Here is a 288358-nt window from a genome sequence, read left to right as displayed (position 1 = left end):
TTATATTAATAGGTATTTTGGTCTGAGTACATACAGAAAAGAGTGTGGGAGTGAAAGTGTGAAGCAGATGGAGATCATGTGGGGGTTTTGAAATGTTTATGTGTTGTATAATGAGTGTATATAATGACTATACACTTTATTCTAAATGCATTAGACCATGGGAGAGAAGTTTGGAGATTTTCTGAAAGCTGAAACTGAAAATTAAGAGAAATATTGTATGCTGCCATCAACTCAACCACTTGAAATGGAAGAAACAAAAAAAAAAAAGTAAAAAAAAAAAAAAAAAAAAAAAAAAAAGAGATGGTGATAAATCACAGTAGCAAAAAGGCTGCAGTCCAAACCTTTCTTGAGTGTGTTGCAGGCATCAACATGTACATTTTTCACCAAATTCAGTCAGTCAAAACATTACATAATATTTTCTTTGTGTATTTGTCAGTTAACCCTTAAAGGCCTCAAACTATTTTTGAGGCCGCTTTGAAGTGAACTTTTGAAATGAACTTTAAATTGAACCTTTCCTAAGTAATCTATTTATTATAAGATTATCTTCTGCATTCTGCATTTTTCTGTGAAAATCAGGTGTTTTCCTATATCTAATTTACTGATAATGTTGATGTTCATAAAAGCTCAGAGTAAATTCAAAGATTATTCTATCAAAACAGAGAGAACTGAATAAAAACATACTTTTTTTAAAGCAAAATATATCGTTAACTGAACATAAAAAGAAACGTTTAAAATCACTGCCATTTGTCAAACTTCATGGGTTTTACTGGTGAATCAGTGTTGATGCTGACAGTGTTTCTATGTTTACTATGGAGCTTCTGAACGTCCAAATGGATTATATCTGATGATTATAAAAATCTTAGAAACTGCATTTTACCTTAATTATTTACATGTATGGATAGGATTAGTGGTTCAACAATATAGAAACATTTTTTGATTAGTAAATGCTTTTGGTTGCCAGTGGCCGTTTAGGTCTTTTAGGGTTAAATATAGTTTCAAACCACTTGACAAATCATAGATTTTCATGTCAGGAAATGTTTTAACTTAAATGGAAATGGGGGATCCTACGAAAATAGATTTATTTTGCAATTATTTCCTGATTTTGAACCGTATAGTACATATAGTGCCCATTTCATTCTGGCAACGTCAGTCAGTTTTATCCCCAACAAGCACAAGTTTCCTGAGAATTCTAACTAACTTCAAAAATAACACTGCTGACAAGTTATTACGAGAAAAGATGGTGTGACGGACTAAACCAGCTACTTGGAAACACGGAAACCTAGTCACTGAGTAAGAAATGTTTCTGACGTGACATGACACAAAGTCAAGGCAGATGGTAGCTGTTAAAACAGAACATTACATAATGCCATCATTCACTGCCCCTATTTACTGTTTGCGCGTCAGTTTTTCCTCATCCTCTGAGGTTGACTGGGATCCGCCTGTTTTCTTCATCAAAATCAATTCCACAGGGAAAGAAATTATCTGAACTGAAAGAAGCCAGAATCAACACACAAGATCACAAAATAACACTATAAGCTCAGAAGTACATTTATTATAAATATATGTGCGACAGTCATGAAAACTAATAACTGCCCTAGCAATGCTGCATATGCATTTATAACACTCATTCCAACTTTCTGTAATGAATTACTTGAATAACTCATTTAAGAAATATTCAAATAACTCTAGGGAAATAACAATTAAATCACTAAAACCCACAAACTAGAAATATTTTTTGCAGTAGAATGCTTTCATGATCTGCCAACATTAGCCCACAAACTCAGTGGATATTAACTAACAGGCAAAACACTCCCCCATAAAACTGGAACTAACTGGCAAGATGTTTTTCTTTTCTGTATTGTTGCTTGAAAATCATCCTCCATTTGGGTTAGAATTGATACACTGCAACAATTATTCTTCCATAACAGTGCAATGTTTTATTTGGTAGACAGTGGGTTATGTGAGGGAGAAGATTAATGTAAACTCATTACATGACCTAAGTAAATTGTACTGATAAAGAAGCCTACAGTGCCTCCTACAGTTTATAAATTATAAGAAGCACTATGGACGCCTTTAACTCTGCACTCCTCTGAAGAAGAAAAAACAGTCTGTCATGGTCTGTGGCTTTTCAGTTATGTAACAGGGTGTTGCTGAAATTAATTAGTTTTCAGGATGGATGTCACTTTGACAGCATGAGGCTCATCTGTAAAGCATCAGACACCACAGATCAGGAAACCAAGTGTAACCAGATTCTGAATGAAAATAATCAGGTCACAGCATCCTCATTTAAGTGACAGAGCTGCAGCTTATCAATGTGGGAGACTTATTTTTTTTTGCAGAGCACCAGTTTTGGAGGTTATATAACCAACTTAGGGGTCAACGACATGTGGGTATGGCAGATTCTGAACCCTGGATGTATAATTTTAGTTTGAAACTTTAAGGCTTTATCTCAAATGGCTGCTGCACAGATTTGACTTGAGGGTAATGTTTCACCCTGCACACTGACTTACAGGCGGATTTAAAGGGGCATGTTACTCCACTGAAATCTTACCTAATTTTTTATATATTTGCCAAGCATTTCTCAAAAAGTCAATATATGTATACTAATTGTCATATTCATTATCTAACTATTATGTGAAATGATGTGGTCATTTCATCTTCCACAATGCTGAATTTCTACAACCACACAACCACAGCAAAATTACGCACGATGCAGCCCTTTTTTCCTTCCATTGCATGTTATTGTATTTTATTACTTTATTTTAGCACCCTAGTGTCAACTTAAATTCACCCTACAAGGCACTGAAAGTAAATGTTATTGCAGATTTCCTCTCTCTATATTTTACTAGTACATGTCAATAACACATGTCCTCAAAGTTTGTACTCTTTCACTGTTCCTCTCTGCAGGTTTCTCTGCAACCATGTTTCCTGAGGTATGATTACTGGGCCTCCGTTCTACACAGTGATGTTGACTCCTTTCCTTTCCTACATGGTCCATTCACTTTAAATGGTCGAGGCAGATGGCCGACCACTCTGAGCCTGGTTCTGGTGGAGTTTTTCCCCTTTACACTGATTTATTGGGGTTCTTGTTTGTATAATATATCAGTAAGGTCTTGACTGTAATATGCGATGAATTTGTGCTGTGATTTCAAGTTATATACATGAGATTGAAATTAATGTATTTGACATGAAAGAAGAACATGTAGGCTATGCTGTAAAATCAGGCTTTAATGAGAGATATACTAATAAAATACATTAGAGCAGGGGTGTCAAACATGCGGCCCGGGGGCCAAATGCGGCCCATCAAAGGGTCCAGTTGGGCCCCTGGGATGAATTTGCCAAGTGCAAAAATTCCACAGTCTTGAATTGAATTAAGCAAAAAAAAAATAGCTTGAATTAAGGAAAAAATCTTGAATTAAGCCAAAAAAAAAAAAAAAAATCTTCAACTGAGTAAAAAAAATCTTCAATTAAGCAAAAAAAATCTCAAATTTTGCAAAAAAATCTTGAATTAAGGCAAAAAAAAAAAAACAACTTCAATTAAGTTAAAAAAATAAATAAATAAAAAATCTTGAATTAAGCAAAAAAAAAAAAAAAAAAAAAAAATCTTCAGTTGAGTAAAAAAAAATCTTGAATTAAGCCAAAAAAATAAAATAAAATAAAATAAAAATAATAAAAATCTTCAATTAAGTGAAAAAAAAAATCTTGAATTAAGCCAAAAAAAATCTAGAATTAACAGCTTAAATTTTTTTCTTTGTTTTAGTGCAAAAAATAACATTACATTATGAAAATATTTACATTACAAACTGTAACAATAAAATGTGAATAACCTGAACAAATATGAACAACCTGAAATGTCTAAAGAAAATTAAGCACAATTTCAACAATTTGTCTGCCTGTTCCTCAGTGTTTAGTGTCTTTGTAGATCTGATTCATAATTCACATGTAGAAATGAGAAGTTGAGGAATAATATTGTTAAAATTGCACTAAATTTTCTTATGTTTTTTAATTTAAATTTCAGGTTTTTTTTTTTTTTTTTTGATAGTTTATCAAAGTAAGTATTTTCATAATTTAATGTTTTGTTTTGTTTTTACACTAAAACAAAGACAAAAATTTGAAGTCGTCATTATTTATAGGTTATTATGTTATTATTGTTCTGGTCTGGCCCACTTCAGAACAAATTTAGCTGAATATGGCCCCTGAACTAAAATGAGTTTGACACCCTTGCATAAGAGGGTAATAGTAGGCAACATAAGAATTATAGGCTCAAGTGCTTAGACTAAAATATGGGCTTCATCAACAGAAAAATCTCAGTGAAGAATATAGATGCATAGAGGTTGTTTATGTTCTTATGAAAATAGTAAACTCTGTTGTGGTATCAGTATACTTTAAGTCCTCTCTGCAGCACTTTCTATGGAGTTAGGTATGTTAACAGTTAGTTTAACTTGTTTAGGTTATCACAATAAGATAAGATAAGATAAGATAAGATAAGATAAGATAAGATAAGATAAGATAAGACTTTATTGAATTGAATTGAATTGAATTGAATTGAATTAAATTAATTACTAAAAATTAAGGTAATTTACAGTGGAATTCATGGCTTGGTAAGTAAAGTACATAATTACAGAAAAGAAGGCAATTTAGGACAGAAAACACGAACAGAAGAAGAACAATTTAGGACAAACATCCCTTTTAGTCAAAATCCAGGGCAAAACTTGTCCGTATAAAAAAAGAAGCATTTGTTGACGTCATTTCTGTGCGACAGGCCTTCGTTTACATTACAGTGCCGTTAGGTGGACAGAAGGTGGAGATGGGTGAGTCGCTGCAGAAGGCCATTGTTTTAACATCTCTGAACAATAATTTACGGAGTGGACCAGTCTAACCAAAGAACACCAGTGTATTATTTCTGCAGAGTGACTTCGGCTAAATCAATAAGTCTTTTACCGAGCTTAAGATTCAGAGCTAACGGGCTAATGTTAGCAGAGGGATCAGGGCCCAGCGGAGAGTCGCGTCTCAGAGTTGCTTACATTGTTTTTGTCTGTAGTAAAACAACAAAGAGGCCGATCTAATAGATGACGCTTCACCCTGTGCTCTGACAAATCCAAGGCACAAATTCTATTTAATCACCTTAGTGCGTTTGAACTTTGGACATCTCTGGTTAACAGCGCCCACAGTACACGTTAGCATCGTCTTCAAACAGCATTAGCAAAGATAAGTGAAGCTAACGGCTCTGAAAACATGACTGCCAGGAGGACAGGTTATGCTGCCAGCATGGATTCTTCTCCATCAAACAGCGGCAGCAGTTCAGTCCACAGTGGAAACCGTAAACAGAGTATAATCAACATTTCTGACAGGACCGGGGTTGACTCCTGCTATGATCCTAAACAGGAGAAGGTTGAATACGGAGTCTCTCAGGGCGGCATGACAGTAACATCGCTTAAATCACGCTTGGCACCGACCATTCAGACTGCAATGTCCGCTGCTGTGGACACTCTGCTGGGCGAAGTGGTCCTTGTGCTCAATGAGACTCAGCAAGAGCTCCTGCACAAAGAACAAGAGAATGAAAGACTTAAAGTGCGCCTTGAGGTGTCAGAGAGGGAGCTGAAGACTTTACAGGAGTGTTTGTGTAGTGCACAGAAGCTCATAGACCAGCTCCAGATCTCATATACAGGACCACAGACAGTCAACCAGTCAGTGTTTGCACCTTCACTGTCTTCCATGGCCTCACTGACTTCAGGCATGGACCGGGACCACCAGAACCCCCGAAATGTGAATGGAGCTGGTGTGGATTTGGGTCTCGGGGGCTCTGTAGATGAGTCCCTTCACGGATTTGAGCCAAGAGACGACTACAAAATGTGCCAGCTTTCAATCCAGCCTGATGGCTCTGTGACGAATCATTCTCTGGACTCATTTGCATCTGGCACATCTCATATGTGCTCTGATTCCAGCAGACCAGGTAACTAGAAGCATAACAAAATAGCTCTCTCACTGCACTGCAACTTGCCAGTATGTTTTGTAATACTGTATCAATTCTCAAAAAGTGTTGATTCCTAGTTGATAATTAACATGCAAAGATTTAACACTAGACTGTACAAACTACAAAGTAGTTATCCACTTTAGTCCTTTCTTTAGGTTACAAACTGATTAGCTAGATGATATTTGCTCTTACTATATTTTAACTTAAATCTTGAAACAGAAAACCCTGGACACTGACCTTGCCAAGCATCACAATATATTGATGATACCTGTAACTAGAGGTTTGTTAAGAGTATAGTCTGGCACGACAGGAAGATCTAGAGTGGGAGAAAAGTTTGTATGATCAATTAATTGTGATGCTTAGCAAGAACAGTCCGTCCAGGTTTGTTTTCTTTAAGATTTAAGTGAATCTTCAAACACATCTGCATTGGAGAGAGTTGGGTGTTCGAACATCTTACTTTAAAATGACTCTATATTAGCTTTAAAGACCAGTCTACATGTTTAACATATGCACAAATGAGGTGAGGCAACCTTTTTTTTTTTTTTGCAGTAATTGTGTAACAGGTCTAGTGTTAGGTAGATAGACACATCCTTTTGTATTTAATCACTGAATAATAAACATTTTAATCTTTCTTAAGCCAGTTGACTCTTTCCGTTCTAAACTTTTTTTTTTTTTGTTAACCGTCTCTTCATGGGTTTATTTGTTCTCAGATGACAGACAGTCTCAGGGACCAGGGGGATCATCCAGGTTTGAGATCAAGGAGGAACAAGGACCAGCTGCAGGATCAGGTCAGCCCGCTAGGAAGGAGGCTGGCCTGCGCAGTGACAGTACAGTTGGCGATGATGAACGACCGTCCCACAGTGTGGCCGACCTCGGCTATGTTCAAGTGGGAGGGGAGGGAGGAAACCAGCGCTCCTTCACTCAGCCCCTGCGTCACCAAAGACTTGTGCGAGATTGCACTGGTGCCTTGCAGCAGAGTGGACTTGAGGGACAGAAAGTAGTTACTCGGAGTTCTGTGGGTGGAAGAGGGGACGGTGTTTCACCAGGACGGGCAGATGACTCCGCAGGGCCCTCTACTGCTGACACAGCAGTCGAGCCCTCTGGAGATCGGCCTCATCACTGCTTGGAGTGTGGAAAGACTTTCCGTTTGATCTCCAGCTTGAAGAAGCACATTCGCATCCACACTGGAGAGAAGCCCTACCCGTGTGCTGTCTGCGGCCGCCGCTTCCGTGAGTCCGGTGCACTTAAAACCCACCTGCGCATACACACGGGTGAAAAGCCGTACTCTTGTTCTGAATGCGGCAACTGCTTCCGTCATTTAGATGGTTTACGCAAACACAGGCGCACACACACTGGAGAGAAACCGTATGTGTGTGCCATCTGCGGGAAACGGTTGAGCCGCCTGCAGCATCTCAAACACCACCAGCTCATCCACACCGGTGAGAGACCGTGCTGCTGCCCCTTCTGTAGCCGAAGTTTCAAGGAGCCGGCAGCGCTAAGGAAACACATCCGCACACATCGGGAGGAAGGGGGTCACATGGGCATCGGTGCCAGTGACGACACAGACCCAGATGCCATAGATGATTTAAACAACCTTCACCCTGCCGCTCCGTCACCTCAGATGAGGTTTGGGGAGTGGGGAGCAGAGGAGGAGGATAGCTCTGTGGTAGACTGTGTGTAGGGTCTGTTGTAAACATACTCCAGTCAAACATGGAATAGGATGTGTGTGCAAAATGATGGATGATGAAAGTCATCATCCTCCCATTTTATCAGAATGAAATATTAAGCTACACATAACCCTAGCCTTGGAGTACTGTTCAGTTCAGACATTTTCATGGTTTAGATGTAAAAATAGTTTTTAAAATATCCATGGTACTTCTTCCAAAGCTATTTTGTCCTGACATTGATCAAGCAGCAGCTGCTGCTGCTCTGTTGAGGCTGTACTTGCCTCATGGAGCTAGTTTGCCAAAAACCTTGGGAAACTGCTGGTGAGAAAGAGCAGGTTTTGTCATTAAAAAACATACATGCACCTTTGAGTCACTCAGCTACAACTTGACTCACTGCTGCTGTTGGATTTTTTTTTTTATACTTAAAACTTTTAGCAAGTTGGTGATGGTTTTCTGAAATTTAATCTCATTAGTTTTCACTTACTTATCAGGCTTTTCCATAAGCACAAACCTGTTCTTACAGAGGCATGGAGTCACTGAAATAGTTCATGCTTTATGTGTAGGCAGACATCTATTGTTACTAAACCAAAAAGCATAGATGTTTCCATACTATATTTTTAATTTAGATAGATGGTAACAAGGTCATGCACAAAACATTAGATATGAGCTATTTTGTGGATAAAACATTGAATAAAACATTGCTAACTTTAAGGATAAACAGTCAAGGGGGAAAGTATGATGTAAATACTGTATGTACATAAATTCAGGACAATAATGTGCCTGCACAAAAGAGTTTGACAGTTGTCCCATTTTTGACCGGTCAGTCCTGTGTAGATACTTTGAGATTGATAAGGATATGGGTCTGGCCTATCTCACTTTTTCACTATTTTCCTCATCAGCTTCAGGAAAAAAAACAAACAACTTTTTTCACCATTAGTCCTAACAGCCAAAGGAGTTTTCATTAGGTTTAGGCAGTTTGATTAGCCAGATTTTGTATTTTACTTTCCCTGGACAATCTTTATTACAGAGTCCTGACACTCTATTAATGAATCCTGAGTCTGCAAAGTATTTCTATGAATGAAGTGCCTAGCAAAGACAGTTTTCATGTTTATTTTAAGCTTACCTACATCATAGTAATGTCTGACTGAAAAAGCACAAAGAATCTGAAGTTTTAGTAGCAGGTATAGATAATGTTGGGGTCGGTAAACCTTTAAGTGAACACGAGGTGACTGTAGGGGCCCTTTTGTGACTAAAATGGCTGTATGTGCTTAGTTGTACATTTTGCACATGGAGCATGAACTATTTTTACCATGACTTTCATTCTGGGCATTCACCTCTGTTAAATAGTGAGTTCTTTTAACATGAAGTTTTTTTATGGATCAAAATGTAAGTGGTTGTATGGTAAATGAAGGGAACAACTAGTTGCATCCAGATAAACTGTTAAACCACATTTTACCTTTTCTCATGTCTGATTAGCATTTGGTTTTTTAAGGACCACATCTTAGCATTCCATTTTTTTTACGGTGACGCTGCTACCTGGGAGAGCGAGTCTTTCTTTTCTGAACGTACATTATTACTACCAGCCAGTTACTAGTTAACACTAGCGGACAGACTTTGGTGCTTGCATGTGCATATCTGCTCCTCCACTGGCAACAAAGCCTGTTTCTGTAAATAAGAATGTAGTTTTAGCCACTTTATCCGGTTTAATAAGGGTTAACGTTTGTGGAAAAGTTAATGTGCATCAATGACTTTTTTTAAGTAATGTGCTTTAAGAACATGAGTATGCTAACATACCATGTAAATATATATATAAATATATACATATATACATATAATCTTATTAAACTGCTTCACAATATTGCAAGTTTACCAAGAAGAGCTCAGATGCAACTCATGCATCTGGGTTATCAGTAGAGAATTAATCTTGTCAGCCTTTTGAGCTATGCTGTAGGTCTCTGGTGTCTTTTACCATGTATACTACTGTAATGATCTTTATGTAACTACTCTGTGTACATTTACAAGTGTAAGTCATTTTAAAAGGCATTTTAAAATGATGAATATCTGTCACTGTATACCCAGGATCCATTTTACCAAGGTAATCTTTACCCCGAGGATCATATTTATTGTTTTGGTTTTTTTTTTTCTTTTTGTATTTACATACAGGGGGCCTTTGCATGTTGGTTTAAAATGACATTCTTCCTTCGAGCTAACAAGTTGGTGTTAAATGTGAAAGAAATCACTTTTTTTATGCTTCTGTGTTCGAAATATTCTCCCATGTTGGATTCATCCTGTTACCTAAATGTTACTATATTAAAGGGCCTTATTTATAGTCTCTTTGTGGTCATTTTTTCAGTATATTAAATAGGATTATTATGTACTTTGAACAAATTGTGAAGAAATGATATGAAATGTCTTTTAACCCATATTCTACTGAATTACCAGTTTAATGCTAAAGCCTTGATAATAATAAACATTTTGACTGTACAAACACAAGCAAGAACAAAATAATTAAGGCAAATGAAATGAAAAGAAAAAAAACCCACTGATTTCAACAGAACACTTCAGAATACAGAAAGTAACAAGCCCAGACCAAACACTAAAGATACCAGACATGTATATTTATTTCAACTTAGCACATTGTGTCTGAAATGGAGTGGGGAAAAAGCTGAGCTTATCTTGTCCCACATCAATTTTACTTGACTAATCCATTTTTGAATAAATTACATAGGGTTATATCAGTTCTTAGTTCCCTAAAGAAAGAAAACAAAGTAAACCAGACCTTTAAGACCTTAACCATCAGCAACTGTTACTATTACTCTTTTTCCTCACTACTATACATCTGAAAAATACAACTTTTATACATCATCTTAAACTGAATATTTTTACTCTACTTTTTTCCATACAAAACCACTCCTCAATGTGAACTGAGTATGTTCTTAGTTTATACAACTATTGTTACCTTATGTTAATATATTCATTGTAAAAGGAGAAAAGTTTCCACACTGAAACTGCCAAAACAAATTGTGTAGATGCTGTGAACACGCCCAGAGAGAGAGACCGGTCCAAAATAACACCTTACTACTCTGTCAATGCTGACTAATGACAGCTGTATTTGTACACACAAACTACTATTTGAGGTGTGATTATAGAAGTTTAGCAGGTTAGATGTGACTGAAAAACACTTGGACACTCAGTACAGTACTGAATGTTTCCATTCAGTCAGTGTAACTTCTGATTTTGTTTGTCATTCAACAGTGAAACTGACTTCATCAAAGTCCTGGTGAATCAGTGATGAATGTTTTAAATTAGTACCTGGATGTACATCTGAGGCAGAGATACAGTGCAGACACACTAGGTATTTACTTCACCAACATTCATGTAGAATATAAACAAAAACGCAGTTCCAGGTCTTCTGGACATTTAATAGCAGCACATCTCCTATAGCTGGTACAACATACAATAATAAATATACTTCTTAATATTCTTATGCTGCTTTCATACATATTTTGCAATGATCAAATTATTATTATTTTCACTGTTAAATTGATTGTTTTCTTTGTTGATTTTTTGTTTGTCTATAAAATGTCTGAAATAGTGAAAAGTGTCAGTGTTTCACAAAACCTAAGATAATGTCCTTGAATGTCCAAAGATAAAGATATTTACTTTTATCTAGGGGGAAAGAGAAGATATTTCCTATTACAGAAGGTGAAAGAAACCAGAAAATATACACATTAATATAAAATATTCACATGTCATATAAAATAACTCAAATATCATAATAGTTAATATTAATTTTATTATGAGTGCAGTTCTAGATCAAATTATCTTCTGTGTGTTTGTTCATTTCTGTCGCTGAAACTTTCTTCCTTAAACAGTTTTCTGAAACACTTTAAATTCTGTGTAATTGGAATAAAATGCTTTGCTCTGTTCAGTTTTAATTGACTATAATGCTCAAGTGCAGCTGTTTCTAACATCATAACTGTATTTTTACATTTTAAAATTTGAGCTGTACTGTAGACAGTTATATGGTTCCTCATGGTTGTTTGGTGAGGTTATTCTAACTTAGTATACACTATCAATCTTAAAAGTACTGAGTTGACAGATTTTAGGTGCCTTGTCATAGAGGACCTCTCAGACATGATCATAATTAACCCTTAAAGACCTACAACTATTTTTATGGCAACTTCCATAAGAGTCTCTCTATATGTAACCTTTCCAAAGTGATTTATCACCATTTATTATATTATTATCCTCAACATTTTGTATTTCCAAAGAAAATTTGATATTTTCCACATTTAATTCACTGTCCTTGTGAATGTTAAAAAAAGCTCAGGGTAAATATAAAGGTTCTTATATCAAAACTTGACTTTTTTCAAAAATTGTATCAGTAAGTGAACAGAAATATGAGCTTCTACATTCATTTACATTAAATTAAACTATATGGGTTTTACAAGGGAATCAGTATTGGCGATGACAGTTCTTCTACATTCACTATGAATCCTCTGAGTGTCCAAATAAGACACATCTGATGCAGATGAAAAGCTGAGAAAGTGCATTTTACCAGAGTTATTTACATGTATTGATAGGATTAGTGGTTTAAAGGCTATTAAAAACATTTTAAGTCAGTCGATGCTTTCTGTCGCCTGCGGCTGTTTAGGATTAAACACAATGCAATGTGTTGAATTTTTCAGATATGAAAAGTACTGTTTTTCTGTCAGGAAACATAATAAGTGTCTCAAATTTACAAACTTATAAACTGTCTCATTTGTGTGAACAGGAAACAGTTTATCCTTATACTGACTGGACTTTGTTTAGATTTTCATTGTGTTTTGTCTGTGTAAACTTGTTTGTAGATGTGTCCATGGCTTATATCTGACAGTTTGACAATATCTCTACATTTAGCACAAATATACTCATGTGCAAAAGGACAAAGTGGAGAAATATTGATAGATGTTCACTTACATTTTAACAAGTCTGCTACTACCATAATGTCTATATAATAGCCTGTATCATGGTGTTTAACTTTACATTGTTTCACATCTTAAGAGTTTTCTGTGAATATGGTGATTGAAATAGAATATTCTACAACTATACCTAACATGTTACAACCACATTCCTGTGTTGTTTCAATAATTAAAAAAAAAACCTGCTTCTGTATCTTAATCTTTGCAATAAAACTGAATTAAATTAAAATTAATAATACTTGGAAGGATACAGACTTGTTCCAACAAAACAAACCACAAAATAAGAGTTTTCAAGTCGAAGCAAGTGCTGTGGAAAGCGCTTCAACATGACTTTTTTTTCTAAAAGCATCAATGAAAGTCAACTCCTGCTCATGATTCATGAGATACAACAAGGTTAAGAGAAATATGCATCTAAACAAGTCCCAACAGCTACTTTAATGCCACCAGATTGGAAGACCGAATACAGTTGAGTATTTTAACTGAAGGCCACCTGCACTCGGATAGTAACATTCAGTTATGCAGTGACAAATTATAATAAATATACTCCTCATGCCTTTTGTAAAACAGAATTTAGTCTCAAGTAAAGAACAAACTTAAAGACATTAGAGAATTTTAGCATTTTAATTGTGTGTCATATTACTCGTCTGCACTGCTCGATATCTGATAAATTCAGTGTAAAATTGGCTGCTTAGTTTAGCATAGAAACAAAAAAATTACCCTATTGTTAAAAGGCAAATTACAGTGTTAATTATTATCAGTGTTTTGATGCTTTAACTCCTAAAAAACTAAAACAAGGTCTTTCTATGCATTTAAGCATTTCTAAGTGATTTATCACCAATCATCACAGTTTTTTCCTCTGCATGTTGCATTTTTTGGTGAAAATCAGGTAATTTCCTATATTTAACCCATAAATACCCAAACCTCCACCAGTGACCAAAAGCATCTATTGATCTAAAATGTTAAATAGCTGCTAAAGCACTAATCCTATCAATCCATGTAAATAATTGGTGTAAAATTCAGTTTGTCGTCTTTCCATGGTCATCAGATATGACCCATTTGGACGTTCAGAGGCTCCGTAGTGAACGTAGAAACACTGTCATCTTCTACAACATTAATTCACCAGTAAAACCCATGCAGTTGGATCAATGACAGTGGATGGACACACTTGTTTTATGTTCAGTTATGACATATTTTACTGAAAAGTAATTTTTTCTGCAGTTTTCTGTTTTTGATATAATAACCCTCAACTTTAATCTGAGCTTTTATGAACACCTACATGATCAGTGAATTATATATTGGAAAATACCTGATTTATACTGATAAAATGCAAAATACAGAAGATAGTGTTATAAATAAATGACGATAAATCGCTTAGGAAAGGTTAGATATAGAGAAAATCTTTTTTTTCTTCATTTTTTTCTGTTTTTATATAATAACCTTTGAATTAACTTGGAGTTTTCATGAATATCCAAATCAAATATAGGAAATTAAATGTAGGATAATACCTGATTTACAGTGAAAATGCAAAATGTAGAGGATAATATTAAAATAACAGGTGATAAATCACTTAAGAAAGGTTAAATATAGAGGAAAATTCATCTGGCAACTGCCAGAAAAGTAGTACTGGGTCTTTATGGGATAATTCAGTGATCGTGTGGATGTTTATTAAAGCTCAGTGTAAATTAAAAGGTTATTAAATCTGAATAAACCACAAAAAAAAAAAGTTTTGTTTTTTTTTCAGCAAAGGTCATTAACTGAACATAAAAACAAACATCTACAGCTACTGTCAACTGTCAAACTCCATGGGTTTTATTGGTGAATCAATATCTGATTTTGCTGCAAAACTGAGAAAATGCAATTTATCTAAGCCATTTCAATATATTGATCGGATTAGTGGTGTTGAAGTTATTAAACATTTTAGGTCAGTATATGCTTTTAATGCTATTTAGGTCTTTCAGGGTTAAATAAATGTGGCTTTAAGTAAAACTTTACAGTAATCATATGATCATATACAAAATATATATTTTTATATTACTGTCTATATACACCATTATTTAGGCAAATGATAAATATGTTTCATCGCTACAAAGAGAAAAAAAATTGTCTTTAAGTTGATGTTAATAGGAAGATTTACAAATCAGATCTTCAGTGATTCCATATATCTTCCTTTTTTTATCCGTTTTTATCTTCAGTGTGTGAAATAATCTTGCTTGTTTCTCCTTTTTCTCGGTTTGTATTCTCCTCTTCAGCAGGCAAAGCTATAAAGTAAACACACAGAAAATAATGATGTCACACCTAATAACAGTAAATTGTGCTATAGGCAGGGGGATGTTTTTTATGTGTGACCTGTAGGTATTTGCATTATGTGTACAGTATATGAGTGTGTGTCTTGGCAGTGGATGATGCTGTGATGGTGGTAGCAGCGGCACAGAGAAATGTGAGAGCAGCCTGTGAACTCTCTGAGGGCCCATGCAGTCATTTCCTCAGCGACTGAAAGTAAACACTCTCACTTTTGGAAAAGGAAGTGACTCAGCCTTCGCTCTCTCACCCTCTCTTTGTCTCTTTCTCACTTTTTACCACTTGACCCCAAACATTTGCTGGCTCTGTGATCCTCACAGTGGCACATATACACATTTTTAAATGGAAGTTATGGTACATCATTACTGACTTTTACGCAGCCATAAGAGAATCACAGTCTACTCAAAATATGACTGGAATGACCTGGTGTTTTGCTGGTGAGGCCCCACTTCTTTAGACTGAGCAGTGCCATATTCATTAGAGAGCTGCAATAACAGAGCAAGGAAGTCATTAAATCCTCTGACACATTGATGTTATAGTTATTTTGACTTCTAAAAAAGGAAATCTTTTTTTTAGTTTCTCTTTTTTTTTTTTAACCCATTGTAGTTGCACTCTTTGACAATGACTAAAGCAGGGGTCTCAAACGCATTTACTTTCAGGGGTCACATTCAACCCAATTTGATCTCCAGTGGGCCGGACCAGTAAAATAATAACACAATAACCTATAAATAATGAAACTCCAAATTGTTGTCTTTGTTTTAGTGGAAAAAAACCCCATTAAATTATGAAAATACTTACTTTTATAAACTATCCAAACAAAAAAGATGTGGAAAAACCTGAAAAGACTAAAATTTCTTAAACAAAATACGTGCAAATTTAACCATATTATGCCTCAAGTTATCATTTATTCATGTACAATATGGATCGGATCTACAAAGACACTAAACACTTATTAACAGGCAGAAAATTGTTAAAAATTGTGCTTAATTTTCGTGTGCTTACGTTTTGGGATAAGTAGATCAAAGTTAAAATGTTTTATCATTTTTTAAAATATTTTTTCTTCTCCCTTTATTTATAATGGGTGTAATTTCAAATATCTATAAAAACATCAATTTTGTTTCAATTTACTTCAAACTTGGCACATATATAGAGACAATTGATATGCTGACATCACCACACACATAGACGTGATGACATCAGCTGGATTCATGCTAAAATTGTGCCTGACACCACTTGTTTAAATTGTAAAGAGACTTTGTGGACACCCTGTGTATTAAAGCTAACATTGGCTAATACAGCTAAGTTACACTGGTTACAGAATCATCTGACGGCCTAGTTGGTGTAACTTAAATTAAACACAACTATATCAGGATCTGCCTGGCTCTGAACAGTCGAGTCATCAGCTGAGGTATCACCAGCTGTCAGTCAAAGCCCACACAGTTCAACAGACACAGACAGACTCACCTGTGAATCACAGTGGCCACTCCTTCCATTACACACAACACTGAGGCTTTTGAAGATCTAAATAATGGTAACACACTGGTGCAGTGGTTCACACTATTGCCTCACAGCAAGAAAATCCTGCGTTTAATTCCAGCACGGGCCTTTCTGCACATGGAATAATAGGCTTATTGGTTAAATTACACGTAAGCGTGAATGTGAGAGTGAATAGTTGTTTGTCTGTACATGTCAGCCCTGCGATGGAAGTGGTGATAAATCCAGTATGAACCCCCATGCCCCTCATGAGGAATAAGCAAGTCAGAAAATGGATTGCTGGATAATCTAAATGGATAGTTATACACCATAAAAATTCACCTCTTGTTCTGTTGTCACTAAAAATAAAAACAGACACAAAGGTTTATTTCAGCTGTAAAGTGTGACATTTATTATTAACACTATCTCACTGCCTTCACTTTTTAGTGTTGAAGGTTTCTCCTTAGGACAGTATCAGTGCCATTTATTATTATAATGCATCAGTGTTTGGCAGTAGATGGGATCAGCAGGAGCTATGCTTTACTCTGCTGTGTTCTTTCATTCCACTGCTGTACTCTGTACATTAGCTACTAGCACAGTGAAGTATGCACCAATACTGTAAACAGGCCAATACACTGAGCACTATTAGCATCTCACTTTAACACTCTACAGCTTCATGAAGTGGCGCCATAATGCAGAGAGCCTCAGGAGAAGAAGACTTTAATACCCTGTCAGAAAATTCTATCATATATAGTGAAGCATACAGTAAATATCAACCAGTTTGACAATGGACACTAACACTGCAACTTGATGATAAAATGCTGCCCCCCTACTGTTGATGGCAGAATGTAAAAATATAACCTTTAAGGCCAAAAGGGGATTGTAGGATACAGGTCCAATCCGTTAGGTTTACTTGTGTATGTTTGGGCAAATTCTTCACTTCCTGGGGCAGAAGTTTGAAGATACACTCATCCACTCATACCAGTATTTTCCTTATCACTTGTGAATGATACGATGATGATGATGATGATGATGATGACGATGGTGAGGATGAGGATGATGATGGTGAATCCTAGTCCTGTCCTGGTGAGAGAAGATTTACAGCACTGCTCTGATTTAGAGTTAGTATCAAAATGGGATTAGTGTCCGTTTTAGGGACAACCTGAAGATCACATTTGGAACATCTATGTTTTGTCTCTGAATCAACTGTATTTTTATGTGTGTATGTATGTATGTATGATGTGTGTATGTATGTATGTATGTATGTATGTATGTATGTATGTATGTATGCATGTATGTATGTATGTATGTATGTATGTATTTATTTATTTATAAAATCAATTTCGTATGGCCTTAACCCATAAAGACCCAGTCCTACTTTTGTGGCAGTTTCCAGTTGAATTTTTCTCTTTATTTAACCTTTCTTCAGTGGTTTATCATCATTTATTATAAAATTATCCTCTGTATTTTGTGATTTTTCTGTAATAATCATGTATTTTTCTGTATTTTATTCAATGGTCATGTAGATGTTCATAAAAGTTCAAATTAAAGTTGAGGGTTATTTTATTAAAAACACTGAAAACTGCAGAAAAAGTGAGTTTTTCAACAAAATCTACCATTAACTGAACATAAATCCAGTGCCTCCATCTACTGTCATTGATCCAACTCCATGGGTTTTACTGATGAATCGATGCTCTAGAAGATGACAGTGTTTCCATGGTAATTATGGAGCCACTGAATGTCCAAATGGGTCATATCTGATGACCATGAAAAGATGACAAACTGCATTTTACACCATTTATTTAAAATGTATTGATAGGATTAGTGGATCAACAGGTATTAAACAGTTTAGATCAGTGGATGGTTTGTGTCACTGGTGACTGTTTGGGTCTTTATGAGTTAAGCTCCAGGGATATCGATACATTTCAGTTTTCATATATTTTGTTGGTGACACTGACTTCAAATCTTAATCCAGTGCAACCAATAACTTGATTCATTTATAATGTGGCATTTTTGGAGAAGCCATGGCTGTCTACAGGAGACATCAGCCATAATTTCTAGGATAAAATGTGAAAACCTAAACCACAAAGGGTTAATGTGTAACAGCACAGTCTAAAAGAAATTCTGTATTTGAGGATTATTATGGATATCTGATTATTGTATTTATACTGCACAGTCTTTTTTTTCTTTTTACTTTTATAAACTGAAACATCACGCAGCCTTTTCAAATTGTGTTTTAAGCTTGTAGTAAGACTTTGTTGAAATGTATACATACATTATCAGAAGTATTGCATCTCCTTATCCCCGGTCAAGCTGTGGCTGCTTATCTAGACTTTTATTTGAACACAAACATTTCCTGGCCTCATATTCATATTATCACAATCACTTTTACAACCGTCTGATTACTGAGTCGTATTGAGAGGAGCAAGTAAATAATGTGATCTGCCATAAAACACTGTGATCTGGACATTCTGTGGTAAGAATTGGGTAAAACTTGAGCTAATTGTACTGTATATTGTATTGACTGTATGTATTTTATTTCTTTATCGTTATTTCATAGTTCTTTATCTCTATTATATACAGCCTGAAATAGGCTGACAGAAAATAACACTGATTCCACATTTTTGTGCAGATTTTGGCTTTTACAGGCTGTGGTCTTAAACTTTTGATCAGCTGATGAACAGCCTACTTCAGTTTAATTGTTGTTTTCAATAAATTGCTTACTCAAATTTTCTTTGTCTCACTCCCATTTCTTCTTTTTGTATTTTGAAACTCTACTTCTTAAGATCCAACGGTGCAAAATGTAAATTCATGCAATTTTTCAACTGGTTTTAAGATTTTGATCAGGAGTGTATCTAAAACACAGGATCAAAAGAAACAGGCTAACAGCATCTGGGCCACGGGATGAATTTGCAAACTGCAAAAATTACGCTGAAGACATTAACAGTCCAGGGTGTCAAATCAGTTTAGTTCCAAACTCCAATCTCCAAAATGTTAACATTATTATGCCTGTTACTAAATGTTTTGTGCATTTGTAGATCCACTGTTATCTGTAATGCACATAAATGATGAGGTCAGACATAGTATTGTACTTTTCTGGTTCATGTTTTTTTTTTTTTTTAGGTTATTCACTTTTTATGTGAAAAGATAGTTTGTAAATGTACTTTTTACCACTAAAACACAGGTGTCAAACATGTGGCCCGGGGGCCAAATCTGGCCCGCCAAAGGGTTCAATCTGGCCCTTGGGATGAATTTGTGAAATGCAAAAATTACACTAAGAAATTAACAATCCTTTTAGTTCAGGTTCCACACTCAGACCAATTCAATCTCAAGTGGGCAGGACCAGTAAAATACAATCATAATAACATATAAATAATGACAACTCAAAATTTTTCTCTTTGTAAATGTAAATATTTTCATGTATTTACACTAAAACAAAGTATAATTTCACAAAAAATGTGAATAACCTGAAATGTCTTACGAGAAGTAAGTACAATTTTAATAACAAGATTCTGCCTGTTATTAAATGTTTTGTGTGTTTGTAGATCCACTGTGATCTGTAAGTTCTAATGTTGTACATGTGTAAATGACAAACTGAGGCATAATATTGTTAAAATTACACTTATTTTTTCAGTTTGTTCATGTTTCTCACATCTTTTGAAAATGATAGTTTGTAGATGTAAACCTTTTCATAATGTAAATTTACTTTTTTCGCTCTTAAACATAGAGAAAAGTTTTGAGTTTACATTATTATTATTATTATTATTATTATTATTATTATTATTATTATTATTATGTTTTTTTACTGGTTCGTCCCACTTCAGATCAAATTTAGCTGAATGTGGCCCCTGAATTAAAATGAGTTTGACACCCCTGCACTAAAACAAAGTCAAAAAATGTGAGTTTTGATAAGTTTTTGGGGTGTTATTTTACTGACCCAGCTGCCCCTGAACTAAAATGAATGTGACGCCCCTGCTTTAAAGCTTAACATTTTCATGAATATCTATGAAGGATAAACACTGTCATCAAATCAGACTAGTATGAACATGTTAGTAACTAGTCTGAAACTAAAAAAAAAAACACTTCTGAGCAGCAGCAGACTGCAGATCTGATGACATTCCTGTATATTTTCTGGTGAGCAGTAAAGTTCCACTGCCGATAGAAGTCATCTGTTTCTGATCAAACACAAAGGTGTGCGCATCAGCATCAGTAAATGACGCGCCAGTGTTTTCATTTCCAGAGTGACACGCACAGCTGTGGGCTGTGGACTGGGGCTCTGCAGAGTGGGCTCTATGCAGGGGCGGGCAGAGGAGAGGAGGGGGTGTCAGGAGAAAGAACCAACAAGGAAACCACTTTCAGCTTTGCTCCTGCACCGCCTGGCTGGCCCTCAGCCAGGTTCCTCCAGAGGGTTGGCTCACCCCTTCTCCTCTCCTCTCTCCTCCCTTCTTTCGCTCCCAAACCCACATACGCACTCCGTCCAACTCTCCAAAGCAACAGGCGAGAAGAAGGAAGAGCCACAAAGGCGAGGACAACTTCACAAACTTCAGCAACGAGTGCAACGCGGACCTTCCAAAGATGCCAAAGGTTTTGTTTTTGCAGGCGGATCAGTCTGAGACGCGGGGGAAGTGAGTTTTCTTTCCTTAAGGAGAAAATCCGAGGAGGACGCGCTTTTTTTTTCTCCGCCGTATGAGACGTCAAAAATCCGCCTGGGTTAACAAAGCAGGCTTGAGCTGGAGTGGACCCTGTCAGCTGTAGGTTTAATGTCCAGGGGTGTTGGTGGAGGGCAGTGAAGGATGCCAGGATGCCCTCTCTGATCCCCCATCTGCTGGTCATCTGGCTGAGCGTCCACAGGCTGGTGTGGTGCACGGAGCGCTCCTCCACACGGGAGCGCTTCAAGGTGGTCATCGCTCCTCTCATCTGCAAGAGGATCTGTCTGAAGGGACAGTGTCAGGATACCTGCGAACAGGGCAACAACACCACTCTGATAGCAGAGAACGGACAGGCGGCCGACACGCTCATAGGACAGGGCTTCAGGGTCGGTGAGTGCTCAACAATGCTGTTTATTTCTGAGGTGGATATAATTAGGCCTAATAGCCCTGCCCTGACCTCTGGGTTTATGGATTTTCCTCTGATGGGCTGGAGGCCTCTGAGGCTGTTCTGTTTGAAGACCTTAAGGATGAAAAAAGTTCAACTAAATATCAAGATGATTGCAAATTGTAATAGTGGAGTCCCTTTAAGTGCAACAAATATTGATCTATTTTCACTGTTTTATTGCAAGTAAATAACATAAAAGCTACAATGAATCCTTAAATATACTGAAGGAAGACCATACATACACATATAAGTGCAGATTATAATCAGAAAAGTAGCCCTCTGTAAGTGCTAAAACTAAAATAGCTTATTTCATGGTCTTTTCAGAGTGCACAGTAAATAAAGTATGACAAAAAGTACTTACATACACTTTTATGAAGTAAGCCAGACCTCCTTTAGGTGATTATTAGAGGAAAAACAACCACTTTTATGCCCAAAATTGACTTTTATCTGGTTTATATGTGCTATATTTCCCTTAAAAGTTGCTTTAAAATATCAGATAAATAAAGTACATTCTATTATCGGACCTACAATGAAGTGAGGTCAAAGGGAGGCCAGGCACTGACATAAATTAAGTACGGATTATAATCAGGAAAGTAGCCCTCCATAAGTACTAAATGTAAAGTAACTTATTTATTGGTCTGTCAGAGTGCAGAGTAAGAATATTTAAGTACAATATTAACAAACAATGACAAAAAGTACTTGCCTACATCTCTGTTATCAAGTGAATACACAATAAAGTGTACCAGATGTCCTTTAGGTGATCATTATAAGACAATCAACCACATTTATGCACAAAAAGTATCTTTTATCTTTTTTATCTTATCTTTTCAAAATATCAGATAAATAAAGTGCATTCTATTATTGGACCTGTAATTAAGTAGGGCTGTGTATTGGCAATAATCTGGCGATACGATACAAATCACAATACTAGGATCACGATACGATATGTCATGATATATCATGATACTGTTAAAAAGGCAATTTTTTTGTTTGTTTCTTTTTTTTAAATGATTATTTCCTTGAAGAATTGAATTACAGCAGAAATCTGCACAAATACTAAACACATTTTTATTTGATCCCAACAGGATCTAATGCTATATCACAAAATGTTCCTGTGTTCAAACTGAAATTCTGTTTTACAGACATTACAGTTTAAGATCCTGTTCAAATGTTCATATTCTATTAGTTCAGAACTAACATCAGAAGAGTATTTTAGTTCACTCCCAACAAAGGAACTACCATCTGCCTCTCAGACAGTAAAAAGTGCTTTTAGGATGCTTCAAATAATCATTATTTAATAAAATAGTATTTAAAAAATAATCAGATATAAACAAAAAAGAGAAACAAAAAACAAAAATGAACCTCCACAATATCTACATTTGAATAAATACCTAAAAATATCGATACAGTACTTTTTAATATCGATACAGTATTGTGAAATGAAATATGGCAATATATTGCAGAATCGATATTTTCTTACACCCCTATAATTAAGTGAGGTGAAAGGGAGGCCAGGCTTTGATGTAATTTAAGTATGAATTATAATCAGAGGAGTAGCCCTCCATCAGTACTAAAAGTAAAATAGCTTATTTCACTGTCTTTCAGAGTGCACAGTAAATAAAATATGACAAAAAGTACTTGCATACACTTCTGTGAAGTAAGCCAGACCTCCTTCAGGTGATTATTACAAGATAAACAACCACAAAAGCTGCTTTAAAAGAAAGTAGTCATGTAAATTAAGTAGATTGTGCTCAGAAAAGTAACTCTATACAGTACAATGCCTTATTTCATGGTCTTTCAGAGTGCAGAGTAAGAATATTTGTGTACAACATAAACAAAGTATGACAAAAAGTACTTGCATACACCTCAATGAAGTCAGCCAGACCTCCTTTAGGTGATTATTACAAGAAAAACAACCATTTTTATGCACAAAAATAACTTTTATCTGGTTTATTCACACTACATTTCCCTTAAAAGTTGCTTTAAAATATCAGATAAATAAAGTACATTCTATTATTGGACCTACAGTGAAGTGAGGTCAAAGGGAGTCCAGGCATTGATGTAAATTAAGTACGGATCATAATCAGGAAAGTAGCCCTCCATAAGTACTAAACATAAAGTAACTTATTTAATGGTTTGTCAGAGTGCAGAGTAAGAATATTTAGGTACAATATTAACAAAGTATGACAAAAAGTACTTGCCTACATCTCTGTTATCAAGTGAATACACAATAAAGTGTACCAGATGTCCTTTAGGTGATCATTATAAGACAAGCAACCACATTTATGCACGAAAAGTATCTTTTATAGGGTTTATTCATAACATATTTCCCCTAAAAGCTGCTTTAAAATGAGCAAAAAATGAAAAAAAAAAAGTAGATTCTATTGTTAGACCTATAATGAAGTAGAGTGAAACACATGTCAGGTATTCATATAAATTAAGTACAGATTACAATCAGAAAATGTTTTCCAGAGTTTTCCTATGACTTTATGTGCGGTTGAATAAAGTGAACACTAACAAATGGAAAGTCTCCTGTACCACAGTGCATAAAATGTATGAGTACGACCTCTGTTATTTTAGTGAAATTAGGAAAAGGTGAGCCATACCTACTTAAAGTGATCATTACAAACCAAGCAGCCACCATTATGCACAAAAAGTCACTTTAATCTCATTCCTTCACACCCTTTTTCCACTTTCTATACTTTACATCTTCTGGTGCTAATTGATATACCAAGAATTAACATCATTAAGGTTTATGTCAAGTGGGTAAACTCTGCTTCTCAATTAAAAAAAAGGCGGGTTTACCCTCCACACCATCGCTGGAAAATGTTACCGTATTACACTTTAATTACCGAGGCATGGCTCATTACATAGCGTATAAATGTACTCTTAGATCTATACTTTCCCCTGACTCCAGTGTCTGGTTGGCATGAGCGGAGCCTTTTCCGCTGCTGTATCAGATCAGCTGTGGTGAGACATGGAGCCTCATAGTCTACGTCAGTCTGCAGCCCAGAAGTGGGTTCGACTTGTCCTCTTTTTCTCATCTGTGAAAGGGTCAGGATACTGAAAAAACACAGAATACAGTTTGTTGAAGACGTAGGAGGAAAGTGTGATGTTGATTAATCGTCCGAGATGTTCAGCTGTTTCAACCTCTCACTGTTGTGCCAAGGCATTTCTATCTTTATATCAGCAGAAGCTAATTATCACCCACCCAAAACAGATATAAACAGTATTTTCCTGTCAAATAATACAGATAGCAACAGTTTAACATATAAATAAAAGATGATAACAGCTGTTTTGCAGTGTGGTACATTACATTTGCAGATTATCCTCCGCTATTCAACTGGAACTGTGCTCAAAAATATCATTCCTTACTGTAAAAAGCTCTTTTTGTATTCCCTGAAGTCGTAATGAGGATTTTGGGGCATGTTTACCAGCTGCTTTAGATGCGTATACACATGTTTTCAGATTGTGGTATCAAAGAAGAAGCTCAGATGCAGCTCTACTGAATGAAAAGCGACACATAAGCAAGGCCTGATATTAATTTGTGCGGCTGTATGAAGCCAAAAAGGAAGCCAGCGCGCATAAATCACAGGAAAGTTGTTGACTCAAAGTTGCAGCTTGACATTTATGGTGTTTTTTTCGGTCGTTACACAGTTTTGAGCCGCAGATACAGGAGTAGCCACCCCAGCTGCTTTTTTTTTTTTTTCCTTGGTATGTACATGTGGAAGTAAGCGGGCTGGATTTATTCGAGGTCAAGTGAGTCGTGCTTGTTCCTCTGTGACACTGCGTGGAGTCAGAGCGTTGGCCGGCCACCAGTCCATCCTCCTCCTTTGCTCTGATTTCATTGTGGTGCGTCACGTTTTGGAGCTTCTGTGTCAAATCATTCAAGAGAGACATTTCAAATTCCTTGAATACCTCATGCTGCTTTCCATTTTGTCTGCACTGTGAAACTGCTTTACAGTCACCTGTCTCTAAGGTTTTACGGTGGAGGTATCTGAAAAAGATCCCGTGCTGCGTGAGTTGTTGCGGAGCTGGATAGAGGGTCTAACTTCAGCAGAGGAGGAGAAGACGTGTGTTGTTCTCTGTGAGGGCTGGAATGTAGTGCGGACAAGTGGAAATTTCTCTCTCCCGTGTTAAAACGGCCATGGCTATAGCAGCAACAATATGAAGACTTTTCCATATTTGTGTGGTTGTGACATCAGTAAGGCCCAAAGTGAACAAACCTCACCAAAAGTTTCCTCAAAAGAAATGAACTCTCATTTCAGAAAGTGGATATCCAGAAATACTCTTCAGTACATGTTGCAATCGCTCCAGGATTTTTACAGGCAGTAAATTACAGTCAAGTTTTAGTTTTTCATCTGGAGCTGAGGTTTTTGCCAGTAGATAGATATAATTTTATAGCCTTTGTTTCTAAAAGACAGTCTTTATGCCCTCATTGGACTCTTGTATAAAGTGATAGGAAACATGGGGATGACAAAGACGGGCAATTACTGGGAAATACCAGGGAATGTACCCAAGTAAAAAAATATAAATTTAGCTTAGGTGACTCATGTCCCTGGTTAAAATCTTAAAGAACACATCAGGGCTGGAAGAGGTTTGTACTTTCACAAAGACGTGTTGAAATTGCTTACTTTTTCTGACCAGCTGTCCAAAAACCCAAACCGTTCCATTTATAATGTTATGAAACAGATAAAAGCAGTGACAGATGGAATGTAACCAAATACTTTTATTCAAGTATCATACAGATTTGACTTCCATTTTACGCAGCTTTTTACTATATTCTCATCTTATTGTACTTTTTACTCCATTACATATGCCTCGCTACCTAGTGAAATCCACGTATCTATATAAATATGTTGATCTTAAAATGATATTTAGCTTTTTTTTTCAATGGATTTATGCATTTAAAACATTTTCCTGTAGTCTTCATAAACTGTAAATGCTATGCTTGGGTCTGAATTCTTCATTAATTCAACTCCACAGGCCCATTTTCAATCCTATTTCTGAGTAACGAGAAAGGTTGTTTTGAGTGCTGGCCCTTTAAATGCAAATGCCCCACCCCCTCTAGGTTGTTGGCTGTGCTGCTCTGTCCCATTCAACCACTTGTGTTCGTTAATACAACCAACAACTGAACATTTTAGGTCATCGGCTTGAAGTTTGGGCATATTTTCAGTGTGGACTACAACCGCTGCTGCTGACAAACAATAATGAGGAGAAGTGTTCATCCGAAGTCTTGACCTTATATATGCAAATGTCATGATGTAACGAGTTATAGACATAACAAATTAAGATAGAATTTAAACGTATTGTAGAAATCCACTCGATTTTTGCCAAAATAAATATAAAGATAGCTTTGCAGCACCAGGAGGGTTCAAATTCAAACTTTTGGAACTATTAGGGTCCAAATACCCAAATAAATGTACCAAAGACTAATAAAAGTCAGTTTAGCAAAATATGACTGCTTTAAATGCTTAACTGGAGGATTAAATGTTCCCTCATAGCCTAAGCTTAAAATTCCCCTGCTTTTTTTAGCCAAATAAACCCTGAAAGCTGAAAACTAGGCTGTTTTTCTGAGCTCATGAAAAGTTGACTCTTGAGATGCTCGGTTAGTTCTTACATAACAGCGACACAACAAACATATGATGATCTGATTGAATATGATGCATGGCTTTAGATTAAACTACAGTATCTAAAGTAGTTCAGCTGAGGTCAACCTCAAACATCTATCGCAGTGAAGTAAATCCAAAAAGATCATATATAATAGTGACGCTGAAAACACTGATCGAGACCATTTCACTTTATGATCAAGTATATATATATATATATATATATATTTTTTTTTTTTTTAACACCCTTTTGGAGGACAACTTTATTTTTAATTACAGGCTTGTGTTTAAGTAACAATCTCAAACGTTACATTCACATGTTCATCCATTCCTTGCTTGTATACATATGGGTCAAAACACGGTATTCAAAATCTCTCTGACAGGACATTTTTAGAGACAGTTTGACAGATTAGTGTTGCTAAATGAGCCACATTTTTACTTTTAAATTCATTTTGCTTTAGTTAGACCATAAGGGATTATCCAAAACAAGGAGCTACTTTATGTTGAAATAAATGTTGGAATGGCTAGTTTACTCTCTGACAGGACATTACTGCGTTTTGACCCATATACATAGAGCAGGGGTGTCAAACTCATTTTCTTTCAGGGGCCACACTCAGCCCAATTTGACCTCCAGTCAAATAATAGCATAATAACCTATCAATAATGACAACTCCAAATTTTTTATATGCAAAAAATGAGATTAAATTATGAAATCATTTACATTTTACAAACTATCCAAACAAAAAAGATGTGAATAACCTAAAAAAACTGAAATTTCTGAAGAAATATAAGAAGAAATAATAAGAAAAATCTAATCAATATTCTGGCTCAACTAATGATTTCTACATGTGCATTATAGATCAGATCTACCAAGACACAAAACAGGCAGAATATTGTTAAAATTACACGTATTTTTCTTTAGACATTTCAGGTTGTTCATATTTGTTCAGGTTATTGACGTTTAATTATTGAAGGATATCAGAGTTTAATGTTCGTTGCAATAAATCAAAGAGAAGAAATTTGAGTTGCCTTCATAACGTCATATTATTTTTTTCACATTAAACCAAGAAGAACATTTGGAGTCATTATTTCTAGGTTATTATGCTATTATTTTCGAGTTCAATGCCCTTGACTGTTAATATCTTCTGCACTTTGCAAAGTCATCCCGCGGGCCGGATTGGAACTTTTGGTGGGCCAGTTTTGGCCCCCGGGCCGCATGTTTGACACCTGTGACATAGAGGGAGGGCTCATATAGACGAAAGTGCACAGGGACAGGACGAGACAAGACAGTGGGACAAACCAGCTAAGTGGTTGCTGTTGAAAACATAACAAAATATGTGAAAGACATGACAACAAGTAAGACAAGACAAAAACAGATACTAATTACATATTCATCATTATACATTGGTGTGTGTGTGTGTGTGTGTGTGAGAGTGTGTGTGTGTATGACAGAGAGAGAGAGAAACGAAGAAAAGACAATGGAGTTGGTAACAGCAATAAATGATAAGAAAAACAGAAGGAAAAAAAAACTATGGTCATTATCATTATATTTTCTTGATATTTCTTTCATTTTTTTCATAAATAACACTGGGTGACAAAAAAATGTTTTTTGCAAGTTGTCTAGGTTTTTTCAACTGAATTAGGACCATTTTGCACCGCTAAATCCAAAAATGACATCTGTTTTTCTCAATCAGGACAGGTTTTTTTGCTAATTTGATTTTGAAAAATTTGATCTTCTCACAAAATTGATTACATTTTTGTGACTTTATCAGTTGATTTTTTATATAGTTCTCACCCAAAATAGGTTTTAAGAGAAAAAAAATCATTTTCTAACAGGATGTATTTATTATTTATTATGTATTCACCGCAGATGTAGCAGAATACGTCAAGCTTATTTTTGCAAAATCTTCTAGTCGAAACCATTTCCATTCACCTGTAATATTAAAAAAAAAACATTAATCATAAATTGGCAAAAGTGAAATCTTCAGAACTCGTTTATTGCAAGAAATATTAAAGAATTTTGTATCATATGATGTGAAAATGCCCATAAATGTAAGCAAAAATGTTTAAAAGCCAATATGTAGCATAGTTCAGAAAGTTGACCTGATTGAGCAAAATTAATGTGATTTTTGGATTCAGCACACCAAAATTATTCTAAATCAGCTCAAAAGACTTAAACAAAAAATTTGTTGTTGACCATTGTAATGCAATATTCTCTAAATTTCCTCCACTACTCAAAGCAACAAATACTGCATTAGATAATTTGACTAAACCTCTCAGTGTCAGTTTGCGTCTTGTGCGCATACATGTCTGTCGTTAAATTTCAGTGAACTTTTAATAACAGCGTGGAAGAAACAGACAATAGCGTCGATGCCTCAGACGGCGCAGATCTTCGCCGTCTGGCTCACCTACGCGGGGATAAATCACCTGAATGACAAGCTGCTCTTTTGTACTTAATGTCCTGTGTACGTGAGCCTCAGTTGAGCTGTAATACTGAGCTCATTGTCAAACACAGACAGTCAGAGATTATAGAATATCTGTTATGGTTATGTAAGTAGCAGTTAGAAACACTGCAGGTCTTTTTATTATACAGGGTTCTACCAGTGTAATCGTTATATTACACATCTTCTCTGAGCTTGAACATACTCTGGAATAGATATTTATCAGATTAAGATACTTCATTATTGACAGGTGAAGCGTACTTGACACGTTTCTGCTCCATTGCAAATATTCATTCTCCACATGTTTCCAGAGAATCCATGTGTCGATAACAGATCTATATATTCGCTATACACTTCCTAAAGCTTATAAAAGCATGGAAAGTTGAAAGCCTCCCAGGTACATTGGCAGGCAGAGAAAGCAGCCTGATCTGCCCTTTTCGTGGTTTTCTATCAGAGCTGGATGAGGAAACTTTGTCTCTGTGTGAGAAAGGAAAGAAATCAGGGCTTCTTGTTCTTGATCATGAGCGTTGCGGTGTTACAGAAGTGCGATATATAAAAGAGGAACAGGAGATGGCGTGTGAGAATGGCTGGAAATTGGATTTGTAAATTGCAAACTTGTAAAAACCTGGACTTTACACGCTGATCCTGTTGCAAACTAGCTTCCTTTTTTAAACCTGAGCATTTGTATCGGCTGAGAAGCAGAGGAGCAGTGTTTTTTTTAGATGAAAGCTGTCTTAGTAATTATCTCCATGTGTTTGGCTGACAAAGTATCCTACAGCCAACTTATTTTTTTATCCTCAGCACTTGAAAGCTGTAAATTGCGGGATAGGAAGAGGCGACAAGGTGTTTTTTTTTGTTTTTTTTGTTTTGCTCCATGGAGACTTTTTTGTGATTGGGTGCAGCAGTTTCCAACTTTTTCTACTTGTAAAATGGTGAGTTTTGTCTTCAATTTAACCCTTAAAGACCCAGAGATGCTTTTGTGACAGTCCCCAAATGCTTTTTTTCCTCTATATTTAACCTTTCTGAGGTGATTTAGCACCATTAATTGTAATATTACCTTCTGTATTTTGCTTTTTTTTGTGTGTGTGTGTGTGTGTGTGAAAAACCAGTATTTTCCTGTATTTAATTCACTGATCACGTAGATGTCCATAAAAGTTCCGATTAAAATTGGGGGTTCTTAAATCAAAAACAGAGGAAACAAGAAAAGCAGTCAGAGAGCGCAGACCTCTGCCAAGACAGATCTGCCCCCCTTCCCCCAACCCTCGATCACCACCAAAATGTAATCATTTCTTCCTTGTGCCAGTATCAACATTTCCTGAAAATTTCATGAAAATCCGTCCATAACTTTTTCAGTTATTTTGCTAACAAACAAACAAAAAAACAAACACGCACACGCACGCAAACACACAAAGCAAAGTGATCACAATACCTCCTGGCAGAAGTAATCAAAGAAAAAGTTACTTTTAAAGCAAAATCTCTCATTAACTGAACATAAACCCTGTGTCTCCATCCACTGCCATTGATCCAACTCCATGGGTTCTACAACCTTATTTTGTTCATTTTTATTAATTTTACTTGGTATTTCATTAATTTTTGCTTGTTTTGTTTGTTTGTTTTTCTACTTTCTCCTTCTTTTGTTGCCCACTTTGTAAATTTTCTCCAATTTTGGTCAGTTTGTGGCTTATTTAGTTCATGCTACTTATTATTTTGTTGATTTATTATAAATTTCTGTTCATTTTATTCATTATTTTTGCTGTTTTTGTTCATTTTGTTGCTTATCTTATTCTTTTATATTTCGTTTTAGTTAATTTTTGGCTTATTTTTTCCACATTATTATTTTGTGGGTTTTTTAAAAATAATTTTTGTTCATTTTATTCATTATTTATTGTATATAATCCAGGTGTGTCCATCCACTGTCACTGATTCAACTCCATGGGTTTTACTGGTGAATCACTGTTGTAGAAGATGACGGTGTTTCCACGGTAACTACGAAGACTCTGAACGTCCAAATGGGTCATATCTGATGACCATGAAAAGATGAAAAATTGTATTTTACACCAATCATTTACATGGATTGATAGGATTAGTGGGTCAGCAAGTGTTAAACAGTTTAGATCAGTAGATGTTTGTGTCACCGGTGGCTGTTGATTCGAGAAGATTTTCTTTTCAAATGAAGTTGCAATCTGAATCAGAAATTGTCACCTCATATAAAATGTAACTAAAAATATATGTTTTCCTCTAGTTTTTCTGTTTTTTTGAGATGTAGTCTGTGTGTGATGGGTGTAATGGGTGCATCCTTAGTGTCTCCCACAGCCCTCTGAGTTTGTTCTGCATCTCAGCAGCATCTTCTCCAGATCAGAGCTCCACACATTCAAGCTGTTCCACAGTCAAGTCTTTTTGTGAAATTACTAACAACACAAGTGCCTCACATTGCTCAGGAAGTGGTCTCATCATGGCCCGGTCTGGGCATGTCATCCCTAAAATAGGCATCATGAGAAATGGATCTGGCTATTTCAGGATTTCCCATGTGGTTCTGCATTTAGACTAAAGTGACAGTAGTAAGTCGGAGGTTTGTTTTGGTTTTCCCCTGGCAGGGGTCAGAGGTCTATGGGAGCCCGAAAATTAAGATAAGTCAGTTAACACAGAGCTTTTCTTGCTTTCTCTGCTTTCAGGAGGTGAGTTTACTTTACCTTTTAAAGCCCTCTGCTCTTCCCCTCACACTCCTTTTTCTCTCAAGCCAAACCTCGGAAAAGGCGGTCTGACGTGGGCAGCCCCAAACCTTTAGCACTCCGGATTTTGCCACAGGTTGGACGGAGCTCAGAGGTGAAGCCTGGCATGACTCCCAAGCTCACACCATCTGAAACACAAGTGCAAACAAATGCTGCAGGCATTCATTTACAGATTTTTACAGCTTTGCATTTGGTAAAAAGCTGATTTATTAGGTGTACTTGGAGTCGTATCGCCAACTTCCTGTTAAGGCTGACTCATAATATTTAAAGATGCACATTCTGACGCCTCTCCCTGTCTATTTCTGCACATTGAGTAAATAATACATGTGGTTATTCAGGGCTTGCCATTCTTATTAACCTTTTCTCCTTGACTTTTGATCTTTAATGGTCATATGAAGACTGCATGGACTTCTATTGAATGTGTATATTAACTACGATGAAAAACAATGGTTTTTTTTTGTATTTCTGCTTCCTAAAAGAAAACATTGCGGTAAAAGTAAATACAATAAGCTATAACTGAAACTTTAACAATGTTTTTTATTTCTCTTATGGGTACCTAAATGGCATCAAACTGTCCAACATTGTCAGAAAATCTCTTTAAAAGCTTAACAAGGCTGTAGGAAGAGCTGCAACTAAGTACTTTTACGAAATTTTACTCAGTTCTTTGGAACAAATTTGAGGTACCTGTGCGGTTTATAAAAAAACTCCAAGCGCAGAATTGCTTTATAGAGTAAGGAGTATAAACCAAAGATGTCTAAATGTGTTGAACTTTTGTGACAAACTGAAGGATCAAGTGTTATGTTATGTCCTAAGAAAAGTCTTCCTTTTAAGCTTAATAAAGTCCTTAAAAACATCTCTAGATTCAGTGGAAATGCATTTGAAACAGGCCATGTAAAGTTGACCTTTAGAGATACGTGATGTTCATATTGGATACAATACAGCTGATTAACCCATAAAGACCCAAACATCCACCAGGGACCAGAAGTATCTACTGATCTAAACTGTTTAATACCTGTTGATCCACTGATCCTGTCAATACTGTCAATAATTGGTGTAAAATACAGTTATTCATCTTTTCATGGTCATCTGATATGACCCATTTGGATGTTCAGAGGCTCTGTAGTTACTGTGGAAACACTGTCATCTTCTACAACATTGATTCACCAGTAAGACCCATGGAGTTGGATCAATGACAGTGGATGGACACACTGGGTTTATGTTCAGTTAATGAGAGATTTGGTTGAAAAAGTCCATCTTTTCTTCAGTTTCCTTTGTTTTTGAGATAATAACCTACAACTCTAATCTGAGTTTCTATGAACATCTACGTGATCGATGAGTTAAATATAGGAAAAGACAAGATTTTTACTGAAACAATGCAAAACACAGAGGATAATATTATAATAAATGGAGATAAATCACTTCACAAAGGTTAAATTTAGAGGGAAAAATCATGCGGAAACTTCCACAAAAGTAGCACTGGGTCTTTATGGGTGAAATCTGACAGTACATGAGGTGGTTAAAATGAAGTCAAACCGAAACATCTACAGCAGCAAAATGCATCTGATCCATTAATAAAGAATGGAATATGAATCCAAAAAACATAATTTACTATAGATAAACTAACAGGAGACATTTTACTTCATAATTATATACTTTTCATACTTGATGTATGCTGATAATACTCAAGTATTAACTTTTACCTGTAGTAGAGTATGTTCAGTGTGCTATCAGTGTGTTTACTCAAGTACAGGATCTGAATTCTTCTCCAACACTGTGTAGCAACCAAATAACACTCATAAACGTCCTTGCTGCAGCTTAAATCCATCATAAGTTGAACCATCAGTACTACACAACAGCAGTAATCCTCCTCATCTCTTTCCTTTCTTAGCAATGCTTTCCTATAAAACCGCCTTCTATGAATGCTCCTGCCAGAAAAGCCAGTTCAGCTGTGCAGGTTCAGAAAAATGTCACAGTGAAAGAAGTTTGGAAAACAAAGCAGCAATTAGAGGTGTTTTCTGGAACGTCACAAGGGAGCAGTGTGTATATTTGCATGTGTGTGTGCCTAGGAGTGTTTGGTGTTCAGGAGCAGTGTACTGAACCCAGCTCAAACAAACAACCTTCTTTGCCATCTTTAACACTCTCCTCCCATTTGCTTAGTGAGGGGGAGAAACGGAGCAGTTATTTAAAGCTGTGCAGAGGAATGCGAGCGCTTGGGACTTCACCCACACTGTGCAGGACCCTGTAGCTGCAGCGATTAGCCAGGGTAAACAGAATAACACGGCCTCTGCCAGAGCCGCTGCCACGGCCTGAGACTGTGCAGCCTGCAGACATTACCTGCCACGCTCTCCAGTGCTGAGTGCTGAGGATCCCGCAGGGCAGGTATCTGACATAATCTCAGTGGAGCACTGTCAGCACTCCTCTACCTGCCTGCCTCCCAGTCCCTATAGCCCAGGCTCTTAGACCGTCATTATATGACATCATACGGAGTGGAGCCAAGATCCTGTCTGACTCTCTGGCTCTCTTTCCACAAACATCTCTGCCAGAGGGGAGTGACAGGGTAACGCTGGATCCATGCCCACCCAAGAGCTATGGAAACCACACCACATATTTCCATGACATGTGAAAATCACATTGTGCAAGGCAGAATTTGATTTAGTTCTGGGTAATTGCAAACGTTCTTGCCATAAATTGGAAGTAAGGAAGTAGAAATACTACTGAAGTTGAGGTTCCAAGTATCTGTGCTTCAGTTCAGAATTCATTATTAATATCTGAGTATTAACATGGACTTTTACCCCCTCGTCATTTTAAAACAAATATCTCTCCACTCCTTACATATTTATAGTGTTTTTACTTTAGCTTTAAAATATTTGAGCAGATTTATTTTGCATCATTTCGCATCTTCACAACCTCAAGATGGATTTCAACTTAATTGCTTGGACCAATAACTCATAAATAAGAAGATCCCTTGTGTATTGTATCGTATTATATTGTATTGTATTGTATTGGTGCATATCACAGAACTAGGTCTGGGTATCATTAAAAAAAATCACACTTTGACTTTAACTTTTAGGCAGGTTCCTGAATGATCTCTTTACTTATGATAAAAACTGTCCATTTTAAGACAAAACAACTAATCTTTGCATTTATTTACAAACTTGCTAATTTTATACACTCCAAATGCACTTAAATATATAAAACTATTTACGACAGTGTAGTTAATCTTTGTTTCAACTCTTTGGTTTTGTGATTTACCACCCTCATATTTTCCATTCAAAGCAGTTTTACAATGTAAAAAATAAATGACATCAACTTGAGGATGTCTGTTAACATCATATCACAAATGAAAATCACAAAAGGGATGCATTTATTTTTAGTGTTTGTTTGTATTGAAGTTTAAAAATATTGTTTTACAGCGATATACACTTGAAATGTAAAAGGATGACAGAAAAGGAGACTAGACTGCAAAGAGAAGTCTATGAAGAGATATTAATGTTCAGTATTTTCTGCATATTGTTGTTTTTTAGCTCACCGGCCGATAGATTGTAAGCTATTGTCATCATGCGGCGTCCGGCATCGTTGTCTGTTGTCCGTTACAAAACTTCCAATCATCTTCTTCTCCGAAACTATAATTCCGATTGACTTCAAACTTGATATACAGCTTCTTTATGATGATGTCAACAAAGATTACTGAAATTATTTGGATCCGAATCTGATTCTGGATTTGGTGCGATTTTGAAAAATTTCCCCATTACAAGAGATAGGAAGTGGATCGATGCAGTAACTTATTAAAAATATAAATGATATCAAGTTGAAATTTCTACAGTCCAGCCCTGATGGGGAGATGACAAAAACATAATGGCCACATGCTGATCAGGATCTTCTTCTGGATCTGGGAACTTACGGAAAATTTAACATAGGCTCTTATGGGGAAAAAATTTCAATCATCTTCTCCGAAACTACGGTTCTGATTGACTTCAAACTTGGTATACAGCTTCTTTATGACAATGTCAACACAAGGTAGGGCTGCTCGATTACAGGAAAAAAAAATAATCACGATTATTTTAGCAATAATTGAAATCACGATTATTAAAAACGATTATTTGTTAACCTTAAAGTTGTTTATTTTTTTCTTGCAAAACAATGTAAAATATACTCTTTAAACATAAATAAAGCTTTTAACCACTAAAACAAAGTATGTTCACTTTTGTACGAAACAAAAAAATCTTTGAATGCAATAAGTGTACTGTAAATTCAAGTATGTTTCCTTTTGTAAATAAATAGTGCACTGTAATTAAACTGCTATAGACCTGCCATAGAACTGGAGCAATAAAAAAAAAAAAAAAAAAAAAAAACTCACGTAAAGTGCAAATTATAAATTTCAGTATGTTCAATGTAGTATGAAACAGTAAATTTAGTGGCGTGCCGTGAGGTTTCAGTTCAGGCCTTCTGTATACATCAGCCATCTCGAATACGCACGCTAGGGTTATATGGGTTAGGGTTAGGTTAATACGGGAGTTGCAGCGTAAAGAGATTCGGAGACTGAAGATTGCATTGCGGGCGAAGTTGTAAACGGAGTTGTTTTTATGTGTTTTAGTTTTTCATAAGATTATGATAAAGGTGGCGGTGGTTCAACTTCAGATGGTTACAAAGGTTTGTTGTGTTAGCGGTCGGTGCGGACACAACTACCAAACACTTTGTGCACGTGCTGTGTTTTTGCTCTTCGTCTTCTTCATCAAACCCAAAGTGATTCCATACAATTGAATTGGACTTGCCTTTTTTGTTTACCAAGCACTTCTGCTGTGATTCTCTTGCCGTTTTTCCAGGTCGCTGGTACAACTGTCCTCTTGGGGTGGACCTGCCGGCTAGCAGGCAGCAGTAGCTTAGAGGGGGGTGGGGCAGAGCAGCTAATGGGAGCTTGTGTGCGCGTGAATTAAAACAACTCAAAATTAATAATCGTTTTTTCTCGATTACATAATTTTTGTAATCGTTGCGTGTAATAATCGAAATCGTAATCGAATTTCGATTAATTGCACAGCCCTAACACAAGGTATTGAAATTATTTGGATCCGGATCTGATTCTGGATTCGGTGCGACTTTGAAACATTTTCCCATCGTAAGAGATAGGAAGTAGATTGATCCAATAAATCAGTATCAATGATATCAAATTGGAATTTGAATTTTTTACAGATCTGATTGGAATATGACCAAAACATGGGCTATTTCTGTAATATGATAAATACTCATAGCTGGGTGATAATAAATGGCATCTGGATACATTTCCCAAAGCTTTTAATTTGGCCGGTAAACTACAGGGCCATTAGTCCTATTTTTAAATTATTATTAAGTTAGGATGGTTTAATAGTCATTACATACTTCCAGTACAGATGTCACTCAAAGGGTTTCTTTTACTTCAGTAAAAAGTAACTTGCTCAATCATCAGACTCACAAGTGTTTGTACTTTTACACATGTATCTGTGCTTCTGCTGGAGTACAGAATGCGTGGACTTGAACCACCTTTAGTTCTGACTCTGATCCAACCTGACCTTCCTTATGGCAGCTGCCTGGGTTACTGGGGCTCTGCTCTTCGTCATCGTCTGGTGTCTTTAAGGTTAACTAACTGTTGTCTTAGTCTGGCTGCGATAGGTAATGAATACCTTCGGTGACAGTGGTCGACTCTGGCAAAGGGCAGTCCTGCTGTTTGGATAGCTGAGGCCGACCCAGCTCAGAGTTTCTGGGGCTTGACGGAGCACTGAGAGGTCTGCGAGGGGAGCAGGAGTTTGTACGCAGGTTTATGTTTGCAAAAGGCAGTGATTATGTCATTTACTCCCAACGTCTGGCTCAGCTGCTGCAGTCTGACCCACTTCATACGTCGTTCTTTCTCACTCCGTGTGGTATGTGGTCTCACAATGCCAGTCGATGGCATATTTGGAGATGTGGTTTCCTGTTTTGGAGTTGATGGTAAAGGGAAACACGTCATACTATGATATTCATTTCACTATTCTCTTTTAAACAGGAGCCTTTGTGGCAAATGTGTTTATGAGACAGACTTGTTTATTTACTGCACTTTAAGGTCATATATGATGGAGCGTTATAGGAAAGGAACATTTGTAATATTTGGTACGTAGATGTGCTATTAATACATTTTAGATTTCATTATAGTATTTTACTTTTGGACTTTAAAAATTGTTATTGTATAGTGTGTTGTGTAATTCATTTTGTCTTTAATAAAACCCTGTAACACTTCACATTTTTAAGCTGATTTTAGCTCATTTGTTTTGCTTTCCATTGATCATACAATGGACGTCAATGACATAAGAAAAAAACTGAAAAGTTAAGTTTGTTATTTAGCCAGTGAAACCAAATTAAGAAGTTTGAGTAAGTATTTGTCTTATATTGAACATTTAATATATACATTTGTGATTTTTTTTTTTTTTTGGTGAAATGTTGGCACAGGAACAAAAAAACAAAACTGAAAATGTAAATGGGCAGTCGACGGTCTGATAATGTCAACTAATTAGCCACTAATAAAGTCAATATTAGATAGGTCTGACTCAGACCTATCTAATATTGACTTCATTAGTAGTTATGCTCAATGTTTGATGTTGAACCTTGTCATTTTTCATCATATAGAGGTCTCCTTTGTATTAAAAAATCTCCTCAGCATCAGTAGTATATGACAGTATATTCACTATAGAATATTATTGCAGATTGTGTATAAATAAATGCAGATGTTAGCATTATTTAGACATAATCCGCAGCAATATCCTCCTGTGAATGTGTAATAAAGTGCAATGCAGTGTAATGTAAAGTTAATATGTACTAGAGCATTGTATTTGGCATAAGAAATACTGTATCTCAACGGGATCTTTGTGGCTAAACAAGGGAGGAAATTGTATTTTAGATGTTTACACCATTCATCCCACTCAGACACCTGTACTTTAGTGAAAGTACCTACAGAAACCCTAAAGCGGTCATGCACATCCTATTATCCAATAGTGGTATTGTGAGTTTAATTTCCCATAAGGTATGAATTTTTCATATGCCGCTATAGTAGAGCTGAAATAACAGCTGTAACGCTTCAGGCAATAAATTATATACTGTTGTTCACCACTTTAAAGCCCTACAGAGTTCTGCAGAGTGCATTGAGAGGGGGCACTGTTAACTGTGTGGACCCTTCTTACAAACACTTATAACTACATGACATAACAATTAACATCATTTATGTTTTAAGGAGGTAATGCTTAAGTTGTTTCCATGTATATTTAATTTTAAGTTCTAGATTTTTTTGTACTTGCACTTGCAGTTTGCACAATACAAATTCTAAACTATTGTTTCATTTTGTCAGGTCAAGCAAGTTTATATTAATCAGAGCTTTTATTATTATATATGATGGAACTAAATCATTTTTGTAACCCTCACTCTTAGGGTTTTACTGTCAGGTCTGTCTTTATGGATTGATGTATGTAAAATAATATACATACCAGGAATATCAATCACATATGGCAGCTTTAGTGGTCTCAGTTCTCCATCAAAAGGAAATTAATCATGTTGTGTCATTTTTAATAAGTACTCAAATCTGTGTATGGATCTCAATCTGGTGCGTTTCTATGTAGGATTGAGATACGGCATTAAATCCACAAAATTTGATGGTTATTTCGTTGTATAGTGGTAAAATCAGATGTATTATTATTTACAGTCATTGTTCATTCATTTTTCAGACATGTTCACACTCTTCATTCACTTCATCACTAGTATGTTTGAAACTACTCATAGAAACATTAATCCAAAACTGGGAGCTTAATTTCAGTGGTCAATGAGCTGATTATTATTATTATTATTATTATTATTATTATTATTATTATTATTATTATTATTATTATTATTATTATAGGTTTCTTTTCTTTTTAGTATTTTCACAGCAAAGTGGATTTATTCAGTTTGGTGGATGTGATTAAGGGGAGAGGGTCTTGTTCATATGTACAGTGTTATTATTAGAAAGAATGAAAAGAAGATGTTGTTGACCTGTGGAGGGGTGGTTGTTTTTTTTTTGTTTTTCTTCCCCCTCTGTTTTCTTTTCCCTGCACGTGTGTGTATGACTAGGAAATAATATGTATTAGACAAGAATTGTACAGTATGTATGAGACTGAACCATATGTCAAGGAATGTGCTCTAATAAATGTTAAAAAGGAAGAAAGAAAGATATATACAGCTGAAAACGACACAAACTCATAAAAGCCCAGACATAAAACCTATATATAGTGATATACTGTGGAGTCTTTAAAATGTCATCTCATCCAGTGCTACATTAGATAATTTATGAGCTGTGTAATCTAAGGTTCTTCTGCAGATTTCTAGGTAATTCTTCGTAGTGAAAGTACAACTCACTGATGTGTCTGTACTTTTTTCTATAGGCAAATATGATCACAGAAGTGATCCCATGTCGGCCACAAAAAAAGTACGACAGTGTGTATTTTTAAATCTCCGAGTGGGCTGATTCAGACCGCGATGTGAGTTCAGACTGAATCACTGTGACTCAACGAACTTCATCTCTGATTTTTGGCGTATGATTCCTGCAGACTGGGTGAAATTGGTATTTGTGATTATGATGAAATAACCTTCGTGTTCAGAGAAAGGGACAGATCCCACAGTTGTAACATCAGTATGGTTAGAGATGATGTCTGCAGTAGCTTTCAGTTTAGGGGAATCTTTTGAACTGTGGTTTGTAGGGCTGTAATTTGTTGTTTTTGTGCCGGGAGGGTGCGGCTGTGGCTGAAAGGGACGCTGCTTCGGAGGGAGGGGGCTGGCGATGCGTCATCTCCAGACAGACGGGAATGAGTGGGTGGGTGGTCACAGGCTACTCAAAGGGCAATCGCCCCCTTTCTTTCTTTCTTTCTTTCTTTCTTTCTTCTTTCTTTCTTTCTTTCTTTCTTTCTTTCTTTCTTTCTTTCTTTCTTTCTTTCTTTCTTTCTTTCTGTCAGCTTTAATTCAACAGATTTAACTAAAATACTTAGAAATTACAACCATACAAAGATTCTTTCTTTCTGCCGTTCTTTCTCTTTGTTTCTTTGTTTCTTTCTTTGTTTTTTGTTTGTTTGTTTGCTTGTTTGTTTGTTTGTTTCTTCCTTTCTTTCTTTCTTTCTTTCTTTCTGGACTTTCTGCTTTAATTCAGCAGGTTTAACTAAAATGCTTAGAAATTACAACCATACGAAGATTCTTTCTTTCTTTCTTTCTTTCTTTCTTTCTTTCTTTCTTTCTTTCTTTCTTTCTTTCTGGACTTTCTGCTTTAATTCAACAGGTTTAATTAAAATACTTTGAAATTACAACCATACGAAGATTCTTTCTTTCTTTCTTTCTTTCTTTCTTTCTTTCTTTCTTTCTTTCTTTCTGGACTTTCTGCTTTAATTCAACAGGTTTAATTAAAATACTTAGAAATTACAACCATACAAAGATTCTTTCTTTCTTTCTTTCTGGACTTTCTGCTTTAATTCAACAGGTTTAACTAAAATACTTAGAAATTACAAGCATATGAAGATTCTTTCTTTCTTTCTTTCTTTCTTTCTTTCTTTCTTTCTTTCTTTCTTTCTTTCTTTCTTTCTGATACCGTACATACCCATAGAAACACATTTTGTCTGTTCACCTTGCTGAAAACTACAGGCAATTAGAGTTTCCACTGTCATCCATTACCTGTAATTAGGTAAAAATAAGCACAAATGCATGTGTGAGTCCTTGTTTGTGTGTTCATATGAACTGTACAGGGTTTCTTTTTTAAGTAGTCTATGTTCTGTCACTGTAGTTAAACTCAGCATGCTGACTTTGCTGTTTAGGAATGTACAGTATGTTGGTTTGTCTTAAAAAAGCTTCTGGGAATCACAGAAAAATCACATTACTTTTATTCTTTAACTTCCTTGCTTCCTTTTTGCTTGATTTGCCAAAACGTCCAGATGTGCTATATTAAAACAGTATATTTGTAGGAGTTGAAATAGTATATTTCCAGTGATGTTTTAACTCTTAACAGCTCAGACATTTCATGCTGTGGCAAGATCATATTTTTTCAGTATATGGATTGAATGCTTGACATATGAGAAAGACGTTCTCACTTGTATATCACTTGAAACACACTGAAGAGAAGAGCTGAGAGACAAAAGACTCCCTCTTTTGTCTTTTTAGTCTGTTCAGCTCTTATGGTAGCAGGCACTGCTGCATGGGAAAATTATACGCTTCCTGCCTGTGGAATGTACATGCGAGCTGACTTTCAATTTCAATTGAGGCTTTAAAATCATGACAGTGCAGGATAAAGTGAATGTTACCGTGCAACCATAGGGGGTATTTGTCTGGTTACTGTACCCACATTCACATTACACTGAATATGTTTTTCTGTAATAAGAAAACTGCTTCATACTTTCTGTCAGCCCTGTTCATACCTCACATTCATTTAAAACACTAAATACCTCTTAGGTGCATTTGATTTTTAATAACACCCCACCTCTAGTCTGAGGAATGTGTTAGATCCATAAAGACAAAGGCGTGGTACAAACAGAGGGCGGCTGCCTACGAGACGTGAGGCAAAGGAGGCTCATTGAGTGATCGCAGATCATAAATTTAGCTAATGAACTCTGAGGTGATGATTTAAAGGGAAAGTCCACTGGAGAGTAAAGCCCTTGTTCTGATCTCAACTTTAAAGCTTTTGGGTCTTTTCTCAGTATGTAATGTGGTGCAGTCACCTAACCACAGAGCGAGCCAGACTGCACTTAATAACACTCGCACACCCATTCACATAAGATCTGCAGAAAACATTAGCACATGCATCGCAGTGTGATTTAATGGCAGAGCAGATGTAAAGAACAGGGGTTATGTTATGTTATATACATGTTGTTTAGACCTCCTGATGCTCTGGTGACACTATACACTTAATTACTAATAGTCATATAATATAGCAATGAAATACACCTCTTAGCCTATGTCATGTTGAGTTTGGTTTTATGTGCGGCTGTAATGAACCTGGAAACCTTCATCTGTTTGTCTTTAGTTTGGTTACACATGACAGTTTTAATATTATTTGGACATAACCAACATTTTTTACTACAATGACTCAGTGAAAGTGGATTTAGGCAGAAATGGTCCAGTTTAAAGTGACCTTACTTTGTTTTTAAGGTGCTATATGTAGTATTTCTCCTTCCCAATATAAAAAAGACATACAATTATCATTAAACTGTTGAGACTAGAGAGCTCTGAAGTTCTGCCAAAGAAGCCAGTGTATTAGATTGTAGAGATGTGAACTGAATTCATTCATATTGATGGTCTGGGGGATTTCTGTGACCACTAGAGGGAGTAATGAATCACTCTGCTGGTCTGCCTTGGTGATGAAAACTAATGCCACAGGGACATCAGAAAGTGATGAGATGGGATTAAAAGCACAAAGAAACAACTTTCAGAGTCAAAGAAAGAGACAAAAGCTAGAGGCACTGTTGTTGTTTTCACCACTGGACACAGCTCTAAATGAAAAGACTAGAGTTTGATGCTAACAGCACAGTGTTTCCTCTGATTATAAGGTTTATGATATCTAATCTCTGCTAATTTGGCTAATGTGTTTGTTGATCTATGGTTCAAACTAAACTGTGACAGTTCTGACCTTGTTTGGATGATTTCAAAGAGATATTTCGTGCATCTACTGAAAACACAAACCATACAGAAATCAGATGATTTGTGGTTTTATGTGGCTCTTTTCTGTCTAAAAACAGAGCTAAGCTAACCGAGCTAGAATGTAAACTATCAGCTGATGCAGCGCATGAAGATTATAAAACACAGTATCAAATGTTAAAATAACCAGCTGTGAGATTTTACTTCCAATCCAACTTTATTTATAAAGCAATTTCAAACAACTGCAGTGGACCAAAGTGCTGTACAGAAGAATAATTAAAACCAAAATAGAATAAAATACAGAATAGATTTAAAGACATAGAAACTGTACAAAAAGGAAAAAGTGCTATACAGAAGAATAAATAAAACCCAAATAAAAGAATAAAATACAAGATAGATTAAAAAGCCATACAAGTAAAAACAACAAAATAAATAAATAAATAAAGTAGATAAATAAGAACAATAAACCACTACCAAATAAAAACACAAGAATAAAGATAGTACCTTCAAACATCTCACATGGTTTCAGAAGCCAAGGAGAAAAGATGGGTTTTAACAACTCTGTTGGGTTTCTGTAAATTGGCTTAGAGTCTGGGTTTGGCCAACTCTATATATAGTGTAATGAGATAACTTTTGTTGTGATCTGGCGCTATATAAATAAAATTTGATTGATTGATTGATTGATTGATTTGATTGATTTTCCCCTGTAAGTCGCTTTGGAAAAAAGCATCTGCCAAATGCATAAATGTAAATGTAAATGTAACAAGGGATTTGAAAACAGACAGAGAGGAGGCCTGGCTGATATGGAGAGGCAGATGGTTCCATAGTTTAGGAGCTTGAAGAAGAAAACTTGATGATACTGTAACACACAGTTCTATGGAGCTTGCGGTTGAGCTGCCGTAAAGTGTGTTGGTTATTGTGCTGTAAAGTGAGTAAGAAAAACAAATCAGTCAAACAGGACTCACCTTGAAGTTATAGGCCTACCCGGTGTCGATTGTGTTTTATTTATCTCAACCATCTATATCCAGTGGACCTTCAGCACTCGGTTGCAATACTATATACTAGAGCTGCGCAATATATCATTTGAGCATCGTCATCGCAATGTACTTGTGCGTAATAGTCATATCGCAGGTCCTGCAATGTAGGAGGCAAATGAACTCAACATGTTCTCATCTAATTTCAACCTGGGTACCTGACACACACTGTGCGCTGCAATCCACCAATCACAGTCGTTCTTAATCAGTTTGCTGAAGCAGGCCACGCCCCCTGAGTGAGTCACTGGCAACAATATTGAAAATTGAGTAACGAACAAGAGAAAATCACCGAAAACTAAGACTTGGTGCCAAAAGGAAAGGCAACGTCAGTATCTGGAATTATTTCAGCTACAAGAAGGATGACACTGAAATGTGTTGTGTGTCGATAGTGTCTTGCACCTGTTGCCACAACGAGAAGTAACACAACTAATTTGTTTGACCATTTACATCAGCACCACACAGCTATTATATCCTCATGAGTATTTTTTAATATCACAATATATATCGCAGGGTAAAAAAAAAATCACAATGTCAGTTTTTTCCAATATCATGCAGCCCTACTATATACAGATGTGTGTAAAACAATGACCTGTATGCTTTATTCAGTTGATTCGTCAGTGGTGTTGGAGTCCTAAGTGTGTTCTAGTATGTGACTGTTAAGAATTTGGGGTATAAATACTACATATAACCCCTTTAATAGATAAACAAGCTAACGTTTTCATCGCTGTATGTGCAGTTTGAGAGTCTACTGACATTTGCCTGGATCACTGAATCAACGTGTAGCAGTTTTCTTGAGAAAGAGGGAAAGTATTACAGCATTTTCAGTATCCATCCAGTTTATGTCTTTAACAGATGTTTTTAAAACCGGTGATTTTCCCAGTATTGCTTTTTGTGGACTTACCCTGAAATTTGACTCGTCTTCATCTGATTTTGTCTTTATAATGAAATTGGAAACTCAAATAACATTACATGAACTCTCCAAAGTGTATTCTCCTTTCTGTACTAAACCATAAAACATTCAGTGAGTTACTCTTAAGAAAACAATTCAAACGTGCACAAAAAGACACAAACTAAGCATTGTTGCAACATATCATTTGCCAAAATGAACTACTGATATGACATGTACTGAAGTAAACATCAGTTATATAATAAATTGCATAAACTTGTCTTTTCTTTAGACTTCCTGTTTAGGTAAGAACAGGAAATGAGTGATTGTGAAATGAACCACTCACAGAAATAGCAGCATGTGCCACAACATGAGCATAATTAAATGTCACACTTCAACGCAAGCTGTAGATAGACATGAAAGATAGAAATGATGCTTTTATTGGTTTACTTTGAAGAATTCAGCAAACAAATAAACACAATTTTAGTCTAGACATGCAGCACCTTGCAACCTTCATTCCACAACTTGAAAAAAAGAGAGCTTTGTAATGATTTTAAGGTTGTGTTGTGGTGGTGGTTTCAGATGTTGATTGTTCTCTGACTGGGTTTATTTCACAACACTGACATGTGTCCCCACCCAAGAAATACTATCCAAAAGCTGGAAAGTGATTCCTCCCATTGCGTTGTGTTTATAGGCTTCATTAGTGTGTCATTGAACCCTGACAACCCTGTCTCATTCACACACCTTCCTTCCCAGCCAGACTTTCCCTACACTGTCTCTCTAGTCTCTGTGGGTTTAGATTGTGTAATCACCCCTGGAAAGCTGCTCTTTTCCTTTCTTTCCCCATCTGCAGTTCTAATTTTCAGACCATCTTTCATCATTCCCAGTTTCCTCCCATTCTAAATCCAGTATGGAGACAACATCTGATCTGTGGAAACCGGAGCTGATGTGTCAGAGGAAGTCTGACAGAGTTAGTAGTCTGTCCCGGGTTTGTACTTCTCACCTACTATTTTCTGCCGTGCATGAGTCTTCCAGTTCCATTGTGCATGTTGCTGCCTGTACCCCGTCCTGGTGGTTTCAGACCACCGTCACATGGTGTCAGGCGCTGAAAGGCTTACTCGAGCATCCACCTTGCTCTTGATTAGAGAAATATTACTCCGCTAGTTAGCAGGTTGGGTGTGTTTTTCTCGCTAATTTTTCTGTCTGACTTTCACTGTGTGAGGATGTCCCTGCTGTGTTTAAAGTGATCTAGTCCCCTAATTACGCCGTGGCCCAGACTCACTGGCAGTCCACGCTTAATCACTTCCATGTGTGCACACTTGGCAGAGCTACAGTGGAAGCCTCCTCTCCTCTCCTCTCCTCTCCTCTCCTCTCCTCTCCTCTCCTCTCCTCTCCTCTCCTCTCCTCTCCTCTCCTCTCCTCTCCTCTCCTCTCCTCTCCTCTCCTCTCCTCTCCTCTCCTCTCCTCTCCTCTCCTCTCATCCTTGCTTCCTCTCCTCCTCTTCTTGATTTCCCTCTCTTCTCCTCCCTTATCTCCTTGCTTTTCATCTTCTTGTTTCCTCACCTTGATTGTCTTCTTGTCTCCTCTCTCCCCTTTGCTTTTTCTTACGTCCTATCTCTTTGAGTTTCCTTTCTCCTCTCTCCTCCTGACTTTTTCTTGCCTCTTATCTCTTCTTCATTCATCTCTCCTCCTGATCTCTTTTCTCCTAACCTTGTTTTTCCTTTCCCCATTTCTTTTCATTTCAGCTCTCTGTGTTTTTCTTTGTTTCTCCTCAATTTACTGTCCTCTCTTTTTTCTCCTCTCGTGTCATTTTTTATTGCTCTCCTCTGCTCTCCTCTTTTCTTGGCATTTCTTGTCATTCTCCTCCTTTTTTCTATTCTCTTCCCATAGTAACTGGTTGTATGGAAAATGAAGGTAAACTTTATTAATCAAACATCATTGGAGTGAAATTTGTAGAGATGCCATAGAAAATATTGGAGATCTAAACTTTCCCCTAAAATTATAGCTTTGATGCATTATTACTGTTTTAAATATGATAATAATAATAAATCAATGGTTTGAGCAGTTGCAATCTTATAAAATAATATATGCATATTGTTCTGCTACTTTCTGGTTGTCTATAAACAGGGTTCCTGCGGGGTCTTAAAAAGTCTTTTATAGTCTTGAATTTACAAATCTGCATTTAACACCTTTAAAAAGTCTTTAATGGTATTAAATTTAATATGGTAGGTGTTGAATTATGTTGCCATAAACTTGTTCACTGTATTGTGTTTAAATGTGTCTGATAAATGTCCAAACTGCAAAGAAAGTAACCTTAGTCGACTCAGTTCCAACCCGACAATTTATATTGAAATCAGGAACCAATTATTGCTAGCTTTGCAGCCCCTGGTGAGAAATGACTCGGAACTGTGGGAATCAAGGCGTTGGAGTAAATAAATAATTCACAAATTATAGGCTGTGAAATTGGCATTAAATTCTGTCCTAAGTAGTTTTAAAACGGTTTTAAAAAGTCTTAAATTTAACTTGTAGAAACCTGTAGGACCCCGATAAAGGTTCATGTTATATTCTAAGTGCTGAGTAGAGGATATCTGATTCACTGTCAGAACTGAATGGTGGAATGCAGAAACGTCTTGAGTGAACAGTGATCGTCAAGATCTGCCACAAAGTTCAGTTTCCTTCACCCATCCACTTAGATGTAGTTAGTAAGAGCAACAACAGTAACTTAACTTTTTATCATGAGTAATTAACGTTAATCTTTAAATTAAAAATGTATAATAATGTATTTTTCATCGTTCACTGTTAGTAAGTGTGTGATGATGCAGGTGAGTTAGCATTGAAGCAAAGACAGACTTCCCTGTTTGGTTGTGTTCCCTGATTCTAATACACTATTACTGGTAACTTAACTTAACTTAACTTAACTTAACTTAACTTAACTTAACTTAACTTAACTTAACCCATACATCACATTTCCCAAAACTCTTAAGCTCTCTAAACTTTCCCCCTGCTCACATTGATTGATGATGATGATTGATGTTGATTTAAACACCACCCCTTCATTTATCACTGTCTGGACTGTATTCTCATTTACATAACATTGGCTTTAACTTCATCAAGTCATCACAAGTAACACAGAAATTAGACAAGTTTCTGTGCAGGAACACCATGAGTCACACAGAGTTCAGAGTATAGATGGATAAAAGGGGCATGGGTCAGTTCACAAAGGTCTGAGAGAAATTAGAAATTATACGAAGAGGAAGAAGAGGCATTGACAAAAAATAGTTGATGATGATGATGATGATGATATTTGACAAACCGTGCCTGGTTGGAATCACACTGTTTGGGGTGTTGATGAGAATTTGTGATCTGATCCAGATGCTGAGAAAAAATAAATGATTTTTGAAGTGATTTTTTTTAATCTACAAACCCTTTTGTTTTTCATCAGTGAGACAATCAGTTCTGTCAATGAGTGGGAAATGACTGTTTCTTTTACTGTACAGTACTGCATTCTGCGGTCATCTGTTGTATATTTTCCGACTTCATTTACTTTGTCACTTCATTCAAAATGTAATTAGTCATTGCAGTAATAGTTAATTTTAACAGCTGGAGGATGCGAAATTAGGAAGAAAAAAACATGCTAGACGTAGACACCTTATTTCTGCATTTATTTCTGCAGCTCTCTCCTCTCTGTTCAAACTGAAAAAGAAAATATAAATACATACGCAGCTGATGTCATTTTACACTTACAAGCCTTCACGTTAAGCCACAGAGTCAAGCAGTAGAGTCATGTCCAAGTCACATCTAGAGGTGTGTATTGGCAAGAATCTGGCGATATGATACAAGCCACAATACTAGTATCACAATACAATATATTAAAATAAATCACAATACTGTTACCAAGGTGATATAAATATATTGTTTTTTTCTTTTCGTAAAAGATTATTTCCTGGAAAAATGTAATTGCACCAGAAATATGCACAATTACTGAACACATTGTTATTTGATCAGATTGGGATCTAATGCTGTATCACAAAACTTTCCTCTGTAAAAACGTAAAGTGCAGAATTTGGATAAATAAAGTTTTAACATCCGGCTTTACCAGAACAAAACACATACACGAAAAACAAATAAATAAATAAAATTATGTTATGTTTTACGGACATTACAGGTTAATCCTGCTCAAATGTTCATATTCTATTAGTTGTGAAAAGAATGTAGACAGTCCCTGAATCATCCAACATCAGAACATTATATTTGTGAATCAAAATAACTAATATCTGCCTCTTTCAAACAGTAAAAACCTTTGTAGTGTACAAACAACAGAGCAAAATACCCATGTGGACATAGAAATAAAAGAGCTCGCAGGATTCCCACAAAATATGAACAAAAAAGAAAAACAAAAATAAACCTCTGCCATGTCTGGGCTTGAATATCTACCTTAAAATATTGCTGCAGTATCATGAAATGAATTTTCTTCTTCCCCCAGTCACATCTGATAAAATCTCACAAGTTATAGGTTATCACAGCTGTCAATCATGTTTTAACCCTCCTGCCTTTCTGAAAACACCTATGATTAGACAAAATTGGGGCATAAAGGGGTAGATTTTCTACAGCTTCTCAGACCAAATGAATTACAACATATTTATTATGGATATACAGCTTTAATCTCACCAGTGTGTTGTGACTGTTGGGTTATGTTTGCATGTTTGATGGTGTTTGGTCGATGTTTAAAGGCAGAGTATGGCTTTAATATAAGATTAAATGGTTTAATGTTTATACAGTTGTGTTTGAAAATTAAGTTTAGAGAAACATTTGGGAAAAGCTGTAACATACTGACCCATATTGTGCAAATATGATCACACACTGCCACCAAAAACATCATAAATAACTTCCTAACTGTGGTTGATGTCCAGCCAACCATACCCATTAGACTGTTATCACATTTGTATATTTGCTGTCTGTATTTCAATCTTTTAAATATTTCTTAAAACAATACTTACAGTTCTAACCATAGCTCTACTCTCACTCTTTCACTTTCCTCTGATTGTTCTATTGTGGGAATTTTTCAAAAACAACCAGACTTAAAATAAACACAATGGGAGACCCAATAAAACTGCGGTGAGTACTGTATATGCCATGAACTTTTCTCCAGCCGGCAGGTTTTCGGCAGTTTTCAATACTTCACCATATGTCAGAATAAAGTTGTATAGCAGGCCGATGACTTTACCTGCTCTGCTGCTCAGTCAGGACCACTGACTGGCTTCAGGGACCCGTTAGTCTGTCAAACCTGTGGAATTTTCACAGTTCAAAGTGAATATTTAATGCTGCCCTGCTCATGCCACAAAATGCAGTTGGTCTGCCATATACGGTTTATGTACACATGATTATATAAACCTCAGTCTGTCTCTGGAAGAAATGGATCCAAAACCAGCTATTAAAGTCTGTTGAGACCTAAACACAACAAATTTCTTGGTAGAAATAGTATATTTCTTGGAAGTGTATTGTTCTGACTCTTTTTTTTGTTGTGTCATGCAGTGGATTTTAAGTTACATTATGTTATTGGACCAGGGGTGTCAAACTCATTTTAGTTCAGGGACCACATACAGCCCAATTTGATCTCATTCAGGCCAGACCAGTAAAATAATAGCATAATAACCTATAAATGATGACAACTCCAAACTTTTCTCTTTGTTTTAGGACAAAAAAGTAAAATTACAATTTGAACATGTTTACATTAACAAACTATCCTTTCACTAAAAAATGTGAATAACCTAAACAACCTGAACTTTCTTTACAACAGTTACATGCCTCATCTTATCATTTACACATGTGCATAAAACACACAGATCACAGTGGATCTACAAAGACATAAAGCATTTTGTAATAGGCATAAAATTGTTAAAATGGCATTTATTTTTCTTAAGAAATTTGAGGTTGTTTGTAGCTTATTTACATTTTTTGTGAAAGGATAGTTTGTAACTATAAACATTTTTATAATGTCATTTTACTTGTGCACTTTTTCACATTAAAACCAAGAGAAACATTTGGAGTCGTCATTATTTATAGGTTATTATGCTACTATTTTACTTGAGATCAAATAGGGCTGTATGGAACTAAAACAAGTTCGATACAGTTAATATCGCTTGTGTGATTTTTGCACTTATCATCTGTTGGCTGCATTGGACCCCTTTGGTTCCAGGGTGTGACACTCCTTGACACTCTTAAAATTGAATTTAGGAGGTTAAACACTAGATAATGTCATTTATCTATTTTTATTTTTCTGTATTAAAGTCCACATTTGATGAGATGTAAACCTGTCACCGAATGTTTTTATTTTACTTATATTTGCTGAGGATGTTTATGTTGAACTGTAAGATGATTTGTCTAAAATGCTGTGTTAAACTTGATGGAAAGTGGTCTGAAAGTCTTAAAATGCATTAAATTAGAGTTTTTGATTAGAGCTGCAACCAATTAATCGGCTCAAAATGATCCAAAAAAATCATTCAACCACAATTCTCCTGAATCAAAGCTTTGTTTCCTTCATGTCTCTGCTGTTAAACGTTGGTTCCACTGTTGTGTTTCACACGGACGCTTATTGTGATGCACAAAGAAGTTCTATTCAGGAAAACTGCAATAGAATATCTCCCTTCAATCAATTCGAGTCGATTTATGGAATCGGGACTTTTTGCATTGACTTCAAGCACCTAGTCGATTAATCGGTTGCAGCTCTACAGGGGTTGGACAAAATAATGGAAACACCTTCACCTCAAGATGATAATGCCCCAATCCATACAGCTAGAATTGTTAAAGAACGGCATGAGGAACATTCTAATGAAGTTGAGCATCTCGTATGGCCGGCACAGTCCCCAGACCTCAACATTATTGAGCATTTATGGTCAGTTTTAGAGATTCAAGTAAGACGTCGATTTCCACCGCCATCGTCTCTAAAAGAGTTGGAGGGTATTCTAACTGAAGAATGGCTTAAAATTCCTTTGGAAACAATTCACAAGTTGTATGAATCAATACCTCGGAGAACTGAGTTTGTAATTGCCGCAAAAGGCGGACCTACACCATATTAAATTATATTTTCTTGATTTTTTAAGGTGTTTCCATTATTTTGTCCAACCCCTGTACTTCTGATACCTGTAGATGCTCTCTTCAGACTGTAGATTTACATACAAGCGATGCTCATGTTTTTATTCCCTCTCATCTGATGTGATTCATAGCCATAACACTTTAAACCTGTGGGAATCTGCTCGTCACGGTATGACATCTCTGCTCCCTCCTCTCTGCAGTTGTGTGTCCCCTGACGTGTATGAATGGAGGAGTATGCAGCTCCAGGAAGCACTGCCTCTGCCCGCCTGGTTTCAGCGGGCGCTTCTGTCAGAACCCACTCCAGCAGACGCAGCAGGCTCAGGCAGCGAGGGGCAACAAGCAGCCCATCTACCCCGGCTCCTTAAAGCCTGACAGCCAGAAATATGGGGAGCAATCAGGGATCGGAAGAACCCAGATGACGCAAACACACTCAGTGATTACCCTGCCTTTGTCACAAGTAGGACACCACTCCTCAGAAGGTACCTATCATTCAGATGGAACATCTCACACCATCTGTTGTTTGCAGAGGTGGGATGTAACTATGCTGCTGTATTAGTATTTTTCATATTCTCCATTTATTGCTTTCGATCAGTTTTTAGATTAGATTAGATTAGATTAGATTAGACTTTATTGATCCCACAACAGGGAAATTCAACACTCAAGGCAGCAACAGAATAAAGTGGAAGAAAAAATGTGCATACATAAAGATCCTGCAAAAGACAACATAGTAATAATGATAGCAATAAGTAACAAGTGGTGCCAGGCACAACAAACCCCGCCCCCTGCATGTATTGTATCTTATTTTGGCATGGATCTGGCTGATGTCATCATGTCTATGCATGTGGTGATGTCAGTATATAAATTGCCTCTATGTATGTGCCAAGTTTGAAGTAAATTGAAACAAAATTGATGTTTTTATACATGTGAAATTTTGCCCACTATAAATAAATGAGAGAAGAAAAATGAACATAAATAATTGAAACTGACCTACCTTTCCCAAAATATAATAACATCTATTCTAGGTCACTCACAATCTATAATCCTAATTTGGTATGAATTCAACCAATAGTTTTTCTGCTAGAGTGTTAACAAACAAACAAACAAACAAACAAAGAAACAAACTGAACCAAAAACAATGCCCTGTGCCTCCCCTTCGGGGGTCAGGGTAATTAAGTCTCTATTGACTATATACATATTTACAACAAATCTAATATAGTTTTTAGCTTTTTACATTTTTATTTTTCTTAATTTTTAACAGTTCTATTTGATTTTAACCCTTAAAGACCCAGAGCTATGTTTGTAGAATCAAACCTCACTTCAGTCAGTGAACATCAGGTATTTTCCTGCCTTTAATTTTCAAATCTTGTAAATGTTCATGAGAGGTCAGTAAATTCAAACATTATTACATCAAACCAGCAGACAATGAAGAAAAAAAATGCCTTTTTTTTTTTTTTTTTTTTTTTTAGCAAAATGCAATATGACTTGAACATAAAGAACTGTCTACAGCCACATTCGTTGTGTTGAATCAATCTTGCAGAAAATCAAGGTCCCAAAAATAGACATTTGATCTGAAATATTTAAAGATTTTGATAAGATTAGTGGTTTAAAAGTTGTTAAACACTTTAAATCAGTAGATTCTTTTAGTTTTCGGTGGCTGTTTAGGTCTTTGGGGTTAATATTAGACTTCAGATTATTTAGCACTAACGTCTGAGTACTGCTTGTCATTAACATGTTCTGGCATGATGAATGGTGAATTAAGTTCCCTGTCCTAATAACTACAAGGTCAGTTCTGCACCTTAATATAATACATACAGTTCTCTGTCTCTGTATCAAGTCAACTAGTTAGTTAAAGACAAACTTCCCAGGAAAAAAAAAACTGTCTAGTATTTAGTGTGACCTTTCTTTGTACTTAACATGTGTTTTGTTCAGACGCTGTGATATTTACTGTATTAATCATCTCTTTTACAACAAGTTTCATTCAGCACAAGTCAAACATTTCTTATTGCTTTGGTAGTTTTTTTTATCATAGGAATGGAGGTCATGCTAATTAATTTAGTTCAGAATTTGTGTGTATTTTTTTTCTATATTGTGCAATGTGTAATAAGTAGGTACTGAGCATATGTAATTGGATTAGTTAAAAACAGAGGCTGAATTAATAATAATGATAATAATAGAGTTAACGTTTACCAGTATTTTGTAGCTGAGTTCTAATAAAGAAATGATGAAATAAATAATAATAAAACAAAGCTCTGATTTTCGCACAGTTCTGTATATGGTTCTCAGAGGACAGAAACATTACAAATGAGGATGTAATGGAATCAGATGAAATATTTTAGATAAAACTACAAACAGTATATGCAGTAGTTAAAATGATCTCAATATTGAACATCTACAACTGTTAAATACAACGTACACATGATGGAAGCTATAATATAAACACTGACAGGAACCATTTTCCTGCTCAGTGAATACTTTTACGTTTCATACTTTTTCATATTTTGCAGATAATACTTATATACTTTTAGTTAAATAATATTTTAATGTTTTCTTTTAGTGGAGTATTTTCACAATGTGCTATTTTTACTTGTATAAAGCATTTTTCACCTGTGATTGTTTACTGTAATTTTTCCATGCATTTTATACATTTTTGTCCTCCATTTCTTCATTTTCAGGATTCAAGATTAATGTACGCGTTCACCACACGCCAGACACCTCTGTAGTCATTCAACCAATCGACCAAACAGATGTCAAACCTCCTCACAAGACGGGGCCACGCCTCATCCCCCCGAGACACAAACCGAAGGGGCGATGCTTCCAGGAGACCACACCCAAACAAGCTGTGAGTGCATCCACATTCTACAAAGACAGCCATCGAACTTATAAATAAGACTTTTGTCATTTCCACTGATACCTTTTCCTCACGCTGATGTTTTAGTGCAACAGCACGCCGCTTCCTGTTCTGACCAATCAGGAGGATTGCTGTGGCAGTGTGGGAAACTCATGGGGACAAAACAAGTGTTATCAGTGCCCAAAATTACCAAGTGAGTTTCAGTGTATGTTTAGATGCACATGTATTTGTGGTTTATCCTCTCATTACTATCTGACCTTTTCCATATTTCATATCGTGACATATGACGTGTTAATCTGCTGTTTATATTCACATATGAAAGTGTGACAAATCATCATCTTGAAGTGGTAGATTTTTATCCAGTCTGCTTCATGTGTGTTCTGGGGGAAAAAATTATTGTTTATTGAGCCTGAAATGTCAAGCATTCCCAGCAATTTATACCTTCCACCTCAAGAAATTATGGCCCTACATTAAAAACAATCACTTTATACCTCTATAAAAATGTGCACATGAAAGTTAGTGGTAAGGTGGGGAGCAAAGTGTGTGAACAGTTGGGAAGGAGAAAACGGAAGAAATTATGGGAATTACACACAGACTGTGAGACAGAAGAGGAGAATGTGGAAAATAACCCTCTACTTAAGCGTGTTCCTATGGGCCTGCCCAGTGCAGGACTGTCATCACATTGCTGAAGATTGAATTTCAAGAAAATCTTGGCTACTCACGTTTTTTCCACTCAGCTATTATTCCGTCTCTCAGTTCTGAGTCAGACAATGCAGCCTTTGACAAAACCTGATACTGTACGTCTGGTTACTCTTTAGATAGCTGGATTCTTGCCCAGAGAGCTGTTTGGTTACGTTCATATCCATTTATAAGCTCCCATTTTTTAATGAAAACGACAAACCGAAGCTGTGACCTGGTCCGACTTTGTGCTTTGAAAATATGAGTATAGTTTTCCCAGAGCTCTGTAATAAAACTGCCCTACATGTCTGTCATGAAAAAGAAGAACATTCCTCTGTGTTGAGGATTCAGTCCTTATTAAGGGTATGAATAAAAACTTCAAACCATCCTTTATATTTATTCTGTGGCAAGCCACGCCTCATTAAAGGCTTGATGAAAAAAGAAAACATCAGGAGACAATAAAAAGAAAGGAGTGCTTAAAAGAGTTAAAATAATGTCTTTTCCAGTTTAAAGAATGTTGTTCAACCTGGCCAGAGTGTTGTGATGGCTTTCACAGCTGTTTGTTAAGTGTATTTCTGTTATTCATCTTCAGTTTGGCCTCTGTTACAGGAGCAACTTCACTGTTTCCTTGCCTCTTTCAGATGCATCAGTCAAGCAGACTATTGTGGAAGACTACGGCTCTACATGTCCACAGGGTTATAAAAGATTTAACAGCACACACTGTCAAGGTAACATAAACAGAATGTAGCTGATAACATGGACAAATCCTCAGTTAAAGCCCAGTTTAGGGATGTTTGTGCCAATTTAATTTTAAAGACGTACTTATAAAAAAAACAGTATTGTGTGATGAAGCTCCCGTGTCATTTATGCATTGATTTTGACATTAACTTTTTAGTTTCTTGGGTCATAACTTTCTTTCTTACACCTGTTTTTCTTGCTTAAAGATATCAATGAGTGCTCCATGCAGGGCGTCTGTCAAAACGGAGACTGTCTGAACACTCTTGGCAGCTTCAAGTGTTCCTGTAAGGCTGGTTATGTGCTGGAAAGGAACAGATGTGTTGGTGAGATCTCTTTAATTTAATTTTATTCTTTTGTGTTAACTAAAAAATAAAACAGATAATCTGCATTCTGTCTTTTGTGGCTTTTGAAAAGTTTGGTAACGCTCATGTATTCACTAGAGAAGAATAATTCTGTTTGTCAGAGTCTCCAGCTGAGCAGGCTCAGTGCTTCCTGATGGCGTCTGAGACCCGGGGCTGTGAACACGCTCTGCCCACCCACCTCACCCAGGAGATGTGCTGCTGCACGGTGGGCAAAGCCTGGGGTCGGAACTGTGAAAGATGTCCTCAGGTGGGCACAGGTGAGAAAACAGAGCAGCGGAACCACATGGTCATGATGTGACTGGTGTTCACTAAAAAAAGTAATAGTAAGTAATTTAATATGTGTGTCTCTGGATGCAATATTTTTATACTCGTAAATGATATTCGCTTCATCACAGGTTTCATCATTTGAATATAATGACATGGTTGTACTGTATACCCCTCAATAGTTTGTGTGTTTGTGTGTATTCAGAAGAACGCATGCATCTTGATTAAAGCTTTAAGAGACAAACTCAGAGTGGAGAACATGCACATCTTCTGTCATCAGCTCTCTCCTCTGTCCAAACCAAAAGACTATATAAAAAAAGAAAACCTGACAATGAACCTGTTTACATGACCATAATAATCTGATAACTGGGAGTAATCAGATAATTCTAACAAGTGGTGCCAGGCACAACAAACCCCACCCCTCGCACACATGTCACCCATTATAAGTAAATGGGAAGATTTTGAAAATTCATAAAAAATTTGAAGTTTGACCTACTGTTCCCAAAATGTAGTGAGATCCATTCTGGGTGATCGGCAATCTATAAAGTCAATTTGGTATGAATTCAACCAATAGTTTTGCTGCTACAGACATGTGAAATTTCACTCTTTATAAGTAAATGGGGAAAAAAAAAAGATTTTAAAAATTCATAAAAATTTAAAACTTTGACCTACTTTTCCCAAAATGTAATCAGATCTATTCTGGGTCACTAGCAATATATAAACCAAGTTTGATATGAATTCAACCAAGAGTTTTGCTGCTAGAGTGTTAACAAACAAATTGAACCGAAAACAATACCCCTTGCCTCCCCTTTGGGGGGTGGGGTAATAATTATATTTGATGCATTTACATGTACTTCAAAAATCCAATAATCGAAAAACCCTGTTTTATGTGTTTCAGTCCATGATCAGATTTCTTTCTGAGTTTGTACAAACATAGTGATGGAAGACTCGAACTTCCCGTTATTTTCACGACATTCAGTCTTGTCTTGTGATGACGCCTACAACGCCTACAGTCTTGGCATTAGCGTCCTAATGTGGAAGCTAACAGGCTGGTAAAATAGGCTTTGCCAGGTTTGCCAGTTCGTCAGTTTTTTTTTTCTTGACACATGCGCAGATGTAAGAGACCAAAATAAATCACCAGACCGTACATGTATATCGTCAACCATCTGTCATTACATACTATAGTAGAGGGTTCATTTATTTTTACTTATCCGCCCCTTTTCAGATGTTCATACATTCTGGTGATCAAAATGTTTAAATTCAAGGGTGCAAATTGTATTACTTAAAAAAAAGTGATTATTTTGACAGTTTTTTTTTTTTTTTTTTTTTTTACAAAAGCTTCACTCTATGTCTATGTTCTCCTCAGTGGCCTTCAGTAAGATCTGCCCGGCTGGAAAAGGCTACTTTCTTCAAAATATAAGAGAAACTGTGGCCTTCCCTGCCATTATCTTCTCCCGTAACAAGGAGGGTGAGTCCACTCACAATATCGCTCACAACGCTTTCCATTAAAAACAAGCTATTTTAAGTATCATGCAAATTCACAGTTTAATACTTCTCCATCTGTTCTCCTTTCAGAACCCAAGCGGCCGGTAAGACAATATTTTTGTTTTTACTACAGCGGTAATAGCTGCTTATTTTTGTTGTTCTAAGATTTCATTGCTTCTGTAAACTAGGAAAGGCCACCGAAGCCAACGATCACAGTTCAGCAGGCTCCCACCAGCACCGCCAGCCCTCGTGTGCCTGGTAAAGTCACCTCCAACACCACTTATACAGTTCCTCCTCTGTAACTGCACTGATAAGACACACATAAATGTTCGTGAAATTGTCGTATCCAATCTTTTTCTTTTTTTTTTTTTTTTTTTTTTTTAATTTCTTTTATTTTCTTTTTTTAAGTAGTGTCTAATGTGGCTGTCACAATGAGGAGAGGCATTCTTAACTGCTGACCAGAACAAGGACGACTAAAAGTCAACATGTCATATTTTCAATACTCATTACATGTCTCCTTTGTTGGATCCACAGTTGTCAAGCCCACCCCTCCGACGATCATCAGAATGACCCCAGACATTGTCCCCTTAGAAACACAGACAAAAGTATCACGTGAGTCCCATTTATTTTTCATTTATCGTATCTTTAAACCTCTTAGGATCATGTTGGAAATCAGTGTTTTCACTTAAACTTATCATCAGCATCATGTCAGGTCATATCATATAACATCCTTAAAGGCTGGTTTGTGCTTCACTTGCCTCTACACAAACCCGAATAAGAGATAATGTCTGAGCCTTAGATCCATGTTTTTAATGGTATGTTTAACTTTCATTTATGACAATGTATATGTACTTTGCTCGTATCTATTTTATTTATTATTTTGTTCTATTAACGCTACATACATCAAGACCTGGGTAACTGTGTTTTGTTCTGATCGTGACATATAGTTGAATGACAATAAAACGGAGTCTGATATACAGAGTTTTTTTTAGTTTTTCAACACAGAGGAAAAAAAACCTCATGCTTACAAATAGACATGAGTCTCTTAATCTTTTGGGTGCTTTGCATGTTCTGTGAATTCGTCTGTGAAGCATGAACAGCCTTAAGGCTATGCTCACACTGTTTACTTTTTATGGAAAAACATGTCACCATAACAGTTTTGGAATTTAAAGCATGTTATGCGATATACATGGCATTTCCATAAAAAGGAACGTTTAAGAGGCTTGCACCAGAAGTTCAAAAAAAAGTTTCACATACAGTTTTTTTTTTCTGCCTATGTGTGGTCTTTGGTTTTCTGACTGACATATTTACTGTCACAGCTCCTTGGTTTGGGTTTTAAATCATTTTCAATCAATATAAAAAAAATGTTCAATTTTTCTTAAAGCTTCACTAGACAAAAATAAAAAAAAAATAAACCAGGATTTGAAAATCATACCCTCTTCCTCTGGCTCATAAATAGAAACATAGAAGCACAGACATAAATAGAATAGATTCTCTGTCTTTCACCCATCGTAGCGTCCTAGAGAGCGTCCCATTAGGATTAGAGCGTGGACCAACTCCATTGCCTAAGAATAGTAGGAGGATTAACCCACCATACATGTTTTTGATGGTGCACGAATTTGTGTTTAGTTTGCATAGATGTGTCGCTATGGATTTTGATGAAAGCATTATGGGAGCTCCCTTCTCATGATGGTTGACACGGGGACTCAAAGTATACATTATACAGTATATGTGGAATCTGCAAGTTTGCACACTGAAAAGCCCAGATCTGACCAGTGAATAAATCCTGGACCTTTACTCTGAAGTGATAATGCTAACCATCTCAGGTAGGGGAGCTGCAATGATGCTTTAGTTAGAGTCTGCAGAGACACTTTTGATGGATTTTTGATCATATGTGTGATAGTATGCACATTTTTTATAATTTGCCTCAGAAAATGTACAGAAAAAAACTTGCTTGAAATGCTTTTTACTGTGTTTGAAAAAGAGTTCATGCATTCAGGGGAACACTTAAACGCTTTTTGAATGCCTTTTGATATAGCAGACAACAGCGCTCTTCTACTGTTTATTACACTCATTATTACAGAGCCTGTCCAACATTCAAGATTCAAAGTGTTTATTGTCATATACACAGTGAAGAAATATCTTCCCTGAACAACAAAATCCTTACTTTGCTGTCCACAGAATATCAAATACATAAAAACAAGTATAGATAAAGAGATAAAAAAGTGTATTGTATATTGCCACCTTCTGACACAGCCTGATGTTTCTTTACTTCTGATCAGTTTATTACGATTTTTTTTGCAACTTTTCAAAACTTTGCTCCTCTTTCACTTGACATTTCATTAAAACACAGTTAATAGTTACTCATTACAACCATCAGTCACATAAATACAACAAACTGTGACTTGTCCAAATCTTCCTCAAAAATTACCTAAAGCCTGAATACTGAGCCTAGTTGAAGTCCTAGTTGCATTTTACTCACTTGAACTAAATAAATGCTAAAAAATATTTTTTGGCGAAAGGCACTAAAAATATTATCTATTGAAGCTTTAAGAAATCCAAGTGAGCTGTATTGTCAGTAGAAAGGCAAAGACAGTGTGAACATGACCAACATTTGATGAGTATTACAGTATATTATATAAATGTCAGTGTATTATATACTGTATATACATTTTGCTGCTCCACTAGAATGTGTTGTGTTGCCTCCTTGCAGCAGACACAGATGAATGCAAGCTAAGCAGGAACATTTGTGGTCATGGAGAGTGTGAGAACAGCCTGAATGGCCACATCTGTCACTGTCACCCTGGCTACCATCTGAACCCTCAGAGGAACGTCTGTGAGGGTAAGAGACGATGGTAGACGAAGGAGACACAGGAATTAGATGTGAATAGTGACATGAAATTAACCACTTTGTTATGCATGTATTTCCCCTGGAAATTAGTGTTGTCCAAGGGAATCCTGATGTGTTTCATGGTTTGTTTTAAAGAGGCACTCCAGTAATTTGATAATAATGTCAAAATCAAAAAGGACTGGACCTACATACATTACCCATAATACAATGCAAGTGCTCTGTTTAGTACACTTTCACTCATTGGTATTGGCTAGGTTGAAATGCAGGGTTTCTCTTATAAATTTTTTATGTAAAAACATAATAAATCAAACACATCAGCAAGACACGCACATCCCTGAATAATCTTACAGTGTGGATAAAAGTGTAACAAGAAAAAATAAAAATCCACACACCAGTGTAGGACCCGAGTCAGAGTTTACTTCAGCTGTGACATTTTGAGACGCATTGCTCTGTCAGACTTTTAGAGAAATGAATACAGAGAAGCCATTTTAAATACACAGAATTCCTTGGTGTTACATCATGTGATCAGTCACCTAACAAAAAAAAAATATACTTAAAGCTGGGTATGATTTTCGTCACTAATTTTTCATCAAATCTGTAAAACCTAAGTCATAGCCTAAGTATCACGAATCCATAAGTCTTTCCGTGATTATGCACCTGAATCTCTTCCTTCATGGTGAATGATTTCGCAGTGTTCTCCACCATAAACACTGTATGTGTTTACAAACAAAGCCGGTAGGTCACTCAGGCATTTTCGCTTCATGCAAATCACGTTGTGACAAATTTCCGAAAATGCCCGGTGACCATAAACAAATGGATTGTTTATGGTGGAGTACACTTTGAAATTGTTCACCGTGAGGGAAGAGATTCAGGTGCGTAATCCCAGAAAGACTTACGGATTCGTGACACTTACAGATTTAATGAAAAATTGGTGATGAAAGTCATGCGCAGTTTTAATATAAAAAGCAATGATTCTGAATAAGAAATCAATATTTAGATATTGTGCAAGAGACATCTTATAAGGAAACAAAGTCCTTGTGTGCATTGATATAAATCACAAAAGCATACAAGAAGAATATATACAAAAACTGAGGGATAAACCAAATATTTAGTGGAAAATAAGACTACATAGCTGTCATAAATACTAAATATATAAGGTATATGTGTAAAGAAGTAAAGAATTATGCAAGACCTGATTGAAATAAACCTTAACAGGGAGATAACTCAAAAATGACATAAATGTAAAATAATAATCATTTAAATCAATTTGCAAGTTCTACAAATCTCTTCAGAGCCAGAGAGGACGCCATGCATCTGTTTTCAACCTGACATGTAAACTGAGCTTCATGTGTAAATTAGTGGAGTGCCCCTTTAAGTAAACTTTCCCTCTTATGGAACACCCTGAATTTCCTGGCCTAAAATTGGCTGCTGTTTACTGCTCACGTAATGCCCTCAAAATACCTCCATCTGTAACTTTTAAGTAGTAGCTGTTATCCATTCTACTGCTTAACGTATGGACGCATCTTTGAGGCCAGAATTAAGTAAAACATTTTCAGTCAGTCAGTTACACACAGTATCGTGCTTGTGGCAGTCTTAATGAAAAGAACATTGAAGAACATACACACTTGCTAATTTTGATGTGTGTTTTTGACCTGAAACTGACCTTCACCATGCCTTAGTGTTTACTGAACAGTGTTTTCCTGCCTTTAGAGTTCCACTCACTACATCCGTAACTGCTATATGAAGTGTAATAATCAATAGGGACCACAATCATGATTTTGGTACCAACTGTATTATTATTACTATAAAAAACAGATAGATGCAGTAGATAAATCTTTCTGTAGATATAGACTTTATATATTATTTTTGTCCAAAATGCGAATTTGTCATGTGACACGTATACTGTGAGACACTTTCTGAAACTACAGCAGTGTTTTGTCTATGCTCTATGACTCTTTCTTTTCTGTCTGTAAAATTCAACATTGTTTTCATCTTGTGGCGTTATCGTGTCTTTCCCACTCTTCACTCCTGTTGTCCAGATGATAATGAATGTGAGTCAGAGCCTTGTGGTCACGGCAGAGGTCTTTGCGTCAACATAGAAGGAGGCTACAAATGCCTTTGTCGTCAGGGCTATAAACACATGGTACAGCATGGGAGACTCAAGTGTGTAGGTAAGTTAGCCGAAGTCATCAACAGGTTAACCCATAAAGACCCAAACATCCACCGTCTACCAAAACCATCTACTCATAGAAAATGTTTAACCCATAAAGACCCAGCGCTATTTTTGTGGCAGTTCTCCAATACATTTTTCTCTATTTTTAACCTTTCTTAAGTGAATAATCACCATTTACTCTAATATTATACTCTGTTTTTGGCTTTTTTTTTTAAGCGAAAATCAGGTATTTTCCTATATTTAATTCACTGATTAATTGGTTGTTCATTAAAGGTCAGATTAAGGTTGAGGGTTATTATTTCCAAAACAGACAAAATTGAAGAAAAAGATTGTTTTTTCTGCAAAATGTATCGTTAACTGGACACAAAATGAGTGTCTTCAACTACTGTCATTGATCCAACTCCATGGGTTTTACTGGTGAATCAATGTTGTAGAAGATGACGGTGTTTCCACGTTCACTATGAAGCCTCTGAACATCCAAAAGGGTCCTATCTGACGACCATGAAAAGATGACAAACTGTATTTTACACCATTGCATGGCATGTATTGACAGGATTAGTCTATTCTACAGAAGTTTTTAGCTCATTAGTTTTTATTCTTGCACTTTCTTCTATGTCTGGTTTGCTATTGTACGATTAGCCTATTTATCTATTTATTTATGTGTTCTCTCTTTTTTTCTGTCATTTTCTTTCTTTTATAGCTTATTCTTGTTCTAGGAAATGTTATTGTACTTTTACAATGTAAGCCCCTTTTTATGCACTTGGCTGTAACCGTTCAGTCTGAGCAAACTTTCCTATATCTGTCGTGCCTAACAGTTTTCTTCCAGTGTGTTAGTATTTTGTATTCTGTGATGTTTTATTATGTTAGTCGTTTGTCCAGGACAACTGACGGAAATGAGCTTTTCTGCTAAATCTGGTGCATGCATCTTGTTCTTTGCAGCTAATGCCAACACACACTGTCCTGTAATTAAATAAATAAATACAAAACAACAGATATTTAACATTTCATATCAGTGAATGGTTTTGGTCGCCAGTGGATGTTTGGGTTTTTATGAGTCAATATCATCTGAGGCACTAATCCTATCAATCCATGTAAATAATTGGTGTCAAATACAGTTTGTCATCTTTTCATGGTCATTAGATATGACCCATTTGGACGTTCAGAGGCTTCTTAGTTACCATGGAAACACAATCATCTTCTACAAAATTTATTTACCAGTAAAACCCATGGAGTTTGATAAATGAATAGATGGAAACACTTGATTTATTTTCAGTTAATAAGATATTTTGTTTAAAAAGTCACTTTTTCCTCAGTTTCCTCTGTTTCTTATATAGTAACCCTCAATGTTATTCTGAGCTTTTATCAACATTTACATGATCAATAAATTAAATAAAGAAAAATACCTGATTTTCACTGAAATGTACAATACAGAGGATAATATTATAATAAATGGTGAAAAATCACTTAAGAAAAGTTAAATTGAGAGAAAAATAGATTTGGAAACTGAAACAATTGTAGCACTGGGTCTTTATTGATTAAGAATCTTCTCAATAAGTTATCATGTTATGTGTGAGCTCTGATCTTGCTGTTTTGCAGATGTGAATGAGTGCTCTAAGCAAGACATCTGTGGAGTAGGAGGCCAGTGTGTGAACCTGCCTGGATCCTATAAATGTGAATGTCACAGCGGCTTTAAGAGCAAATCCCACCGTCATCCAGCCTGTGAAGGTACAAAAACACCTGTTATTCCTTAACATTATGGATATTAGTGAACCAGCCTTCACTGACAGAGCACTATCTGTTTCATATCTGTTATGCTATGGGAATTTTTTAATGGAATATAAAACTCCTTTATCGCAGACATAAATGAGTGTCTAAGCCCTGACACATGCCCCAATGAGCAGTGTGAGAACACACCAGGCTCCTATGAGTGCGTACCTTGTCTGCCTGGTCATGAAGCTCGAGCCGGCATCTGTTATGGTAAGTGGATTTGTGCCATACAACAAATTAATGACCTATCAACTTTTATCTTTTTTTTTTAGTTTTACACAGACCTACAAAAAAAGAGGTCAGGCTACAGTAGATATCCCGCTCCCACAAACCTAACAATGTTGAGTAATTGAGGGCGTTTGCTTTCATAGCACTCCCATGTGCAGTATAAATAACATATTACTATGAAAAGCACATAGCATCAATCAAAATGAGCAATGTTTCTCCTATGTTTTGTCCAGCAGCAGATACCACAAGGAAAGACAATGTTAGTATTAAAGTCCAATCCAATAATTCAGATCGTATTATCAGTATTTATGGATGGAATTTGACAGGATTTTGTTATTACTGAAGTCATTACTGATTCTGCTTATATGTCTGATTTTTTATTAATTCATTTTCTGTATGGAAACAGTAGATAAATGCACCTGTTTCTGCTTTTGGAGTACAGTAAAATGCATTCTTGCACCATTGTTTACCCATGCTTAGAATGTATAAATGTGGGAGTTTGACATCAGTGTTTTACACGCTGCTGTCAGACAAATGTAATTCCAGTGGGTCAGACAATTTGGAACTGGATCTTAATTTTCAGATCAGTATCAGTCAATATATGTCAATAGAAAATGTAATGATAATGATAGAAGGAACTGAACATGTCATCAGGTCTGGGAAAAAAATAAACTATTATCAAGGTATTTTTCACTTGAGAGTCTGAACATAAATCAGCTGACCTATAGGTGAACCTTCTTTGTGTCTCCCTGTGTGATTCTCCAGACATCAATGAGTGTCAGAAACCAGGCATCTGTCCTAACGGCCGCTGTGAGAACCTCCCTGGTACTTATCGCTGTCTGTGCAATGAAGGCTTCCTCCCATCTGCAGACAGCAAAGGATGCAGCGGTTAGTGCTAGTGTTGTAGTCAAGACCGGCTAGACTGAGACCAAGACACTGCCGAGACCGGAGGGTATCGAGACCAAGACAAGACCAAGACCGTGACACAATAAGGCAAGACCAAGCCTTGTCGAGACCAAGACCGAAAACAGGCTAGAGTTAGAACTGACATGACATGATTACTCATATCAACTGTAGAGCACAGGGCATTACTGTAAAGTGACATGACTAGTTAAATCAAATTCATGTCATCTTTTCTTTTATATTGTCCTCATGTCTTTCAAATTAAATCACCCAGATTTGTCATAGTTACATGTTAGGCCTATATTTCATGAAAGTAACACGCCCTCTAGGCCTGATGGAAAATAATATTCTCACCTGTCCTCTCTGACCAGTTAATCAGAACTTGTCGGAATGCAAAGAGATGGGATATACGAAGAAGATGTTCATATTAAGTCATACAATTTAACAGGTTTTTAAAATAGATGCATTTGAAGAGGACACGTAATAAATAATGATACTATTCTTTGATGATGCGGTTTTTGTACAAATCCCATCCAGACCGTTATGTCCGGGACCAGGACAAGACCGAGACCAAAGAGAGTCGAGACCCGGACAAGACCAAGACCAAATGAGTTGAATCTGTGATAAGACAGAGACCACAAAAAACTACATCACTAGTTAGTACCACAGACATCAGAAGTTATCACACAAGCCTGGGTCTAGATATGACCGTGCCATGTTCATAAAGGCATGTTTAAATGTAATGTTTAAAGAGGGTGCCTTGGATTTTTCTTCCAGTTTGATATCTACTTTATGAATCCCTTTTTCCAAAGAGCACCTCGAACAAACGCTTTTTTTGGTCCGAGAAGCATTCCTTCCCATTAATTTTTTTTCACACAAGCCTGTTATAAGGCTGGTGTTCTTATAACAGTCAAGCCATTTGGATGTATGATAATGAAGGAGCGTTAAAGGAGTGATATTTTGCTTTGTTTTTTTAAGTGGAGTTATGTATTTTAAAACATTTCCCTGTGGTCTACATAAACTGGAAATGCTATGCTTGGGTCTGAATTCTTCGTTAATTAAACTCCACAGGTCCATCTTCAACCCTATTTCTGAATAATGAAAGGTTGTTTTGAGTGCTGGCCCTTTAAATGCAAATGCACCACCCCCTCCAGGTTGTTGACCGTGCTGCTCTGTCCCATTCAACCACTTGTGTTCGTTAATACAACCAACATCTGAACATTTTAGGTAATCGGCATGGACATATTTCAGTATGGACTACAACCAAACTATCATGGCGTTTTCACATATGTGCAAATGTCGTGACGTAACTAGTTATAGACGTAACAAATTAAGAAGGAATTAAAACAGGTTGTAGAAATACTCAGTTTTTGCCAAAATGAATATACAGATAGCTTTGCAGCACCTGAAGGGTTCAAATTCAAACTTTTTGAACTATTAAGGTCCTCAAATACACAAATAAATGTACAAAGACTAATAAAAGTGGGTTAAGCAAAATATGACTCCTTTAAAGGAAGTGTGTTTTATTTCTGTCTTGTCCCAAACAGACATCGATGAGTGTGAGGATGCTCGGTTGTGTGCTTACGGCCACTGTATCAACACAGAAGGTTCTTTCCAGTGCCAGTGCTACCCAGGATATCAGCGAACACAGGAAGGCAGCCACTGTGAAGGCATGAATTATTTAACATTTTATTTATTTAAGAGAAACAATTTCTTTTAATAGCAACAGAATGATACATTGACATGAAACCACTACACACTAGATAACGCCTTAAAGTCAATATTGTTCATTTTATAATCAGTACTGGACAGTTTGGCTCATTCGGGGGTATATTTTTTAAACTGAGCAGCTCATCCACATGTTTCACATTCCATCATTGTTTTTATTTCCTTCCCTTCAGATATCAATGAGTGTGAGAGGCCATCAAACTGTCAGAGGGGCCACTGTATCAACAGCATGGGCTCGTATCACTGTGAATGCCAGAAAGGCTACACGCTGGTCGGAGGCAGGAGATGTCAAGGTCAGTCTCGTCACATTTTTAACAAAACACTGCCAGTGTCTTTCATAACAGTAACTTCCCAAGACAACTGGGTACACATTGTTGACTTATCTGGCAGTACTTGTTTGTATAATAACATCAGTCATCAATGATCACTCTAGGTCAGAGGTGCATAAATTCTTTCCCATGGAAGGTCAAAAACGGAAGAGGATGTAGGACTTGATGTCACATGACATTAGGTTAAATTATTTTATATTCTACAGAAAAATAATATTCTAGATCTCAAATAGAATTTCTGCTCTTCTCCCTTTCTCACAATAAGTGTTTACAGCTTAAACGTTTAGAAAATGAACCTTTTCAACTAAGAGTGGAAATCTGATTTCAGCTTGGAAAATAAACAAAAATACTGTATAAATGTTTGCAAATGAAACAAATTGCTGTCGATTCATATGTCTGAAAAAACAAAACAAAAAAACAAAACCAAAAACAAGTCAAGTGCATCAGGTACACTTTCAATATATATATATTTCTTCAAAAATAATAGTATGAAAATACCTTCTACTTATTAAGTCTAATTACCTCAAATTGTTGATCTAGATTAACTTTAGTAGAGGACGAAATATAAATATCTACTGAAGTTGTTATTGATGATATGTAAGAACCCAGTGCAGATGGATAGATTGATTTGATGCATGCTGTTTTTAAGATTACATTCATTATTTTAAATTTGAGAACACAAAAAAGTGTATTTATTACCCGTGTGGTCAGAGTGGGTGACTTCCAGTTTGTGATTATGTTAGCACTATAAGCCGATAACAAATAGAGCTAAGATCAAACTCAGCATCAATGTTGGCTATGACCCACTTTAGTCACCCACACATTTTTGGGTCAGAAGGTCAAGAATTAAATAAAATTTAAAAAAATATTGTTTAAACCCTTGGACAGTTTACTATGCAGGCACAGTATGCTCCTGCAGTGAGTCGTGTTATATTTACTTATTTTATTTTTGGCTATTTTGTGTGAACATGTTCTTCCTGTGTTTTTATATCTCCTTGGTCTTGTACATACTTTAAAGGTCTTCATGTTCATGTTCCTTCACATGTCATAATATGTTACTTAACATGTTTTTGCATGTGTTTTTCTAAGACAACACTAATAAAATGACAAAAAAAGCCCTCTGTTTCATATGAGCGATTATTTTCTGATTACCACTGCCTTCTGTTATGTAAAAATGATACTGACACAAAGTAAAAAAGAAAAACAGAGGAGACAGCTGGAGAAAGAGAGAATTGTAATGTTTGTTATATAAAATGTCTATAATTTAATCGGAAAGCTTAACAGCACTGCACAAAATTTAGATTTTTCTAGTACTTATGGGTAGGATTAAGCACTGAGCTCGTCAAATGCTGACTGATGTTGACTAAAACAAAGGGGGCGGGGCCAGACTTGGCCTGTGGGTCCCACACTGGACATTCCTGCTCTAGACAGACTATTTCTAATGATAAATTCAAGAAAGTGTTAAATGTGATCTTTGTAATATATAAAAAAAACTCTTTTAATATTTAATCAAATGCCTAATACTAGTAGACTAATGAACTAGTAGAAAAATAGTATCTCAAGGCATCTATAACCTGTGAAAAAGTTTTGTTATTTTATGCATGACTTTCTGAACAAACACATCAGTGATCAAATGTTTTGTAACTTTTTCAGAAAAAATTGCAAGTTGCTAAAGAAAGAAGGCTATCTGTCTGTTGCTCAGATGGTGTTTGGATTGAAACAAACTCTCAGAGCAGCCTGTGTAATTTCACTTTCAGACATAGACGAATGTGCCGCAGACAGAAGTCTCTGCCAGCCCTACGGCTTTTGTGAGAACAGACCTGGCTCATATGTGTGTGTCTGCAATCACGGCTACGTCCTCTCAGAGGACAAACACAGCTGTGAGGGTAAGCCTGCTCTGATTCCTTCTGCTTTACCCGAGACCAAGATTCATCCCACAGCTTTATCCAGGCCTGAACATGTGATCCCTCCCAACATTTCATTCTCCACTCAAACCAAATCTCAGGTTCTGAAATGCAGAAAGTTGTCTTTATATATGATAAGTTACAAATATAGTGGCATATTTTAATCCAATTTAACAATCTTTCAAAGCTTTAATAGAAATTGAAAAGCACAGACAATATGGAACTCCACTTCATAGATTCCAGTCATGCTTTTTTTTTTTTTTTTTTTTTACTTCAAATTGTTTTCTCATGTTCATCTGTTGTGATTTTGCAGCGGTTCAAGTGCTGACAGATGAGAAAAAGGAGTGTTACCTGAACCTTGATGACACAGTGTTTTGTGACAGTGTCCTGGCCACTAATGTTACCAAGCAGGAGTGCTGCTGCTCCATCGGAGTAGGATGGGGGGATCACTGTGAGATCTACCCCTGCCCTGTCTCCCAGTCAGGTGAACAAGGGGTTTAAGTCCTCTTCCTTTTACCAAATACAGAATAAATGCATCTGTATGGGAAAAAAAAGAACTGAACTGCAAGCTTTATATTATGCGTAGTGAAACTCTTGTCTTCTCCATCTAGCTGAGTTCCACTTCTTGTGTCCAAATGGTCATGGTCTCTACTATGAAGAAGGACTCCAGTACAGTCTGCCTGTTTACCACGGTATATACGATATAGCATGGATCACTCTATTCCCAGACACCAGAAACAGACCATCCATCTTGTGCTGACTGATTACATTAGCACTTATATCATATTTTCTTAAACTTATTATTACTGAAGTACAGCCAAGACACAATCACACAATGCGTCCCTGTTGTTTAGAAGAGTTTTTTATTCTTATCCGCAGATATTGATGAGTGCGCTTTGTTTGCTGAGGAAATCTGCAAAAAGGGTCGATGTGAGAACACAATGCCAGGTTATGAATGTTATTGTCAACAAGGCTTCTACTACGACAGCAACCTCCTGGAGTGCATTGGTGAGTATTAGGAAAGCATGTATCCTGTCTGAAAAGACCCACCCCCTTCACCGAGAGTTTCAAATACTGCTACAAAGACCCACTAGTGAACCACAACTAAGGAATATCTGTATTTTTGATTTTCATTTGTCTTGCTCTGGTTTTTTTTTTTCTTTTGTTTTCTTTTTTTTTGTAGCCAAAGTAGTTCTTGTTTGATTGTCTGATCTGGATATGATGGATGCTTGTGGTGTTTGGTTGAGTTTTCATTTTATAATATAGAGTATGGATAAAAATAAAGTAAGGAATAGGATTGGAAAAGTTGGAAACTTCTTTCTTCTTTATGGACCTAAGTTGAGTACTTTAGTGGCTGATTTTTATTTGGCCTGTAATTATATTTTTTCAGTTTTTGTTTCCCTGTGTTAAAAATAAATGGAACATTCACATGCTAAACAAGGTAATAGCTACTTGACCATACAACCAATATTTTTAATGTAATTTTTCAGTTTCAGCTTAAACACAGTAATTTATCTATTTCTTAATTGAATGTGCTGTATTGTATTGTATTATTATTATGTTATTTCTATACAGTTGGTCGCTACACAACTAATCGCTCTTCTTAGTATAACTGTTCTACTTATTAAGAAAAAAACTCACATCCTGCCAAGTACTGTACAGTATAAACTCTCCACCATGTACTTGTAGTCTCAGTTTAATTGGTGCTTTGTATCAGATTCCTGCTGTAGTTTATTAATGTGTGTTCTCCCTCAGATGTGAATGAATGCCACGATGAGTCTCTTTGTACCAACGGTCACTGTGTCAACACTGAAGGCTCCTTCTTCTGCAACTGCAAACAGCCCTGGACTCCAGACTCCAACAAGAAAAAATGTGTGATGGCAACAGTAGCAGGTGGATGAGCGTTTGTCTGTCCAAGTGCATTTTATGCATTTATGTAGCTGCCTCAAGGACCATCTAGAGCGTTAAATCAACCTCTGTTTTTGTATAGATGTGAATGAGTGTGAGGACCCAGCCAACTGTAAAAACGGCCACTGTGTGGACACCCCGGGTTCTTACTATTGCATTTGTTCCCCACCCTGGACTCTGGCCACCGACCGCAACAGCTGTGTAACTCCTGAGGAACAAGCTGGTGAGTACAGACACACTGCACAGGGATGTCAATGGAAAAGAGAAAGCTAAATTCTTTTTTTTTTTTTTTAAAGATAATTTTATTTTATTTTTTTATAATTTTATTTGTTCATTTAGGAAAATACTTTACAACAAAGTAAAACACAAAAAAAAAACTAAGCACATTTGTATATCATGTCTGAAAAATCCACAATGGTAAAACATGAAATTTAACATAAACACATTCTATATAAGTTCTCTGTTTAGAAAAAAACAAAACAAGTCTTCTTGAAATAAGTCTTCCAGAGAAAGCTAAATTCAGTGAATTGCCTTTGTATTGCTTGGACGTGCATGGCTGGGAAGCAGTTGCAGTCATCATACTAGCAGGGGCAAAAATAATAAGCTATTTATATATTACAAACTTCTATCATCATATAAGTAGGAAGATAAGACCGTCTGTTGTAATGTTTTGTAATCACAGTTTAAAATACTAGTAAAATATATGATAATGAATCAGATTTTATAGTATGGACATACACTACGGTTAATTGCATCATTGCTCATCAAATCATTTGAGGGAACTTCTGTTTTTTAGATCAGTAATTCACTTTTTTAAAAATAGTACACAGTTCACATAGATTTCAGAGAAAAAGCAGCCTTTCCTTGTGTTCTTTTTCTACAGTGGTGGTGACGTAAGAAGTATTTTATGTATTACATAAGGCAGATTCCTCACTGCATGTTTGCTGTCTAGATTTGAGGGGATAGAAACATGCACTGAAGAGAAGCTTATTTAATGTTGGAAAATATGGAATCAATGAAGTCTGAACCAGTATGTGTTCTAACATGACCTGTGTATGGTGCACTGACAATAAATGCACATAAATGTCATAAATGTAGTATATATCCATATTTTCTTTGCATGTAGTGGTGAAAAGGGTTCTATATTTAAATTCTGAGATCAAGTGATGATTTTTATTTTCTTCTGGGAGCTTGTTTTAGCTTTATTGAATATTGGCTCTGTGAATATCCCATGTTAATTTTCCGCACTGCTGCTTCATGTACGTCAACTGGAGTAATAACACAGTAAAATTGATATTTCTGATTCAATGCTCACAAACAATAAAAAAAAAAGTCATATATTTGAAAGGGAACTCATTTCTTATGTTATTTCTGATCTAGTCACTTTGTTACAGTTTCAATATAAAGGATAGGTTATTTTCAGCTTTGAAGTAAATAAGATGTCATTAATTCAAAAGATGTTTTTCAGTGATAAAGGATCAGATTCATGGATATGATCTGTGCACAAGACAAAATGTACCCCTCCGTGTAGAAATGGTGCATGGTGAGAAATGTTGACGCTTCATGGTTAATTCATGAACCCAAAGCCAATGTTCTCAATGTGGGAATGAAAAGAGAGTGTTGATTGATCTCCACCAGGTATTGTATTGTATCTGATTGCAGAGAGCACAAGTTGAACCAATCATGGAAGAGAACACTGTGCTGATTGAATCTGGTGGCGAATGAGTATTTTTCGTTTCATGAGCAGAGGTTTGGAACATACAGTCGCGGAAAAAATTATTAGACCACCCCTTGTTTTCTTCAATTTCTTGTTCATTTTAATGCCTGATACAACTAAAGGTACGTTTGTTTTGACAAAAATAATGACAACAAAAATAGCTCATAAGAGTTTAATTTCAGAGCTGATATGTAGCCATTTTCCATGTTTTCTTGATAATAACCAAATCACTTCAGTTCTTACATCAATAGCGATGGCATTGTACTGACAAAAACAGTGCTTTTAGGCATTCCATGTTATTTTTTCTGTCTGTTTTAGTCACATGATACACACAGGAGTTAGTACTTGATTGCATAACCATTGTTTTTGATGAGTTTTGGTGGTGTAATAATTTTTTCTGCAGCTGTACAGCTAGACTGCACCCTATGTAAATAGAGGGGAAATCTGATCGCCATGTTGTTTTTGTACAAAATTAGCAGCATTACATACAATTTATTTCATCTAAACTGTTGTCCTGTGTCTGCATTTGAGGAGGATGTCGTTTTTACTTGATCAGTCTGTGACATGAATTGTTTCCTGTACAGTTTGCTGACTGTGCAGCAAAAAATAGATTTGAGACTCCAGCATGGTAGATACCTAGAAAGCCTCTTTTTGTTATTATTCAGGTATGAGTTTTGTGGAAAAAATGCTGAAGATAAAAATAGCTGGTAAAGCACACTTACTTGAGCTGTGAGCTTTGGGATTCTACAACTGAACCTGGAGGACGTTCTTAGCTTCAGAGAGACTATAAAGTATGGATAGCTCTGGATGCCCTACTGCCTCTAAAATCAGAACATGGATATAAAAAGTTTTGAGAAGTCCATTGTTGCCCATTGTTTATTGAATTCCACTCACCCATACTGAGCTAATCCACTGCCCAAAAATGCACTAATCATTGTTGCCAAGCTGCCAATACAGACCAAAAACAGGTGCAAAATGCTCTACTACACTTCCAAACAAGATGATAAATTAATATGTTATAGTACACATTAGCCTACATGGCCTTTATCATATCATTCATTTTCTCTGCAAACTGCCTGCAAACGCCTTTACAGCTAAAAGATTCCTCAGTGGAGGTGTTGCAGATTGTGCAATATGGTGTTGAAACTGGACACTGCAGTTCTTTGATCAATTACAGGATTATGCATGACTAAATTCTTACAGAAATGTTATTGGTATTACAGATGAAGGAATTAAATTTGCATGCAGCATTTATGGGAAAACCATAAACAGAAATATGAGTCATACAGATGGTGGACACAATAAAAACCACTGTAAACATTAAAACATCATCCAAACTAATATAATGTTCCTGTAATAAATTACCTCAGAAGTTTGAAATGTTTGGTTGATGCTGAGACTGTGCCAGATGGTGTTTTAAAAGCTGACTCATGAGAGTGTAAAGCATTATTGTGCAAAACCTCAAACATCTCCATAGTGTTGAATCTGACACAGTCATAACAGAAGAAAACATTGCAAACTTCACCTATGTTTTGCAGGACTATTGGAGTTAATTGAGTGGGTGCTATTGTTTCCACAGTCTGTACTGAGAGAGTTGGCCCCAAGCAGATGTTCATACTGTAACCAGTGTCTGTGGTGCCCTTTGCAGATGTGAATGAGTGCCAGGATCCCTCGTACTGTAAGAATGGGAGGTGTGAGAACACGCCTGGCTCCTTTCACTGTTTTTGCGACCCTCCCCGCACCTTCAGTGCAGCTCTGAAACAGTGCGTCTATGACGGTGGGTAAAATCAGTCAGCTCATGAGTCTGACAAAATCAAATAAAAATGAGTTTCGGCTTATCTGTGGCATGTACTGGCTTTATGTTCAGTTACACCACTCCTCCTGCTTACCCACTTTACAGGGACAATTTCCCATTTTGTGGAGAAAATACTTTATGTAGTTATTAAGAAAACACACTGAGCGTTCACATTTCTGCACATATAGCAATATAAGACCATGTTCAGTGTGACAAAACACTGCTTTGTGCATTTTGTATGTTTGCTTGTATTTAAAAAAAAAAAAAAAAGGTTTTAATCTTCTAAGTTTGTGTGGATAAGAATGCCAAAATGTTAACTGTACAATGACATTCATGGTTTTACATGCCTTCTTCTAAATAGAGGTAGTATTTTCAATAGCAGGTTAAAAGGCACATCAAATATTAAGTATTATGTTCAGATATAGTGCATACTTTTACAGCTTTTATAACCTTTTATTGATTAGACAAAAATTTAATGCACCAGTAATAATTTTGTATGTACAATATATGTGTATCTGTATATTTTTGACAATACTTTCATGTCTTCCCCAGTAAAGAATATTTCAATATATGGACAAAACTATCGGGTCACATTGAGTTTCTTTCATTTCTAAAAGGTGGTTAGAATAAAAATATCATACCCATAATCACTGTTATATCTTCAAAAGGGATAATTTGGTTTACATTGCCTTCTATTCTTACAAAATGCAGTGGTTTGTTGTTACTTAATTTTACTGATTTTTTAAATAAATATAATTGTTTTAAATGGTCTACCTAGATTTCTACTATATTATTCATGTTCTAATCATATCATCAGATGTTCCACCACATTGTTGTAAACCACAAGCAGTCATCTGCATTCTCCAACTTCTTCTTTAAACTCAAAATAAATAATGATATGAGATTAATCATGAGAATTATTGGCAACAACTGACAAACATTTTTATCATGATAACGTTCCAAATTGAGGGGGATGGGAAGTCAAGCTGTAGATGTGACGTGCTCCAATATTTTTGTCCATATAATGTACATGTGCATGATTGCATTAAGTAAAAGATTACTAATACTTAACATTCTTCCTGAAGATGTAAATAACCTGTTCATCCATGTGACAGTATCTTAGTAGTAGTATCTTACATTAACAGAAGAACAGAAGCAGTGGCGCAACTACTATATGTGACAGTAAAAAGGATTGCACCACAGATTTGAATGATTAGACATTAAATTACTGTGATTACTGTTTCATGAAATAATTACTCATGACAGAGAAAGAACAAAAGAAAAATGACTTATGTACTAAATAGAGCAGAACTGAAGTAATTATTGTTTGGGATCTTGAGTTACAATAAATGGGTATAAAGAATCCTGGCAGTTAAACAGTGTTTGCTGTTTTACTGTAATATATACTGAACACTAACAGAAATGCACATATATGTACAGAAAGATTTATGATCAAAATTAATTGTCAGTGGTTGCAATATATTCCGTGACAAGATTAAGAAATGGTTGATTCATGGATGTTCAAATGCCTGAATATATTACACACTGACAAACCAGCGACCAGCATGCCACTGGTTCACACTCAAAGATTTTACACAACTTATAGCATGTTGAAAATGTAACCACATTCATATTTGTCACTTCCCAATTTGCAAAGTCTGGCTGCTCCTATAGCTACTGAACGATAATTTGTCATTGTTAAATTTTCATTACGAAAAAAACTTTCTTTTGTGTTGTTTAGTCTATAACCACTTCCATTTAAGCTTATTTCACATCTTTAAACTATATAATGTATACAATTCATTGGCATATATATCATCACATATACCTGAAGCAGATATGGGTGTCACATGCAGTCGAATCGGATCATAATCCAAAGCAATTGTTATGACACGTCATCAGAATCTGTTTTGATAGTTTGGATAAGATTGCGTTTATGACCATTTCTGAATGTTTTACCTAGATAGATAGATAGATAGATAGATAGATAGATAGATAGATAGATAGATAGATAGATAGATAGATAGACAGACAGACAGATAGATATGTTTATTTGCCTTCACAGGAAAATTGTTTTCACATTCCGTACAGTCACGAGAATACAGCATGTTATATGTTTTTAATACTGATTTATCTTTAATTGCTGAATAACAGTTCACATCACTTCTTTTCATTCTCCTTTTCACATAGATCGCACCGCGGCCCATAAGGACGTGTGTTTCCTTCAGGTTGATGAGGGTCTGATCTGCAGCGAGCCCAGGAACGGTATGGTGGTGACCTACTCTGAGTGCTGCTGTCACTACGGTCGTGGCTGGGGCCCTGAGTGTAACACCTGTCCACCTAGAAACTCAGGTAAACCGCAGACCGAGCTGGTTTCATGGCTTGTTCCCACTTCTCATAAATGCACAGCTAAAAAAATATTTGCTTGTCATTTTCAGAGATGTTCAGTCGTTTATGTGAAATGCATCTGGAGACTGAGTCTGATGGAGAGCAAGACTTTTTGGCAGCTTTTGCCAACTATAACCCAGGTAAAAAACTGTATTTGTCTTGTGTAAAATGAAATATTAGATGCACTGCTCTGTCAGCTGACTCTTTACCACACTATTTCTATTTTCTGTGTGTTTGCCTAAAAGGTGACAGTTCAGAGGAGGACTCAGATGAATGCAGCTGTGCAAACGGCCGCTGTGTCCGCTCCTACCTGGGGACCATGTGTGAATGTAACCCAGGCTTCAGACTGGACCACTCCCGGGCCCGCTGCATAGGTGGGTTTATACTAGTTGTACTTATCATCTGTATGGACCTGAAGATGAAATAATTACAAACCTAAGTTTTAATGACACTGGGCATCAAAATAAGTCATGTCTGCTATTGGAGAAAAAAAACCTCTGGATTTTGAGTTATGTGAACATGTTAATTGAACACCATTATAATTACTGGAACACAAAATATTGACCTTTTTTGCCTCTAAAACATAATTTAATGTCACAATGTTTATGAAACATGCAGATGTTTGCTCTGACAACAACAAATCTCAGATGACGTGACTCCTACTGTTTTTATCTACTTTGAGCTTTAATATTTACTTAATGAGCAGGATAGGCCTTGTACCTTTAAATCACACAACTGTGTCCTAACTCTGTTGCATCACCATCAATTTAAGCACATTAAACCTAATCATAATCATACAAGGAATTTAGCTTCTTCTGTGAAGGAACATGATTGTGTAACACTGAAGGTGAAATAGATATGGCTTGTTTTTTTGTACCCTCACCTATGGTCATGAACTTTGGGTCATGACCGAAAGGACAAGATCCCGGATACAAGCGGTCGAAATGAGTTTCCTCCGCAGGGTGGCTGGGCGCACCCTTAGGGATAGGGTGAGGAGCTCAGTCACCAGTGAGGAGCTTGGAGTAGAGTCGCTGCTCCTCCGCGTCGAGAGGGGCCAGCTGAGGTGGCTCGGGCATCTGTTTCAGATGCCTCCTGGACGCCTCCCTGGGGAGGTGTTCCGGGCATGTCCCACCGGGAGGAGACCTCGGGGAAGACCCAGGACACGTTGGAGAGACTATGTCTCTCGGCTGGCCTGGGAACGCCTCGGGGTCCCCCCGGAAGAGCTGGAAGAGGTGTCTGGGGAGAGGGAAGTCTGGGCATCCCTGCTTAGACTGTTACCCCCGCGACCCGGCCCCGGATAAGCGGAAGAAAATGGATGGATGGATGTTTTTTTGTAGGAAAATGACCAAAATCCTCTTATGATGGCTCTATTTTATGGTTTATAGAGCATAATGGTGACTTTGCAGATATTTACCTCCGCGGAGGTTATGTTTTTGCCGGCATTGGTTTGTTTGTCTGTCTGTCTGTCTGTCTGTCTGTCTGTCCGTGTGCAAGATAACTCAAAAAGTTATGGACAGATTTGGATGAAATTTTCAAGGTTTGTTGGAAATGGGATAAGGAACAAATGATTAAATTTTGGTGGTGATCGTGGGGGGGGGGGGCACTGATCTGCCTTGGCGGAGGTCTGCACTCTCTGAGTGCTTTTCTAGAAAAGAGAGCGCAGACCTCCGCCAAGGGAGATCAGTGGGCCCCTGTGGCCCCCCCACCCCCACCCCCGATCACCACCAAAATTTAATCATTTGTTCCTTGTGCCAGTATCAACATTTCCTGAAATTTTCATCCAAATCCGTCCATAACTTTTTGAGTTATCTTGCACACGGACAGACAGACAGACAGACAGACATCGTGGGGGGGGCACTGTGCTCCCCGAGTGCTTTTGTTATTGAATTTGTTTTATGGATATTTTATTGGTCAATTTAAAACAAAAACAACAGATGAAATCTCTTAAATATGCTAAGTGTTTTAATAATTTTGGCCACCACTGTATCTAAGATAATAGTGCTAAATTGGTCAAATTTACTCACAGATATGAGCATCACATCATCTGTTTGGATCAAAATTGGTCATAAATGACACTGTTTCTTGTGCTTGTAGATTGTGACAGTTCACCGCTTTAGAACCAACAGTGCTCAGTTTCATGTTTCATCACTTAAATCACCCAAACTGCGGCTGGAAAAAAAATCAAGGGGGGGATATGAATTTCTAGCAACATCCTGCAACCTATCCATTCATCTGTTTTTACCATGTCGCCATCAAGTCCTCATTTTGGGCTCTATGGTTACCCAGAAAATGCTGCATCACTTCCACAAATGAATCCCAGACTGTTGATTCTAGAGAGCTGAGCTTTACAGGGAATACAGGATCTCCAATCTGGGGTCCAGTGAAAATTCCTAGTTTTCAGCTTTGCATCGGTTTGGACTGAACCAAAATGTTCTTTTTTCTGCCAAGTCTTGAAATCCATATGAATGTTAATCACGCTTTATAGAATGACAGTGTTGACATGATATGCTGCTAATGCCTTAGTGGAGATTCAGATTTGGAATCAGCATAAGTGATTTAGATAAAATGTTGGGGTTTTTCTCTCCCAGTACAAAAATCATTATTGTTGCACTTACATTTGTTTGTTAATGAGAAATATAGTAAACCTCCTATCCCAAATGGTTTGCACCTAAAATGTATGCCAGAATGTTGGGTTTCATTTGGATAAGCTGTTACTCAGTACATTTATACAAATACACAATATACATTCTAATTTGATATACCTTTACTTTACCTAAGTATTTATTTTATGCTGCTTTATACTTGTGCTCACTTACATTTCAGAAATATTTTCCTCAGCATAAATTTAATTGTTTTTACTTTTTGCATAAAAAAACAGATGATTTGATTTCCTGATAAATATGTATCTTACCAAATTTCTATCAGTGTTTCGGTTAGAATGCAGTAATTAACATTACTGTATTTAGCAAAAACAATCAGTTATTTATATATATTTTTTAAAATTTTTCCTGTCATTGATGAATGCTTATGTTCATTGACTTTTTCCCTTTTTTCCCACAGACATCGATGAGTGTGCTGAACCAGGAGTTCGTATTAGTCCCTGCAAAAACGCTCGCTGTGTGAACACCGTCGGCTCATACAAGTGCTACTGCAAACACGGCTTTGTGGCTACACGCAGGCCAAACATATGCATGCGTCGCAGAACTCGGTAACCTCTGTACATCATCTTAACACAACAACAAGCAGAAAAATGTGCCTGCCATGCATGCACCTCTGTCTCATTCTTCAACCCTGGGACTGTGTGTAGGCAGCAACCCTTCAAATATATCTGCTCATCTGAGGTCAGATCATGGCAGCGGCTCATGAAACATATCATTGTCGGCTCTACTTCCCCATCTCACATTTAAGAAACCATTCAGTGCAGACAAAGAACATGATTGTTTGTTTGTTCAACTTTTTTGTAATTATTGTTTTTTTTTTTTTTTTTAAGTGTATGTTGTTAAGCTTCAAATGTGCACTTTCCTGTTGAATTGACCTGCCATTTTTAATTACAATCCTTGTTCTCAAGCCATATCTTGCTTTCATGAGGAATTAGAATATGTTTTAAAGAGTACCACACAAACGTAAGGATCTCTCTGTTATTCACTTTGTTTGTATAAGTCTATTTAATATTTGTATACTGTAGGAATGCCATGGAACGTTTTCTAGTGTTTTGGTGTTCCCGTTTTACATTCCCATATCAGTCAGCATTGTATAAATCTAATTCAAAATCCTTTCTGTGGGAAGTTATTGGCTGGTTTTGTGTTATTGTACAGTTTGTTCTCACAGTTTCTCAAAGATAGATGCGTGTCTTACCCGTTTGTTTGTTTGTTTGTTTGTTCATGAGCAACCTGAAGTTTTTGTATAATTTGACATGTGCACCAAAGTTAAAATTAAGCTAGCCAAAAGGTCATGCACTTAGAAAGAATATAGTGGGAATATTTGCTAAATGTAGCTTATTCCAGGAAAACCAATAACATTTGACATCTGTTGTTATAATTGCATCAAAGCATTTACAAAACCAAACAATTTTAATTAAAAAAAGAAGATGTCAAAAGTAATGTCTTTTTCCTTGTTTTTTTGTGTTGGATCTGTGTGGGAAGTTTTCCATATAAGCGCATATTTACCGCAGAAACGGAAAATACTGAACACTGCAAGTGCCTCCAAATCACACATTAACATCCAGACAGTAACACTTCCATATTGACAGTTAAAGCAATGTGTGGGTCTGCTGCTGAGGATGATTCATTCTTTCCTTTCAAGACACCTGGAACAGAAACAAACCCTACACACGAGGATTTCCATAAGTTTTCTGTTAATTTTTTCCGCCTCTTTTGCTTTTTAGGTCAACAACAACATATACATTTTAATAAAGGCACTATCATTCGCTCATATTTTCAAATGTTTGGCAAATTCCTTCTTAGGTATTTTAGGAATTATAGCTTTTTCATAAACATTAAATCCAAATGTCATGGATCCTTTAATGAGTGACTGACAATGAATCAAAACTCTGTATTATTCGGTTTTATTTACCTGCTCACCAATAAATATAACGTGTCAATTTTTAAACAACTCAGCTGAATCTAAGTTCTACTGTTACATGGATTTGAAGACTAATACATAGAACAATATCAGTGCCAAAGGTATAATTATGAAAACAAGTAAGGGCGTGAGCTTTAAACTACCTGCACCTGCGTTAGAGCTGAACAGAGGTAAGACATGTAAGCAGGTGAGACCTGGATAAACTATTTATCAAAGACATCTGTTTCTGTCTGAGACCAGTACACCTGCTACATTAAAAAAACAGGTATTATCCAAGTCAACAATCTTAATACAAACAACTTCCAAAACCTTCCACTAGAGGGAGCTGCTTGTATATATACTGATGAAAGCAGGTTGTCAGCATCTACACAAAAAAATCCCCTTTTGATGCAAAGTGGTTTATATCTGTGGTATGTGAGGGATCCACTTGACAATTTTCTTTCTCAGCAAATAAACTGTAATGCTCTCTATGTTAAATATATGTGTTTTTTTGTGTTTATTGCATTTTTTTTATAGGAGATGTTGATTCTTTTATCATTTATACAAACAAAAACAAAACATGTGCCATCTAATGTTTTACACATTAGTCTACAAGATGATTGTAAATGCAAAAATCAGGATAGATGTGCTGACTATAAACATCACAGATGTATAGGCTAAATTTATTAGTGGACCACAGAGTGTGTTACTGCCCTCATTTTTTTTGTCCATACTGTAGGCATGTTTGGAATTGCCTCCACACCTGTTGTATTTTCTTCACAATACTGTCCATGTTTCCTGTAGAAATTCTCTCCGTTGACCTGTGAATGACACTGAACTGCTGGCATGTGAAATATGACATGTTAGGCAACAGCACATCTGCAAATCTGCACACCAGTAAACAGGTGACATGACTCAGTGCTGTCCATCTCTCGGTGGAAATGTTTTACACAACCTATGATCCTCACCCTGTGAGCTCAGCGAGTCACGTTGCCGTGGCACCTCAGTTCCTCAGTGTCCTGGTTTCATTCTGTCGAATTATTATATAATTTAAAACTGGAACAGCAGGGTGACCTCCAGCAACTAGTTTAGGAGAAAGAGAGATAAGAAAAAGGATGGAAAGAGAGAGAGGATGAACAAGAACCGTAACTGAAATAGCATATCTGGCCTTGGGAGATGACTCAAAAAGTGTTGAGGGATATAAATATCTTTAGTAGGTCGCACTGACCGGAGAATAACCCACTGGGTATTGGTGACTAAAGTGCACAGCTACTAAAGTTTCTTATTCATTGGTCAAATATAGCAGGGTTTGGAACTTGGGGGACACATGACATGAGAAAGCTAAAAAATGAAAGGTTTAAAATAATGATATGTCACTTAGCAAATGTGTTTAGGCACTTGAGCTCAGTTCAGGTATTAATATTCCTAAAAAGTAATAATTGTGGTCATGACATTTTTATTTTTTTTATTTATTGGTTGTTGTACATCCCTGATTACTTAATGCATTTATCACTGTTTTCATTATAAACCAGTGCTGAACTGCTAGGCAGCTTGAAGTGATAAATAAAATATGGGGCAAATTACTTTTCAACATTTATTTCCACACAGAGCTACATTTTAAGATTCACCAACAATTTCAATTAAACCTTTTTCTTTAGGATAAATTAAAAACCACTCTGCATTTGGGAAGAAAGATTTCTGGCCAAATTTGGGAGAAGAACATGAGCTATCAGAGCATCAGAGGTGTTGCTAATAAGGATATAAAACTCAGCAGACAGCCTTTTAAGGTGGGAGTACACAAACTGAAATTAAGCAGGATGTAAGGATGAATTATGCTCTTTGAAACACCATCTGAATTTTAGACACAGACATTTTACAGTAAACTGTAACTAGAGAGAACTGTAATGTTAAATCAGATGAGGAATAGCAGATTTTAGTGTTTTTCATGAATTGAAAGCACTTCACAGTAGAAAAGATGGTGGAATGATAAGTATCAGCACCGTGATATCAGCGGTGTTGACTCTGCTGCTACAAGCCACAGAAACCTGATTGAATTCCTCAAGCTCAGACCTATTATGTCTCTTTCGGCTGTCCCTGCCTGAGACATTTTCTAAAGGGTCAACACAGAGACCCCTCCATTGCTCACAATTGGAGTCATATGATTCAGCTTTGGGGAGGGGAATATCTGTACCCACACACATACACACACTGTGCTGGGAAAGAAGAATAGAGATCATGTCCACCCGGCTGTGAAGCTATACAGCCACACCAACTTTACCAAACACAAGCCCCCGACTCCACCCTGGTCACCGCACGCACTTATGATGACCCCCCCTCGTCCAGGTCCCATCTATAGTGAGCAGACAGAGGGGGGTTTAGCTCAAAATGCTGCAATCTGCAGAAAGCACTGTGCTGGACACACTCTGGCAGCCAGTGGCAGCCTTATATCCTGCACTCAGCTCTTTCCCTTTGTCACGGTGGATTGTGGATGAGCTCTCTGCTGGGCTGTGGGTCTATGAGCAGGCGCTGGGGCTGCATGGGGCCAGGGGCGTAAACAGGTTGTCTGTGGGGTGTGTAGGGTTGGATACTTTCAATGCTGACACACATACACACAACTCAGATACGTGTTATTCAAGCCCTAGGGGTCTTCTTTTTTCCTTAAACACTAAAGTAAAACATCTGGGGAGAGAGATTTCAATTTTACCCAAAATGTAAATGCATCTGAACATGAGTAATTCCAGTTTTCAGAAGGAAAAGTTGACATATGGAGACATATAAGCTGGTGGGAAGTAATTTTACATTTTTTAAATTTACGCCTTGATAGCAATAGGTCTTCTTTGCACAGTTATGCTTCAGTTGCTGCCAATACTAAAGAAAAAACCCCAAAACATTATACAGTTTAATTAGCCAAAAAAATGAATAAATTAGCCAGTAAATACACTCTGGCTATATAAAAAAAGAGTATTTGCCCCTTGGATGTTTTCCCTTTCCATTGATTGTATAAAAAGAATCCTACTTCAAGTCTGCATTTAATAGGTGCCCACTGCAATCACAGCACTGAGTCCATGTAGATAGATCTCAGTCATGCTTTCACATCTGGACAATTCCATTTTTCTCCATTCTTCTATGCAAATCCTGCTAAAGAGTTTGCACAGGGATCAGGTATGAGCAGCCTTTTCCAAATCTAGGCACAAATTCTCTATTGGATTGAAGTCTGAGCTTTGACTTGGACATTCCAGAACATTCACTTTGTTGTCTTCAAACCACTTACCAAAATGTAAAAGGCATACAACATTCACTGTATGTTTTGTGTTTTTCATTAATAATTTTTATTTCCTTTATCATACTTTAAGCATTTAAATCTTCACAAACCTTCCATGGCCTGCTGCAGAGAAGCATCCCCACAGCGTCATGTTGCATACGCCATGCTTCCTAGTGGGGATGGTATGTTTGCGGTGATGTGCAGTGTTTGATATCCACTGAACATCATGTCTCATGAGACCAAAGAACCAGGCTACAGTTGACCTTGGAGTCTCCTGCGTGCCTTTGAGTGAACTCTAACCCAGATGACTTCAACAGTGGCTTTGCTGTTGTCTGCACACTCTCTTGAATCTTCGCCAATGAAGCTTTTAACTCCTTCAGAGTAAAAACATGGGTCTTGGTTTGGTGGTCTCCTTTGCTAGTCTCCTTCTTCAGTTTGTGAGGACAAATCACTCTAACCCCATTTACAAATGTACCATATTCCATCTATTTCTTATTAATGGGTTCTGTTGAAATGCAGAGGATTTTTCAGTATTCATCCGCTAACTCATACTTTTCAGTAACCTTTTCTCAGAGCTGCTTGGAGTGTTTAGTTTTTGTGGTATAATTGTAGCCATGAATACAGTCATTTGAGAAACATTCAGTGCACTCAGACGATCTCCACGTCACTATTTGTGAGACTTTTAGCACCTACTGACTGGACCTCTGTTGATTTAGCTCAGTCACGTTCAAGGGTGTGAATATTTATGCAACCACTTATTTTATATAATATATTTTATTAATTGACACTACTTTACAGAAATTTGTGCCCCTTTTTTCCCATTCTTTGTTTATTTGGAAAAGCAAAACATACAAAACTTCCCTTTTGTTTACAATTCAATGTCCACACCTCAAATGTGAACAAGAGTGGTCGTTGCTAATCCAAGTTTTTTGTTGAATAAAGAACTCTTATTACAAGTGGGCAGGAGGAGAGGGCTTACTCTGCTTCTTCTTCAACAAGATAAAACACATTAGGATGTGTATGTTTACACTAAACAGAAATATATATCATGTAAATGTTTTCATATAACCAGTATATTCAATTCACAGCATTTACAGGTTTTACATAGTTTGTCCATTTTGACCAAATAATGAAAAAAAAATTCCCTTTGACCCTTAAAAGAAAATGTCAACTTCTCCAGAATGTAAATGTCCTGTACAATATCGATCCATTCCTCCATTGTGAGTGCTTCAGGCTTTAACTATTTTCTACTGATAGTCTTTTTGATTGCTGCCAAAAGCATTTTTTTTTTTTTTTTTTTTGCCAACAACACAAATTATATTGATCATGATTCCATTTACACTGTGTGAATGGTATTTATAGGCACTGTACAAATACATACGAATAAACCATATAGTACTATCATATAACAATGTTTAACCACAAGGCACAAATAATGTAAGCACATATCTGACAGCAAAAATCAATGTTTAATTAATGGGAAGAAGATTTGTGTATTCATAATTGTGTATGACGTTCCGAGCACTTTTTAGTCTAATAAAGTCTCTCTAATCCCATGAGATCCCCTACAGGTTTTTAACTTCCATATCACTGGACTTCCCTTAATCAATATTCACTGAAACACAAGGATCATCTCTTTAGAAGCATCTACCTTCATCATTGTAAACTAATCTACATTATTCCTCATTCAATGTAACTTAAAAGGTTTCTAATTAACATAATGGACTTCAATGAAATGCCACTCATCACGCAAACATACATTTCTATGCAAACTGAGCAAATCTTTATTATAGTCTCAACTTGAAACTATGATGAAAAATGCAATCCTTGTTTTTGTATATGATCACTGATTTTTACCTCCGCCAAGGAGGTTATGTTTTTGCCAGGGTTTGTTTGTTTGTTTGTCTGTTTGTTTGTTTGCTTGTTTGTTTGTTTGTCTGTCCGTTAGTGTGCAACATAACTCAAAAAGTTATGGACAGATTTGGATGAAATTTTCAAGGTTTGTTGGAAATGGGATAAAGAAGAAATGATTAAATTTTGGTGGTGATCGGGGGTGGGGGGGCTCACGGGGGGGGCCACGTTTGTCTGTCCGTTAGTGTGCAACATAACTCAAAAAGTTATGGACAGATTTGGATGAAATTTTCAGGGTTTGTTGGAAATGGGATAAGGAAGAAATGATTAAATTTTGGTGGTGATCGGGGGTGGGGGGGCCCATGGGGGGGGCCACTGATCAGCCTTGGCGGAGGTCTGCGCTCTCCGAGTGCTTCTAGTTATTTAGGTAAAGAAAGCCTTTTTTTTTTGGCTTTGAACCTCCTGCATAATGTTAAAAAGGACAAAAATGACTCCATATCATTGCCCACTAAAACCTGTAGATTACTATTTTTTAGGCATTGTTATATCTTTTATACACCAGCTCTATTGGAAATGAATGGGACAGTTAGTTTTAGTGTTATACCCAGTTACCAAAATAATCTCAGTGCAGTTTCCCAGTACACTCTGAGACTGAAAACCCATCTTTTCAACCAACAGGCAGCTTTACAACCTTAATACAACTGTCTATCAACCTCACTTAATACAAATTCTATTGACTTTGGTAATGTGTAGAAATCACAGATTTACTCAGACACATTAAGAATGCAAATCAATAGCAACCACTGGTGCTGTAGCTGCAGTTTAAATGAGCCTATCTACTTGGACAGCTTCAACTACAATACTACATTCACAGTGAAAATGCAAAGTACTGGAACTGTACTAACAACACAGCAGAGCTTTTTCATTACCACTAACTGCTTATAATGAGTAGCATGCTCTTTTCCAAACTGCTCAGCCCTCCCTAAAACACCCATCATCCCATAAAGTCCTCACCACTACCACTTTGTTGGTGCAGCTACACCCATGCACACAGACACACGCCCTATAGTGAAAGAGACACTGTGGAAACACAAGACCCCAAAATAATGTAGGTGTTGGAGTTCTGGTGCCTTCCGACAGACCACCAACACATTGACATTGAACAGATTTACTCACAGGATGTTTTTTAACTCAGCAGCAATAACCATCAAATCACTGCTCACAATGCTGTACCATGCAAGAAAATAGAGCACAAGAGAAAACACTTATCCAGGACTTGAGACTTTGGTGCATGAGGACCTGTCAGCGCTTTATGAATAACCCAGATCCTGATGACTTGCTTGATGTCACACACCAGCCAGGTGCTGCATACTGTCTTAGGAATAATTTAGTGCCACCTGAGTTCTTAGAGACAGAAAATGCTTAACGCATCGAGGGAAAACTCTGGTTTTAGATTCTTAAGAACGATGTTTGACTAAATAAAGAGTGAGCTTTCATTAACAGAAGAATCAAGTATAAGAGATGGAAGAACAATGTTAATGCGTATTTGGTAGTTTTACAACAATACATTAAATTCTGCAGTTGAGGAGTGAATACAATTTGGGATTTACATGATTAGTTTGGCAGCAAATTTGTGCCAAATGCCCCTCCTGATGCAACCCTCTCTATGTATCTGGGCTTGGGATTGACACTAGAAACCAGAACTAGAACTACAACTAGGACTAGGACTAAAACTGGAACCAGTGCCATGCAAAAATCTTGGGCTACCTTTAGGTTTGTTGTTTTTTCAGTCTCTTTACTAAGAAAACACAGGAAATGTGTATGGAACCCCCCCCCAAAAAAAAAAAAAAAAAAAAATCACAACTAAATGGCTTTTATGAGTAAACTTCAGAGTATAAGATAATTTTACAGTAACAAAACACAGAAAACAAGCAAAAGACAGATAGAACATTCAAGAGTGAAACAGGACAATATATGAGTATCTGCTTCATAACCTCTGTTCAAATGACAAGAAATCACCAAACCAAGATAACATTTGACATATGTTGAATGAAACCTGCACAAAATAACCATGTAAAGCGGAAAAATGAGGTCATTGTAAATACTTAATATTTTGGTCTTGTTTTTCCCTAAACATTATTGTTGTACGTTGAGTAAAAGTCTGACAAATGCATATGTATGATTGTTCTAATTCCCTGGAACAAAAACCTAATGGTGGCCTCATGTTGTACATGCAGCTTTTTGGTGAGATATTCTGAAATAGTGGAGAGCAAAGATGTGCAGCCTAAAAATAGTGCATTTAAACCTACTGCACACTGTTGTTTTTCTGAGATGCTACTGTAACACATGCTGATAAGATGTGACTGCAGGGTAAGAGTGGGGTGGAAATGAATGAAAAGCCTTTCAGATTTAGCACCAGGGACAGCACCAGACACTGGAAAACATCCTCCTTACTGTGCATTGTGCAGCTGTTGAGGATACTGAAAATGTGCACAGTGTTTCCCATGTGACTGCGAAGGGTCAGCACCCACCCACACACCCACCCACACCACCTCCCCACGCACACCCCTAACTACCACCACCACGTCCACTTTTCTTTCTTCTCCCTGTTGAACGGGGGAGCGGGAGCGGTTGAGGTACGGACCCACGGCCTTTCGGATGCTCACCCACCGGGGAAAGAGGAGGAAGAAGAAGAAGCTGCGGATATCCGTCTGATACCTGCTCGAAAAACGGGCTCGCGCCTTCATCATCGCCTGTTTTTTTTTCTTTCCCCTCCTTCTGCCGTTAACCGTTTTGTCTTAAAGCTAACCAGATTTATATAAATATATATATAAATAGGCTGGTTCGGTTTCGTAACCCGCTGCAACGTTAGCAGCGGGGACAGAAAGAGCCGTTTCAAGGATGCGGATTTAACGGAAAGACCTTAGCGGTGTCACCTGGGATTTTTTTTTTCTTTTTTTTAACCATTAAAATTTGAATTTACCCATTTGCACGCGCCGGGAAAAAAATACATGTCTGGTGAAATTTCGCATGTAGAAACGCGATAGAATACATATCGACAGCCTCTGTTACTGAAGACAAAATAAGAGGTAAGAATTATTTCCTTTTTTTGTTGTTTTTATTCATTCCCGACCACCAGTAGGTTGTAGGCTACACACTAATAACAAAGCTAATGAGAGAAGGGGAGTCTGATATTCAGGTGACTGCTGTTAGCATGCTAGCTATCACAGTCAACACTCAACGTTTTTCTATCCTAGCTATATTTTTCTGAAAGAGAGCCTAGTTTATATGCAGTCGTGTGTTTTTCTGGCCTATTAGCAGCCTGGCTGGGAAGTGTAGCTGACTGCAATGCCTGGCGTTAGTTACTGGGAACCATCTGTATGTATGTATGTGTGTGTGTGTGTGTGTGTGTGTGTCTGTCTCCTCATGCCTTTGTTTGAGTCGATGTCAAACGCAGGCACATTTTATCTGCGTTTTCACCACAAACCAGCCTGTGGATCTGTATTTCAGCATCTTCTAATAAACCATCCAGCCTTGTTCTATGCTCAGAATGTTGGTATTTCACCAAGATGTGCTGGCATCTCGTATAAGCTGCAGTTTTTTTCTTTCGACATTGTGGGTTGTGTGGTTATGTTATGATAAGACTGAGATTTATACTGCGTGCTTGGCCTAGACTGTGAGTCATAGCGGGGATGCATCAGGTAAAAGTGTGTTAAAAGGTGGGAAATATAGGCAGGTGAGCAACTGTTTTGGAAAGTATAAGCCTCTTATATAGCTTCCAGGCGTGAAACGACAATATCGTTTATTTAGCAGATTTTGAGAGCTGATATTTGCTGGCTACCACGTGTAGAATCACGCCTGCATGGCTCACACACACCAGCACATTGATAATTGTTACTCTGTATTATGGTCAACTCATAATTCATACAGATAAATATTCATTACTGACAAGTCCTTGAGGGAATGGAAGATGGAAAAGTGGTAGTTACTTCTGATGGCAGGTTAGTATGTGGGATGATTATTTTGGGTGTCTGGGAAGAAGAGCAGAAGGACTAAAGCATCCAAGGAAAAGATGCTAAAGAGTGTTGGGATGTGTAAAGATTTGTCTGATTTGTGAAATTTACTTTGGCCATGGTAGTTGGGAATGGGTCAGAGCTGGTGTGTTTTCCAAGAGCCATTCCAGAGATCCCTCTGCTATAGGACTGTCATTACTTTTGTGATGTAAGTGGTTGTTCATGCAGTGTGCACTTATGGTTTTCAGACCACTTCCCATTCCATGACTGATGCATACATAGATTGCAAGATGTTTGCTAGATGGGCAGGGCAGAAGGAAACCCAAGTTCCATTTTCTTATTTCTCATTCTTTTACTTTGTTAGGTGGAAATTGGTCTTCCATTTACACTTTTAAACACAATAGAACTAATCTAGGCAACTGCTGACACGAAATATTAAAATATGCAAGTCATGGTATCAAAGAAATGTCTTGTTTGTTATGTGTATTTTAACAAGTCCTTTCTTTTGTATTTGTCTACTTTCTTAATGAATTGTAATGAGATGGGTCACTACTAATTCAGTCTTGTAATTTCCAACATAATGGCTTGTTTTGTTGTTTCATTTAGATTTTTTTTTTTTTTAAACAAGATATAGCCCAAGTAGCGACCTAGCCCTAACTCTTACAGAACTTTAATATTTGGAAGTACAGAACAAGTTTTACTAATAACTCCATCCACAAATTGTGAAAGTAAGACTGCTTTCACACCACTAGGACCTGAAACAGAAACAGTTAGCCTAGAATTATGCCATCCTATCTGCAGCCCTTCCCAAGCAACTCTTGAGATGTCCTCCTAGAAGTATTTGTTACCTCCGCCAAGGAGGTTATGTTTTTGCCAGCGTTGATTTGTCTGCCTGTTTGTCTGTCTGTGTGCAAGATAACTCAAAAAGTTATGGACGGATTTGGATGAAAATTTCAGGAAATGTTGATACTGGCACAAGGAACAAATGATTAAATTTTGGTGGTGATGGGGGGGGGGGGCACTGATCTGCCTTGATCTGCCTTGATGGAGGTCTGCGCTCTCCGAGTGCTTCTAGTTTATTTTGCTTTCTTATGGCTTTTAGTATTGATCTAAAAGTATGGAGACAGGAGAGGAAGTGAGGAGTAAGAAAGGCAGACAGAATGCAGCCTACCTTCTGTGTATTTATAGTGCATTACATTGCATCTTTTAGTACTGCTCTCAGCACCCCACTATTTTCACAGTCTCTTGTCTTTATTTCAGACTGCTTGAGTTGAACTAACCAGAAGTCACTACCGTTTGTATTTCTCTAGTCATTTGTGGTTTTTTTTCCAGTATTACATGATAACTTAAATATAAAGCTATCCTAATTAAAATTTTCCAACTAACTCTAAATTTCACTAAAGTTAAGAGATTAAAATAAAGTAAAACATGATCACTATAGTCACTATGATGACGTACAAGAGATCAGTATTCAGTTCAATAAATTATTAAAATGTACATGAAATTCCAGTGTGAAGCAAGGCCCTCTTTTCAGTGAGCTATTAAATTTGCCACCAGAGGGTGCCATAATAACTTGTAAATCATGCATATGGAGCATAGTCTGCAGGTAGTGTTAAGTGTAGGTCACATTATATTTACTGATGAAAACCCTTTTGTGGCTGAAATCTGGTACCAGATACCTGCTGTGATATGATGGAAAAGCTGAATGGTAAAATTTAAATGAAAATATTTTTTAAGGCATTAAATTAAAACATATTCATAAATACTTTTTGGTATTATACAATACTCGTGTTAATCACTGTGTATGTGGTTTTCTGACAAGAATATTTGTGTTTTCATGGCTTTAATGCAACTTAAATATGACATCAAATCTTAGTTGCTCATTACATAGATGAAATTGAGACATGCTATTTCAGCTATCTACTGTACATGATGGTCAGTTAGATTTTTGTATCTTCTTCTATTGCTAGTTTTCATTCTGGCTTGAATTAAGGCTGTCATGATATTGAAATTTGGATTAACTATAACTGTCACACAAATCAATGGGATTAATTATATTATTCTCTATAGTATACTCTTAACTGTTGTATGAGTTCAGTGATGATTTAGTTATGCGCATACACATTATGAAAAAGAAGAGACACTTATAAGCATTGAACTTTAGATCATAAGCGAGTTGCTTTTCTGTTTATCTTGAATGAAGATGATTATCAAGCTTAGGCAAAATAATTGCACTCATTTCAAATAACTGCAATGTGGTGATTGCACAAGAATTGTGACAGGCCTAGCTTGGCCAGATATGAAGTGATTTGCAGTGTGGTCATGTTTTGCAACTATACCACCAGCAGGTCTCTGTTTTTAATGTGTTAAAATGACGTCATCAGCTTCCTTGCACTACATTTAGCTTCCCAGAAAACACTTACGAAAACAAATGGTACATTTTTTTTCTGGTTGTATTTGACCTGCCTTTCTTTATTTATTGCACCACAAAATCTGAATGAGAGCATGGAGAATTACAATGTTCATAAACACAGGCTTTTCTTAGTGGGATTGATTGGTTGTCACAGTGGACAAGGAGTGGATGTTAGCCATTCTGAAGCATGGTAGATGACCAACATTCAACAATGGAATGGGTCTGTGAATGTGGGCCCCCCATAGTGCTGATTCTTCAAATCCCTCTTGAACAACCTTTTTTTCAGTTTTGGCCATTCACACTTTCATTGTGTTGCAGTGAACCATAACAGTAACTGGGCATGTGCCTTGTGTAAGTAACTGCTGCTGCTTTTTGATTTGCTGTTCTTCTCTCAAAAATACTTTCACATACTGTCATGTCAGATAAGCTATAGAATGCTCTGGATGCAAGGATAGATAAATGGATGAAAAGCTTCCAACAAGTAATATGCAAACAAGACTAATATGCAAAGTAAAATTGGCTAAAAGATTTTTTATCAAAGCCAGCATATGAGCATATATATTCCTCTTTACCTGTAAAAGTGACAGTCTGTAGATGCATATGCAGTTTTACACACTAGACTAGAACATTATTTTTAGATTTTTAAAAGTAGGTCATCAGCATGAATATTACATCAGCTTGAAAAAAAAGATGAAGTACTATATCATCAAAATATTCCTGCAAAAAAATAAATTTTATATAACACAGATTTCCCTTACTTTGTGACTAAATTAAGCAAAACAAATCTGTTAAGAATGCATTTAACATTCCAAGGGCTACTCATGTATAAATGACAAATTATCCTCATTCATAATTTATCAGTAGGCAATGAGTAAAATTATAGAAAGGAATTTTAGTACTTTAAGAGAAGTTATTTTTCTGAGGAGACATAATTCCCAAGCTGTTTTCTGACTAAGGTGCTGCCCTTAAATCACTTCTTTTCAGTCTCTATTGTGTGTGTGTGTGTGTGTGTGTGTGTGTGTGTGTGTGTGTGTGTGTGTGTGTGTGTGTGTGTGTGTGTGTCTGTCTGTGTGTCTGTGTGTATGTTTTTTTCTCAATCCTTCAGACTTGAACATATCTTGAATACTTACCTGCATCGTACCCTTAAAATTTTCGAATCTAAAAGTATATCATGTTCTCTTATGCGACATATACTATTGGTCTCTTGTTGCTGAAGTTTTATGAGCAAGAGAATGCTTTCCTAGCAATAAAACTATTCAATGCTATGATGTAATGGGGTTTGAGAGGCCATTACTCATCTCTAGTAGATTTTAATCATTGAAGAACTGAGTATAATTGATATGCTTCTGGGAAACATGTCAGATCAAATGAAATTCTGTGGATAATTCTTTGAGGATTTGAGAAACTTTCAGTGCTCCAGTGCTATGAAGGTTGTATTGTCAGTAGCATCTTAATTAAAGAATTTAGACTTTTCAGCTTAAAACTGAATATAGCCTACCTTTTACATGAAAAGAGACCAGCATTTGCACATTGTACTGGTCTTGACATGCTACACACTCCTGCGGGATAAAGCATGTTGTCTTATGAGAGCTCAATTCGCATGATACCGTGAGAACCCATCACTGACTGGCTGAATATATAACAGGTGGTCTAGCTCCTGCAGTGAACATAGATTTGAGAAATCTCTTCCAGTGGACAAATTTATATAGTCATTGATTAATTAGTTCTCCATTGAAAAATTGCAGTTGCCAGATGTAACTTCCGTTTTGGCAGTGTGTATAGCTATCAAACAGGCTTCAGAAACCCCCATGTAAGCGTTGGAAGGTGCGCAGTAATTAGTCACTGTTGGATCAAAGTTGCATAATACGAATAAAACACAAGATGTCCTGTCTGTACTGAGTGATGCATCAACTTCAAGCAACTAGTACTCATGCTTCTGCTTACTGTTTTTTCTTTTCATTGGTAAGAAGCAGCCCTTATTGACTTAGCATGAATGTTTGATTCACTGATGGTTTAATCTAGATTTTTGGCAGGCTTGGAAATTGATGCTGTGACGTAGGGCCAAATTCACTTCAAAGCACTGTCTAAGCTCCATACTCATTCAACAGCAGAATGGGTCTGGAGCTGCAACCACTAAAACCTTTGGCTTGTTTTATTGAGTCTGGGGCAGTTGAAACTGTAAATGTTACGAGCGATTCAAGTACAAAGAGACTAATGTTTTGGATTGGGGATGTGTGTATAGGAAGAATGCATTTCAGGTCCTCACATAGCCTTTTCTCCACTTGTTTCAATTAAAAATGTAATCCCCAACATTTTCAGCCTATAAAATGAATATGTAGTTACATGCTTTCAAACTGATATTTTACTGGTTTCATTTGTATGTAATCCCTTGACCCTTTGAGTATATGGGCAAAGCAGTGGGTGTATTTACATCTCTACTGCTTCAAGTAGAAAGTGTCAAAACAAAATCATTTGAAAAACCAGAAATCACTTTTCACATAGTGAATATTGTTTATGCTCTATACTCTGCAGATGCACTAAACCAAAATAACATATCTGTGTCTGCGTGGAGGGCACACTGGTCGCTTGAGTGTTGATGAATGTGATGCTACAGGTCAACAAAGGACCTCTGCTGTCCTATTCAGCAGGGCATTCAGGCCAGGATCAGCAGCCCGTGGAGGGGCCTTTGATGCATATGTGCCTCTGGCTGCCTCATCTCTGCAAACAGGAAAGGCCTGAACGGCTGGCCCCTACTCTCTGCTGACTCCTCCATTGTATGGGGCCAATTTGGTCAGGCATGCTTTGTTTGCTGTATTTTAGGATCTGACATCCTTCAGGCTCATGGGGGACCATTATAGCCTAAATTCATTTGAATTAATTGTATTCTTTGACACATTGTTGTCTCAGTGTTATGCTTAAAACATAAAAAAGAACATTGAAAAAAACTATTAGAATTAAGTTCACGTACAGTTATGTTGGAAACTGTCAAGTAAAAATCAGTGTATTCAGAATAGTTCAGTGTCATATGTGTGGCAAATGTGATGGGAGTTTGATGATCAGTCTTATATGTCCTTTGTTTGGCATTGCGGAGACTGGTGTGGCCTTTGTGCACTGTGGCTGCCAAATTTGTACAGGCTTAATTCCCTGCAGGCGACTGATTGTAGGCTCTGTTTCTCTGTTTCTCCCCCTGATTAACTGATGCAGTGAAAAACAGACCAGCTGGGCAACGGGAAGCAGGTCTGTAAAGGGAGGAGGGATGACAGGGAGTGAGACAGAAGGAGGTGGTGGGGCTGCCTATCATGCCTCTGGCTCTGTCCTGCTTTCTTAGCTGGTGTCACTCTGCTGTGAGTGATAACCTGATGTGTGTAGCCTACATGGTTAGTAGCTGGGGTTTAGCCCTGAGGCGTAATTCAGTGCCCCACATTTTCTCTCTGCCCTTTTTCAAACTATATTCTTGTGAACAGTCAAACATGGACTAAATGACTGTCTCTCTATTGTATATTTGTGTAGCGTAGTCCTGCCATGTTTGAAAAGGTTATGTTCCATGTGGGCCATTCCTGTGTTACTCAGCTTGAGGGCATTTAAACAATATTAAAGACATGCCATTATTGAATCTGTGATGCACAAAAAATAGTCATATAGTTTAGCTAAATGATTAACTAGTGGTAAGAGCACTTTACTATTATTTATGGTTTGTGACAGTTAAACGTATTCATCACATTATTGTATGACTTTTGTAATGTATTTGTAGATTAGGTTAAAGGAGATTTGCTTTCAAAGAACATCTTTCTTGCCTCCCTTTGTGTCACCTCAGTCTGTCTCCCTGTCTTTTCTTCCTAATAAAACGGTGTATTGTAAGACGTAGCCTTGCAGTAGCTCAGAGGTTGTAGAACTTTCCACTCTTTTATGCTGTGAAGCTTTGCAAAGTTACAGTTCTCGCTGTGTCTTTTTTTTTTCTCTGACGGTTTCTCACTACACAAGTTTGAGGCTAGCATAAAGGCGAACAGAATCATTCTGAAAGCTGATATAGTATATGGTTGCATGCTGAGTGGATGGATTTGTGTGTCTTTTAAAAGCTCTGTGCGTGTGTTTGTTAGAGGTGATGAGATGGTGAGGGGGTGTAATAGGTCAGCTTAGCTCGCTTGTGCAGTTTTATGCCACTATATGTGGTTTTGTGGTAGAGGATCAGTACAGTAGGCTGTATCATAGTAGGTCAGGGGATTGTTTGTCTGATCCATTGAGGAGTGATTAGTGCAGACACTGAGCTGAGCCTCTTCATAGAGCAAGGAGAGGATTGCCCTCCATTTGCCTCTGCCAGACTCTGTGACCTCACTGGTCCCCCAGTGAGGTCACAATCCAAATTGTCATGGGCTGATGCTGCAAGGCCTGTCCTGGATAGTTATGTCCTCTTTGTGGCTCTTGCTTCTTGCTTCCAAGCCCACAGTGTTGTATTTATTTAGCTTCATATTAACGTGAGTACTTGACTCTGTATCAGCAGCACCCCACTACAATCTGATGCACACAGGCAGGCTTCTGTATGTTTTTAATGTTTGTTTTGGTTATTTGTTTTTATGATAATGGTGTAGACATGGTGACATTCAAGAAACTAAATAAACATCTGTCAAAGTGGTGATAAAATTTTGTTTTTGACCTGATTGAGAAATTGTATTTTTTATATTTTTTTAAAATATATTTTCAATGAGATGGTCATGAATAAAAAATGATAAAAAAAAAAAACATACATTAGTACCTGCAAATACTAAAACAAGGGTTTAAGAACCCATACAACTCATGGGGTGCTAGTGAGAGGCGAGGTGACAGGTTGGGGGCCAATGTGAAGGCGTTGTTCTGCCTTTTTCCTCTAATCCTTGCATTTAGTTTCTATTCCCAGCCAGTTCTTAATCTGTCACTAATAGGATTAACTAAGCTTTTGTTTTATTTTTTTATATCTAGAACCTGCGTGACTTGTTCAATTTGGCTCAACAATACTAATAGCACCTCAGGAGTGTGATGAGAGGAAAACCCATGTTTGTTGATTTCAGGTCTAAAACATGTATGTTCCCCTAATATAAAAAATATATATGCATGTATGTATAATGTTTAAATGTGAGCATGAACCTCTCTAGAATGATTTGTTAGTCCCAATTGCTTTTAAAATCCGTTTTCTTAGCAATTTCATGTCAGACTTACTCAAAATTTGTACACAGATTACGATAATGGAGATGCTGCTGATACAAGGATGGTGGAAGTATAACATATAGGTCTTAATGTATATTTACCACAGAAAAAGCAGCTTCAGTGTGCAGTCTTATCTTTAGTACATCTTAGCAGAGTTGCCCATACAGAATTTATACAAACTGCCACCAATGTCCGTAGTAAAAAAATATTAATAGATACTTTTATTTAGAGGATCCATTAATTCAACATAACATGACATGTCCATGATCTCACAGATAGTTTTGCTGTTCAGCACACATCATTCATCATCTGTTACCATATTTGGCTTTTATCTCTCAAGGAATAAAACTGAGATCGAATAGATAACCTCATTAATGTGGGATGTTTTGCTTTCTTGGCCTACTTAAATCTCCTCTAGAGTATTGCTCTTTTTTTTTTTCCCTCCCCTCCTCTCACTGTAGCACATTGAAGACTGCCACAGACTAAACTACAAGTGTTCTCCTCAAGTCTGGCATCCTGCAGAGGGTGTAAATGGACTAATTTTTGTTGAATTGAAATCACTCTGCTTATACTGGAGTAACCATTTGAGTCTTGAATGAGAAGACATAATTTGCAATTTTCAGTTGTGCTCGACCTAGAATAATTATCAAAATTGACTCACTCCAGCATCTTGATGCCCTGGCTTGTACCTACAACAAAGACAGCCATAGCTACTAGACACAACAAAAGATAAACTAACAGGTATTAACAAACTGACGACTCAACTTCGGCCATTAATCGGTTCAATGCTCTTAAACAAATGGCCCAGTCAGTTAATGGGGCTTTTTGGCGGGGGCTTTAATCTTAATGTAGATCCCCCGTTGGGTGTCAGTGTTTACAAGGAACAGTGTTTGTGTGATCACATGCAGTTAAGGTCTTTAGTATTTTTTTTACAGCTAAGTTAAAGTGCAGCTGTCTGTCTCTAGCAATTCAGGCCAACAGCATTGTTAATGCAAAGTGATACAAGACCTTGTAGTGTGTCATGTTTTTAGCCAGTGTTATCCCTCAACTAATACATTTAAATGGAGTGTGTGTTTGTATATTTGTTATACTACTGTTTATGTGCAGTAGCCTTGCTTGCTAAGTTTCTCACTTCGTCATTTTATGTTCTGTTGTGTCAGTGTGTCTAAAAAGGTTTTGCAGATGTGCGAGTGCAGATCTAATCAGTAAAACTGAAAGGTGTTTCTTACATTGATACTAAGGCTGAAATGAGATTAGGGGAGTTGCCCAAGCTTACAAAAGCAGGTGTATTCAATTACTGCTTAGCCAATGGTGAACTTATCTCAAAATCTTTTATCTAATTATTCTCTCTGACAGTTGTACTGTTCAAGCAGCAATTTGCATATGACTGTCATATAAGCACACAAAACAAGAGAGCAGCTGTGAAGCTGAGTGTAGATGTACAGTCTGACCTCTGATCCAATACAAATGGATGTTCACTTCCTGGACTGAATTATCCAAACGCTAGCTTGCAGATATTTGATGGGACAATCTTGTGAAGCCTCAGATACTATGTAAAATCCTTTGCCTTTACTGCATGTCCGTTGAATGTTTTTGTGTGTTTTCATTGTAGGTTGAATGTGTTTTCCTCTAGCCTGGACACCATGAGTACCATCTCGCCAACTGACTTTGACAGCTTGGAGATCCAGCAGCAATATAATGACATTAACAACCGCTGGGACCTTGCAGCAGAGACTGACTGGGACAATGAAAACAGTTCAGCACGCCTCTTCGAGCGCTCACGCATCAAAGCCCTGGCAGGTACGCTACACTTACAGACCGAACCAGTGTGTCATATAGCAGGTGTCAACATGTACTTCTATGCCATGACTGAAAAGCTGTTCTATATAAAAGAATATTGTGTCAGTTCGGTAAAATGAAATGCAAGTATGAAGAGTTTGCAAAATAGATGCCATTAGAAATTTGCACACACACACACACACACACACATATACACACACAATATCACAGACTAAGATGGCACAAATCTAATTAGACTTTGCAGACTGAGGTTGAAATGTAATTTTTTTCCGTCCCGAAAGGACAAGACAGAAATACTTTCAAAATGAGGACAAAGTAAATGAGCTCCACAATCAATTCACCATGAGCAACAAGCAGTGATGAAGTGGAGTGTAGAGACATCTGGCCATTTGACAGCTTTGGTTGTTATGTAATTCATTATTTAATAACATAGGTGATTGTAGCCAGGGTGAAATTTGTTTTAAGTATTTTAGTAGTAATACCCTCTGTATTCCAGGTCTTGATCTCCCAATGCCGTGGTTACTTATTGAAATGAATGAGTGATCTAAGGTGGAAAAGGGTCAAGGGCAAGGCTTTCTGTTGAGCTTGTTACTTAGGAGGTACTGGCTCAGGTGTCCCTCTTGAAATCCAGATGTCTCTTGTAGATATGTTAGTAAATTCTGTGAGTGAGGGTGAATGTAATTTTGTTTCTACATTTTATCCTCCTTACACTTGGCATATCAAACACCACTTGTCATTGTCAAAGTAAGATGTAGTGTCACGTGTAACCCAGCAGAGGGGAGCAACAGGCAGATATGACACACACACACACACACACACTGAAAGGCAGGGGAATCTACAGGCCACATTGATGAACACTGAGCACTACTGTAGTCAAAATATTTCTGAAAGATAACCCTAATTTCACTTACAAATGCAACCAGACTTGTTTTCTCATGCCAACACAGCTCACACTTTGGGTGTTGTTTGTGCATAGACTCCTTTGGTATTCCTCTGTGTTGTAATATGTGGCTCTTTTTGTGGAGAGCAGTAGAAGGCTGTGAATTAATGTCCTGCTTGTCACATGTATTTATGTCACCTGAAGCATTGTAGTGTGTCTAGGGCAGATTATATGTGTGTATGTGTATGCATGTGCGTGTTCTCCTGGGAATACCTGTGATACCATCTCTGTTTGACGAGTATGGACTTGAATTGCACATTCTTTGACATGCCTTAGCAGCTATTTCCCCCCAGGGCCCACCTCCTACCTACCCTTACAAGTTATCCCCAAATGTCAAGACCTTCTGCATTTTGCAAGCTGTTGCTTTCACTTCCCTCTCTGGCACACACATCTGGATTCTTTCTATAGTTTTCCTCTATGAGTATGATCCTTGCATGTTATTTTCTCTTAAACTCTTGAGTCTGTTAGAATAGTTAGAGTTCTAGTGCGTGAGCAGTTGATGCCACTTGTTTCATAGCAGAGAGCATTTCCTGTGTTAAGATCATTGTAATTTGCATTAATAACCACTTATCTGCTCTCATAGTTTTTAAGGATAGCAAGACCAGCTGCACAAATTTGCCTATTTTAAGCAACTCCCTGCCTCTCAGTTACATGTGCTTACTTGTGGAAGCTTTATTACTAGGATTATCCATGGCATATGCATCTTACTCTTAACGGTTGATCTGTATCATTACCATGGGTTGCATTGCCATTGAATTTGCAAACCAGAAAATCTACTGAGCTCGGTTACTCTGTCACATTTAACCATTGTGTTTCAGGAATTTGTTCTTTCTCTGTTTGTGTGCCATGTCAATATGTCCCTGCAAACCCTCTTCATTTAATTTGTAATCTAGTTTGAATGCTGCCCTCGTATGTATCTTTTAAAATTCTAAACTTTATCTTGTGTAGCCATGCCATGCTATAATGTCCTAAAATGAAACTCACTGTCATTCTAACACTAACATGCTATAACACTTACACAGTGGGCTTTGTATGTATTTATACTACAGTGTTGGAGAGCAAAGACAGTCACTTTGTAACATGAGTATGTACAACAACTCAACAAAAATGGACAGTGCTCACTGTTCACAAACCCACAGAGGAAACTGGGACTTGGCTGCCATAGGGACCATGCTGTGAGATTAAGACTTCAGGGATTCTAGAGCTCTCTTCTTACATATTAACTCTGCTTACTTCAGGGGATTTCCCTCTTGGATCAGATATTTACTACCAGTGTTTGAAGTGCGCATCGTCTTCCTGCCCTCTCCACAGAGCTGATAAAACTGATCAGCAATAAGCTTCTTCGTGCTGATAACATGCACTGTGTAGCTCTTACTCTTTCTCATGTGTGTCCTTTTACCACTCTAAACCACCATCAGTAATTATTCATTTCAGTTTGCTCAATAATTGTCAGTCTGTTTAAAATACCAATGGGTTGAAAAGGGAGGAAACTGTTTTAAAGTATGCTAAGAAGCACATGTTTACACATACATACCTGGTATTTGTTTTATCACTTACATTAATTGGGAGTTTGATGAATTATATGTCTACATTTGAATGGTAAACTGATATAAGTATGATTTATCAGTGGTGTCTGTGCTCCTTATTCGTTGTTCATAATATAGCCTCTGTTTATTCCCTCAAGAGGAAGTGTGTTGGTACTCATTAGTCCAATCCTCCTCCATAAACACCCAGTCACAGAAGGCCTCGGGCATTCAGCGCTCTAATGAGATCCATCCAGATGCTCCCTGGCCATCAGGAAACACACAGATCAAAAAAGCAGCCACAATTTTTACTACAACCCCCTGGCAAGGCAAAAATGTCCATCCGCTATTAAGAAAGGCTTTGACCTTATTCATCACTGTTTACAGTCTTCTACCATTTTTGTAAACCCAGCTACACATTTTCCCCATCTGCAACTTTTCTTTATAGTTGCATTTTTCAAAATAAGGTAGCCTTTCATTATTCATCTTTCACAAATTCAGTAATCTAGTTTGTCTCACTGTGTAGACTGCTAGAATAATAACTGGATGTATACCAAATGTCAAAAATATAAAATATATACATTTGTAAAATATTCACACATATTATTGCATTATAATAGATATAGAATGTCCAAATTCTTTTTAGGTTGTATGGAGGGAAACCATTATATTATATTATATTATATTATATTATATTATATTATATTATATTATATTATAATTCTACCATTATGTAAAATACTGTGGTACTTCTGTAGAGTTTGCAATCAGTAGCTCAGTTTTGCACTGAAGAAGATGCCACAGCAAAATGTATCTAATTTTGTTGTACACACAATGACAATAAAGGCTATTCTATTCTATTCTATTCTATTCTATTCTATTCTATTCTATCACCATTCCTAATAATGAATAGAGAGTACAGTGTAAGAAGCATTTTAGATGAATAATGAGTCCCTTGCATGCATACTGCCTGGCAAAGACACATAATCACAAATTTCATATCTTGTTCAGGCAGGAAATAGCTCGTTGTATTGGTAAGACTTTTTGAACAACTTCCTTCCTGTCTTAACGCCTTATAACGACTCCAACCCCCTGAATACAAAAACCTAGATCAGATCTTGTTATAAAGAAAAAAAATATACACTAAAACAACAGGATTAAACAACACAATCTGATGGCGACTTTTATGATGCACCTTCTTGGCAGGCCACTCCCCAGTGCTCCTTGGAATTAAGGAGGAGTCAAATAATCCACCTCATGCTACACTGAGCAAAGAGCTCTAATGGTTTAGTCCACCTCTATACCTCCTCCCCCATCCTCGGTTTCACAGCGGTCTTCCTTTGTGCTCCTCCCTCAAACACACCTTATGCAAATGACACAATTTTCAGAGGGCCCAGCAGGCTTTGTTTACACAGCCATCCGACCGCAGCCGGTTAGCTTGCTCTGCTCTGCTCTGCCTCAGCAAATGCGTTTGGAGGGAAGGAATATACAGTGTTCCTTCACTAAGACCACAAGGGAGTGCAACCACAAGTTTTTACTCTGCTCTGAGGCCACAAGTGTGGTGAAATTCTACATAGGAGGAGGTGGAACTGGAGAACATTTTGTTCTACAGTTTTGTTTGAAATGATTCTTTGAAAAAAAATCCCCCACCCCGTCCTCATTGGGGTGTTTTCATTGGACAAATTTGGAACTAAAGTTGTTGAAGAAAAGAACAGGCGGCAACATTTTCATTCAAGCTTGTGTTGTGCTTTGCTGGGGCACAGCTTTCAGGCAATCTAGAAGAAGCAAATCAAGCAAGGGAGACTGGATATCTAAACATTTTGCCCTCTGGAAAATCTGCTCAAGGATTTGGTAACTTTATTTATTTTGGAAAGGTTACCGTTGCTGTGCTATGCTGGATATATCTTATTCTTTCTGCGTTGGAGAGGAATACATATAAAAAAACATCATGGAGTGGGACCACAGGGACAGGGAGCCCTGTTTGTCCCCAGCAGCATTTGTTAATCAGGTGCAGTACTCCAACATCCTGGAGGGAAGGTTTAAACAGCTCCAAGGTAAGAGAGGCGTAGAGGCCTGTTAGTTTGGTTGTGAGGAAAATTCCACTCCACTCAGAAATGGATTTGCTTAACCAAAGCTTTGTTTAGGTTGCTCAAGCCAATATTTTTGAATATACAGTTGTCTTCCTGACACCACGGGTCCATCTTAAACTCTCTGGTCTCTGGCTTATAAAACAGCTGTTGATATTAACTGTTATCGACAAGACTGACATAGATTATAGCCTTACCCTTCAACTCGTATACTGTTGTTTGTTGAAACAGAAAACTGAGTTTGTACACTGGAAGTGATTGTCTTGATTCAGGTGTTTGAGGTTGTGAATAAGACTCAGCATTTTTTTTGGCATGTGCGATAACCTGTGAGTTTCCTGTGTCCCTTTCATTTATGTACTTCTCCTGAGCTTAATGTGAAGAGAATTGAATAGTGTTGTTATCCACACTGTAGGCTTCAGCTCAGCTCTAAAGCAGGCAGTCTGGCACCTGATCAGTGGCCACCTGTCCTTTCTTATCTTATTACAATACATGGCTCTGTCTCAGCCAGAGTCTGTGAGGTCTGAGAACTTGGGCACATACAAATCAGAGCCCATTGGTTTCTCAGTTATGCATTAGGAGGAATACTCTTAATCATAGTATCATGTATGAGATCTGTAACACATAACTCCTGTTGTCAGTTTATGGCAGAAACCATGCAACTTATTATTCAGAGAAAAACTATAGTTAATTCTCCAAACATTTGGTTTCTATACTTAAATTTATAAAAAATAAATAACTGCTAAACAGATTTTTAAAACTCCTCTTTACTGTGCAAGTTGTGCATTGCTAAATGTTTGATAGCTAATCATGTGTACACATTAGGGGTCTTGCCTCATTTGTGTACCCTGAGCTTTAGAAACCCTTATGTCAGGGCAATGAGAATAAGGTGTTTGAAGCTGCTGAGCACATCTGTTATACTGTGTGAAACTGGCGTGTCACTGTCAGTATTTTGCTTGCTTCCGGTCCCTCCCTGACTGCTGTCTGGAATGGGGAGCTGTCTTTGAGTTTAGTTGAGGGCCAAGTTACGCATGAAACATAGTTGACATTCTTTTAGTTAAACTACAGTAATTGGGTTCCCACATTAAACATTAATTTTATTGCCACTTATTGCACTTTTATCTCCTGTAAGGATGCGCTTTATAGAGTATATATGTATGTCAGTGAGCATCTTACATCTGAAATAAAATACATTGATAACTAGAACAATATAAGTTATCTTTTACATCAAATACTTTATAAGATTTACATGATCATCTTTGTTCTTATAGACAAGCGTAGTGTGAAAACATTGAAAACCAAAAAGGTTTGATCTTATCAGGCAACAAAAACTTACACTCACTAATGTAAGTTATGTAGACATAAGAATACTATACAACACTTTTATCCTTGCTAATCAGCATACATGGATTGAGATAAAGGACACCCTTTTATTTGTCTTCAGTATGCACTGATATTTTTTGCTGTACATATAGACAGGCAAATACTTTAGACATAAACACATTGTGGCAACACCCACTTGTATTTCCAGTTTGACTGCCCTTAAGGCTCATTCTTAGTGTCACTCCCTCCCTCACTGTGTTAAATCATGATGTCTACGGGAATGATCAAGCAGATGTAAAACCTGTGTTCAGAAAAGTGTGATGAATGAGTGCTGATTAAATGTATTTGAAGAATGTGTCACATTCTTGTGTGTTTGCAAAATCAGCCTCTCTTATTCTCAGCTGAAGTCATCCTTAAGTTACTGTTGTGCGACATTTTAGCATGCCAAAGAAGCAAGTTGTGAGAACCATTAAAAAAAAAACAGTACAATGTCACAGTGTAACATTAAAAGTAGTCACATCTAGTATTATCAGTGGTAAATCATATCTAAGAAGTGAAACGTTAACTGAGTAACTCTGATGTGCTGGAGTTGATTAAGCTGAAGCCAGAGGAAAAAACTGTGCCATTGAAAGACTCTTTACTGAGAGAGAGTGAGTGTGCCCACCTTGACATTATATTTTAACTGATACTAACATTCATGGCCAGTAAGAGAATATTTAACTGACTTGACATTTTCTTGTGACACACATCCCATGATGCAGCCTTATAATCTTTCTAATGTGTCATATATAAAGAGAGAAATCTCATATGCAAGTTTGTATTGCTTTTATCTTCAGGTATTAATGAGTAGCTTGATATCAGCTTTGAAGATTTTGTTTGATGTCCTGGTACAGAGATAAATGCAGTGTGCATTAGCTTACACCATAGTATCCTGGTCCAAAGGGTCACTGTTCTAGCTACCTGTACCCTCTGAATCAACCATTGTGGACTTTAGAAGGGTTGCCATTTAGCAAGCTTTAACATTTCAAAAATAAACAGGATTTTGACAGATACAATCATCATTGTCCCCAAAGCCTTTACAAAGCATTTCCAATCTCACAGAAAATGCAACATTTGTTCTAACAAAGACTGAGGCTCAGATATATTTAATAGTGAGTTTACAGTGACTAATAGTGATTCACACTATTAATGATAGTTTAGTTTGTGCCTGGGCTTTACTGCCTTTTTTTCCTTATTCAGAGGTAATAGAGTCTTAATATCTTGGTCCCTAAAAATGATCACCCCCCCCAGTTGACTCTTACCTGTCCTGGTCATAAGTGTTTTGTTCTTATACTTTATTTAAGGATTTTAGCTTCTACTAGAACAGGTCTATGTTGCATATTGGGTCAAGTTCCAAGTTTGGCAGGACTGTGAATTGAATGTTGTAACTTGATTATCCTAACACTCCTAGTGAAAGCTGTGACTCTGTTGGCCTCCAGCTGTGAGTTAGAGTCACATTACGTTGGCTAGAGTTTACTGTCTGTACACACATGCACACACTCACACACAATACCTTTCAGGTTTTCTTTCTGTTTGTACAGTTTAACTAATATTGACAATTTCCTGTTGAGAAGTATCACAAAAGTGCAGCTTTTGAGGCTCTGAGACAGTTAACTGTGATGTTGACAACTGACAGTTTGTGTGCAGATGTTATGGCTAAGAGCTGTCTGTTTCTGTCTCCATTCTCATGGGATTAGCCTTGGGCAGTCGTCTCTGTCTTTCACATTATCAGTAGCCGCTGCATTTGGTGCAGAGGGGAATGACCTGCTCACAAGGAGTGGTGTTACTCACCCTTTCAAAATTTGTCGTAGTATGAACAAACTTGCTACTGTTATGCAAAACTTGTACACATTTCTATACTGTGACCTCAAACTGTTGAAAGTGTAAAAATAACTCATGCCACATGTGGCAAGGCAGTGGTTTCGCCACAGTCCTACTTTCAAAGTTGTAAGCAGAAGGACAGTTCCGCTTTAGACATATCAGAGCATGTATATCTTTCTGTTTTGCCCCACTATGTTTTGGTTACACTTTTGCCATCAAACATGCATATTTTTAATCTTCATACAGAACTGTAAGTGTAATGTTGCATTCCTTGATAACATTTACACAGTGTGAAAAATTTAACATGAAAGTACTTCTGAGTACTTGTATTCAAAAGTTAAAAACAAATTTTGTCTTTTAATTTTTTGGCCAGTGGCTGTAACACAAAGAAGCACAGTCTGGAAGTTTGCATCCTGCAGTCGCTAATTCTTTTACAAAGATATTTTCAAAAATCTGTTATTTCTTTTGTATTCAATTTGATATTTAATACATGTAAAATGATGGTATAAGTCTTTCTGCTCCTCTTGATTCACAGTACAACCTACTGTGAAATCAAGAGGAGCAGAAAGAATTCTAAGATGTCCCTCTGGCTCATGAGAGAAAACCTTGAGATTTTGTCGTTTTGGCCAATCTAGGACAGTAATCAAAGTAGTTACTTTAAAATTATTAAAGAATGGGGTGTTCAGGTCCGTTTCTGTGTTGCAAGTAAACCTCTAAAACCTCTAAATACTTTGTGAATCATACATCAGTTCTTCCACTGCTCTGGGCAATGCTTCATCCTCATACAACCACACTTAGTTTTTCCTCAGTGTTTGCTTTGATGGCACCCATTAATTATTAGACACTAGCCACAACTCACTATCAGGTCAACTATCACTAATCATCCTGGTGTCATTAGGGATGTAAACGATTACCGATATAATGATAAACTGTGGTAATATTCCAGACATTTAGTATTACTGTTTCAAATTCCAGTTATTAAAACAGTGTTTAATTACTGCACTTTGAAAAACTCAGTGATACTGCTCATTTCCTGGAGAAACGGCAGCACTCCAGACATGCATGTGCAGTTTGCAGTGTTTGGCCTCTGAAAACATGGCGGAAGGCACCTGCACAGACAGCGCTCTGGTGATCCCCCCACCCCCACTAAAAGGACAAAGTCAGAAGCCTGGACATATTTTGGATTTTTAGAGGATGCTGAGGGGAAACTAGCTAATTGAAGATGGTCAACATGTCTGCAGAAAGTCCAGAAAAAAAAGTCTCTGTGAAGGGGGATTGTGCGTGTTATTTTACTTTATTTATTTTTATTTTTTTCAAAATAAAACTCTGTTAAATTATTTCACTGTGTGTATAAGTACTTTTTGAACAATTTGAGCACATTTCAACAATACTGCGGTAATAATAACCCTGATAATTTTGGTCACAATAATCATGATAGGAAATTTTCATATCGTTACATCTCTAGTTGTCATCAATAAGCATAACCATAAACCAACAATCTCTTTGATTGTGTGAGTCCCTTTTCTGAAGTATTTCATGAAGGCAAACGACATTCAAGATGTCACACCATTTGTGCAACAAGCTGCCTTAGTTCTACTCTGTAATCTCAAACAGCCGTGCAGTTGGAGGACAATGGCTGCGAAGCGTTAGTTTCTCCCTTCACAATGTTAGGATGCTATAACTATTTGGAAAATGTAACCATCTAATTACAACTTTACATTTAATTAGTGCATGTTCTCCATATTTTCATGCATATTTGTACATGTACAATGTGTAGCTTTGTCACCCCAGATCTTATGAATATCCCTTAAGGGCAATATGCAAAAGTACAAAATTCATACTACCTTTGTTTATTTGCTCCAAGTCCAATGGTCATTTATTTGTGTTATTTTTATTGATAATTTCATACATTATTTCTATATTTTCATGAGATCTAAGAGAGTTGAGAGGAAGGGAAATGGCCAGACTGCAACTGACGTTAACCTTCCTCTTCACCCTTTGGCACAGAATTATAATCTTATCTGTGTAGGAACATCCAAGACAGGGTCATTTAAGTAGATAGACAGATGGATTGAAGGTTTTTTCTCATTCTTTCTGAGGACGAGGGAACCAGAGGAAATTGTTACACAAGTTCAGGGTTTATGGGAGAATATATTTCAATAGTTTATCAGATCAAGGGCACTCCAAAATCAGTTGCCATAGGATAGGGACCCAGGAATGTGTAGGGAAGAATACATAAGGTCACAACTATATGTCCTCTGGGAGTTTCTGACATGTTTGGCAGTAAAGGAATACTCCTGTGCAGCAATCCATTATGTGATTTAGGCTGTAAATGGTCACAGAAATGAAAAGTGGACAAATTCTGCAGTATGCATTTGTTGATATTCTGTGAAGCGCCTAGTAAGCTATTTATGGATGGAGTCACTCCTTGTCCTCTGTGCTGAAATGACGCCACTGGGAGCCAAAGTGCAGTGTCATGCATCACAGTAGAAAGATGCAGGATTTAAAAGAAGACAGGGAGAATCATTGGGAAGTGGCTGTTAATGTAAATGAGTGGATGTATGTGTTGTGATCTAACCAGGACTTGAACTTTTACATCTAACTGTAAAATCTTACTGATTTTCTTTTGAGAGTAAGATAAGCACAGTGTGCAAGAGCAGGTTAGATGGGATTAAGATTACTTTAAGATAGCGGTCTTCATTTCTTATCTACACACTAAATCTCAGTTACTTTTTCTCACACACCTATCCAGTTTACTGACAGAAACCAGGAGCTGTGTTGATATTTTATACTGGGCCAGTGGGTTTATGGGCAAATGAATCTTCAGAGTTGGAAAAAAACAGTAATTAGTAATGATCAACTATCACTAAGAGCCGATTAAGTGATTTAATGTCTGAGTTAAGTCCTACCCACTATTTAACTTCAGGCAGTATGGTGTATTTTCATTATTTTGTGAGTTTTTGCTGTATGAAGGAAATACATGGTAAATGAAAACTAGTCAATAACCACTTTATGCCGTTAATGTATGCTAAAAGCTAGATAGAAAAAATCTGATTGGCATCTTATTGGCTGAGAACAGAGCCTTGTCTTGACACTAATCTCACTGTGTGCACCTTCCACTCAAGATTCTGTCTCAGTCACATGGCATACTGTCTGGTTTGTAATAAACCAAAGTCTCTATGCTAAATGTTATAGAAACAAGCTAAGAGCATGCTTCGTTCTTTGACCAGTGATATTTGATCCTACAGCATACGCTCAATACACTGTTTGCCTAAAACTGGACTTTTTTGCTTTTTTACATACATGCATGTTTTCCTTAGCTTCATAGGTGTGCGTGAGACACGATCCAAAAGTTTGTTGTTGGTGTATGGTATCTGTCTCCATGTTATCATCAAAAATTGTCCTAGCGTCTATGAACTGCACAAAGGGGATTAAGTCTGGCAGCATATTTGCTCAGATTACCTTAAATTCACTATCATAACAACACTGGACAAGTTTGTATGGCAGTGCAATACAAATGTTGCATGAACTTCTCTTGTACCTTCAGCTGTAAAAGAGCATTGGCTGAAGCAGACTTCCACCCTTCTCACCTCTATCCTGATAAACCTAAAGCTTAAACTACTACAGTTTCAGAGTGACTAGACATGCCCATATCTGTTTTTGAAACAGTCGGTTATGCTTCTAACCACTAGTTTGATCTGCCATTAGTAAACAAAGGGAGACAACACAGCATAATAACCACTTGTGTTTTAGCTTGCACACAGGCTCAAAAAGACAGCAAACCCTCTAACGATTATGAAATATGTGTTGATGATTATTCTGTCAAGGGCAATCATGTGTAAAATAGCCTGACAAATATTTATTATGGGAAACTATGTAAATTAAAAAAAAAATAGTATATGTATTTTTTTATTTGTCTACAAAACATAAGACTACACTAGAAGCCAATAATTACTAGGCTTGCCTTCTGAGGCTCATATTTTCCCACTCTTCTATCTTGTATGTATTGTGTAATTGTGTAACAATGTTGGCAAGCTCCTCAGGTATTTTGCTGTGAGACACTGGCAACATAAAGAAGACACCGTCCCTCTGTCTCTTATCTTTTCACACCTTAAACCAATGGAGTATGCACTGTTAAAAATAAGCACTGCCGAGCTTTCCATTGCAATGGCTGAGCATTTCTTACAAAAGTGATGGCCCATTAAGACCAGGACATACAAGCATTACAGCTGGCTGTGTCTGTCGTGCACTAACAGCACAATTTGCAAATGTCACATTGTTAAAGAATACAGCTGCACCAGTTTACCTTTTATCTACCTCAGCCACTACTGATGACAAGTATGTGTTTGCTTGCTATAATGAGTAAACATGTCAGAGGTTGATGTCTGTGTTTATCTGCCTCATGTTCCTGTTCTGTAGCCTTGTCATTAGTAGCATAGCACTGGCACGGTAGCAGTATTGTGTTTTTCGGGCTACTGCCCATTACCTCTCTGTCTTCTCCTCAAGTGCTGGGTGCTGTCAAGACATGATCAAACCTCTGGAGGAATGTAACTTCCTCCACTGTACTCCACCTGCCACAGTATTGTACCTCTGCTGCCTCATCTAACAGTTTCAAATTGTCCTTTTTAGTTGTCCTTAAATACATTTACCAACACAAACATTCTGATTTCCACATGTTTAGTGTGTGATGTTGATGTAGGAGACAGAATTAATGTTAAAGTGTAAATGACAAAGTTTTCAAATCTGAGGCTCAGCCCTCCCAAACAGTGCCTCTGTATGCACAGGAAGTCTCAGGCCGCATTTATTACAGCTGGTCAAGTCTGAAGAAAAGATCACTGTTTTCTATGAAGGAGTGAGAAGAAAGATTTTGTTAGAGAGGAAGCACCTTTAGGTCACAACGTAAGTCTTGTGGTATCACTCCACCCAAGAAAGTTTGCATGAAATTTCAAAATCTGTTCCTATTTTAGCTGACAGTTGTTGCCGTGCTTCATTGCACAACTGTCTTTGGTCACCTCATTTTGCTCATAGTTTGCCACAGTAGTTTCTGTTGTGCAGAAAACTGGTGCAACAAAATACCTATTGTATTAAAAACAATACTTGTTAGAGGGCTACTGTGAGAGTTACCAATACAGTTACAGTAGAAACTAAAAGTTGCGGTGGAATAACTTAATGTGGAGAGAATGCACAGGGGAATTACATTACTCTGCTTTTGAGTTTGGTTTTATTTGTCTTCATCATCTTTCCTTTCATGGAAATGCAGAAAGGAGTTTGTTCTGTTTAGTAAATTAGTACACAGCTACACCTCTGATCTATTTTCTGTCAGCTCCTGGAGTGTTTCTATACAGTCCTGTGGTTAGTGCTATGCATTAAGTCCCATGCTATGTAGAATAGTGTTTTGAAAAGGCATGGAGACCTGTGTCCTAGAAATGAGGTCACCTTGTTAGGTGGCAGAGCAGGATTAGCTTCTTACTCTCCTGGTCCATATGTCTGAGCTGCTGTTACAGCTTAATTTATTGTGATTCTTTTTTTAGTCCGGTAGTAATAAAGTAACAGTAAAGCTGCTCACTAAAAGTCAGAGATCTTGTGCTGTTTTGCATTGTCACTCGTCATCTCCAAACCCACCCAGTTAGAGTAATTAGCAGTGCACACATTAGCACTACCATCAGTAAACAGAAGAGTGAAAACATTACACTAAGCTGTCAATAGAGTGATCTTCAAGACTTAATGGCATAGCTTATCTGTGAAATGAACTGCTCAGTACAACAGCTTAAGTCTTTATGATTTACTGTCACTTGTCTGGTCTGGGAAGTGATTAAATTTGTACAATGCACATTTGGCTGTAGCAAATTGGATTCCCTAGATGTATTTATTTCCCTGGCAGTAATGATTATGGACCAGTGGCATCTCTTGTAGCTGAGATGGTTGTAGTCTTTGTGTACTGTGACTTTAACCCCCTCTCCTTCTGTTGTGTACTTTACAGATGAGCGTGAAGCAGTACAAAAGAAGACCTTCACCAAATGGGTAAACTCTCACTTAGGTAGAGTCACCTGTCGCATTGGTGACTTGTACACAGATCTACGCGATGGCCGCATGCTGATCCGCTTGCTGGAAGTGCTCTCAGGAGAACAACTGGTCAGTATCACACAGAAACTCTTCCCCCTCTTCTGTCCTATCCCTGACCTATGCATGACCCTCCACCACAAGTCAGGAGGAAGGAGAAATCATGTGCTATGTCTCTTCACTTGTACTTCATTTATCCTCCAGTATCCTTCCCTGCAACCTTTGCTCCATGTGCTTGTTTTGATCACTTGTTGAAAAATGTCATCTCAATACCTTCTCTTGTACTCCACACAGCCAAAACCCACTAAGGGCCGCATGCGTATCCACTGCCTGGAGAATGTTGATAAAGCCCTGCAGTTTCTCAAGGAGCAGAAAGTTCACCTCGAGAATATGGGCTCACATGATATTGTGGATGGTAATCACCGTCTCACTCTCGGTCTCATCTGGACCATCATTCTCCGCTTCCAGGTAACATATATAACAGTACCTTATTCCAGTTGCCACATGCTTGCTTCTTTTTTGGCTTTGGGTCCTCAGGTCTCTGCATGCAGTCTGTCCTCGGGTGATTCTAATAGAGGTTAATATCACCGGGATATGATTTACAAGGTGCTGCTGCTGCTAGGACATTTCTTGCCAATAATATTTATTGCAAGTTAATTAGTCATGAACTTGAACAGTTTTATTAACCCTTCATTTATGCCATTATTAATAGTTAAGGGAAGATAATTAATACAAAAAAATTGTTATCATATAAGAATTGTGTAACAAAAAAAAATTGGCACTGTTTTAACCAAGTGAATGTTTTGCTGACAGATCCAGGACATCAGTGTGGAGACAGAGGACAACAAGGAAAAAAAATCAGCTAAAGATGCCCTGCTGCTTTGGTGCCAAATGAAAACTGCTGGGTAAGAAAAAAAATGCAGAAGAAAGATGGGGGAGAGCTTAATTACATAGGATACTTGCTTTTAGATATGTTTGTTCTTGCATACTATTCATGGAATTTCTGAAGTGATTACTGATGAGTCCTGCTTTGCACAGTTAATGATTAATGTCTCCTTCTACAGATACCCTAATGTCAACATCCACAACTTCACAACCAGTTGGAGGGATGGCCTGGCGTTCAATGCCATAGTGCACAAACACAGGTCACTGACTGTTTCCTGTACTTGATAGCATTTTACTACATGGTCATGTGAGATAAAATATTTCCCAGGAAACTGTCGAAGTAAAGATTTTAGATGCAGTTCTATAAATCAAAAAGATGTTTATCATGACTAGTCTGATGAGAAGCACCTGTCACTACCATCACACTGCTCTGGGGTGTTTTTATCCCCTTTTCTATTTAGGTCTCCTTCTGCTTCTCATATCCTTTGAACTGTTTGCAGTATGTCTAAAAGGATGAAAATAAAATAGGGAGTAAGATGACCTAGATCACAGAAATAATAACCCACTTATTTTCTCTTTAGAGCCATGCTTGGCTCACTCACTTGCACACCCTGCTGGTAATAATATCATCTCAAAATCTTGTGTTGGTACTAAATCTATCATCTGGTAGGCAAGGTCTGAACTCTACAATCAACCAGAAATTAGAGTATTTATGAATGCAGTGAATCAAGATGGCACTTGATAAATGACATTGCTTCCAAGGGGTCACTGAACAGTAAGATATCCACATGAACCTTGACATTTACATGTTCTGATCCCTGTTCAAATCAGAGGGTATAAAGAGGATTTTTGAATATAGAGCAAATATACTGTGATGTTGTTTTCTCATTTTAGTTATAAATGCTGCAGCAAAGCTCTAGTACTTCTGTAGTATTTAACATTTAATCATTTAAAACATTTTGTAGTGTTCAGACTTCAGTTTGTTATTAAGAATCAGATAATATGTTTCCCATGATTGGCACATGTGTGTAATATGTCTAAGTCCTCTGCTTGAGCAAACTCAAAGTCGACACATGATTCAAGAAGGGAATGAGTAATAATTGGCAGGAGTGTCTCAGCTAATCCGCAGCTCAAAAGCCTGTTTGCATACAGATAACACCAGTTAATAGTTAATAGTTTTATCCACCACAGACTTTGCAGAGAGAAAATGTGTTTTAGCAAGCCCAGGATGCTCCTTTTGCCATTCTGAATATTATTGCTATTTCACCTTGTTCTTCCTTGCATTTTATTGCTATTAACAGTCTTCATGTTTTTGGCTTGTGCAGACCTGACCTGATTGAATTTGACAACTTGAAAAGATCCAATGCCCACTACAATCTCCAGAATGCTTTCAATGTTGCTGAGAAGGAGCTAGGACTCACAAAGTTACTGGATCCTGAAGGTGGGTGAACTGTGGGGCCCTCTTCAACATCAGACTGAGGGCCTAACATTGTGCACTAAGCTAATGCCATTGGCCGGAAACAAATTGATGGGTGACTGTGGAGGATTACTGGAATTAATAATAGCTTAGATGCTGCAGCATCATATATCACTAACTGGGACATTACACCAAGCATGTCCATAGGTTGTATTAGCTTATGTCACTTATTTTGACTTTTCATTGCAGGGGCTTTTTCAAGTGTGTTGTTTGTATATAGTGAAGTTTGTGGTAGTTTAGGGTCAGTAGAGTAAATGAAGCAGGGATAAGACCAGGTACAAATGGTCCAGAGATTTGGTGTGTTATTTTAAGTCTTAAAAAGTGTAATACCAGTAGTCAGAATTTTAGCCTTTAAAATTGGATTTTCACAGGTCTTTAAAATGTATTGGATTTGGTGCTTGACCAAAATTGTTTTGGAATTTTGGGTTTAGAGGCCAGAGTCACAACAAAAGACAAAACATAAAGCCCCTTAAAACACCACCAGCAGATGTCAATTGTCAGCCAGCATTGTTCTGTATTGACACTGAGAGAAAGCCCAAAGACAAACCCCAGAGTGATGAGAAACAGGTCATAGTTCCCTTCATAATGGTCTTAAAAAAGTCTTGAAAACTCTTAATTTTACCTTGTTGAAAGCTGCAGCAGCGCTCTCTTTTTTTCAGATGTTAATGTTGATCAACCCGATGAGAAGTCCATCATTACCTATGTGGCAACTTACTACCACTACTTCTCCAAGATGAAAGCCCTGGCAGTAGAGGGCAAACGTATCGGCAAGGTTTGTGTTTATGTGTTTTTGTGTCTGTTTGTGTATATTTATGTTTGTAAATGTATGTGGAGGTATATGTACATTGTCAAAGTTGCAGTAAAATGATACCCTTGTTGGTTACAGGTTCTGGACTATGCAATCGAAGCTGACCAGCTTATAGAGAAGTATGAGACGCTGGCCTCAGAGCTACTTCAGTGGATTGAGCAGACCATAGTAACACTGAATGATCGGCAGCTAGCTAACTCACTGAGTGCTGTGCAGAACCAACTCCAGGCCTTCAACTCCTACAGAACTGTGGAGAAACCACCTAAGTGAGTAACGCAAAGTTGCACAGTATATCTTTTATGAAAAACCATAAACCAGTGAACAGCCTCATAAATTATAAATAATTTTACAAGCAATTTATGTCTGTCCTCACAGATTCACAGAGAAGGGAAATCTGGAGGTTCTGCTCTTTACTATTCAAAGCAAGATGAGGGCGAACAACCAAAAAGTGTACATGCCAAGAGAGGGCAAACTCATCTCTGACATCAATAAGGTATTGGATGTTATAGAAAGAGTGAGAAAAGGAGCTTTCAAGGATTTTCTCAAAATTGACATTATCCTCTTCATCCACCGGTTTTGTAGTTGCCATTTGTTGAACAGTAACAACTTTTTGTGTTTTGATGGTTGTTAGGCATGGGAACGGCTTGAAAAGGCAGAACATGAACGTGAGTTAGCACTGAGAAATGAGCTGATTCGCCAAGAAAAGCTGGAGATGCTTGCTGCTCGTTTTGACCGCAAAGCTGCTATGCGGGAGACATGGCTGAGTGAGAACCAGAGACTGGTGTCTCAGGTAGATGGAATTTTACTGAAATTTCATCTAATCTAAAGCAAATTAATAAACAAATTTTTTTATAATTTAAGACGGTAAATGATTTCATTATGATGAACTTTTTTTCTTTCATCAGGACAATTTTGGAACTGATCTGGGAGCTGTGGAAGCTGCCACCCGTAAACATGAGGCTATTGAGACAGATATTGGTGCATATTGGGAGCGGGTGGCTGCTGTGGAGGCTGTTGCAAAAGAGTTAGAAGCAGAATCATATCATGATGTGAGACGTATACTGGCAAGAAGGGATAATGTCCTTCGACTCTGGGAATACCTGAAAGAGCTTCTGGCTGCACGTAGAGAACGACTGAATGCCCATCGTGACCTGCAGAGACTGTTTCAAGAGATGCGGTACATCATGGATTGGATGGGTGACATGAAGGTAGCTTCTTATTTTTTTCTGAAGTTATCAAGTTTTATTTACAAATGCAAAGACCAACAATTTAATTGACTATGTTTTTTTCTGTTCTAGGGTCGTCTCCAGTCTCATGACAGTGGTAAACATTTGCATGATGTGTTGGACCTACTGCAGAAACACACTCTGGTGGAGGCTGACATATCAGCTCAGGCAGAGAGGATCAAGGGAGTCCAGGGAGCAGCAACACGCTTCACTTCCTATGAACAACGTGAGGCTCTAAATGTGCTTTACACTTCATTTCTGCAGAATGTGTAGCTTATTCAGGTTAACTGCACACTGTATGACTTGAGCTTTGTATGTCTCTGTCTGTTCTAAATGCTAGCTTACAAACCATGTGAACCTGCACTGGTTAGTGAGAAGGTTGACACACTGGGTGAAGCCTACAATGAACTTGGTCAGCTTGTTGTGAAACGCAGAGAACGTCTAGAGGATTCACGCCGCCTCTGGCAGTTCCTGTGGGATCTTGGAGAGGAGGCAGCCTGGATCAGAGAGCAAGAGCAGATCCTCTCCAGTGGAGACTGTGGTCGTGACCTCTCTTCTGCCCTGCACCTGCTCAGTAAACACGAAGCTTTCAGGGATGAAATGGCAGCCCGTTATGGACCTCTAAGTCACAGCATTGCTGCTGGTGAAGCTTTAATCAATGAAGGTCACTTTGGAGCCCCAGAGGTCACAGAGAGGATCCACGATATCCGTGCACAGTGGACGCACCTGGAGGAGGTGGAACACATGAGTCTTTATATTTCTTAGACAGTAATTCTCGGGATAATTTTCTCTAAATATTACTTTTTTGTTTCTAATTTTATTCTCCTTCATTTCTAGACAACTAAGCTCAGAGAGCAGAGCCTTAAGGAAGCTGTGGCCCTGCATCAGTTTCAAACAGATGCCAATGACATGGAAGCATGGATCATGGAGACACTTCGACAAGTCTCAAGTCAGGAGGTGGGCCATGATGAGTTTTCTACACAAACTCTCGCTCGTAAGCAGAGGGAGATAGAGGAAGAGATCCAGAGCCACCACCCCCTCATCGACTCCCTGCATGAGCAGGCCCAAGCCCTGCCACAGGCCTACTTAAGCTCCCCTCAGGTATGCTTCATTTTCATAGTACTTTAAAGGTTATATGCTCTTTGTAGATCTAAATTATTGTTTATTGTTCTCTGTAGGTGGACGGTCGCCTACCTGCTATTGAGCAGCGCTATGAAGAACTTGAGTCTCTGTCAGCAGCTCGCCGTCAGGCTCTAGAGGGTGCCTTGGCGCTCTACCGCATGTTCAGTGAGGCTGGTGCCTGCCAGCTCTGGGTGGAAGAAAAGGAGCAGTGGTTGCATGGCATGGAGATTCCCACGAAACTGGAAGACCTGGAGGTGGTGCAGCAGAGGTTAGTCTGAGCTCAAGGGAAGAATGCCAATATAAAGAATTAATTTATGAGAAACATGGGGATGGCTGAATTCTTATCTGTCCAAAGATGGCAAAGTGGCATATTAAAAGTTGTGAAATAATAATAACAATAATAATATGAGTAATTTAGATGTTAATAAAAAAAATCAAACAAATATAAAATGTGACTGTTTTTCTTAGGTTATTTTCTGTAGACATCAGTTCCACGTTTTTAGGGTGACTAATGTTCCATAATTTGTGGCTGCAGATTTGAGACACTGGAGCCTGAAATGAACAACCTGGGTACCCGTGTCACTGATGTGAACGTGGTGGCTGAGCAGCTGCTAAGCTCTGACAACTGCAGCAAAGACCAAATCCACCAAACACGAGACCAGCTGAACAACAGGTCAGAGCTGCATCCAGTACTGTATAGAATATTCAGTCATAGAATATTTTGTTAACATTGAGCATTGGTTAGTATTTTACATTTTTTGCATTTGGTATGTCCTGCAGATGGAAAGAGTTCCAGCAACTGTCTGGCCAAAAGAAACAAGCCTTAGAATCAGCCCTGAACATCCAAAACTACCATCTAGAATGTAATGAGATCCAGACATGGATGAAGGAAAAGACCAAGGTGATTGAATCCACCCAAAGCTTGGGCAATGATTTGGCTGGAGTCATGGCACTGCAACGCAAACTCGCAGGCATGGAGAGGGACCTGGAGGCTATTCAGGTATGGGGAGGTCACATTTATGGATGGAGAGAGGAACAACACACTTTGGCGTCAATTATCTTAAAATAAGCCAAATTAATTCTCTTGCTTTAAGCTTTATGCCAAGTTTTCCTTGTTATCATTCTGTGTTTAAATCATTTGCAGGGAAAATTGGATGACCTGAGAAATGAGGCAGAAAAGCTTGCCAACGAACATCCAGATCAGGCTGGAGAGATTCAAGGACGCCTGGCAGAGATTCAAGAGGTGTGGGAGGAATTAAATTCCACCATGAAACGACGTGAAGAGTCACTGGGCGAAGCAAGCAAGCTTCAGGGCTTCCTTAGAGATCTTGATGACTTCCAGTCCTGGTTATCCCGCACCCAAACTGCTGTGGCCTCAGAGGACATTCCTACTTCTCTGCCCGAGGCTGAGAGTTTGCTAGCTCAGCATGAGAGTATCAAGAATGAGGTGGATAACTACAAGGATGACTATGAGAAGATGCGAGCAGTTGGTGAGGAGGTGACTCAGGGTCAAACAGATGCCCAGCACATGTTCTTGGCCCAAAGGCTCCAGGCACTGGATACTGGCTGGCATGAGTTGCGTCGCATGTGGGAGAACCGGCACAGTCTCCTGGCCCAAGCCTTTGACTTCCAGACTTTCCTGAGAGATGCAAAGCAGGCAGAAGCTTTCCTCAACAGTCAGGTTAGAAAAAATGCCAGAGCTATGTGCCTCACTGAGACACAAATCATTGTCTTCAGTCACGCATAGGTCGCAAAGCCAAATAGCTAAGTGAGTGAGAAATATATGACCATCCATAATTAAGTCTTTGAGCAGGGTACAGTTAAAGTAGTGGGTTAGAAATATAATGTTAGTTTTCTCAGTGCTTCATCTGCCTTTCCTAGCAATATCATAATTTTTTACAGCACAAAGATTCCGCTTCAGCAAATCTGTTTATTTGTTTTGCTTTTTATTTGTAAAAATTTAAATTGTAAAATTGTCATTTTCAGCATTCAACACAGTTTAAAATGTGTCTTGAATAAGTAGAGTTTTCAAATTATTTTGTCCTCAGCACAGTATTCTTACATTCTTTTCTTGTCTGTGTAGGAGTATGTGCTGTCCCATACAGAAATGCCCACCAGCCTTCAGGGGGCAGAGGAGGCCATTAAGAAACATGAGGATTTCCTCACCACCACAGAAGCCAGTGAGGAGAAGATAACTGGTGTAGTGGAGGCTGGACGGCGCCTTATTAATGACTGTAATGCTAACTCTGATAAGATCCAGGAAAAAGTTGACTCCATCCAGGAAAGGTTAGAACAGATATGAAACAAGGAACTAAATCCTGTTAATATTTTTTTGTTTTAATTTGCTTATTGCTTATTTTGCTTAATTGCTTATTTAACTTTAAATAAATTTTTTAGGCATCTTAAGAATAAGCAGGCTGCAAATGAGCTGCTGGCAAAGCTTAAAGACAACCGTGAACTTCAACATTTCCTTCAAGATGGACAGGAGGTAATAAAAAAAGTCATATTTTGTAAAGTCAAAGGATGTTTTATTTCATTATATTATTAGTGAGTGCAATTATTTCATGACTATACTCCTTTTCCTGTAGCTGACGTTGTGGATCAATGAGAAAATGCTGACAGCTCAGGACATGTCATATGACGAGGCCAGAAATCTTCACAGCAAGTGGCAGAAACACCAGGCATTTATGGCAGAGCTGGCCTCAAACAAAGACTGGTTGGACAAAATTGATAAGGTGGGACTTTTTTATAATTCATACACATGTGAGGAAAAACCTGTAAAGTCAAGTAAATGTGACTGATAAGTAATGCCAAGTCATTTTCAATCAGTTTTGTTTTTGTCAACACTGAGGTAGCCAAATTATTGAAATGAGTGCGAAGTTTATATTGCTGTGTGTGTTCTAACAGGAAGGACAGGCACTAGTTGCAGAGAAGCCTGAGTTGAAACCAGTTGTCCAGCAGACTCTGGAGGATCTTCAGCGTCAGTGGGAGGAGCTGGAAGGCACTACCCAAACAAAGGCCCAGTGCTTGTTTGATGCTAACAGGGCAGAGCTCTTTACGCAGAGCTGCTCGGCTCTGGATGTCTGGCTGAAAAACCTTGAGGGTCAGTTGCACAGTGATGACTATGGCAAGGATTTGACCAGTGTTAACATTCTGCTCAAAAAACACCAGGTAAATCCTATTGTTTAATCCCATTTGTACACTGTACTAGCATTCACAATCTATGTGTTCATCTCTCATCAGTCCAAACGGCAATTTATATTTGGTCTTAAAGAGGAAAGAAATGAAAAGTTACATACATGTCAGGTTAATGTTTATAGATCTTGAACTTACTTAGCCCATTGCCTGTACAACTGCTTTATTTAGTGCAGACTGCTTCATGACTATTTTGTCCTGTATATTTTTATTTCTTCTATAGATGCTGGAGCACCAAATGGAGGTCCGCGAGAAGGAGGTCCAGTCCCTGCAGACTCAGGCTCTGGCACTCTCCCAGGAAGATGCTGGACTTGCTGAAGTAGATGGTCAGCAAAGGCGTGTTACTGACAATTTTTCCAGCCTTCAGGAGCCCCTCAGGCTCAGGAGGCAGCAACTGTTGGCCTCTAAAGAAGCCCATCAGTTCAACAGAGATTTAGAGGATGAAATAGTGAGTTGGATTGCCTTGTTAACTGCATAAATAACATACAAGGATAGGAAAGTGTATATGCTGTTTTGGCTAAATTTGATCTCTAATATTTTTCAAATTGATGTATTTTTTTTCTCTCAGCTGTGGGTAAAAGAGCGAATGCCCCTGGCAACTTCTACAGACCACGGAAAGGACTTGCCCACTGTACAGCTACTAATCAAGAAGAACCAGGTACAACGAATGAATTGAAATATACCTCGTATTATTAGATGTTCAACTGTACACTTTACATACACTTTACTCAAAATTTAATACAACTTTAATATAAGTGTATACATGTCTTATTCAGAAAACAGGTTTATGATATAAGGATCTGAGACACACGTGAGAGGCAGTAACTGCCAAACCAATGCTAAAAACACCTCCTGTTTCTACATCAGACATTGCAGAAGGAGATCCAGGGTCATCAGCCTCGCATTGATGATATCCATAGACGAGGCCAAACTCAAAGCCAGGTAGATGGAGAGAGGCAATCTGTCCTCGAGGAGCGCCTTGTTGAGCTGAAGGACCTCTGGGACCAGCTGATTGCTGAAACAGACAAGCGTCATGGCCGTCTAATAGAGGCTAATCGGGCCCAGCAGTTCTATGCTGATGCTGCGGAAGCAGAAGCTTGGATGGGAGAGCAAGAGCTACATATGATGTCTGAAGAAAAGGCAAAGGTGTGCTGAGAAAAAATTAAGACAGAATTACTCTTCTCTCGCAGTCTTGTACCTTGTGAAAACTTCACTATTTTTTGTGTCCAAGGATGAGCAAAGTGCACTAGTGATGGTCAAGAAGCATCAAACCCTGGAACAAGCCCTTGAAGACTATGCCCAGACTATTCACCAGCTTGCCAACAGCAGCCGCCTCATGGTAACCAGTGAACATCCAGAGAGGTGAGAAGCCCCAGTGGGTGTGTTGTGAAACCTGTGCCATTTCCGCTTTATTTATTTGTTGTATGATGTGAATGATGACATGTCTTCTTCAATTTTACCAGTGAGAGAATCAACTTACGGCAAGCACAAGTGGACAAGCTCTATGCAGGGTTGAAAGATCTTGCTGAGGAGCGTCGTGGGCGGTTACAGGAGAGACTGCGGCTGACCCAGCTCAAGCGGGAGGTGGATGACCTGGAACAGTGGATTGCCGAGAGGGAGGTGGTCGCTGGCTCACATGAACTAGGACAGGACTATGAACATGTTACAGTGAGTTTTTTTTCCTCATTTACATGTATTGAAGACCGTGAGCTGAGTTAAGCTAAATGAAACATGTTGCTCACTTTTGCTCCGATATCTCTCCACAGATGCTGAGGGACAAGTTCCGTGAGTTTGCTCGTGACACCAGTACTATTGGCCAAGAGCGTGTTGACGGTGTAAATGCGCTGGCAGATGACCTGATTGAGTCAGGTCACCCTGAAAATGCTAGTGTGGCTGAGTGGAAGGATGGCTTAAATGATGCATGGGCTGACCTGCTGGAGCTTATAGACACACGCACACAGATGTTGGCAGCATCGTATGAGTTGCATCGCTTCCATCAAGATGCCATGGAAGTGTTAGGACGTGTTAAAGAAAAGAGAGAGGCCTTGCCCTCTGACCTGGGTCGTGATCTGAACACTGTACAGCATCTACACAGACAGCACAACACTTACGAGCATGATATTCAAGCTTTGAGTGGACAGGTGAGCTATCATTTAGTACAAGTCTTGTGTGTGACACCAGTGAGGCCATTTTCATTAAAACCTTAATGTTCCCTCTTTTTTGTTGATCTTCCAGGTGAACCAGGTGCAAGATGATGCCGCACGGCTACAGAAGGCCTACGCTGGAGAAAAAGCTGATGACATTCACAGGAGTGAGCATGCAGTATCATCTGCCTGGGAGGGCCTTCTTGAGGCTGGTAAGGCTCGCAGGCTCCTCCTGCTGGACACTGTGGAGAAGTTCCGCTTCTTCAACATGGTACGAGACCTCATGCTCTGGATGGATGGCGTCAACCTGCAGATTGATGCCCATGATAGCCCAAGGTGTGTGGCATTTTGCTCAGTACTTTAAAATCTTTATGTTGACGCTGATACAGTCAAAGTATTTTTTTAAATCGTACCTTTTCTCATTTCTGCTTTTTCAGGGATGTGTCTTCTGCAGGATTGGTTATTGCCAATCATCAGGACATCAAGTCCGAGATTGAGACAAGAGCAGATAGCTTCACTGCCTGTATTGAGATGGGAAACACTCTCATCAACAATAATCACTATGCAGCTGATGAGGTATTTTTTCTATCTGCAAATGTTCTAATGCATATTTCCAAAAAAACTGCACCCATCCTTCTAGATATTTCATAGCTTATTACTTTATACGAGTGTTTTAATGTGATATATTCTTGATTCACAGATAAGGGAGAAACTAGCTCAACTTCAGGAAAAGAGAGACAAGATCAACAAAAAGTGGCAGGACAAGATGGACCATTTACAAATTGGTATGCGTGCTGAGCCTCTTTTTAACTCTGTGTATGGAAACTTTTAGGCAGAGTGCAACACAATAGTGGCAATACAGTATGGGCTGTTTTTGTTGGTACGGAACAAAAACACACCACAAAGACAACTTTAATCGCTTGTTGTAATACTGTGGATTATGTTGATCTTCTATTTTTGATCCTGTCTGTTTTCTTCTTGGATTTCAGTGCTGGAGGTGTTGCAGTTTGGACGTGATGCCTATGTGGCAGAGTCATGGCTGGCAGGGCAGGAACCTCTGGTGCGAGCAGCAGAACTTGGCTCAAATGTGGATGAGGTGGAGAGCTTAATTAAGCGCCATGAAGCATTTGAGAAGCTTGCTGCAGCGTGGGAGGAGCGCTTTGTGCTGTTAGAGAAACTCACTACAGTAAGTAGACAGATAACTTCATCATTCTGTCGAGGAAAGCTGCATCTGCTGAATGTTTACCACTCTTATGTTGAAGTGATTTTTTTCAGTGACAAGGTGTCAAGTTTAGATAACATTACTGACATTAATTACCATTTTTCAGCTTGAGGAGAATGAGATTCAGAGAAGGCTAGAGGAAGAGGAGAGGGCAAGACGACCACCTACACCACCCCCAGCAGAGGAAGTGGCACAATCTGAAACAGAAAGTCAGATACATGATTCTGCAGCCAGGTAAACCACACAAAAGTTGCACTTGGTGAAACGCAACCATGTTCGTGTGCACAATAAATTAGAAAATGGATTTCTTTCTGATGTGCTTCTATCAATCTGAAATGCAGGACAAGTCTGGACCAGACCACACTCAATCAGTCAGTGTCTGTGAACGGAGTACACAGTGACAATGACACATCTCAGGTGAGATGGTGCAGCAGAGAAATTCAGAATATTTATTTAGAAGGAAAGTCATGTAATGTCATATACATGTTGTCTGTCCATGTCATTACATATCTTAAGTCCTGGATTTATAAGATGAATTTTGATTTTAGTGTCTCAGTTGTCTCTGTTTAACCTGGAAGTATGTCATGTATAGAACAGGGTGTAATATTATATAAGTGTGTGTCTCCGTCTCTTCTCCACTCACTAATGTCATCATTTTTTATTTTGTTACAATGTGAAAGTGAATTGGTGTTATCCAGTTGACAGAAACATGTCATTTGTCTTAACATTATCTTAATTATTTCTGAGTCACAGATGACTGCGATGAGTTCCCCTCAATCATAATTGGGTATTTTTGGTAACATACAGTCAAAGTATCACATCATATTTTTCTAATAGTCGGAGAATGTGTTTGTCATGTAGAGACATTTTTTTCCCTCAGAAAGATCAGTGATATCCCTGGGCTGCCGAGCTAAAACATTCTTATTTATATTGCTGATTAAGATTGTGGTTGTGATTTTCAAAAATTATTTGCTGGTTGCATGACTTGCAGATCTTATTGGTTTTATTTGTTTGTTTTGTTTGGTATTATTGTATGAGGAAGGGGTTGGCATCTGAACATGATAAAATACATTTCACAGCATTGGATTCCAGTAAATCCCCAGATTCTAAAAGATGTGGTGATTTCATATTTATCAGTGGAGACACAAGCTGCTTCTGCAGAAATTACAAGTTAAAGGGGTTTCTGTATTAATTTAACTTCATCAGCTTTATATTTCAACCCACACAGTTGATTAGTTGATGTTTCTGACTGAGACAAAGACTCCTTAACAATTTCCTGTTGCGTTTTTACCAGCAATCATTATCGCTATCGTTGTCAGTGGGAAAGAAATCAGAGCCTAAACGTGTGTGTAAGCCAAAGCAGCCGGAGCGTGTGAGTACCAAGCCATGGTCAGCTTTGTAGCTTCCCCAAACCCCTTCACAGCCTCTGCTCAGATCCTGGTCAACTGCAGCGCTTTATTTCGTCTATGGAGAAGCCATCACTCTGTGTCACAGATGCACCCATTGCTTTATGTCTTCATGCAGTTTCATTAATAAGTCCCATACCTGTCTTAAGGCATGACACAGATTCATGAACAGATTGTCTTCATGGATCTCATGTCTGCTGTTGTATATGTGCTCACATGAACCAGGATAGGAGTGACTATAAATGTCAAGCATTGTTGTGATGGTGGTATTTGTAATTTTGAGATAATTTGTGTGTAGCTTGTTGAAGATGTTCCCTGTATGTACCCCTTCTGTGTCATTTTGTAGAAATAGTATTTTGAAGAGAAGACAAACACTGACTTGTCCTTAGCTGGTTATTGTGTTGTTACTGTTCAAATAATGTTTCACATAGTTAATGTGCACTTAGATTATATAGATATGTCTTGTTTGTGTTTTGAAAGCTGTTTTTTCAGTTGTTTGCGTTCAGTAGTAGTTAAAATGATTTTTTAAAACTATTTTTGTGTATATTACATGGTATACGTGGAGAATTGAGTTATGTGCATTTATTCATAGCTTATCTTACATGAGGTTCCTTCCATACATCTGTGGCATGACTGTTTCTCGTCTGTATTGTTGTTTTATTTGTTTGTCATATCTGTACGTGGGACATTCTGTACACATCCCAGTTACATTCATATAATCATAGTGTCTTCTAAGCGAGCGTCATCATGGCTTTTCATATATGGCTGTGAATGGCCGCTTCACTTCTCAGTGCTTACTTCCAGCCATGTTTTTCTACCTCCCCATCACCATTCATCTTGACCTTTAAACCACAGGGCTCTGAGTCTGACTCGGTGAATGGACCAGGTAGAGACAGTGGGTTGGCATCATCTCGTCTTGAACCGTCTGCCACGTTACCGAGCAGGGGTGGAGCAGAGTCTGAGCCAGAAACCATGGAGGGCATGCTATGTCGAAAACAAGAGATGGAGTCCCACAGCAAAAAAGCAGCTACCAGGTCAGTAGGAGTGTTACAGCTGTCACATAAGGAAAAGAAAACACTTCTTGAAAAAATAAGTAAATGAGAAAAATAAGTTTTACAACCCCATGCTTGATCAAAGGAAATAGGTAGATGTGGTTGTTGTGCAAGCTGATGAGTGGAAAGCAGTTAAAGAGGAAAGGAGATGAGCTTAGACTATCTGTCCAGTACTGTAGATAAACAAATGTAAACGGCAGGGTAACTTTCATACCACAGCACACCATCAGTATTAAACAGTATACTGCTGCCTCCATATTCTATACCACACAAACTGATCAAAGGCTCCCTTAAATTACTACACATACAACAAAAGAGGCCTAAAACAAAATATGAGTCAATTTTAAAGTCCAAAAACTTTAACCATTTTAAACGATGGACATTGACAATATGTGAAAAACATCTATCAAAATTGTCTGATCTGGAGGTTTTTTTAATAGATTAAACTAAAATATGCTCATATCTCTATGTTATTGTTATATCTGATGAAACTTATGATCTGTCTTTCTTAGAAAGTTACACTGGGATATAGAGGCATGTTGTGCTAAAGCACATCTTGATGTAAGCAGGATCATAATTGAGATAAAAAATGATATAGTTTGGATCTGAATACTATTTCTGTATTGCTTTAGGTCCTGGCAGAATGTGTACTGTGTCCTAAGGAAAGGAAGTCTTGGTTTCTACAAAGATAACAAGAGCGCTAGCAATGGCATTCCATACCATGGAGAGGTACCCATAAGCCTCGGAGAGGCAGTGTGTGAGGTAGCACATGACTACAAGAAGAGGAAACATGTATTCAAGCTCAGGTGAGTGAAAAAAAAAACACAGACAAAAGATTTATGTTTGTCAAGCACTGTTGGTGGTTTAATTGTAATCAATGAAAAATGAGATATCGTGGCAACGTTATGGTAAATCATTGGTAATTAGTTGTTAGAGCTTATCCCAAACCTGTGATTGACCTTTTCAACACTTTCTACAGGCTAGGAGATGGAAAAGAGTACCTATTCCAAGCAAAGGATGAGGTGAGGTTCAGATGGACAACAATAGTTTATTAATATATACATCATTTAATTAACATAAAAATATTTAATGCACTGTGATTGTGTGTCTTCTGAGGAAGTGTAATGCCTTCTGTCTTTTGGTCTATAGGCGGAGATGAACTCCTGGATCCGCTCCATCCACATCTCCATTCCAGCAGGGTCAAGTGACTCCCCGGGGGCCCCACGGGCCCTCAGTCGTGCCATGACGATGCCTCCCATCTCCCCCAGCTCAGGTGATGCTGGAGGTGTTACCATGCGCAACAAAGAGGGCAAAGAGAAGGATCGCGAAAAGAGGTTCAGCTTCTTTGGCAAAAAAAAGTAGAACATTTGAAAAGTTATTGACGGAAATTACATTTGTCAAAATTTCAACAAACTGAAACAGGCAGAAAGGAAAGTACAAACACGTCACACAAACACACTGCTCTCAGTGCAGGCCCCGAGGAATTTGTCAACAGCTGCAGTTTGTGGCTTCCAGAGAACTTTGTTTCTTTTCTTTCTCTCTGATTCTTTCCCTCTCTGGTTTTATCTGTTACTTTTTTCATTCACGCAATCCATAATTCCCATTTAGTTGCACCCAACAATGAAAGGCCTCATTCAGATTAATTTAAGTGATTTCTACCAACCAGCAGAGCTTATTAGTCTGACTCCTCAGTTTCGTTCCACCAGTTGTTTCTTGTTTGCATTATCTCTTCAGTGAGTGTGGCGAGCTCAGCCGTTTTGATGCTGTGTCACTGATAAAATGTTGGATGGCTTTCCATTGTGGTGCACACTCACTTTAATTTTCCACTTTCTTGTGCTATCTTTTGGGGAAGAATCACATCAGTCTCTTTTTCTGTTCTCGGTGTTGATGTTATTAACCTGACCAATATTATTGCTGTTATTACTATTATTTATCTTTTGCTATGGCTGGTTTGAAAAATAAACTAATTAACTTGATGGTAGATAATCTTGATCTTGATTCATGTTGTGGAGAGAAACAGATCTGGTTCAACTAGTGGAATGTTGGGCTTGCCCGCGTATGTTTCTTTTTTCTTTTCTTTTTTTTTTATGGAATGATATGAGGTGTTTTGAGAAATAAAGCTCATTTAATTTTAGCAGTGTGCAGCAAGTGATCACAAATTTAATTTGGAAATTGATATATACATATATATATATATATATTTAATAAGTGGTTTTATTTTTTATTTGATCTTGAATTTTGCCTGTATTTGATTATTTCTTTTGAGTGATCTTTTCTGCTTCATTTTTGACTTTCTTTTTTTCTGTACAAAGCAGAGAAGATTAGTTTTCTAGTGTGTGTGAGTGTGTGTGTGTGTGCGTTGTGGTGCTGTGGATTTTGCACGTTTATGTTATTTCTGAGAAAACGTGGCCAGACAGATGCTGCTTTTTCGCAAACGCAGACAAAAACAGACACAAATACAAAATAATATTACTGGGATGAGTTTATAAAACTATATTTACTTTGCTTTGGATTTCTTATAACTAGGTTGATATTACCAACGATGTTCCTCAAGACGATTTCTGTTTCAGTCTTCAGATCTCTTTATTTCTGTTCTCTCTATCCACTGGTGTGAACGCATTGGGGCGGTTTGTAGATAATAAGCTGAAGCACATATTCTGTGGCAGACGGCGGCGGCGCGAGCAGGACAGATGGACAGCTGATAGGTCTCATTACAGGTGAAGTGACAGGTGTGGAAGTGTGATTGGGTGGGCAGTGCAAAGCTGCCCGTCAGAGAGAAGAGTACTGAGCCTTACTTGAACCCACTACAGAAAACGGAAACATTTTATAAAACCCAGCCTCCATTCGAACTGCCCTTACAGGAAGCTTTCTTAGTATAAACATGAGAATGTTACAAATGTGCCCTGTGGCAATGATCTAATGTATGTCAGTGGATGCAGGTGTATTATGCAAAACTATGTGTTTAACGGAAAGTTCTGCCCACTCGTGGGAACAGTCTGAAATTCTCTTAAACAAGTTTTGCGCTGTTGCGTATGTGGCATGATTTTATGTAGGTTTATAATTGTATGTGTCATCATTGCCATCAGTTCTCCACTGTGTAGGTGTACTCTGAAAACAAGAAAAACCACTTCATATTCAGGGTTGGAGAGCAACTAATTATATGTAACTTACATTTGCAATAATCAAAAGCAAGGAAATGGCAATCTGGGATTGTAAATTTAACTGAGGATTTAAAACTAAATTTCAATATTTATTAGTGTCCATAATATTTTGAAATAGATGTGGCAGTATGTTGTGAAGCTGTTGGTAACAGTTTTATATGTCAGGCATTTAGACAATTGGGTCTGTTGTTGATATATACAATCATAGTCACTAAATACAAGTTAGTAAGTAAGCACAGGTGATATGCCTTTTCGTACTGCCAAAATGACACCTGAAATAACTGGAAAACAATCTTTAATTGGACTTGGGTTTTTTTTCATTACATTACCAGCTATGGCTGTTAAATTGATGGTTAATTAAACTTGTGTAGATTGCGGAGCCCACTTAAAGTAGGGTTCACATGAATGTCTCACCGAACTACAAATTGCTGGAAGTGAACTTGGTATGTAGTCTTAATGGTTTAATTAAAGTATAAAACAGGTTGGCCTTTATTTTTAAGAGTCGCTAATGAATGTGCACCCAGTGGGCTGAACCCAAAGACCCTCCTAATCAGAAAAAAAGTATCAGAATGTGACACTGTTCAATTGGAATTATCTGACAGCACTGAGTTCAGCCTTTTAGCCAAACTAGCTGCCTTGTCTCTGCCAGTAGGATGTTATATCCTGATGTTTGAGGAGCTCCTGGTTTCAGTTCGGTTTAAGTCGCCTCAAACTAAACTACAATCTGGAAACTAGGTTAATAAGGTCATTGCATACATAAGTGAGCCAATGCAGTAAACGTACATTGTGCACAATTTCGAATGGAGGTGTCCATGGTCTCTGGTAACAGGGTGTTGTAGGGACGGCCGCTTCCTTCCTTCCTTCTTCCTTCTGATCTAGAAATCAGACGCAGCATGGAGTCAACATAGGGGAGTTCAAGTTCAAAGTTCACACAGTGTATTTTCTTACTTGCTCATTTGAATGTGAATGACTCAAATTAGTTTGGCCAAATTGGTCATGTGAAGCAAAAATATTTCTCATACTTGATACACACAAGCTCTCTCTTTCATACACACCTGCACATAAACTGTACTGTATATTTAATGCAGAATGACCCTGGCAACCCAGTCTTGTGGAAATGTCCTGAGCTGGCTGTAATTTGGTGTTGCATCTGGCATCTTTTTTCAAATCACAATGTGCTGCTGGTGAGCTTTGGCCAGAAAATGAAAAGTCTGTATTATTGATGTCAAATGGGGTTTTTTGGAAAGGAAAGTGCTTATAACAATGGAGTACTTAATGAAGAAGAAAACTTTTACTTGTTAAGTATTAGATATGAGTAAAAAGAAGAGACTGGTGACAATTTGAGCTTCCTTTTTTTAGAAGAAGGCAGGTAATTAGCTGTCTGGTGGGAGCTTGTATTTTTTCATCCAGTGGTCTGTCTTGCAGCATTTGATAAGCCTGTCCACCTACATTAATTTCTCATTACTTTTGACGAATGTCTGTTTCTTCCTCTGTAATTCAGAGTTGTTAATACCACTACTATTATTAATTGCTATTATTATCATTATTGCTACTGTTGTTACTATTACTACTACTGTTACTAATGCAACTTACTGCAAAAAGTGTAACTGCTGTCCATTTTCAGGTACGTGTCTGTAATACCAGACCCTTCCACACGATGTCAGTGTGCTGTGGAGCATTTTCATTACGAATCGAAAAATAATGTTTGTTGACTTGTGTATCTACATCTAATATTAGGAATAATAAAACATGGTTTAATCAGAATTATGGTACTGTGTTTTGTTTTTCTGATATCAGCTTGTGTTGTGATGAATGATCTGGATTTAACACAAAATGATGGTATTTAACAGATTTCTGCAAATTTGTCAGTAATGGAGATATTTTTGCAGCATATACAGGGTGGGGAAGCAAAATTTACAATGAACATTTAGTTGTTTTTTCTCAGCAGGCACTACATCAATTGTTTTGAAACCAAACATATACTGATGTCATAATCATACCTAACACTATTATCCATACCTTTTCAGTAACTTTTGCCCATATGAGTAATCAGGAAAGCAAACGTCAAAGAGTGTGTGATTTGCTGAATGCACTCGTCACACCAAAGGAGATTTGAAAAATAGCTGGAGTGTCCATAAAGACTGTTTATAATGTAAAGAAGAGAATGACTATGAGCAAAACTATTACGAGAAAGTCTGGAAGATACTATTAAAGAAGAATGGGAGAAGTTGTCACCTGAATATTTGAGGAACACTTGTGCAAGTTTCAGGAAGCGTGTGAAGGCAGTTATTGAGAAAGAAGGAGGACACATAGAATAAAAACATTTTCTATTATGTCAATTTTCTTGTGGCAAATTCTCATGACTTTCAATAAACTAATTGGTCATGCACTGTCTTTCAATCCCTGCCTCAAAATATTGTAAATTTTGCTTCCCCACCCTGTATTTGTCTAATACCTTGTTAAAATGCTTGTTACCCTTCTGTATATCTGACATTGCAACTAAATTTATAGAACTGCTAAAAAAAAAATAAAAAAAAAATCTCCTAGAGAAATAAATTGAAGATAAAAACTAAATGCCCTGTATCTAAACTTGCTCACAATAACCAACATGAGATGTAGTATGTTACAATAAGGGTTTGGAACAGTGGTTCCCAATCTTTTTTGACCCCATTTTAACATCACAAATTTCTGGCGACCTCAGACATTCAAAACTGAGATTTTTTTTTTTTTGTGGCTAAAATGAATTTGTTTTTGATCATATATTTTGCTATACTATGTTGCAAATAAACAATTTTAGACAACATTTAGTTTATATAATGTATATTATTGTGGATGGAGGTAGAAAAGCCAGGTGTAGATTACTGCACAAAGTGAGAATTTTATTTTCCTTGGTCAGGATATGTACAGTCTAGTATGGATTTACAAGGCTGACAATTAATACTGAACAAACAATAACTCAAACTATGAATTATGAAAGGACTGCAGCATCTGAAACTGACCACAATGAACGTTTGAAAAATAAACAGTACCACAGTGCTTCAGTTTCAGCGTCAGTTCATCATGTCTTTTATGGATTGTGATCGTCTCTCTTAACTCACCATATATTTTTTATTAGTAAGTTGTTGTTGTTGTTGTTGTTGTTTTTTTATCAATTACTAGAAATTTCAGGTGACCCCACTTAGAGTCCCAACCCCAAAGTTGAAAACACTGGGTTAGAGGTTTCTAGAAACCTACATTGCTGCAGAATGAATGAAATAATGATAAGCTCAAGTGATGATGAGTGGGTTCGTGTTGAATCAGTGGATGTGGAAGATGTCATCATCTAAAGGTCATGTTTAGAGACAAAATGACAACACTTTAAAAAAAGAAAAAAAGATGTATATTAGGAAAGTGGAGAAGTGGAACTGAGTCTCTTATATTATGACAAAATGTTAAGCTTGACCGCTAAAATGATGTTACCATTAGGTTTTTTATTATGTACTGCAGCAGGGATGCACTTCCACAAGAATAATCTTAAACTTACATTTTTCAGATCTAACTAAAGGACATAAAATGAAAAATAGTGGTTAAATTATCTAGTTGTGATACATACAAGATAAACTGTGTAAACAGTAGTCTTTCATCTTCATGTTTCAGGGGCTGCAGAGGCAATTTCATGACATAAAAAATATTTTTTGATATTCTATTGGATTATTTATTTATGCTCTTATCATTTCCCTACAATGAAATAAGATTGCTGTAGATAGGTTTAGCTTTAGGTGTCTGAGAACAAGAGATGTTAGGCTGTTTTATATCCTGTGGGATATCTAGGTAATAATATACTGGGTAATGAATAATTTCAATTCACTGTTAAATAAAATTGTTCTGCACAAAAGAAAATAAATAAAATAAAAAAATAAATGGCTTCTCCGCCATCACCTAAACATTGACTGCACACAAATGCAAATATTGTTTTTTACGGGGTTCTTCTATATGTTTCTGCTTTGCCAAAATCTTTTTGCATAATGGTGTCAGGTTTTCACAGTGAATTATGAATAGAAGTATGGAAGAGGATTAGGACCACTGGGGAAAAAAATGAAGGTCCAATATATTTCTTTTATTATTATTCTGAGAAAAAAGTCAGAATTCTGACTTTTTCTCAACAACAACAACAACAACAGCAATAATAATAATAATAATAATAATAATAATAATAATAATAATAATAATAATAATATTAATAATATAAAAATAATTTGACATTATTTTTTTCCCAGTGGCCCTAATCTTCTTCCGTAATAGAAGTTATGTTGTTTTTGCAGAATACAGAAAAATCCTCAGATGAAGCTTTAAACTGTACAGATGTAACGCAGTAAAAAGGAGATTGCAATGGACGAACAGTGACAGGGAAGTACTTTACGCTGATGCAATTCCATGTTTTAACCAACAGAGGGCGCGGTTCTCTCTTTCTTCCTCTACTTGCCTTCAAGTCCTCGCGGAGGGCGTGTGTTACCCAGAGTCACTTTCCCCGTGTAATAAAACCAAGATGGCAGCTGTTGTTGAGAATGTTGTCAAACTGTAAGTGTTGTACTTTTTTTTTAAATATACCTTACAACACCTTAGGTGACACACACCGAGGTCTTATCATACAGACTGGCTCCTCGTATGGCTACTAGTGGTGTCGCTGGGAACCTCAGGGACATTTGTAGTGATTTAATAAGGTAGCCTGCCCTGTCGGACCGTCGTGTCTGTTCACATCCTGGAATGGAAGTGTAATAGTTAGCAGACTCCCAGATGACGTTACTGAGACGTGAATTAAGAAAATGTGTGACAGAACAAGCGATGGTTTAATCAGTAGTATATTTACAGAAACAATATTTTAACTTACGGTGTCTTTTTAGCCACGCGGCTAACTATCGTGCTAACGTCAAGTACCGTAGCGGCTAGGTGGCTTTGACGCTAACAGGCTAAAGAGAGTGTAATTGTGGCCAACGTTAGCGCAGACTGGTGTGGCGACTGGCCAACTAATTTAGAATGAATGAAAGATAGCTTTTTATCTGAAGACCTCAGGTTCACAGATACTTCAGCTCCCATACGTCTGATATACACTCAGTAACTTTTGAGTCTGTTGTAAAAGTTAATGTTTGTAGTGTCAACGATTCGCCCTCGGTTGTATTCAAATGTGCTTGGATTTCCGTCTTTACTATGCTAACAGGTGCGCAAGTCCTACATGTCGGAATCAAAGAAATTAGCTCCTAGTAACCGTACTAACACTTTAAAACTTAAAACTAACAATAAAACATGGTTTCACCTTAACTTTTTTTAGTAAACGTCTACCGTATTTGTTTTATGTACGTGGTTTGTGTGAGCTCAAGGGAAGTAAAACCATAATGTATTATTCAAAACACTTCACATACATAGGCAAAGTATTATGATCAGATCCTCAGCTTCACAACCAGCTTTAACCCTTAAAGACCTTGAGCTATTTTTATGGCAACTTCCAATTGGAATTTTTTCTACATTTAACCTTTCCTAAGTGATTTATCAGTCTTTATTACAATAATTAACTCTGCATCTTCTATTTTTCATTTAAAGTCAGTTATTTTCATATGTTTAATTCACTGATCATGTAGATATTCATAAAAGCTTTGAGAATATTCAAAGGTTATTATATCCAAAGAGAGATAACTGAAAAAAGTGACTTTTTCAGTAAAATATATCATTAACTGAACATATAAACAAGTGTCTCCAACCACTGTCATTTGTCAAACTACATGGGTTTCACTGGTGAATCAGTGTCGCAGAAGATGACAGTGTTTCCGTGTTCACTATGACCATGAAAAGCTGAGAAACTGCATTTTACCTGAATTATTTACATGTATTGATATGACCAGTGATTCAGCAGTTGTTAAACATTTTAGATCAGTAGATGGTCATGGTCACCGGTGGATGTTTAGATCTTTGAGGGATAAAGTATAGGCTGTAGAATACTCTGCTCCTCCAGGATAGTTTCAGGGGTTGTGTTTGAGCTGAAAACCTCAAACGTTAGTGGTTTTGTCTACTTGTACTTTCACATTTTCTTGTCAAGGATACTGTAAAAACACTAACATCTTTGTCTTAAGCCTGTTAACACAATTTTAACACGTTAAGATTTTTTTTTTTATATAGGAATGCAGTTGGAGGTAAATTAGTGTATTCAGGCTGGAAACAAATTCTGCTTCAGTACTGATCTTCAGTGTTGATTTTGAACAAAAGATCACCTGCTGTGACACTCTGCATGATGATTTAATTTGAAGAATTAATTCATTATTGACTAGTAGAGTGCTGCTTTTCTCAGGTCCATAACACAAAGCAGAAACAAAGAATTTACCTGCTCTTTTGTATTTATTGAACCCACACAAATCATAATCACCTTCCTAGGAGATTGTGTATTTTTGTCTTTTGCAAGGTGAGATTTCCTGAACTTATTTGCATCCATTTGCTGTTTTTTTTTTTTTTTTTTTTTTTTTATCAGGCTAGGAGAGCAGTACTACAGAGATGCCATGGAGCAATGTCATAACTACAACGCCCGACTCTGTGCTGAAAGAAGTGTGCGGATGCCGTTCCTCGACTCTCAGACTGGTGTGGCTCAGAGCAACTGCTACATCTGGATGGAAAAGAGACACAGGGGACCAGGTGAGGCTCGACTTGTAATGGTTTGCTAAACACAATCTTGGACTCATTCAGTTGACTTGTCTTAAATATTTATTGACCTTCACTGAGACAAATGTGCATTGCTGAATAGGACTGATGGGAAGGCATAGAATGGGCATAGAATTATTCTGATGTCTTCCTCTATTTAACAATTTTTTTTTTTTCAGAATTACATTCAAGCTACAAATAGTCTCATTATCAGAAGAAAACAGACAAATATAGCTTTGTTTCTTTGACCTTTTTTAAGACAGTGATCTTAGTCCAGAGGCAAATGTCACCTTAAGAAGGTAAAGCTGAGATAGATATGTTTTTTTTCTCCCATCAGCCTGTCAGCTCAGACCTTGCGTATGTAAATATGTTCAGGGCTTTGTATTGGGATCTGTGTGTGATGTTCCTCTAGGCATGGCTCCAGGGCAGCTCTATACTTACCCATCCCGGAGGTGGAGGAAGAGACGGAGAACTCATCCTCCAGAGGACCCCCGACTCCTTTTCCCTCCTGTTAAGTCAGGTATGGCAGCCTTTACTCAGCCCGTTCTCCTTTTAGCTGTTACAGGATATGCTAGAGTGTTGTGTTTTTGTGGTTGACTCATTTTCTGATTCATTCACAGAGATTGATTTAGGACTGAAGAAGGATTCTCTGTTGTCGTCGGATGGCAGCAGTCTGGAGGCCTTGCTAAAGGGTGACTCTTTGGACAAACGTACAACCACAGAGGTCCGAGGGTCTGAAGAAGACTCAAACCTGAGCGACTACACCGGAAGCTTGAATCCTGCTGCCCGGATCAGAAAGGTTCTCATATTGTTTTACCTACACGTTGTAAAAATATCAAAACGGATGATAAATTGTCTAATTCTCCCCTCTCTTTTGTTAAAACAGAGAATCTTAGAGCCAGACGACTTCCTGGATGACTTGGACGACGAGGACTATGAGGAAGATACACCTAAACGAAGAGGCAAAGGAAAGGGGAAGGTGAATTATGTCCAAGAACTAAAGTTACAGAGGAAACTCATAGTGGTCACAGTTGCAATGATCAGCTGCATATATGGATCAAAAAGCTTGTGTTCAGTGCAAATGTTCATACCAGTAATCAAGCTCTTCTTTTCATACCTAAGACTAGTGCTGCCTACACTTTGAAATTAATGTGTGACAGAAATTGTCAGTCTGTAAAGCCTGCCCTTTAAAAATGACTGATAATGTCCGGTTATATAATGTCCCTGTTAGGGGAAAAGGCTCTGGGAGCTGGAATTTGAGAGCCTCTAAGAGGACAATTTTTTCAGAGGCACTGAGCAGGAAAACATGTATTTTAAACTAAATTGAATTGTATGAATGAATTGTGATGATACAGATTTATGCTAGAGCTAATGTTTATGCAGATTTAGGTAAAAAAAAAAAAATTACGAGTCCAAATGGCTCAATCCATCACCACAGTGCCACCAGATTCCTTTAATATAAACAGAAAATTGCCTTGCAGAACTGCTATTATTAGTCAGTGTCCAAACGAGTGTGCTATATGTATGTCATCACACTCGAAAAAGCAATCCAATAACTGAGGCAGTGGTTCTGTCTTTTGGGGGGTGGGATGGCACCTTTCCCAGCTTTCAACAGGCAAAGGTGGGATATAACCTGGATGTGTCATCGCTTCATCACAGGGAACACACTTAAAATGTCAGTAACTTTTGTAGGTGGATATTTTTTTAGGAAGCATAACGGTGCAAAAAACACAAACTAATCCTCTCAGTCATGTGGGTCTGCCTCTCCGTACCCCCAGCCCCTCTGATTTTTTTTCATCACCTTTGAAGATCATAGAGTTGGGCTCAGAGTGGGATGAAGGTACGCTGTGAAGTTTCCAAAAGCTGGATTGAGTGATGTAGTGAGAGAAAGAACACTGTGTTCAAGATATTGCACATGTCATTTCATTTGAAGTAAAACTAAAAACAGTTTAATGGAGGAAAAAAAAACCTACTTCTATTCCATGACAGAGATTTTGGGATTTCCTCACAGTTACAATAAAATGCATGTATTAACATAACAAAATATCCACAAAAACTACCAACACTTGAAGGTTGAACCACCGCATTATCATCAAAAGTTAAGTGTGACTCCGCTTAATCATCTGCTTGTGGTGATGGTTTCAACCTGGACGACATGATCATTACAAGGTTTCCCCTGTATCTGATCTAGTCTCAGCTGTGTGTGCTCCAGTCTGTCTGTTCAGGTCTAATAAATCCTCTGCCTTTAGGGCCGAGGCGTGGGCAGCAACAGGAAGAAGCTGGATGCAGCTGCACTAGAGGATCGAGACAAGCCATACGCCTGTGACAGTGAGTCCTCAAGGGGGAAGAATAAACATGTAAACTTAGGTCACTGCAGATGTTAATAGAGCTCCATTGTCTGTTAGATTAATAAAATAATGGAGGGAGAGCTTTCCCTGAGTTTTCCTTTTTAAACAATGCTGTTCATCTCTTTATCTCCAGCTTTGTCATAAGTCTAGTAAATATATATATCTATATTTAAGATAATATAAAGTCAGCAGTATTCATTTGTTGTTATATTCATTCCTTTCTTTAACTAAGCTTTTCATGGGTAGTGGGAGGGTGTTTCTTCCACTTTTCTGTTGTTGTCAAACGACTGTACTGCTTGATGTTTTTCCTCTTTTTGAAGCATTTTCACTTCAGCTGCAGTTCTCAGTAGGGTAGAGCTGACTGACTGAGTCTACATCAGTCTATGAGCCTATTTCTCTGAGCCTCTGTCTGTGCTCTCTTCCCTTTCTCTTCTCTCTTTCAGACACTATCAAACAAAAGCATATTTCAAAACCTTCTGAAAGAGGTATATTTCTCTGATTTCCTTTTTACTCAAGCCTGCCTGTCATTTGTCTCCACTGTCTTTTTTTTTCTTTTTTTTTGTTTGTGTTACATTGTAAGTTTGCTCTTTGTGTAGATCATAGGGTAAAAGTTTGTTCTAGGCAATTGACTTAAATATAATTAATTAGACGTATGAGTCTAGGACATGTTAGATATGTAAAGTGTGGTCTGTGACAGAATATATGCACTGTCTCAGTCTACAAAAGATAAGCTGTAGCTCATGAACGTATGTTTTCCCCTCAGTCTGGCCCTCAAATCCCAGTAGAATTAGATAAGCAAGGCTGAATCCTGCTGTCGTTTTCTCTTTGTGCTTCATCTCTTGTCTTGTTACTTTAATGTGTGCAACTTGACTGCATTACTGTTTTTTCCTTGCCTTTTTACTTTTTTCTTCCACTCCACCTCTGCACCCTGTCCAGGCTAATTCCACTTTCATGTTTGTGAGTCAGCTGCCGCCTCTGTCATGGTTTCCAACTCAGTTTGATGCCTGTTTGAACTGTGGGGATCCCACAAGTATAGATGTGTATGGAAAAATGTCTGTCTGCATTGGTGCATTGGTCATGAGGCACAAGCATAGCTGTGGTTTTATCAGATGCAGTGGCTAAGATGGATGACTGTCCTAAAGACTTATCATTCCTTTAGCTGGCAGTTGGAGAAACTGTACACTGACCTTTTGAAGAAATGAAAATGAATGACTCAGAGCAAGTGTGGAAGCGAAAGAAGAAGTGTTTTGTCTTTGGGTGATGTGTCTTATCTTATGACAAACCTCACACACCCCCTGTGACAACGGCTGCACAGTGGCATCTTTGTCCTCCCTGAGTCAGTAAATCAGCATTAAATACTTCAGGCTTCTGTTGCTTCACTCAACAGTATATTAATTATCGTTAAAGGAGTTTTCATGTTGACATGGTGCTGCAAATAGTTTTAATGGTAGTGTACAGAAGTCGCACCATTTTCAGCATTAGTCTTGGATGCTTGACTTGAAGCGAATAGGTACTTACCTGCTTAAAACAAATGAGACGATGCAAAATGTCAATTTAAGTGTAGCCCAGTTGTACCGCAGATAGTCCTGACACTTAAATTGTGTTTTTAAGATCACACCTCTACAGCTGCCTAAGAGGTGAGGAGATGCTATGATACCATTTGTGCCAAGATGCATGACACCTCAGCTCCACCCCAGTGAATAAGACAATGCATGTTTAAAAACATCGCATATTTTCAAACCTCTTCGTCTTTTCCCTTCATTTCACATGTATAATATCTTTATGGAAGTCTTGACAATAAAAAGCCGGGCATTATAGAAACCTGTTGGGTTCTCATGTTATTTTTTAATCACTGTAAGAACCTAGACAGAGTAGTATTTTCCAGATGAAAGTTAAGATTTGTAATTTAAGCTTAACGTTGTCTGTACGGGCTTTAAAACAGCTTTGTAAGTCATTATTAGAACACCTGTGATTTTCTACAGAAATTCAATATAATTCACATGAACATTGGATAAAGTTCATGTAAATGTTTTTGTTGTATTAGTTGTTCCTGATATTCTTCTCATGTAGATGTTTGTAATGAATATATTAATTGTTATTGAGAATATTTGTTCTCATTAATATATATTTTTTATAATTTGTGAAGTGCATTACACTTATTTCTAACCAATATTAACTCAGGGGTCTAATAATAATTTTCCAAAGCTGTGTGGGATAATGGGAATTAAAATATGATCTACAAACATAAGTAAATGTATATAGATGGATAATTGTGTTTTTCCAGCCTCAAAAGATAAAACAAAACTGACATGTGGACAGCAGAATCAAAGAGTGGAAAAGTTAAAGTAATACTAAGAACTTGCATTAGTCACCCTCATCTCACCCACTGACTTTATGCAGTGTGAACCTGACTGAGGTGATCCTTTGTTTTCATACATGTTGTCTTTTGTGGTTTTGGTGGCAGTCTGTGGGAAGCGCTACAAGAACCGTCCTGGCCTGAGCTACCACTACGCCCACTCCCACCTGGCCGAAGAAGAAGGTGAGGAGAAGGAGGAGATGGAGATGGAGCCCACCCTGCCGCTGCCCGATGAGCCTAAGAGTAAGTGATGAATATGTAGCAGTCGCTTCCTGCACACAGATGTGAGTAGAATACCACAGTCACTGAAGGGGAAGTCATTTACAGTTTATGTAGTAAAAGTAATGACCTTTTCTTGCTTTTCAGCTCCAAAAAAGGGCCCAGACGGTCTCGCTTTGCCCAATAATTACTGCGATTTCTGTCTGGGTGACTCCAAAACCAATCATAAAACGGGCCAGTCAGAGGAGCTGGTGTCCTGCTCTGACTGTGGGCGTTCAGGTACATTCAGGACAACTGACTACTCACATAAAAACATTAGTAGGGGGTGACTTTGCAGCAAAAAGACAGTATTTTTCTCATTCCCCTCAGGTCACCCATCCTGCCTGCAGTTCACTCCTGTAATGATGGCCGCTGTGAAGACATACCGCTGGCAGTGCATAGAGTGCAAGTGCTGTAACATGTGCGGCACCTCCGAGAATGACGTGAGTTTTCTACCAGTTTGATACAGTTCTACTTCTCAACAAAAGGGATGAAGGAGATGAACACTGTGGTTTAAATACACTGTATTAAGTGTTTCTCTTGTGCTTTGTCCTAGGATCAGCTTCTCTTCTGTGATGACTGTGATCGAGGCTATCACATGTACTGTCTCAACCCACCCATGTCTGAACCTCCAGAGGGTAAGACGACACTAAACAAACTGTTATTTATAGATGATCATCTCACAGAGCTAAGGTGTTTGTTATTCTTGAGACGTGGGCCCAGGTCTATCAGAATTTTGTATCCAATTATCAGAATTTTAGGGCTTAAAATAAAATGTCTTACATATGATTTTTAGCTTTTAAGAACTTACTGAAATATGAAATAAACAGTTTATGAAGTTGCATTAACTTAAACAAAAATGCTAAACAAACCAGTATATAACACCATTATCCATCACGGATCCACCAGTATATCAGCCAAACACTGGTACTAGGTGAAATTCGCTGATACCAGCCAGTATTTCTATTCGGACCTAAGGAGTTGATGGCAGTAGCTGATATTTATCTGTTGTGTTGAAGGCTTTTTAAAAATAAAGTTCTATAATTGAATTTGTGTTCATACAAAGACTAGAAAAGCACTCGGAGAGCGCAGACCTCCGCCAAGGCAGACAGATCAGTTGTTGCCCCCCTGATCACCACCAAAATTTTATCATTTGTTCCTTGTGCTAGTATCAACATTTCCTGAAAATTTCATCAAAATCTGTCCATAACTTTTTGAGTTACCTTGCTGACAGACAAAGAAACAGACAAACAAACCCCGATGAAAACATAACCTCCACCGTTCCTTGGCAGAGGTAATAATGTAATGAGGAGCTGAATAAGTTTAAACCGGTTAAATTAACACATTTTTATGAATGGCACAAATGTGGTATAATCAAGATAAACATAAGAACTGTTGGACAAATTGTTGTTGTAAATATCAGTATTGTTATCGACTGAGTTTTGCAATCAGTGAATCCTGAACAATCACTGATGCAAAATGTGCAGCACAATCAGCATTTACCTGAGCCCACCCTGCTATTGTCAAAGTGGTGTGTGGGTCATAATAAAATAGCTACTTCTAGAAATAATGAGTTAAAACTGCAAATGTTAATTTTATATAATTGTAGAAATAGGAAAACTCCTTCCCATCCTTCTGTTTTTGGCCAATATGGACAAAAAAAGTCTGTAATAGCTTCATAATAATCTTGGAACATATTGAAACATGCAGAAACGTTGACTGTTTTAGTTTAAGCTTTGACTTTTCAAAACAATTGACGTGGTTCTAAGCAAGTGAAAGTTTGTTTGCCGAGTCTCAAATATTTAGTTAAAACAATTAGCATGTTGTCATGTCTTGTTTACGCTCAGGCACATGCAAACTGAACTCAAATCAGTCCTAACAGCCTAAACATTTCTGACGTTAATTATTTTTTGTGGTGTTTTTGGCATTTAGGGAGCTGGAGCTGTCATCTATGTCTAGACCTTTTGAAAGACAAAGCATCCATATACCAGAACCAGAACGCCCCACCATCATGATGGCTGCCCCCCTCCTGCACATCCCATCACTCATCCGTCCCTCCGCAGTGTGGTTGCCCTTCAAGAACGGTAAACTCCTCTGACAAACTAATCTCAGAGGAGTTTTTCTGAAGACATGATAAATTGTGAAAAGGGAAGTATTTACCAAACTGGTCTCAATTAGCTTCAGATATGACTGTTACACAGTTCTAAGCTCAGATTTAGCCCCGTAACTTTTTATTTTGCCACATTTGAACAGTAAGAAACGAAATGAACCAGAGCAGATTTAGCCAAATGATCACTTCCTGGTGAGTTTTTTTTTTTTTTTTTACATAAACCTACACAAAGTTGCATAGATCTCATCTCTGTCCTGCAATGTATCGAGTTTAAGAGACTAGAGCAGAAATAGTTTGTTTGAAACAAGTAGCATGCCAATGCTTGCTCGTTATAAAGAAATACATTTTTTAATATTTATATATTTCTATGGTATATAATAGTATGGATTATGTAAAAGTCGGAAAAAGAATGGTCATGTAATGTCTTTTTATTAGGGGCTATCTCATTATGGGAAAAAGAAATCTGTAGCCCTATGTTCAGTCAGAGCACTGCTGGTGTTGGAGGAGTGATTATCTGTTGAGACTGTAAATGTAAAATCCACTGCCAGAGGCCACACACTGGCACTTCAGTATGAATATTACACATTAGTACATTTTGTCATACTTGTCAAAAAGGCTCCAGACGCTTCAGGGTCGACAGGTCAGACAGTAGGTCTCTGCTGGTGTTCACTGAGCTCAACACGGCTCACCATGATGCACGGGAATGTGATGATGTGTGTCATTTGGGCGACTTTGGGGATTTTTTGACAAACTCTGTCAGCTTCACTCTGGTCCTGACGACTGCGGCGACATAAAGCAGACCTGATGCTGGTACAGAACTGAAAAACACCTGGTCCTGTTTGAGAGAAGTGATGATGATTGTTATTGTTTCATCAGTCCTGTTTGCATTATTAGACAGGTAAAGGGATAAAAAGCCTTCATTGCTGTGTTCTAGCAGTTTGCTAATGATGCACCATTAACAACATCTGTAGATGTTGTGGCACCACTAGGTTATGTTAATGTAGTTGAGGACTATGCGACCATTCTGATGGTCCTACGCTGACAATGTAAAAGCAATATCAGAGCTCCTGCAGGATGCTGCGGTGACAGGGACTCATGGCAGGGTAAGTTTACAATGTGCGATACTGTACATTTTCTTTCTGAGAAAATGCTATAAAACATAGGGGACTGCGGCAACAATTATGGACAGCTCCATATTATAGAGAAGAGTTTATGTTTATATGTTTAGTCCCAGGGGGAGACAGCTCTTTTTGTCACTGCTTTCATAGTTTAATTATGCAATGCAAGGCTAAATGAAAGTCTGTCTGAACTGCAAAAGCAGTGATTTTACCTCAAACAGAAACAGTATTTAAAGGGTTGAAACATGCTGTAGATAGATGGGACAAAGTCAGAGTGAGAACTAGTTACGACAGCTGCAGTGTCCGCTTTCATAACTGCACAAACTACAGTTAAACAACTGCATGTAATTGTCTGCACTCTCATTTGCTACGTAGTCGTCTCAGCATTAGGTTTGGCGAAGGTGTTGGGAAGTGGTGTAATATAAATTAACCATACTATCATGTTTCAATAGCCAACTAACAATAACTAAAGCATTACACAAGTATAACCTGGTTTATTTTCTCATCACGTTTTGAACTTACTGGTATTTAGAGACAATGGCTAATAGAATATTTTGCTGGTTGTTTTTATATTCATCGATGATGTTTGTGTACCTGATGTGTGGAGCATTTTGGGACTTAAGGTGAAGTTTCTTTCTAGTTAATCCTGTGATCAGGTCTAAAGTGAGCCGCTCTCCTCCAAAGATCGAAACAAGAAGCAAAGCCTATAATTTGACCAAGAGGACATTTCTCTGGTGGACACAATGACCACCCTTTACACTGTCCTGTCCAATAATTATTTGGTTTATGTCAGACACAAATTGCCATTTTCTTGTCTTTGGCTTTGGGAGAGAATTGTTCATTACATTTAATAAAGTCTGAACTGAGATTGTAGGATTGTATAGTAGGTGAATTCTCTTAGGGTGGACTTTTTTTGGATTGTGATGGAACGTTTTCTTGTATGAAACTTGTTTTCCCAGGAAAAATAAATAGTAGGCACTATAATCTGCCTGTTGATTGTTTCCTTTTGTTGTTCAGGGGTTTGACTTTACCACATTTGGTTTAATAAGCGACCAAAATGCTAGGCTTTTAATAGGAAAAAGGTATACATTTTAGTCAAACATAACACAGGCTGATGTATAGGAAAAGAGAAAGAATGAATGAATGAAGAAAAATCTGGCAGGCATGTTACTGATATGGTGGAAAGGTAAGGCAGGGAAGGAAAAAGCTGTTGGGTGTTTTTTCTGTCTTTCACCATTAGATGGCAGTCACAGACTCGGTTCACTAATTCCACCTCCATTCATTCACTATCACCACTGCCTACAGACAATGACATGAAAGAGGTGAAGTGTTATTGCACAGTTTTATTGCACTCAAGATACAACAGTCCTATGATCCAATACGAGCTCTAAAGCAAGAAATTTCAACTCTTAAATAACTTCAACCACCAACATCACAACAGAAAAGAAACATTCTTCATAATACGTGAAGTTAAATGAGGGTAAATTGTTTGGTTTGGCGTCTCTGTGACCATAACTGAATTCCTACATGGGCAAACAGCATAGACCTCAAACAGTTGTCTTGAGTAACATGTCGGCTTTGTCTTCTCCACAAAAAAGCCAGAAGTATAAAAATAATGAACACAGAATCTGCTAGGACATTTTCTTCCTCAAGAACACAAAGCAGACACTCAAGAATGGGATGTGTGTACAGTCAATAGCGCAAGAGGGTGTTTTATAAGAAGTGACTTGCCAAAATAATTCATGAAACCCTGACTGCACTTCACTCTCCCTGATGATTTTTTTTGTAATTTTTTTTTTCACAGGTGATGTTTATAGAAAGTACAGCCCCAAAACAAATGCGTTTTCTTTGTACACGTCAGATGAACTAGTAGGATCTGATTTTACAGTAAATAATGGGATTTAGTGGGAAAAAATAACTACTGTCAGTGGAAACAGTTGGAATTTCCTCCAGTCTTTGATAAACAACTTTTTTATTGTACAGTGAATAAATGTTCTGCTCTATTTTTAAGCACTAGAAGTTGCATTAGTCGGTGGTTCAGTCCATTTGGAAACGACTCTCAGCTATGATAGAGCAAAGGAGAAAAAAAACAAAACACCTCAGATTATTATTTGCATCTACACTCAAATCATACTTTAGCTTTTATATTAATTCATATTCATGTCACACTATTAAAATATGTAAACAGGAGTTTAGTTTTGTGTGTTTTCCTGTGTAATGTAAATGGAGAGTGTCACTAAATCAATACTGAAGCCAACAAAAATCTCGGTGCTCAAAAGATTTTAAGACAACTGCGACTGAGTTAATAAACAGTGTTTGTTTGACATTACAGCCTTCATATTCCACCAGTCAGACAAAATATGCATTCATTCTGTTACAATAATTCACAGGTAAGCCTAGGATACATGATCTATCGTTAAAAAATATCAAAAACACCACAAAACTAGTCTCTGTCAGACATTCATATTATTGTAAAACTATGTAAATTATTTACCATTTACAAACAGTAAAAAGTATTGTCAAGTAGACGATAATTATACAGCCATTTGGAAAAGAAAGACAAATCTCTTTGCTGGAACATTTAGTAACAGGATAATAACTGCACTAACAGTGGCACCGAATCCTACTGTGTCATAGCCGTGATCATCCAGATTTCCTTATTCTGATAGAGCGACAGAAGAGCAGCAGATAATAATATGCAGCATTTATTTCCCATAACACACACACAAACACACACAGTTCATGTATGTGTGTGCATTTATTGTGGACATTATGGCAGATTTGTCTGCTTCTGTCCTGACTGAGGCTTGTGCTAAACTGTGAAAATGTTCCACCAAAGTGCAAGAATCCCCTAAAATGTACAGGAAACATTACAAACATTATCGTACCTAAACGTGACGTATTACAACTAGGTCATCAAAGTTTGTGACACTCATAGAAGCACATTATATATGATTTCATAATAATAAGACTCTAAAAATACTGTAACACTAGGTTAATCTCTTTACGTACATTAAGATGTACCAATACTTGCTTATAGGTAGTGAGGCAAAATAGTCAAAATATTGTCACAATGATGTGCATTTGAATAGTTCTACTCTAAAACCCGGACAGACGGTATGTCCTCGATCACAGGACGTCAGTACCTGTCGGTCTGTCTTCAGTGCTGCCTGCTACATTTCAATGCATGTAAATATCTTCACACAAATGTAGTTAGCTAGGGTGTACATTCAGAACATACAAGGGCATTAAATCCTAAGGCCAACAGACAAGTAGTTTTATCGGATAGTTTTTTTTTTTAATAAATAGGTCCAAGCATGACATGGCAGATTAAAGTACCATTTATTAAATATTTATCAGTGTTTCTAACTAAAGCATTTTCACAGAGATTTGCAGCAAATCAGGATCAAAACTTACACAGATCCTTTTAAAATTTTTTTTCTTTTTGTGTGTGTGTGTTTGCCTTTTTACGTAGCTTCTTGTTACAATTACAACTCAAGACATTTTGTTCCGTACTCTTGCACATCAGGGTTTTGACTGGGACTTCTTCTAATGCATTTTAACCTGGTTTCAAATCTGGTCTCTACTCTGCTGACAATGCACGTCCTGCTCAAGCACTGTTGTTGTTCTATTGTTAAAAGTGAACTGTCAACGACTGCTCGGCAACATAAGAATTAACCTGGGGGGGGGGGGGGTGTTAAAGCTGTATCCTCAACTGGAAGAGACTCAAATAAGTAGAGATTCTGGTATGGATTAGATTGGCTGCAGCAGTGTTTAAAAAAAAGAAAAAAAAGAATTATACAAATAAATAAATAATGACATCGGAAAAGTTAAGAGCGAAACATGGATGAAAAGGTGCTGAAATGAAAAAAAAACTATTAGGTAAATTATGGTGCAGAACTTATATTTCTGTTTTTACGTTATTTAGTTTATATACATACACTGAGCCATTTGATATAGATGCACAGGGATTAGCACAGGGTTTAATTATTTAAAGCTCATCATGTTACAGGTTATTGCTTCAATTAAACTTGTAATTCATTGAAAAAGTAGCTTCCACTAAATCATCAGTGAGTCGTTACACAAAAGCATAGAAGTTCCGGAGTAGAACTACCAGTCTGTGTGCTTCCATCTGCCATGCCATCCATGTCTCTGCTACGATCCAACATCACATTTTCTACCAGAAAGAACAACCGCTTTCAAACACTAGGTGAAAATAATAGAGTATTGATAGAAGCCTTCAGTGTGTACAGTGTCACCCTAGTGTTATCGTACAACGGTGCAGAGTCTCACAAGGAACACGACGACGATGTTATGTCTGTCACCCCCCCTCTTTTTTATTTTTTATTTTTTGCTTCAGGAGAGAGGACGTGTGATTGGAAAGGTAGGTACTTGGCATGGTGTCTGATTGGGAATGACCTTTGACCTTAAGGCCTCACATCTGTCCAAAGAAGATGGAGCAGAGTAGGAAGATGGCATAGAGAAATAAGAGACCCAGACCCAGACGGCGATCCAGCCTCCAGTGGTTCAGATGGACACTCATCACCTGAGAACAGACACCATGTCAAATATTTAACCACTCATGACTTATAAAGCACAAAAAGTATAAGTTCTGTCCAATAATAAAAAAAACAATAAATAAAAGACGTAGTAGTAGATGATGGTGTATTTTATTTATTTATTTATTATTATTTTATGTAGTTATTTATTTATTTATTTATTTATGACACTTTGCAAAGAAGTACTCTGATATACAAGCAAAATACTTTCAGGATAAAAGTAATGAAATTTTTACCAAAAGTTTGTCAATAAAGAAACATTCTAACTTATTATAGTTTTCAAGGTTAATATTGGCACTAAAATCACTGTGTGCACATAATACATTCACTTTTCAGTTTCCCTCTAATGTAAAAATCTATGAAATAAATGTATGTAAACCTATGTAAATATGTAATGAATGGTGCCAGGTACACCAAACCCCGCCCCTCGCACATATTTTACTCTTTATAAGTAAATGGGAAGATTTTAAAAATTCATAAAAAATTTGAACTTGGACCTAGTGTTCTGAAAATGTAGTGAGATCCATTCTGGGACACTGGCAGTCTATAAAGTCAGTTTGGTATGAATTCAGCCAATAGTTTGGCTGCTACAGACATTAGAAATTTTTCCCACTATAAGTAGATGAGAAAAAAAAAACCTAATAAATTTAAATTTGACCTATTTTTCCCATAATGTAATGAGATCTATTCTGGGTCACTGGCAATCTATAAACCAAATTTGGTATGAGTTCAACCCATAGTTGTGCTGCTAGAGTGTTAAACAAAGTGAACCAAAAACAATACCCCTTGCCTCTCCTTTGAGGGGCGGGGTAATAATGTGTCATATTACAGCTTGGGAACATTACCCAAACAGAGCTCTAGTCATTTACTTCCTAATTCAACTTATCAAAGTTTGATGCAACACATTTTAAAGCATTTTTTTTTTTTTAAAGTAGCTTTTCAGAGATAAGTTCATGTAAAATTCATCAAATTCAATAAATAACATCAGAGTTCCAATAATTATTTCCAAAACCATATATTCACAATATTTCATTTCATTCTTAAGAAATAGATATAAATAAGTTAAAAATTAAGTAAACAGTGATAAAAGTTAAATCTACAAAATACAGTTACTGTATTTCCTGAAGAAGTGGCACAGACCTTTATTTGAAGGAGACTTGGCCTATATTTACCATTTTCTTTGTTTAGTTGCAAGAGAAAGTCGTACTTATAGTGTAACCTTGTTTTGATCCATGCCATTTATGACAAAATTACTGCATCATGCTTTTAATACACACTCAACACTTCCTCAAAGATACGATATTTGATATAAAGTAAGTCAACCATGCATTAACCACAAGCCCAGATACTGTAATGCAATGAAGTTGCATATTATAGCTTTAAGAAAGGGGATACAAAACTATTGATTCCAAACAACAATTTGGGTAAAGGAGTTAAAATATGTTTCTTCCACTAAGTCTGGTTTGGAAAAATAAAGCATGACATACCAAATTTATGGTAGTTTAAAGAAATTCCATAAATCTGTTTGAAATATTCCATTTTTGAAAACTATCCATTGAATTTTGCAATTAGAAATCTGCAAATGCACTGTCTAAATAAGTTTCTGATAATGCTTTTTAGATGCCATATATAAGTATGTATACTTCAGAAGCATGCAAGGAGAAAATGCACAGCTTCTAATAGCATTAAAATTCACTCGAAGAAACTGGAAAAAACAGTTATGAAATGAAAAACTCCAAGTGCAGTAGCTGTAATAAAAGGCTGAGTTCATTAGAGTTACAAGTGAAATTAAATCCACTTCAACAGACTCATTTCTCCAAGTACAGACGCCCAACCGAGATCACAACAGGCTTTAAAACATTTGACATGCTGTGTTTACTCACCGTCAGTAACACGGATGCCAACAGCAAGACGACAGAGTAAACCAGTCCTTTATTATTTATGGGGACCTGTGGTGGGAAAAAAAATCAACTTTTTACAATCACACAAATTAAATGAAATTTAAGTGAAACATTGAAAAATACACACACAGGGAAATAAAACACAGAATAGGCTTTAATTTAACAAAAACTGAGCGTACTGATGATCCGTGGTCCACCACAAGGGTCCGCAAAGCCCAGGGAAAACCCAAACCCAGCAGGATGTCAAAAATATTGCTGCCTATGGAGTTGGACACTGCCATGTCCCCCATGCCTAAGAGGAGACAGAACAGAGACACACTGAGATAAAGCACTCACACCAGAGAGAGGAAACGAGAGAGTTCGAAAACAGTTTGTTTACCTTGTCGAGCTACTATCAGACTAGCCATGCAGTCTGGAACACTGGTCCCTGCAGCCAGGAACGTAATGCCCATAATGTAGTCTGGGATGTCGAGTGTGGAGCTGATGATGGTGACCTGAAAGGAACAAGAGGTCACGGCTTAATGAGTGGAGTGGAACAGTATCTGTGGAACAAATTCCTAATGTGTTTCTTAACACAATACATACAGTGGTGGAAAAAAGTTTTTGGACACCCCAGGTATTTGTGATACATTGCATTAAGCATCACTTTTAAGTCACTGAACTCTGGTATGTGTTATTCCATTCTGTTCTTCTGCACATGCTCTGTTCTGTCAAGGTTAAAACTGGACATTTCAGCAAGATGATGAAACACATCCAGGACATGACATGTTGGAACTGTCAAGAATTTAGTTTTGGTATTTTCTCTTGTCAACAATAAACATAGTAATGATATCAATATCTTCAACTGCTTTCAGTTTATAGCACTTTGAAATGTGTCCCATTATAAACCAATGGGGATTTTGAAAATATAAATAATTCATAAAAAATTCAAAAATCAATGTTTCCCAATTCTTTGAACAAACTTTGTGGACATTACCCCAAAGACGGTCTACAACAAATATCCAGTCATTCTGACTGACGATTTCAGAGAAGAAGATTCTTTAAAAATTGTTTACAAACGGACTGAAGACAGATGGACGGACACCAACTGACACCAACAGTCCACTGGACCTTTCAGGCTATTGGACTAAAAATATCACTTGCATTTGTTTGTATCTGTCTGATGCAGCCACACCATTTGAAACACAAAAAAGATTGTTCTGCAAATATTTTAAGGAAATATTTGAGATTATGTAAAACTTTAAGGTTGTGTAAAGAATGTTTTTCCACTACAGTATGTCAAAGAACAATTGCTGAAAACCTACCAAAGGTCTGTGAACTGTGTGGTACTGAACTGTGGACTTAGACTGTACCCACAGTAGAGCGCCACCCATAAACAAAGTGCTAAACCACCATAGTGACCATAGTGGTTTTCCTGCTTCAGGGTTTGTACGGGTGCTTGAAAACCTTGACAATGCTTGAATATCAGTGTTGTGTTTTCAAGGTCTCTGAAGTGCTTGTGATGCTCTGTGATATGATTCATTTATTTATTTTGAATATTAACCCTGCCAGGTTAGATTCCAAGCAAAAGGTACTTACAGAGAGGTGACACATTTTGAAAAATAAAACTTTATGTCAAAAAAGAAAATTAGCGGGTGTTCTCAGGTCGAATCCAGGTACATTTTTATCTTAATGTTTGGCTCAGTGTGAGTGTGTCTGAAGAACACCAAGTGGCTTCCCTTTTTTGGGAGAAAACTTTGTGTTGTCCTTCAATTTCTAAACTTTTTGGTATTATAAAACATAATTTTAGACGTTTATAGCATAATACAATATACATCATTGTGATAAAAAAGTGAAAAAAGTAATCATGAGTATATGCATTCCTGTAGATGTTTTTGCAATAAGGTCCTGTGTTGGAAAAATTTGAAAATGACCCTTAAATGTACTTGACTTTGACCTTGATGCTTGTTGCTACTTGTGCATTTAACTTGCTTTCGTGAGGTTACCATGAGGTTTTCTGCCTAAAACAGAACTGGAGCATTCATTTGTCACATTGTCCCGCCCCTTCCCTTTGAGCCCAATGGGACTTCATTTGTCCTTTCTTACCATCCACACCATGAGGTAGGAGAAGACGGCAATCCACAGAGTGGAGGCCACAAAGGTGACCATGAACCAGCGGTGCCAGCGTGGCTGAACACAGTTAGGCACAGTGCAGTAGAGCAGGACGCCCAGAGGCCATGTGATCACCCACTTCACCCGAGCACAGCAACCACCTGTGAAAGAGCAGGAAGTGACGCCCATCAGGAGAGCACATGGTGTTAGTCTACTCAGTCATCTACAGCAGTGAGCTCAAACACACTACAACCGACTAAACCGACTACTCAGCTCATATGGAATGGATTTGAACACTAATAAATATACAAGCACTGATCATTACAGTATTTCATATCATGTAATTAAATCAACTATTATCAACCTACTGCAGTGGTTTATCATTAGCTGATCATTAATAAAACACATTTTAGCTTTTTTCTTATTACTTTAAAGTTGCTACATCCTGAAGTCTTACATTTAAACAACATATAAATATATATGAAATCATACAATACTAGAATTTCTCTGTTTGCTGGTGAATTAGTTTTAACATACTACACATTATATGGGGTTAAAAGGTTTTCAGCTGACTCAGGAAAACAATAATAACTTGTCTTTTGATTATTTTCACAAGTCAAGCGAGTCAAACAAATTCCACATATTCTCCTGGTGATAACAAGGAAAACAAGAAAAGCACTCGGAGAGTGCAGACGTCTGCCAAGTCAGATACCCCCCCACCCCACCCCCACCAACACTTAATAATTTCTTCCTTGTGCCAGTATCAACATTTCCTGAAAATTTCATGAAAATCCATCCAGAACTTTTCGACTTATCTTGCTAACAAACAAACAAACACGCACGCACACAAAGCAAAGTGATCACAGTACCTCCTGGCGGAAGTAATAACATGAACAATTGGAAGGAGGAATGGTAAGAGGAAAAAAATGGCAAAAAGAAAAAAGCGAAAACTAAGAAAGCTGTTCAATAAAATGTCTGGTAAACTATTAGCATATAGTGCAGGGGTATCAAACATACGGCCCGTGGACCAAAACTGGCCTTCAAAAGGGTTCAATCCATCCCAAGTGCAAAAATTACACAGAAGACAGTGATAGTCAAGGGTGTCACCGAGTCTTCACAAGTTATTTTGATCACAAAGTTAAATGCTATAGTTTTCAGTTCCAGATGAATGTTCATAATTGTGTCCTTGTACATCCTCTGTGATCTGTAAGTTTTAATGTACATGTGTATATGATAAGCTGAGACATGATACTGTTAAAATTGCACTTATTTTTCTCAAGAAATTTCAGGTTATTCGTGGTTGTTCACAATATTTGCATTTTTTGTGAAAGGATAGTTTATAAATGTAAATATTTTCACACTGTAATCTTACTTTTTTGCACTAAAACAGAGACAAATTTACAGTTGTCATCATATATAACTTATTATGCTATTATTTTACTGGTCCCACCTGCTGGAGACCAAATGTGGCTGTACATGGCCCCTGAATGGAAACAAGTTTGACATCCACCATACAGTGTGTAGTTACAATCACGTAAATGTAATTTATAATGGATTAAATCATCAAATCTGATGATAGTAGAGTAACATGTTGAATGGTGGATTGTACACAGTAAAGTCTAGTAATGTCTAAAATCAGTATATCAACAGAAGTCATGTATTCATTCACCTTTACGTGTTTATTTTGCATCGAGTCTCACCTGGTATTCGCACAGGATTAAAAACCCCATCTTCATCCTCCTCATCCTCGTCCTCTGGCTGGCAGACCTCCGCTCCAGGCTTTTCTCCTGACTCTGCGTCTCCGATCCCAGGTCTGCCTCCTCCGTTCTCCAGACTGCAGGAGCTGGTCATTTTCAGACTGTTGCTGGTGGACCCTCCTCTGGACCTGGGTCCGGCCTCAGCGTCCCTCTGGTGCTTTGAACTCCGTATCAGCCTCTGCCTCTGAGGGTGAACAGACAGAGGTTCTGTTGAAGAGCCTGAGGACGGTTGTGATTAAAAACGTGTGATAATGAGTGCGATGTGTTTAAGGACCTCGCTGATGAGCATCCGTCCTGCCATTGAGAGCCTGGTCCGAGGGGAGAAGTGGGGGGTGATCATTATCCGCAGACCGGCCTCAGAGAAAGACAGTTTGTGGGGGTTCAGGATGAGAAGTTCATCCACCATCACGACTGGAGGAGGCTCCTGACTGTGGGTCTGACCTGTGAAAACACTGCTGACATTTTAACCTGCAGTCCGGATGTAACTGAAGACACATAAGACACCATCAGTCTTGAGGGAAATGTCAAAACCTCAGATGCTCCAGAGTGAAATAATGTCCGACCTTTACTGAGGAGGACGATGGAGGTGTTGCACCCGGAGGCGTCCTCCCCCATTTTGTCGTCCCTGCGGTCCTGTGACCCAGAACAGCACGGCACGGCACTCCTGAACTGACGCATCACAAACGCCAGAATCTGCGAATTAAACCTGCACGAACAGACGCTGCTTTTTACACCCACAACACACACCTATGATTTACACGCCTCATAACACAGGTTTCACAACACTGATCTGCCTCAGAGATTAAACGTGCTAAAAACTACATACTTAAATAAGGTGAATTGGGAAATAAATGACAAAAGTGTTGTTTAGCTGATGTTTCCACTGAATGATAGTGTTATTACATATATATATATATATTGGTTTATGTACATTTATACAATAGGTTTATCAGTCTTCCACTAGAAAGAACCTGTAAGGTGAATGTATTGCAATGTGCAGACAGTGTTTTAAAGTAGATCTTGTAGCTCTGAAACAAACATTCCCTTTGAGTTAAACCAATTCTCTCATTAATTCTCAAAATTTCACATTTTGATCCATGACTGTACCTATGACTACAGCCAATCAGCATTTTGACTTAATTTTTCTTTATTGGTGACACAGACTTGGTAAAGTTTCACTACTTTTATTCTGGAGGCATTTTGCTTGTAGACCAGTGTTATGTTCTGTTATGAGTATATTTTGAAAAACATAGAGTTTGTAATTTTTTTTTTAATCCTGAGTCAGTTTATGACACAATACATGGTGGAATCTGAGCAAAACAAAACATTTGACAACATCAGTAAAAATTAGAGCACCGCAAATCTTTTGCTGTAAAGCACAGGTGTCAAACATGCGGCACGGGGGCCAAATCCAGCCCGCCAAAGGGTCCAATCTGACCCGCGGGATGATTTTGAGAAATGCAAAAATTACACTTTAGATATTAACAATCAATGGTGTCAAAATCATTTTAATTCAGGTTCCACATACAGACATATACAGTCCAATTCGATTTCAAGTGGGTCAGAACCAGTAAAATATTATCATTATAACCTATAAATTATGACAATCCCAAATTCTCTGTTTTTTTGCTGTAAAAAAAAACAGTAAAATTAAATGAAAATGTTTACATTACCAAACTATACTTTTAATAAAAACATGAATAACCTGAACAAATATGAACAAATGGAAATGTCTTAAGAAAAATAAATGCAATTTTATCAATATTCTGCCTGTTACTAAATGTTTTGTGTGATTGTAATGCACATGTGTAAATGATAAAATGATAAACCGAGGCAGAATATTGTTAAAATTGCACTTGTTTTTCTTAACACAATTCAAGTTGTTAATGTTACTCAGATTTTTAAGGAAACTTTGTAGATGTAAACCTGATCATAATATAATTTTACTTTTTTCACTGTTATTATTTTACTGTTCCGGCCCACTGGAGATCAAATTGGGTTGAATGTGGCCCCTGAACTAAAATGAGTTTGACACCCCTGCTGTAAAGTATCTAAAATAAAAATAAATACAATGTTTTAGAGAATCAGTGCATTATCACTATACATCATGGTGTATTTTCCAAGTGTATTTTTCTACATTAGTAGGACAAATGTGCAGGTACTGTCCGATTTCTGAAAAATGGCTTTGCAAACTTACTTCATGATTATAATGTAGATTCCATACAAGGTCATGAGGAGAATAGATTCCCACCTACAGCAAGAAATGAGCTCTGATTAGTGTCTAATTCTGACACAAATCCAACCACAACTGTTCCATCTCCATCAGGAAAATGACCTGAAGTCACTAAACATCTGTCATAAGAAATGCAGAGCGCCTCCTTTGTCTTCTCTCCTTGTCATTACTTACACTAACATCTGTTTCATTAGGCTGAAGTGACGACTGAAGAGACCTAATATGATGATTTCACTGCTGCACATCTGCAGCCTCATATCTAAGATATTCTGAGCACGCACTGATTTGGCAATGTCAGCTTAAACACAAATCTGCCAGGCGTATTCAGAGAATCAGCAGTGAGGTGAAATAAGGTAGGACAGCCTTGGCTCCATACACTGCGATTCAATAAACAGCCTGCTATATATTACTGATGAATGCACTGTTACAGCCATTAGACATTAGGGCCATGAATAAATCTGCACTTTCATTAAAACCGCTGACAGACACAGCAGTGGAGAATCTTTTGTACCAGACTTCAGGCCCAAAGAAAACACTCAAGACTAAACAGGCTTTGAGAGCATATAATGAGCCTGTTTTGGAAGGAAAAAACAAAACAAAGAAGTCAGTCTTACAAGGCATGGCTCCCCAAACATGTTTAACTCAAGACACAAAAGATGAACTTAGACCCTTAGAATAGAAAAATGTATCATGAATCACAATCATTTTTATAAACAACTGGTAAAGAGTATAACATAATTTTCTATAAATGTGTCCTTTTATTTAGTTCATCATTTAGTAGTACATCACAGCAATAATCACATTTGATGAGTGTAATGTTATATCTCTATCCACCTACATTCTACATTGTCGATACATTTAATTCTAAAAATACCATCATATTATATACTACATGGGCAAAGTACTGGGGCACATTGAATTCAGGTGTGTCTTTGCTAACAGAGGGCTGGGGTACAAAATGACAACGAAAAATGTCATATTAGGAGTTTATATTGTGATAAATGTCATCGTAATAAACATTTTGAGTTATTTTTCAGGGTTAATTTCGGGGCGGCCATGGTTCAGGTGGTAGAGCGGGTCGTCCAATAACCAAAGGGTTGGCGGTTCGAATCCTGCTGTGTCCATGTGCTGTTGTGTCCTTGGGCAAAACACTTCACCCTCCTTGCCTCCAGTGCCACTCACACTGGTGTATGAATGCGTGTGAATGTTTGGTGGCGGTCGGAGGGGCCGTAGGCGCGAATTGCAGCCACACTTCTGTCAGTCTGCCCCAGAGCAGCTGTGGCTACAGATGTAGTTTACCACCACCAGAGGGGGAATGTGAGAGCGAATGAATAATGGCTCAATAATGTAAAGTGCTTTGGGTGTCTAGAAAAGTGCTATATAAAATCCAATCCATTATTATTATTATTATTATTATTATTATTATTATTATTATTATTATTATTATTATTATTTTCTTTGAATTGTCTGGTAAAGTGCTTAGAAACTGCCTCTAAATCACCCACAGGTGTAAATGTGCTTGAATGGTTGTTCATCTGTATATGTCAGTCCTGCTATGAACTGACGACCCGTCCAGGGTGAATCCCCGCCTTCAGCTGGGATAGGGTCTAGCATCAGCACCACCCTCTTGAGGACTAACTAGTTTGGAAAATAAATGAATGAATGTCATGCTCTGACCATAAATAATAATTTTAAGCCACAAGTAACCATCTGGTTTCTCCAACTCTCAATCTGGAAGAAAAGCCTGCTGTTAAAGCGACAAAAGCTATTGATTTGACATTTATTGTGATAATTATTAACAACTGATATAATAGTATTTCAAATCAACAGGAATGGAAAGTCATGACGTGTCCCAGCTTTTTTGTCCATATAGTGTATCACATATTGTAGAATTATTATACATTCTACTCTGTCCAGTAAAACTGGATCCGCAGCAGGTTTTGGGTCCTGATTAAATGATTAGGAGACATTATTACATTATTATTGAACTGAATGTGCAATAACCTGCTCTACATCCCAGTACTTTTAATTCAAATGTACAATAACTTGTTGTTACCTCTCAGTACTCTTAATATTATTACTTTTTTTATAATACTCTATTTTATAAATGTGTATTCGTGCTTGTCTGTGCAATAACTGTTTCTCATATGTTTTAGCTGTGTTTTTGTTTTGTATCTGTCTTTTCTGTCATATCTTTTTCTAACTCTGTGACTCAGGGAAACGCACAAGAATTACAATGTACCTATACTGCTATGTATTTGTGCAAACGGCAAATAAGATCTATTCTATTCTATTCTATTCTATTCTGTCACATTTAGTAATAATTGTATTTGTAGTAAATAATTAAAGAGTGTATAAATATTAGAGTTTATATTAAAAAAAGGTTGATTATGCAAATCTGATTGTGTGTGAGGTGACCAAAAAAGTGTATGGTGAAAGTTTTGCATGGATGTTTTGTGTTATTGCAAAAATGTTAAAAAAAAAAAAAAAAAAAGAAAAAAAAAGTGTGTTAACAAAGCAAAGGAAGCTGAATCAATTTAATTATTAGTTTGTAAAAAGGGAGTGGGAGTCTATAAGTTATACTTCTTCCCTCTCCTTTTCTAGTGCAGGTAATTTTGTTTGTCTGTGTCGTATTGTTCTTTGTTATCTGATGATTTTATGTGCTTGAAAAAAACTGAACTAACTAAGTAACTAACTTTGGGTCATTATGATAAGTTGCTCTCACTTAATTATTATGCATGTGAACAAGCTTTAACACAAAATTAAGGGGAAAAAAAAACATAATCTCTGCTGACTGAATGAAGTGTAGGTTTTAAATATGTATGTTCATGTTATGGTGTTTAGTGCTGACCTTCCTGACACTGATTTTCACATGAAATGCCAAGTAACAAATAGTGCTGGTACTACGTAAATGTGATTATATGATGAACATGGAATTACAAACATACACCAGAAAGGTATGACATCTATTTAAGTCAGTAGTTAAACAATAGCCATTTTTACACAGAGATCCTAGAAAAAAGATGAGATGGTGATGTCACCTTTTTTCCACCACTGACCGATTTACACGGCCAAGACAAAGGAGTAACAGAGGTGAGACAGGCTGGACAGAATCAAGGGGGCGATGATGCAGTGCAGTGTATAGCCCACATATGGAGACACTGGTATGGATTCCGTGGCAGCTGCCAGGGGTGTCACAGCTACACGCTACAGGTCCCGTGGCTTGGTCCCATTGGTGAAAATGGCATGTAGCTGCAGAACCAGTGGCACGAAGCTGCGGCATCCCAGGTGACTGCCACCGAATCCATGCCAGTGTCTCCATATGTGCACTATAGAGGGTCTGCATGTGACGTCACTGCTAGAGGAAGTCACCGCGGTTCCGCCCACTGAGTGGCAGAAAGAGGGAGATGAGTAGGAGCGTTGGCGTCAATACTGTCTAAACTTAAGAAAAATATTTAATAAAAAATGAGGAAGAGCTGTTGTGCGATTGATTGTATGAACAGGTTTGAAAAGCAGTCGGCACTATCGTTTTACAGACACCGAGAGCCAAAGAAAACAGAAGTAGATGGATCCACAAATCCAGGAAACCAAACCTAGATTTGTGGATCCCGTTTGGTGTCAGGTAACATTAACTTATGCTGTATTTTTGGGTAAAATCATACCTTAAATGACGTATTGTTTTGACTAACGTTATTTCTTAGTAAAGCTCTTGGTTTTATGATGAGATCTTTCATGGTTTTTGTCTTCATTTTGTGATTCTGAACCTTGTGCTCCTACATGATTTGTAAGCTAACTTAAACTGAGGCTAACCTAGTTTTTCAAATACGGAGGAACTGGAGAATAAAGCCACGATGGCATATTAGGACCACACGAGAAAATAAAAACACTTGTCACTACGAGTATAAAGTCATAAAATATCAATATAAAACCTGTAATTTTATGACAATAAAGTCGAATACAAAAAGAATCACAATGTTTTGAGAATAAAGTTATAAAAAAAACATTTGTCATTTGTTTATGAGATTAAAGTCGTCATATTCTGACAATAAAGCCATAATATTACAAGAATAATGAAACCATGTATATTTGCTTCAGGTAAAAATAGCGCTGATCCCCTACCACCTGGATGTCAGGATACTCCATTTCTGTCCACATGTCAGTGTTCATGGACCACTTGCTCTTTGGTAGCTCGTACGGATCCATGTCCATTCCAACTGTCCTTAATTTAATTTCAAATTTCACATTTTCCCGGTCTCGCTGTGTTTACTGCTACACTCCGTCATGTTAAGTAGGTTGGTTTTTGCCACTCAGTCTGACTTAGAGGGGCGTGGCCCAGGGGGGAAGTGACGTATGTGCATACCCTCTATACCACAGGTGGCAAACATGCTGCCTGGGGGCCAAAACCAGCCCGCAAAAGGTTCCAATCTGGCCCGTGAGATGAAGTGCAAAATGCAAAAATAATCATGAAGATATTAACAGTCAAGGGCATCAAACTCAAAAATAATAGCATAATAACCTTGAAATAATGACTCCAAACTTTCTTCTTGGTTTAATACAAGAAAAATATGATATTATGCCTCTAAATAATGGCAACACCAATTTTTTCTCTTTGATTTATTGCAAAGAACATTCAATTCTGATATCCTTTAACAATAAAATGTCAATAACCTGAACAAATATGAACAACCTGGAATGTCTAAAGGAAAATAAGTGCAATTTTAACAATATTCTGCCTGTTTGTGCCTTGGTAGATCTAATCTGTAATGCACATGTAGAAATCATAATTTGATGTATAATATTGATAAAATTGTACTTATTTTTCTTCAGAAATTTCATTTTTTTCTAATTATTCACATCTTTTTTGTTTTGAATAGAAACAGTTTCATCATTTAATGTTATTTTTTGCACTAAAAAATTTGGAGTTGTCATTATTTATAGGCTATTATGTTATTATTTTACTGGTCCGGCCCACTGGAGATCAAATTGGACTGAATATGGCCCCTGAAAGAACATGAGTTTGACACCCCTGCTCTATACACTGCGCTGCATCACCGCCCCTTTGATTCTGTCCAGCCTGTCTCACCTCTGTCACTCCTTTGTATTTGTTTTGTAAATCAGTCAATGGTGGAAAAAAGGAGGGATCACCATCTCGCCTTTTTTCCGGGATCTCTGTGTAAAAGTGGCTATTGTTTAACTACTGACTTAAATACATGTCATACTTCCTTGGTGTATATTTGTAATTCCATGCCGTGAAATCCATGCCAGTGTCTCCATATGTGCCTGCTGTCTCTCAGGCGCTGGGGGTCACCTTGGTTGCGGAATGAGAGGTGTTCCTTTTACATAGCATTCCGGAATCCTGATTCCACCTTTATCACGGCTTTGTTACTACCTCCAGAAGTGTTATAGAGCCTCGATAAAGATGGGACCAAATGATCTCACCATTTTGTTTACGCTGATGCCGGAGAAATATTCCCGGAACAGAAGTGCTGTGTGAAAGGGGCTACTGTATGAACATAAATAAATGATGTAAACTCACCAAACAACTCTATCATCATAGATAACCTGGAGAGAGACAGAAAAGGAAAGACTTTCAGAAACAAGTGAAAGACTTCAAACAAATATTTCTTGAGGATACAGATTCACATCTCACCATGATGAGAGTCAGTACAGACAGGATGTAGTACATGGAGTCTCTAAACAGGGACCACCATGTCAGAGTCACCGTCTGTGGAGGCAGTTTAACAGTCATTTTACTCTTAATGTTGACATTTTTAACTGGGGAAGTGATGCAGAGATTACAGTGTTTGTCAGTTATTGGACCTGGCCTGCGAAGATCCCACTGAGGCCGATGATGACCAGGATGTTGAAGACAGCGGAGCCAACAATTGTACCGACTCCAACGTCTCCTTTAGTGATGAAGACACCTGTTGGAGGAGAGAGGACGTGTTTAATGTGTTCAGTATCTGGCTTCGCTTTGATGCAGATTAGATCAAATCCCAGAAGTCTGTTGTGTCTTATCCAAGTCTGTGACCTTTTCCGAAGCTGTAACACACATATGCACAAACACAGCCCTGTTTTCATCACTGTAGTAGATTTTACAATGACTGCAATCATTTCCTAGAGATTTACCCGAACCTTAACCATAACTGCAACATGTCCAAGCCTAATCCTAAAGACTTAACCCTAAAACTAAATGATCTGCATTATAGAAGCATCTAATCTTTACCTCAAACAGTTAGAAATGAATCTGATCTTACATTAAAACAAATGGGAAAATGTACTGACATCTGAAACAGAGAAACTAAGACGGACAATACAAAAGTCACCTAAAACATAATTTGCATGAGGCATTATTTTGGAGGCAGGGCAGCTGTGACCTAGAAGGCTGGAGAAGCGGCTCGTGACCGAAGAGGAAATGTTTGCTGATGTGCCCTTGAGCAAGGCACTTCACCTTCCCATTTGCTCCCCAGGTGCCTGATATGGCAGCCCACTGCTCCTAGTCTGTGGTGTGTTCCTGCATGTTCAGTTAGCGATGGGTTAAAAGCAGAGGGCCGGTTTCAGTGTGTGTTGTATGTCCATATGTACAGTTGTGGAAAAAAGTATTAGACCATCAAAAGTCACCAAAAACAATGGTTATGCAATCAAATACTAACTCCTGTGTGTATCATGTGACTAAAACAGAAAGAAAAGAAAACATGGAATGTCTAAAAGCACTGTTTTTGACAGTACAATGCCATAGATACTGATGTAAGAACTGAAGTGATTTTGGTTATTATCGAGAAAACAGGGAAAATGGATAGATATCAGCTCTGAAATTAAACTCTTATGAGCTATTTTTTTGTCATTATCATTATATTTGTCAAAACAAATGTACCTCTAGTTGTACCAGGCATTAAATTGATCAAGAAATTAAAGAAAACAAGGGTGGTCTAATAATTTTTTTCCGGGACTGTACATCATACACTATATGAACAAAGGTATTCAGACACGTTTAAGTCAGGTGTTTCTTTTCTAAGTTGGGTCTGGGTTACAAAACAACAATGACAAATGTCATAATATAGTTTTATGGCAAGTTGACATTTATAAACCATACAGACAAAAATATTGGGACAAATCATGGCTACACCACATAAGATGTCCTGTTCATGCTTATTTGAGACATAAACATCAATATTTCCTTAAAATTTAATGGAAGATTTTTCATGTTCTACGTGAAAAGTGATGAAAGTAGAAGTGATTAGGTGTGGTAGAAAATTATTATTTACAGTCAGAGAATAAAAAAACAGGTAAAGAGGTAATTTAGAGGTAACGCATTTAAAATCATAGTCACGGACAAAAAAAAAAAAAAATCAGTGTTGAGAGAAGTTAACTAAATACCATCTCTGAGGCATTTTGGAAGATGACAAAGATAATAATTTAACCAAAACTCACCAATACAATGCAATGATATTTATCACAAAATAAAACTACATTATGACATTTGTAATGATTGTTTTGTCGCCCAGACCCTTGTTAGAAAAGAAACACCTGAATTCAGCATGTCTGAATACTTTCGTCCCTATAATGTATACACACTGAAGAAATTCTTCTTTTGGTCATTGTTGACTATTCTGTGCATTTACTTTGTTATTTGGTATATAACCCATAACTTCTGAATAAATATACCAAAGGGTTTTTACTGATATTGGGTGGGTGACTCTTGCACTGCAGAAACTAAAACTACAATGACAAACTCCAGTATTTTTTCTATTTAAATGTTTGAGTTGTTTCTTCATTCTGACTTGCAGGGTTACAAACCGATGAGTGAGGTGAAAAGTTCAGGAGCAGAGCTTCCTGCAGCCATAAACGTGGCCCCAGCCACATCCTCACTGAGATGCAGGTTCTAGAAAATGACAAAACAGAGGATGAAACTAGCTTGACTTACAAATGCATATGATAATATAAAATGAGTTGGGTTTTTTTTTCATACCTCTGATATTTTCTCAAGAGAGGGGACAAAGTAGTCGTCACAAACGATGGCCAGAGCATAGAACATGTAGATGGCCTGGAAAGTACCATTGAAACAAGAAAACAGAAACAAAGACACCAGTCATCTAGGTAAGACCTCTAGGCAGTGAAGAGAAAAGGGTCAATAAAAAAGAACAATATACAGCTTTTTACTGATTCAGGTTTAAATAAAAATACTCACACACAGAGCATGAAGACACACTGCACCATTCTTCCTCTCCTCCTTATTGAAGATGTCCTTTGGAAACTCATTGATAGCTGCAGAGAAACAGCCAGACCTGTTGATACATGTTTCTGATACTGTTTCCAAGACATTTCTCCTGATTGAATACTGGACTAATGCCTGGGTGAAAAACTGCACTAGTTGGACGTGAATAATGATAACTACAACTAAACTTATCAGTTACAAGTGTATTTTTTGTTGAAATAACATGTGTTATTGTGCATTGTGGCTGCTATACCAGTTTAATTGAAGGTGTACAGGTATAAAATATTCATGCAAATTAACACTAAAACTAAGCAACATGAGGCCAGGCAGAATATGAATGAATGTAATCAGAACAGCTGAAACACTGATTTCATGAATGATTTAGAGACTGTATTTACTGCAGATAAACAATATCATTGTTGCTGTGGATTTTTATTTTCGAGCTCCTGATTTTTCTACGTATAATCTATAACAATGTACAACATCTACTCAGGGCTGAAGCTTCTATCTGGCATGAGCATCTTTCTTAGCATCAAGTATCCAAACAATTCTGAATTAACTCCAGCTTATAAAAAAGGCACATGAGGCATGGTTCTAATTTTGTGTTATTATCCGGCGGAGTCTTTTTTTAGACAGCATCTCTAACAGACTTGGCTCAGCCCACATCATCATCTAGTCTTTCACTGAGGAGAGAGACAGGAAGTGAGGTGAAAGTGAAACTGGCAGCTGCTTCCTGTCCTTCCTCGAGTGTAAAAGGAAAAAAAGAAATCTGTTAATGACAGTTTAGCTTCCCTCTGTTCCCCTGACATCACAACAGAGAGCCTCGAGAGAGCGGTGCAGCTCCAATTTACAACTCTCAGCCGAGCTGGATGAATTTAAACTAGTGGGGAGTACGGAGCTATAAATAGCTCTTGTGCAGTGTGAGACAACGCTGGGTCGACAAGCACACAATAAGCACTGAGCAGCCGTCTCAGTGTACACTGCACAGCAGCTGCATGGAAACTGAACAACAGGCTGCGTGGATTAGGAGAGGGTCCCTTGTGATGGGGGGGGGTATGAGATTTGATCTTTGACACTAGAGTCAGTAAGTGAGAGGAGGAGGCCATATGTTCCAGAGGACAACAGTAACTTGGTCATGTTTAGTCAGAAAATGTAAATGTTTGTGCACTTATGTTTACACATTTGTGCCTGAGTGCAGCTCCGTCTCAGCATCTTCTGCATAATTTTTTAATGCCTCGAGGCGAAGGGAGTTTCTGAAGGTTGGCAAAGTGATTTGTCTCTGTTTTTTTTTTTTAAGAAGAATTTTCCTTATATGCCAGCTGTTATTGCAGTGCACAGCTTGTCCAGTAAATCATCAAGGCTTAGCATGTAAACTTTCTGTCATCTTATCGCACGGAACAGCGAGACTGATTCTCCTACACGGCATGTGTCTTCTCAAGCAGCCCTGATCAGCTGTTGGACATCTGTGCTCTCTGTGGCTTTAATTCCTTCACCTTCGTCTTTGCGTCCGGTCTAACAGACCTGGAAGGCTTCAAGTCTCATTTCTGACCCAAACATAAACTCCCAGGTTAGGCTGGTGCTGGAAATTCAGAGCTGCAACATGTAGCTCAGATGGACGCTTTGAGGAGTTGCTCTGGTGAAGGCAGTTGCTATAGCGACCCTCTCCCTGGGGGCAGCTTTTTCTTTTTTTTTCTTCTTTTTTTTTTTTTGATGGGTGGCAGTAGGAAGCCAAAGGCAAGGCGACTGCATGAACAGTGAGGAAGGGGGAGGTGAATATGTGTTTCCCATGGTTTTGAGTTTATGAAAAATGGAAAAAAAGAGAAGTGACAGCAGCTCTGGATCGTAATGTCTAAAAATATTTATTTTTCCTTACAAACCCTCAGGAGAGGTCTGAGAGAGCAAGAGGGGGGAAAGAACACCACATCGAGATAGAAGGAGAATCGAGGAGACTGGAACAGTGAACTGGTTTAATACAGACACAAATGTCCTCTGCCAACTCTTATACCATGGTTTCACAACAAAAAACCACAAACTGAAAGGCCTGAGTTAAAGATGATATCACATCTGCAACTCTCCAAATCAGGGATTTAAGACAGATGTGGCATCAGCTTGATAAAGTCAGTTTTGTAATCAGAGATCGAGCAGAATCCAGTCTGAGTGACTTTAGTGAAGAACAGGGCTCAAACTGACGTGTTCAGCTCTAACATCATTTCTGTTTCATGCTGGCAGTAAAAGACACTGAAACTCCTCCAGCTTAATATATTTTAACATCTAATTCAGCTAAAATACAACATCTTTAACTTCTTCACAATGTGAAGGACTTTTAAAGAGATTACACACAAAAGTGGAATGTGAATTTGGAACTACTGTTGGTGTTTAATACCAACTGAAGAAGCTCCTCCAACAAGTTTTAATAATAGCAGCTGGAGAGATTACACTGGAGGAAGTTTATATATGTTCTTGTTCTTCAGTCATCTTACATTTATTCCACACAAACCACCGCTGTGGCATCAGTTAAAACAGAAAAGACAGCAGGAAAAGGGGCAAGACTAGATGAAGCTGTCATGTACTTGGTGACTCACTCATCCATGTTTCAAACAAGAAAAGGGTCATTTATTAAGACACTTCATAAAAATACCACTTTATTAATGATGATGATGATCTCTGATGACTTCCACAGTCAGATTACATGTGAAGTTACAAGCTACTGAAATTTATTTAACTGATCAAAACGTTCAGTTCACTTATATGTTTAAGGATCCGAAAGTAAGAACACTTTAAGATAAACACAAAATAACCATGAGATGAGGAAAAAACAGGTTATCAATGTTACACTTAATTTTTGGACAGTTTGTTCCGTTCTGCAGCTGACAAAAGATAATCTACTACTTTTAGCCTTGACATACCATGTCTGCACTATAAAAAACTTTATCAGCCTTTACTTTTGTACACCGTAACATTTATGACACTTATAAAACACTGCACCCAGTGTTAAACTGCAGCAAAGCTAAACCACTCTCTGGTTGATTCTGGTGTGAAAAAGGTCAAATAACTCATCATATTAATGTCACGCAACAGATACAGTCATATGTCAAGATCCAAAATACATAACTCCTACTTTGTGTGGCACAGTTTTATCAGTTTAACAGGATATGTTTACAGAGTACAGGGTGTTATAAAACATAAATCCTTTTTTACTACAGCATTATATCAAAGTTCAGATCAATAAACCCCATGCATTGGATTACATTTTCAGGTACATCTGCAATGCCAAACCTACTCTCCACTAAGTGACACCATGCGTCAGTCTGCTGCAGGAGACCTCAGTGTAACTGAATGACAGACAGTGGGCGGCTCAGAGTAATGTTATTGATCAGAAAAACTGCAGGATGTCCTGGAGTCAAGCTACGTTATCGACTGCTGCACAGAGTAAAGTCGTACCGTGCTCCAACCAAACGAGCTTTTCTATATCGAGCACACACAAACATACGAACCTTGGCAACGAGCCTGCATTTTTCATGAGGAATCAAAAAATAAATATTTGATCCAGGTGTTTAATGTAAATTCAATTATGCATTTGTTCTTTGATTCGCGTCCCTTTGAGGCACGATGAATACAGCGCTGATGAAACGACAGCAGGGCTTCAAACCGCACCAACAACCTCGCCTATCAATACAAACACTGAACATCATGTACGCTGTTGTGACTCAGGTGAAAAAAACTGTCAGGATTACAGCTTTATCTCTGAGTCTGATCATACAACGTGCCCACGATCACTGCCATCACCTCTGGAAGTGAAGAAATCAACAACAAAAGATCTCCCCCTCATTAATCATGACTTTAAGAGAACATTTTACCCTTTTTATCTCTTAAATATTGAGTTATTTTTCTACAAAGAGTATGTGTTTGAAGGAAAATAAGAGAGAGTAAGACTGAACAGATTTCTGTTTCAGATTTTCCAAAATTTCAGAGGGATTACAAATAAGAGTCAAATTAACCATTATTTGCTTTGTGTGGGATCCATAATGTGACATTATGCTGATAAAGATCCAAAACAATCTGAATACAATTTCTTTTAGACTACTGCCAGCTTCTCATTCTCCACTCTGTCCCAGAAAGCCAGAAACTGTGGCTGTGGAAAAATACTATTCTCGGCGGAGTGTCGCTTGCCAAAATAAACAACATAACAAGCCTTGACGACACACACACAGTATGAGCCATTTACTTCATTTACATCATTTGGATTCATTTGCTGCCCCCTCTCCTTGCCGTCTATTTTTAGGTCTTCGCTTTGCACTTTTAATGCTTGAAAGACAGAATTGTCTCGGTTTCAAAATTTAGCATTCAGTTGCTTAGCAACAATGGTCTCACAGGCTTGTCAGCTGAAGGCGGATCACACCGTCTCCATCTTGTTAAGCAGTGGAAGGATAAAAAGAGAGAAAGGGAGCCTGGGGCTGGACGTTACTGTGCAATCCCTAAGATAATATCCCCGAGGTCCAGGGCAGGCTTTTTAATCACACTACAGATTATGCAATCACTGTCAGATGGCCTGCTGAGGAAGAGGGCGGCAACCTGAGCCTGGAGCCGCACTCACTGGTTTGTCTTAATGTACCTGTCCAGCCTTTTGTTTGCTGCATGTCTCCAGTGTATTACCACGGAGGAGCATCTAGCTACGGTAGCTTGTGTCTTTGTCAGAGATAATGAGGGAGATCTGTTTGCAGCCAGGGGCTCAATAAAGGTTAAGTGTGTTATCAGGCAGCAAAACACAAACGTCTATCACAGCAAATGGAGCAGAGGTACACAGATACACTGAGTCTCATTATTTTATCTCTCAAGAGTAAAAAAAAAAAGTACAAACACCTCTAATGTAATATCACAGGAGAAAATGTGTGATGGACACTTGAACGTGGGGGTCGGTGAAGTGTGAATTTATTCAGCCACATAATTTGTCCTTGATATGTCCAAGCACTTCTCAAATAGAAGCTCTTCAAACATACAGCCAACCAGGTTTTTGTAGTGTCACGGAGCGGTGGATTAATTTCACAGATAAGACTATCAGCAGTTAGAATGGTTATTTAAGCTTAAAAATAGCTTAGCAGTTTGAGCTGGTGATACATTATTGAGAGGTATTATTAAAATCAGTCACACAACAGATGACTGAGTGTGTTTTGTTTCTTGTGTTTCAGATGAGTGTGCGTTGACTGAAGTCAGGACTGAGCCTCCAAAACAAGCTAAATATCATGATAACACAATTTAGTAAAACACATTTAAATCGTACAGTTACGGTCTATATATAGTTATACTGATGCTGCAGTGCTGCTTAGAGATCTTTTGAACCAATTAATGCCCGATCAAACACTGTGACAAATAAGTAAAATAGAAAAGAACTTTGTGATTCTGATCTTCACGGCTGCCTCATGACAACTGAACATAAACAAATGATGTGTTTTCTCTGGGGCTGGGAAGGGTTAGATGTTGTAAGAGGTTTTACAACTACTTTGCACAATTTTAACATCTATTTTGTATTATATTATTAAATGGTAGGTACTTATATAGCGCTTTTCCACACTTTTATGGCGCCCAAAGCCTCACATTCGCCCATTCACGCACACACTCATACACCACTAGGCAGCTGCTGCCATGCAAGGCGCAGCCAGACCCTACTAAGAGCAATTTAGGGTTCAGTGTCTTGCCCAAGGACACTTCGACATGTGGACAGTCAGAGGTAGGATTCAAACTGCTGATCCCTTGGTCATTGGATGACCCACTCTACCTGAGCCAAACCTTTTTTTTCTCCATAGTGGAAGAAAAATCGTTGACTGGATGGGCCTTAGATCTGTCACATTTATTAGAAATTAACAAAACAATATAGAAAATGACAAAAGTAGTTCAATTTATGCTACTGGTTTTGGACCTTAAGTAAAAGAAGAGCCACTCATGACCCTGAAAACTGCAGGATATTGATAAAAAAATATTTTTACTATAAAGAAATTAAGCACAGTTAGTTCAGCTGAGGAAAAGGGCACGATGCAATAATGGCATTAAATATATGGTGGAAAACAATGTGGAAAATGTAATGTGGAAGTATGAGATTTGTGTTTCACAAGATTTTAACTGTTGTCCAAAATGATCGAAATCAGCTGAAATAATTTCCATCAGAGGGTTGTGTAATAGGCGACACATCCTCACAATGCAAATGCATGTTGTGGTATTTAGGATTATGGACTCAACAGTCACAGGCCTGGTGCATGGCTTATTATTAACACATCTTTATTTGCATACATGTAGCTTAGAATAAGGCTGAAATACTGCACTTGGGCATGAACAATGGAGGTGCAAAGAATGGCACAAGCTGTAGAGAATACAAGATTGTGAGTGACACTCTAACATTAGCACAGTCATACACTAAATGCAAATGATATGAAGATACAGAATTGTTCTCTGCCAATAAGGCAAACCTTTTTCTTTGTGCAGCTGTGCTATTTCATCCACTCTACTCCATTCTCCCTGCACAACAATAAAGACATTTCTTCTCCAATCTGAATTTTTAATAATAAGACTGTCAGATGTGATGAATGCAGCTCATGTCTGGCAGCCAGCTAATCAGCTTGGGAACCAGAGAAACACAGGACTGTTTATGGCTGTCAGCTGGCTGCATGAGGAGCAGTTTCACTCTGCCCAAACTATTTAGGCTCCAAACGGAATCAGGAAGCAAAGCAAAGACAGTCTACCATCGAAAATCTAATCTAAGTTTTATTCAGGCAGCCTCCCCTTTGGAGTTTCATATGTCTTCCTGGATTTTTCCGTGCCCAGGCTCAAGACTGACTACACACTCTTGACAACTGACAGCACTTAGTCCACATGACCTTTCAGTCCACCTGCAGGGGAGAAGCAGAAATCTGTGGCGCTCGCTGCCCTCTGTGTTCACCTGAATGTACACAAACCAGCATAACCAGACACACTGTAGAAAAAAAAAAGCATCTCTACGGTATTTCAGTGTTTTCTAATGACCTCCTAAGTTTAATTAAGACTCCAAATCTGACTGGATCAGGACTTCTATCAGACAGACAGTGTGGAGGAACAGCGGGTATTTATCCACACACACAGGAGTGACTCACCTGCTCGAGGCTCATCCAGACTCAGACTCTCGTTGTCTGACGTCTCCTGCATCAGTCTGCGTGTCCATCGCGGCGTTCCTCCACTCACGCCTGACCAGAACCCAGATGACTCGCTCCCTGTTACAAAAACACCTTCAGTTATTATAGTGCACAGACAGACAGACAGACAGACAGACAGACAGACATGCTTGAAGTTTTATGTGACTACAGACACACACTTTAATAAAAATGATTAGGTGGATTTTTGAAGGTGTTGGAAAAAGCCAATGAATGAACTGATATCAACCTGCAACACTGTTTGAAATAAATTGAATTGAACGTTTAAGTCAAAAGAATATATATCTAAAGAAAAAAAATGAAGAAATCCGAATCACTGGGAAGGAATTAATTGGCAAATCTGGAAGTGAACATCAAACTAACTGTGAAAAATCTAGGAAGGGAGCTATTTTTATTTTCAGAGCTATTATATTCACTTCATTCACAGTCAGTATTTCCAGCTGAGTAGCCTAATCAGCTGTTCTCAGAGACAAGTTTGTAAAACATCCTATCGGTGCTGATTTATGGACCAATCCATTACTTTGTCTCCACTCATTTTCAGTTATCCTGGCTTATATAACAATTATCAGTCAATAAAAAGCAAAGAAACTGTGAAAAATTTCCAAAAAAATAAAACAAAACAAGTGGTGCCAGGCACAACAAACCCCGCCCCTCGCATGTACTGTAGCTTATGTTGGCATCGATCCAGCTGATGTCATCATGTCTATGCGTGTGCTGATGTCATAGACACAGACACATTTTGGCCATTAAAAGTAAATAGGAAAAAAAAAACATTCTGAAAATTCATAAAAAAATTTAACTTTGACCTACTTTTCTCAAAATGTAATCACATCTATTCTGGGTCACTGTTAATCTATAAACCTGGTTTGGCATGAATTGAACCAATAGTTTTGCTGCTAAAGTGTTAACAAACAAACAAAGAAAAAAAAAAAAAAAATCAAAAACAATACCCCTTGCCTTTCTTTCAGGGGGTGGGGTAAAGACTCATCTTAAAAAAATATATATATAAATAAATCTGTTGATAAATTGATTTATTTATCAGTAACTGGTTTCATTTGTTGCTGGATCTGTTTGTAATGAAAAGAATAAGTGATGTTGCACATTAATGAATCTCACTAGGTGACTCTCATGCTTGTCATAGTTTTACGTGAAAAAGCAACTCCTAAACATTCATCCCCAGTGAATAATTCCAGTATTGTACGTGCCTCCTCTTTCATGTGGCAGGAGCTATTTCTGAGAGCCATCACAGGCTGTAGTTTCATGTTTCTGGCTGTGGGAGATAACAGTGTGTTCAGTAATTCAGCTGCAGTCAGCTGTCCTGAGCCATCAGTACTGAGATCTCTACGGTGTGTATTTCAGTTGTGTATTTTATTCCTCGATGGCTAATCTCTGTATGGGTTTTCAGTTTTTACGGCTTTACGGGGGCGACAGGCGAGGAACTCCCCACTGATGCATCTGTCTCATCATCTCTCCTACAGGAAACCGACACAGATATCCTCCACTACCTCCCACCGAGATCTTTCCACCAAGACCCAAGAAGATAGTGAAGCGGTTACTCTATTCCCGCGTGCTACACATCGTCCTCTTCTTTTGCCTTTTACCGGCTTCATTTCAGTGTCCATGGCGTTTCATGATTGGAGCGTCCCTTTGTAGCTCCCAGCTCAATGAGCCCATTTCACCAGGGCAGCGGTCGAGGCCGAGGCAACACGTACAGGCTTTCATGTTGTGGCATCAAGAGGAGAGCCACTCATATGAAATTCAAATGTGTTGTTGCCACAGATGGCACTGCATCATTTTCACACTTACAATTCTCTATCGCCTGAAGCTTAGCTCGTCTCATTACAAGAAGAGGAAGAAGAAATGTCTTCTGCACTGAGATCTTATCAACCCATGTGCAACTTACTACAATAGAGAACAAATAAATATAGGTGTGTGTGGAAACAGGGCTTGAATGAAGACAATTACATTTATTTTTAATGATTTGCAAGTTGCAAAATGAGGATTAGTGCCTCCTGTGCTGTCACACACTCATCACAAGGCGTTCTGTAGATGCAACAGTAATGCAGGCTGTCACCGTTTCCATGGAGACACCTACACGTGTGAACTTTAACATGAAAAACTAGCTTGAGTCCTGACCATGGCCTCTGAAGACAAGGATGTGCTACCAATAAAAGGTGGATATGCTTTATGCCATAAAGCATTTCCAGCTTTAGTTGGATTTTAAATACACTAAAGTTTATGGTATTTAAAATATTTACTTAATGTTATTTGTTACCATTGCATCTATAATTTTAATAAAGAAAACTATATTTGGAGTCATGCACTCTAGTTTTTTTTTTTTTTTGGCAAATAAGTACAAAAAGTTTAATCAATATAAACAGAAAGAACATGATCATAAACAACATATTCTTAGTAAATATATAAACATCCCTGTCCATAAGAATACATGTCAGAAAGGGAGCCTATTTCTACAATCAGAAGTAACTCAAATAGCAATTTAATGCTGATCTTATTAAAAATGTCACTTGCATAGATATAAAAGCCTCATTGTTCCTATTGCTATTAAAATTTTACTTGACGGATGATGAATTCAGGATTGAACCACGTCGAGTTTTAGTCTGTATTAAAGCATTGACTTAAAGCAGTGTATGACTTTCATCCCGAATTTTTTTTTCAAATTTATAAAACCCCAATGATAGCCAAATCCTTCCTACTATATAATGCACGTTCTACTATATTATGCACGTTATGTTGCTGCACAGGAGGGCGTTTGTATGGATTTTCCTCAGCCTTCACAGGCCTGATCGCCGCCAAACTCGCCAAATGAATAGAAACATTACGTGACTATCTACTAGGCACAATTTTATGTCCATATTCAAATGTTGTGAGGTATGCCGGGCGATTTTAGCCTCTCTCTACTTTGAATTCTTCATCCTTGCCGCCATATTCCATTTTCAGAAGTGGTTATGCTGCCGTTCATGAAATTTCTACTGCTAGCAGACGATGCTACAATGTGAAGGCTGCAGTTCACTACCGCTGTATGAATTTAATCATGCTTAACAGGCCAAACAAATACATGCTCTTCCCTTCATGCCTCAAATGTCGGCTCAAATGATTACCTGCACAATGCATGATTATATGGTAGTTTACAAGTGGATAGTGGTGGCAGACAAGTTCTACTTATCATGTTATCATACAATTGCACCACGGGTACAATGCCTCTAGTTAGTAATCCATTAGTCTTTCCATGCTTATGTACCTGAATCATTTCCCTCACAGTGAACAACTTTGAAGATGACTCAATCATAAACACAATCCGCTTGTTTACATAACAAACCGAAACGTCACTTGGGCCTTTTCAGAAATTTTGTCGCGAAGTGCATTGTGGAAATAGGAATTCCATACAGCAGCAATTTTGCTGTCTCTTGGTGAGTGTTGAACCCAAATGTCACCTTTACCTCCATCCATCGACTAGACTCATTCTTTAAAACAACCCTAGTGGACTGTAGAATTTTATATTGTAGCGATCTGGCTTGTTTTCTTGCCAAATCTGTGAGAAACCACTTTCACTTGGTTGCCATTGCATATTTGAAAAAATCTGTGATGAAAGTTATACGCTTTAATGTACTGATGAGTGATTTTTTTTTTTTTTCTTTTAAATTGTAGCAACTAAATGCATCTTTTGTACTTTTTTTCCCCATTTATTTAACTTGATTGGTTTTTACTCCATTTTATTTGATTAATTTAACTCTGCCTTCTGTTGTCTCTGTAATTTGTGCCTTAAATGTCCTTTATGTGTGTCTTTAACGGCTGTGTGGATGGACACCTAAGACAAATGGTATAATGAACCTTGAATCTTGAAGTTACAGATGCATTATAGATGTGCAGGTGCCACCAAAAACAACACTGAAAAAAAAAAAAAAAAAAACTTATATCACAGTGAGCATGACAGTCCTGACTGAAACAGAAAAAATGTGAACTGTCCATAACACTGAAAAAACAAAAATCTAGTTCGACCTTTAACAGACTTTCTCAGGGGAAGTGCTAAGTGAACCAGATCCCACTCATACTCATGTTTAAACAATAACCACACTCATAAATGCTCTGTGTACTGCGCTTTAAATAGTATTCTGCCTATCTATGCACACTACAGTAAACTCTGGTGAAAGATACAAACACAGATTAACAAGGAACATTAACATAGCAAAGGTCATACCATTTCTCTGCAGTTTTACAATGATCCTTTTACAATTTGCTTATAATTTCTGTGACCTTAAAGATTTACATTAACTTTACGACTGCAGTGACTCTTGCAGACGGAAACCTAACCGTAAAGGAAAGCTGCAGCAGGGCAGTGAAAGGTGAAATGTGGTGTTTGTGTGGAAATATCCTAATCCTGCTGCCAGTCTGCTAAACATAAACAGCCTGGCTGAATGCGCAGAGGTAAGTGTAAATACCATAATATTCAGTGTAAATAACACAAGTCATAATTTATCTCTCTACACATCTGTGCTGCAGGCTGTCAGACATTCATTCATGACATCTTTAAAAACACAGACTGTGAAAAAGGTCACACACAGCAGAAGTCAGCAAAGCGGTCAAAGTCCTTTGAATGTACGGTATCTTTCACAGACCAAATTATGTAACCGCCACAAATCATTAAATCACACCTTTTTTTTAACTTGACACATGGCTACGATGAAAGAAATCATTCATTGAAAGTCCAAAGTGACACACAACAATCTGTCCCATGTAGAAACAAGACACTTGATCCTGTCAATCGCACATCGACTGGACAGACCGGCTTCCTCTGGTCTTAACCCCAAACACCTTCACTGCCTCCACAAGACCAGACTCTGGTCTGTGGCGGCGACTGTCCGACTGTGAAATCCTCAATAGTGGCAATGCAGGTGAGCACGGCTGCAGCTGAAACCCGAGTCTGTAGATAATCATTTATAAAATATTTGATTACAACACATTGAGCTCATCTGCGGTGTAAATAACAGATGTGAAGACTTAAGTGTTATGCTGCAGTAAACATCTGATCTAACCATGGATTCACACTAATATTACATCAAACTGTTGCACTTAGTGGACACAGAATTCACAAACACTACTGTTAAGTGACATATGGTACATTTGTACATTACATCGTGGTAGAACGGTGTTCACTATCAGCTCTAGTAGCATCAGGAATGTTTGGTTATACTTTAATTTATATCTGTGAACATGTGCACATGTCAGACTGAAAACCTTTATCACAGTGTAAGATGGATTTGGGAAAGTCCTGTAACATCTCACCACATGTGTGTGTGATTCATGTGAAAAACAACAGTGACTACTGCATCTGAAGACAAATCTTTTAATGGTGGATGGATGAAATGTCAAAAATCATCCATCCTGGTGTGTGCAAATTGTGTCACAGTATAAAAACTACATGACTGAACACGTTGATTATAGGTGTTTCATTGCTAAAAGGTGCCTGGGATGCAAAGTTATAATGGGAAACGGCACGATGTAGTTTTTTGTTGCAATAAATACCATTGCAATAAAGGTTTTAATATGTTTTAAAATGTTTTGGTTTCATTTTACTACTAGATTACTGAAATATTTGTCCTGATCTGACAACAATGAACTTAAAACCACAAGAAACGGTTTCTTCAACTCTCACTCAAGAAGAAAAAACAGACTTAAAAAAATATAGATTTGACATTTATCATGATAGTTACTGACAACATGATTTTTTTTTATCAGATAATATTTAAAATCAACAGTCCTATGAGTTGTAGGAGTGATGTGTCCATGCTATGACATAGTAACTGTAAACTCTAGTAGGAAAATTTAGTAAAACCTAATTCTACTGGATTAGAGTGGACTATTTTTTGTTGTTTTGTTTACTTTTTCTACTTTAAGTTAGTTCCATTTACAAATTCCTGTGCAACACTCACTCTTCTGCACATGTTTGTGTAACCCTCCATGCAGATTTAATACCTTTGTCTACGAGTAACAATGTAAACTGTTAAATAAATGCATATAAAACCATCATATAAACAACACGAATGTCACCACTGTCTTTTTGCACAGTCCTGAGTTGCTTATATGGGTCTATGACATTTTGAAATCATCTAAAATGTTACATTTTGCCTCTGAACTCCAACACACAAGCCAGTTGTTTATTCAGCAGAATAAACTCAACAACTTTCCCCCGGGGGTTTCTCTTACTTCCCTGTTGTTTCCAACAATGTCTGTTGCTCTGGCGATCTTCACTGTGGTGCTTTTGCTTTCACCACTTCCTCATATGTGTTTTCATGAATTTTATGATTTGGTGCATTATATTGCAACTTGTTTTTTTTCTATATTTACAGTATGTTTTTGGCCTGATCAATACTGTTAGTCTGCATCAGGTCAGCGCGTCCATACATGGCTATAAAACCAGTGGTATTTAAGATGCCGGTGTAAGATTTTCCGATTATTGTTAACATGTCCTGCCTGTCACGTTACAAACAGCAGACTGGATTTTTGCTCGGTGCTTTTAGTTTTGTGGCCTTGGTCTCTGTTCAAAAAACCTCTTCTGGATGATGACACACTCATAATTTAAAGGTGAAGTATAAATATTAATGACATGGCTCTTTCAGGAGGACGCTCTTCCACAAGGGACGGCATACAACACCAGAATGAAACTAAGTGTAAATAAAACACTCCTGATAGAATACAATACATTTAATATCAAATAGTGCACGTAGATGCATAGACACGGTTAAGGAGAAAAAAAATAAAGCACCTGATGAGCGAATGTGACACCATGACCCCATCAGCAAAGATGCAGAGCAGGATAATGAGCTCTGCCTTATAACGCTGCTAGGAGACACAGTAAAGCATCCCACCCAGACTTCACTTACGTCCTCGTGAATCTAAGACAAATATAATCCAGCCATGAATTGATATTATGTAACTGGAAATATCTGCAAATATTATAGAGGTGGCTGGAATTAATAGAAGCAACAACATCACAGAAGATGCACAACCTTGTCACTGTTTTCAGACAAATTCCTCTTTTTATTCCTATTTATACACAACAGTAAATACTTTTGACCTGGTGCAATGATTACATAGAGTTCCAGTTACACTTTATCAAGAATACATCACATTGTCAATCATTTCATGAGAAGAGGTAAAACTATTTTATTCCAACTTTATGGGTAACAGTGTAGAATCACCATATTGTAAATATTTAAGCTAATTACAATTATCATCATTTCCTTTGTCCTGAAACCAATATGAAATGTCATATTTTATCACTATTTCCACATCTGTAATTTATTTGTATGCTTTGGCAATAGGCTCATTTACTTCCGCCTAATCTATTCTCTGCAACTTTTGTTTACAACACCAAAAAAGCAAACAAAAAGCCCATTTTTGTTTCCATGTTCCAGTGTTCAGTGACAATACTATGTATACTAATGCTGTCTGTGTAAATAAATAAACTGTTGTTAGGCTTGTATTGTAGTAGCGACAAAAATGAAAGAGAAAAAGACAATTAATATCATAAATCTCAATTATTTCTATCAGAATGACTGATCAGCTGAAAGGTCGGTGTGGTGACGGCCCTTGAGATGTGGACGTCACAAAGGCAGGAATCCAATGAAATCTGATGATTTATGTGGAGGTGAAGTACAGCTTGTTTCCATGTATAGATAACAGCAGTCACTGTATAATGTGTCCTATGCTTTTCCAGACTGAACCGATAAGACATACATCCACATGACAATCAGGAAATCAGCAGAAGTTGATCAAAGGGACCGTGATGATACTATGTCATGAAATGAAAGTAAATCAATGTATGTCATTTTTTTAATCTATATTCAATGTGACTTTATTTACTCTAAACATATCCTCAGCTAAAGAGGCAGGCTGGGAAAGGTAGAAGTTGTGAAAAAAGGGAGACTATTTAAGGATGAAGCAAATATGTTCATCAGAATGATTCCATTAGGATGATATGAAGTGTATTTTAACTGAGACAGACAGTTCTATGCAAAATATACAGTTAAATCCAAAAGCCAAAGGGTCACATAATGCTAGATGGTTTACAGTCATGTTAAAACATGTCTTAAATCACTGTTTGTTATTTGAAATGCTACGTTTGTGCACAAGCATCTGCATTTTTCCCCCCATGACACATTGTGCTCAGATCATATGATGTGAGAATGCATCTTCAAATGTATGCAAGTCTGTTTGAATACAACTTAAATACATTTGATGCACAATGCAGCATGTTTCTGGTGTGATTGTAAAGACTGATTTGTACCTTCTACAGAAAACCCTGCATATAATCAGATTTCAGATCAATTTAGAAGATAAAGCCAATAGACTTATGCATTTGCTGACTGTAATATGAAAATAAAAATACATATTTTAACATGGACTGAGGTGTGAGTTGCATCACTGCTGGATTATAAAGGTATATTATTTAATGAGATTTTCCAAAACACATTGCCAATATACATGTTGTGTTAAATGTCAGTATTTTATTAAATGTTTACCTAAATTGGAATGTGTCCATGCTTCCTAAACAGATGACAAATGTCTGCAAAATATGCACTGATGGTATAAATACCACTAATCATCTATTTGTGTTTTTGCATCAATATGACTGTTTTTCCTTGTGTGTATGTCTAAGAATATCCCCTCCGTGAGTCTGGGGTCTCACCTGGAGCCTGGATGACCTGTACGAGCCAAATGACGGTGGCCAGCCCTAGTCCACAGCAGCAGAACCGCTGGAAGGGCCGCCGGTGCCTCCGAGCTGCTCTCATTCCTCAGCCGGCCGCATTTCCACCAAAAAACATCTGTTGCTCGCTCTCTGACACTTGTTTCCTACTTTTCTCTGCAAACGGCTCCGTGCAAACCCACAGCCAGAGCACCTCCAGCAGCAGCAGCGACTTCTCTGCCAAGTTGTGTCCAAAAACCCCCCAGACACCAGCCCGGTTCGGACCCCCTCCTCACTTCAGCTTCAGTCCCAGCTCTGCTCCCGGTCCTACATAGCGGGTGAAGGCGTAAACCTGATGACTGCGTTCATGTGTACAGTCTGAAAGGTCGACAGCGGATCCCACAGTGTGGTGCAGCAACAGGAGGCGACATGCTCTGCTCTGCGCCCAGTGCGCCTCCGCTCCACCACCTCCCTCTGCTCAGGCTGCAGTACACAGCCTCCACCAGCAGGCGGCGACAAACACAACAGCCCGCAGCAATTCAAATCACTTTATTTTTGGCCCCAGGGGGTCATTTAACCCTTTCACACATGAACTGTTAATAAACTAGTGGTACTTTTTGACATAAAATGTATCCAATTGAATTTCTTCACTGTCTTATGTTTATATATATACATATATGTTCCTGCAGCTGTCATTCTGCACAACAGAAACTGCTCCAAATAATTCTGTGCAATAAACCATGCAATAATGAGCACAATAAACCTTGCAATAAACCAGCGTTTTTCAACCTTGGGGTCGGGACCCCACATGGGGTCGCCTGTAATTCAAATAGGGTTGCCTGAAATTTCTAGTAATTGATAAAATAAAAATAATTAAAAAAAAAAAAAAAAAAAAAAAAAAAGAAAACTTACTGATGAAAAACATATAGTGAGTTGACAGAGACAATCCCAGTACATAAAAGTCATGACAAACTGTCAAGCTGAAACTGAAGCACTGTGGTACTGTTTATCTTTTAAATGTTCATTGTGGTCGGTTTCAGATGCTGCAGCTCTTTCATAATTCATAGTTTGAGTTATTGTTTGTTCGGTATTAATTGTCAGCCTTGTAAATCCAAGCTGGACTGACTGTACATATCCTGACCAAGGAAAATAAAATTCTCCCTTTGTGCAGTAATCTACACCTGGCTTTTCTGCCTCTGTCTATAATAATATACATTATATAGACTAAATGTCGTCTGTCATTAAACATTTATTTGCAACATAGTATAGCAGACTATTACATGATCAAAAACAAATTAATGTCTCCATTTTGAATATCTGGGGTCGTCAGAAATTTGTGATGTTAAAATGGGGTTATGAGCCAAAAAAGGTTGGGAACCACTGCAATAAACCCTATCCCTATCCAACCTGTGGCATGATCAGCATGTGCACAGCTGTAAATTGCATATAGCTTTTTTAGTTTTTTAAAATTTTTTATTTATTTTGATTTTGCACTTCTTTTACTCTTGTGTGCTTTTGTACTTTGCTGCTGTAAACCTGGAATTTCCCCTTGTGGAACTAATAAAGACACATCTTATCACTCTTATTTAGCAGGACACACTGCTATTCACTGTAGTTCCATACATCAACATAATCATAAACTCATCATTAAAGCTCTTTGCACAAAGAGAATATATAACTTCTGTAGGAAAACATGTAATTTCAGTGTAAAATATTACTGTCCACTGTGATTAATCACATGAATCAGTGATTATATTCTGGGAAACTTTAGTCACAGAGACAAAAACCATAAGGATTAAACTGTGAACAAACTATTCCCTAAACCACAGGCCACCAACCCTGTTCCTGGAGAGCCACTATCCTACATGATGTTTCCCTCTTCCAGCACACCTGACAGGTGTTATCAGGCTTCTGCAGAGCTTGATGATAGGCTTATCATTTAAATCAGGTGTGTTGGAGGAGGGATACATACAAAACATGCAGGATAGTAGTTTTCAAGGACCAGGGTTGGTGACCCCTGGCCCTACCCGAAACAGTAGCTTATTAGAGAATTTCCTCGTAATCCTTTTTTTTTTTTTTTTTTTTTTTTGATTCATTAAACAATAGGATAAGACTTTATTTATCTGACAGTGGGGAAATTCAAGTGTGACAGCAGCAGTTACAGAAAAGTGAGCAAAACAAATATTAGAGCTGGAGTCATTACTGCAAATAATGTAGCTTTGATTTAAAACTGTGTTGCTTCAACATCATGCATGAAAGGGTTAAATGTGAATCCAGGAAAATTAAGTAAATATAATATAATATAATATAATATAATGAATAACCTGAACAACTTGAAATTTCTCAAGAACAATATTATGCCTCATCTTATCATTTACACATGTGCATTACAACTTACAGAAATTTCAGGTTCTTCATAGGTTATTTACAAAGAAAGCCCAGTGAAAAGATGTCAGAAGTGTAGGTTGTACAATTTAAAATGGCACTAATGCGGGAATTTTTCATGCAATAAGGAGCAAAGCAATCTGTCATTGTCCACATACTTAATATAGTTTAACTGCACCGTATATTTTCCACTGTTTCAAGCTTTGCAGGGACCTTCAGGGGTTTCCCTTTCTTGATGCCAGTTTCTGTTCATAAAGCCATTGCTGTCTTTTCTTTGGAATGATGTTGTAGTGTTGCAGGCTGCGTCACTTGTCACTGTCATCACCCTTTGGTCAGATAAACGTTCAATAGCATTGACATTTGTGTTAAGTCCTCAGGTCCAAATGTTCCTTTTTGTTGCTAATTTTCTGTGAGAAAAACATACCTGACAATACTATTAAAGAGACAGTGACGTCCCATGGATTTTTTTTTTAATATATCACACTTAATCCTGTCAGTGGAAATGGCTCAGTTAAGTTTAGTTCAATACATTTTTCCTCAACCAGTTGAAAGGAACAGTAAAGGGTTAATGTGCTGAATTAATAGCCATACAAATGACTTCTGTAATCCCACCAAACTACAGATGAACTAAAATGCACATGTAACCTTCAGAGTTTCATTGCTAGGTCTGTTGAAGATGGGCAGATTCCACTGTACTGCTAAGTTATTGTTTGTAATAGTCTTGTATGAACTGTAAAGGTGCTTAATATCAAACATCATTATATTGTGCAGCTGTTGCTTTTCTTGTGGCCACCCCCTGCAGGCTGCACCCAGCAGGAGGAGATTTTGAAGTTTCCCTACTCCTGTGAGCCTCCATGAGCAGGGAATGTCCATCCTGACAACTTAATATGGAGTGTTATTATTATTGTTAACATAAACAAGAGGACAGTCTGCCAGCAGAGTGAGATGGCCGGTGTCCAAAACTTCAAAGCTGTTATATTATCTGATAGTAGTCCTAATAGTAATATTATCTAAAAATGTTCTTATGCAATTTTTAGATTTATATTAGAAGATAAAAACAATAACCAAGGCCTTCAGTAAATAAAGGGAGAAGATGTATTTTTCATAAATATTATTGTATATTATTACTGTCGGTCATTTCTTTCTCACATGGCACCCCTAGCTCTTGAATTAATCCAAAATCAAAATGTTAAAAGTAAGTGGACTACCCCGCTGTCTGTTTAGGGAAACAAAGACTACTTGTCACATGGAGACCTTCCAGAAACACGGTGAAGATTAAGAAACACTGCCTCAGCGCTGTCTGCTAATAATCCACCCTGCCACTTTCCCAGAAAGTACAAGAAAGTACACAAAGCCTTTTGCGTAAAAGAGCAAATAGTCTGGTTAATGTCTTGTATTAAAAATTGAGACCTTTAAAAAACAGTCCAGAGAATGAGGGCAGCCTCACCGAGCAGCAACGACATGAAGAAACCCAGTGTTTTTAACATGAACATGAAACTTCAGAGGGGAAAGGAGAACATGTTTATTTAGACAACATGTGTTGTCTAAAATGTGAGGTTCTCCAATTAACATGTTGCATATTTTACAAAACTGTTTGTTTTTTGACTGTGAGTGAAATAAAGGAAACCAGACACTGATGTTTGAACAGTTCAACTTTGGTTCATTTAGTTTGTAAAAGTTGTACCTGAAATCCATGAATTGAAGTGTTTCCTTAAAATAGACATATTTGATATTTTAGGATTTATAAAAACTTCTGTTTGCCTCTGAGCATTTGAAGGGCTCTTTGATAAGACACCTATTGTCAGTGTAGATGCTTCATAGATCTACGTCTATAAAATGTCAGGGTGATAGATGTCTCATTTGGCAGAAACATTACACCAAAGACACATCATCCTCATTTGCCTGTTGTGTATGAGGCGACAGTGCCCTACTGATTTAATACACAATATGCAGCTCTATACACCAGCACTGTAAACACACTGCTGCACAAACACACACATACACACACATACACACACACACACACACACACACACAACAGCAGCACACGGCCTCTGTATTTACAGAACAGATGAGTCAAACTGCTGTTAAGCCCTTGAGCTGTGTGTGACACATAGCCCCTAGTGAAGACTCCGTCCTGCGCTCCAACCCCAAATAAAGACATGGGCCAGCGCATTGTTGTCATCAGCCCTCCTCCTGGTGTCAGGGAGGCGAAGATAAAGCGTTTCTCTGCGGCTGGTGTTTAGAAAGGCCTTCCAGAGGACAGAGTCCTGGGAAATGTTTGTATGATGTTGTCTTGCTGTATTATGATCATGGAACAAGCTTTGGAAAATGCACTTATCTTACCTCATGCTGTATCAAATCAGGAACATGGAAGTATGCATCCAATCAGTATTTCAGTTTTCAAAATCTTATCTCTCTCTCTCTCTCTCTCTCTCTCTCTCTCTCTCTCTCTCTCTCTGTCTCTCTCTCTCTCTCTGTCTCTCTCTCAATCTCCTCATGTATATACGTGACTGCATCCTGATTTTACTTGAAAACAGTTGAACTGAACCTCACTGAAGTAGGTTCATATTTTTCTTAAGTCTCAGACTAAAAAAGCTGCTGGTGACCAGAAGTATATATTGATCTAAAATGTTTAAATAACTTTTGAACCATTGTTTCTATTAGTAAAGTTAAATAATTCAAGTAAAATGCAGTTTCTCAGCTTTTCACTAGTATCAGGTTTAATCCATTTGGACGTTCAGAGGCTCCATAGTGAACATGGAAACACCCTCTGATTCACCATTAAAGTCGCTCTATCTATGAATTAACTCTGAACTTTTATGTACACGATCAACAAATTCTATATGCAAAATACTTGATTATCAGTGCAGAGGATAAAATAATATAGTGATAAATCCCAGTTGGATGTTGAGAAAATCTAATTTAAAGTCATTTGAAAGTTGCCACAAAAAGCTCTTTAAGGGTTAAAGAAGTCTCCAGCATTTGTGAGAGTTAAGATGCTTTATGAAAATATATGACAAAACAGTAACAGAGGAAATTGTGTTCTGTGTAAAAAAAAAAAAAAAAGATCATCAAAGGTGCCTACAATCTCATTTTCACTACTTTTAGGACCGGAAAAGTTGAAATTAAAGTATTAAAAGTTTCTTGTAGATGTTAAATTACACATATCATGTCACAGATAAAGAGATAATATCCTCCTGATGAGGTTTCAGAGTCGGGGCAGAGCTTCTCATAACGTGCTTATTCAGCTGATTTTAGTGACAAACAGGAAGTGAGACTGTCTGTTCTCATTTCTGATCTGCTGCTTTGTTCCACATACATGCATGTATCTGTCCAGTCCACCTGCGGGTTTTCACAGTTTATAACCCGCCCTCATGATCTTTAAGCTCTACAAAACAAATCTCCCTCTGAGGTCTAGATTATACTAAAGCCTTTGAAGGCAAAAAAAATGTCCACAGTTGGATCATTTCTTTCTCAAATCATTGATATTTGTCGCCTCAGAGTCGTGTCAAATCGCTTCAGAGGCAAAACACGTTTATTCACCGTGACAAGTTGCAAATGTGCTTCTAATGATGAATTGTTTTTGCGTCTGCATGTGTGTCAGATGGAGCGCAACAATCAGATTTAGATGCTGTTTGATTGTGTGAAGATGAGTTGTTTTTAATCCTCCTCATCATGGGCCTGAGCTGCAGATTTTCATTCCGATACACACCTGGTGCACTGCTACAAATAACCAGGTGACATGATGACAAACCAAAGAGGATATCTGAAAACATCCCTGCATCCTATCACCCACAGTGTTAATGATTTAAATATATTGATTAGGTGAGAACTGTGAGGTTTACTGGAGTTAGATGTGTGGATTATAAGTATGTTTGGGCATTTTATTGCTGCCTTTTAGGGCAATGGGATACAGCAAATAAGCATCAGGTACACTACAAACAAAAAGTTAAGGATATTTCAGTTTTTCTTGGTCATTTTTGCCATTTGTAAATAAAACTATGTCTGGTCATTGAAAAAATGTTTCAATTCAATTCACACGCAAAAAAAGAAAAAGCACTGTGCAAGAATCCCAACTGAAAAAAATAGCCCAAAAATTAAAAATGTCCTTAACTTTTTGTTTGTAGTGTATGTTTAACAACAAAGTCTGCACAATGAAAGGGAAATATGCACATCTGGCCTTACAGATGATTACACCTTAAAATCCAGCATCCAGTAACTGTTCCTCAACAGCTCTCGGTAGAATAGTGTTGAAATCTGCATATCCTTTTACCCCAATATCAGAGAAGAGAAGGGAAAATGCAGAGGAAAAATGAACAATGTGTAACTGTAACAGGCCTAATGTATTTTGAGGACCCACACACAACACTCTCAGGTAAAAGTCAGAAATGTTCTTTATTATAAATTCAACAGAAGCAAACTGAAATGAGGATGATCTTAGGTGAGCAGGTGCTAGGGCCGATTTCAAATCCCAAATCTTCCACATGGCAGGAATACTCTACCTTTAGGCCAGAGGTGCAGGCTGGAGGCAGGGCTGAGTGCAGATAGTGGATGGAGGACTTGAGGGGACGACAAAATAACAGGAGACTTGGACAACAGCAGAGGAGTCAGAGCTAGTTCTCAGGGAAGCCGAGAATGGTAAAAACCAAACAGACACAGGCAGACGAAACCCAGGGAACAAATAGGCAGACTTTGTAATCAGGGACAGAAGGCTGGTGGGTTTACCGGGCAGAGACAGGGAGATGTTGTCAGGACAAGGCCAAGTCCAAACTAGGAAATCAGACTAAGAACAAATGCTGGAGTCAGGCATGATGCAAGAACAACCTGGAAAAGAGGAACTGAACCAGAGCTGCTTATATGACGGCCAACTGATTAGGTACACCTGTGAGCAACAGGTGGATCTATCTATCTATCTATCTATCTATCTATCTATCTATCTATCTATCTATCTATCTATCTATCTATCTATCTATCTATCTATCTATCTATCTATCTATCTATCTATCTATCTATCTATCTATCTATCTATCTGTACTTGTACTTTTACAGCTTTAAACCTCATGTTTTATGAGCTGAAACCACTATTCCACAGTACACTCCTCCCACAGATGTGGAAATTAAATCCTTGTTTATACATTTTTCTTCTTCTTTCATCCCACTTTGTCTAGAGCCTTTTAGACTCAGGTCTTTTTATCCAATCACACAGTGACGTTGGCTGATATCATCTTGTTGAAGTTCAGCTTTAAACCCTTTTCTTCCTGAGCTGCTCACAGCTGTCACTTCACAGCTCTGTCACCTCCTGTGTTCATCATAATCCAGTCCAGGATGTGAGCTCCGGTCGTCCCCTCCATCACACATCTTGTTCTAGTTACTGAGGTCGTCTGCAGAGTTTCATGTTAAATATTCAGATACTTTTTTAATGATGAAAAAGAATTCACTAACAGCCCATTATTCTTTTTATCAGTAATTTCATGTTTGCAAGTGAAAGTAATTCTAAAAACTAATCTCATTTTGAAGCTTTGCTTATTAACTCAACCCATTACAATGCTGTTATCTCGTCTGTTTGACACCATGTGGCCGCTGACAGGACTATGGGTGACTAATTTGTTTCTGATTCCAACTTTTTGTTTTATTTGGAGGCATTTTTTTCCACAAACCAAAAGGAAAGGAATAAACAACCCCACAGTCCTTCTGTATCCTGAAGTCAGCCACATAAATGTCTTAACTCGGTTAGATTTTTGGGCCATTTGTCACTATGTCAACTTTGCTTGGGACCTAGTTTAGATTGTTTGGATTTAATTATTTCCAGATTAGGTCAGTTTGTGATGTCAGTTTTTTTTCCCCAGTTTTGTCCCTTTTTAGGCCATTCAGCCACATGTAGTTTTTCTTTTCTCTGCAAACATCATTCGATTAAATGAAAAGAAAAGCATTCGAACTGAATTTCAGCATCAACATGTCATGTTAAGCACCTTTTCCTTTTAATTCACTTAAAAATCATATATTTGTTGGTTTGCTTCTTTTGACAATTGGTACTCATTGAGCCATAAACGTTCAGAGATATTTGAGACCAAAAACACTCAGCTATTATTATTCATATCTGTTCATCCAATCACTTTTTCCTCACACGGTGAATGATGAAGACCAAGAAGTTGTGACGGTCCAATAGAAACCCTTCATGTGCCACAAAACCTCAGTGAGTGCAACCAAAAACAATGAAATGAGATCACTAAGCAGGGTAACATACATTACATGTTCAGGTAGGCACAAAGTCAGAGAAATAAGCCTTCACATAACACCTGAATGACCAGTTTTGACCATCCATTCTGAAGGAAGAGATTCGCTCATTAAGGCGTACCTAATGGTGTTTTAAGACCTTTTTAAATATGTACGAGCTAAAGCTGAAATAGCTCAATACTAGAATAATAATAAGAACCATCACACTAAGCAAGACTTGCAGATTTTGCTGGGTCATATCATATATGACTGTTGGTTTTCTACAAAAAGAAAAAAAGGGGGGAAAAAAAGCATAAATTTGTAACCAAACCCACCATTCAATTCTGCTCTATTTCACATTTTTCTCATTGCTTCCCTCCAGTTGACACAGCTACAAGAAAATCCACATTTGCATGATTAATAAGTTACATTTTTTATACAGACACACATACAGAGAGGAGCTTGGAAGTTGCTTGGCACATTCTCATGCTTGACCAGCCTCCTACAATCTAAATAACTATACAAGACACAGTAAAACAGGTCTTCTTACACCATCTTCTCCCTGTTAAGTCATGAGGCTTCAGCATGTACACGAGATGAAACGAGGAGCCTGCATGGCCACGGGTAACACTTGTCTGCATAATCATCCTGCAAAAGGAGGGCGTACACAACCCAATGCACTAAGTAATAACATGGAACAGTTCACCTGTACATACAGTATCTTCACATACTGATAAAGTTTAGATTCATAATTTAATCTGAATATACTGTATCTTAATATGCTGGTACCAGGTATTCACAGTGACTCTAAAATAAAATTACAAGAGGAAGTTTGTACAAGAAACAGGAGCTTTGAGAGTTTGAGTGACTGACAAATGTTTGGCATCCCTTTTTTTTTTTTTTCTTTTTCTTTTCAGAGTTCTGAGTTTGTGTTCGAGTCAGTTCTGTTCAGTTTCAGTGGGATTCAGGAGAGCTGCCCGGGCTTTCGTTGGCACTGAGGAGAAGCAGTCCGACTCCTCTGAACACACCTTATTATTGGTGCCATCGGCGTTGGACACAAAAAAGGTGAGGTAAGGTGGCGTCGGGGGGGGACGAGATTTGACCCACCTTGTTATGCTGAGCAAGACATAACCTGGGCAGGCTAAATAAAGTACAGTATGTGCCCTGTCCAGTGTCAAGTTTACAAAAAAAGTGCAGGAACAACACAGAAACACACACAAACACACACATCAGGGTGGACTGGTAAGATTTCACCTATTTGTCCTTACCACTACCACTCATAAGCCATACTAAACAATTACCCAAAAGTCACTGTAGACATCCGCTGAACACAAAACATGTTGAATACGATATTCTGTATTTCACTATTAGTTTAAGGTGTTTCATTCAGACACCTAAAGCTATTTTGCCAGCTGAAAGAAAAGCTGCCTTTTGGCATTTTGTGGTTCAGGCCAGCAGAAGATCTACAGTATGGCTGCTACAATAGTGAGGTTAGAAGAAAACAGCTACAGGCAATCATGAAAGGAAGCCGAAGCAGTTCTTTCCTGCCATTGTCTGTGTCTTCAGGAGAGGTATAACCCTATTTAGTATCCCTTCAACTCAACTCCCAGGAGGAAAAGCGTGCACTTTTTTTTTTCATTTCTTCCAGTTTACATCCCTTTCTTATATCCCCTCTCCCTAAAAAGTCCCAATTTCTTAAATACAGTACTGCTTAGACATGAAGAGGAGGATGTTCTGCAACAGACCTTGCTCTGAGGCCAGTCAGTTAGCATCATTACATCTTTTGTAGAAATAGACGGCTGCCTAAAGGCTCGTCAGTGTCATGTTCCTTTTTTTTGTTGTTTTGTTTTTGTGTGTAATTTTGAGGCCTTCCACACTATCAGGCAGAACCACACTCATTGCAACTACAGAACTACAGGTCTGGCAGAGGGATAGCAATACTATGTACTTTTCACATATATTATTGGTCATATATATGTGTATGTGTGTGTGTGTGTGTGTGTGTGTGTGTGTGTGTGTATATATACTTTTGGTCATTTCAGATAAGACACCACCAAACATGCTATACAGTGTCTCTCAGTCTTCATTGCCACTTTTTATGCAAGTGCTATTCAGCCCAGCTTGTCAAGTATTTGAAGCAAGGTACAGTAAGAGATGCACACATACATACATACACACACAGCGTACACACACACATTCACAGACTTACATTATCATACACTCACTAAGGTAAGCACTCTGGCATAGCATACCAACTCAGCAGCCTGATAACTGCGCATTGGTCAGTCTATGTGATGTTTAGAAGGTCTTTTCTTGTATTTTTGTGTGTTTATTTGCATACTCCTTCACCGAGAGGCAGGTCCAAGGATTTGTATCGAAGCTGTGGTCGTACACAGACTGAAGAGGGTGTGTGTGTGTGTGTGTGTGTCTACTTTTGCAAATATGTATAAACAAACTCGGTGTACAAGGACGTTGTACGTTTTGCATGTTTCCACAGATTTGTTTGTGTGTGACGGAGCTAACAGGGCTTGTTGACGTTACACAGCAGCTCGGTGACTTTGATGAGGCGGGCCACTGTGCTCTGTGACTCCTCCTGCAGCCGCTGGTTGTTCTGCCGGAGGCTCTGCACCTCGGCCTGCAGCACCGCCTTGTCCTCCTTCTCCTGAAAGACATCGGCACAAAACAAAACAAAAGCTGTCTCTCAGATCGCTGTGGCAGGAACAGGAGGACAGTGACAGGTAGAGCTGAGGCTTTAGGGGACTACAGTGGACATCGAGCGTGAGGAAAAACAACATAAACAGTGTAGACAAACATCACAGTGCAGGAAAGATGAACAAATCAGGATACCAAACAGTGCTGAATTAAATTCTTCCTAAATTTATTGCTGATTTTACAAAAAAAAATAAACAATTAAACTCATGTGCTTAACCACTTTCAGGTAAAGATAATGAACATTTGCTTGCATTTGTACTATTCTTGACATTCGCAAAGTTAAACGTACAGTATTGAAATAATGCTTCTAGAAGTCTCTCAACAAAAACAATAGTGAAAGATGCGGTAGGAGATGATACTGTGAAGTAGCATGCGATCATTAAGTTGTTTTCACCATCATTGCCAAGAATCTATCTAATGTGTCTCAGGCAGAAATCATGTTTACACACGAGTTAATATATTAAAGTTTTATTCACATTACGTTTAGTGACATATATTCACATTATGTCATTTCATTCTAATGAAATATTCGCCAATGACATGAAAAGGGCGACAAAATGAAATGGGCTATTACATTAAATAAAATGATAGATTTCTCTTAATTCGAACATTGTTGGAAACATTTGAAGTACACAAGTCAACCAAATATATAGGAATATTTTAATGCGGAAATGTTACATATTATATGTTTAAACAATTCATTCATAATTGAAAAACATCATTAGATGGTGCCAATTAAAGACGGAAAAACAGAAAACTTTCAACAGAACTGGAGAGGAATATGACAGACACACAACCTTTGACATCTGCATGGAAAAGAAAATAACATGGTAACCATCTGCTGGGGCTGTTTTAATATCTGAAATTAAAAACGTTGCCACATTAATATACACTGTTACCCATAAAGTTGGAATAAAATATTTGCACTTCTTCTCATAAATTGATTGTGACAATATAATTTATTCTTGAAAATTAAACTCTAACTGGGACTCAGTATGTAATCATTGTACCTGGTCAAAGGTGATTACTGATGTATGAATAGGAAAAAAAGGAGGAATGTGTCTGAAAACAAAAGCATTCCAACTTTATGGGCAACTGTGAACTACCTGCACAAGCACACAGGTGTTTAAGTGAAACGGATTCATCATCTTTTGGTGATATTTAGTGAGATTATGTGAAGTGCAAATAAAACTGATAAAGTTGAATTAATGTGAAAAAATGTCAAGTCATAACAAAAAACTGAACAAGTAGGCACAACAATAAATAAAAATAATGTGAAGGCTGTAGTTAAAGTTTCATTACAGTATCAGAGGTGGTGTTTTATAGTGAACAGCAGGAATTGCTGCAGGCGTTTTACTGTGTAACAGATATATTGTGTAAGTGTAATTAATTACTGTTTCTGTTTTTATAGGCGCATAAGGCACAGTAAAGAAATAATGGGATTTACATGGTATTTAAAAATACAAAAAAAATATGTACAGTATGATATAAGGCTGATAAAAATATGAAAACATCTTTCACTTCCACTATCAAACTATATGTAGTGTCTAACAAATAACGCCAAATAATAACATTAATGCAATGGGCTTGTGTTTTATATATAAATATAGCAGTGCTTTCACATTTAAATATGACTTACAGTACAGCAGCTTTTATTTACATCCCTTTTGTGAATACTTTTGAGTTTATTGCATATCTACATGAGTCAGCTCTGACTTTCTCTCACTGGAAGGAGTAGCGTGGATGAGAGGATTTGCACAGGCCTGCATTAGAAACCGTCTCACTCCAGCTGCAGAAGCGTCGAGATATTATAAACAATTCAAAGACTTTTTCCTACCTCCTCACTTTCCTGTGGCACTCACTCAAAATAAATATTACAATCTAAAATGTATGAAGCATTCATTAAAGTCATAGCACCTTTTGCAGGTCATCCTGCAGCTTCTTCAGCATGGACTCCAGCTGTGATACCTTCTCTTCGAGGTGGCCTGGAGAGTCACTGCAACAAAAAGGAGCAGTGACACTTTGTCAATAGCAAATACATAGTTTGGAAATACAGAATTGGGAAAAGGATTAACAAACTGTATACAGTTTACCTGATTTAGTTTCTAAATAAGGACAGCAGGATGAGTATGTTCCCTGGAATCTGCTATATTTCTACCTGTTCTGAATAGGTCACCTTCATTTCTCTGTCTGTCTGTTGGCAAGATTACACAGAAACTACTGCAATAATTTGTGAAATAACTACAAAGAAGCAACAAAAGAAATTAAACAATTACTTAAAGTGAAGGTGTGGAAGTAAGTGTTTTATGTGTTCTAAATCTGTAGGAAGAGTAGGAACCCATTAAAACCACTAAATTATGGAGCTCAATAAAACAGGCACATCCTGGAATCTTTGTTTCACACCCAAACTTTGACTGAATTACATGAATGCGGGCTCTTGGTGGATGTATGCGCTCTATTGAGTACTTGTGTGATTAGAAATATTTTGATATATTTTCTAAAACAAGCTGAAATCATCAGTTCAAAACACCTCCTTGTACATCGGATACAGAGTGCACTTTGCAATTTGCTTGATTGGTGGAGCTGTCCATCAAACTGACATACTCAAGAGCTCAAGACGCCGTCCTCTGTGCCTTTAATGAAACCTGTAATACTCAGGGATCAATTTACAGTAATTGCTACGGCTGACAAGCAGACCCATTCTGAGTAAAGCTATCCCATGATGCATTTCTTTCGACTGCAGTTAAACACAATGACTACGCCCCACAGAGTGAAGCGCAGAGGAGAGCAAAAGCGCAATAACAACATTATGAAACAACATCCACCATTCTCTTTAGAACATTTGACTCAGTAGAATATTTAAGTGTGGAGATGCTTCATATTGACCTTGATTTATGGCCTATTGTGCACAGTAATCCAAAATTTATTCATACCAAGCATCTGCATCCGAGGCACTGTTTTAACTTAATGTGCACTCGTAGATAGAGTCTTCTCCCTTAAAGCGGTTTAACAATTGGCTTCTGGCAACTAAGGAACTATAAAAAGTAAAAGAAAAGCAAATAAAGTGGTGAGGGAGAAAGATGGTGATGGCAATGAGTCAGACATCACCTTCTCATACACTGTGTCTATGTGTGAGCATGTGCAGACACACCAGCGCATCTCTGACTCAGCAGCTTTCTTTATGGGGAAAGAAGCCATCGCATTGACTCAAACAGTTGGATGTAGCCAATAAAATCTAAATAACCGAGAGAGAATAAAAGACTAAAGGCCTTATTGAGCTGAGTTAAAGAAAAAGTGCAGTAATTCAGGCCGAAAAGAACTCAGTAAGACCAACTGCAGAGATATTGAACTGTCCAGTGGTCCAGCGCATACTGTGCAGACTTTATAGCAACCCACCTCTCCTTTGTGTCCCTTAGTTTCCCGTCTGCCTGGTCAGCTCCTGCCTGAGATGCATCTCCAGCTTTGCGGTCTGAAGAAGACGAAGAAGAAGAAGAAGAAGAAGAAGAAGAAGAAGAAGAAGAAGAAGAAGAAGATGATGAAGAAGAAGATCTTTATTATCATAGTCAAAAACATGCTTTAAAAATAACAAAGAAAGTTCTGGTGCAACAGCAAAAATGTAAAAATACAATATAAATAAAATGCAATATGAATTACTAGTAGTATCTAAAACTCAAACATAGACACATTACATAAAAACACTGTTATAAAACAGACTCCAAATATGATACTAATATGGTTGAGTATAAAATGCAAAGTAACATCTTAGACTGCAGTCGGGGTTTCTGCATTTTACTGCCTGAAGAAACTGTACAATAGCCTTTTTGTGATATTTTTGCATTTTTTTTAACCACATATAGGTGTTTCCTGGCAGAACCAAACTATTCTTAACCCTTTTATGCACAGTGGTCACTGCAGTGGACAGTTATTCTACAGCTGTTCTCCTGTATATTCATGGATTTTGTTGTTTTAGTTGTGTATCAGCCGACACAGTGGACACTTATGCACCATCCCATAATACACTGCAATTCATACCATTACTGGAACTTTGCAGTTCTTGAGAAACCTGATCTGTAGCTACATATTTTAGTGTAAATACATTGCTAATTGTTATTAGACTGTAATTAACAGGTTCTTTTTTTTTTTAGCTGTTGTGTTTTGTTGTTTTTTGCATATTATTTGAGTGAATAATAACTACTATTATAGTATGTTAAAATGTGAGAAAACATCAAATTAGCAGCATTAAAACAATTTTTTCTATAGTTTTTACACAGTATGACAGTAAATGCATGTTTCTTTGCTTCAAAAATTAAATGCATGGTGTCCAGCTGAGTGGACAATTTTTGTAACTCCATGAAAAACAGGTTCATTAAAAAAAAATTCAATCACATTGGGTTTTTTTCAGGCCTAAAGAGGAATAAAAACACTCAGGAAAAAAAAAATCTTGATTAAGGTTCTCATAATTTATGCATGAAAGGGTTAAAGAGGTAAAGTTGTTTTAACATAAACAAGTTACAATTAAAAGTTGATGTGTGTCTGTTTTCATGTCATATCAGTATTTGTTTCTTTGTTATCAAGGTATGTGATATGTACTGTAACCATAATCAGATCCTCACCTTCTCGTGACAAAGCCTCCAGGATGCTGCGGCAGGCTGTGGCCAAGTCAGCGATGGACTGCCACTCTTCCTCTGTCGAGTCTGTCGTCTCTGAGAGAACTGAGAAAAACGGGGAAAGCTTTGTAACAGTCTCTTAAAATGTTCAACTAATAAACATGATCCACAGAACACAGGGACAGTAGGGCTGTGGAGCACTGCAGTACGACTTCATGACCACAAACTCAGGTTCAGCTGTAACAACAAGTCACCACTAGGTGATGCTGTTGTTTTACTGCAGCAGACACAGGAACAGAAAAGTGAGGGAAAAGGGGAAATGTTTGGATATAAATTTAATCATACTTTTGAGCATTTGAGAAAACATTTATACAGAGTTTCTGAACAAAATTTAGTTGATAATAAAAATGCCACAACAGAAAAGGATAATTTATACTTTTCATGTTTATCAGTATGAATTATTTTATGCAAATTCTATTAAAACTTGAAATATCCACCCACTCTGTTCTTATTTTTTTGCTTCTGTGCTTTTTCTTTCATTTTGGTTGGTTTATTTTCCTTCTTTTCTCTCTCTTCTGTTTTTTTTTTTTTTTTTTTTTTTTTTTTTACTTTCTGTGTAACTGGTAATTGTTATTTGTCACATCTAAATATACTTTACCTTGTTGTTTTTGGAATAAATAAAGCACAAAAGCAACTTAAAACTTCAGATGAAACTTAAAGACAGGGAGGGTTTGAGGTCTCTCATCCATAGCCTCCAAACTGTGGAATGAGTCCCCCCCCCCCCCCCTCCTCTTATGTTAGGCTGCCCTGAGTCTGCCTGGCTTTAAAGCTTGTCTTAAAACTCATCTGTATGCATTTGCAGTTTCATACATGATTTGTTTATTATTCTTTGTGGGCAATTACGGTGTTTTTTTGTGTGTAAATTGGATATTGTTTTTTTCACATATTTATTGCTGTTCATTTCTATGTACAGGACTGTTTTTAATGTGTTTTATAAACAAAGTTAGATTGGATATGAAGCTGAGTAAGAAGCAAAACAATCACATTTCAATTATTTCTGACAGACATTTCGACCGACTATGATGAAGAACTGTAATTTGTTTTACTATAATTTCACTGAAAAAATAGAGAAATCATAATGTCAGTGGGGGTCTGTATCAAACAATTACGTTCACTTAAAGTTGGAGTTTATTATCTGTGTTTTTGTATGATCTCTGTAGCCCAATAATACTTTACTTATAATGATATGTTGTGATACAGTTTACTTTTGTAAGAAAACAAATTAAACTCAAACTCCTAAACTGAAAAGCCCTTTTCATATATTTGACGGTATATTAATGCACCTCAGTTCAGTTTAAAAGAATACTATCGTTTTAATGGACATGTAGGCTTCTCGCAAATAGACAAAATGTAAAACAATCAGAGGTTTAAAACACCGCCCCCACAAAAATCAGAAGAATTTGATGAGAGGATGAGCAAGTGTGCTCATGTGGTGGTTAAATGATGAGTCTCACATCGTCTCAGTGGAGGCAGAGCAGATGGTGTAAGAGGGGTTCCTTGATTTGGGGCTGCCTAAAACTCCACCCCTCCCACCACCCATCTGTCCCCCTTTTATCCCAGCCCTGGCAGGGGGTGGCAGCAGAGCAGGGGTGATATTAGATTAGTGGAATAGGGGGCACGTAGATGAAAGAACAGGGACAAAGGGGATGCAGAGAGAGGATAATGAAGAGAGAGGTTTAAGGCAGAAAGATTTGGAAAGAGGAATTTGGGGCTTAAATCAGGCGGAGATGATTTGCAAACATTTGTAATTGTTCCATTTTGGCATCACTGGAGGAGCCGTGTCAGCTGTTGTCGGGCTTGGGAGCTTTGCTGGTAGCCCATGATCAGGGTCATATTAACTCTGCATGCCCTGTGTTTGCCTCATTTATTTTTTAATTTACATGGCATCAGGCTGAAATCATCCTTTTTCAATACCATGGTATCCATCATTATTGACTCTAATAAATTCAGTCAGGAATAGTGGGTTGTGCTTACTCTTAGTGATGGAGTTATGAAGACTTAGGGCTCGTGAATTTCTTTCAGCTCGGTCTACACACGACAACCGGGAAGATGAGAGAGAAGCATCGCTGGCTGAGGCTTTGTCATCACCAAAGTCAGCACCCATGAACTAAAAGGAGACGAGAGATAAAGAGAAAACGACACCGTCAGAGAGGGAGATTTGATCATTTTGGGAAAACCACTCACTCATATTCTTCAGTCGCAGTTCGTCACCTGCTCGTCCTCCAAGGGAACCTTCGGTTTGACAGCGAGGATGAGATCAGGTGTGGCGTCTCGCAGTTCGCCGATGTTCTCATAGATATGACGGTCCACCTTCACCCCCACGTTGTCGTACATGTGCCTGTGGTTAAAAAAACACAAAACAAATCTGCTGTTGATGCTTCGTGACATTTTTATCCAATCCAGAGGTCAAAACGAAGGCACTTGGAGCAGTAATCTCCAGGACTGCTTAGATTTTGGCCTGATTGATGTCTGCTAAAATTATCCACACAAAATTTTTCATCTGATGTGGTTCAGTCAATATTTTCAGTTCTGCTTTGTGGAAAGCAAATACAGTTTGGTGAGTTTAATATTATGGTCATGAATATTTTCTCTGCTTTTGTGTTGTCTGAGGCAAAAACAGCCAGTGTGCTTCGATAATATGCTGAGTAGATACATTATTTGTCATATCTTTTTGCTTACGTTATGTGTTTTGTCCTTTTCTTCTAGAGATTTGATAGATGGCAGATGCTGTGACTGATACAGTAATATATTACAGTTAATGGAGCCATTAATGGATATAAATGTGCATTCTTATTTTCATTTATATGACATGTTGTCTACTCTTACTGTCCTTAAAAAGAAAATGTTTAAATCAATTATCCTCATAACTTACGTATGCTAAAGGATACTACTCTATTATCTAACACAGAGCTGAAAAGAAACATCTGCACATTTACATCTAAATAGGTCTCAAATGTGAAGCATATTCTAAAAAATATGGCATTTAGTTAATATACCCTGCCTTTCCATTGCTGCAAGCTGAATGACACACTGCTTGTGTCCTTTTTTCTTGTCTGTTGTTTTGCAGGAAAAGTGACGCAGCGGCTTCGAGATTAAATTGTGATGTGTCAGCTGTACTTTGAGGATATTTTCAGCTGTTCGTGATGGATGATTTAATAGCCAAAGCCCTTTTAACTCGTGGTCTCGCTCTCTTTTTTCATATCTAGATATATCTTCGATAGATTAGATTGTTTTTACGTGGTTCCCAACCTCAGGGCAATGTTTGTAGGATAACATCTCAGGGTCAGAGACAATTAACAACCTGGTAAAGCAGGAAAATCGGAAACCTCTGCTTTCTTGAGCTTGTTTCTGTGCTGTAACAGTGGTACGATCACTTACTCTTCACATGTGTCCTTGTATGACAGCTGTCTCTCCAGAGAGTAGCTGCGGGTGAGCTGCGAGGCCGAACCCTCCTGGCTCTGATTGGACGGTTGGTCCTGCAGGGATGTGGCCCGTAATAGAGGTAAACTGGGTGGCGTCAGGAGCGAACCTTCGCTCCTTTCACTTTGGCCTTTATCGCATGACTGCTCTTCACCCTCCTCAGCCTCCACCTGCACCTTGGTGATGTCCACCTCAGTGACTCCGCCTTCCTCCTTCACCTCTTCCTCCTCCTCCTCCTCTTCTTCCCTCTCATCCAGGACCCAGGCCTCTCCGGACTGATCCTCACCGGGTTTACACTCTGCATCCTTGATTGCTTTCTGGTAGAGCTCAGAGAAACTTCTGCAGAATCATAAAAAAAAAAAAAAAAAAAAAAACTCTATTATCCTGCTTCTAACTGAGTCACAATGTCACAAATAAACATGATTTTTTTTATTCAGTGCCATATTTATCTTCTGTTATATCCTTTCTTTTTGTTATATCCTGGTTATCCTTTGAAATCACAGAAAACCCACTACCTATCAAGAATTATGACATGTTTCTAATAAAGAATTTGCTTTGTTGTTTGTTGTTAATAAATAGAAATAACACTAGGGAATTTCACTGAAGATGCCATTGCTACCTGGAACCTGCAAAGGTTTTTAGTACCTCTCTGATTTATCGTAATGATTGTGGTCAAACCAGTGTCCAGCTGTTCCTGCCCCATACGTTGATTAGAAATTGTGCTGGTAATGGTGCTCTCTGCCTGTGAGCGTGTGATTAAAGGTCATTACAGGCATTGACTGGTTGAAAACCAGCTGGTGTGGCCAAGACTGCAGGCCGTCATAAATGACAGAGCGAGCTGTGACCCCTGAATGTCCATACCCCCAACAGCGTCTTTGCTGTCAATTTCTCACTTATTTTCCTCAGCATGTATTAAACTGATGAGCAGAGGTGTAAACTTGAACCACAAATGCTGACTTAAGGGAATAACAAAATAACTTGGGACTTGACATGAACTTGAGTGTTCCTGACTCATGGATGTTTGCATCTTGGCTTAAAACCTTTTATTTTCTCCAAATAAAAAAGAATAACAATTGCATTACTATAAATTTAGATCAAAACAACTTTGAAAGCAGCGACGTGTAAGATTTGTCTTGCAGTTTGTTTTGTTCTGGGAACTGGTTATTGATGTTAGCTCTATTTCTAACTGACTGTGTTGGTTGCCTTTGTCCAGGATAACACTCTGGGCACTGATTTTTATGTAGACTTGTTCTGAAAAAAATCATTATTCTCACTCTTGAGTGTCCCACTGCCTCTGTTCTGCTCCTCTACAGCAGCAGGACTCACTGCTATTAGCTTAAAAATAGAGTCTGCAAACATGAACAAACCACTGGCTCCTAATATGTGCAAATTATAGATATTGAACCTTTAATATTCTTGAATTCATGAGCACCAATATACTGTGAAGCAGTCATATCCGTCCGTCAATTGCCTTTCATGAAAGTGGGTTTTTCAGCGCATATCACAGATGGATGGATACTCTGCATTCTCATATTTGGCTTTAAAGACTATTTTGTGGTCAACAAAAAGACTGCGGGATGCAAAAATTCAATACTTCAATGGTTTAAGCTAAGTGCTAATATTGATATATTAAATAGCTAAGTTGTAAAAAGCCAGTGTGGTTTTGACAGAGTAAATGTGTAAAAAAAAAAAGCATGATGTGTCTAAATAAAAATGCAGTTTATTCAATCGTAGTTAAAACATTTTCCACTAATTATGAGAGTGCATGATGACTTTTCGATATAACACAATGACTTTTCTATACATCATTTTTAGGATGTGGGCTTGTGACTCTCTCTCCAGCCTGTTCTCCACCTTTGACCCATTCATTCCCCATTCTTTCTTCTTATCTGCAGATTAACCCACCTGCGAGGTTTGCCGTTCTCGTCCGGTGGGATAACAGTGATGTGGATCTTGTGTGCGGTGCGGAGCAGCCGGGTCCTCTCCTCTGGGCTGAGGTGAACCAGGGAGTGGCCACATAGCCGCACCACACGAGCCCACAGCTGCAGACCCCCACTCTCAGCATAACAGAACCGCTGCAGCTCTGTTACAAAGCCCTCCTCATTCATTAGGAAGCCCGGTTGACCTACTCCATCTCGAAGTGGTGTGACCTCTAGTGCCTCACAGCCTCGGGTGACCAGCTGCAGAAGAAGAGAAGATACATTTAAAGTGACATAAAACATCTAAAGCATGACCTTAAATCTGCAATAAGCAGGAAGTCGAATCCCCTACCTCTAGCCTCTGCACCACCTCTCGTATCTCCTCTGCCTGAGTCTCCATCACACTGATCGACACTGACTCGCCACGTTCATAGAAGATATCCAAGCAAGGCCCGCCCTCTTTAGTCTCTGTCACTGCCTTCCAGCCAATGACATCACGACAGGAGCAGTTAAACACCACCCTGCGTGTGCACCTTTCAATCAGCACCACTGACTCAGCCGACACCCCGAGCAGACAGGGGAGTTTGTGCTCTCCTGCCTCCCCTTCATCTCCACTGTTGACCATCACAGCCCACACCAACGCACCAGCACTGTGCAGCTCAGCTCCTTTGGCGCCCTTCAACTTGTCTTTACGTTTTCCCCCCAGGGAAAGCAGGGGGAACTTGGTGGAGGAGTCGATGGGTGTGGTGGTCACATAATTTTCAGCCAGGTCCTTCAGGTATTCCTGTCGTGTCCTAGTGGCCATGGAGCGAAACTTCTCTGACTTCTCTGCAGCGTTTTCAGCATTAACTGCCTTAGCCAGGAGGAAATCTCTAAAGGCAGGCGAGCGAGGGAAACGGGCACCCTTAGGGAACAGTGGGCCAAATAATGGGATGTCTTTAGAGCGTGTCACAGCCACCCTGAGAGGGACATAGAAAAAGAAGAATGATAGATTGAGAAAGAAAGTACAGCTGAGGCATTGTATCTATCTACGTCTCATTTTCAGAGTGAGAAAGTGTTTCGCAGTGCTCCCCAGAATTAGAGACATTTATACTGCACGGCATTTTGCTGCAGTGGTGCACAGCTGACTTTATGTTTCTCCGTGAGCTCTGTCACATTTATCAGGATATAAACTCAAAGAATGTTCTGCATATATCTACTGATTTATACTGATTTACATATGTGACAAATAAAAAGGCCAAAATATATGATTAATATGGATACATTTAATAGAATGGTTGACAGGATCCGATCATACCTGTAGTAGGTGTTTTCTGTGCAGGGCTCATGAACCTGAACAATAATGAAAACATGTTGGAAATGTGAGCGGATCGACTTTGGAGTGAAGGGCAGCGCGCCTGGCTCCTGAAACACGATTGTCACGATGTCGTTACCGATGTGTCGCTTCCTTAGCAACTGAAGAAAAACATAAACACAAAGAGAAAATGATTAAATAAGCTGACAGGAGTCATTACATAATAGTAAAATAAAGAGAAGAGGAAGAAATTAGAAGTGGATGCTGTTCACAGAAAAGGGGTGAATAGAAGAACTTATAGTTAATACAAATCGAACAAGAGAGCTGTTAGTATATTTAGAAGAAAATAGAATCGCCATTGATATTAATGAGAAAATCCCATGAGAAATGATTTTTCATTAATTTAAATATACAAGAGTAAAATGATTAAATCTGCCTGAAATTAAGGTAAAAACATTCAAATACAATACAGATAAGAACAAAGAGGCTGCAGGGCTTTGTCCTCAGTCTGTTTTTTAACCTTTAATCTATAATAGCATTATGAGCAGATGCTCCATATAAAGCAGTACAGTGAGCCGAACACAAAGGCTGCCTAAGAGGCGTCACTGAATACCTCCATGGTGGGAGTGAACACTGGGGGGCAGGATTTTTAAGTCATGCTTGTTGAAGAGTTTTTCTAAAGCATGAGATGATGAACGAAAATCAGCAAAGCAAGTTTCACTGAGTCTAGTACAATTTCTTTAATATGAATAAGGACCAAAAAAGAGATAATCTTGGTTTTGTAAAAGCACCTCTACACCATAAACCAGGGGTGTCAAACTCATTTTAGTTCAGGGGCCACATTCAGCCCAATTTGATCTGAAGTGGGCCGGAACAGTAAAATAATAACAGTGAAAAAAGAAAAATTATATTATGATCAGGTTTACATCTACAAAGTTTCCTTAAAAATCTGAACAACTTGAACAACTTGAATTATCTTAAGAAAAACAAGTGCAATTTTAACAATATTATGCCTCGGTTTATCAGTTTATCATTTACACATGTGCATTACAATTGCACAAAACATTTAGTATCAGGCAGAATATTGATAAAATTGCATTTACTTTACTTAAGACATTTCCATTTGTTCATATTTGTTCAGGTTATTCACATTTTTTGTAAAAGTATAGTTTGGTAATGTAAACATTTTCATGTAATTTTACTTTTTCACACCAAAAAACACAAAGAGAGAATTTGGGGTTGTCATTATTTATAGGTTATTATGATAATATTTTACTGGTCTGACCCACTTGAAATCTAATTGGACTGTATGTGTCTGTACGTGGAACCTGAATTAAAATGATTCTGACACCACTGATTGTTAATATCTTCAGGGTAATTTTTGTATTTCACAAATTCATCCTGCGGGCCAGACTGGACCCTTTGGCGGGCTGGATTTGGCCCCCAGGTCGCATGTTTGACACCTGTGCCATAAACCCTCATACATGATGGCTGTAACGTACATGGTTTTGTTTTACCTGTTGTGTGTTGTTGGCTGTGTAGGGCAGCATAGTAGACACATGAAACATAATCTCATAGTCCTGGTAACGTGTGTAGAGAGAGTGTGTCCCGGTCGAATCAGCTGTAGAAGAGACATAAAAACACACACAGAGACAGATAGGTAGAGCTTTAGCAAGATCAGTTAATGTCGCCAACTGAAAGACTCAAACTGTCACATCCAAGGTAAAATCTGTCCCATTTCCTGCGCTCTGCTGTTCACTGAAGGGAAAACAGCTCGGAGATAATCAGCAGTGACTATGCTATTTTGCAGGCATTACTCAGATTACATGTGGCTAGATAGGAGTTATCTTTGGCTTTCAGTGGTGCACTGATGCCCTTTGGATAATGGTTTTGCGACAAGGTGAGATACAGCCAATAGATCAGGGTGTGGTGCATGTTTTCAGCTCACTCTTGTTGTCCAGCTGAGCTCGGTATTTCTCCCAGCCCTTCAGTCGCACACGCTCCCCCAGAAGATCCAGAAACTCCTCAAACGCCGGACCGGAGCTCTCGTTGTTGTACATGTCTTCCTCTGAGCTCTGTCCAGCGCGGCAGTACATCACTCCAACCTTTCGCTGGAAATTCAGCTGCAGAAGAAGACAGAGGAGTAAAGATTATGGTTATCTTCACCCTTTACGCAAGGTTGTTATAGAAACATACACAAACTGTTGAACTGTTCAGGGGTAAAATGTAGAAAAGTTTAAACTCATGAGTCTATAACATTATATACACATGTGCAGTAGACACTGGCTTGCGGATCCTATTTTCCTCCAGTATATCATCACTTTCACCAAACACTTGCCCTGGTGGAGTTCAGGCGGCTGCAGCTTCAAACAGACGAGGTCACACAAAGCATTCATTCCTTTTCTGAACTAGTAAACCTCACAGTTGGAGCTGAAAGCAATGGGTGGGTTTAATGTACAGCAGCTGCAATGTACGCGGCCCTATAAACAAAGACTCGTCTCCTCCAGCATGTACAGTTTATCTGTAATAATATTATCTGTATGTTCCAATCATGGTTATTGCATCTAAAACTCACTTTTGTTGTCTTCATCAAAATAATTACATTTCTGTTTTGTTGCTTTTTGTGTCTTTATCTAACAATTTAGGCATTTAGGGCTGGGAAATGTTGACAATAGAACAAAAAGACAAATTTGCAGATATAAGACAAAATGCAAGATGTGAAAAATGGGGTGACTTCACCCTTCCTTTAAAACACACTCCATACATCTCTGCAGGAAGCTGTCCAAATGAACACTTTTAGTGATATTACTGGCATTAAGTCACTAATAATTACTATAAACAGACTTAAATACACTTGCTAGTCTTCCAACATTAATGGTGTAAACATTCCATGATACTACCCTGCCCATTCTCATTAAAAAGTGATACAATTTTATACAAATCCTGTAAAATAAATAAATTAATAAATAAAATTAGTGCTGTCAAACGATTAAAATTTTTAAGCAGATTAATCACAGGGTTTCTGTGGATTAATTTCAATTAATCATGATTAAATATTATTCATTTTTAATCTATATTAATTGCATTTCATTTTGCATGAGCAAACAGACTCAGGAAAGAAGGGAATATATATGCACTTAACGTGTTTATTAAACATCTTGAACAGTTTCAACAAAACAACTTGAAACAAAACAACTTGATACAATTGTTCCTTCTTGGGTTTTTCTGTCCTCATATTTCCATCCAGAGGGCCAACATGCTGTTTAGCTTCTCCATCTTTATCGGTTGGTTCTGCTGCCTGTCACTACCGGATCAACTGCCCATTTGCACATGCATGACGCTAACTCTACTTGATCAAACTGCCCCAAACGTTCAGAGTCATTCTGCGCTGCAGATGGGTTAACTGCATTAAAATTCTTAATCATATGAATCATGATGACGGATTAATCTGCGTTAATGTGTTAATTATGACAGCCCTAAATAAAATTTTAAAAAATATGACAGTGTGGTACATTGATATAAAACATCATCATATAAAAAAGCAGAATATGCATATAGTTTCATCCCTGCATTAAGAGCACATTAATCTAATAATAAACAGTTAACATTGTAATTCAGTACTGCTGATACTAGAAAAGAGCTAAGAGACATTTATGGGAGCTGTTTTTACACTGAATGAAACATCAATTTTGTGTCAGTCCCTTTCCATCATCAGTGCACATAAATCCATATTTAACCATCAGGGTCACGTTTGCACTTTCCCCTTTTTACCTACAACAAACTAAGGATAAACTTTCACGTCATATTTAGATCAAATGATGGGAATGACGACAGCCGACCAACTCCACGTCCAATAAATGTACAACATCAAATAGCTGCTTAAATGTTGTTTTTCTTGATCATACTCCCTGTCACCCATTCATGAGCCCACAACCCACCTTTGAGTCAAAACTAAACTAATGGATGGGCTAAGAACTGATGAAAATACTCATTAGATGCAGTCTCATGTCAGATGTAGAAGAATAAACACAGAACAGCTCAATACAACTAATCAGGATTTCTAGTTAGAACTAAGACATGACTTTTTAAAGCAGGGGCATTTTAGATAAGGGGCCACATACAGCTCAATATGATCTCAAACTAAAAAAAATAATACCATAATAACCTAAAATAATGTCAACTCTAAACTTTTTTCTATGGTTTAGAATGAAAAAAAAAAAAAATTAAATACATGATGAAAATGTTTACATCTACAAAGTATGCTTTAAAAAAATGTGAATAACATGAACAACCATGAACAACCTGAATTTTCATGGGAAAAATAAGTGCAATTTTAACAATATCATGTCTCAGTTTATCATTTTCACATGTGCATTGCAACTTACAGATCATAGGATCTAGAAAGGCACAAAACATTTAGTAACACACATAATAGTGTTAAAATTGCATTTACTTCTCTTAAGACATTGTATATATCGGTTATTCACATTTTTTGTGAAAGTACAATTTGTAAGTGTAACATTTTCATGTAACTTCCCTTTTTTTACACTAAAACAGATAAAATATTTGAAGTTGTCATTATTTATTAAGTATTATGTTCTTATTTTACTGGTTCAACCTGCTTCAGATCAAATGTGGCTGTATGTGGCCCCTGAACTATAACTATTTTGACACCCTTGATTGTCAATATCTTCAGTGTAGTTTTTTGCATTTCACAAATTTATCCCATAGGCCAGACAAGACCATTTGGTGGGCCGGTTTTGGGTCATGGGCCAGATGTTTGACACCCTTGTTTTAAAGTTACAGACATCTTTTGACTCCCCACACTCTTTTCTGATGATACATTATATGAAAACTCAGGTACTCAGTTTCCCACACACACACATTCAACAGTCTTTTCCTCTCTCTTTAACTCACCCCCTGTTCGTCGAGCTTCAGCAGGGTGTCTCGGACTTTGGGGGAGTTGGAGGCCAAGCGCAGACAGTGCAGGTTCAGCTCAGGCATGATGAACTCCAGGAGCCTCTTGGGAGACAAGCCTCTGGGAGTCGTGTGACGAGCAGCAGAGGGCACCGACTCTTCTAAGATTGAACCTCGCAGTGTTTTCATCTGCACAGAGGATTTGCACTCATCACATGTAGTCAAATCAACTTCACAGATACTGAACCTGAGGACAGCTTTGAAAAAACATAGTGCTACTTTACCTCAGTGGTGCGAAAGATGATTCTGTAATTGTACTGAGCTCCGCTGGATCCCTCCTTCTCCTCCCTACGGAAGCTGATCGCCACTGGGCCGAGGCGATCATCCATGCCAAAAAAATTCTGATGCTCTGTGATAAGACAATCGGATAAATACAAATGTTAACAGTCAAAAAAATGTAACTGATTTGACATTAAAATAATAGGAAAAGACAAAGAATTAACAGTGGAAGAAGTATTGAAGCCGTGGTAATAACACAATATGAAAATACACCACAGTTAAGAGCTCTGCATTTAAAACCTTAAGTAAAAGTGTGTGAGGACTATTCAGTTATATTTATGCTGCATGAATATGTATGCTTCATTTTACTGCTGTAGATATTTAAGGTTGAGCTCTCATTTAAACTATTTTATGTAATGCGGTGTAATTGACATAAATACTCCATATGCTGGAAGACTATTATATATTTGTAGGACTGCAACACATATCTTTTTTGAGCTCACAAAAACAGCCATTCCAAGCTTTTGTGAAATCCAAATGGGTTTATTCCAAGAGTTTATTTAGTTTATGAAGAACAAGAGTTTTCTCAACCCATTGAGGAAACACTACATACTTCACTTTATCTCAAACATTCCTACTTTTGGAGATTTGTGGTTTTCACTGGACAAGAAGATGAAAAACTGTAATTGGAAAAGTACTTATAACTGTTAAATCAAAATGGATATAAAGTACAATATTTGTGTCTTGGATGCAAAAGCTGCATAAAAGTGCAAGACCCTCACATTTGTGCTTATTACTTGAGTAAAAATTAAACATTCCATCACTAAAACTGAAATGTGTTTGTTTGGTCATGATTTATTAAAGACATTTACTGGCAGTTTATTCACAGTTTCAAACACCATTGTACATATTATTTCCTCTTATTCTTAAGCTAGACAGTTATTGGACATTTATTCCTGTGATATTTATTTTTCATACTCATAAATGACCATGAACAATTTTACAAAACTCCAAGGAGATGTTCAGAACCACCCTGGTACTGCAGTGTGACACATACCTTTCATGTAGAAGTATTTGCGATAGTAATGGGCTCCCAGATCTGCATGCTCTATGAAGTAGTTGCTCTTGCCCTGCTGTTGGACGTGACTCTCTCGGGGCTCCTCCAGGACTGACACTGCATCGTTGGGGGTCCGCAGGCTGGACCAGAGCCCCCGCCTGCCTTGGGACCGACAGAGACCCACCTGCTGTTCGCCCCCTGTCTCATTGCGGAAGTGGGGGCAGCTGAGCAAAAGTTCGTTATCATTCCCGTCACCTTCGTCGAGGAGTAGCGACTGCTCAGGGTCATCTGCGCTCCCCCCGTTGCCTCCCCCGCCCTGTGCAGGTGAGGATGAGTTGGCCTGGGAGAGGGGCCTCAGCTGTGAGGCGGCTGAAGCCCCCGAGGTGATGTTCTTTTTGCGCCCGATGCTGTCTCTGTTTGTGGCTGCTTCTGTGAGGTCAAACAGGATGCTCTGAACATCATAGTGGGCAAAGTTCCTTACCCAGGCTCCGCCCCCGATGTTATCATATGGACCTGGCTGAGGAATCGAACAGGGCATAGGTTTGGCCTTCTTGTTAAGACCTTCAGGTTTCGGCGGCTTTGCAGGTTTTGGGGAGTCTCCCACTGAAGCAGAGAGACCCCTGAAAAATCCATCTGGCTCTGGAGGGTTTCCTTGGAGACCTAAAAGCAGGAAGGGGTCCTTGAAGCGGAGGGCGTTCGGACTCAGTGGACCCTGATCGTCTGTGCCTGCCTCCTGGGCTTGAGTCTGTCTCTCCAGGGAGGACAGGCTGCCATATTCCCTGTGTAGCAAACCTGAGTCCCCCTGAGCCCCCACACCCACCTTTTCACCTACGACCCGGACCGCTTTCCCCCCTGCCTTCCCGGATGAGTCCAAGTCCCCTAAAGTCACATCGCTGTTACTCCTCTGCATGATGTGGCCCCGTCCCACCGCCCGGAGGTTCAGCCCCACTCGGCTGGGGGTGAGACTGTCCCCGTCAGTTCCATCGCCGTCCCTCCTGGGCGGCCACTCCACCACACCTGCATCCCGCTTGGGGTCAAAGTTGACAGTGGCAATTGGAGGGCGCACATTCTGACGCCGAAACTTACGGATGAAGAGGTCATCTGACTGCATGGTGCCTGAGAAACCAGTCTGACAATGCTTTTTCCAGTCTGCTCCAGAATTTTCTCCTCTTTCTGTTAAATTTGTGTTGTGGGCTCTATGGTGCTGGTGTGAAACGGGAATGATGTGCTCAAAGACAACAAACCCCACTGAGAGAAAGCAGCTAATATAGTGCCTATTCACACCACTTAAGACAGCTGATCTCTCTCCACCTCTGTGTTACCACGGATGTCTCTGTGAGTCGAAACACTTTGTAATAACAAGTAGGTGTGTGAAAATGAAAACGCTTCAGTTGAGGAGAATGTGCAGCTCATTGCAGGCCTCCCCCAGGTGTGCATATGTGTGATGAGGTGGTACTCCAGTTGTGGGGTGGTCCTTCCTGTGGAGTGAGGATGAGAGGAGTGTGATCATCACTGGAGATGGACTCGATGTCCTCTGTGGAGGAGAGGCTCTGTCGGTATTAACCCTACTAGCATGGTGTCCTTTAGTCTGCACTCATCCTTTTGTTGTCCTCCACTGGCCACCTGAACACAAAAACAGAGGAAGAGGAGTTAGAATCTCTCTCACCATCAGAGGTGTCAGATCCTTTACTCTAGCAGAAGTACAGATATTTGTTATTTTAAAAAAGGGTTATTAAAATTAGAAGGACTGATTCCACTGTTTGACTACGGTAAAGGTCATGTCGGCGGAGCATGGTTTGCTTATTGCACCCTTGGTACAACTAAACATGAGCGGAGACTGTGCTGGGGCCAAAACTATCGTATAATCTACCACTGGATATTATTTCAGCAATGCAAAGTGTGGAAGGAAAACAAACTATTGCTGATTCATTTTGTTTAAACTTTGTACTTGTCATTCTGATGATTTTAGACTATACTTGCTATGCTTAAGATACTGAGCAAATCAATAAAATCTAGTCAAAACTAGATACTGTAGGGACATGTTATGGAACATAGGTAAATATGCATACGTGACCTGCACAGCATAAAGGCTCTTTGACTTCTGTGTGTCTGTGTCCAGTCTTAGCAGACTGCACCCTGTTTGGCCAAACAGCGAGACTTGTCTCTGAATCTGTGTGCTGATCATTGCTGATTATTGTTGGTTGTTCACTTCAATTTGAAACATCATTTTGTAATAAATTTTTATAAATCTACAGGGTTATTGTGCTTCTTTCATTCTCACCGTAAAATCTAGGCCCCGACACAAACTCCTTTTTTTAACCCCAAAAGACCTAAACAGCTGCCAGCAGCCACAACCATCTACTGATTTAAAATGCTGAATAACTTCTGAACCACTGATCCTATTAATACATATCAATAATTCAGGTAAAAGGCAGTTTCTCAGCTTTTCCTGGTCATCAGATATGACCCATGTGGACATTCACAGGCTCCATAGTGAACATGGAAATGCTGTCATCTTCTGAAACATTGATTCACAATTAAAACCCATGCAGTTTTACAAATGACAGTGGCTGTCAATAATTGTTTTTACATTCAGTTAATAATATATTTTGCTGTTCTTAAAACAGGTCTTAAATTATTGTTTTTATGCTTCTATTTTAAGTATTGTGTGTTTACTATGTATGCTTTGCAATCTGCTCTTGAGTTTTTCTCTTCTAATGCACTTTGTAACTTATTTTTTGAAAGGTGCTGCGTAAATAAACTTTTCTTACTTATTTTTTTTACTTACTAAAAGTGAAAAAGTTGAAGCTGTAGAATGAACTCCAAGTATAAAGTAAAAAGTAGACATTTTTACTGACTTTTTCTGTGGAGAATGATCGTAACCTCATGTCATTTGAAGATAAGGTGATGACATTTAAACCATAAAACCAATTTACTGGAAATAATGAACATTAACTTTCTTCCAAAAATGAATTAATTTTCAGTATCAGCAGCAGAGCTCAAACTGTGAGGATGAACTTTCTCCACTGTCCAGACTCTACTTCATGTCTGTTTTGTCTCGGCTTGTGTCTTTTTAATATCTTTGTCATGCTTTTTTATGGGTTATTTTCTCCTCCAGGTTGAAATCAGTCAATGATTATAAAATGCTTTGAAACTGTGAGGAAAATAATTGTGTTAAAATATAGGTATAGACTACCAGTCATAAGTTTGGACTCACCTTCTCATTTAAATGGCATGAGATGGACCGCAGATAGCCAACTACACTAGAAACAAAAAGTTAAGGATATCTTTAATTTTGGGGCTATTTTTTTCAGTTGGGATTCTTGCAGAGCTCTTTTAACTTTTCTGTGTGTGAATTGAATTGAAACACATTTTTTTAATGACCAGACATAGTTTTATTTACAAATGGCAAAAATGAATAAAAAAATGACAAAATTTTTTTAAAATATCCTTAACTTTTTGTTTGTAGTGTATGTGCTCAGCATCACCGGGAACTCCTTTAAGACTTGACTACCTCATGAAGCTCATCGAGAGAATGCCAAGAATGTGCAAAGCAGTAATAAAAGCAAAATGTGGCTATTTTGAAGAATCTAAAATATAAAACATGCTTTAAGTTACATGTTTTTTAACTACATAATTCCATTTGTGTTCATTCTTAGTTTTGATGCCTTCAGTGAGAATCTACAATGTAAATAGTCATGAAAATAAAGAAAAACCAGGTGAATCCAAACTTTTGACTGGTAGTGTAGATACCTAAAAATTAAAGCAACATAGTACGTGTACTTTCTACTTGTGTCCACCATTCCTCCATACTACTATTATGTTAACAGACAGCTTTATATTCAGCTCTCAGCAGCTTGTCAACACACAGAAACACTCTGCACTGAAGAAGCCTCTTAAGCCTCTTTGATAACAAAGTGTTGAACTCCAACTACCAAGTAGCAGGCAGGTCTGATGTGAGTTTTATTGTTGAGTAATGCCTTGTACCTTTGTTTTCTGTTTTCGTTCATTATTATTCTTTCCTTCACACACCTTCCGTTCCAAAGTTTCCCTAAATAGTTCCATAGCAGACTTAATGCGGCGCACATCCACCCTGCACACGCTCACAATAGACAGTATTAACAAAGGAGGAGGAGGGGGGGCTTCCTGGCATATTGAAAGTGTGCCAACATACAGTACAAGAGAAATACATGTAAACTGTCTCCCACACTCACACAACATTCATATACAAACAGACAGATCAGGTTGCTGTTTGATGCTGCACCAACATTAAAATACACAGAATTATTGTGCACCAATACAGCAAAATAGAAGACAATATTTGAGGTAAAACTAAAAAAGATGTGAAGACATTTAAAGGCAACAGATCAGTGCAAAGTATCAACCACTTTCTTCCTTTTTATGTCACAATCTAAGAATTTTGTTTATAAGAATGTAACTTACCAGTGAAGTGTATTTTGTTTAGGTTTAGTTAAGCCAGTTCCTGTCATCGTTAGGTCTTTGACCAAACTGACGTCAATCAACTAAAGCCGAAACCTTTTGCTGCTCTCAATAAGGTACAACACTTCTTCCTGTCTGCCTGTTCACATGCATCTACTTTCTCTCTCTCTCGCTTGCAGCCTGAAGAGCAGGTGCAGCGGTGGAGAGCTTCTACCCAAAAAAAACCTTTCGCGTATATATGGTGTGTTTCCATGTCGTTAAGTTACGTTTCATTGACTTGCATTTATTTCCTGCAGAGTTACCACAACCATAACATGTCTAAACCCTGATATTAACCCATCTTTAGGATTAAAACAACTCTTAAAACTCAAATTTAACAATTTGGGCAAGAATGTTGTCCTCATAAGGCAGTGAAATCCCCATAGACACAAACAGACTCAGATAAAAGTCGATGGGTTAAGTGAGGAAGTCACAAGAAATCTTTGTTTCCCTTCCTTCCTTTTGTTCACTTTCTCACAGTGAGGAGGAGCAAGATAAGAAACAGTTAAATGTTTTTATTTTGCTGTGATAATACTCCATGAAGCCGTAACCAAAACCTGCAAGTACTATATTTATTTATTGCTCAGTACCCTTAGATCAGTAGTTTCAATATTATGCTGATGTGTTTCGATGTCTGTGTGTGAACTATAATTTACGAATCAGTTTGTTACGCTGCAGGGAAATTTTGCAGATTTTGTGTAAATACTAATCAGAATCAGCTGGATCTTCAAAAAAGGAGCAAGCTTGAATTAAGCTTCACATCGTGTCCAGGTAGATTGTTATTGTTACTGTCTGATTCAGCATTTCATCCTCTTTGCTTGTTTCTTTTTATAGTCAATAACAGTGTTGTTGGTTGACTTAAAGGGGTCATAAATACAGAACAGCTGCCATCCAAGAGTTGTTTTGAAGCACTAAAAACTTATGAAAGCTTGTGTTATATATAGAAAATCTATTGGATTTAGTCTGAGGCTGTAACTTTAATAACAACAGCATAACCTTTGAGACATATTAATATTTCAAGGCCTTTATAAAATATGCCCGGATTTGGTTATAACCTGAGCTGATTTACCTCCCAGTGACATTTAAGTCACCCACACAAGTTTAAAGCAGATAATTTGACGCATTTTGAATTTTTTTGAAAAGGACATTTTAAATTGACATGAACAGTTAGGCTATAGCAAGGAAAACAAAGAAAAAAAAAAGAAAATAATTCACTGTTGCCTGTAAAGTTGGGGTAATTTTGTTTCCAGACACATTCCTCTTTTTATACCTATTTATACACATTAGTAATCACCTCTGCGTTCCAGTTAAACTATCAAGAACACATCACATTGTCACCATCATTTCATGAGAGAAGGAAAAAATATTTTATTCCAACTTTCAAGTGTAATATTTTATTTTCTTCATTTCCTCTGTACGTCATATGCAATGTAATGCACAAGTCTGGTTCAGAAATACTGCATTATTCTGTTTAATGTACTTTTTCCCTTAGCTCTAGAAATGATCACATGCTTTAACAAAACTTTCACACTCATTGTATTTCTCTAAATTCACAGAATGTGCATTTCAATTTTCTCTGATTTCAATTCACAACAAGTGGTTCCAGGCACAACTAACCCCGCCTCTTGCACGTATTGCAGCTTATTTTGGAATGGATCCAGCTGATGTCATCCTGTCTATGTGTGGTGATGTCAGCATAACAATTGCCTCTATATATGTATCAAGATTGAAGCAAATTGAAACAAAATTGATGTTTTTATAGATATTTGAAATTTTGCCCATTATAAGTAAATGGGAGAAAAAAAACAATTAATAAAATTCATAAAAAATCTGAAATTTTACTACTTTTCCCAAAATGTGACCAGATCTATTCTGGGTCACTGGCAATCTATAAACAGAATTTGGTATGAATTCAACCAATAGTTTTGCTGCTAGAGTGTTAACAAACAAACAAACAAAGAAATGAACAAACAAAGAAACAAACAAACCAAACCAAAAACAATACCCCTTGCCTCCCCTTCAGGGGGCGGGGCAAAAACAACAGCAATGGCCTGACCTTGAATGAATGAATCTTTAACTCCAGACAGGCATGTAATTAAACATACACACTAAAAACAAGTATATGAAACCAAACCATGCATCTATTTAACCAGCTCTGGTTGGTCCTCTCTTCTCTCCCCGACTTCGTTTCCGGCAGTGTGTGGTTCCCCATCTGACACACGAGGACATAGAGCAGCTTCTGTGCACAGTCTGGATGGTGCCAGGACTGCTGACATTAAAACCCTCCTCATGTTTCTTTCTGGGAACCTTCAAACGTGCACAAACATCATTACCCATGTGGGCACAAATGATGTTTGTATTCACCGACCTGGAATCATTAGATGTAGCATCATCGGCATGTTTCACAATGCTTTGAAAATGTGTGAGCAATCAATTTTCTACGCTGAATCAAAACGTGGGAGAGAAGAATATTGGTGGTGTGTGTTCTTTTTTACCATCCTGACGTTACATCAACAATAAAACCAACCTTAAGGGTGAGCAAGGAATACTCCTGCTCTCCAACAACAGCACACTGGCTGAACTTTGACTTTTATCACTCGCTGCTTTTGTACAGATCACATATTCCAGAGTTTCTGAAGACCCCCAACCCATGAATCAATCCCTGTTTCCATAGCAACCAGATTGGCGCCACCATCTCTAGATGCAGTATCTAGTCCACTGTATAATAACCCCATGTGGCGAAACCTACAAGCATTGTGTACCACATTTGGCTCTGTTACGTACAGTAGAAATATTACAGCTATGCACGGTGAAGCTGATGATGTTCACTGCAGAAATAACATGGATTTACTGTTTGTGTTTAAAACACTGAATGAAGATACTAACCAAATGAATACTCTTGTTCATTAGTGTCCCAGGTTAAGAAATTTAAGTCATTGACAGATACTAAACCGATGTTGTATCTGTAGATCTGCATGTGGAAGGAGGGAAGTAGTTAGAAAAAAAAAAAAAAGTTAATCTGTTCAAAGGGAAAATAAAATTGTATGGCAAAGAAACTTCAACTTGTCCTATTTTTTCTGTTTGTTTTTTTTTTGTTGTTGTTTATGCATATCTCTGTGCCAAGCGCTTAAATATATCCAAACCTGCCGAACAGAGCCAAATTAGATTTGCATCTGTTTACCCAAAGGCTAATTAAATTCCCTGAACTTTACTGAGTTTTTTATGTGAGCGCTGAGATTTAGTGACTGAACAAATCTGCATATTTAAGAGACTGTCATTATCCAATTGGAGTTTTAATCTTGGACCGCTGCAACTTAACACTGGACCTAGTTTTGTGAATTCAGTTTCTGTGGTTCCTATCTATTTCTACAAAAGAACCAATAAATACTTGACTTGGAAGCATATATAGTTTTTAAGCTGAAAATGATCAAATAAATACATAATAACACTACAGGGTAAACCCACTTGGCTGGTTACAACTGAAATGTAATTGAAAGTAAAACTTGGATCATCGAGTTATTTGCATGATTTACATCTACATAATCTATCTGCTTTTCCTGCATCTGTCCACAACAATTTTATTAAGATGCTTTTTATCTGTGTGTACCACTGTGAAGGTAATAAACACATTCCCTTTGAATGAACATCTGAATTAACAAGAGCAACAGCAAATCCCTAAAACAGATTTCTTCACTGAAATATTTCTTTGAGACATTACAAGTTATTTTCTTACCATAACTGACATGTGATATCCTCAGATAAGTCTTCAATAATCCAACTGTTACTACATGAAAATTACTGCCATACTGACAGTGTGTGAAGACACACTTCTGTGGAAAAGTGTGTGACATACCTTTACGTGGAAACACAAAGTGAAGAGGAACTGAAATACTTTGTCCCTGCCTCCTTCTGGTTTCTGCTCAGTTAATTTTTGAGCCTATTGTTTGGATTACTGGTATATATTCTACTACATATTTATGGGTCACAATGTGAATGTCATTATGTTTTGCTGCAACACAAAGCAGAGAAACTTCTCCTAAAAAAATCACAACTCCTAGTCCGCACAAAAAAACATTTGAATTATTAACCACCAGCTAATTGTATTTCTGGATATCTCTAACCGAACAATCTTACATCAGTCAGGCTTAAACCAGCCCCTAACATGATCCTAAATGGATCATTTTGTTACAGTGAGACTGTATGGCAATAAAAAAGAACTTAAGGATATTATAAAGCTTGAGACAATAAAGAGCATTGGAAAGCTTTCAAAAGCTTTCGATGGAGCTGATTGTCCTCTAATTGTTGCATGGCTTTTGGTCTGATGACGTTGTTTCTTCCTGTCTCCAGAACTGGAGAAAATAAACCTAATCATAACACATAAACATCTTGATCTCTTGAAGAACAAGGTTTATGTCACAGATCTGAAGAACTTTTTATTATATATGTACATATATAACTTGAAATAGTGTAAAACTAAAGATTAAGACTGGCATTATAGTGTTAAAGCCCTGTTTTCTACATACAAAAACAAAAACAGAAGGTCATTTTCTAAAGAGACCACTGCTGCTAAAATTATTTTTAGCTCATACTAGAAGCTCCTATCCTCTCCCCTTACTCTACTGCTGCACATGCACACTCTCTGCTCTCTTACATCCACAGTACACACATATTTCTCCATGTCAGCCCATGCAGCAGTTGATGGAAAGGATGTGTGACCCCTAATGCTCCCTGAACCACAGCTTGACCACCACATCAACAGAAACTTGACCCCCTATTGGACTGGTCAGCAGGAACCACTTAAACACTTTGTATTAAATGACTTTCTGGAGGAAATGCACGGAATTTGACTGACTGGCATTTTTAGTGGGATTTACACTCCACAAGCCTGTAGTTGTAGGTACATGTACACGTCTGGTTCACAGGATGTACACTGATGGAGTAACGCTGCCACTGGGTGACTATTTGAGTTCTCCTCGTTCATTCTCCACTTCTGCTTTCTGCATATTACTGTTTTCACTAATTGAGAAAACAACAGCATCCTCTGAGCTGCGACTACACACACTGAAAAGGGCAAAGTAATTTGTCTTACTATGTGGAATTTTCATTTACGGGCATTTAGTTGTTTTCTAACGCCATGGCTTACTGTTTCATCACATACAAATGCTTCACAAAAACAAGTTCACGCCAACGTCCTGCACTTAGAGCCGCCAAAGTGTAATTTGTTTAAAAAAATATGAACTACCTACACAAACCAGACTTACTCCCTGTTCCAAAATGACAGTGGATCGAGTCAGACCTATTTGCAGAAATAACAATGTGTGGAAATAAGTCAGCATATGTGAGACCAGGCATACATTACACTATTCAACTGGTCTTTACATATTAATATATACAATCTGCGTCTTAGGCGATGTTCACACTGCAGCAAAAAGTGGCTCTTTTTATTCATACGTGACCCACATCTGACTTTTAATGACAACAATCAGACCCAGGCTATGTTCATATGTGTTCCATATCTGAAGTTTTACAATGTCACATCAGTCTGTACAGTTAGGCTATTTCGCATTTTATCCGACTTTTACGTTATTGGAATGCAATGTCACAATTCTGTGTTGGAGAAAGCGGGACCTGGCAAGATCCATATTTACTTCCATCAACACACCATGCTGCTTGTGACATCACATCTTCTACTGTGATGTGGGTGAGTTCACGGCTGTCACACACTTAAATTATAATGTGGACAACCATGCAAAAAAAAAAAAAAAAAAAAAAAAAAATCAAATTTCAGCAAAAAAATAACAACTGAGCATGAAGACCAGCAGTGTGATTAAACACACAGTCTTCTGTGTTACAAGGAATTAAGAGTGTTTTTACAAAGAATGAACATCCAACTTCCTTGTCTGTTGAGATGTCATCACGTTTAAAAAGCACTTTCCAAAATAAGGCTGTTCTCTGTGTGATTCCATGAACATGGACAGAGCTGGTGTGGTAAAGTGACTCATCTCTCAACTCATCTCATATCATCACAGTTGAATTTCAGATACACTGCGTTTTGATAAAACCAAAAGCGGGTTTTAATTTTACAAGACAAAAAAAAATTAAATTACTTCCTGTGAGCCAACAACAGTAGCATTAAAAAATTATAACTTATATCACAGTAGCCAGTAAAATGAAGTGATGTGAAGTTGACCATATTTCCAACCACAGCAACAGTAAACACTTGTTAGAAGTGTTCTGAAAATCAGGACATAAGTGCTTCCAGCTCAAAAAAAACCTGCTGTGGATGTACACAGGAAAAATTACTGAGCATTTTTTCCAGAGTCAAAAGTATTTTCCTCAAAATGAATAAATTTAGCTCTATATTGAGTTTGGAGAGCTCTACCCAAAGAGTAACTTTAACTCTTTTTAGAGAGGGACTAAATGTTATCTGAATAGAGCAAAATTTTCTTCAATTTGAATAAATTTCCTGTGTAACCTCATATAGACATATTACCTGTGATCCACACTCAAACATATTATGTGACAGTAATGCCACTTAAAGCTAAATGCCAACCATTATAAAACAAAAAATGAAAAAGAGGAAGTCCATTCTGAGCTACTGTAGAAACATGGTGGTGTTACAGGGTGGACCCTAAGGTAGTTATATTATCAGTTTGTACATATAAACAGCTGAGGTAATGAAAACATTATCAAAGTTGTATGATACGATATTGAAAACAAAATCATAAATATAGTATTCCATTTCTGCAATTCTATTCTCTTAAATTTCCATGAATTGTACAAACTGGGCCTTTATTTACCTTTATATACTGTACATTTATATAATAAACAATAACATTTAAGATATTAACACAAACCATCACAATGCACCACTTAAAAAACTGCTTAATAGTTTCAACTTTAACATCAAATTAAACATTTTTATTATTAATATTACCTGATAGTAGTTAAATAGCTTTAGAATAAATATCAGATGAAGTCAATTAGTGTCAATTCTGATGATGGGTGAGACTAACGAAACTCAGCGACAAATGAGATACTTAATGATGATGAAATGTGGGCTGAGTATTTGGCAGGAAATGGGTCAATATTGCCCTTTTTAATGTGCTATAACAGCTAATTAATTTATAAATTCCTTCTAATGTAACCTGAATGAAAACCCATTTATTAACCTTTTATAAGTCCTTTATAAATCTAGTCTTGTGGTATCAAGAACCTAATGCAGTTTTTTTTCATCCTCAATGACTGAAGTAGATTCAACACATGAAACTAATAATGAACTTATCACACATCAGTATTTAATAAAAGCAGCTGCACTGTCAGTACCTTGCAGATGGTTTTCTGTCTGTATGCTCCTTTAACAACTCAGTTCATGTAATACCAAACCGTGCTTTTGTTTTTTCCACATGAAAACTCTGGGGGGATGACCCAGACATGGTACTGATGCTCTCCAGGACTTTTTTTTTTTAATTTTAAGTATTCACTGCAACCATTGGGAGTCTAAATCTCCACAGACTCTTCGCAGTAGACGGTTTCTATCTCAGACACTCAATAATGCATGCAGAGAGCTTTATTCCCAGGTCTGAGAGCTTAGCAGCATGTGGACAGTAATGATTTCTGCATTGTGTTTACATTCTCAAGGTGAGCTTTGGTTTATTTGAGAGATACATTTTTTTTGGAGTTACCCAAACATTGTTACAGAGATGGTGGAGATGTTTAGTGTTGACTGGACATTGCTGACTGGTGTATCCTGTCAGATTTGCATGACTAATTCACTTAAGTAAAAAACAGAACAAAACAGTGATTAACCCATGAAAACTGTCAACAAACAATACAGAACAAAATAAATAAAATAGAACTGCAGGTAAAATCAGCTGCACTTTTGTTTTGTCCAAGGTTCAAAGTATTGAGGAAAAAATAGCCTTGTATAATGGGATGTATTTAACACATCATGGTTTTGTTACTCATATTTGGCATCATGCATTTATTCATCCAATCAGTCAGTTTGTAAAAATAAACCTAAAAAGAACTCCATTTGCACACTTAAAGCAACACAACAGACTTTTTTGGCCTTCAAACTATATTTTCAAGGTCATTTTGGTTGTACAACTCAAGGTTTCTGCCTGTTAAAAGGAAGATTTTCCTCACCACTGTCACCAGTCACAAGTGTTTGCTCCTGAAGGATTCTGTTGGGTTTCTGTAATTTGGCTTGAGAGTCTGGTTTCGACTGGTTTGACATGTAAAGTGTCATGAGATAACTTTTGTTAAATTAAAATAAATAGATTGATTGATTGATTGACAACAACTCACAATAGGTTCAATTACACTTTCGTCATCACTCCAGAGTGTCTGTATCACCTGCACTGGCACTATGCAACTTCTGGTTTCAGGTAGAAACCACTACACAAAAAGAACGACAAAATTAGACTGCAAAAATGTTTGTATAAAATACTGTAAAGCTACTTTACCTGGCCTGAAGATATGGATGAATGCACATTAATTGTCTTGCCTCAGGAAGTTTGCCGGCATCAATGGCTTGTCAACAGATGCGTGAGTATTACAGAAATACAGATTTTACAACAGTTGTTATAGACAATACCATTTCTTGACTTTAGGGGGACCCTGCGACCAAAAGTTCCATGGTGTTACTTGAAAACGTATTTAAACTACACTGAAATCAAAACCTAATGTGACTTAAACTAAAACCTAAGTCTGATAATAACTACACCAGGGTGCATGTTTGGCTGATGAGGTCTTCCTCCAGATTAAGTCTAGGACAAGGTCAACAGTCCTCCGGTGTATGATGTCAGGGCACAAACTGAAGAGGAGGAGAGTTGTATTAAACATACAACCTTTTGGGGAAGTCATGGCCGCTTGACATATTTTGCACTCCCTCATGCAAGTCTGTGTCCTGTGAAACAGGAAGAACATCTGACTTTTGAACCCTGAGAGGATGAGTGTCGTCATGATTTCAACTCAACACTTCCCACACCTATGGCTGCTCAGCTGCCTCACTGCAGCCCTTTGCTTTCCACCAGAAGGCAAACTAACCTTCACTGGTCATCATCCTAAACAGTACCAGGAGCCATTTTAGGTATTTAATGGTAAAAGAAAGATTTTATCTCGATATAAATGATTGAGATTTTCCCATGAGGTGACGCTGTGAAAATCAGCTTAACAGCTTAGCAGCTATTAGATGTGAGCAGTGACAAAAGTTCTACTCTTACTGCAGCTTTATCAGCTTCATCACATTAGGTTTCACAAAATCAAGTTTGAACAAATGCAGTGATGGCTTAAAGTTGCTTATTGTGGTGCCTGTTGTCTTCATGTCAAACTAAAGCCTCAAGTTGTGAAATACTCCGCCTTTTCCACTTAACTGACGCAAGCAGGTTTTTTAGAGCACCAGATTTCAGTGCTGTTGCACTTCGTTCATATGTCACTTTACAATAAACAGAAAAGATAAACGACACTGCTCCTGGCTTCAAAATGTGGGAGGTCAGCTGTTGTAATGTCACTTTCTATCCTTGTAGTTAAAAGCTGCCTTTCCAATACTTAACCACAGAGTCTAAATGAACTCCTAATAGTGATTGATTTGGGGAAATTTAAATCCAGGCTCAGTCTCACTCTCAGTATTGATCCCACAAAACCTTGTTACATCTGAGATCAGGTTGCATCCCTGCTCTGCTGCTGAAAATGTGACACTGAACTGAGCCGGCTGCAGTGCTTTTAAGAAACTAAACGTGTATTAATGTGGTTGGATTTGATTCAGAAAATGAGTTCATTCTAATGCTCGACACTTGCTGTAGGCATCCTCAATCTTCTCCACATTCCCCCTCCCATCCCTCCCATCCCTCCCCCTGACTCTGCCACACTGCGGACAGTGAACTGGGCCAAGTCCAGAGGCTGCTAAGTGGATGGTACTGCAGCACTCTCTTTTTTGTAATGCGTTTTATCTCTCTTTTTCATTCAAACAGTTTGCAAATGTCAGTCAGGGTTATTGGTCCCCAAAGACTTATACTAAGCCTGCACCTGCTGCTCAGTCGACCGATGCAGAAAGGAGATAACCGAGCGGTGTGGCAGGAAAAAGAGCAAGTGTTTAAAGAACCAGAAATTTAGTCGGAGATGTGGGCAACATTTTGCCGCTGCAGAGACTGCCAAAAGTATGACCATAACCCACACTAAATATCACTTAGCATCGCACTAGAGTGTATTTGACAGTTGCTTTTTGAATACATGCCTTAATGATGTTTTCACAACACTTCAAGGTGTTGACAGATAACAGAAGAGCAATTACATCACTTAAAGAATCTGATTAGTGAGTATGAATGAGGCGTCAGAAATGTTAAAAAAAAAACAAAAAAAACATTACATTTGTCTATTTTAGTCTTCACTTGGCAGTTATTATTACATTTGATTGTCTTTTAGTAGCAAAAAATTTTTTTGTATCTCCTCTTTTTTTGTTCATTCTCTTTGTTTTACTCTTCTTTTATTCTAAATAAGTGAAATCATACGCTCCAAAAAGACAGAGAAGAAAAAAAAAATTTGGTGAAGTGGAAAATGGGAATGCCAAAAGCCCCTATCAGTATGAAGAGTCAATAAAATGCTGCCTTTGTCTGCATTAGCTCTGCTGTATAGCGCTGTTGTAATGGTTGCATGTGGAGGTCAAGCTGCTCTCTGGCCTGCATGGAATCATCTCTGCACAATAAAGTGTATTTCATTTCAAGGAGAAACATCCTCCCTTAAACATGTCCTTCAAAAATTGAAAATAAGTCTTCTTCCTCATAAAACATTAAAAAGGGGGCGAGGGTTACCGGGTTGTTAATTATTTATTGGCTGGTGGTGCCTAACCAGTGGAGATGGCCACACAGACACACACAAACTGGAGCTTCAGTGAGTCAGTTTGTTTTGATTCATATTTAAGTCTGGCTGCTTTGTTCATGTGTGCCTCATCTCTTACAGTAAACCCCTATGGCTGAGGTCATCTAACATGTGACGTCTGTGGTATCTGGTCCAGTTTCAGTTCTTTTTTGGCTGTTTGTGTGAGGCGCTGCTGTTCTACTGGGAAAAAAAACAAAACAAAACACTGCAACAATGCAAACGAGTCACTGCAACTACACTGCACTACATGAAAGAAGCTAAATGTCCTTAAATATAACCAAACTGTCTTATGATTAGATGATCTTCATAATGGGCTTTAACAGTTAATAATGCCATCATTAAAGCATTAATGCCTACACCCTCCTGGAATATAAAACAAACCATCAATTTAGCATATTAACTTAAGACAATGTTATACTTCTTTTTACTTCTTTGTCTTCTTGGGTTTTTTTTTTTTTTACTTTCTTGAAATTCTCTTCTTTTTTGGTGCAAGACTATGATCAGCTTGCTGGATATTTTTGCACATGTTAGAAATGCTACTTTTTCAGGTTATTTTTTACTTGCAGCCAAAGCAGAATCAGTGAACCTCCCCCTGCAGTAAAGAGGAAGTACGCTCAGAAAAGCTCCTTCTATAGTATTGTCTATATTAAAACCTAACTTCCTCTTGAATGAATAATACAACGTAAAATGAACAGACTCTTGATTGCATTTATTGTTTTTAACATAACCTACGTGCAACTCTGCTACAGTGAAAGAACCTAACTCACTCTATTGTTTGATATGCTATTTGCCATGACATCAACACTGTGTGCTGGCAGAGCATTGCCACTTCCTGTGTATCTGAAAATACACCTTGTGACACGGCTTGTGTGCAACAGAGAGACTGAAATCCAAAATGTGGGTTCATGTGTCTTTGTCTGCCTTTGCTGACTCTATAAAACAGCATTTGAGCGTCATGGATGTGGCACTGTCCACACATTGACAGGAAGAACAGCTGTCCTATGACGGACATATGTGTGTGTATGCGTGTGTGCTGCATGTGTGGGCGTTTGTGTGTGACAAGGAAAGGAACTGACCCTCAACTTCATGACTGTATCTATTATGTTGAGCTCAACAGTTCACTGTTAACTCCTCCGTCATCTGTGCAGCCAGCACTGAGGGAGGGAAAAGAGATTTCTCAGTATTGCTTTATTTAATACCAATCTGATGTATCCCCCTACCTTTCATAGGAGGAGACACTGACCTCCTTTACTTCCTCACAATCTCTATTGTCCACTGAAATTTAGTCGATGCCCGTGAAATGGCTGCAGCGCCAACATTACTCACACTCATTCTGAATTCTGCTGTTGAAAATCTTTGTTTATGGCTGCAAACATCCGACAACTGACTTCACTTACACTCAATAAGTACTGCCTGTGACTTGAGGGTACTGCAGTGAGAAAAGGCCACTTCAAAAAAGCAGCTATCAAACTTACAAGCTACATCAGTCCATTACAATCTTAGAGGACACAAACTGCGATCATTATTTAAAGAAATAGACTATTGTCTCCAGTTGACTTAACAGCAGAAGTATTGTTGGAGTGTATTTTTTCTGCTTTTGTGCAGCAGCCTGTACATCTTTGCTTTATAAATCTAATCAAAAGGCTGCCAGAGCTGAAGAGCAAGCAAACAACAAATACTCTTGTTTTTATTTCACTTTTACCTGAAGTCTACTACAACTGCCGAACCAAAATATGAGCAAAATATACTATGAGCTCTGGAGGTGTGTATAGTTGTGAATGTTGCAGGCGACTACTTTCTGCAGTTCATAGCCTCCTTCTGTCTGTCACTTACACGAGCAGCTCTGCACCTTCTGACCTACATAGAACAGGGCTCGTGCAGCAAAATGTTAACTGTGGTGATGCAGATAGCTGGTGATTTACTGTAGCTTCTCTGTGATTGTACCGAGTGTCTGTGCAAAGGTTGTGAGAAGAAGAAGAAACAGGTTGTGCGTGTCGTGGCTGTAGACTTTCTGCATGAAAGCACACACACACACACACTGCGTCACCAGCAGACAGCTATGCATCCTATTAATTACTAGTGTGCATTAATGCCTGCACAGTCATTCATGAAGCCATTACAATACCTACTCAACTGTTGAGTTTATCAGAATACGCCTGGAGCAGCAATTTTTTTCACCAAGGTATAAAAATGGGACATTAATGCTGTGACTGCAAGGTGCATATTTGTGCTCCATTACTACAAATGACCAAGAATAAGGGAAGTGTGGCAAAACTTAATTTCAAAGTAAACCTGAGACACCCCTCCCCACTCTCTACTTCCTGTGTGCAGTGACTGTTTGGCCCTGTACGAACAGAGATACAATGCAGCACTGAAAGGGATCTACTTTCTCCTTTCACTTCTTTATTAGTGATGTCTTTAGCATATAATAACACGGCTAAAGTTAAAACTTCCTCCTCATAGCCCTGATAGAAGGGCCTCAACAAACAGGGCCCTTAGTCTGAAAATAAAACAGAAATAAGAACAAAAAAAAGCCAGAATGTGAAAATCCACTTCTTCCTTTTCTCTCCTCTATATATAAACTATGTAAGTAAAGATGATGTGATATGGTTTAATGCTGCTATGGAAGAATGAAAGCAAAACATCATGGGTAGGTGAGCTGTCATATTGTTTCTGTCCTAAGCCCATAGACAGAGATGACTGAGTCTTGACAGGAAATGGTCATTACAATTGTCAGTCATCCTTTTTTGTATCTTCCTCCCTGATAAGACCAATGATTAGTCAAAATCCTGAACCAAGATTTCCTGAAGCTTGAAAACAGAATCAAGTGGTGATACCTAAGTCTCATTTCCTCTCAGTCTACTTGAACTACAACATGCTGAAAGCCCCAATGCAGCCAGAGACATCCTGCCCACTGAAGCTTCAAGATAACGATGATCTCTTATATTTTTTGCATTAGTCTAAGAATAGTATACTCTTCATAAGAGTCTTTTTACACTCCTCTCAGCACGGGATGCTTTCTGCCTTTTTGATCTCTGAGTATGCTGATGTAGTGACATGGTGTGAGAGTGAAAGCCTGGTCTTAGTTTGCTTTCAGTGGCTCTGAATACCCTGGAGTGTACTTCTCCTAGAACAGACAATGAGAAGCCACAGTGCTGCCTGATGGTTTAATATACTGTATGTATGACATAACTGAGAGGGACCTACTGATTAAGGACAATAATCTTAAGTATTTTACTGAAAAGAGGCCTTTTTACAACATGAATACAGTATATGTTGTTGAATACAGTATGTTTTTATAAGTGCACAAAAAAGATCACTATTCACAGCAGATGCTTATATAAAATCAGCAGCTTATACATGTTTTAGGACTATGACATCAGGTTCTGCTGGTTGCAGTGCCTATTAGGCTCATTTACACTCTGTTTGTCTAATGTATAATAATGATCAAAACTGTTATTACAACATAATTTGCTTAAATAGATCTTGTCATGTTTTCCACCTCAAACGGCAATTACATACTTAACACTGCAAGTACTTCTTGGTTCATTCCTGACTTCACATTACAACAACAAAAAAGGATTTTTTTTTTTTTTTTATAGTTATGACATGGATGTTAATTTCTCTTATCCTCCAGTACAGTTTGAAAAATCTAACATTATTTTGCACGGAAAGTGCGTGCTGCTTAAGACATTAAGAGACATTTTCAAATATGCTCTAATTCATAGAGACAATAGTGAATCTCCAAATAATAATAAAAAAAATATCTCAGCGAATGCTTGTCATACTAATGTATCTCAAGTATCTTCCCCCATTCTGTTCAACAAGCCGAATGAGTCATTCTGTCACATTTTTGAAATACTTTTCTTCTCCTCTTTTAATTGTGAGATGTTATACTGCAGCAAAAAGCTACAAAAGGGCAACTGCCTCATACAAAACTACAAAACTAAAGAGGGGCTGATCTTCCATTAAGGCCACAAGCCACTGGGGACAGGTGACGACAGGGAGCACAAGCTAAGAGGATCCACCCAGTGGCTTTACACTGCCGGCATCCTGCCATCCAAAGAAGGCAAGGCTCCGCCTGTCCAACTGCCTTTCCTCGCTGAGCCCCCACAGGGAGCCTGCCTGGGTGTAGCCATGCAAAATGGCTCCAAATGAGAGGGATGACACGATGCTGACTCAGACCAAAGCAAAATCTGCCTGGTAACTTCACGACCGATTAAAGTAAAGCTCAAAGACTGATGACAAAAACATCCAGATCACTTAGCTCATAGCTTATGTATCATTTTGTCTTCTTTTTGCTTCCTTATTGTGCAGCAGAATAAGTTTTTGTAACTACCACTGTCACCTCTGCACACCCTGTCGACAGAAGACTGCTGATTGTTGACTCTTGTCAGCTATTTGCCAAAGCTGATGCTCGGTGGACAGGGAGTCCTTTTAGCAGTCACAGTATCATTTTATACAGATACAGGCCAAACAACATGAGCTAAAGTTAAAATCCTACCCCAGAAATAGCCTCAGCTGGTAACAGCCTGGATGCGGTCCGGATAGAGTCTCAGTCTTCCTGCACAACTGCTGCTAAAGAAATGTTGTGATCATTATTCAGCGAAAAACACACACAGGCTTGTTACTTCTCCACCTGCATTTACAAAGAGCAAACAACAACAAGACAGTGATGATTTCTGAATAAACAGTGACTAAGTGAGTATTTAGGATTGTTTTCAGGGCATTTCTTCTGTAGTGGAAACTAAGGACTGAGCCTAGTGACAGCCAAATCGAAACCCACAACATGACCCACACATGGCTCCGGTTTGGTGCAGGAAATAAAACAGAGCCAATCGATCTGATAGTCTCTACCTCTGTTCCCCTCCTCCTCAAGCTGAAACTGTGTAAGTCCCACATGTCCTGCAGAAGTATCTCTGAGGACTATACACCCATACAGTAGGCTGTCAATGATAGTAGTAAAAATAAACCACACTGAATGCTTTACTCAAATACTTCAGTTTAGCTCCATGGAGTTAGACAGCCTTGTTTTCTAGGGTTCATTAACATTTACATAAATTCACATATTAAACATGTCAAATAGCGCAAGTGCCTCAAGTTAGACCGCTGCCAACACCTTACTGTAATAACTTCATGTTGAATGACTGTCAAGCATGTAAAAATGTGCTCATATCCCAAAACTGTCAAACAAAATAGAGCTAATTGTTTAGTCCAACCTAAAACTGTTTTGACAGCTGATTGTATTTTCTGGTTTCAGTTTCTGAAATGTGAAAATTTCTTGATACTGATCTTAAGTTTACTCCTGTAGTCTTACAAAAGCAGCGACCCAAATACAGCCCGTCATCCTGTCTTCAGAAAAATTATGGTTTCCGCTATTTTACGAGTCAAGTGATTAAGAGATTAATCAATTAATGGAGAAATTAATCCATGTTGGTTCAAGCCTTAACTCAGACATCTTTCATCTCACGTCATCATACATGTAACTGTTCCTGGTATTAGTCCTTTAATTTACCAACAGGAGCTGATAAGGGAAATCTACAAACAAGTAAATCCCAGCATTTGTCTTAGAAAACAATATATGTTATTAATATTTTTTTTTTGTTTTTAGGGCAAGTACAGACTGGGGAAAGGCACAAAAGCTTCAGGTATTTTTTGGTTTTAGATGTTCAACTATTCTCGCATAACACATATCTGGACTGCTGGCGATGGGTACTTCTTTTTTGTTAATACTGTATTGCAGTGGATGGCAGCAGAACAAGTCAGAAGCATTGTGTTGGATAAATGGGCTGCGTACCGTTAGCACCATTATGTCAGCACCTCTCACAAGGTGAGTCTGACAGGCGTACTTTTCATACTTTACGTTTCCCATAAAGAATAACTGCAGGCAGAGTCAACCAAGGAGGATTTTCTTTCACACCTTGAAATCATTCCTGATTACATCACTCCCTCCTGCCAGTTTGTCTAGAAACAAACACAATACCATCAAGTTAAATTATACAATCACATGTTTCCATTCTTCAGTGAGTCTGTCCATCATGTCAGGACAAGAAGCATTTTGTCATTTAAAATGCTAATGTCAACCACAGTGAACACCAAATCGCATGGAGAACCATGCGGCTCAATATAAATTAAATGGCCCGTCCTCTGAGTGCACTGGCTTATGTAAGCTGTTGCTGCTTGTCTCTTTCCCCTCCAGTCCTCCATCTCTGTCTTTCTTTCCTATCAGCAGCCTTATCCGTCCCCTCAAACCCTAATATCTCGTAAACACACAGCCCTATCCTAAATTAAGGAGTGCAAGAGGGGTGGAGGGGAGGATGAGGAGGGACAGAGGGAGGAGGGGGGCCTGACTCCCGCATCCCTCATTTTTTCTGCCACCTTGAAAACAACACCCCAATTCCGGTTGTGGTTCTCCATTCCATCATTGTCTGTGCACACCACATGCAATCCTCTTTATCCACACAAATCCCCTGCACACACACAGACTGATGAGGCTGATGGCTTTTGTGTCTTTGGGAATATGTATCTGGAGTAAATCCTGCTCCTCTTTTTGTTCCTGCATCTTTAGCTCATCCCTTTCTCTCTGTCTGTCTTTCATTCTCTCACTGTCCCTCCATCTCCGGCTCCATCCATCCACCTTGCCCTCCTCGTCTCCGAGTCCTGCAGCGTTCTACGGTGGCGTTTTGCAGTGGCTTCTTGAGGATGTCATAACACCGTTTTTCAAGACAAATCTGCCTTGTTGGACAGTGCACAATGGAGAGAGACAGGAAAGATGTGGGGGTTAGTGTCGGGGGAGGTGGGGGGAGAGGCCGGGCATGAAATGCGACAAAGGTTGCAAGCTGGATTCAAGCCTACAACATTGCGTGTAAGTAGTATGTCCACTTCAGTTCACTGAACCACATGGACACCCCAAAAAAATATAATGTGAAGAGCTAACAATACAGAGCAGTGAGGCAGAGGAAGGACAAGCTGCAAGGTATTACATTTCACATCCTTTGCCATTCTCATACATTGTCTCTGGTTGGATTGTGTGAGTATAGGAGCATATGCATGCCTTTACAGAGGTATGTGGTGTACAGAGCCGTCCATCTGGATTCATTATCATCAGAAAGAGAGCTCAGGGAGGCTGGAATGTGAATTCTCTGTAACCTCGATGCAAAAAGAGAAAAGGCTTACCTCCACATTTCAGCTTTGCTCGACCCTGCCTTGTTTCATCCTGTTCCTCTCTGTCGACTCCCTCCCCTTCTCTCCCCATGACAGCATTTTTCTGCTATCTATCTCCACGGTGAGGCTCTTTCTCCTCCTCCGTCAGTTCCTCCTGTCTGCCGATCTCTTCCTCTCTCCAAAAATAATAATAACAAAAAAACCCAAACAGCACACACTTCCCGATCTGTGCGTCTGCCGGCTCCTCTATTCTGTTGTTAAGTCAAGAGGCAGGTTGATTTGTGCTGTCCTCCTCCCTCGTTCTCCCTCTCGCGCTGATTCTATTCCATTCACATCACACTAAAGCCAACCCCCTCTTTCTCCTCCTCTCTCTCTCTCAACACACACACAGCCTCTCTCTCCTCCCCCCTCCTCATCTCCTTGTCAGAGAGAGAGAGAGAGAGGTTGAGGCAGCAACGGACAGCGGCGGCCAACACCAGAGCTCTCTGGGTCTCATGCTGAAATCTAAAATGCTTCACTGGCAAGACTGCACAAAGAATTGCTGAATAACAACAATTTAAAGTGTAACAACCACAAATGTAGCACAGCAGGAGCTGATGCAATGTCATATCAAGATAAGTCATCTCCCACAATCTGCCTTTTAGTCTGCCTTATCTCTACCCGTTAGAATAATGAATTGCACTAGAAATGTTCATTTAATGACTAATTTGCTCCGTGCTACAACCAACAATTCTGCACCAGTGAGATAAAGCCTCAGAGGCAAAGGTGAAAATGGCAGCGTGTGTGTGTGTGTATTTGTGTGTGTGACAGTTTGTTTATTTGTGGAGACCTTTGTGTACTCCCCAAACGTAGACTGTAAGGGTCGGGACCATAACAAACAATCAACCTGCTCAAAAACAATGAGAGTGCAGCAGCGGGTCATTATACATAACACACTGCATTTTCCATCCCCATGTTTCAAAAGCAAAAAATAAAACAAATACCTGTGAATTTGGGTAAACCTTTGCATGATGCTTGACAGAGGAGGAGGAGGAGGATGAAGAGGATGAGGAGGAGGTTCCCACTGCTTTAACCTCCACAGCAGCAGTAGAGCCAAGTGTCCGGCACCATCCCCCTAAAGACTGGGTGAGGTCTCGTCCCGGCTGTACCATATGGCTATGTGTGTGTTACCAGGTCAGACGCTCTGGTCAAGCTCAGAGCAGTGAAGGAGGGGGTGGAGGCACAAAGAGGGTGTAGAGTGTGTCCTGAACAGATAAGAAAACCAAAAACAGTGGCATTAGTTGATAATAGTTAAACAGTTTAGAAAACACGCATAACTCAGCTTGTATTCATCAGTGGTTTTGGGTAGAAACAGTACATGGGAGAAACTAATTAGAGTAATGGCATTAATCAGTACAATACTATAAAATGCTAATTGAGATCATGATGATTAAACATGAGGTCACAAACAGTTCTATAGTTTTCAGTGTATGTACACTATGACACCCATTCATGCTTCGTGTTGTGCTTTCTTTTGGCACATTTTTGGAAATAGCATAAAGGGACTCCATTCATTTAAAAAATGAGGCCAGATTTTCAATACTGTTTTTTTTATTGGCTTTCTACTTTGCACCACCTCCTATCTACCAGGCCAATTCAGTTTAGTTGTACACTGCTGCCCGTAAAGGTGGAATAAAATATTTTTACCTCTTTCCATGAAATGATTGTGACAATAGGATTAATTCTTGATCGAGAAAGTGTAACTGGGACTGGGTATGTAATCATTACACCAGGTCAAAGGTGATTACTGGTGTGTATAAATAGGAATAAAAAGAGGAATGTATCTGAAAAGACAATTATTCCAACTTTATGGGTGACTGTGTAATTATACTGTGCCAATTAAAATATGTGCTTATGTCAGGGCACTGTAGTATGTAATGTAGTAAGTTACATTACAGGTAACCCCTATTACATCTCAAAAGTCACCTTAATAACGCTGATTAAAAATAAAGAAAATATTCCAAAATTACTTAACAACATATAGTACTGTGCAAAAGTCTTAGGTCACCACTAAGCTTTTGTTTTGGCAAGTTATCCTGACCACGTGTGTATCTGTCAGTTTATGTATCAGGATACAACAGGAAACATGTATTAAACATATTTAAGAAAAATGCATTTAAAACCCTGCTTCTACAGACCAAGAGTCACATATTTAGTGTAACCTCCCTCTGCACTTATCATGTCTTTGTCTGTTTTTTTAACAGATATTATGGAATTTACTTCTCTAATATTACAGATGTGGTTACACTTACACACTTACATATAGGTGACATTTTGTCACAGGAACAGAGGTCACAATAAATACTGACTTCAGCACGGGGAAGCTGTTTATTTTTATTTTCTTGTGTGTGTTGTGCTCATATTTGCACGCATTATTCCCTGCATTTTCATGCTACACAATAGAAAAAGGTGTGAATATTTTTTTTTTTTTTTTTTTAATTTAGAACCCTGAAAAAATAACAAAGCTAAAGATGGCCTAAGACTTCTGCACAGTACTGTAGAAATACACAATATTGTGACATTGTGGCCTGACTTATACCAAAGGTGGGAACATTACAAGGATAAGGCCACTCTTTAGCAGTAATAGTAGTTCCAGCCTATAAACATGTTGAACAGTGGTAACATTTGAGTCTCTAATAGTGAGATTTCTGTTTGTGTTGATGAGTTTTTCTTTGCACTTATTTAATTTTTAATGGTTGCATTTGGACTATGTATAGAATGTGCGCCTATACACTACTGAGTAAATATGTGGCACAAGTAAATAAAACTGCACTTTTCACTGAAAGATGTGTTATTTATGTTATTTTGAGCTTGTAACATTTATCGCTCTAGATTTTAGCTATTAATGTAAGTTATTTTTACTGGTATCATTTAAAAACATTTCTCTTAAAGGCGCACAGGTATGTTTGTATAGATGTAGAATTCAGTGTGTTCTTTTGTGGTTGCACTGATGTTTTCTCACACATGAAGTTCCTAATAGATAAATAAAGTTCTTTAAATTTAACTGAATTGAATTGACATTTATCTCAGAGTCATGTTAACTGCAGCTGCACATGACCTCTGTATTATCCTGTTACACAAAAACAACATGAGTTGATGCTGTTTCAATGTTGATTCAATGTTAAAACTGAATTTAAGATGACCTAATATTGATTTTGTGTCCATCTCCATCGACGTTCTACTGTAGATAAAACATTATTTCAGGGAAAATCAATGTTAACTTTCAATGACGATTCAATGGGTTTCATTTTTAATTTAACACTGAACCAGTGTTAGTTTGACACTGATTACAGTATCACATGTCAATGTTTGACTTTGTGATGTGTGATGCTCTGAATCTTTTGAGTTTATTATCATAATAAGAAATAGCCTTTAACAAGTAGCCAGTGCTACAGTGACACCATGTGGAAGGGAGATTTCCAGTCATACAGAGAAAAAAAATGTCAAAACTTCCTGTTAGAGAAGAGACATTCAACCAAATTTAAAGAAAAAAAATCAGAATTCTAAAATATTTTAAATGATCATTTTTGTTCCATGTTGTAGCCAAAAAAGAAACAAACAAACAAACAAACAAACAAACAAACAAACAAACATTTTCTCTGGTTCAGGGGCACTAATGGACAATTATCAGCTAATAATCAACTCTAACACTGTACTTCCTGAAATGACACTATTAAGAACAACTCAAAAACAGCAGATTTTAGAGATCTAAATATATATATATATCTGCAGGAAATGAAGATCAGGATGAAACTTGGTGCCAGGGAGACTGCCCCAGTGAGCACTGAGGTAAGGATATTAGATTAGTGTGAAATTCCTGTCCTCGTGGGGACTGGTGTGACTGCCAGGTGTGGACTGAAAATGGGTGTGAGCTGACAGTGGGATTGGCTTCACCATGGACACACTGCAACCAAATCTCCACAGACTGGTAATTCAATATCAAGCATGACTGAGAAAAAACTTTATATTCGTTGCAAACAAATGATGCCCAGTGCACAGGGGACACGCATCTTCCACATTAAGGCTTTCCAGAGTGATTATTTTGCAGGAATGTAAACATCAGCCTACCTTTCCTCGTCCAGTTACACAGGAGCAGCTCAGAGGAAATAAGAAAAAGTGAGGTTAAGTCAGAGAATATCTGTCTTACGCAAATTCACTGTTGAATGTATGTGTTGTCAGTATTTACCAGACTCTAACAGAGCTGTAAAAGTCACCAGAGCTGGATTATTACATTTGACTTCAACACGCATCCCTCATCCTTCTGTCTCTGCTGTGGTCTCAAAGTCTTTAATGTAATTTTAGATCCAGATGGACGGGCTCGGCTGCCCCCTGGTGGTCATCACATGAACTTCTGCAACACTGTTTGTTGAGGTTTTTGTCACAGGTTATGTACACCAAGAGCTATTTTATAAACCTAGAATTTTCAATTTACTTTTTAATTAACTCATACATGTTTTTCTTCTCTCATTTTACAAGGTGTTTAAGTGTTTAACAAGGTTTTTTTTTTCTTTTTTTAAGTGAAGTGTTTGTGTCTGGGTTGTTTTTCTGCATCATGTTTTCAGTTAATATGTTGTTTTTGAGAAAATTGGGTTTATGTTGTCATTCCTCTGAATACATATAATGTATTTATTAACGTTCCAAACTAAACATTTCATGTGTGTTCTGCCAGATTTTGACCTGCATTTAATACATATAATCCCATATGACTGACCTCATGACAGCTTCATCACAGTGATTCAGTTATTCTTTCAACTCTACACAGAGGAAGGTTTTTAGTGTAAATGGGATTATTGAAGTGAGTTAGGTCCACATGCATGTGGTCAACAGGTACATTTAAATATTAGGTTCAGAGGCACATGGTTCGTCACATCAGTAATATGGAACTTGATACAGATCTTGAGTCATGTTGACAAAAATAGGATGGAACAAGTGGTTCCAGGCACAACAAACCCCGCCCCTTGCATGTATTGTAGCTTATTTTGGCACGGATCCAGCTGATATCATCATGTCTATGTGTGTGGTGATGTCAGCATATCAATTGTCTCTATATATGTGCCAAGTTTGAAGTAAATTGAAACAAAATTGATGTTTTTATAGACATTTGAAAATGCACTCCTTATAAGTAAGCAGGAGTTGAAAAAAGAGTTTAAAAATTAAAAAAATATTTGAACTTTGACCTACTTTTCCCAAAATGAAACCACTACTACAGTTTTGTGGGTCACTATAAACCAAATTTGGTATAAATTCAACCAAAAGTTTTGCTGCTACATAGATTTGAAATTTTGCCCATTATAAGTAAATAGGGTGGGGGGATAAGATTTTAAAAATTCATAAAAAAAATGTTGAACTTTGACCTACTGTTCCCAAAATGTAATAAAATCTATTTTGGGTCACTGGCAGTCTATAAACCCAGTTTGGTATGAATTCAACCAATAGTTTTGTCGCTAGAGTGTTAATAACAAAGAAACAAACAAACCAAACCAAAAATAATACCCCTTGCCTCCCTTTCGGGGGGCAGGGTAATATTAAAGCATACATTTTTGAACCAACTAAGACCTCACAAATTTAACATTGGTAAGCTCTAGTACTTATAAACTACATTTTTGATATCACTGGTCAGCAATCATTTATAAAATGATCTGCCTCAAATTAAATCTGCTAAATCTTACATACTTTAACAAGATGAATTGGTAAAGAAATGGCAAGTGCTGTTAAGCCGATGTTTCCAATGTATATGATAGTAATTACACATATATATTGGTTTATGCACATTCATACAATAGATTTATAAATCTTCCACTAGACAGAACCTGTAAAATGAATGTAATGTGCAGTGTTATGAAGGTGATGTGGTATCTGAGAAACAATCCCTCTCAGTAAAACCCATTCTGTAATTCTCAGTATTTCACATTTTGACCCAAAACTGTATCTTGGGAACCACAATCCGCATTTTTGACCAATTTTTCATTATTAGTGACTCAAACTTGGTCAGTTTTTCCTACTTTTGTTTTCTATAACTTGTAGACCAATGTTTTTAAAGGACAAAGTGTAAATATCTCATTGTGTCCTTTAAAAACATATTAAATTGAATGTTTCCAGATATCAAACATTACTGCCTGAATAAAAACAATGTAAACTACAATACATCAGACACACCTCTGGAGTTTGTATGAATTTTTTTATCAATTCAACAAGATTCTCATATCAAATGTTCAAATCATACTCTCCACTGTTTCACTTAAAGATATACTAAATCCAACATCCTTTGAGACATGTAAACATAAAACACAATGTCAAACAAAGATATCACCTTCTGTCTTTTCCTAGCAATATTGTGCGGCCCGTTAGTTTACACTGAGTAAAAAAAATTTAAAGACAACTGTACACATAATTTACATTCCTCTAACAGTTCAACATGGCTTATTTCTTCTAAGCATACTTTTTTTTTTTTTACAATCAGGTTCAGTATGTACAGTTACAGGGAACATAAAGATACTTAGGAGGTTGATTTGTCTCATTGTACATTGTGTACATATGGTCATGACAAGGGATTGAAACGATATGTAGTAATATTCATCAGCATGATCACAGAGTATAAATAAGTCCAACGTGGAAAAGTGGAAAAACAGTACGGGTACTGTGGAAAGAAACAAACATGTTGAGCAACTGAAACTCCATGTACATCCAAGGATTTTGTGTTTTCATCTGATATTTATCATTTTGACGTGACAATAGCGACAATCAGGACATTTCTTGCATTTTGTTTCTGCACTTCCTGTTAGTAGAGACGCTAGAGCGAGAGTTCAGGCACTCCAGAAGAATAAACTTAACATTTCTACTGTTGTGTACGTGAACATCTGAATGTGTATCACTTTATTTCTACATAAAAATGCGACTCATCACAACCAATCTCAAAATACAACTCCATCCGATTACACATTACATTATACATCCGATCTTTACCACGTCAGACACAGTAACTACGGCTTTGACTTCAACTGTAAAGTAGTGTGTTCTCTACCTTAGTGTGCCACTTCATTTACTAACATGTACATTTCCACAAATGGTAGCAACTAAATTCTGGAGTGCGATGCTTTGGCAATTTAATTCTCATCTAACTGTTCAAATCAGCTGTTGATACAGTGTCTAGATCCACATTGTAAGATAATTTGGATTTAACTGAACTTCTTTGTGTGGCAGCTACAAAAGATGTAAACGAAAACACTTCCAATAGCCGTCTCATTTTCATCAGTGTTTTTCCATTTTGGGATTTTATTTAGCTGACACTTGATCCCTTTCATAACGCACTGTGATCTTTTACATAGATGTGATGTGTTACTCTGTGGTGTTTATTAACCAGTGTCTACTTTACTCCTAAGGTTTCAGAGTTCTGAAAATTGACCATATATAATGAATATTCACAATAAAAGTCTTGTTTTACATTTGAGGAGTCATCTTGGTGATGGAACAGCTTAATAAAATGTTTATCTGATCCACTGTCAGCCTTTTGGCTCATCGAGGGCTGAGGAGGACATTGACTGAACCGGGGGGGGGGGTCTACCATTTGCCCCTCTTGCTCCAGTCTTTAGGTGTGAAGTGAAGGCATTTTGGATCTATACGCAGGTGTCTCTTGTGCATCGCTCTTTCATGGCCATCCACAATGTCCTCTGACAGTGTCAGGATGTACTGACCCTGGATTGAACAAACAAAACAAAGTTAAGTTTCAGACTGTGACATTCATTCTTTTAACGATTAAAATGTGACTTTTTCCACATAGAAGACAAGGGGTTGAAGGAAAGGGGATGTTTGGGCGAACTGTACAGACTGAAGTTCATTTGTTATATTGGGCTGTAATGGGTAGGGTAAGGTAAGGTAAGGTAAGGTACGATAGGATACGATACGATACTTTGTCCTTGTATCTTCATACAAATATATATACTATATATACAATAATATAATTCAGTCTCCTCACACAATCTGCTGCACCAGACACGTTTTCACTATTTATTAAAATATCTGTGCACACACAGCAAGAAGCTGATCAGAATCAAGAGTTAAATGTTTGCGACATCAGAATTTATTCAAAAAGATTTTTCCTTTTCATCAATAAGCTTTTACTCTGTTGTGAAAAAAGCAAAACACAGAACAAAAAACACTTTAAATGAGCAAATTTTTGTTTTTTGAAGTTCGGTAAAAATTTTCAATGCATATTTCCAAATGTGGATTCAATACATTTATGGAAATACACCTGGTGATGAAAAGTTAGAGGTTAAGTTGTGAACTTATAGACATGATTTGTGACATAAACATATTTTCAAGCCAGCGTGGATCTAATAACCACCTTTTACTCGTGCATTGTAGAAAACTAAAGTCATCATTACTCACACTTCAGCAGTTTACTTTAATTGACTTTTCAGTTTAATCACTTCTGTTCTCTATGGTCACATGTACTGTGTTTTAATAAAGCAGTATTGACTATGAAGCAATTCTTATTCACACATTGCATTTCTGTTATCATCTGATATTGAGAATACAGTTAAGGAGCAGCCACTTCTAAGCTATAATGAAATCATATTTTTATCCAGAGGAGATGTGAATGTTTTGTGTAAAACTAAATCAGAATCAAATTATCATTCAGTACCTTTTTAGGACACCTTGTGATATTACATGACAAAATCTTGCCAAAAAATGCTGCAACTGTTGAAATCAGACAATGTTATGTTAAGTATTAGGATGCAGTGTTTCTCTCTCACCTTGTAATAGTTGATCAGGTTGAGGTACTGCAGCGTTGAAATAACATCCTCTTTCTTTACACTAGTGATTTCACTGATCTCACTGTGAAAACAAACACAATGTAAGATGAAAAAGGTGATACATGTTGTCAATTTGGCGATTTACTGTTGTGGTTATGTTTATTACAAACAGTGAAAACAGGTGACGTACTTAATGGTTATCTGAGGCCTTTCCCCATTGTCAGGTTTAAGGCCCATGAGAATTTCCAAGATGGTCTGGGACCAGTAGGAGCGATAGGACAGAAGACCAAGGTCAGAAAGTGGCTTTTCAGGAGTGCCCGTCTTTCCTTCTACCTTGGAGAGCTCATAACCTGATAAATACACAGTCAACAGTTATTACACAGGTGAACGAAAAAGAGTTTTGGAAATGATAATAAATAGACTGCACACTTTCTACTGAGGATGACTCTTTTCAATTTGCCCTCACTGACAGAGAATAAAGTTACTATTATTACAACTTTGACTACCACTTAAAACTTAATGTGTAGAATTTGAATGCTTTGCAATGTAATGTTTCAATGTATTATGAAATAATATAAATAATGTTTAAAGCAAAATGAAAGTCATTCAGAATTATCGAGCAAATATGATCTGAGAGGTATACATTTTAATTTAATTTAACTGAAAGAATATCAATACAGGTCATATGCTTATTGTGCTCAAAAAAAAAAATTACAACCAATGGGAGTAAATTATCAGGGTTCCTGCAGGTTTCTACAAGTTAAATTTAAGACCTTTTAAGACCTTTTTAAGACACTAAGAACAGAATTTAATGCCCATTTCACAGCCATACTAACTACTAGAATTTAGGAAAATTTATTTACTCCAACACCTTTATTCCCACTGTTCTGGGTCATTTCTCTACAAATCTGGCAATAATTGGTTCCTAATTTCAATATAAATTGTCGGGTTGGAACGAGTGGAACTGCGTAGACCAACGTTACTTTCTTTGCAACTTGGACATGTAACAGATACATTTAAACAATACACTGAACAAGTTTATGGCAACAGAACATAAAGACCTACCATATCAAATTTAATGCCTTTTAAACATATTTTTAACATTAAATGCACATTTATAAATTCAAGACTTAAGATTTTTTAAAACCATGCGGGAATCCTGATTATAGAGCAATGCAAATAAATGAATGATTTTTTTCTTTCTTTTTTCTGGATGGTAACTTAAAGTATTAAGAATCTTGACAGGTATATAGTGATTTGGAAACATCTGTAATTTAAAAAAAAAAAAAAAAAAAAAAAAAAGACATTCATTGCACTAGTCTTGGAATTTCATTGTTTTTGTTGTTTAATAATTTACGTACACTTTATTTCATTACTAAATACATAAAACAAGTGTTTTGTGTGAATTTTGCCAGGTTTTAGATTTACATTTGCACAATAAAACATTTACAAGTCACATTTATGACAACCATTGAGCTGTCTAAAAATCATTTCCAAAACTGAATAAACATTTTTGCTTCTGCCTGTTCAGTCACTAATTGTTACATGGACTGTGAACATATTTTATTGTGCATCATGAATGAATACATTTTCTTTTATGGATCATATCTCATTGGCATCCAAAAGCACATACACACTTATTCGCTTTAGATCCTTTTTTTTTTTTTTTTTTAATTTGTGCAATAAGAACAAAACAGACCAAATTAACACACAAGTTACGAACACCCAAGAATGAACATGGGCTGCTTCCATTTAGTACAGTACAATGAGGTAGAATGAATTAGAGTCACTTACTGAACTCAATGAGCAGTTTTCCGTAGCCTCTCCGCTGGTATGGGGGTAAGGTAAGGATACAGGCCACATTATAATCTTCAGTTGATTCCTTCTCCTGTAAGCAGAGAATGGAGGGTCGGTTATGTTTTTGGATCCCTATTTTATCGTGCCTGCATGTACCTCAAAACATTATGAACATACTGTACCTTCGAGAAGTACCCCACTATATGGAAGCCTTTGGGGTCGTATTCTGTCATTACGTAGAAGAGGAAAGGGTCTGTGTCATAGTACAAGGTCTTGTGGTCCAGGAAACACTTTGCAATTAAACAAAGGTTCTGGGAATATGTCTGGAAAAACACAAGGATGTGTCAAAGAAGAAAAAGGCACATAAACAAAACATGTCTGAAACAAAACCAAAAGAAACAAATAGGCCTCAAGAAGGATTCAAAAGCTTAATTTTAAGACCTTTATGAAAGCAATTGTTTTAGTTCTACAGGCAGATTGTCTTGACCTTCCAATGATATTGGATGAAAGTAATAAATGAAGCAAGTACATATTACAGTACAGTAGTTCTGACTGGGCTGCTCAATTTACTTGGTGTTCATTAGTTTCATGTTGGTTTCATTTTGAAGTCATTACAATGTAATCAAAATATTTAAAAGACTGATGTTAAAGTAACTTCACAAGAGAATCCTTAACTTCATCAATGTAATATGTAAAAAACAGTATTTAAGACATTCTTAAAGATAATTGGGTTCTAGACGTTTTAAAGAACCAGTGGGAACCTGAGACAAGAAGGAAAAAAAAGCACATACAATTGAAAATCATCACAATAAAATAAAAATCTAATCACTAACTTTGTTTTTCCTGCCGTCAATCTCAAAGAATGAGATGGTGCCTTTGCGGTAGATCTCGTTGCCTGGAGGATGTCTTAGATTACATTTTGTCTGTCAGGAATGAGAGATGAGAGGATGAGCGTAACATGCAACAATCTACGGAGGACGAGATTAAGAGCTTAAGACAACAACAGACTGATGACATTTCTTACCAAATGTCTCTGCAGACACTTGAGGCTTTTGAGGTACTTGAGGCAGAATTCGCAGAGGTAGAGGATGGGCAACGCGGTGAGTTCCTGTGGGTACGGCGAAAAGTACCACGGCTTCAGTCTGTGACGTCCCAGCTCTATACACTCTATATTTTTCATCCGGGTGACAATGTCATCATGGCTACGATCAGACACCAGACTGCCCGTCATGCGGGGTGCAGATGGGATGCCATCAGAGCTGTCCTGGGAATCCTGTTTAAAAACAATGCAGACATCAGACAATCAGTTTACCTTTTTCATGCACTCCTGTTGTCAAGTAGTTATGAATTGATCAAATGGAGCAAAATTAGATTTATGATTTTCACATATAGACTGTAGATTGTTTAAAGTAAGTAACACATATAATCACAGTGGTTATATATGTTACCAAATCAACTAAACTTGGGTCTGAGGTAAGCAGCACCTCTGTTTTATTGGACCCACTATGGCAAAGCTGAACCTTGACAGCAACACACAATCAACGGGCAATAATAGGAAATTAAACAGACCTCTGGTGGTGGTAGATAGACACTGGCACTTTGAGGGTTGTTATACTGCAAAACCTTTATCATCTAGCAGAAAAAGACACACAAACACGGGCTTTTGGAAACTAAAGAGGGGAATAAGATTTGTCCTCATTTACAGTAAATGTTTGAGTTGGCAATTTAGTTAAAGGGGACAGGCTGAGCAACAGTGAAGTTCATTTTAAGGTGTGTAATTTTAAGACACTCCAGTGTGGGTTCAAAAGGAGAGAGCCAGCAACACTGGCAATTCAGGCAAGACACAAAATGACAAGAGGGGACAACCACAAGTTAGACTGATGATATGTGGGGTCTGAGTTTTCTTCTGGAAAAACAAGGGTCAGAAAAAGTAATTAAGTGGAAGGACAGCAACGGCAATTTTGATTTGTAGAATTAACTTTATGTTGCTTGTGTACAGGGAGCGTAAAGCAGTAAATACAGAAAGTCCTAAAACTATAGTCTGACCCTCTGTCTTCTTTCTATTACTTGTGAAATAGGCTAACATTAATGCTGTCTACAGCAGTGTTTACCTGTCACAACACATTAGCACATACTTCTTTCAGAGAGTTCATAATTGTCACATTACAAGATCAATTTTAAGTCTTTTTATTTTGTTTCACTAAATTTTATAATCTGTGTCCCAGTGTATCTTAGTATTCTTCTCTGTCAAAGTATTAGTACACCATCAAACACTTTAAGCGCAACAATTAATCATATCACTAAATGTCAACATGGAACAACACAAAGGTCAAGAAACAGATTCTTCTTGGCATGTAAGGAAAAATACATCTTAGCAAATTAGATACAAAAGAACTAACAACTTTCATACTTTGAATAATTTTATAATTTGATCTAAGTAGTACACAAATTAATACACTGCATCTTAAGCAGAATAAATACAAAAAATACTTTGAGTTCAGTAGCAAGATACTAAAAAGGTATGTAGTCAGGACATCTGAAATCCAAACCACACAGCTGGTATTAGAGGTGATTTTTCTACTGTTTAAAAGATATTCTACTACTTTGCAATATTAATAACAGCAACACATTTACACAACCAAATGTGGAAATGCTATGATAAAAAAAATAAAAAAATAAAAAACTTAAAATGAGAAAATTATCTGACAGTAATGAGCTCTTAAACTACACACCTCATCGGTGCCGCCACAGTTCGCTTTCCTCTTCCTCCCGGGCTGAGATGGAATGAGCCGTCGTGCAGTACCGTTTTGCTGTCGAGTGGAAAGAATGAAGATTACACATTAGAAAGGATGTGAGATTTGAGCAACATTAAGAGTTTGAAGGACCTGCTGTACCGTTGTGAGTGACGTGAGCTGCTCATGGTCTTCACGGGACTTGAAGGTGCTGGTCTCCCTTGCTGCAGGATAAACGGCAGCCTGAGATGCTTCAGCTGAACTCGGCAAGGAGGGTACAGGGGTGACGGGGGATACCTGAGGTGCCAACGGGACAGGTTCTACCTTCCTCTTCTGCAGAAAACAAATACTGTTAAATGACAGGATTTATAATCACCAGAGAAAAAAAAGACACTTGAAATAAATCCATGAGAATTTTAGATTTAAAATGGTTCCAGCCAGACCAGAGGCATGTGTAAAAACAGGACTAAAAGATGGGTACTCTGGCAGTTTACGAAGGCACGCCACTTCAGCATCAAGGGTCAATACCTGCATTCACTGACTGCTCACTGTTATTAGGTAAGTCTGTGTCTGATTAATAGCCACAGCACACTGAAATAAGTAGGTTTTACCAATTCATGGATCTCTCATTCGATGGAACCCTCAATTTTAGATTAGTCCAATCTAAATCAAACCCCATTTAAGCCTGGTATTAACATGGCACATGCGCAGGCCAAGTGGAACTGCATCTTTTAAATTAGACCTGTATTTATCTCTCATACTTTCTTGACGTTCAATGGCAGGTTTAAGAAATGTTCCTCATAATCTTCTACAGCCTGAAGTTATGCTTTCAGATTTCATTTCTCATTGACCAACAGTCCAAAATCTAAAGATGCATCACTGACTGTTGTGTACAAGAGACAAATGGCAAATCGTATGAGAGGAAAATTTATAAACATCTTTGCAATTACTTTCTCAATGAACTATTTGCTGCTGCTCAAATGTGTGTTGGAGAAAACACACTGTTCTTGCATTGCTAAAATGTAAAAAAAAAAAAAAAACAACATTTACATTAATTTCCCAAATCTTCTCTGTTGCATTTCTTTCTACCTCAGTTGAAATTAGGATTTTGCTGCAACTGACCTCTTGTAACACAAACCTGACAAGCTGACAAAAAACCCAATCTGCTTTTCTCTCTTTTTTTTTTTTTTTTTAATTTAATTTCTTTGTGCAGTTCAGTGGGACCTTAAAGTAACACAATCACACACGACGCATGTTAACACCAGCTGTAAACAAGGTCCCAGTCATGGTTGTCTAGAAGGGGTGAATTCAAGTTGTACCGGTGTGGGGAGGGTTTTGCCTCTGGAAGGAGCTGTGGCTGTGGTTGTGGCTGTGGCTGTGGGTTGTACGTTGAGATCTAGACTCTTCTTCTGAATTGAACAGAAAGGAAGAGAGGGAAGAGGGGGTTAACTCACATTCATGTTAACCCTTAAAGGCACTCAGGTGTTCACTTGACAATCAACCGACTTGAAGGAGGAACAATTTGGCAGTTATTAGAAATCGTAATCAAATGAGAAAGGATGAGCGTAAAAACATAATAATGAGAGGTTTGTAATACAACTAGCAATCTTCATCCTGGCTCGTTAGTTTTGACAAATCATTTTTCCCGAAAAGAAGTACATTGTACATTATTATCAATCGGCTGCATTCGTATTATATTGTTGTTGTTTTTTATCTTAATATGATCTCTACATATATTACCTGACTGACTTCTTATTATAACACTTTTAATTTACAGATAAAGTTTTCAAAATATTTACCTAAGCATAAGTCAGATTTATTTTTCCTAACTATGCTCATTAAAAGCAGACATCCAACAGTGTATACAATATCACACTACTTCAAATATTGCCCGATTCATTACAAGTACAAAAGAGGTTGATAGCGATGAAAAACAGTACTGTTAACATCACTTGTGAAAAAAAAACAAGACCGCTAAATTAAGACGTATATAATCCTGTGCCTCTAATTAAATTAAAAATCAATTCAATTCATTTCATGCTTCCCTTAAGAGGAATTTCAAAGCATGGAAAGTAATAATGTAAAGAAATATTCACAATTGATTTTCCTTTTTATGGTGTTACAGGGTGGGGTAAAATAGCCCAGTGCTTACAATGTATTATCTGTATCATATTAGAATAATGCTACCAAACCTGAATTCACTACTGTAACTACTGATAGTTTGAATTAATCTCCTGGTGGTGTAATAAAGACTTACCACTTCTCTCTCTGGAGAGCTGGGGCGGGAGCCTGGAAGACCATTTTTTGTTGGTGTTTTAGCTTCTTTCTTAGGGAACTGAAGCTTCTTCATGTCCAGCCGGTCCGATGTGACCCACTCATCCAGGCGCTTATTAACTTTTAACACAAGCAAGAACATATTTTTGTGATTCTTCAGAGCAGTGTCATGTAACCCAGTTTACACTAGGTCTGACCTTTAATATGCAAGAAAACATAACTAAAGTCATACTCACAGTCGATATAATGAACATAGTAAAGCTTTCTTGCAGAAACTTCCTTCACACTTAGAATCTCAGCCAATGCTGAAAAGAAATCAGTGAAATCCAGTTAATATTTAAACCACACTGAAAATTTTTGAATGAATAAATGTATTTACGATCGCAATTACACAGCACAGCAACTAAACCATTACAAATTAACCCATATGCTCTACAGTCATTGTAATTTACAAGTTAATGAAGTTTACAGGACCAAAAATAAAAACAGTCGATCTTCTTTCATTCAGTGATGGAAAGATGACTTCTGACCTTTAGATAAGCACTAATTAGAAAAGCATTGCAACCAATCTCTGGAAGTACGTGAACTCTGTACATTTATTAATTTTACTTTTACAAATAAGTGAGTGCCTCACAAATAAAATGGCAAGACTACCGCGTTGGAATAAACTACGCTGTTGTGACTCCTTCTATTCTATAACATCTTCATTGTGGCATTAAAAAAATGCTATTTACCGAATACGCTTCTCAGTATTGCAGCTGATAAAACATTATTACTTTCAGTATTACTTTCTTCCTTGTGACATTTGCTTAAAAGAAAGTGACAACATCAGCTTCTTTATAAAAACCCTGGTGTCATCTAATATTTCCAAATAAACTCTATTTATTTATACAAATTTGGCTTGTTAGTTCCACATTGAACGTGGTAGTGGTTTAATACAGCATGTAAATTCACCTCAGTGACACTGTGCCGCTAAATGCACAGCTGCATGTGTTGTCGGTGTTTACAGTGGTTTCACCGGAGGCCGAGCTGCCTATTCACAACAGCTGAGGTTCGCTCTCTAGCGTTAGCCAAGCAGCTTAGCTAGCTCCGAAAAACCGGACAATACTTACGCCATTCGTCTTCATTTTCTTGATTTTTGCGAAGAACGGGGAGGCGACAGCCCTCGACGATTTCAACCTGTCGAAAACAATACGTTAATTTTAGTTAATTAAATTGGTAATATCACTAAAATAAATTAGCATCTTTCGGAAACCTACCGATGCTGAGTTGTCCGCCATTTTCGTCATCTGTAAAAGCAGGAGCAGGGTGTTGTGGGAAAATGCCGGTCTCTGCCAAAGAGTAAAAATACACAGCAAGATCGACTTCGACTGCAAATGGGGTAAGCGGACATCGTACCCAAGACAAAACAAGAAACGCAAAGACACAATTAATGTAGTTTTGTAATTAAAATAAGTAATAATAATGCGTTAACCCATTCGCTTCAGGTTAACTTTATGGACTGAAATTCACTATGAAATTCAAAAAATGCTTTTACTGGTGTATTTGTGAATGCTATGACTATGCTAATGACTTTTTAAGGTCTGCATTCTTAAATTGCTATCCGTTCTATGTACAGCCCAGGTCTGTGGACCCTGTACGGCTTCATTCACCTTCTCTTTAGGATTAACTGAATACTTTACAGGTCTAAGGAACATCTGCAGGGCGAAGATACCCAACATTTGTTTTTATTGCTCAAAAATTTAAATCAATATTTTGACCCAAATTCCAATGATCATGGGGTGTGGTAGTGTTTTTTCCCCACTATATTACTTATGCAAACCTGACGCTGCTTTCAAAGAGAAATACGGTTGCATACAAAAAGTCAAAATGTGAAGGGGCCCATTTCTCTCCACTGGAAATAATGATCATTTCTGTCAAGTCAGATGGTTGATCTGAAAAGAGTGGTCAGGCTCAGCTGATAAAACCCCCATATAAGAACACCACATCCAAACTGTGGTTTTCAGTAATAGGAAGAGACGAGCATTTGTGTCAAGACACAGATGATACAGAGTGGAAACCTATTGGATGGTGTGGTGCAGACACTCTTAAGCAAGAACAGTTATATATTAATGTCATTAAAGGTGTTTTCAGAGTGAATGTGTGGTGGAACCAAAATAAATATATTGTATGAAATCAAATCCAACTAGATACAATAGATAATAAACATGTACCATGTTGAGATTGATGACATTTCACATGTGCATACTCACAGGCAAGAACTGAAGAGATTCCACCAAAGGAATAAAATGCACATATCACAACTTTGTAGCGCAGGACACCATGCTTCACAAAAACACATAAAATTAATTAAAACCAGAATCAAAACAAAGACAACAATACTCCAGCTGTAAAATAAATAAATAAATAAATAAATAAATAAAATAAAATAAATAAAATTTTAAAAAAGTGTGTAGCCTCCTTCAGGCTTCACACTTGAGTGTCTTTCAGACATGATTTTAGATTAATCTGAGGTGAACAATAGGCTATGTGTCACAGTCGTTTATAAGTGGTGGCAGATGACTGATCAGTTCTCAGTGAAAAAGGTGACTGTCTAAGAATAGTACTTACCACAGGTACATTATACAACCCCCTCTCGCCGCAGGTTTAGTGTCTCATCAGGAGAGAAACTAAGCCATACGTATAAAGTAACAGAATAGCCTACTTTCCAACAGTAACTGCTATTACGGTTTATTTATAATTTATTTATTTTATTCATTAACAGTGCACAATATCAAAACTTGTCTATGACAATGTTTGTGACAGATTAATTTCTACCAGCAATACCTAGACAGGTTGATGTTATATAAAATTGTTTTACAGGGGGGAAAAAATGTAAGGGTGTCTGTCATTATTATACTCATCTATCAATGTGTTGTCCATGTTTGTGATACTACATTGTGGAGGTAGTGTTTTGACCAGCAGGGGCCTCTCTTGTCCACAGTTTAATAAAACCTCAACAGAGAGACTAAACAGTCTTAAAACACTGTCCTCAACATCTATGTGAACAAAATGATGTAAGTCTAAAGGCGTACTTTGTCTACTTTTCATGTCAGGTTAAGATTTTATGTGAAAGTTAATAGAAATATGTAAATTAAATTTAAAGAGATTATGTTTTTCTTTCTTGTCCAGCTCTAATTCAGTGATTATTAATTTTACACCTTCTTTGAATGCAGTGTCAAGAACTTCAAATCATTGATTCTATCAACATGTCCAAAACGTTATGTTAAAGTCTAAACGTCCTTTCCTTTTACCCTCTAAACTCAGCAACAGTTTCATAGCATAATTATCAGGATACACCCTTTTTAGTGAGACATTTTGTCTCCTGACTAATATAATTTATGTAAAAACTGCTTTGCTGAGCTGAATGAGGCCATTATATGCATTTGTGGAACCACTTAAATCACTCCTATTATGGCGCATTATGTCTCCTCTCATTTACTGTTCTTGCAATCATCAGGACAATGGTGTACTTCAGCTGTAAAATGTGAATGAAAACAGTGAAAGTCATTATACTGGTTCTTGGTAATTTTTGCACACAGCTTTCTGTAACACTTCAGTAATCTCTATGAAAGTCCTCATGTTCATATATATATATACACACATACACACACACACACACACACACACACACACACACACACACACACACACACACCGTCTTATATCTTAAAACTAACAAGCGCAGAAAAACAATTTTACTTACTAAAATAGAAATTTAAAATATTGCAATTTAAAAACACTAAAAAAAATTAATGAAAAAAATACAATTTACAATTCAATAGGAATTACAGGGAAATACAGTTGGAAGAAAAAACAGGTTTGTTTATTTTCCTTTGGTTTTATGAATCATATTAGACCCATACACCCTGTACCATTTTCAATCGGTATAAATTATGGGATTCCTCATGTACCTGAAAAACTAAAACAATAAAGCTAAAGAAGTAGGACTACTCATGCACTTGTAAATGATACTAACAAAGTGAAAAGACTCATGAAAAATAAAAAGTTGAAAAAAACATCTGTGGTGACAGCTTTTTATCATGTGCATCTAACTTTTGGTTGTTGAGTAAAACTCTCTCTAAGTAACCAGCTACATAATGCAGGCAAATTTAAGTGTGTTTTATGTAATTAATATTACTAATATGTAAAAATTCACAAAAATATGAACTAAATAGCAATGTATACTTAATCAAAGCATCTCAATCTGAGCTGGGGCAAAGGTTATAAATTATTTTATTATAATCGTTGGAACAGCGTTCAGTACACAGAACTTGCATTTTTTCAGTTGAGAAACCAAACTGTAAATGACAAATGATAACAGACCAGAAAAAAGACAATCTGTGTGAAACAGCTCTCCATCCCATTATTATTTTTCCATCAGTCAGACAGTCATAGCTCTCAGTAGGGATAGCCTGTGTAGTTTTATTTATCATGCATGATAAAGTGCAACAAAGTCTAGTGTTGTGTGAGAAACAGCTGAAACGGTGAACAGCTTAAACAAAAGTGTCATGTAAAATGAAAAAAAAAAAGTTTTTTGTATAAACTGTGCCTACATTATATCCAATTAAAATCAAAATCACTTGGTTCGGTATCTCCACTTAACATTATATCTGGTAGAAAATGACAGAACGCTGCCCTGTCCTGAGAGGAACAGTGACAAATATATCTAAGTAACAGTGACAATTTTAGAATGACAGAATGTATGTTCAGGGGAAAAGTAAGCAGTCTTCAGTCAGATATTTAATGCAGAGACTTCTCAAATGGTCCTGCTGTTCAAGAGGCAACTTCAGAAAAAAAGTGATTTGTGAGTGTCTTTTCAGAACACCATATTTGGTCACATCCCCTGGACAATGTAATCTCTCAGAGAGATGTGCCCTCTATTATTTCACAAATTACAGCAGAGAATTAATGATTTGTTTTGTTCTTTGGTACCAAAGGTCCTTGCAAGGTTGGGACGTTCTCAAACTGCTTAGTGTGTTACTTTGCTTTGTTTGTAGGTTGGAGCTCTTTTCTGCATTTTTCTTGAATACCCATTGCAACCAACACATGACTTTTGTTATATAAACATATACATCTTCTGTGTTGGCAGTAAACCTGACTTTCTACAGTATTTTCCACATCCTGCACTTCATACTTGATAACTTCTGAACAATAATCTTGACAGCATCTGGCATTAAAACAGCATCCCCTCTCTAGTGGCTTTAGCTTATCCATAATCCATCAGTTTTCTCACTGTTAGCTTCCTGCATTTGTCATTTTAATTGAATCCTTAAAGGGATCATACCACAAACTGTTTCAGCCTGTTTTACTTCAGGAGACCCAGTGAAAATGAACAGATAAAAAAGATATTTTGCCTAGTCATATTCCCTTCATGAAAGTGTTCTTACAGAGTTGAAACACCTTTAGATGGTTATTGCACACAATGGAAGTGGAATGAACACATAGTCAAATTAAGTTCATAATATAAAAACACAGACTGACTGATGCCATAGCAGTAGGAGGTATAGTAACATGTACAAATCACAATGTTGACTATTGCTATTAATGACTTAATCAGATCAATGGTCAGCTTTCTTTTCCACTTCTTTTGTAGAGCGACAGGCAAACTGACCACGGGCTACATAACAATACATTTGGTTGACTACTGTGGTTCATTATCCTTGCTTTCTTCTTTTAGCACACATCACATACTTCTATATTACCTTCAACATCTTGTTCTTTTTAATCTACACCACTAACTCGCTCTATTCCACATATTTTAAAGCAGAAAGCAGAGGATTTGCATTTCCTCAAACATGACAGAATACATACATTTGTATGAGGAAATAAAACCATTATGCTATAGCCTGAAATTTAATATTTCATAAATTTCATTCCTAAAGTGAACATGCAACATTCAGTTGCTGTTTTTCCCGTTATACTTTCAAGCAGCACTCGTCACATAGATATAGAAAAATAAACTTAAATACAAATAAATAAAAAACAATAAGCATACATTTAAAAGTGCAAATGTACATTTGTTTACAGCATAACATATTAACTGTACAATCATTGATTATATACTCACATTTTATGCATTATAATAAGGATTACTAAGTAGCATAGTTTAAGTAAGAAATATTTCATAGCAAGTCTATTGGAAAATATTTGCATTGCCTTGTGACAGGAGAGGCTCCTCTAAACATTGCCAAGGGTGAATATGTGTTTGTGTGTGTTTATGTAACTGTGTGTGCAAATATGTGTGTGTGTGTGTGTGTGTGTGTGTGTGTGTGTGTGTGTGTGTGTGTAGGTGTTTGTGTAGGTGTGTAGGTGTGTGTGTGTGTGTGTGTGTGTGTAAAGCAGCATGTATGTTGACATAAGGTGTATGTGCAAACGATGAGTACTGAAGCAGAGGAAACTCATATCATTCTAGTTCAGAGGCACAAAAACTGCCTGGCCAGCATTTCAAGTATCTAGCATTGTTTTGGACAACACACATCTGTCAGACATCAGCAAAGCAGAGAAAGAGAGAGAAAAGGACATTTTCTCTTTTGAAGCTGAGGGAAGGAAACAGCTAAAGAGTCATACAATGAGTGGAAACAAGCAGTTCAAAGAATTGTGTCAAAGAAGAGTGACACCAACTACCACTTTTTTTTTCTTTTACATAACACAGGCTATTGCACTTCACCTGAAGCTCACTGTAACCAGTTCTGCTAACATCACCTTCAGGGTGGAAATCAACAGTCTTGCTTTCTTTCACATTAGTTTCCTTGTCATGATTCTATTTCACTGAAGTCAGGAGTTACAGGCCAGGTACTGCAGCAGAGTGGATCCATATCTGGCTCATAATGAGACACGCTGCTTGACATCTCCACACTTCAGATATGTCTGATTGTTCTACCACTGTCAAAGGTAGGAAAGAGAGACTGTGAAAATGATCCTCAATGGAGATGGCAAGACAGGAAAGTCATCCACTGGCAGTCGGTTGGTAACGGTTATATTCCGCTGTGTTTTGCATCTTGTTAAGGACATCTGATAAGATGATTCCACAGGAGAGCGAGAAGCAGCAAGTTTTCTGGCACAGAAAGTTTCCACTTCTCCTGATAGCAAAATGAATGTATCCAGCCTGAAATCTTGGGGGCATCTTGAGGATTGTAGTCCGCTTATCAATTAATGGACTTCTGATGTGGAAAATGTGTGTGTGGATGTGTTCATTTTTTAGGACATGTGACAGGACGCAGGACACAGGACGCTGAACCAAAAATGTAACGGACTATGGCTCAGCATTACCCCAGGATTGTAGCTCTTATGACACGTGGCAATGTCCAAGAATCCTCCAAATAATTTCACATTAAAGTTTCTCAGTTTTCAGAAACATGCTTTATGTTATTGTTTATGGTATTTTGTTCACAGGTTGTGCAGATATGTAATATTTTTGGACAGTAATGATGAAAAAACCCTACACCTGGAGGGTTGTATTCAGCAATAGACACTCCATAATCTACACTTTCCCTTTTCTTGAAACTCTTGGAAGATAATATACTGTACAGTCTGGGTAATGGTGCAGCACAGCTTTCAGATGATTTTATGTGCATGTCTTTTGTACATGAATATGAAACAGAGACAAAAAGAGAGACTATATGTTTGCTTACTATCTCACTCTTCCAACATATGTATGAGCTTCCAAGTCCATTACTGTTCCCTATGGATATTTTAACGCTCTGACTTGACTTTGTAGCGCAGGACCAGGTATGTCGCCAGCCTGAGAACCAAGAAGAAAACGCCCAGCACCATGAAGTCCACGTAGAGCTTTGCATTCTCCACATCGAGCAACTGTAGGACCTCCTCTGGTTTCTGAAACTTACACGAAAGGCCCGGACACTCCAGCTCCGACCTGTTCATCCCATAGATAGAAAGAATCACCCCTTCAAATCCGTACCTGAGCAGGAAACAAGGAAAACAGATGTTTATGACACATTTTGATCACAGGCAAACATATAAAGCTTAAAAACTATTCAGCATTTTCTAAATATCAATAAATAATCTCTGTGGCTTTTGAACCATGAAACAGTCGTCCCAAAAACACAGAAAGTACAGTCATGGAAAGAATTGTTAGACCACCCTTGTTTTCTTCAATGTCTTCTTCATTTTAATACCTGGGACAACTAAAGGTACATTTATTTGGACAAATATAATGATAACAACAAAAATAGCTCAAAAGAGTATAATTTCAGAGCTGGTATCTAGCCCTTTTCTATGGTTTTCTTGATAATAACCAAAATCACTTAAGTTCTTACATCAAGAGCTATGGCATTGTACTGCAAAAACAGTGCTTTTAGACATTCCATGTTTTCTTTTCTGTCTGTTTTAGTCACATGATACACACAGGAGTGAGTACTTGATTGCATAACCATTGTTTTTGATTATTTTTGATGGTCAAAAAAATTTTTGCACGACTTTATCTTCATTTTTGCATATTTCCAAAAAAACTGCCTCGGACTTATCAATACATTTTTCATTAGCCAGGAGAAGCAGACAATCTGTCTAGGGTTCACTTCCTTTTGTTTACTTTAAGTTAGGTATAGCAACTTTTCTTTGATAAGGTGAGTAGGCATTTAGGTAAGTAATATTTCAACCTTGTTATCATAAAAAAAAAATTATATAAGCAAATTAATTGAACTGGATGTACTGATATTATATGATCAACCAGAAATATCAAATAACTATTTCATCGTGCTGCAGAGCTGCAAAATTAAGATATTTAACTGAAAGACTAAATGCACTCTATGTGGTGTGTCAAATAACAATTAAAACATACAAAGCTGTGATTTACAGACAAGACGGCGTGTTTCTTAGGGGACATTACACATGCAGTTTTTTAGGGTCAGAATCTACATTGATTAGCCATAACATTCTGACCATTGATAGGAGAAGAGGTAATAATATTGATTATTTCATTACAATGACACCTTTCACTGGGTTGGATATATTAGGCAGCAAGTGAACATGTAGTCCTTGAAGCTGATGTGTTTGAAGCAGCAAACTGGGCAATGTCAGGAACTGAGTGACTTTGAACAGCTCCATATTGTAACATTGATGACTGGGTCAGAGCATCTCCACAACTGCAACTCTTGTTGGGTGTTCCTGGTCTGCAGTGGTTAGTACTGGCCAAAAATGGACTAATTTAGGACATCCCAGTCTCAGGGCCATTGATCATCTGCGGAGGTGTTGAACAAACAAATCCAATCCATGGAGGTTCAGGGATTTGCTGCTAATGTCTTGGTCCAGATACCACAGCACACCTTCGGAGGTCTGGTGAAGTCTAGGCCTCGGGTCAGAGCTGGGTTTTTTTGAAAAAGGGGAACCTACACAATATTAGACAAGTGGTAATCATGTTTTTCTCCCATAGATGCTGGATTAGTTGAGATCCAGTTGTTCTTTAGGTCACTTGGTAGGCTCTAATCATTTTACACTGGGAATGAACAACAAGATCTGAAGATGCTCTGACCCAGTGATTTGACCATTGTAATTTCTCCCTTGCCCATTTTGCTCTGTTTTTACCACATTAACTTTGAGGGCTAATGTTCCCTTGCTGTCTAATATAACCCACCCATCCAGGTTCCATTGTAATGAGATAATAAAAATCGATACCACTCAACCTGTCAGTGGTCATAATGTTACGGCTTATGATTTACACATAACCCAGCACTGTAGAAACACTGGTAAACATGTCCAGTCAGTGGCTAACACTACCTGACATAGGAGACATAAGAGCTCCACTGTAGGTATTTGGGGATGGTGTCAAAGTTGACAAAGAACCCAGAGAAAAGAAGCACAGGTATGGCTGTGACTGGTCCCACGAACGTTGCCACCTAAGAAACAAAGACAAACTCTGAATAAAAATGCCTCCATTAAATATTGTGTAAGCTGTACATATTTATATGTAATCAGTGTTGGTGTGCCTACCTGCAAAGAGGTGGATGCAGCACCTATAAGCAGGCCTAGGGACTGGGCTACCAGGGCTGTTGATGTAGACAAGGCCATAAATAGCAGGTAGCGACCTGCCTCTGGAGGCTGTTCAGTCATCCAGTACACTATACTACAGTACATAATTGGACAAATCACCTGTGAAAGAGAAGGTTTGGTTTGAGTTTGTTATTTTAAAATACTATACATATTTTTGTTTGTTTCATTGTCAGTCATATCACTTTTCCAGTTACCTGAAACGGTATGTCAGCCATGGTCTTAGCCAAGTAGTAGGCCTTAAGGCTGTACCAATAATTGAGATGTTCCCTTACAAACACAGACATCTCCAGAGGAACTGCAGAACAACAATAAAATAAAAAAAATATTTTCTCTTCAACACAAAAAACATCAAATTAATGTTTCCAATCTTTCCTCAGGTGTAACATCTTACAAGTTAAGACGGTGGGCATCAGGGCAGCAAACATGAGGAACAGCATAGAGAAGAAGAGGAAGCCGGTGTTGTTAAAGACCTTGCTGGCGTCGTTTCCAATTTTGAGATAAAGCAGGCCAATCAGTACTCCAATAGACAGATGGGACATCACCCTGAGGTGGGTCAGTACCTTGATAACAGACAGGACCCACAACGTCATCAAAACACCTCCTCTGACAACAGGAATCAAGATAAACTCATCTAGTTTCTTTCACAAGACTTGAGCAGGAATAAGTAAAAGACAGAATCAGAATATATTACCGTGTCCCTGCATATCGTGACAAAGGTCCGTTTGAAGAGGATGCAGAACTGTGTGAATGTACTGGTGGCAAAGCTGTGTTTCTCAAGAGTTCCTGTGTCCTGTGAAGTGAAACAGAAAAAAGACCTCAGATCAACAAGTTATTCTTCTTTGTTTCTGAGAAGTTGCATTTTTCTAATATGTGACCACCGTTTTAGAATTGATGATATAACAAAAACCCACTGTTGGCCTACGAAGCAGAAAAAAACAAGAGCAAGGGGAAACCGAGAGAGCTGAGAGGAGAGAGATTAATTGAGCTGAAAAGAGGAGAAATGGTGAGGGTCAGAAAAGGTACAGCAACTCAGTATTTTACTTTAAAGCAACACAATTAATTTGCTTCTTTTATTATAGGATTGTTTACCTTGGATCTTTTCTTAAATATTTTATTAGAGCATTAAATACCTTTGGCCTCATTTTTCTGTATTTTTCAGATGAAGCGTCAACATTTAGTCCAATGACATCATCCAGATTAAAAAGATGGTAGTGTAAGTCATATCAATTGCAGCCAAAATTACTGGCCTTTTATCAGTTCAATAAGAGGAATATTTATCATTTATGGTAAGTGTGAAATATATTGCGTGCAGGAGTCATGTAAATGTGGAGACGAGTGATTTTTCAATGCAGGTTAATTGCCAAACACTACCAAACTGAACTGATGAAATCTGAGGCAATTTCCTGTCAATTAAATGTGATGATGAGACACAGTGAACGCTCTGCTCTGGTTTGAAGATTGGCTGTTCTTTAGCATCTGATTCAGGGTAATACTCTTGTAAATACAACACTCAATGGGCCTCATGCATCAAGTATTCAAGAAATAATTGGAGAGGTGGCACTAACAGATGTCCAGTCAGATGCTCAACATGTTTCTGAAGCTCCAAACACATGCATGTGATATCACACAAGGATTTTTAGAGACTTAATAGGGATACAAGCAAAAATAAAATGTGTTTGTGTAATGCTTCCTTCATGAAGCTCAGTGCTGAAGAGTGATGCAAAAGGATGGTATCACTCACACTGTGACACTGAGAGTTACAAGAAGGGTCACTTTTATCTCTGGAGTTCTTCTTGCCCTCCTCCGAGCACAATCCACCCTGGACAGCCTCAAACAGCACTGGGTTCAGGTCCCCGTACTCCCCTGATGCCACCTCAATGACTAGGGACACAGAGGACAAGCTCATGAGAATAAATCCAGGAAAACTTCACAACATATTGCATCAAAGTGAACGCTCAACTTACTGAAATCAGCTGGGTTGTGATATGTGGGGCAGTGGAGGCCGAGGTTCTTCAGATATGGGATGAGGTATGGGACTGTGCCCTTGTATATGCACTGACCCTGACTGAGAATGTACAGCTGGAGGAGGAACAACACATGTATGGAGTAATAAACATACTTTCCAACACACTGGCACTCTGAATAATGTATGAACAACTGACAAAAGAACAGGCCCGGATATCGACTGCTGCTACGGACAGAATGAATCATGCCAACCTGTAGTGGCCCGGCCTGAGCAGCAGCTAATGGAGGGCCAGACGTGTCCAGCACTACAAGCACTCAAGTTACCTTATCAAACATCTCAAAGAGCTTGGCACTGGGCTGATGAATGGTGCAGATGATTGTCCGTCCTCCCTGAGCCAGAGACTTCATGAGAGAAACGACCTGGAAGCAGGATGCGCTGTCCAGACCACTGGGATGGGACATAAGGCCAGAAAATGAGAAAGGAAAGACAGATAGCTTTCTAGATTTATCTTCACAGATTTAAACATTGAGGGATATTCTACCTGGTTGGCTCATCAAAGAACATGACAGGAGGATTGTTGACCAGCTCAAGGGCGATGGCTAGTCTTTTACATTGGCCACCGGAGAGAGAGTTAGTGCGTGTCTGTGCACACTCCAGAAGACCCAGAGCAGTCAAGATCTCATCCACCTTACAGACAAACACAGTGATCATAAAGAAAACCATACAGAAAATATATTAGTTCACAAGCTACACATTTATTTGTTGTAAGTGTACTGTAAGTATTACTGGGTAACTGTATTAGTTGTTAAAGCTGCAGTACTAAAAATTCTATTTATTTTTCATTGTATTGTAATTTAAGTGGTCTGAGAGGACGCAAGACTTCTGCATCTACTGCTTACCTGTGTTATCTACTCTGTGCTCATCTGTGTTTCTATTTAGTCTTTTAATATGGACTTGGGAGCTGCATAATCCCCTGATTCCTGCAGTTTTACGTAACTTGGATTGTTTATTAGATATATATTGTGAAGGGAAAACACATTTTGTCAAATACATTTTCATTTATAGAATGTGCAGAAAGAATTGTGTTTAATGGTGAAACTCCTGATTTTTCCTTTTGGAGTTGTACATTTCCAAAAATGGATTAAAGAAAATTGGGAACTGAATGAATGAATGTGGATATATGAGAGAATACATACACTAATTTACAAGTAAAAGCTCCTATACTAATATACAAATGAATTTTATATGTTATCCAGATGATTTAATATCTTCTCATTTGGTTTGTTCCATGTTTGTTAATTATCCAATTAAAACCAAGAGACTGACAAATTTATATTTTTATATGATATGTATATATTCATGATATGCATGTATTATACATAACTGAGCTGATTTTAGATTTGATTATGGAACACATTTGCCGCAGCATCATTTCAGCAAAATTATGGACACAAACTGTTGCTTTACAGTCCAATCTAATGCTCTCTGTCAAACTGACAAACCAGTTATTTAAGAAATGAGAGGCTACTCACTGCACTGGTTAAGGTCAAAGAACTTGTTGCAGTTAAAACATGTGAAGACAAATGCAAACAAATGGAAGGATCTGAAATATTTGCTTAGTTAAAACCAGGTGGTGACTTTTTTTGGCCAGGGTACGTATTTTATATTATCTATACATTCACAGTATAGCAAATTGAAGACCATACAATATATTGCATTTACAGATTATAAGCAATAGTACACACTTACAAGTTCCTTTTTGACCAGCTGACTCTCATTGAGTTTCAGATTTGCAGAGACCTGAAAGACAGACCGAAATTATAATCACCTTATTTTGGAACAACAGAATTGAAGAGAAGTAAGATTTTTTTTTTTTTTAATGTCCGTACCATCATGGCCTCCCTCGCTGTAAGATGTGGCAGCAGCATGTCATCCTGCATAATGTAACAGGACATCTTCCTGAAGGTCCTGAGGTCCCGTGGTCGACCGTTCACCAGGATCTGGCCCTTCATGCCCGTCTCCCTTTGGCCAAAACAACAATAAAATGATTGCAACCATTCTTAAGCAGGATATTGGCATGGTGCATATGTGTTAAGCCAAAAATGATGTGAAAATGCTAAGGCTTAAAAGGATATAAATTGGTTCATGATCTGCACGACTGCATTCAAATTTAGGTCTCACCTGTATCCTGCCAGAATATTCATCAGAGTGGACTTCCCAGCTCCAGAGGGACCCATGATGCCAATCAGCTCTCTGCTGTTGAATCGTCCTGACAGACACTTGAGGAGGGCTTTATAACCTAAGTCAGAAGAAAAAAAAAATTGTTATTCTAGTCGTAGTGATCAGCCTGATCGTTTTTTTTTTTTTGTTTTGTTTTGTTTTGTTTTGTTTTTTTTAATATTTAACATAGGAATTTAAATGTGGTTTACTTGATCTAGTGGTGTTCTCATGTCCTCACCTACAATGGCCCCAAGAAACATGGAGGTCTGTTATTATAGCTAGTCTCTTGTCCGAGTTGGACTTTTAATTAAATATTCTGTTAAGTCAAATTGACCCATTTTAATCTTTTATAATCTATGAAAACCTATTGTAAAAGCATTTTATCACTATGAAACATCTTTGAAATGAAAATGCAAAACCTCCTTCATTTTTATTTTATAGTAACTATATTTATTATATATATCACCATTACATATATTTTATATATTTATTATAATTATATTTTTGTTGGTTTTACTCAACAATGAAAGCAGATGCTAAAGACTCCAATAAATGTAAAAATTTTGACTTTTCATTGATGTATAAGACATATTATTATCTTCTCTCTCCTCCCATATTACACCCAAATCTCACCCATAGACACATTATATTGTTTAACTACTCATATGGGTTTTCAACTGACAACAGACTATGATCACATTTATTGATTTTATATTATTTTATATTTCATAGCAAAGTAACACACATGCCTCGTTCATATGACTCACATGTATCTGCCTCTGAACATTCTTAACATTGCACAAATACATTTTCCTGTCAATTGAAATTCTTATGACTTATATGGCTTGAATTGAAATGAACAGGTAAATCTGATGTTTATCTGTATTTCACATCAAACTCTGAAAAAAGGAGTTGAATATGTTGAAAATTTGTGATGTAAAGCCAAAGAGAATTTGACTGCATATTTTATACAAAAAAATGGGTGAATTATATTAATGTGCCATGATCTGTGAGACATGAATCACACCATGGCCACAAATATGGACTGTATAGTTATTAATGAGGTTTGTATTGTGGATCTTTTTTAGATTCTGACAACTTTTGGGTGGCTAAACATACACTTGGTCAAATTGACTCTTGAACATCATTACTAGAAAAAGGATAGTTACACAGTCATTAACACTGGCCCTTAATTAAATGTACTGCACATGAATTCTGGATACTTCCCATTATAAACAGGAAAAAAAGGACTGGAGCCACTGCAGAAACATGGAAGTGCAACGTAGAGAACAGCTCAGTTTGAGGTAACAGAAATACAACCATTCTCATTTTCAAGTGATTTCACACTATTTAAAATTTTTTATAGACAACAGAATTAGTTTTTGCAGTTAAATCATCCTAAATTCCCCTAAATTTCACTCACTGGACATTTAACAAGACACTGTGGATATAACTTTTCTAGAATAATACTCTAAAAGAGTTAGAAACAATAAATTATGTGACAGATAATTTCAAACTGCAAAGTGAATATATTACTGAATAGTGCAGGGGTGCAGGAGTGGATACAGATTAGCTCTGGGATGCATATAAGACATGGAAACAAAATGTGGACTGATGTGAACTCTTCTGCTCAAACTAACTTTATGTTCAGTTTTACCCATAAATACCCAAACATCCACTGGCGATCAAAATCATGTACTGATCATATACTGAAAGTTTAATACCTGTTCATCCACTAAACCTATCAATACATGTAAATAATTGGTGTAAAATACAGTTTGTCATCTTTTCATGGTCATCACATATGACCCATTTGGATGCTCAGAGGTTCCATGGAAACATTGTCATCTTCTACAACACTGATTCACCAGTAAAACCCATGGAGTTGGATCAATGACAGTGGATGGAAACAATTATTTTTATGTTCAGTTAATGATAGATTTTACTTAAAAAGTCACTTTTTCTTCTGTTTTCTCTGTTTTTGATATAATAACCCTGTAGAAGCCAATAATGTAATAACAGCCGATAACATTAACGGCCGATAACGTAATAAATTCGCCATTTTAAAATGTAATACGCCAATAACGTAATATCTGGCCAACAACATAATAAAAGTCCTGAACCGATAATGTAATAACTTTTGGCCAATAATATTATAACTTATTGGCTGGTTATTACGTTACTGGCCTGGTAAAAAAAAAATTCTTTGCAAATGTAATAACTGAGCCAATAATGTAATAAGTTATAACGTTATTGGCCAAAAGCTATACGTTAACGGTTCAGGACTCTTATTATGTTATTGGCCAGATATTATGTTATTGGCGTATTACATTTTAAAAATGGCAAACTTATTACATCATAGGCCGTTATTACGTTATCGGTTGTTATTACATTATTGGCTTCTACAAACCCTCAACTGTAATTTGAGTTTTTATGGAAATCAACGTGACCAGTAAACTAAATATAGGAAAATACCTGATTTTCACTAAAGAATGCAAAATTCTGAGCATAATATTAGAATAAATGATGATAAATCCCTTAAGATAAGTTAAAAATAAAAAAATAAAAAAATAAAAAATTTGGGGAACTGCCATAAAAATAGCACTGGGTTAATTTACATCTGTGATTTGTGAGGTCAATTTGCAATTCAATGCACTGTAGCACCGTTTAAACCTCCTGAGAGTAAAAAAGTGAACCAAGTGGAACATAAGTTCTCGTTCAGTCAAATGGTGTTTTCCCATGGTTGGAGCTTTACAAAATTGAGTTCCCTGGTTTTGTGAGCCTTTCAATAAATGGTGAATCCAATAGATAGTAAATCCCTCATTTCATCCCAGCTGAAGAGGTTACAGTACTACTTTTAGAAAAACACTAACACAAATCCAACATATTAAAATACTGGAAATGCTTTGACGATGTACACAACCTTAACAGTGTCTGGGGAGAAAAAACTATTCAGAATGTAAAAATAAAAATCATGAATGCTCACAGCTTTTCAGGACGGCCAGGAATCAGGTGTATATCATAATATTGTGGGAGAAAATCTAAAGAAAAGACACTATAAAAGGATGTCAACTTGTCAGTGGCGCCAGCAGACAAACCACAGCCATTATTTCTCTGCAGAGATTTTAAAAACAGCCATGATGGTGTGGCCCGCTGATGAGAGTGGCTCATATTTTTTATGATGCATTTCCTAACCTCTGCAGCTCTTGAAGTCCAGTGGAAAAAAAACACAGCCAGGCTGAGATATGACACACATTCTGAAAGCTAAAATAGGTGCATGTCTCCTGCCTTGTCACCCTCGTCTCCCTGCCCACCCATCTTTACATTATTGTTCCCTGCTTCTTCCTGTCATGAGCTGGGTAATTATGGTCCTCGTTCAGCTGACAGCCCCCCTGAAACCTTCAATCTATGAGTAAAATAGCCTAATGGCAACATCAACTCCCCCCCTCTTGTGATGGTATTACATCAGACTACTTCCACCCAGACAGCAGAGCAGCCTGCTCTCAGTGAAGCAGGCCTCCTTTGGCATGTGGTGCATACAGATGATCTAACCCGGCACTGTGGGTTGTGCATAATAATCGTCTCATCTGTGTGTGTGTCATGACTTCAGCCAACATACTGATGACTTTGTCTCATGGGGGGTATAGACTAGGGGGCTCACCTCACTGTCCACTCTAATGCCTGCAAAAAACAACAACAACAACACTGATTTAAGTGCAGGTGAGCCAATACTTAGTGTTAAATCTTGTGGGTATTGTCAGAGAAATTCTTAGATTAATCATTATGAGTCATGGTTGAGCTGAGGTCATCACATCCATTTGCTGAAAGGCATCACAGGACGATTATCTGCTGTACGTCAAACTCACTGACTGTCAACCACATCATTCTGGAGGACAGCAAATTATCTTATCCAAATGGTAATTTATTCACATTCTGAGTCACATTTGTTACGTGGATTTTTAAAGAAGCATAAATATAGTCAAAGGCAATGATGTGTCTGGGAGCCTAATATGATGATGTTGTCAATTTATACACCACGACAACAGAAATTGAAGAAATATGAGACATAATAAAGCAGTCAACATTCCTGCGTCCCTCATCACTATCATGTAGGCATATTTACCAGACTGAATAAATACTGTCATGGTTTTCTGTTTTTCTGTTCTCCAGCTGCTACCCCTCCATTACAGTCTCTCCATCTCCCGAGCCTCACCTTCCAGTAATCAACACCTGTGTCACAATCACCTGCTCCCAAAACTTTTTTTTTTCCTATCAGCCTCCTTATATTTGCCACACACTTTCCCTCATTCACTGCCATATTGTTTTCTACCACTGTGTCCATTAGGTCAGTTTTCTGATTTCCTTTTACAAAAATGACTGACCTCAGCTTTATCTGCTCCATTAGAAACCTTCATCTCTGTCCAAAACCTATAGGGTGCTGCTTTGTTTTTAATACTTATTCTGTTTAATCTTTAGGGGTGGGAATTTATATGATTGTACAGACGCCTGAACCAATATTGATTCTGTTTTTGAATCCTGATCAGTTTTGTGAGGGGACAAAAAGTATAGGCCTAGACAGATTTTCATTGCAGCTTCACTGCTTTATTATCCGAGTTGAAACATAGTGTAGAAACAAAATGTACATGTGACTGAAATTTGCAAAAGCTATGCTGTTTAGGTGTTGTTCTGTAGTGCAAAAGTGTCAGAAAAGCAAGCTGGTTTTGGAGGTGAGGAAGAAAGTGCCACACCATTCCAACGGATTGGATCATTTTAGAGCTGGGTCTTCATTCCCATCCCTCCTCCTGTGTCATCTGATTGCTGTGATTTACAAACTTCCTGGCTTTTAACCCTTTCTTTCCCTACTATTTCACAGTTTGTCTCGTCAGTGACCTCAGTCTGTCTGATCAAACCTCAGTTCAGTGTTCATGTATCCTCTGGCAGATTCCTGCTTTCCCTAAAAACACTCCCCTGACACCACACCTCAATCACAGTAAAGCTTACTCCGAACCTTTCAGTGTCTGTATTTGACAAATCTCCCTTACAATGATGACATCTATGAGGTATGCAATGCAAAACTGAGAATACTACAAACTGACAGTTAATACAGAATTAACCCATAAAAACCCAAACAGCCACTGGCAACCAAAACCATCTAATGATCTAAACTGTTTAATACCTGTTGATCCATTAATCCTGCCAATACGTGTAAATATGTGGTGTAAAATACAGTTTGTCATCTTTTCATGGTCGTCAGATATGACCCATTTGGACGTTCAGAGGCTCCATAGTAAACATGGAAACACTGTCATCTTCTACAACATTGATTCACCAGTAAAACCTATGGAGTTGGATCAATGACAGTGGATGGAGACACTTGGTTTATGTTCAGTTATTGATAGATTTTACTGAAAAAGTCACATTTCTTCGGTTTTCTTTGTTTCTGATATAATATCCCTCAACATTAATCGGAGCTTTTATGAACATCTATATGGTCAGTAAATTAAATACAGGAAAATACCTAGTTTTTACTGAAAAAAGGCAAATAATACTATAATAAATAGAAAAAAATCACTTAAGGTTAAATACAGAGAAAAATTCATTTGGAAACTGACACAAAAGTACACTGGGTCTTTACGGGTTAATTTACAATTGGAAAAAAAACTACTAAAGTGTGCATATTTACAATTACTGAGAAGCACCATAGATCACTGTGCACCCTCAGATCATGTTAAGACTGGGCTTTCTATCTGACACCGCACATCTGCCTATCAAAGCAAAATTGCAGGAAAGAGTAACTAGCAGTAAATCACTATGCTGAGCCAAAAACATCTATAGGCAAGTAAACACACTCACACTTGCCGTTTCCTGTTATCCCTCTTCCTGTCCTTCCTCAGAGCTAGTGTTTCACCAATTATCTCCCCTGGGAGTAGTATACCCTCAACATGAAAGCAGGTCACAGCAGCCTTATCCTAACAGGGATAAATGGCCCTCGCCACCGAGATCCTACGACAGCCAATGCAGACAGAGGGCAGCTCATACAAAACGTGACCTCCCTCAGCCCTTTTACTGATGCTACAACAAACAGCACTTTGCACACACTGAACCTGCGACATATTCCTTGCAAATTTACACAACGGAGTGAAATCATACAATGTTGCTTCTTGGTAACTGCTTCCTGATTTCAGAGGATGAAACTAGGAGCATAATCCTTTTTCTCTGCTTTTCCTGCGTGTCATTGCATATAATTCAAGAAAAACATTGCAATTTTTTCCAAAGACAAACAATTGTTGTCTACAAAAGCACACAAATAACACCAAAAGACACACCAGCTTTAACATCGGTGTTTACACCTGGTTTACAGCTTTGATCAGGCAGACAGACACTGCAGAGGATTAGCTCCAAGATTAGCTTGTCAAAAGGAGACACAAATACTAACAAGCCCCTCAGTGAACTACAATACGTGTCAAATATAAGCGACACACCGATTATACAGGTCGGTGTAACCTTATTTCAAGGGTTATCAGCTGTTGTGAGGATACGAGGAGAAGCTCAGACAGGATATAAAGCCACCTATATCAACAGTGATTCTCCTAACAAAAAACACAATTTAATTAGAAAAAAGCCAAGATGCTTCCTGTTCACACATCATCAGCCTGATGAGCTGAGGCAGGCACCCTGAAGAGACAACACAAACAAAAGCACGAACCACAGGTTGATTGGGATTTGAGTAAAACACGTGCCACTGTGCACAGACAGAGGATGATTTATTGACCGCTCTTATGCATTCCACCCTGCTCCTTTTCCCAGCCACAATCCTACTCTTGAATACTCTCCATACATCTGCATTCCACAGTGGAACAAACATGCTCTCACAATCCACATCAATATTAAACAAGACTGAGAACAAGACAAAAGCACCTGCACTGCATCACACAGGGCCTCTCCTAAAGGTTATCAAGTGCAGAACGGCAATAAAGGACTTTTCTTAAGTCCCACATCCCCACCCCGCAAAACATACAGGACAAAGTAAAAGCGGCTTAACATAATAATTACAGAGGGTGGCCAGGAGACTCACAGTCTCATCATTAATAACAAGGGTTGTGAGTTCAAATGCTGTTCATATTTCATGAGCAGATCAATCGTAGGCCTGACTCACTGCCACTGCCTACCATCAGACAACATAGGAAAAAGAGAGGCAAGCAGTGTGCCAACCTGCAAGTGTGAATTATTTACTATGTCTAAACTCTGCTGAGCACAGCAAAGCTTACAGGCACACTGCCAGCTACAACATGGTGGAAGTCTGTAGTTGTGAGTTTGTGAGACAGAGAAAAAACTGGACTCTGGCACGGGACAAGAGGACAAGACAACAGAAGGAAAAACACAAAAACACAGAGGCAAAATATATCTCCTAAATGTCACACAAGCCCCTAAATGCCTCCCTTGAAATTTCTGTGCTTCAGATATTGATTGCCATGGCTGATGCTGCTTTGCTCATCCATCATGGTTACTATGTGAACTGATGTTGCAGTACCTCTCCTGCGCCACCAGGGACCTTCACGGATGGTGTAAGAGAGCTCATTAAACTCTAGGTCCACGGCCGAGCGGCGTGGGAGGTGGGAGAAGCGCTGAGCCTCAGTGATGTGATTCTCCACTTTCTTCAGGTGGGTGAGCAGGGGCTCCTGGGGAGCCCCGCTGTGGAGTTTGGTCTCCTCCATGGGGATGCTGACCGAGCTCTGCTCCAGCGTCTTCTCAGCCATTCTGAAAGACTGGAATCAGAAAGATGTTCAGAAGAAAAACATCATTTTAGACATCACTTCAGTCTTCTGCTGAGACACATTTTATTTTATTCTATTTTATTTTATGAATTTATTAATTTATTTGATCAATCATGCTTCATGTTTTTACATTTCTGTGCAATGGGGATCTCAAAGTATTGATTTAATTTAACAGAAAATGACATGAAAGTAATGTTTTGTTTTGTTTTTTAATTCATGAAACTTAATAAGCACATTTCAAAGTCGATTCAGTGGACTCAACTGAAAATGAATGTTATGAGAAAGCAGACAAACAGGGTTGTTTTAAGTGTGACACAGTTTTTTAGAGACAACATCATACTGACACTGTAAATCAGATGAAGTCAAATGTAATCCAATGTAAATAAGACAAAGATTAGTATTGATTTGTTCTCAAATTATTTACTTGGTTTAGTGACTGGTCAGTCTCTAACCTTTTGATTTTAACATACATTAGTGCACAAAGGTGTTTGGTTGTGGGGGAAAGATTTTAGGATGACTGCAGGCATTATCTTAAAACTAGGTGCTGGACCTGATCTGATTACAGTTTATATTATGGACTGGCTGGTTGAAGGGAATGAGATTCTGAGTGTGAGGAGTCAGGATCTGGTTTCAGCCCTGCAGCACGGTTATACTGCTGATTCACATAATAAATTTCCTCCTAGACAGGGGGGTCTGCCTGAAGAGTCTGTTATACCATGTAGTGCCTGCTGATCCATTAACTTTCCGATGAACTGACCCTGAAACAGTGAAGCACAGTGTTTCCTTGATACAGGAGTAAAACAAAAATATGCTAAGACATTAGAATCATATCACTGTTGGTTTAGTAATTAGGTATACAGTAAATATTGTTACAAGAAATGCTCTGGTGTGGAATTAAATTAATAACCAGGATTATGTGCAAAATTAAAATGAGATTGTCAAAGTTAATTAGATTTCCTGCTTGAATATTTAAGTGTAAATACAGTTCCATGTCATTATTTGTTTGAGATTTAGAGGTGAAAACAAATGGGCTGTTTTATTGCAAATGCATTCATTCTTCTGACTCACACAAAGCAAAGGTGAATTAAACGTAGATTAAAAGATTTGACTTCATTGTGATATCTGATGAGAGAGATTTTGATCATGGATTGGAGTAGGAAAATGATTGCAAAATGTCCAGCAAAATGCCTGTTATAACTGTTGTTTACATAGCAGCATGCACTTTGGACTGCTTCACACCCTGAGGTGAGCTTGAATAATCTGTTAAAACACCAGCGGTCCTATTACTTTTTGACTACAAGAAATTTTGACCTTGCCAAAAGTAACATGATGTTGTCTGAAAAACCAGAGGTGACTGAGATCATCCAGCCAGACAGTGATTCACAGCTTTTCATGCTTCCACATCATCACAGGGTGTAGTTTGTGAGGTAAATCAAGGAGTAAGAATTCTGTCTCAGATTTCATTTTGGTAATCCTTCCCCCATTTGGTTTTTAAGATCATTATATTAACCATTTATACATAAGGCTGATATAAGCTTACAGGTGTGTAAATCATTATATTATATTATATTATATTATATCATATTATATTATATTATATTATATTATATTATATTATATTATATTATATTTGCCATTCGTCGTGTTTACATGTGAGTCTATACCTCAGACTTGTATATGTAGATATTATGTATGAAGGAAAGGCTATCTCTGGAAACATTTTGACAGTAAAACTATAGAAAGCCAAAATATGTTTGTCTTTCCTATTTACTATTCAAGTACTTGTTTCACATCTCCTTTGATCATACAAAGTACTTACATATTTTATGTGACAGTGTTGTAACTGATTCAGTTATCAGTGGTCAATACAACACACACAGCTACTACATACCATATTTGAGAGACTAAAGGCACTGTATGTTCATAAAAGCCTAAAATTATTAGAAATCTCTGTTCTACAAAAACTGTCAAAGCTGCTTTGGATGTTTTTGATCCAACACTGTGCAGATATACAAGCATGAACAACATCAAACATTACATAGTGATGGTTTTGTTCTATTTATGACTGATTTGCAGCTCATATTATTCACCTTTCACTCATACAAATACTACATATTTAGATGAATTAGACTGACTTTAATCGCTTCCTGGAGATTTAGTTAAACTAAGCATGTTTTTTTGTCACCTGTCATACTAAAGGCAAGGCTGCACGGATAAATCCTGACATGCTAAAGCCACCACATAACTTTGACAGTATTCTTATAACGATCGGCCACTGTCACTGTGAACACAAACAACCTACTGCTGCCATGTAGACTTGTAGTACTCCGCAACTACATGACCTGCTGTATGTGTAATAAGTATACCCATGTGAGGAGGAAGAAAATTGACCATGGCTCCTATTGATCATCCTGCCATTAGTGAATTTCCATTACCAGCCTGCATATAAGCTCTGTAAAACACTGACAGACTTTAATGGCCTCTCAGGCAGATGAAGGCCTCCATGTTCTGACATGTGTGGTCCTAAAGCCAGAACACGTGAGAACACACAGCCATAGCAAAAGTGTCCAAAGGAGTGAAATACGGTTTATAGATGTATTTTCATGACTTTTGATTCTGTCCTTTTCTTTGTAATGACTCAGTTGTCAGTGGAGACAGATTTTCCAAGCACCTGTTAACACCAAAGCAATAAGAAGAATTTACTCTTTTAGGTGCAGTTTGGTCAATAATTACTCTCATCTGAGGAGGCATCAAGCAGTGGCTGAACCTTGTCCTGCAGTATGTTGCATTGCACATGCACACGCACACACGCTCGTTCACATTGCACATACTTCTTATATTGTGTTGAAATGACCAGGTGAGAAGCTCAGCCCTGCTCTTTGGATAAGAGCAACAGTGCTCAGTGGATCCTTTCAGACAAAGCTGCACAATTCCTCCACATCAGAGGGTCCCGCCAAACAGTCTCTACCAAGCATTAAAAAAAAAAAAGAAGAAGACACAAGATGGTCACTGTGCGCCACAGTCCAGAAAAAATCCGGATGGGTTGCGAGGCATGAAAGGACCGAGCTGTGTTCTCCTTATCAATATCTCTCGGGGTGCGGCGCACATCATCCCGCATCCACTACAGCAACTCCTGAGATTAAAATCATGTCCGGCCTCAAACTATGACTGCATCCCAGAGAATCGTCAGGGGAACAGGATGCATGTCATGTTTTTCCTCGATAAAATACCCCCCCCTCTCATTAAATCCATCCATCCCGCTTCGAAACAGGCACAAACATCTTCCTCAGTGATGCACACGATGCTTTTCAATGTCTGACATCCGGAATAAAAACAAAAACATCCAAATAGTGCTGCAGATGCTTCAACAGCATCATCAGCAGCTCGATATAGAAGCCTCTGTTATGCTCTTACCGGTTGGTGCGTCTGTGTGGTACGCACGCCGGTCTGGGATGCAGGGCGTTGCTGTCAGGATGCTACCAGGAAAAAATCTGTTATGGTTTGTATTATTTTGGACGGGGAAATCATTTCTTATCGCATGTTATGGGCCCGAATGAAGTCTCACATACAACAGAAACAAAAATGTAAATGTAAAAAAATTGCCTTATTTATAACCTAAATAGGATATAATTTGCAAAAAGCAAGATTCGTTAAAAATATCAACTTTTAGTCTGGTAGTAGAATATTTAAACGATGTTATGGTGATTTACAGATAAAGTACTGGAGAGGATGTTGGCATAATTTCAAAGTTAATTAAATTTACTCAGATCAGCCTAACCACTAAAGACTGTTTCATTAAATTAGTCCATCATATGACAGTTTTAACCTTTAACTATTCCATCTGGATCTGCTGTCTCTGGAGAAATAAGAGGAGTGGGAATAACCCGATGAAAATAAAGATACGGCCAGTGAATAGAGTCTCCTGTCATAAAAACTATAAAGGGATCAATAGAATCCGGGGCACATTGTTCATAGTGTGTTGTTGGCACTGAGTGTAAACATGAGGAAGGTTTTGGTGAATGTAGACCCGCTGTCTCTTTAAAGGCCGCACCTGCGCAGCTGCCTGGTGCTGATGCTGCAGTGCCCGGGTTATTTTCGGTAAAACAGTCGGGGTTACTCTCGTTCAAACGGGCCCTACATGTCTTACATCACCCCTGAGAGGAAATCAAAACCATTTTTAGCCAATCGCACCTGGCTCTTAATCAGACCCATTTAAAACGAGCTCTCATGTCACCACATGAGCCTTTTCAGCTAAGCATCCCATCTCTCTGCCTCCTTAGTGCCAGCAACCCCTATAGGCTACATTATTTTTAGATAAAGACACTGAAACATATCTAAACTGAAAATCCCACAGACTGTAAGACTAGATTTACGCAACAGCACAGTTTTATGTCTGCACTGTCTGCACTGTTTGCACTGTTGCCAACCAGAACTTATTTTCTCCGCAGCTCTGTCTTGGCATCATGGAGACAAGACTGGATTAAAATTAAAGATGAAGGCTTTCTTTTTATGTTCTACTACACTTTGAGTTTTGTTTAATAAAGTCAGACAGACTGCAGCCAGGACACCATAGTTACATTTATAGCCTGATCCGTCTATTATTCTACTTCAAAGGCCGGGTTTTGATTGTATAAAGGAATATTTGCCTTGAGGAATGAAAGATGACCTTTCTTACATTCTATGGAGAATGACTTTGCATACATAAATGATCTAAAAATAACCAACCATTCTCATTCATGTGTTCTGAGAGTTGGCAAGCGCAAAGCAGCCATTAATCAGCCAATAAGCAATATCAGTTAATAGCTTTTTTCAATTCATAAACCATACATTAGATGTCACTTTTGAGAGAATAGCAAACACTTATATTAGTTCTAGTTATTAGCTAAAAGTCAACAAAAAAAGTCTTTGCAGAGATGTAGGAATGAATGTAATCTTGAACTTGAGTATGCTCTCAAATGAGGGTTAGGCATAGTATAAGTACAGAGCTGCTGTGTTCATGCAGATGCTTCAGAGACGGCTGAAGTAGTACTCAGGATGGAGCCGCTCTTTGTAGGAGTTCTGTTGTTGCTGCTACGGGGCTCTTTTACAGACAAAGGTAAGCTTATAAGACAATGTAAATGTTAAATTATTACATATCTTGAGCAAAGTATCATTATAATAGAGAATGAAATGGTGTGCAGGTCCAGAGATGGTTCCAATCACACTGTCTGTGGAGAATGACCTGCTAAACATGACACCAGAGACCTACTCCAGCTCTGTTGTGGAAGGAGGCGTACTGCTGGGTGCTCTGAGACGACTGCAGGAAACTCAACAGGACTTCAAGTAAGACCACCCATGACACCTGCTTTAACATCTCCACATTTGTCAGAATTCTCAACAGCCACTGGCAACAATAAGCATCTTATCTAAAATGTTTAATACCTGTTGATCCACTAACCCTATCAGTAAATAATTGGTGTAAAATGCAGTTTGTTATCTTTTCATGGTCATCAGATATGACCCATTTGGACGTTCAGAGGCTTCGTAGCGAACGTGAAAACACTGTCATCTTCTACAACACTGATTCACCAGTAAACCCATGGAGCTTGATTTATGACAGTGGATGGAAACGTTTGTATTTATGCTCACTTAGTGATATAATTGCTAAAAAAGTCATTTTTTCTTCAGTTTTCTCTGTTTCTGATATAATAACCCTCAACTTTAATCTGAGCTTTCATGAACATCTCCATGATTTGACATATGGGAAGAAGGGATAATATTATGATAAATGGTGATAAATGACTCAAGAAAAGATGAATACAGAGAAATGTTCATTTGGGAACTGACACAAAAGTACCACTGGGTCTTTATGGGTTAAGACAGTGGTTCCCAACCTTTTTTGGCTTGTGACCCCATTTTAACATCACAAATTTCTGGCGACCCCAGACATTCAACACGGAGATTTTTTTTTTTTTTTTTTTTTTTTTTTATAAAATTAATTTGTTTTTGATCATGTAATAGTTTGCTATACTATGTTGCAAATAAATGTTAATTTTAGACAACATTTAGTCTATATAATGTATATTATTATGGACGGAGGCAGAAAAGCCAGGTGTAGATTACTGCACAAAGTGAGAATTTTATTTTCCTTGGTCAGGATATGTACAGTCCAGCTTGGATTTACAAGGCTGACAATTAATACTGAACAAACAATAACTCAAACTATGAATTATGAAAGAGCTGCAGCATCTGCAACCGACCAAAATGAACATTTGAAAGATAAACAGTACCACAGTGCTTCAGTTTCAGCTTCAGAGTTCATCATGTCTTTTATGTATTAGGATTGTCTCTGTCAACTCACCATATATTTTTTATTAGTAAGTTTTTTATTTTTATCAATTACCAGAAATTTCAGGCGACCCCACATGGGGTCCCGACCCCTAGGTTGAAAAACACTGGGTGAAGCTTAATGAGTAGTTTCAAGGCTCAAGCATGTGGCTCAGCTCTGTACATTTGCAGGTTCACAGTGGAGGAGGATCCAGACTTTGGCCCGTTTCTGGAGAGTGTGAATGGAATAGCGTCAGATAAACACAAGAACAGGTACTGGGAGATTCTGTCTGAACGCTCTGGAGAGTACAACAGGCTGGATGTAGGTGAGTATCTTCCCTCCCCAGAGTGATAATACAACATATCTATGGTAAGCTTAATGAGCCATAATGAGGGGGGAGATTAGCTGACTGTACACTTTGTGCCTCAGGAAATGCTTAATGTAATTATTCAAACATTATAAATGATTAAAACTCAATCATAAGTTTTTTTGTGTGTGATTTTAGCAGTTGAACTGGACATATTTAACTTGTACAGTGATCTTATAATAGCTGTAAATATAATTCCATCTGATTAAATTCCTCTGCATTAACTCATCAGGGAATCAAAACATTTTTTTTATGCCTTTCCACAGGACTTGGATGTTACAAACCTCAAGCATATGAACACATCGTCCTTAGGTTCAGCTCCTCGTCCCAGAAGTGATTAGTTGCATTTTTAGTAGTTGGATGTGAAAAGCGGTCAGATGAAGACCCTCTCTGGATTACAGATCTTTTGATGTGTAAAGCAGTGCTAAATGTTATGACCTGCTGTGTTAGGATAAATATAAGAGCAACATCTAGTGGCTTTGAGATGCAATATCATCTGTTAAAAGCACATGGGAAGTTTTTAAACTGAATTTGTGCTTTCGATTCACTCGTATTTTATATATTAATGCAAGTTTAAAATAATTTGCCCATTATTTAGAAAGCACTAATTAAAATATATGTATAAAAGTATCAGACATCTGGAAGAATAATAACATAAGGAGATTAGATAGATAGATAGATAGATAGATAGATAGATAGATAGATAGATAGATAGATAGATAGATAGATAGATAGATAGATAGATAGATAGATAGATAGATAGATAGATAGATAGATAGATAGATAGATAGATAGATAGATAGATAGATAGATAGATAGATAGATAGATAGATAGATAGATAGATAGATAGATAGATAGATAGATAGATAGATAGATAGATAGATAGATAGATAGATAGATAGATAGATAATTTATTCATTCCAGAAGGAAATTTACAGGTTCCAGCAGTATCCACAAACTTAAATAAAAAAAACTTAAAACACAACAGTAAAAACAGTTTAAATTTCCACAAATTTAAATTTCCATAAACTTAAATTTCCACGTTAGGGAGAGATTTGAAGCTATATAGAAATCCATAGACACTGTTTTCAATAATTAAACAGATTTCTTAATGAAGCAGACTGACAAATTGCATGCCTGTCATTGTCATTGACTGTTGGACTTTAATCAAGAAATGGAGAAAATGTTTTTATTTTCTTTGCACATCACATCTTTTCACATTCACACGTATTTCTCCTATACAAAAATAAAAGATTTTACAGCAAAAATAGATATTTGTCCAATTTTTTCCCCACACTTACAAACAATAAACACACACAGAATGCACAATCTATGAAAGGAATCTGTTTATACGGTCTACAACAGTCTTCTATGACCCCTGAGTTTCGTGGCCAAAACTCCTCCCTAGCTAACAAGATTAAGGTTTCAGCTTCTTCCAGGACAGATGGACTGAGCGGAAGAGTGATGAGGCAGAGACACTAATCTGTGGTTTTACTTCCCTCTCTCCTTTTCTGATTTCCTTAAACATAAACAGTGTTAGATGTTTCCTTGTTGGATTACCTTAAATGAGATGAACACAGAGTAGAGGCTGAACAACCAATTACCCATTTATGATAAACTTTCTAACTCAAAGTGAGTATTTTACTAAAAACAGACCATACCACAGTTATGTAAGTTTCAGATAATTATAAAGCTTCTCAGACACTTTTATCTAAATCAAAAATCCCCATTTTCTTCCTCATCCTTTTGCCACTCACTACCCACTGAGATTGACTAAACATTCTGGTTCTGCTGAGGCACTGAAGTTTTCTAATTGCAGTATGGAATCCTATCAACTGAAACCAAGACAATAATATTGGCCTCATTGCACAAGAAACACTACATTAATTCTACAAACATCAACATTAATTTGTTGAAAAGTGGTATAGCTCGGTGCAGGTCTCACTGTTTGGTTCGTTTCTCCATGTTTTATCCTGCAGATACTGAAAATAGGAAAAAAAAAAAAAAAAAAGGAATTGAATTAACAGTATGGATATGAAAAACAAACAAGTTTAAGCTTCATTAATAACCCTATCCAAGTGCATTTTCTCAGAGACAACACTGCATTAAACTTACATTATACTATTGATCATATCTGTGGCGGGAAAGCTACTCACCACATGATAAGGAACAGTCGCAAATACAAGGGATACACTGTGAAAAGAAACGTTTCCAGCCAGTCTCCTTCTTCTTACAGTTGTTTATCCTAGTGCACCCTTGTTTAGGAGGTCCATAGTAGCTCTTGTAGGTGCAGGTGGCCGAGCAGGTCCCATTCAGCTCCCTTTCACTGATTTCAATGCGTCCTTTTTGGCACATTCCTAAACACAGTAATAAAATAATAAAGTTTTAAAGACGTATACACAATGTAATGTGATGTAAAGACAATGCGTTCCCCATATGAAGAGGTAAAAGGATCCAAACTCACGGAGGCAGATGGGTTTTGGGGTCCAGCGGCCGTTAGGTTGGCAGGTTCTAGTAGGGCTTCCCACCAGCATGAAGCCAGAGCGACAGGTGTACCTGACCACAGAGCCCACCCACCAGTCATTACCAAACACAGCACCGTTAAAGTCCACATCTGGCCTCCCACAGTTCACTGCAACACAATGGAAAGAAATGAAGCTCTGTTAACCCTCAAAGGCCTAAACAGCTACTGGCAAAAAATAAGCATCTATGGATCTAATCTGCTTAATAAGTTCTGAATCAATAATCCTATAAATACATGTAAATAATTCAGGTAGAATGCAGTTTCTCAGATTTTCAGCAGTATCAGATTTGACAAATTTGGATGTTGAGAGGCTCTGTACTGAACATAGAACCATCGTCATCTTCTACAGCACTGATTCACCAAATAAAACCACATTAGACTGACAAATGACGGTGGTTGCAGACACTTGTTTTTATGTTCAGTTATTAATATGTTATGCTGCAAAAGTCACTTTTTCCACAGTTTTTTCTGTTTTTACATAATAACCATTGAATTTACTCTGAGCTTTTTGGAAAATCTACGTGATTAGGAAAAGAAATATAGGAAAATACCTGTTTTCACTGAAAACCTCTAAATCCAGGATAATATAATAATAATAATGATAGATCCTATAGGAAACGTTAAATGCAGAGAAAATTTAATTTGGAAGTCGCCAAAACTAGTTCTAGATCTTTAATGGTTACAGACACAAAGGCAGAGCTGGAACTGGTGATGAGTTGTTTTGTGAATAAACTGTCTGAAAATTATTTTTTTTAAAAAAAGAAAGAAAAAAAAAAAGAAAAAAAAAAAGCAGGAAGTGGAGAAACTAAAAATATTACAGTTTTGCTGGAATCATAGAAACTGGACTTTTTCTCAAAGTTACTCAAGCTGCTTAATCTGTTATCAAAGTAGTGGTTGATTAATATTGAGACTGATAAGTGATTAGTTAATTAACTGATTAATTATTGCAGCTCTACAGAGTGTCAGTTGTTGATTTGTGGTAGTCTGACCTCTACACAGAGACTTGTAGCCAAGCCAGCAGCAGCTTGAGTCTCCACAGCGATCCCTCCTCAGTTCCTTGTGCTGTGCGTTACAGCCTCCTACACAAAGAGGCGCCGTCCCAGACCAGTATGTGTTGTCTACAATGTCTGGCTGGGAACTCCAGTCTGGGTCACCTGCAGTTAAAGTCATTAATACTTTTATGCTTCTGACAATAAATTAACAATGGCTCTGCCTGCAAGATCAAACACCAAAACCAAGTTAATACTTCTACACATAAAGCAACTATTGGAGCCATAATGATGTCAAAGACAATACTTGCATCATAAGATGTCTTACCACTACCTTCCACCCCTCCAATCCATTCAGTCAGCTGACAAATCACTCTTTGTGAGGAAACAAACAGCAGCAGCAGATAGAAAGTTAGATTTCCCATGTCCTGATGTAATCAGTTTCTGTAGAGCAGACTACATATGGATCTATGAGTCTAAGTCATATTGCTGTCCACAAAAATCCTTTATATCATCAGCCAGCAGAGTAAGCACACATAAAGCCATCAGAAGACGTCCCAGTAGTGCTGAGTTCAGAATGGGAAAGCAGAGTGCCGTTACACTTACGCTAAGCTCTGTGTGCTGCTTAATCTTCTGCACAAAGTTAATGCCAACATGTACTCCAGTTCACACTGAGAGAACACACAGCTTTCTGCAGGTTTATCACAACTAAATTCAGCTAAACATGAGTGTTTAAGACTTTAAAGGCAAAAGCATAAAAGATCAGTCTCTTGTAATGAGTGTCTCATTCTAGTCTAAATAGTTGCCAATAAACAAATGATCAATGGTTTTGGATTTGGGAGGCAGAACTGAAAAATGTATCCTGTGTTTACCCTATTTATATCAGGAAGTGCATTTACCATTGAGCTAGTACTACTAACTTTAATCAATTTAAGATAAGATTCACTAAGTAGATTAAGTGCTGTGAGTCATCACACCTTCACACTCCTAAAACACACCCAAATGTGACCATGCCCACATTGTACTATTTGAGGAGATACATAAGCACATAACTTTGAGTCACCATTAGTACAGAAACATTTTAGTTCTCCTTTAGTTTACAGACCTGCTTATACTCATTTTTCTACTGAAAGCTGAGCTGATATTTTTGATAAACAAGTTAACCCAATAGCTGCAGTACATAACTCCCCCCAGCAGGTGGTGACATTGAACTGGTAGAGAATGAGGACACAATGTAGAAGCTTGTATAATAGAACATATGAGAAACTATCCATATTCCATCTTAAAACATGCTTGAAGTCAGCAAGAGAAATAAAGTGCAACATCAAAATCACCTGACAGAGCTACAAAAAATGTATAAATAAACTATATTAATGTAAATTTTGAAATAACATAAAGTTTACTGAAGTAGCAGTTTACTACATTACCTGTTGTATTTTTTTTTTTTAACTTTATTTTCTTTTGTTGAACTGATGGACACTTGATTTCCCACTGGGGATTAATAAAGTTTATCTGTATATGTTTATGCATCATAAATGCACACTCCCCAAGCCCCAAAACTTACCTCAATAGATATTATTACCCTAGATAATGTGTATTGAGTTGACTTTTGTGAACAGTTTACCAGTGGGCTATTACAGATGTGGCTAATGACCTTTTTTTTGGTGGAACTAGGAAATTCAGCTTTAGTATGCATGTTTGATGATGTTGCAACACAAGATACAATGAACAGAAAGTAATCATGAGGTACAGGTTTGTCACCTATTACAGGCTTATAATTATGATGCATCATTTCTGTTATTTAGACTTTTATTAGATTTCTTCTTAAAATCAGTGCAACATTTTTGTGATGATCCTTCACATGATATGTTAATTATGTCTTCAGGAAATGGTACAAAATGTTCATTTGTGTACAGTGTGTTCACTCAGGTCTGGAAGTCAAACCACTGGAATTCCTTGCTCCTGAGCAGAGTCCTGGAGCTGCAACATTACAGTGTCCTCCCCTGCTGGCGGCAAATCTCCGGTGAAAACATACAGCATGTCCTGTTCCTGAGCGCCCTGCTCTGTGCTGCTGACCACTTCCTCAGTCCTCTGCTCCTCTAGCAGCACTCCCCTCAGTTCAACCTGCATCTCTGTAGGGACTGATGATGCCTCACACATCTCCTGGCCACTGCCCTCCTCCTCCACTGACTGTCCATTTTGTTTTTCCCTCATCAGCTGTTCTGTAAGTTCTACACTCTCATAACGAATCAGCTGCAGCCGCATAAACCCGTCCTCATGTTCCTTGTACCTGAAAGAGAGAGTCAATCGGTGCTATTTCAAAAAGGTCAAATTCACCTTAGCTGACTTTTTTTTTTGCACTGACGCAAGTCTTACCTGAACCTGGGGTGCCCAGAAGGCCATTTGAACTGGTGCTTTTTGTGCAGATGAACAGTTAGATTGTTCCCCCTGGTGAAGCACTGTCCACACACATGGCATTTGTACCGGGCAACAAAATCCCCCTAATCACAAATAGCAGAGACAACAATGTTAGACATGAAAATGACCTGCCAGAATTTAAAGTATATCAAAATTCTGTATGCTCATTCACCTCATGTTCTCTTTTGTGGTGAATCTTCATGGTGCAAAGCGTACGTGAGGTGAAGCCACAGCCAGGAAAGTCACAGTGGAATGCTGGTTCACTGCTGTGTGTGTCCAGGTGTTTACGCAAGTCAATCAGATTCTTACAGCTATAAATGCAAAAATCAATACATTAGTGTGAAGTCAACCAAAGTATTTCTCAAGAAGGGTGTAAATGCCGATATGCACCGGGTGTAACTTCAGAGGTTGTGATACCTGTATTCGCAGTATTCACAGCTGTATGGCTTCTCATTACTGTGGCGGAATTTAATATGGTTACGCAGTGAGGATGGTGATGGACAAGTCATGTCACACAGTGGGCATTTGTAATGACTCACTGTATGAACAAAGAGAAAGACCAGAAATTAGCTTCAGACATCTAAAATATTATAGAGCCGTTAATAGTCAACACTGACGTGGACACCACACTCCAACACATGATCAACTGGAATAAAAGTCTTTTTAATCCTTGAAACCATGTAGGACTTAATTAATTGGGACAAAACAACTAACAGACTTGTGGTCAATTAAAATCTAGGTCAGACCAAAGATTCACAACAAGATGGGGTGAAGCTTCATCTTTGCCAGTTCACTCCAGTGCAACAAGACGAGACTGAAAGTATCTTTTGGCTTTTTGTAACTGGATATAATTTATAGTGTCTTAAAATTAGATCGAGGACAGTAATAGTGAGTTAACTTGCTGTTCAGAAAAGTTGGCATTATCCCAAAGGAAAGAAAACACTAAGTACAGCAGCATTTCACCAGGACAATGGCTGAAAATAACATTGTGCTTCTTCGTGACAAGTGAGCTATGTCATAAATACTGAGGAAAAACATATACTATACAACATTTCAGTCTAAAACCAGCCACTGGAAACTTAACAGGTTGAGCTGCATGAAAAAAGTTTGAGTCAGCCTCCCCTGAATGTATCCTACAGTTTACACTGCAGAAATAACAAGAGGTTTCAACCTATTGTGAATCTTTGATCTGATCCAGGATCCCAACTTTGGTTTCAAACTTTCAAAGCCTGTGTGAAATTGACCTCAATCACTGGTAAAATCATGGTGAAGAAGGTACCGACCATGGGTCCTCATGTGGTCTCTCAGTAGTCTTTCTGTTGCAAAACGTTTGGAACAATGTGAACACTGGAATCTCTGACCTGCAGCACAACACCATACAGAGAAAATGTCAAAATAATTACTGGTGTAATAATTTTAATAAACGTATTGCTTTCAGTTCCATCAATCTTCATCGTTACCTTCCATGGCACTTTGTCTTATGATGTGGTCAAATAACTTAGTGTTGCTAGCGTACATGCCGCCACAGCCTGGACATGCCACTACTTTTTCTTGGGTGTGGCTGCGCAGGTGTTCCCTCAGCTTAGGACGTCCTTTAGCGGTAGCTTCACAATCTGGAGAAAGTGTAACAGATAGCGCAATAATTCCATTGTGTAATTTTAAGAATATTGCTCTCATTTCAAAACAATCAAGTTTTAAGAAAAAATACACTACCTTTCCATCCACAACGTATTGGGAAATCACACTCG

General features: G+C 37.7%; 10 protein-coding genes and 1 long non-coding RNA gene across 29 annotated transcripts in view; 4 read left to right on the top strand and 7 right to left on the bottom strand.

The window, feature by feature from the left end:
- The first annotated feature begins 4754 nt into the window (after positions 1-4754).
- On the top strand, positions 4755-9973 carry LOC115433111 (zinc finger protein 70). The gene is made up of 2 exons (XM_030154337.1): positions 4755-5953; positions 6685-9973. Exons 1-2 carry the CDS (start codon positions 5236-5238, stop codon positions 7653-7655), a joined length of 1689 nt encoding a protein of 562 aa, XP_030010197.1. The 5' UTR covers positions 4755-5235; the 3' UTR covers positions 7656-9973.
- Positions 9974-20766: 10793 nt separating this feature from the next.
- Positions 20767-83807, top strand: ltbp3 (latent transforming growth factor beta binding protein 3). 4 transcript variants are annotated; one of them, XM_030154757.1, is made up of 29 exons: positions 20768-21415; positions 53099-53377; positions 55574-55737; positions 55834-55939; positions 57066-57152; positions 57369-57485; positions 57626-57781; positions 59155-59256; positions 59364-59377; positions 59462-59531; positions 59808-59885; positions 61987-62115; positions 64164-64295; positions 65894-66022; positions 66155-66274; positions 67058-67180; positions 68743-68865; positions 69097-69216; positions 71010-71138; positions 71470-71640; positions 71768-71848; positions 72036-72164; positions 72912-73049; positions 73147-73287; positions 76430-76558; positions 78767-78928; positions 79015-79104; positions 79210-79338; positions 82025-83807. In XM_030154757.1, exons 1-29 carry the CDS (start codon positions 21178-21180, stop codon positions 82174-82176), a joined length of 3738 nt encoding a protein of 1245 aa, XP_030010617.1. In that variant the 5' UTR covers positions 20768-21177; the 3' UTR covers positions 82177-83807. The 4 variants fall into 4 exon arrangements, with proteins under 4 accessions (XP_030010619.1, XP_030010618.1, XP_030010617.1 ...); XM_030154755.1 differs by having other exon boundaries at positions 55571-55737; XM_030154759.1 differs by lacking the exon at positions 61987-62115 and having other exon boundaries at positions 20767-21415; positions 55571-55737.
- LOC115433381 (uncharacterized) lies at positions 23696-34658 on the bottom strand. Its single transcript, XR_003937351.1, has 3 exons — positions 34584-34658; positions 32211-32377; positions 23696-24533 (listed from the first exon to the last, which is right to left on the bottom strand). It is a non-coding gene; the product is annotated as an uncharacterized LOC115433381 (long non-coding RNA).
- A 7455-nt stretch (positions 83808-91262) lies between the features above and the next one.
- sptbn2 (spectrin, beta, non-erythrocytic 2) lies at positions 91263-135290 on the top strand. Of its 4 annotated transcripts, XM_030154437.1 has the most exons (40): positions 91263-91726; positions 101854-102041; positions 115752-115903; positions 116126-116299; positions 116645-116736; positions 116896-116976; positions 118042-118157; positions 118853-118965; positions 119080-119267; positions 119377-119494; positions 119633-119791; positions 119907-120209; positions 120300-120453; positions 120568-120962; positions 121065-121328; positions 121406-121617; positions 121885-122022; positions 122130-122349; positions 122494-123030; positions 123433-123635; positions 123747-123837; positions 123938-124084; positions 124257-124520; positions 124768-124992; positions 125113-125202; positions 125412-125690; positions 125776-125906; positions 126008-126212; positions 126311-126685; positions 126780-127024; positions 127126-127264; positions 127389-127473; positions 127678-127874; positions 128017-128144; positions 128252-128327; positions 129205-129282; positions 130172-130350; positions 131001-131174; positions 131348-131390; positions 131518-135290. In XM_030154437.1, the coding sequence occupies exons 2-40, from the start codon at positions 101885-101887 to the stop codon at positions 131728-131730; spliced, it is 7140 nt and encodes a 2379-aa protein (XP_030010297.1). In that variant the 5' UTR covers positions 91263-91726; positions 101854-101884; the 3' UTR covers positions 131731-135290. The 4 variants fall into 4 exon arrangements, with proteins under 4 accessions (XP_030010297.1, XP_030010299.1, XP_030010298.1 ...); XM_030154439.1 differs by lacking the exon at positions 129205-129282; XM_030154438.1 differs by lacking the exons at positions 91263-91726; positions 101854-102041 and adding an exon at positions 105812-106558.
- A 2725-nt stretch (positions 135291-138015) lies between these two features.
- On the top strand, positions 138016-149363 carry dpf2 (double PHD fingers 2). 2 transcript variants are annotated; one of them, XM_030154066.1, is made up of 12 exons: positions 138016-138086; positions 140023-140183; positions 140602-140709; positions 140810-140988; positions 141076-141168; positions 142439-142517; positions 142981-143022; positions 145002-145136; positions 145260-145391; positions 145482-145594; positions 145708-145789; positions 147084-149363. In XM_030154066.1, the coding sequence occupies exons 1-12, from the start codon at positions 138055-138057 to the stop codon at positions 147164-147166; spliced, it is 1239 nt and encodes a 412-aa protein (XP_030009926.1). In that variant the 5' UTR covers positions 138016-138054; the 3' UTR covers positions 147167-149363. The 2 variants fall into 2 exon arrangements, with proteins under 2 accessions (XP_030009926.1, XP_030009927.1); XM_030154067.1 differs by lacking the exon at positions 142981-143022.
- A 341-nt stretch (positions 149364-149704) lies between these two features.
- LOC115433169 (sodium/potassium/calcium exchanger 3) lies at positions 149705-185471 on the bottom strand. Of its 2 annotated transcripts, none has more exons than XM_030154446.1 (17): positions 185018-185471; positions 176275-176370; positions 169109-169185; positions 168890-168964; positions 168718-168802; positions 166741-166844; positions 166571-166645; positions 166457-166482; positions 160885-160938; positions 159251-159393; positions 158962-159128; positions 158631-158871; positions 156925-157091; positions 155219-155333; positions 155019-155131; positions 154822-154887; positions 149705-152925 (listed from the first exon to the last, which is right to left on the bottom strand). In XM_030154446.1, exons 1-17 carry the CDS (start codon positions 185118-185120, stop codon positions 152815-152817), a joined length of 1818 nt encoding a protein of 605 aa, XP_030010306.1. In that variant the 5' UTR covers positions 185121-185471; the 3' UTR covers positions 149705-152814. The 2 variants fall into 2 exon arrangements, with proteins under 2 accessions (XP_030010306.1, XP_030010305.1); XM_030154445.1 differs by having other exon boundaries at positions 176254-176370; positions 185018-185470.
- A 7887-nt stretch (positions 185472-193358) lies between these two features.
- sipa1 (signal-induced proliferation-associated 1) lies at positions 193359-237540 on the bottom strand. 6 transcript variants are annotated; one of them, XM_030153986.1, is made up of 17 exons: positions 236414-236747; positions 233742-233815; positions 213881-215503; positions 212829-212953; positions 212545-212733; positions 209576-209750; positions 209145-209248; positions 207631-207788; positions 206686-207292; positions 206320-206594; positions 204373-204753; positions 203206-203332; positions 202969-203101; positions 200941-201039; positions 199724-199796; positions 198245-198323; positions 193359-196277 (listed from the first exon to the last, which is right to left on the bottom strand). In XM_030153986.1, exons 3-17 carry the CDS (start codon positions 214989-214991, stop codon positions 196134-196136), a joined length of 3780 nt encoding a protein of 1259 aa, XP_030009846.1. In that variant the 5' UTR covers positions 214992-215503; positions 233742-233815; positions 236414-236747; the 3' UTR covers positions 193359-196133. The 6 variants fall into 6 exon arrangements, with proteins under 6 accessions (XP_030009846.1, XP_030009845.1, XP_030009843.1 ...); XM_030153985.1 differs by lacking the exons at positions 233742-233815; positions 236414-236747 and adding an exon at positions 237385-237540; XM_030153983.1 differs by lacking the exon at positions 233742-233815.
- Positions 237541-242599: 5059 nt separating this feature from the next.
- Positions 242600-253345, bottom strand: LOC115432694 (histone acetyltransferase KAT5). Of its 5 annotated transcripts, none has more exons than XM_030153606.1 (15): positions 253256-253345; positions 253109-253175; positions 252233-252301; positions 251980-252116; positions 251042-251128; positions 249885-250055; positions 249723-249800; positions 248560-248622; positions 248015-248263; positions 247824-247913; positions 247173-247313; positions 246988-247081; positions 245384-245543; positions 245194-245275; positions 242600-244132 (listed from the first exon to the last, which is right to left on the bottom strand). In XM_030153606.1, exons 1-15 carry the CDS (start codon positions 253283-253285, stop codon positions 243998-244000), a joined length of 1653 nt encoding a protein of 550 aa, XP_030009466.1. In that variant the 5' UTR covers positions 253286-253345; the 3' UTR covers positions 242600-243997. The 5 variants fall into 5 exon arrangements, with proteins under 5 accessions (XP_030009466.1, XP_030009465.1, XP_030009467.1 ...); XM_030153605.1 differs by having other exon boundaries at positions 251042-251131; positions 253256-253343; XM_030153607.1 differs by lacking the exon at positions 248560-248622 and having other exon boundaries at positions 251042-251131; positions 253256-253343.
- Positions 253346-256253: 2908 nt separating this feature from the next.
- abcg4a (ATP-binding cassette, sub-family G (WHITE), member 4a) lies at positions 256254-277566 on the bottom strand. The gene is made up of 15 exons (XM_030153604.1): positions 276836-277566; positions 273761-273995; positions 266191-266308; positions 265899-266031; positions 265759-265809; positions 264551-264696; positions 264333-264456; positions 264008-264122; positions 263785-263924; positions 262735-262833; positions 262435-262603; positions 262238-262338; positions 261984-262142; positions 261771-261889; positions 256254-259956 (listed from the first exon to the last, which is right to left on the bottom strand). Exons 2-15 carry the CDS (start codon positions 273984-273986, stop codon positions 259731-259733), a joined length of 1926 nt encoding a protein of 641 aa, XP_030009464.1. The 5' UTR covers positions 273987-273995; positions 276836-277566; the 3' UTR covers positions 256254-259730.
- Positions 277567-281846: 4280 nt separating this feature from the next.
- LOC115432919 (CUB and sushi domain-containing protein 1) lies at positions 281847-284950 on the bottom strand. 2 transcript variants are annotated; one of them, XM_030154022.1, is made up of 5 exons: positions 284527-284950; positions 284193-284357; positions 283144-283311; positions 282836-283036; positions 281847-282661 (listed from the first exon to the last, which is right to left on the bottom strand). In XM_030154022.1, exons 1-5 carry the CDS (start codon positions 284615-284617, stop codon positions 282648-282650), a joined length of 639 nt encoding a protein of 212 aa, XP_030009882.1. In that variant the 5' UTR covers positions 284618-284950; the 3' UTR covers positions 281847-282647. The 2 variants fall into 2 exon arrangements, with proteins under 2 accessions (XP_030009882.1, XP_030009881.1); XM_030154021.1 differs by having other exon boundaries at positions 284521-284944.
- A 903-nt stretch (positions 284951-285853) lies between these two features.
- The window catches only part of hinfp (histone H4 transcription factor), a 4501-nt gene continuing 1996 nt past the window's right edge, over positions 285854-288358 (bottom strand). The window contains exons 3-9 of the mRNA XM_030154019.1: positions 288324-288358; positions 288071-288223; positions 287894-287971; positions 287028-287148; positions 286783-286921; positions 286569-286693; positions 285854-286482 (exon numbers count right to left, since the gene is read on the bottom strand). The exon at positions 288324-288358 is cut by the window's right edge and continues 77 nt beyond it. Coding sequence (XP_030009879.1) covers positions 286131-286482; positions 286569-286693; positions 286783-286921; positions 287028-287148; positions 287894-287971; positions 288071-288223; positions 288324-288358 — 1003 coding nt within the window. The 3' untranslated portion in view covers positions 285854-286130. The remainder of the gene's footprint in view (positions 286483-286568; positions 286694-286782; positions 286922-287027; positions 287149-287893; positions 287972-288070; positions 288224-288323) is intronic.

The sequence above is a fragment of the Sphaeramia orbicularis genome, chromosome 14, assembly GCF_902148855.1.
Source record: "Sphaeramia orbicularis chromosome 14, fSphaOr1.1, whole genome shotgun sequence".
Classification (NCBI taxonomy): domain Eukaryota; kingdom Metazoa; phylum Chordata; class Actinopteri; order Kurtiformes; family Apogonidae; genus Sphaeramia; species Sphaeramia orbicularis.
This window is presented reverse-complemented; position numbering and strand designations above follow the sequence as displayed.

What these genes read in the sequence shown, in the direction of transcription:
- LOC115433169 (XM_030154445.1), bottom strand. Translation starts at nt 185,120, where the DNA reads ATGAGAGCAGCTCGGAGGCACCGGCGGCCCTTCCAGCGGTTCTGCTGC. An exon ending in ATCTACATTATAATCATGAA is followed by an intron (nt 159,394 to 160,884) that starts GTAAGTTTGCAA and finishes CTGTTCGTGCAG; the next exon opens with GTTTAATTCGCAGATTCTGG. An exon ending in CCTACCTCATGGTGTGGATG is followed by an intron (nt 155,334 to 156,924) that starts GTAAGAAAGGAC and finishes TGTTCCTTTCAG; the next exon opens with GTCACCATCATCAGCTCCAC.
- LOC115432694 (XM_030153605.1), bottom strand. Translation starts at nt 253,285, where the DNA reads ATGACGAAAATGGCGGACAACTCAGCATCG. An exon ending in CTATGTTCATTATATCGACT is followed by an intron (nt 252,117 to 252,232) that starts GTGAGTATGACT and finishes TTGTGTTAAAAG; the next exon opens with TTAATAAGCGCCTGGATGAG. An exon ending in AGTGTCTGCAGAGACATTTG is followed by an intron (nt 247,914 to 248,014) that starts GTAAGAAATGTC and finishes CATTCCTGACAG; the next exon opens with ACAAAATGTAATCTAAGACA.
- LOC115432919 (XM_030154021.1), bottom strand. Translation starts at nt 284,617, where the DNA reads ATGGGAAATCTAACTTTCTATCTGCTGCTGCTGTTTGTTTCCTCACAA. An exon ending in TGGAGGGGTGGAAGGTAGTG is followed by an intron (nt 284,358 to 284,520) that starts GTAAGACATCTT and finishes CTTTAACTGCAG; the next exon opens with GTGACCCAGACTGGAGTTCC. An exon ending in CCCAAAACCCATCTGCCTCC is followed by an intron (nt 283,037 to 283,143) that starts GTGAGTTTGGAT and finishes TACTGTGTTTAG; the next exon opens with GAATGTGCCAAAAAGGACGC.
- ltbp3 (XM_030154755.1), top strand. Translation starts at nt 21,178, where the DNA reads ATGCCCTCTCTGATCCCCCATCTGCTGGTCATCTGGCTGAGCGTCCAC. An exon ending in AGGACAGGGCTTCAGGGTCG is followed by an intron (nt 21,416 to 53,098) that starts GTGAGTGCTCAA and finishes TCCTCTCTGCAG; the next exon opens with TTGTGTGTCCCCTGACGTGT. An exon ending in CTGTCCACCTAGAAACTCAG is followed by an intron (nt 78,929 to 79,014) that starts GTAAACCGCAGA and finishes TGTCATTTTCAG; the next exon opens with AGATGTTCAGTCGTTTATGT.
- sptbn2 (XM_030154437.1), top strand. Translation starts at nt 101,885, where the DNA reads ATGAGTACCATCTCGCCAACTGACTTTGACAGCTTGGAGATCCAGCAG. An exon ending in CTGGAGGTGGTGCAGCAGAG is followed by an intron (nt 121,618 to 121,884) that starts GTTAGTCTGAGC and finishes TTGTGGCTGCAG; the next exon opens with ATTTGAGACACTGGAGCCTG. An exon ending in GATGGACCATTTACAAATTG is followed by an intron (nt 127,474 to 127,677) that starts GTATGCGTGCTG and finishes CTTGGATTTCAG; the next exon opens with TGCTGGAGGTGTTGCAGTTT.
- sipa1 (XM_030153985.1), bottom strand. Translation starts at nt 214,991, where the DNA reads ATGCAGTCAGATGACCTCTTCATCCGTAAGTTTCGGCGTCAGAATGTG. An exon ending in TCATCTTTCGCACCACTGAG is followed by an intron (nt 212,734 to 212,828) that starts GTAAAGTAGCAC and finishes TCCTCTGTGCAG; the next exon opens with ATGAAAACACTGCGAGGTTC. An exon ending in TACAAGGACACATGTGAAGA is followed by an intron (nt 203,333 to 204,372) that starts GTAAGTGATCGT and finishes TTTTAACCACAG; the next exon opens with GCACATGTACGACAACGTGG.
- LOC115433111 (XM_030154337.1), top strand. Translation starts at nt 5,236, where the DNA reads ATGACTGCCAGGAGGACAGGTTATGCTGCCAGCATGGATTCTTCTCCA. An exon ending in CTCTGATTCCAGCAGACCAG is followed by an intron (nt 5,954 to 6,684) that starts GTAACTAGAAGC and finishes ATTTGTTCTCAG; the next exon opens with ATGACAGACAGTCTCAGGGA.
- abcg4a (XM_030153604.1), bottom strand. Translation starts at nt 273,986, where the DNA reads ATGGCTGAGAAGACGCTGGAGCAGAGCTCGGTCAGCATCCCCATGGAG. An exon ending in TCCCTGGTGGCGCAGGAGAG is followed by an intron (nt 266,309 to 273,760) that starts GTACTGCAACAT and finishes CTTCTGACTTAG; the next exon opens with GTTATAAAGCCCTCCTCAAG. An exon ending in AGCTGGTCAAAAAGGAACTT is followed by an intron (nt 264,697 to 265,758) that starts GTAAGTGTGTAC and finishes TTTGTCTGTAAG; the next exon opens with GTGGATGAGATCTTGACTGC.
- dpf2 (XM_030154066.1), top strand. Translation starts at nt 138,055, where the DNA reads ATGGCAGCTGTTGTTGAGAATGTTGTCAAACT. An exon ending in GCGGCACCTCCGAGAATGAC is followed by an intron (nt 145,595 to 145,707) that starts GTGAGTTTTCTA and finishes GCTTTGTCCTAG; the next exon opens with GATCAGCTTCTCTTCTGTGA. An exon ending in CATGTCTGAACCTCCAGAGG is followed by an intron (nt 145,790 to 147,083) that starts GTAAGACGACAC and finishes TTTGGCATTTAG; the next exon opens with GGAGCTGGAGCTGTCATCTA.